This window comes from Poecile atricapillus, chromosome 6 (assembly GCF_030490865.1).
Source record: "Poecile atricapillus isolate bPoeAtr1 chromosome 6, bPoeAtr1.hap1, whole genome shotgun sequence".
NCBI lineage: Eukaryota > Metazoa > Chordata > Aves > Passeriformes > Paridae > Poecile > Poecile atricapillus.
The window spans coordinates 35,152,028-35,440,385 of NC_081254.1; the positions used below are offsets into that span (position 1 = coordinate 35,152,028).

General features: G+C 44.7%; 2 protein-coding genes across 12 annotated transcripts; one reads left to right on the top strand and one right to left on the bottom strand.

Moving 5' to 3' along the window:
* Nucleotides 1-27,146: 27,146 nt before the first annotated feature.
* On the top strand, nucleotides 27,147-67,899 carry ZRANB1 (zinc finger RANBP2-type containing 1). 5 transcript variants are annotated; one of them, XM_058840669.1, is made up of 11 exons: nucleotides 27,147-27,248; nucleotides 39,026-39,123; nucleotides 39,781-40,677; nucleotides 51,323-51,510; nucleotides 53,021-53,174; nucleotides 55,548-55,619; nucleotides 56,396-56,594; nucleotides 59,944-60,064; nucleotides 60,897-61,026; nucleotides 64,804-65,033; nucleotides 66,087-67,899. In XM_058840669.1, the coding sequence occupies exons 3-11, from the start codon at nucleotides 39,864-39,866 to the stop codon at nucleotides 66,303-66,305; spliced, it is 2,127 nt and encodes a 708-aa protein (XP_058696652.1). In that variant the 5' UTR covers nucleotides 27,147-27,248; nucleotides 39,026-39,123; nucleotides 39,781-39,863; the 3' UTR covers nucleotides 66,306-67,899. The 5 variants fall into 5 exon arrangements, with proteins under 5 accessions (XP_058696652.1, XP_058696647.1, XP_058696651.1 ...); XM_058840664.1 differs by having other exon boundaries at nucleotides 39,827-40,677; XM_058840668.1 differs by lacking the exon at nucleotides 27,147-27,248 and adding an exon at nucleotides 38,200-38,342.
* Nucleotides 67,900-70,574: 2,675 nt separating this feature from the next.
* Nucleotides 70,575-201,434, bottom strand: CTBP2 (C-terminal binding protein 2). 7 transcript variants are annotated; one of them, XM_058840659.1, is made up of 10 exons: nucleotides 201,316-201,434; nucleotides 126,203-126,362; nucleotides 79,728-79,882; nucleotides 78,092-78,236; nucleotides 76,423-76,629; nucleotides 75,639-75,853; nucleotides 75,094-75,224; nucleotides 74,132-74,259; nucleotides 73,386-73,503; nucleotides 70,575-72,123 (listed from the first exon to the last, which is right to left on the bottom strand). In XM_058840659.1, exons 2-10 carry the CDS (start codon nucleotides 126,258-126,260, stop codon nucleotides 71,943-71,945), a joined length of 1,338 nt encoding a protein of 445 aa, XP_058696642.1. In that variant the 5' UTR covers nucleotides 126,261-126,362; nucleotides 201,316-201,434; the 3' UTR covers nucleotides 70,575-71,942. The 7 variants fall into 7 exon arrangements, with proteins under 7 accessions (XP_058696642.1, XP_058696644.1, XP_058696646.1 ...); XM_058840661.1 differs by lacking the exon at nucleotides 201,316-201,434 and adding an exon at nucleotides 201,179-201,304; XM_058840663.1 differs by lacking the exon at nucleotides 201,316-201,434 and adding an exon at nucleotides 186,695-186,789.
* Nucleotides 201,435-288,358: the final 86,924 nt, after the last annotated feature.

Consider the following 288,358-nt stretch of genomic DNA (forward strand, 5'->3'; position numbering starts at 1 on the left):
GCTTGGATTGACACTCTGGGATTCTCCAAGTCCTGTCTTTGCTTATGGGATGGAAAATGTTGGCAGAAAGACTTGTGAGCATTGTTAATTTTGGCATATTCATGGCTGTGCAGGTTTGGGGTTCACGTCTCACATCTCTGGGGACATCACACTGCCTCTGACATGTCCTGAGTTAAAATGTAAAGAGAAGCTGTTACTGTTGGTGTAGCATCAAGATAGGATAAGCAAACTGGTAAAACTCCTGTTAAGTGGGAAGATGCTTCTGAGTACACTGAATGTAACTAGAATCAGTCTGAAACTTTGCTTTTTTTGGTGCAAGGTTTATTTTAAGTTTTTTTTTTTGCTAACAGACTTGCTTTGCTTGGTTCTTCCATGGTTCTGCCTCTCAGCAGTCTGTAGATCAGCTGAAAAGGTGCTGGTTTCTGGCTTCCTTTGAGGGGAATCTTCCTCTGGCTTTCTCTTTTCTCTCCAATATCTGTGGTTTCACACACACCTTTCTCTGTCATGTTAGATTTGTGGGGTGTTTGCATGTACCTTTATAGTGCTCTCTTCTCTAGCTTGTGGACTTGGGAAGAAAACAGAATTTAATTAGAGTTTTATTAGTAAACTGGTAAGTACTTGGACACCTTCCAGTGCCTGAAGGGACTCCAAGAGAGCTGGAGAGGGGCTTTGGGCAAGGTCCTGGAGGGACAGGACACAGGGGATGGCTTTAAGCTGAAGGAGGAGAAATTTAGATGGGATATGGGAAGGAATTCCTGGCTGTGAGGGTGGACAAGCCCTGGCACAGGGGCCCAGAGCAGCTGGGGCTGCCCCTGGATCCCTGGCAGTGCCCAAGGCCAGGCTGGACATTGGGGTTTGGAGCATCCTGGGTCAGTGGGAGGTGTCCCTGCCATGGCTGGGGTGGCACTGGATAATCTTTAAGATTCCTTCCAACCTAAACCATTCTGGGATTCTGTGAGCTGTCCCAGCCTGTGGTCAGGACAGTGACAGGAATATCCTGTGGCTCAAATTCCATTTGTTCCCCTGGGGGGCTCCTGCAGAGCTCTCACCACTGCACCTGTCACACCTCAGGGAACCAAGAGTAAGAATGTTCCAACTGCTGACTCCTGGTTTTTCTTGCTCTTCACTCTTACCTATAAATAACCTTATATTGTGTAGCAGCATCTTGGCTGAAGTTCCTAAAAGAAGGAGAAAAGGAGATGAAATACCTGGGTTCCCCTCTGGGAACAGCAGGTGTTATTTCCCCTGGTGGAAGCAGAGAGACTTCAAAGGCAGGGAGAGCAGAAGTTCAGGAGACCTCACTTTACCAGAGCTCCAGCCTGGGAGATTTGTGCTCCTTATTCTGAGAGAATTTCAGGCTCAAGTTCCCAGGGCAAGCCCTGCAGATGAAGATGGATGTCAGAGCAGGTCAGCCGGATCCAGTAAGAGTTACCTTCAGGAAAGAAGGGATCATCACAATCGCATCAGCTCGTGGTGTGGGTGGGCAGGAGTAAATCCAGCAGCAGGCTGTGTGCCAGTGGAAATCTAGGAGGCTTTCCACATAGGAAAGCAGTTTTTTCCTCTTTCTGACCTTTAAATAAGATGGTAACTTGCACATCCTTGTCTTTTCCCTGGGCATCATCCAGAGAAAACAAAACACCTTATTGCCTTTTCCAGGCTTATTAGGGAGAGGTGCCTGCTGAGCTCTGCAGGAGCTCAAGGCCACCAAGGCTGGGAAAGCTGCTGCTCTGCAGCACTCCAGGTCACTGCAGGCTTTTGCATTAATTATTTCCAGATCTCCTGGGATCCTGTTGTGCCCTGCTCCAGCCTCTGCCAGCACCAGGGCTCTCAGTACTCACCTAGAATTAAAGAGAAGAGTTGGTTGTTCCTCTCATATGGATTTGTGTGCCATATATTTATTTCCTCTGGCTTTATTGGAGAAAGTGTTGGGAAGGGAAATCTAAAAATCCACAAGAGAAAAGTCAGTAATAGAATAAACACGCAGGTGTTTTGAAATTCTTCCATTATAAGCAATATTTTTTTAAAACTATTACCGAATTTATTTTCCTGCTCAACATTTTGCTTTGGGCAAATGTAGCTTTTTTTTCCAAAGGAGGAAAAATAGTAGTGCTAAAAGTTTTCCTTTCAGAAGGCCCATTTCTGCCATGGGGATTGTTCCAACAATTTTTTTTTGTGCCAGTTTGTGATTTTTAACACATTTTCAAGAGTGAGAGGCTGCTGTAGCTGTGAGCAGGGATCGTTGGTGGTCTGTAATATTAATAAGGAATAGCCAATTTTAGCCATAAATGGAGTAATCTTAAATAAAATGTTCATACTCAGCCCTCATGGAAAAAAGTCCTTTAAACAGGATAATAGCATCCAAATGCTGTGGCTGTAACTTTTTAGTCTCAGCAGTCAGAGTTCCCAGCTGAGAGGTAGCACAGAAGGCACTGCTTGGTGTTCAGCAAAGTTTTTATTTTAAACCTGTAGAGAGGTTTGAATCATAGAATATGGAATGTTTTGGCTTGGAGGGGACCTTAAAGCTCACTGTCTGCAATAATCCAAGCTTTTGGCATGCAGCAAGGCAAATGCTTTGCTGGTTTTGGCACGTTAAGGAATTGTCACCTGCTAACAATAACCCTTAACACAGGTATGTTAAATTTAATACAGCCTGGACACTTGGAAGAGCAGAAAGCTGAACTTCCCATGAGTGCTTCAGCCATGCAAAGTGGGAATTTTAATTCCCACAGAAATGGAACCTTGGTTTCAGCAGGTGCTGTTGAGCAGGTCCCTCCTTTTTCTCTGACATGAGAAATGCTTGGCTGCAGGTTGCATCCCTGATGGACCTCATGCAGTCCCAGAAAACATGAGGAATGTGATATCCCTGCTCCTGAGGGCAGGTGGGTACTGCAGGGAGCCCAGGGAAACCACAAGCAGTTATTTTAACAGGGAACACAGGATGGAATTGCAGAGAGCTGCCCCAGCAATGTCACAGCTGCACAGTGGGATCTGCCTCCTCTGTGCAAACAGGATTAGAGAGGATGGAGAGCACTCCTACTCCCTCCAGCGAGGGAGACCTCAGGCTCTTTTAATCCTGGATCCTGCCTTGAATTTCAAAGTGCCCTACAATAAATCCCTGAACAGAGAATGAGGAGAAAGTCTGAGCAGAGGGACCAAGGGACTGAGCTCCTGGGAGTGCCCACTCCTGGAGCTCCACAGCCCTCACACTCCTCATCCTGTAGGAGAAGTAGGGTGGGACGAGGGATGTGCCATTTATCCTTATAAATGCCTGATCCAGGCTGTTATTTTAGCAGCAGGTTTCTCACCTGCTCCTGGTCAGTCCCTTGGCTGCTTGGTGAGGGTGGCTGAGGGGGGGTTTGCTCTTGCTCTGCCATTTTTATGTGGTTGTGAATTGTCCAGACCCCGGAGAATTGTTGGCTTTGGCACATTTAAGGGATCTTAACCCAGCAAGACCAACTAAAGTACCTTTCCCTGTTGTGGATGCATGAAGCCCAGTGCTGCTATTCCCATTTTTTACTGCTCTCCTACAGGTTGCTACCAGGGAATGTTTGCTTTCTGAGCTGTTGATTTTGCACAAAAATCCTTAAATCAAGCATTTGTACCCAAATTCAAGCACTGCCTGTTGAGCCCATCTCCAAAATGTATAATTTATCCATGCCTTGCTGCTGGAAAAGCAGGGAGTTTGCAAGGATAACGGAGCAGGAAAAGGCATCGAGGCTTTAGCAGGGAGTCAGTGAGCACTGCTGTGAAAAATCACCCTGTTAATTCTGGCAGTTCCCACTGAGCTGTTCAACCATGGAACAGAGAAGCTGGGGAACTTCTCAGTTCATTTATCAAAGCACTTGCAATTGAAAGCAGGTGGAGCACTAAAAAAATATCGAGCAGTGAGAGATCATTTCTCCAGCTTGTGTGGATGCTCTGTGTGCAATCAATGGAGACAGGGGCTGGGACTTATCCTGGACATTTCTTTGGTGCTGATGTTCCTGAGGAAGGAGATTGATTTTGCCAGGCTTAAAAAACAGCCTTTGCCTTCAGTGCTTCAGTGCAGGGTAATTTCAAAGCCTAATGTTTGTTGATGGTGTGGAATTAACCCCCAGGTTTTTGATGGGCTTGCCTCCCTCAAACAGTGGTTTCCAGAGCCCAGGAGCTCCCAGTGCCAGACCCAGTCCTGCAGTGACTCCCTTTGTAGTGATGCCTTGAGAGGCTGCCTGGAACAGAGGCTGGCCAGAGTTAAGGGAATAAAGGGGGGATTTATTAAAAACCCTTCCAAGGATGCACCTTGGGCAGTGCAAGAGCCTGGCTGTGGCTGCACCCAGGATGGGCCCTGGGTCACAAGTTTTCACACTTTGAGAAGTTTTGGTCCATCTACACGTTGGGGTTAATTATCCAGTTACAGCTCCAGGTTATGCAGTCCCATCCTCCCAGATTTCTCCTCTCAGTTTGCTGCTGTTTGTACTTTTTGGGCCAGAAGCTGCAATGGTGTCCTTGGTTCAGGGGCTGGAAAAGGATTGTTGTGTCTGCCTGAGCTGTGGGAGAACTTGCTAGCATTTTATATGGAGTTCAGAGTTACAAACTAATGCAGCACAGAATCTGGAAAATATGAAAACTTAAGGCCTCAGTAGCTGGAGTGACCACAGCAGATGAGGCAGAGCTGTAGGATTGCTTTGATCTTCAGCTTAAGCTGGCACAGGTTACAGCCTGGATCCCGGAAATCCACCTCTGTAATACCCAGCATGGCAGGGAAAGCTGAGTGATTCCCTTTATCTAGTTGTCCTAGAAACCCCACTGCAGCTTATTTCATCCTGGCTCTTGGGAATCACATCTGAGAACTCCCTTCTCAGCACGGGAATTGGGTCGGTGTCGAGTCCCCGGTAACCACGAGTTCACAGCACGTGGCTTCTCTACTTGGCTGCAATATTATTTTCTCTGTTTCATTGTTCATGTCTTTGTCATTAAGTACAACTGGTTTGATTTTATTTTTCCATTTCATGGTTAGGTTTGATTTGAGGGTGCTACAAAATCAGATGGGGCAGCCACAGCTTTTCTGAGCAAGCAGGGCCTCTCCATCTGGGACTTTCCCTCCTGGGGACCGGCAGCAAGCACAGCCAGACCCTCCACTGCTCTGCCTCACATTTCCTTTATTTCTGCTGGTTTTGGCAATGATCATTTTTAATACCTTTGGGTAATTCTTAGCTGTAACTGCACAGTCATTGTGGGGGGGAATGATAATCAAAACGTCTCTGATTTGAACACCCTGTGCTTTTCCCTTTTCCAGAAATACTCGTGCAGACTGACACCTGCTATTGTGCTGAGGCTCTCTTTGCTTCAGCAAACTTCTCTGCAGATATTTAATCTACTCCTTTTCTTTTTTTTCATTTGCAGTCACAAAAGGCACTGACTCAAGTCTTTCAGAGTTGTCATTTCAAAAATGGATTCAGAATAACAAAAAAAAAAAAAAAGAAAAGATTTTTTTTTCAGGGGAGCGTGAGAGAATGCAAAAGTACTGAAGTTAAGCACAACTTTTTACAAGTGCTGGAAGAGGAGATCTGCACTTTTATTACCCCTTCAGAATCCATATTTCAGGATGTTTTAGGCAAGGATAGCACCTTGAGGAAAACCAAGCAGTGTTTGGGAAGAGCTGGTGTTGGCAGCACATGCTGCACTCGGGGCAGAGGAAAGGCACAGAATTCCATTAATAATGGAATTACAGGGGAGCTGGGATGTCAGGGAGGTCCTGGAGGAGGAGCAGGGGGAGCTGACTGGGTGCTGACTCTGGAGGGTGCACAGAGCCCCCCGTGGGACAGCGTGGGACAGCATGGGATGTTGTGGGATGCTGTGGGATGCTGTGGGATGCTGTGAGACACTGTGAGACGCTGTGGGATGCTGTGGGATGCTGTGGGATGCTGTGGGATGCTGTGAGACACTGTGAGACGCTGTGGGATGCTGTGGGATGCTGTGGGATACTGTGGGATGCTTTGGGATGCTGTGAGATGCTGTGGGATGCTGTGGGATGCTGTGAGACACTGTGGGATGCTGTGGGATGCTGTGGGACACTGTGGGATGCTTTGGGATGCTGTGGGATGCTGTGGGACGCTGTGGGATGCTGTGGGATGCTTTGGGACACTGTGGGATGCTGTGGGATACTGTGGGATGCTTTGGGATGCTGTGAGATGCTGTGGGATGCTGTGGGATGCTGTGAGACACTGTGGGATGCTGTGGGATGCTGTGGGATGCTGTGGGATGCTGTGGGATGCTGTGGGATGCTGTGGGATGCTGTGGGATGCTGTGGGATGCTGTGGGATGCTGTGGGATGCTGTGGGATGCTGTGGGACGCTGTGGGACACCATGGGATGCCGTGGCTGCCTGCCTGCTGCTGCCAGCTCCTCGCAGCATCTGCCAGCTGATCTGCCAGGGAAATGTGATGTGCTGGTTGCCATCTGTAAAGCATTTCGTGACCTACCCCCCACTTCAATCCGAGACTGCCTTGACAACTGCTGTCTGCAGCAAGGCTTTGGCTGCCTGCCCTCGGGGGGAGGCTGCAGCAGGGCAAAGCCTGTTCATGAAAATCCACTGTTAAAAAAGAATGAGGGCTTTTTAAAATATATTTTGAGCTATTAACGTCCTTTATTTGCTAAAAAATCCCAGCTGCAGGTTTCATGTTGTTTTCTACATTTTAATAAAACCTTCAGAGAGCACTCAGTGACAGCATTTGTATTTGAAGCGCAGGGAATGGGATCTGTTTGAAGATGGAAACACTGAAGGTTGGCTGCTGGGACAAAGTAAGGTACTCACATCACTTGGCTGGTGTCTGATGAAAGATAAATGGACATTTGCTCTCAGAGTGTGACCTGGTACTTTCTGATCTCATGGCTGGAAGGATGGATGAGCTACTGAGTGCTTGGGCAGCTTCACTTGGTCTCTTCTTGGAGCTCCTGATTTTTAGTGGATGGATCTGTGCTATCCCAGTGCAGGTGGAGTAGATGATCATGGAGGTTCCCTGTATCCTGCTATCAGGGACTTGGCTTCACTGGGATGCTCCATAGCAAAGTTCCTCTTCTAGTAAGACATGCTGAGCACAATGGGGGTGTTCAGCCTGGAGAGCAAAAGGCTCTGGGTAGACCTTGGAGCCCCTTTCAGTGCCTGGAGGCTCTTTCAGGGCCTGGAGGGACAGGACAAGGAGAAATGGCTTCACACTGAGGGTTAGATGGGATTTTGGGCAGGAATTGTTCCCTGGCAGGATGGGCAGGCCCTGGCACAGGTGCCCAGAGCAGCTGGGGCTGCCCCTGGATCCCTGGCACTGCCCAAGGCCAGGCTGGACATTGGGGCTGGAGCTCCTGGGACAGGGGAAGGTGTCCCTGCCATGGCTGGGGTGGGGTGGAATGAGATGGTTTTGAGGATCCCTTCCAGCTCAAACCTTCTGTGATTCCATGAAATGCAGTGCCCTGACAGCCCTGTGGATTCCAGGGAGCTCCAGCCACAGATCTGGTGAAAATGCAAGGACAGAGTGTGAGGCCCAGAGCCTTTGGTGACACACCACGTGCAGCAGGAGCAGGGCCAAGGAAACAGCTCAAGCAAAGGGGAGAGAGCTTCCAACAGGTGAAAGGCTCATTGTTGCTACTGGCAACATCTCTGGGTTGCGTGTTTGATGAGCCGTGGGAAGGCAGGGAGGAGGTTGGTTCATCCATCTACCGCTCCCGTAGGATGGGAACGTGTCTGCCACCCATTTTCAGCTGAGCTCATTATAGAATCTAAACTGCTATTGATCATAAATTCTCTATTTAAAGCATTTTGAGGGAAAAGCTCTTTCAGTCCACAGTGAACCTTTCCTGCCATATTTTCCAGGTTAATCAACAGTTTTCATCCTTTATGAAAAATCTTGGAGCACATGTACTCTTAGTGCAGTTCTCTCTCACTTGGAAACCTTCTCCATCCCTTCTATTTTCTGAAGCAAAACAATTAAAATCAGAGGTTGTTTTGCATGCCTATGTAGCTATTTTTTAATGTTAGCTCAAAAAATGGCACAGATAATTTTACCATGGGAATATTTTAATACACACACTGTTTTCCCCAAACAGGGTAGGTATTATTTCTGTCTTGCAATGGGTTTGCTGATCTTCCCACGCACTGGGGTGGTGCCATCCCTCTGATTTACCCTGGAAGCTGAGCAGTGAGCTCAGCACTGCTCCAGCCCCTTGCTCTGCCCAGCACATCCTTTCTCCCATCCTGCTTTCCCCTTGCTCTGCAGCACCAGCAGCTCATCCCATCTCCCTGCCAAGCATTCCCCAGCCCCAGGAAAGGGGATAATAATGCTGTGCCATGCATGAGGATTAATATTTTAAAGTGGGTTGAGGTTAAAGGGTTACATGGATCTGATCTGTGCTGCCGGAGGTCAGCAGAAGCTTTAGAATAAGGATGGCGTAATAGTACTTTAAAAAATAATTATGGTTTATTCTTTTGAAATCCAATTATTTCCTGGAAGAGCAGCGAGTGGTTTTAGTGTAATGGCCATGGAAGTCGATTACAAGACATGCAAACCCTGCATGGCTCACAATGCCTGCCCCAGCCCTGATGCCTTCCCTGCTCAGCACACAAAGTTCTGCAGAGGAGTTTGTAGTAAGCTCTGTGCTGCATAAATATTAAAACATATAATCAGATGATTGCCTACATGTCATATTTTCCTTTGCAGGGATGGTTTTTACTCTGAGCTGTGGCACAGTGTGCCATGCAGCCAGCCCCAGCCCACGCAGCCCTGGGGGATTTGTCCCATGTAACTTGTCACGCGTTTCTGCGCCTTGGACATCGCCTCCTGCGTGGGTACCCGGCTTTGCTTTGCAGATAAATTCCCAGACATGGAAAAGAGAAGCAGCTGCCTCTTTGTCGATGGCCCATCTGCAGGGTGTGCCCCAGGGCTGGGTGGCAGTGCCCTTTTTCCTTCCTCAGCATTGTGTAAGGATCCAGGTAAGGATCCCGTGTACGATCCAGGTCAAGCTGCAGGTGTGCACTGGACGGTGCCTGGTTGGAAAGCCAGGGATCACCCACCCCTGCACACCTGAGTGTGCAAACACAACTCCTGTGGAGTGAATCCATCCCTGCTTTTATCCTGTGGATGAACAGGCAGCCCTGGCCCCGCTGGTGTTCGGTGTCAGTTTGTTGGAGGCCCATCCCATCATGGGATGTGCTGCATTATTCATCAGAGAGATGAAAAACTGGAGGAGCTGTTGTTGGTCCTGTTTAAACTCTCTCTTCCTGCAGCATTGAAAGGAGCAGTCATTACCTGTCTCCTCTTTCAGATCCAATTTGCCAGGATGCATGTTTCCCGGGAAGTTCCGTAGGGCTCCTCAGGGCCGGGATGATTTATTTATAGGAATGACCTTACAGCCACTTGAAAGACTGTCTGCTGACATTTGTGCACTGTAGAGTACTTGTGGCAAGAAACTCCCTGCGTTTCCAATTCCCCATCCAATCTGAAAAAGTTTTTGCAGCCTGTTTTAGTGTTGAGTAAACCACTGGAAGTCACAGCTGGATTCCTCTGTGGCTCACTCAGACCCCTCGCTTGTTTTCCACACCTCTGTTTTCCTGTTTCCTCTCCAAAGCCTGGTTCCCTCTCCAGCTCCTGACCAGATGCATGGAACAGCATTGCTGTGTTTTCCTGCAGGCTGCTGTGGGATGCACATTCCCCTTGTGCTGAGGCATTTTCACCAATTAAGCTGGAAATGTCACCAGGATGACACAACATTACCCAAACCTGCTCTGGCTCTGACCAGGGCAGATTATTAAAGTGTGGTTCATGATCCATGGGCTTGGCCACACAAAGCTCCAGGCATGTTCAGGAGTCCCTGAGCTTCCCAGGGCAATGTGACTGAGCTTTTTGTGTCCTGTTGATAAACAGCCAGGCTGGGCTCACCCAGAAGGGTTTTGTTCGTACCCACGGTGCGCTGGGCTGTGAAGGGCTTTAAATAGCTCCTGACAATTATTTTAGGATTTTGAACAGGGAAAGAGCTAGTAAATGTCTTTGGAAAAGGTCTGATTATTGCAGTGGGAGAGCAGAGACAGGGACAGGAAGGTGTGGATGCAGAGGGATGTCTGGCTGATGGATGTGCAGTGAAATGACCCTTCTGACCACTGCTGTGTATTTGGGGGAGGCAAACTTAGGGCTGAATCTTCTGCTGAAACTGTTAAAATTCTCCAGTTTGGGATCTCTGTTTGTGAACCATTTGTCACTTTATGTGGTTAAGAGCAGAGAGAAAAACAAATTGCCTTAAAACTCATCACTGAGTCACTGCCACGGGACAGGGATTAGAAATCGGCATCTGGTGCTCACCTCCTTTTTGGGGATCTCAGAAATTTTAATTCTCAGGCATCTCCCTGAGACCCTTCATCAATCCCCTCTGTCCCCAAATTCCACAGGCAGCCTGAACAGTCCTTGCACCATGCCTGCCCCTCACTGGGCACACCAGAAATTCAGCCCACTGCTGCTTCAGCAGGGAACCAGAAGAAAACACCAAAACCCCTCACAGAAGGGTGGGAGAGGCAAGGAGATCCCATGTTTCAAACTGCAGCTTGGTGCAGCTGCAGAGAAACACCAAGCATGGGCCAGGGGATGGTGGATCCCATCAATTCCACCTGGGAATAAACACGGTCCTGCCTGGCACAGCCAACCCCTTAACAGCCTTTGGGCTTCATGCAGGGAAAACATTGATCTCTGCAAAGCAAAAGCCTTAAAAATGTTCCAGGAAAAAAGTGTGGTTTATTCCCAGGGGGGAGAAAATGAGACAGCTAAGGGAGAGTGAAGCAGAAGCGTGCCAGGGTGGCAGGAAGGCTTTGGGGAAGTGATGGTAGGTGCCATGGACACCATCTGGAGCAGTGGCAGGGCTGGACACTGATCTGGAAGCCACATGGCCTGTGCTGATGCTGGCAATCACTGCAGCTGCCAGCCAGGGGAACGTGGAGCTGCAGCCTCCGGTGTTTATGGAGTGTTTATTGCCCCCATGTCCCCACTCTGCTCCCAGGACCGTGTTGGTCACCTGAGCTGTTTAATCTTCCTTAATCTGCTTTGGAATATGGGCCCTGAGGAATGCTTCATCCCATCCACACACTCCCAGATGATAAAGGACCTGTCTCAGAAAGGTCCACTTCATTATTTTCAGGTATTTGATATTCTGCAGTAGAAGCTGAGATGGTCCATGACCTCTGAGACATCTGAGTGAGAAATGATGGTGATGCTCCATTTAGATGAGGCAGATACTCAGCCTGGCTGGAAACTTTCTGAAAATGAGCTGAACTAAACAGTTAACAACTTTCAAAGTGTCATAATGATGAAAGGATTATTAAATCCTGAAGGTGGGACCAGGTCTTGGCTAATTGTCCTCTCTGGGGACAGTCCAGGACCCGGTGCTTTTCACAGGATTTACATTACAGCAAAGGGGGGAAAAACTACTGATCTGCCACTTGGACCAGGGGTGGGAGTTATCTGACAAACTATAATTTGAAATCTCTGAAGTCTAAGAGAGAGCAGTCCTTTTAAAGTCTCAAACTGGTGGCAGTTCCAAGCTGGGACATCATGTGCCATTAGGGAATGGAAATTCAGTCATGCAAAACAGCTAAACATAACAACTGCTAAAAGAGAGACTGTTTTGTGGGAGAAAATAGGGAGACAGACTATAAATTTATTCTCTCATGTCCTGCAGGAGGTTTTTGGAAATTCCTGTTTACACAAAGCAAAGGTTAACCCCTGGTTGGGAGAATCCCCAAAACCCTGCCCTGCTCCAGGTTTTCCCAATGCCTCTGTGTGGTTAAGGGTTAAATCCTGAAACCCAACTCTCTGTCAAGTCTCTAAATCAGGTAAATTGGACTGGGAACCTGTCTTTAAACTCTTCATCAGAGAACAGCTTCCATCTTATTTCAGAGAATTTCTGTTAAAATATGTGACTTTGGAAAATTTTTATTACTGAAAATCTAAAATTTTTATTACTGAAAATCTGAAAGCACAGTTTCCCCCCAGTTTGGCTCACAGAAAATATCAAAGTATGGTGTGGCCTTGACCACACACATAACTGATGGGGTAAACAAGGGAAGTTTATCTCACATCTGACTTACTGGGGGTTGTGGTGACCTACCCACAAGGTTTGTTTGAGCATTTTGCTTTTTACATGTTGTAATTTTGTTTTTTTTTTCCTTGCAAAGCCGTATCTATACTTGAGGAAACAAAAGGACAGAGGCACAAATGTGAGTGTGCCACAGAGATCCCTCAGCAATTTGTGGTTCCCAGCTTCACACAGTTCTTTAAATTCTGCTTATTTTCAGTCTTACAAGGGGGTTTCTATAGGGTTTCCTACCTATCTACAGAGGAAAGGGGAATTTTCCTCCTGGTAACAAATATTTATTATTTTAGCTTCTAGTCACCACAAACACTTACTCAATTTTTTTTTAATGAATTTTGACTTTCTTTTTTTTTTTTTTTATGCCAGACCTCCTCATTCCTTCCCCTTACACTGATTTTTCATGCCTATATATGACTCATTTAATCTCTCCCAAAAGAGTGTAGGAAATTAGATTAACGAGGCAAATTAATAAACCAGCGTAGCTGTGAGACCTCATACACTTTACTTACCAAGTACAGCACATCATGTTTCACTCAGAGACCTGGGACAAGTTATTCATGAACAGATTTTGGTGCTGTGTGGCTACAGCTAAACTGGAAATGCCACGGGAATTTGGTGGCTGTTCCCTGGATGCTGAGGCAGGGGATGGCCATGGGATGCTCAGCTGTGGAGGTGTGTTGGCTGCTCTGAATCCCTGCCAGGAAATGCTCTGTGAGCTGGAGATTTGATCACAGCCCATTGTAACCTGACAACAATGAAACCATTAGAGCTTGGCCCCGAGCCCGCAGTGTTTGGAAGTGTGACAGACCTCACCTTTATGGGGACTAAGCACAGTTTGTGGCTTTATCCATCAGCCCCGAAGTGATTTAACCTCCCACAGCCTCGCTGGGGTGAGTTTGGGGCTCTGCACCCTTCTCTGAGGTTTGAGGTCCTCTCCATCCTCAGGCACGTGGAGATCACAGGGCTGCTCTACCTGTTTCCCCACTGAGGTCAGGAAAGAGCACACCCAGACTTTGCAGAGGGTCAGTTTAGGAGCAGTAACTCTCTGTTCTTGGCTGGGGTAAGGTGGAGAATGACCAACAGGATCTGCCTCAGGAGACAGGTCCCTGAAGCCCTGCCAGTGCCTCAGCAGGGTGGGGGATGCTGTGTGCTCTGGACAAGCTCAGGCTCCAAGACAGGGCTGGAGCCCATGATCCTGATATTGATCTTTGTTTAATACAATATATTAAACCATTTAAACGGCAGGCACCTGGCAGTGCTCCTTGGCAGGCAGCCCACGCTCTGGGGAGCATCATTTGCTGGCTCTGCTCTGCCTCCCCCACCAACAGCTTTGGGGAGAGACTGGGAGGGCAGGCAGCAGGGACCTGGCTGAGCCCACTCTCAGATGTCTTTTTTCTGAGCAGAGGGACTGGAAGATTTCTCTTTTCTCTTTCTAGGAACTGGAAGATCTATCGATCTATATCTCTATATCTCTATATCTCTATATCTCTATATCTCTATATCTCTATATCTCTATATCTCTATATCTCTATCTATCTATCTATCTATCTATCTATCTATCTATCTATCTATCTATCTATCTATCTATCTGACAATATTGCCTTTTCTAGCGAGTTTTTCCCTGTGGAGTGGTTCAGGGATGGGGTGCAGAGGTGCAGAGAGGCTGTATTCTGACAGGCTGCTTTTGCTGTCCAAGGCAAGGAATGCTGAGAGACAAGGAAGTGCACAAATCCCAGTGAGATCTGGCTTTTCTTAGTGGCTTTCTTGTAAAGTGCACCTGTGTCTGTCTGGAACAGTTCTAAAACACCCAGTCCTCAAGCAGAGGGAGGTGGGAGAGAGCAGGGGCTCCTGTGTGCCCTGTTCCAGGTGGTCTCTGGAGGCTCCTGGCCGTGGGAATGATGTTGTCCTGATCCCCTCAGCTCTCTGGATGTGGAGGCTCCTTGGAAACCTGGGGATGGCCATGCCATGGAAGTGGTGACCTTGGCTGTGGTTCACCCATCCAGGCTGGAGACAGAAACACTTTTCTCATCAGGGAGAGTCATTTCTGTGCATCCTTTAATCTGGGAATGCCACCTTCTTCAGGGAGAATGGATCCGAGCACCCAAGAGCATCCTGGAAAGAGAGCAGACTGGATCACTGTCTGGAGCTCCAGCAGGTTTGGGACTGAATGTTTTCCCAAATTCCTTTATAAGCAGAGTTTTCTGCTTGTTTATGTCAATTTTGCCCTGTGTAATCTGCCTGGTTTGCCTGGAGGAGCAGCAGGACACTAATTAATTAATGATCACAGGAATGACTCACTTTCCTCGTGCCCTCCTGTGGCACCTTTTTTGTCACAGGAGGAAGCAGGAGCACAGATCCTGTCCCAGGCTGCTCTGGCCTGTCTCCTAGGGAGGGAGGGCAGCAAAATATGAATTTACAGTGACCGTGCAGCATTTCTCACTTGCCCAGTGTCACCACAGAAGCAGCAGCGTGATGTGAGCCTGCTCCATGGACACCACTCAGTGTTCCTGAGGGGAGCTGGCAATGTTGGGATTTTAATAGCATTGGGATTAACTGCCTGCTTAAATGAGGAAAGCAATAGCTTTGTAATTAGTGTGACTTTCTGAACAAAAATGGGGGTGCTGCTTGCCCTGCTGCTCAGGGAAGGGGCTCAGCCTGGTCCCAGGGCAGGGAAGCTCCTTCTCCAGGGCTTGTACATCACCATTGCTTCCCCAAAATTCCACAGCCTGCAGCAGCTCCAACACTTGCACAAAGGTTGCTGCAATCTCCATGTGGGAATCTGTAAGGGTGGGAAATCTCACCAGGGTTAAAATTCTCCCTCCTCCCCACAAGCTGTAGTCTAGTCAGAACACAGAATTAACATCGTGCTTAGGACAAAATAAAATTAATCCAGATTTGACCACCTGTTCTGGAACAGGAGAGAGAAAGAATGCTGGAGAGGGGGGAGAAGCTGGGAACATCATGTGCAGGGGTCACTTTTATTTGTGAAAGGGCAAAAGGTTCCTTGTTGTGGGCAGGTCCCTTCCCTCAGGTCATCCTGGCTGCCACCAGACGTGGCTGAGTTCTCCATTCCCAAGCAAGGCTTGGTCATATCCTCTTATGACAGCTTAGAATCTGTCATTACTGCTCATTACCAGATTGACAGAGCAGAGCCTGTCCTTGCTGCCCTGCCTGCAGCTCATATCATGGATGCAGGAGTCAGGAATCCCTGCTGCCATTAGAAATCATCAGAAATCCTATAGGAAAAAAAGCCTCTGAATCCCAAACTCACATCCCCCAAAGTCACAGTGCCAAAATAAAACATATATGAATATGTTTGGATTTTTTTTTAACTGAAGGGAAAGATTTCTCTGATAGAATATTAAAAAACAGCCTGAGGAGTGGCTGATTGAGCCCCTTAGAATTCCCCTGTACATTTCTTTTTCATGCCACACTGTATGAATGTAAGATTGAACATCACACAGCTTCCTTTGGCCCCTGGCCAGGAAGAGGTTGGAAAATAATTCCCTTTTTTACAGACGTCTTTATCCATCTAGAATGTATAAGTTTAGACAAGAAGGATGTGAGCACTTCAGAGAAATTGATGTCCAGTAAAAGAAAAGCCCCACCAGGTACTTGCCTATTTTCCTACAGGTATTATTGAGAATCTTCAGGTGAGCTGGGAGCAGCAAGGCACTGAGGTGAAAGCTAAATTGGATGTTTACTTTCCTCCCACTTCCATTTGTGATCCGTAGCTAGGAACTGTTCAGTTCCCTATTTATTTAATGGGAGATGATAGAATATTTCAGGATACAGCAGCCCATGTTCTGCCAATTCACAGGATAAACAGACAAAATGTTTCCTGGGCTTGATTTGTCAGGAACAGCTGTTCTTTAGGATGTTGTAGGTATCTTTCCCCTCAAACTAATCTGATCAGGACTTAGAAAAACCTCCACAAAATAAATACTCCACAGTTCAAGCAGACACTGCAGCTGCTCAATGTGGAAATCTTAGGTTGTGGAAGTAGGGAAATTGCTACTCCACAGGAAGATGGGAGCTAAATATTTCCTTTGGCATGGGAAGAGTTGTCAGGGCCATGGAGAAAAACAGAGTACCAAGAAAATGGGGAGCACAAGGAAGGGCAATTAGTGACTGGCAGATCAACATCATTTTCCTGTCTAAGCACTTGGTATTAACACTTGAGGACAAACAGGGTCAGGACTCATCTTTAAAATATTTTCTATACAGGGAGAGGGAGAGAGAATGTGTCTAAATAGAAAAACATCTTCCTTTAACATTGTTTTACCTTTCCTTTCTTCATCTTCTTTTAGTTGTCATTTTTGTAGCTGAATGTTTTAATTTCTCACCAGATACAGGTTTCTCTCCATACCATGTAAACTCCCTTGTCTTTTCAGTTTTAAAACTGTACAGTGTTTTTGAGACCATTTATTTTAAAAGAGCTTTTAAAATGAAGGTGGTTCATCGCACAGAACCCCTAAGAGAACTGTCAGGAGTGCTGCATAAATTACAGCCTCTTCTACTGACCATTTAATACAAGGAAAATGGAAAAAACCAGCACACAGATGATGATGAAAGCCAAGAGCATTTTTTCAAAACTCAAGGTCTTCATGCTAATAATGAAAAATTCCTTGTCTATGCTGGGGGTGACCTTGTAAAAAGCAGCTTACATGTGCATCTCAAAACATCAGGACTAAATTAGGTCTTCATAATGCGAGTGTAGCCTGAACTAGGGTGTTTGTATTCCCCAGAGAGGTCAGTGTGCCTGCGAGGTAACTTGTTTAGCCTAGTTCAGATGCAGTGAAACGCTCCCAGCTGTGTTCAAGTGTGGTGAGCTGCAGGTGTTGCTTTCTCCTTGCCTTCGGAAGACAGGGCAGCTCAGAGCAGTTCACAGACAAGTGGCTGCTGGAGAGGCAGATGCTGGATGAGAAGTGAAACTCTTCCTTTTACATGGGAAATATTGCTGGCTGGACAGCTTCCAAAAATAGAGATGTTGTGGTAAATGCTGGTGTGTTGAAACCAAGCTGGTTTGTACAAGCTCAGGAGTTCCAGAAGGTTTCTGAGCTACACTAAAAGTGCTGCCAGGATGACCAGGAGGTGACCTGGAGCTGATGGAGTGTGTCCCTGGGGACACCCCCATTTCTGGGGGCATCCCCATCACTTCAGGGTTCACCTCCATACCAGCCTCGCTCCCTGGCTTGGACACCAGAGGCTTTAGGAGATCCCACAGAGATTTGGGGAGCAAGTTCCAGAGTTTCTGGTTAAATTACAAAAGCTCCAAATTCTGTGAATATTTTTGTTTTAAATAACATTTTTCTTTTTTTTTTTGGCAAGTTTTCATTAAGTAGTCTTCATTACTTTCATTATCTCTTTTGAAGAATTAAGTGTTTTAAAACTTTGAAGCAAAAAAAGGAATGGAGGCTTTTAATTTGCTCTAGCTATAAATTTGCATGAGAAATATTAATGAAATTATTTTTTTCATGGCCCTTTCAGTATTAGGTTGGCAGAAAAAGAAGCCAAAACTGTTCTTGGTGTTCTAGGCTAGTGGCTTATGTTTCTTATCCATAATCTCTTTTATTTCATGCAGTCTCACTAAATTTGGGACTTCATGCTCTCTAGTCACATTATCTCTCAAGGAAAACCAACTCAATTAAACTTCATTTGGGTTTGAAAAGAGGCAGAGTGTGCATGTTTTGGAGACAATTAGTGCAAGCTCAGACTGCTTATCAGGAAAAGAATAATCAGTGTCAGTCAGACCCTGGAACAGGGCTCAGAGAAGCCATCAGTGGGATTTCCATCCTTGGAGGATTCAGATTCAATGGTACAAGGCCCTGATCTGACCAGATTTTGTCTAGACAGTGCTTTGGCCAAGAAAATCTGGACCAGAGGATCCTTGAGGTCCCTTCCAGCCTTTTCTGTGATTCTGTGGCATTATCTGATACACATCTAACTCCAAACCCCTGTAAACCGCAGGCAACACCTACGAGTACAAAAAAAAAAATATTGTAGCCAGAGCTGTGGCACAGGCACCTCTGGAATGGGACACAGCAGCCATGAATCCAACTGCAATGCTGAGGGTTTGGAAAGAAAAGGATTGTGTAGGTATTCTCTTAGATGAGGCAAATCAGCTAAACAGGGTATATCTACCCAAAATGTCACCAAAATACAGATGCTGATATTCCTTATTTTTCCTGGAGTGTTTCAGGAAAACAAAGGAAAGGAAAACAAAGGAAAACAAAGGGCCATGATCAGTATTAGATGTAAGGACTCAGCCTGAGTGAGCTGTTGGTGAGAGCAAATCAACTCATCCCTCTGAACTGAAGTGGGATATTGATCCAGCATTGGTACAAATAGAAATGCCTTCTGCACTCTGAAACTGGCAATCAAAAAACTTCTGGAAAAAACTTAACCAGCTGGTTTGTTTTGTTCCAAAACATTGGAATTATATTTCTAACTAATGAGTTTTAGGAACTGATAATTGTGGGGGGTTTTTTTTTTTGGCCTTTGATTTTAGTTTCTGAACTTTTTATTTATGTGTAGTCGATATTTTATGCTTTTCTGAGCTGCAATGAGGATTAGAAATCTACTTTGAAAATAAAACCTCAGATTCTAACTTAATCACTTGACTCTAGAGGCAGAAGGTCTAGGACAGGAAGCAAACGTTCCAAGAAAAACATTAAAATACTGACAGCTGACAGAAGTGTGATGTAACAGTGTTTAACTGAGAAGATCTAACAGGACCATATGCTGAGGCAGTCAACAGCTCTGAGGGGAAGCCAAAGACCAAAGGATTTTTCTCCAGGGGTTATCAATCCTAAATAAGATGGAGTTATTTTGATTCTGAGCAATGCCAGTGAGGCCTTATTTGGAATATTCTCTGATGGGAGAGGAAGACAGCCAAGAAATGAGCACAGTTCAGCTTTGGAGCCATGTGCTCTGAGGGAAGCCCAGCTCACTTGGCCCCTTCCCTGAGTGCCTGAGGACACTGTGAAAACTCTTGAAGATTAAGCAAATCGGGCAAGATGTGTACTTGGAATAAGAGAGTGAAAATTCAAAGCCAGGATGGCAAGATAAGAGAAACAGCAACAAAAGGAAATGAGAGAACTTCTGTTTCTTCAGTAGAGCGGTTGGAAAGCTCTAATCCAAACAGGTTTGGGCTCCATTTGAGAAATGAACTCCATAATTTGATGCAAGTGATCAGCCCCATTCATCTGAGCAGCCTTTGCTTCTGACATGGGTAGCCTGGACTCTCATCTACATCAGGTTGGATGGGGCTTGGAGCAAGATGGTCCAGTGGAAGGTGTCCCTGCCCATGGCAGGCGGTTGGAACAAACAACCTTTAAAGTCAATTCCAACCCAAACCATTCTGTGATTCTATGATCAGGTGTAATCAATATTCCTAATATAATCAATGTAGTGTGATTTTTCTATACCAGTGAAATGTGCCTTGTGAGCAATGGGCCAAATCTGGACTTTCTCCCTGGGCCTTGGGGGATTTCCCAGGCCACTTGACTGTAAAAGTCGACTTGGCAGAGGGAGGAACCACGGGAAGTCTTGGGGAAATTGGGCTATGTGAAAGGCATGTCCAGGAAGAAAAGGACATCAATCCCTCCTGGCCAAAGATTTCAAAGGTTCCACATCCAGTGAAGGAATGTGACCTCCCTGAGACTGACCAGCTTCACCAATTTCCAATTATTCCAGCAGCAGCTCAACACTTTGCATAACTTTGTAAAACTGGTTTTATTTATTAAGCTGAATTGCACTGGGCAAAGCTAAGTCAGTGGCTCAGCCTCTCTGCTGCCGTGGTGCTTGGGCAGCAATGAGATGTACAAATGAATGATCACACGTGGATCTGGCTGGTTTAGGGCAGCAATCATTTACCCCTCAGTTAAATATCCTCCCTAATTCGCCAATCCTCAGTCCTCACTCCAACCTCTACAGAAGATCTAAGTTGCTGTAATATTTATGGAATTTTAGCTGTACACAGCCCCAAGAGATGCTCTAAATTGTCCTCTGGTGTTAGAGCCCTGTAAATTTACAGCAGTGCCTGGGCATGGGCAGCTCCAGACCTGGCTGTCTCATAGAAGTGGAAGCTTTTGAAGCTTAGACTTTTTTCAAAGGGCTTAGGTAAGAGAAACTCAGATGCAGCTGAGACATGTGGTTGGAAAACTGAAGCAACACGTACATGTGTAATTTCTCAGGGTGGCAAGGATTATTTGGGAGACAGCAAACATACTTTTCATATGAAAGCAGAAATGTGTGTTACAAAAAGCCTGTTTATAATGCAGCTTACCTACCAGACAGCAATGTCAAGCTGTCAATGGAGAGAGGACTGACAACAAGCTAATGACCTCCTGCTGCTCAATAAATGTCTCAGCTTTGCTCCAGCATCTCTTTGTGCAGTGGGAGGGAGACAGTGATTGTAGGCAACGTTCTGTTGCAATTATTTTATTCTGTTTCTACCCATCTTTTTAACACAACATACAAGAAAGGCGGGCACAGCAGCTTTTGTGAGGCCTGATACAAGTAAACAATAGTTGCTCAAGCTATAATTACTAAATTATTTTCTTCTAAAATTAGGAATAAAAGCAATCAATGAACAGTCCTTCCAGAAAAGTAATCTGTTTTGAAAGTGATTTATTTTTCTGTTCCCCTCATTGTATCTGCAAATAAGGCAAAGCATTATGAGGTATCCTGGTAGACAGCTTTCTGCAAGATTAAATTAGGAATAAGATGGAAAGATACTTTTTATGCAGTTGTTGAAACTGCCTATTTGTGATGAAGAAGGCTAAGAGAAGATACAGATTTTTCACAGAACACACCTCTAAAATATATTAAATCATATTAAAGTGATATTAATTTATGGATCAGGCTAGGCCTGAATTAAAACAAAGATCTCATCCAAAATTTGACAATTTTCCAGAAGAAAATTCTTTTCCCCATTTTAATTTCAGACTTGTGTATTTCTTATCTTCCTCAGTTCTCATCCAAGGTCTCCACTAATGGCTTTAAAGTATCCCTGATATTCTTTCACCATCCTGCTGAGCCAGTAGTGTGGTAATTGGCACTACCCTGTTGGAATCTCACTCTTACCTGTTTTGTGTTCTGGTTTTAATTTGAGCTGTCTGTGTTTAATCCTAGATTTGCTCATAAAAAGGATAAGTCTCGATAAATAGGTAAGAGAAAGGCTTCTGAGACACAGAATGAAAATATCCAGAATCCTTAAGCAGTCTATTGGTGGATTACGTCAACTCAAAGATAGATTTTGCTCCCTCTGGCTCATCAAATAATCTGATTAGCTGGTGCTGATTATGCTGGGCATGATGCACTGTGTTCTGCAAACCAGACACAGAATGTCCCTTCTCTGCTGCCTCGTGTGCTCCTTATTTATAATAAATCCCATTTTCATTTTTGCCGACCACTAACAGCTTTGGCTTGACTTTGGGGCATATTAAAGCCACCTGATAACACTGCCTTGCTGCACAGGAGAAGGGCTGGGCTGTCCTAAAATAGAAAAAATCTGAGTTTTTGCCTTTCAGCTCCAGAGCCACCGGGTTTAACATCTCTGGCTTTTATACAATGTTTGGGGAAGGGTGATGCCATCACGGGGCTCACAAAAGCCAGGAGTCAGAGGAGGGGCTTGCCTAACCCAGCATCAAAACCAGTGGCAGAATGATGTGGTATTTTCATCTCCTTCAGCCCCAGCTCACAGTGGTAGAGGAACCATTGTTATGCTGACCCTACACTTCATTTTCTGCTGCCAGAAGCATTTTGGAGGGGTCCGGCGTTGGTTAAATGTGTCAGTGGTGACAGCGAGAGAGACAGTGGCCATTGCACAGGGCCACCCGGGGTCTTTACGCCTGACATTTCTGTACAACAGTAAGTTTATGTATTTCAGTCCATTTTTAAAGTGGATTTTTGTCTCGAGTCCTCACAAATGTCTTACAAGCCCCTGAAGAGACTCAGGCTGCTGAGTCCTTTTTGACTTGTCACCGTCGTCCCTGATGACTTTCAGAGCGCATCCAAAGAGCTCTTCGCATTTTGCTGTTCTGTTTTTCTTTCCCCTTTAACACCCTGTCTCACATTTTTCCTCGGTTCCCTCTCTCTTTTCCTCCTCTCTGTCCTCCCCCCTGCATTCCTGTGCTGTGACAGACCTGCTGATGCACACTCAGAGCGGCGGCAGCCACGCTGTGTTCACCATCTGGGCCGGGCAGCTCCTGCAGTCTCGTGGAGTCTCCAGATCCACACTGAGAGCTGGAACGCAGCCATCCCATCGCCTCCCAGCTTCCCGTTTGTCTCCACGTGTGCTGCTTCTCTGTTGGCCACAGACTCCTTCACCTACACAAGGTCTGCCCAGCTGAGGAAAGCTTCTAAGGTTCTCTGATCACAGGGCTCCAGCCCTTCAGTTGGAAATCCATCCTATCCCGATGGATTCACTCCTTCACCCCCTGCTCTGCTCCATGTGGAACCAGAGAGGAAGCAAGAAAAATATGACAATGTGGAAGCTTTCAATGCAAGTGCTCCCTGCTTTGTACCCTTTTCTTTTTGTCACTGAAATACATTTCAGGGTGCATTTCTGCCCAGTTTTTCCAATCTAGGTTTATTTATTCTCTCTCTTTCCTGGCTGTTTGGTCCCTGAAACAATCACCCCACACACTCTGACTACTTGGAGAGCTGTGAGGGGTCTCTTGCTGTCTCCATGGATGTTCTTTCATGTCTCTTCCAACCCAAGGCATTCTATGGTTCTGTGATTTAGCCCCCTCTGACTTTATCCTTGCCTGGATAGGGAGGATAGTGATCTAGCTATAGTTGAATACTTTTATGATTCAAATGAAAATGAAAAAAGGAGCCCCAAGGATGGGATTTACTGGGTTTGAAGGCTCAGGCTGACTCAGAGAATGGAAACCTGGTAATAAATCAGTGAACCATTTAAAACATCCTGTTCTCAATCCAAAACCTCTGCTTCCTTTGGACTTTTGTGCGTTTCTATTCCTCACCTTTTATCTAAGTTTTGCAAGCCTTTGCTCCTGAAAACACAGGATAAAGCAACGGCAAGAGCAGGATCTGAGGAGCTGCTTGAGTAGGGAGCTCTGCATATCCAAAGTTCAGCTGGTGAGAAAGAACCATCTGGTGAGCACGTACATCCCTGCTCCTGGATAAGCTGAGGATGAATTTCCTAATGGGAGCCAGCACTCTGCCTGAGAGTGAGGAGTTACCAGGGTAAAGAGAATTACATAAGAGCAAGATCTGCACTTAGACATCACTAACTAGATGTAATCTTTGCACTCAAGCTGAGGTAATTCTGCTGCAGCACAAAAACACTCCATGCCAGCAGAAAATAATTGGGTTTTTTGTCTTTTTTTTTGCTTACCTGAAGCACAATTTTGTGTCGCTGAGTCCCTCAGCTACTACACGCAACAAATGCGCTCCTGTGGAATGTTTCAGTGCTTGCTTTCTAATTATAGCTTTGGGTATCGTTTGCTCGGGTATAAACAGGGTGAATCAGAACAGAAACGTCAGGGAGGGTTGAGGGAAAGGCCTTTTACTAACAGCGAGCATCAGGGCAGAAAAAAATCAGGGCATCTTGTAAGGCAAAGCATTTGTGTTTAATAGGAGACAGCAGCAAATTGCAACTCAGGGTTGCGCTGAAGAAATCCTAAATTTATAAATTCTTTGTAGAAAAGGGAACTTCCCAGCCATCTGCCTCGCTGGCTGCCTGCAAGGCTCACACCTCGCAGGCACAAAGGGTTCCAGGCTGGTGGGGCAGCTCCAGGCTGGCAAGGATGGGAACCAAGGGGGTTCTGAGCTGGATATTCCTGTAAAATCACACCATTTGTGCACATTGCTTGGGTTTTATCCAATCTCTGAGCTCTGACAAGGAGATTTATTATCAGTTCTTGTTCTGGAGGAACGGGAAGAAAGGAGATTGGAGTTAGGATGACTAAGGAAGGTGGGGAGTTACGAGAAGAGAGATCTATGATGTTTGAAAAGTGGGGAAAAAAGAAAACTGGAACACATATATGTGCAAATGATATTTTTATCTCATGGTTCTGCCGTGGGTTTATTGTGAGGCACAAGGGGCAGTTGTACAACTCTGTGTGAAGGCACACGAGCTGCAAGGCCTGAGCAAATCCAGCTCTGCAAAGGAAGGTTCCCAAAATAACAGCTTCAGTTGTCAAATGAGTATGACTGTTCCAAATTCCTTCCTAGGGAGTTAAAATTTCTCCTTAAATTGGTGAAAGCAAATGAAAATTTTGGGTGGGATATAGGAAATTAGTACTTGCTTACAACTTCTGCTACCTCTAACAAAAATAGAATTATCTTTCTGACATTTAAAAAAAGATGATCAAACACCAAATCTATTGAGGACTGGACTATCAAGTCATGTAGATTTTGATTTGTCTCCAAATTAGAAGTCTGAAAGCTCTTCTTGGGTAAATTATATGTGTAAATATCAATGTTCTAAACTGCTGAAAGGTCATTCCTCTTTTATTTTATTGTTTAAGTCTAGAACAAATGGCAAACTCCTGCAAGGTAAACCTGGAAGGAGACACCAGCAGCTTCTTGAGCTGAAGGCAAAGACATGGCCTTAGCAATAAAGTCACCAACATAAAAAAATGTCAGGTAATTGGGAGATGCAGCCCAGGATTTTCTTTTGCTCTGGTAGATATTTTCAAATTCAATTTGTCCCCATGTTCTCCTTTGAATACAATCCAGGGACCTCTTTCACAACTCAGAATGCTTCTGTTCTGCAGACCAAATGTGCAGAGATTAAAATCTCTTAGAATCATAGAATTATTTGGAATTATGTTCTTTTTTCAGTTGGTCATAACTTTTTTTCCAACCCAAGCCCCTCTACAAGTCTATGTTTCTAAGATATTCCTTGTATTTTCATATCTTTTTATGCAGTCTAATCTATAACAATTATTTCTGGGAACTTCCATTGTTGCACAGTTGGGGCAGCATTTAGAATTTACCCCAACAGCTCTTCCATCATCTTGCCTAGATGCCAAGAGGAAGGGATACATTTTTGGGATGATGTCTAAGCACAGAGATGGTAAAATTCTTTAAGATAAGGAAGATTTATTTTACATGACTTATCAAAGTCTTATTAAAAAAAAAAAGTTGTTCCCCTTTTTTCTACAGCTGTGTTTTGAGAAATGCACCAGCTTGTTCAGTGGAGTCAGAAAGAGAATTTAGTAAATAATTAGTCTGGGAGAGAGAAATCACATTACCATCCCCCTGCAACAATTCTCAATGTTTATAGGGAACTAATTTAATTGCAAATGAAGACAAATTTCTATTTCAGTCTCCATAAGTAATTACATTTTACTTGTCCTGACTCCAGTCCTGGTTGTCTGATTGCTGGACAAAGGGATTTTCTCTAGCACTGCTCTGCTGGAACATCTCAGGTGCTTTCCTTTTATGCTGACTGAGGGAGAAGGGATGGATCCAGCTGCTTCTGGATGAGTTTCCCAATGCAACACCAAGCTTGAGGCATTATCTAACAGTGTCTGGGAATGGGGAATGAAACCATGGAAATAAGAAAGTGCTAAAACATCTGAGAAAGCCTGAAATAAAAAGTAGTAACTGTGTGTGTGTGTTTGGGGGGTGTGTGTGTGTGTGTGTGTGTGTGTGGTGGAAATCAAGTATCAAATGATGTAAAACCCATGAGGGAAAAGCAAGGAAGTGGACAAATACACATTTTCTGTCAGTGAGCCCACAAGGGCAGCTTAAGGAAGATGCAGTCTAGCAATTTTTGAATGGAAAGCAAAAAAAATATTGCATAGCCAGCACACGGACTGAACCCAAGGGCTGGCAGAGCTGTTGCTGCTGGTCTTTCCTTCTCAGGGAAGAAATGGGCTTGGCACTGCATGGCTGCTACTTGGATAAGTCCTTTTGGGCAGGGTGGCATCCTGAACTCCAACCCCACACATTCACTGTCTCGAGTCAGGAACAGCTGGAAATGACATGCGGAGGAAATGTTTAAAATTTATTTCACAAAATCAATTTAGATTGAAAAAGATTTCTGAGATCGAGTCTGACCAATGACCCAACACCACCATATCAACCTGACCATGGCACCTGGAGGATTTTGGATTCCCATTAATTCCTTCAGTTGTTCTACAGCAAATCATTTCTCAAGTGCCAATAAGAAATAGAGGACGGAGTCTTAAATTGCAGCCAGTGGAGGTTCAGGTTGGACATTAGGAGGAATTTCTCCATGGAAAGGGTGATTAGACATTGGAAGGAGCTGCCCAGGGAGGTTTGGAGTGCCCATCCCTGGAGGTGTCCAAGGAAGGCCGGGATGTGGCACTCAGGGCTCTGGACAAGGTGGGGATTGGTCACAAGTTGGACTCGGGTTATCTCGGAGGTCTTTTCCAACCTCAGCGATTCTGTCATCAGCTGTGACAAAGCGGTGTTCTCCACGGCTGTTGCCTGGCCACGTGCCATCACACGGAGGATTTTTGAGGGATTATTCCCACAGGAAACTCCGATGTCCGTGTAGCCCGCACCGCGGTACATGAGGAGCCACGGGGAGGGAGGACGCTCTCGTTTCCACTCCACAGCGCTCTGCGCGTTACCGCCGGCGACCCAGGCGCATGTTTGGCTCGGGGAAGGTCGCGGGGTCCCGAGGGCTCCTGGGGCCGTGCGGGAAGAAGGGGAGCGGGAAGGGCCGGGCCGGGTACGGCGGAATCCCCACCGGGGGTCCCGCGGGACCCGCCCTGAGGGGCCGGGACGGGCGGCGCCCCCTGGCGCCCGCCCTGCGCGCGGCGCCCCGCGGCAGCGATGACATCACCGCTCTGCGCAAAGAGCCGCCCGTCGATTGGCGGAAGTGAGGAGCGGGCCCAGCCAATGGGCGGCGCGCAGGGCGGCAGGCCGCGCTGACGTGCGGCTCGGCCGTGCGGGGGTTTATTTTGCTTTGGGCCGCTCCGGCCGCCGCCATTAGAGGAGCGCGGGCAGAGCCTCCCCCCCCCCGCCGCGCCAAGTGGGAGCGCCCGCGGCCGCGGCAGCCGCGGCGCCTCGGGAGAGACCATGTCGTGAGCGGGGGGGGAGCGCGGGAGGGGGGGGGGGCGGCGCGGGGCGCAGGCGGCTCCCAGTGCTCCGAGCGTGTTCCTGAGGGACTGAGGGACGGATCTCGGCGGAGAGGTAAAGATCTTGTGCTCTTACTGCCCTCCTCGGGCAGCGCTGCAGGACCAGGGGGCGCGGGGGGGACGGGGGCGAGCTGAGCCAGAGTCCACCGGGGACCCGCTGCGGGGTCGGGGGGGGCTGTGAGGAGGCGCCTCCGGCTTGGCCCCGGATCCCGCTGCGATCGGTGTCCCGCGTGGAAAGGTTTGCTGAGGGAAGGCAGGCTGGCACAGCCTCGGTACAAAGGCAGGAAACTCGGATTTTTCTCCCGTGGCTGCTGCTCCGGACCCCGGGCTATAGTGCCTTGGTGTGCCTGGGTGAGATCATGCCTGTGCCGCCTCCCTCACACTTCTTCCCACCCTCCTGGTTTGATTTTGTTCGTGTTCGGATGTGCCTGTGTGGATCTGCACGCGGTGGTGGAGTAGGTGATGGGAGTGATGGGTTGTGTCTGTGGATTTTGGGTAGCAGAACTTCCATGATATTGCTTGTCCCATTCTTGAAAATGTCCAAGGCCAGGTTGGACGGGGCTTGGAGCAACCTGGGATAGTGGAAGGTGTCCCTGTCTATGGCAGGGGGTTGGAACGAGATGATCTTTAAGGTCCCTTCCAGCCCAAACCACTCTGTGATTCATTCTGTGATTCTGTGATCAAGTATTGTCGATGCTTTATCATAAGTACAGTGTGAGAAATATTTCAAAGTCGAGCTCCTCTTTGGGAACCGAAGTCTAAACAAAAATTGGGAAAGTTGGATTAAGGAGCGAGGCAGACCTTGGTAATCCACGCTGCCAGCGCCTCCCTGTCTGCCTTCACGGACCCAGACTGCAGCAGCTTCCTGGCAGGATAAGATAAACTTGTCTGCGGAGGTCATGGATGTGTCTGTGAGTCCTTTTGATGTGTCTGTGAGTCTTCCCTTGGGAGTGACAGAATCAGCCTGTCCCCACAGCAGTCACCGCTCCCTTGGGAGCAGCGGGTGGGAGAAATGATGGAGAAGATGGATCCGGGTGTCCTACACAGCTGGCACAGCCCGGCTGCTGAGAACTTTCTGCTGCCACGGTGACTTTCAGCGATGGCAATAATGACAACTTTTTCTGGAATTCTTGGGGGTTGATGTAGTAAACAAACGTTGTTTGACGGGCTTTGTGCTGTGCTTGAACAGTCTGTGCTCACCAGCTGCCTGCGGTGTCACAAGTGCTGGAGCTGGCATGTGAGTTTAGTGCTTTGATGTGTTTGCTGGTACAAAAATTGAAAGGTGAGATGTCTTCTGTATAGTAACTCCCTCCTTCTCTTCTTAGAGCTTGCTCTGTTGTGTTGTCTTTTAACAGTAGTTCAGGAGGGATCTGTTGTAATTAATTTTGTTTTTCCGTCTGCTTGTTGGTCTTTGGTGACCACAGAAGAGGTTTGTGAGGCTTATTTATTTTTTCCCCCCTTTCTCAGTAGTTGCTCAGGGAGGGGCAAACAGGTAAGCAGCAGGAGGTGTTCTGGAACTGTTTTGCTGGCCTCCTTCTGAAGGCCAAGCTGAGTTGGTGTCTCAGCATGTGGAGTCTGGAATGTCATATGTGAAAGATCACCTCTGGTTTAAGTCCGTCACAGCATTCAAAGAGAATAAAGCCTTTGGATGCTTTGTATTTCTTGGGATTTGTGAAACTCTAATTATGTGGTGTAGTTCTCTTGAAGGAAAAAGAAATTGCTGCCTTTACTTTCCTTCTGCTGCTTAAGCAAGGGCAGGCAGGTGGGGGTGACACCGGCGAGGCTGTGAACTGTTCTTGTGGAGTTGTGTCTATTAGCATTTTCTCAGAAGCATAATTACAAATATTAATGTAATTGGAATGCTGAGTGGCACAAAAGCATCAACGGTTCATCACAGAAGCGTGACTTTAATTGGAGACTTAGCTCAGAATGGGTCAAGGGGACATTTGTAGCTTTGTGTGTGGCCATTCTCATTGTGTGTTGTTTGACCTGTAAATTCCTCAGGGACAGGAGTTCCCACCCGTCTTTGGTGCCCTTTGCAAGAAGGATCTGTAAATAAGTCAGAAGTGTAAGTAGGAAATACTTTACTGATTGAATGGGAGGTTATTTTTAATACAGTCAATCAAATAATCAAATTTTCTCTTAGGCACTTTAAAGTGAGATTTACTGGCTTCTTCATGTGGTATTAACTTGGGTGTTAATGTTTCTCTTTCCAGCTTCTCTTTGCTGTATCAGTTCTAGCACAACTTCACATCAATACATTCTTTGTCGTGATGTGCTCTCAGCTAATCACAGCAAAGCATTTAAACTGCTACTGCCAGTTCTCTTAGTAATCTCATGCCCTTTCCTCCCCCCAAAATTTGAGGACTGGGTTATTTTGGGCTGTTCAAAATTGATGTCAACAAGTAATCCTCAATTTAACTGCATGAATTATGATCCACAGTCTCCTGGTACTAAAATGGAACTAAACTTTAGTTTGGCAGCTGAAAATGGCTGGCTTAGCTGTAATAGAGTTCTTAATTTTTTTTTTTTTAAATAGTACTATGTATGAGGAGGGAAATGAGGCAGAGTTGAAAAGAGATTTTTTTTCAACACAGCTAGTGAAGAGTTTGCCATTTCTCTTGTCAGATGGCGTAGCTTGGTAAAATCAGTTTAGTAATATAGATAATTGTAACTTTGTAATGTCAGTTGAATGGAATTTGTTACACCTTAAAGCATCTGTCTTAAAATTAAGATTTCGAACATTTGGGATCCAGACACTTACCTGGTACTTTTCATAGCATTTCTTGTGTAGCTGTCATTGCCTCAGCTTGCACAGGATTGTGACTGTGCTCATTTTTGCATCATCTGTGGCTGGAGCACAGCTGCTCTTTGTAGTTAATTCTTTTGGAACTTTCTTGACATGCAAGATTAATAATTACCACTTTGGGGTCTACCAGTTAACGTACTTTAAAAGAAGAACTGTCATACTTCAACAACAATTCTAAGAGTGTGTTAATCTATAATAATATTTATGATTTTCTGTTTCTTCTTTTGTGGCATAGGCAGGTATTCCCAAGTTCTGTACTCAGACTGGAGTTGTGTCCACCTTATGTTTTTCAAAATAACTTTTTTTTTCCTGAGCTGATGTCCCTTTATGCAGAAACTCACTTTGGCAAAGACCAGGGAGAGGAGAGGTGTGGATGGGATGGAGCAGGGAATGAGGGCAGTGATGTTTGAAGAGAGAACTCAAGAGGGGGCTGATACGGAGTCTGGTTCAAGAAAGCAGAAGGAAAAGTAGATTTTTTACAAGGAACATGGGGAGGTAATACAGTGGAAAGATTGGTAGTGACTGGTATGTGCAGAGCATCTTGCCTAGGAAGCAGCCAACTTTGCAACCCTTTTACATTTTCTATTGTACAGGAGATATAATTAAGTTGGCATTTTTCCCTTTGGTTATTTGGGTTTGTCTTGATGTAATCTGTTCTGCTTGTTCTTAAGACAAGGATACTACTGCATGGTTTGTTTTTATTTTTTTGTTTGCTTGTTTGTTTATTTTTTATTATGGTCTACTAAGTTGGATTTTTTTTTTTTTTTTTTTTTTTGCTGACAATGGCTTGCAGACTTTAAATTAAGGGCAGTTATTACTTCTAAGAAAAATGCTGGACAAGACACAGGATTTAAGTTCAGAACTGAGCTGAAAATACCTGAAGTACTGAAGACCTAGGTAGAAAGTGAAAAGCAGACATGTAACCTTTTGTCCAGGTCATGGGGGGGGCTGGAAGGAAGGACTTGTGTCTGCTTTGGCACATGTAAATAGGGCTGTGTAAGTAGGACTTGTGTCTGGAACTGTGACTTGTGAGCAAGGAGGCTGCAGTTTTCTCCCCTTCCCCATCCTCCTGCTGTGCCAGAAGCCAGGACACGGTGCTGTTTTATTTGGGTTATGTTTGCCATTACTTCTGTAATCAAATGTTAAGGTTTAAAACCCTCCATGTGGTTCTTTGACTTCAGTTTGATTTAGCATCTGGTTGTAAGAAGCTGTTTTTAATAAATCAGAGAAAGATGGGGGTTACTGTGGAGTTTGTAGGAATTAAGAAACTTTGGTAAGGTCTGTTGGTTTTCTTGGTAATTTCTAGATATTCACGAGTTGGTGTTCCTGAGCTAAAGAAAACTGTCAGAACCATGATTTATTTGACTTTGGAAGGAAGAATAAACTTGAGTGGTCTGGGTGGTTTTTTTGGTTTTTTTTTTCCCCCCCAGTGTGTTAGAACTATTTTGATCAGTAATTTTTTAGCGACTTTGAATTTACACACACTTTTATAGGTCCACTCATTTAAAAACTATGTGGTTCTTGATGCAGTCAGTTGATTATCTGGGAAGAAAAACATCTATCATAAATCTCATAAATGTGTGTAATTCCAGCAAAAAATAGGAAGTTTGCTTTGTGATGATGATTGCTGGTTTATGGGACAGTCTTGTTTTTCGTGGTTGTTGGGACTGTAAGTGCACTCTGAGAGCTCGGCTTGTGCATGTCTCAGGCTAATGGGCTTGAAAGTATTCCTTGAGTCTCCAATCATCTTCCCAGTATCTAAGCAGGGATCTGTAGAGACAGCTGGCATATTTATTCCCTGCTGTTATTTCAGTACTCCCCTGGAACAGGCTCAGTCTAGAGGTCTTGGGTTCAAGGAGTGTTGATGATATACTTTTGGTTTTTGCTGGTTCTCACTGCCCTGGGTGCTTTGTCCTGGACTTGTGCTTGTCATTGACACCGTCTGACAGATGGGCCAGTGGGTTTAGGTTTTACCTGTGAAGGCTTGCCCTTACTGGCTGCCTGCTGAGAAGCTCATTTTTGGCTTGCTGAAGGGCTGAGATAGGCTGCTGAACTGTTTACTTTTTATTCTTCACCTCCCCACTGGCAGGGATAAAAAGAAGTGTCACCTCATAGCTTTTAAAGGTTTATTTAAAGAAGGTTGTTCAATGTTGCCTTTAGTAGAAACTTACTCCCACCCCAGAACCTGTTATTTCTGTTTTAGAGTTGTTACTCTGAAACTTTCCAGGAGTGCAGAGTACCCTGCAGTGATTAACTCAGAGATACGAATTGTGACCAAAATACAGATTACTAATCTTATGGTTAAAAAAAAAAAAAAAAGTGATTTAAAATAAAGAACTGGAATCACTCTGTCTCTAGAAGGAGTTTGGATTTGTTTTCCCTATGATATTTGACACTAGTGCTTTGTACTGTGTTAATCAACAGCATCCACACTAGTGGACTTTGTGTGCTGTGATAATAGCATTTTGGCTACTGTTTTTTCTTTTTCCCCCTTTTGGATACTTTGCTGCCTTGCCAGCACCTTAGGAAGAACTGCATAAAATGAATGTAATTTGTTTGACTCACTTGAGCTGGGACTTGCCTTAAGTGTATTCCAATTGCAAATGCTCATACCAAAGACAGTCCTTAGCTGTATCTGGATGTGGCTTGACATTAATTAGGAGCAAACTGCCCAAGAGTGATGCTGAGTGTGTGTTTCCATGTTTCCTTCGGAGGCAGGTGGTTTTCCTCCTCTGAATGGTGTGTGTAGCCCTGCTCTAATTTATGGTCAGGCAGTATTGAGGAGGTCCAGGGGATAATTACTAGAGAATGTACAGGTCTTGGTGTAATGTTCCTGCCATTGGACAGGTTTAAGTGTTTCAGAGTTTTGATGTCTGACTCCACAGTGTGTTTTCAGTCAGAGCGTGACATCTGGTTTTTCTCTTTGTGTGTAAGGATGGCTGAGAGCTAAACAAAAATGGGTCTGGTGTTGGAGGCACAGTCTAAACACAGATAAACTGTTTTTGTATTTGACCTCACTTTTTATAAAGAAACATCTTGTTCAACTTCTGTACTTTGTCCAAGGCTAATGTCGTTTTAAAAATGAAGTTTTAACGGTTCTGTTGTTCTACTGTATATGTTTGTTACTGTAGATCTCAAGTCAGTTATTCATCTGTTGCTGTTCATGGTCAAATTCATTAAATGCTGCTGACTGTATTTATGCAAATGCTCTATCATAGCTCATTATTTTAAGTCATTTTGCTTGGATTTTGATTAGTGTCGTGTGGGAGATGTTGTGCATTATGTAACTGTTAAACTGCTTACCCTTGTTTGCCCAAATGGTGTTGGTTTCTAAGCAGTTGGTCATGTTTAGTCCATCCTAATGTGTAGTAACATCTCATGTCTCATCTGGACAGTTGTTCACTTTTAATTGAGCTTAAAACAAAAAAAGCAGCCCTGACAAAGAAAGAGAACTGAACAGCAGGCTGCTGCTCCTGGGTTTTTATAGGTTGTTTTCAGCAGTTAAGATTTTCCTAGGTTTCAGTCACAAAGTTAATAGAGCTAGATGGAGTTTGACCCATTTGAGATGAGTAATGAGTAAAATGCAAACTTGCACTGTGCAAGTTACACAAGAGGGTTAATTGTAGCGGCTAAGAGCACAGAAATGCTTTAAGAGATAAATATTTGAATAAAAAAAAAGACAGCAGAAAGAGAAAATGTACTATTCTCAAATATCTGTCAATTCTATAATGTTTCCAGCTTTTGCAGAAGCATCCGTTTACATTAAGTTGTAGATTTAATCGTAAAGTTCATTGTCAGTCTTTTATTTCAGATGTCTCCAAAGATCAGAAACCTCCCAGATGTTTTCCTTCTTAGTGTGTGGAGCATTAGCAGAATTGGACATCCTCTTGCCTTAAAGCTGCATATAAATTCTTTTGCTTATGAAAAGTCAGCAGTTGGGTTGGAAGTGTGAATAGAATATTGAAAAGAAAGCTGAAGCAAAATCAGCGTAATTTTTCTGAATACCATAAATACCTAATAAAGTAGATTTAAGACGCTTTGAAATGAGATACGAATCCATAAAGCAGAATGAAAACAATTTTTTATTAATTTTATGTAAATGAAATCCATCTGAATTCACCCAATGAACAGACTTCTGAATGTGTTCAGAAGTTAATTCTTACTTTCCTGCTTTTTTTGGTTAAGAGAACTGTGTTTCTTGCATTGTGTTTCTTAGTGAGAGCTGAAGTCTCCTGGATTTTAACTCATTCCTCACTTATAAGATGAAAAGTTTTAGGTAGTGAGGCAGGTCATAGCTAAAAATCTACAGTAAGGAGTATTTTTGGTGATCTGGACTATCAAAAGTGAAGAAAATGTTAGAAATCACTTTGAGCTAGATTGTAAATAGTTACTCAGTTCCGACAAAAATATTTTCAGGTTTTTTTTTCTCATGCACCATTAATGCTGTATTTTATATTTTGTGTTGTGATATGCATGGGAGTGATTTGGTGTTTAATGGAAATCAGATTTGTGCCAGTCTTACCTGGATGATGCTTCTCTTGAGACAGCAGCCTTGTCCCTGCTGCTGGCGTTGGAGGGAGCAGAGGAGCAGCTCCATTTATCAGCAGAGCCAGAGGTGATCTGTGTGTGTTCTTGCTGCCATGAGGATGGGAGGATGATGCAGTTGGACAGAAGCCTCCCAATCCTGCTTGTACAGTTTGGTGAGAAGGGTTTGTGCCTTCTGTGGCTGCTGCAGTTTGGGTCCAGTTCCTGCAAACAGCCAGCTGGTGTTCTTCAAGGAAATCAACATTTCCCAAGTAAAACCCCCATCTCACAGAGCAGCTTGTGGAAAATTATTTCAGTGTGCTTTTGCTGAGATGACAGAGTGTTTTCTCCTTTCTGCTGCTCTGTTTGGGACCGAATTGTTGCCTTTTTAAAGAACTGTCCTAAGAACCGAAGCAAACTCTGCTTGCTTATTAAATTTCTTGCTTCAGTGTGTTCGGGCTAATGAAGAAAATACTTCACAGTAATCTTTCCATTCTTTATTATAATGCATTGATGCTACTGCAAAGCTTCCAGATCCAGTGCTGATCTGATCTGTTTGTTCCATTGACGAGGTCAGGGTTCTTAATTTTATTAAAATTAATTTGCGGAGATGACAATGGAGCTTATTGTTAGTTCCCATCAAACTACAGAAGCCCAAGTTCAATCTTTGTGCTTTTAATATATCTGTGGAGGCTTATACTGAATTATTGAGAAAGAAGAGCAAATAGCTGAAGGTAGAGTTAGTTTGGTAAGGTAAGAGAAGATGGTCAGTTAATGTGCACTTTGGAAAATTAGGCTGGGATTTGTGAAAGGTTTTACTTTCTATACTCCTGAAGTGCTGAATTAAGAGATTCTACATTTGGTTATAGAGATCCCTTTCTTTCAGAAAAAGGTACTTCTGCTTACTGTGTTCATCTGAAAAGTTGCTTTAGTGTTTTTAAAATGAAGAAACCAGCCTGCCTTTTTTTTTGGAGCAGCTTATGAGAGGCAGCTGCATGGGGGGAAGGAGGGTGGTTCTTGATTTGTCTTGCAGAAGGCTGAAGCTAGCACCTTGAGCTCCCTTTTTCCCTGTAAACACAGAAGCAGTTTTATTTGAAAATCTGTGGACATGAACAAAATGAATTTGAGGTGGGAACACAGATCTGGTTGGTGGAATTACGTAAGGTTTCAGCCAGCACAGATGCCAGCACCATCCCAGCTAAAATCCGTAGTGTAGACTGGTCTAAATCAGCATCTGGCTTGTTTACGGGGGGGGGGCTTGATCGTTTAATGAAGTGGAGCTCCATATTGTTCCTTGTTTGAGCCAAGGGAAAAACAACTTCTGGACACAGCAAATAATTAAATTGAGGGGAGTGTAATATATCCTGTCCTAAAAGTGGTATTTGAGAACTTTATTGTTTCTTCCCAATTTCTGCGAGCTGTTTTGTGTTTTCCTGTGCACCTAAAATGAAGAATTTTGTTAAAAAATTCTAGTTATTCTAGGTCACCTTTTACAACTGACTTTATGTAGTAAAAAAGTGATCTGATAAGGTTTTATTTTTTTTTTCGTTCCTTATTTATCAGAACTTAATATATTTTCTTCAATGTATTGAGTTACTCTACAAGTGTGTTCAGAAGATACTCAGCACACTGTCTAAACTGATCAACTGGAATTTGTTTGAAGTTTTGTGGGTTTTAATTTCTTGTCTGCTCATGCATTTTGGACATAAAGGCATGCACCTGCACTTCACAGTCACTGTGTTGCTATTTCTCTGTCAGAGGAGGTGCTCCATGATTCAGCTTCTCCTCTGTGAGGAATCCAAAATAACAAGTTGACTTGAAAACAAAGTCAGAGAAGGAATTGGGAAAAAATGTAATAAGCATCAAACTGCTGTGGCTGGATGGTGATGCTGTATCACCAGTAAATCATTGAATCACAGAATGGTCTGGGTTGGAAGAGACCTTAAAGCTCATCTTGTTCCAATCCCCTGCCATGGGCAGGGACACCTTCCACTATCCTGGTTGATCCAAGCTCCTTGGCCTCTTCCAGGGATCCAGGGGCATCCGCAGCTTGTCTGGGCAATCTGTGCCAGGGCTTTCCCACCCTCAGAGGGAACAATTCCTTCCTAATGCCTAATCTAAACCTACTCCCTTTCAGTGTGAAGCCATTTCCCCTTGTCCTGTCACTGCAGTTCTTGGTGCAAACAGAATTGGATGGGTCTCGTGTCTCTGACCTCCAGCTCTGCTCCCACCAGACCCATCCATGGGTAGCTACTGTGGTGGGTAGAATTGGAGGTCAGTTCAAGTGAAAAACAGTAAAAAAAACCAACACAATGCTGAATTTCCTCACTGTACTTGATGTTGGCAGAGCTGTCAAGGAAGAGAAATTGCGTTGCTCTATTGAACCTTTTTATATTCTTTACTTCATAATAACCCGAGGCCTTGTGTTCAGAGGTGGTGAGCTCATATCTCAGAGGCTTTCAAAGCTGCAGATACTCAGCCTCTCTAAGAATTATGTCTGAGAGCATCTGCTTTTTAAGGGGCACAGAAGATAATTGCAGCTAAAAAGCTGATCTTGTGATATGTATAAAAGCTTTCCTGTAACGTGGGATGTCCTGAGCTATTTTGTTTCCTAAGTAGTATCTCAGTACTTGTTTAGATTGTTTTTGCAGCCAGCTGCTTTCCAACTTGAACTGCAATCTCCTTTCCCAGTCTTAATATCACTAAAACAGATGATTTCTTGTTTTCATGCCCCATCCCAAATGTGGGTTGGGATTTGTCTGCAGTGAGAACTGCTTTGTTTAAGGCCTTACAAACTAGGGCAGGGAAGAAACCATGTACAGTTACAGGTTCCCATCACACACTGTTTATGGATTTGATGGGAAGCATCACCTACTCCAGCCATACCAATTTCTGCTCCAGTAGGAATTATTCTCAAGTATTGGAGTATTGGAACAGCCACTTTTGGTGGTCCTTGGTGGCGCAATCTGTTGGTGGCAGTGGGCAGGTGCACAGGCAGTGTGCTTCTGCCTTCTCTGTTCTGAAAACCCTGTTCAACTCTCCTGTGTTTCTAACTACAACACATTAATTCCTAAAAAAACTCTAATGTTTCTAGAGAGAATAAGCTTATTAAGAAAGTAATTAAAAACCTTATTTTGGGAATTGGGGGAAAAGCTTTGACCAAATGGAATAGATAAACCTAGTATCTAGTGTACACATATAGGAGGTGTTTTGGCAAAGTAGAGAAACTTTTTTTTTTTTCCTTAAAATTCCCAAAAAGTCTTCTTTGCAAAGTCACCTTTAGTAAAATCAAATTAACTTTATATTCTCCTGTATACATGTATGCATTTTTCACTTACTTTGTCACAGTTATGGGGTGCTTGGTATAATCCAGCTCCTTTTTTCCCCATTATAAATGGGCATGGACATCTGTCAGGAATGGTGGAGCAGAAGCAGCAGGAAATCTGATTGCCTTTTCAGCACATTCCTCAGTCTGACACAGTTTTATAACGTAGAGGTGGGAGTGAAGTTCTCTGCAGGCTGTTCAAACCGGTGCTATGGAACCTGAGCTTTAAGAGAGAGCTTTCTGTGTTCCTGATTGCTCCTCTGCTTTCATGCAGCATAAATATGGATTGCTATGGAAAAGGATAGTGCTGCCCTCTCCTCTGTCCCGGCCATGCGATAGCCCCTCATTCATGCAGCCACCTGATCTGCTGAATAGATCACTTGAGCTCTTGGAAAAATCCCTCGTTCTGTGCCAGAGTCCTCAGAAGGAGATAGTAGGAATAAGGCTGACAAATTTAAGTAGAACTTTGAGCTATGCCTTGGTGGAGCAAGGTGTGTGTGAAGATATTTCAGTGAAGAATGTACTAACTTGTAAAACATTGCCTAACTGGGGAACAGGTATTAACTAATTTTTGGGTTGATGTGTCGGGTTTTGAGTTTAATTCTGTTGTGCAGCTTGTGAGTTTTAGTTTCCTAGGCTCCAGATGGTTTTGTTAGCTGAGAGGGTTGTAATATGATAAATAAGAAGTGTTGGTCAAGTGATGTGGCAGGTTTGTATTTAATCAGTTTTGCATTCAACAAAGTGAAACCAGCACTTTGTTGAGTTTTACACGCTGGATAACTATTCCTGGGTAAGGGAGGAAACGCTGTGTATGTTTGTTTGTCCTTTATCTATCTGCCTCAGCCTTTCCCTCTATTATGCTTTCTACACAAAGCTTTTTCTGCCTTCCCAATCCAAAGTTTCAGATTGCAGTAAGAGTGTTCGTGGATGTTTTGGTGTGAACTTGTTGCTTGGATTTACTTCATTTACTTCAGCAGATTGACCACTTCTGTGACCACTGGTTTTTTATAAATACTGGTTTATTTTAACCAGTCTCTTGTGGCCTCAGCAGGTCATGACTGGGTTTAACCAAGTAAATTTGGATTAGAATAGGTGTGGCATTTAATCATTAACTTTCTGGTTACTCAGGTCCAGTAGGAAGCCTATAATGAGTCTATTTTCATTTTGTTTACAGAAATAGTTATCTGCTTACGCTCATCCTTTGTATTCGGCAATCTGAAGAAAAGATCTGAGCCAGCATGAAGACAGAATCCCCTCTTCATTAGAGAAAAAGTGAGTTGAAATCTGAATTTGTTGCATGAAAATACTGTCTTAGCCTGGCAACACACACAGCTTGTGCCTGCTTTCAAGTGGCATTTTCACTTTGTAACACTACTGATATGGGTGATGTCCAGTCAAGACCTAGTCTTGGTTAAGCACATTTCTAAAATTTTCAAATTGTAAGTATTTTACATGAATTCCAACACACTCCTTTTCTGGAAGAACTGCTTACTCACTGTGTAACTGCCCACCAGATACACACCCTTCCTTCCAAATCATGTAAGGTCTATTACAGGACCTAGACTTTGTGTTCCTTTTCTTGTACTGCTGTATTCATATTGAATTTTATTTTAACAATTTAATATTTATAACTTGTTTCTGTAGCTGTACTGGTCTCTTGTCCAGTATTCTCAGCACTTAATGCATATTCTGAATTTGTTTGGAAGTCTCTGTGCAAGTTTGAAGAGTTTTAGAAATGTAGGACTGAGTCTTTTTCTCATTTTTACACTAATTCTGCATGTGAAATGCCAGTAGGTCAAGTCTTACCCTTTTCATAGTGATTTTACTCCCCTTAGATGTTGTAATGATATAAAATAAAAAAGACTGCCCATTTTTCCAGCCTGATTTTAATATCCACTGGGTTAAATCTCATTTATTTGTTTTGAGCAGCTCCTTTGCTGGCACTGTGTACTGATGGTGTGTTCTGACCCCTCAGCTTTCTGCCCGCCGCAGTTCATTTCAAGGAGTGCACGATGACAGAGCGTGGAATTAAATGGGCCTGTGAGTATTGTACATATGAGAATTGGCCTTCTGCAATCAAGTGCACCATGTGTCGTGCCCAGAGACCCAGTGGAACAATTATCACAGAAGATCCTTTCAAAAGTGGTTCCAGTGATATCGGGAGGGACTGGGATCCTACAAGCACTGAAGGAGGGAGCAGTCCTTTGATATGCCCGGATTCCAGTGCAAGACCAAGGGTTAAATCATCCTACAGTATGGAAAGTGCAAATAAATGGTCGTGCCACATGTGCACGTACTTGAACTGGCCAAGAGCTATAAGGTGTACCCAGTGCTTGTCTCAGCGCAGGACCAGGAGTCCCACGGAGTCTCCTCAGTCTTCAGGCTCCGGGTCCAGACCGGTCCCTTTTTCTGTGGATCCGTGTGAGGAATACAATGACAGAAATAAACTAAACATAAGGGCTCAGCACTGGACTTGTTCTGTTTGTACATATGAAAACTGGGCCAAGGCCAGGAAATGTGTTGTATGTGATCACCCCAGACCCAACAACATCGAAGCAATAGAACTGGCAGATACAGAAGAGGCTTCTTCCATCATAAATGAGCAAGACAGGGCTCGGTGGAGAGGCAGCTGTAGTAGTGGTAATAGTCAAAGAAGATCTCCACCAACAACCAAACGTGAATCTGATGTGAAAATGGACTTCCAAAGAATTGAATTGGCTGGAGCTGTTGGCAGCAAGGAGGAGCTTGAAGTTGACTTCAAAAAACTAAAGCAAATAAAAAATAGAATGAAAAAGACTGACTGGCTGTTCCTAAATGCTTGTGTGGGTAAGTTGTTTACTGCTACCTTCTGCTCTTGTGCTGGTGGTTAAGTATTTTGGGAGAATGAAGAATTAAAACAGAAACTTGGCATTTGATTTCAAACCAGCTTTTTTTATCTCTGCATTTCCATTTAAAAAAGTAAGCCAAATGTAGAGGTTCCTGAAATAGCACCTGCTAAGAGAGGCTGTGAAGTTCATCCATAATCTGAACAGGGTTAGACGTGTCTCTCAAGTGTACTTGGACTTTTTTGACCTTTTGTAGAAATGGATATTCTTGTAACCAAATCCTGTTGTTCCATATAATTGTCAAAAGGTGGAAAAATTACAAAGCAAATCAACAGAATGTGAGTGCATATAGTACTGTAAAAAATGCCATTACTGGATAATTAAAATTACTCTTCTTTTTGCTATGGCAAGACATACTCTGTAGAGTCAGCAGCTGCAGCTTGGGAGTATTTGTAAACAGTGTAGAGCTTGCAACAGTACAAGATGCTCTGTCAGATGTTAAAAATAACACCAAAATATGTAGCTCCAAGAAACTGCATGTGTAATACTGACCTTGAAAGTAATAATGTTGTATTAATACACATACTGTGTTGTAAATGTTTACAGGCTTTCTGAAAGTATTTTTGTAGTCGGCTGCTTCAAAAAAACGTTCAAATACCAATTTTGTTTTGTATTTTAGTGCTCTCCTAAGGAAATACTGGATAATTCTTGCAGTGCTGTTAAAGAACAGAGCCATGTGAGAGCAGGGTTTTCTTCAGTTATTGACCTTGTGAGTTAATTTCTGTGCTGTAGCTTCCCAGAAGCAGATATCGTGTGCCCCAGCATACGAGCAGGTTCAACACTTGAAATATGCAACTATTTTTAGAGTAAAACACTTCATTTGAAACTCTGGCTCTGCTAGTATGTCTCATGCTGTTCCTTAATGTTTCACAAAGTCACTTCGTGGTTGTAATCAAAAACCTAATTAGTGGAGCTGCTTTGTTTAACATATTTGATCAGGTGTAAATGTTTCTGTGGGTATGCTGTGTTTGGTTTCTCTGAGCTAATAAATATTCCAGTTTATTTTTGTGTTGTGTGTATAGTGTGCATAGACATGCACGCTTCCTTTTGGAAAGAGATGCCTCAGTATTTCCTGATACCTCCAGTTCTTTATAAGCTTTTTTCCTTCTGAAATGAAGCAGCTGAAATTCTATGTGATATTTTTTGAGTTTCTGAGTACCAACAATCAGTTGTTGGAGGTTGTTCCTATGCCTTACATGGGTATTTATCTTGTATTCTGATAGTAATTGTATTAAATATTAGGCTATTTTTTCCCTTTGGTTTTTCAAAAATGATTTTTTTTTTCACTGTTCTAATGTTACTTAAAATACTTCACACTTTCTGATTTAACCTGTGTGGGAAGGGCTGTTTTTATATTTAAAAACATGGGTTTGCAAGTATTTAATGTTGCTTGTGACGGTGTAGTTGTACATAAAACCCAAAACCATGTTCATACAAGTTTTGTAATGCAAAATTACAAAATGGTCTGAAGGGATCTTGGTGAGAAAGGCAGAATGCAGGTGGAGTTGTGTGCTGATTGTTACTGCTGAAAGCTTTCATGAATTTCTTTCTCTAACTTAAACACCTACTGTACTCCTGGGGAAGAGGGATGATGGAGGCACAGGAACCAGCAAACAAAGCTGTTAATTATCTCTCCTTCATCTCAGAATTTAATTTTGCATATTACAGATACCATTTTTTTCCCCAAAAATTACTCTTTGTAATAGGAATAACCTTAGGAAGATTGATGGAGGTTGCATGGATTCTCTTGTGCTTGTTTCTGGTTGTTGTGTTGTGTATCTGTGCTGGAAAAGTACATCAGTTTAGCCAGTAATAATTAAAGCAATAAGCTAAATTTCTGCTGGTGATCTTAGTGTGACATCCTTAAACCAATTTAACTATCAATTGAATATCTTTGCCCAAAGAATCTGTTTTTACCATTGAAACCAAGTGGGTCGCTGTGACTTAGTGAGTTGTTTTTGCCAGCTGGAGCTCTTGGGAAGTTTAAGCTGAGCTGAACACTTGTCAGTCCTTAGCCAAGCAAAATTATAAAATAGGACAAGTTCATGTTAAATGCTAAGAAAATTTGTGAACACTGATGGACCAAGAGTTTGTGTGTTACCCTGCTCCATCTGACAGATGGTGCCTTGTTAGGATTTGGGAACTTCAGACTGAAACTTTCAAATTTAAGCTCAATCAGTTGTGGAGAGTCCATTTGCTTTGAATCCATCTTTTGTAGGAGAGATGTTAAAAAGTTAACTTTTAAAGTTAACCCCGAAGTAAAAAATAAAGATTAAAGGAGTATGAGGAACTCTTGATAGAGTGGTTATTTTCTTTTCTCTTAGAAGATACTATCTGTCAGAAGGTAGCAAGGAAAATGTACTTCAGGACAGCTGTTTGTTTGGTTGAACTCCCTCTTCACATCCCAACTCCAGTACAAAATTCTTTTTACTAATTTTTAAATTTAATGTCAAGTTTCATTAAAAAACATGTATCAGACTATTCTTTTCCACATCTGTTCTTTTTAGCTGATACATCGAGAGAGATGTGTACAAAGTAGATTTAAGGTGATGTGTGTGTGTATTTTTGTGTGTGTTTGTAATTTTTTTCTTTGTTCTGATGGAGGTATCCATTAATGCTTTTCCCACCACAGTAAGTAAACATATCATCAAGGCTCCTATTCCTTGCAAATCCAGGCTGGATGAAATGTGATGAGTGCAACTCTTGCCTTTCAGCATGAATAGTTTCCTTGGAGGGTATTCCTTCCAAATCAGAGGGATTAGTGGTATTCCCCCATTCAATCTCTGCCAGCAAATGTACTTGAATGTCGCTTTTTTTATTGACTTGCTTTTTTCAGAGTGAATGTATCTGTTGTGTGATTCTTTCTCAGAAAGGTGAGATTTTTAAACTGATTCCTGTGGTAAAAATTTATTAAAATCCTAGCAGAAGCTGGAGTAAGTGTGTCTTGATAATCTGGTTTCCTCCAAATACCAGCTTAAATTACAAAGAGGAATTACAAATGGTTTCTGCAATGACAGCAATGTTTTCTTCTGTAGTGGCCTAGAACAAGATTAATGTTAAGTCCAAGGTTACTCATTTCTTAGGGGAGGGAACTGATGTATACTTAAATTAAACTTTATTATCTTTTCTATAACTCATGATACTTATGGCAGAGACTGTCAGGCAGTCCTGGTGGCCTTTGGGATTTAGGGCATGTGATGTGCAACGATCAAGAGTTGCTGTGGGGCCTGATGAATCTGGTTCCAGCTGGCTGTGGATTTAAGGAGTACAAATGGATGGGGATGGTTGTGCCTATAAAACCTCTCTGGCATCCAGAGTTTGCTTGGGTGTTACCCTGGAGCTTCATGTCTCCTGGCACTTCAGGGCTGCATTGGATGGTGATGCTGGCAGAGTGTGTTTGCTGCAGGGCACTGCTGGGGATTCTTGAGTTGTGAGTGCAACTCCTGAGCTTGAATTGCTAGATTGAAGGTAAACTGCATTTCTTCTCCTTTTCCTTTCTTCTCCACCTGTTTATCACCTGCTGAAAGAGTGTGTTCTTCTCTTGGTTCAGGTCAGTAAGGTGGGTATTGCTGTCATGGGCCAGAGCTTGTGGCGATGCTGACTCCCAAATCAAGTAGGCACATGTTCTTTTTAGCTGTGTGAAAGAAACCGCTAAGAGTGTGTTTCTTAAACAAATCCAAAATATTTAGAGCAATCTGTGATGAATCTTGTTTTGCAGTGCATCCTTAAAAGGACTGTAAGTTCATTCCTTGTGTTCTTACATATGTCTGCGTAGTTTTTCCTTTGTCAACTGCTTTATCTCTCCTACAGGGTTTTTTAATGCCATTAGTTTTTTGAATTAGTGCCAAATATGTTACCCAGGCCTTCAGAAACCCTGTGGGCAAGGAGAGTCTCCCTGTCCAGACATTGGTATGGAGCTGGCTGGGCTGTGTCCCACGCTGCCCTGCAGCTCCGGGAGACTTGGAGGCACCTCCTGCTCTGTGTCCTGCAGAGCCTCTGGCTCTTCTCTGGGTATTTATAAAGCCTGAAGGAACTGACATGAACGAGGTGCTTTCAGCTGGCACTGCCACCCAGAGTTGTCCCAGCTGCCCCTTTCTGTCCTCCTGGGTGTTTGAAAATGAAGCAGGATTAGGGGATGTTTTTGTGGGGGGTGTGGGGGTTTCATTTTGTTTTACTGGTGTAGTAAGTTCAGACTGGCTTCCTCATCACATCCAGGGTACAGCTGAACCTTGTTGGTTCTGTTTATGCTGTGCTATGGGAGTGGGAAGTGTACAGGTGGCAACAAAGCTGCTGGAAGCCAGGAGAGGTCATGCACCTTTCCTTGCTGGTGTCAGTCTAGGCTGGAACAGTTTAGGGAAGTGCAGCATGGATTACTCAGTGCCAGGTGATGCCCTGCCACGCTGGCTGTGCCTGGGGATGGCAGATGGTGCCTGTGGGGATGGTTGGGAGGGGAAGAGTCCCTGGTGTGAGTGGTACAGCCTGACCTCCTTCCCTGTTCCCCTGGGATGGTGGGAAGTGTGACTTGGCTGCTGTGCCAGGTAGCAATGATGTAAGCTCACAACTCTCACCTGGCTGGGAGAGCTCTGTGTATTGTCATCTGTCCCTTGTACATCTGTCCTGTCATAAATGCTTTACATTTGTGTGTGTTTATCTTTGAGACCGAGGAAAACTGCCTGCCATACTTCTTGTCAGAAAATCATAACTCCTGAAACACCCTTTTACTTTTCTTAAACACTGGGATATTTTATGCTAAAAATGATTGAATAAATTATCAAGTTAAAACCAGTTATTTCATTTTTTCCTTAGAATCACTGATAGTTAACTTGAATTATTAGCTTTAATGATTTTCCACTGTCCAGCCTCCCTTTAGGGTACAACCCTGCAAGCAACAAGGGGTGAGGATGCTTCTGACAGATTTGAGAAGGATAAGGACATCTTTAAACAGTTGTTCTTACATCTGTGCTGCTGTGTCTTGTAGTGATATGTTCACATTCTACTACATGAATTGTATGTAGGGAGAAGAGCAAACAAAGAATAGTAGTCATCCTCCCATGCATTGGATGGATTCAGGTTTAAGGCACCTGTCTTCTTAGAAGTATTTACTTCTTTTTTTTAGCTGATGCAAGTTGTTGAGCTTGAAGAGTCAAAAAAACATTAATATACAGAAGTTAATGTCTCAGTGTCATTAACTGGATAGTGATCTACTGTTGACTGTGTGCTAATACTGAAAAGGGATATCAAAAACCAGAAGGAACAGAAGGGTGTGTTAGAGGCCCATAAAGGTTTTTCAGACAGCCCCTCTTTTTTATCAATTGATGTGTCATACTTGCTTGCAAAGCAGTCCTTCCTTCAGGAGAAATTCTTCCCTGGCTGAAATTGTGAGTCACTTATTTTCAATAAAACTTCATTTATGGCCACGTGATGTGCCCCTGGTGAAGAGCTGGAAGAGCTTGAGGGCTGACTCAGCTCCAGAGAATGCCACAGGTCCTCAGCAGTCTGTGGTAAAGGAGCAGAAATTCTTAACAGGTGTCAGAATTAGGTTTTAGTGGGTCAGTTGATCAGCCTCTCACTTGCTGGCACTTAAACCAATCTTAGGATTAGTCCTTAGATGAGTAAATGAGAGCACATATATGACAGACCACTTGCAGTTGTACCTGTGACAGAAGGGAAGCAACACAGGGCTCTGTCTCGGATCTGTTTTATGTTGCAGCTGTATCTGTCTTGACTTCTGACTTCTAAAATGTATAACTTGGTTGTTTGAGAAATTTGCCTTCTCTTGCCAAGCAGTTCAAGGCATTGTCCCACGCAGGAGTCACAATGACCTCCTTAAGATGAAGTGTTTCCTTTTGCAGTCTGCTCAGATGGGAGAACACGGTTATTGCAGGAATTGCTGCCTCCTGGAATCCCAGAAGTCCCTAATCCTCAGGTTGTTCTTTGGGTAGTCACAACTGCATCAGTCTGCTTTTAAGAATTTGCCTACTTCATTTGCAGCTTGTGGCAGCCCGTGCTCCACAACTATCAGAAAGATACTGAGGTAAATAAAGGCTGTGCTGTTGTATTTTCCTTGGGAAATTCCTCTCTGCCTGTTCTGAAGCCACTGGAACTGTGCAGTTAGGGAAAACAGGACTTGGTTTTCTAGAAACGCTTGTAAGCCTATCCTGCATATTTTCCAAGTTTATATAACTGCACTAAACCCTATAAATATTTACATGTTCTAAAGAATAAATGTAATAGCACCTTAAGCTGAAATAGTTTGGTTTTAGCAGCTAATTCTGCTTTATTTAATATGAGGGTAACATTGACATCTAACAAAGAAGGAAGTTGTAAAAGGTGTAGTAGTATCAAGATGGCAAAAGTTGTAATTGGATGATTAATATTTTTTTAAAATTTAGTCTTTTAAATTACCCTTCTTAGTTTCTGTCATCTAATATATACTAAGATTGCAAATGTCTAAGCTGTGCTGTTTGAAAGAGGCAGGGCTTTACTAGAAGAAGAAAAAAAACCTTGGCTCTTGATGCTGTGAAAGTCTTCCAATAAGAGGAAATGTCTGAATTGCAAAATGGGAGCACAGTTGAACCTGTAAATGCAGGATTTGGACTGCAGTTGTATTTTCTCATGACTTGGGTGCAGCACTTGGCTTTCTGTCCTCTCCCTTAGGACTATAGTCAGGGATTTTACATGAGGCCAAGCAGAATTTTTTAGGGGGCACGAAAGACTGGTGTATTTAGGGCGACAGCAAAGGGACCTTTCTGGAGTCCTCTTTAAAGGAAAGCTGTGGTTGTGTGGATCAGGAGCAGGCACTGAGTCACTGGGATGTGTTTGCATTTGTGTCACTCTTGAAGCCGATCAGGGCCGTGCTCACAGGGGTTTGAGCTCCTGGAGGCTCCTGGGTGTTCTGGGAACAATCTTAAGGCAAATGCCACTCTTCTTTTGACATTTTACCAGTCTGGGGAATGCTGTGGGTGTCAGTGGGGAATAATCCAACTGGCACAGTGCTGGATCAGGACACGATTCAGAGTCTGCTTGTGTAAGTAATGAGGCACTGCTGTGTTGTGAAATGCAGGGAATTAGAACATCAGTAAATATTTCTGTGATATTTCTCATAAACAGTGGGGGTTTTAAGCTCTATTTAAATAGACTTAATGAATTGGAGGCTCTTGCTCATCCCACAGAAATCAAAGCCTTTGTAGGAATGTTCCTCCTATTGTCAATACAAGCATATTTGTGTCTCAGTTTGGTGTGGTGATACTGAATTTCAGAATTACAGGCATGGTGCATGTAGGCAAATTCACCCCATAGTTTTGAGGCAATATTTGTATTTTCTGGTTTATATTATATTATATTTCTGGTTTATATTATTATAACAGTCTGCCTGTTACCACTATATTTTGTGTTCACTGCTGCCTTGGATTATATGGACTGGTGCTGTAAGCAGGGTGGCAGGTGATGGGACTGTCAGGAATTTCCCCTGTTCTTCTGAAGTGGCAGCAGTGGAGTAGATGTTTGGTAGAACAGATAAAGAGAAATGTTAACTTTTCTTGCTGTGGCTCAGAGGGACCAAAGAGGCTTCTAATGCCCATGGAATATCAGCCCTGCAGTAGTCAGTAGACAAACAAAAATTTCCTGATGCCTCCCCCTGCTATAAAGAGCAATTTTTACTTGTTTTGATTAAAAAATAGAAGGTGACCAGATATTATCCGTGCATACAGTCACATCTCTTCATGAGCTGTAGCTGTGCTGGTTTGTGTCATATAGCACACCAGCCCTATACCTAAAATACCAGTAAAAATACATTTATATATATATATGTATATATATATATTTTAAATAAATCCTAGAAAACTTACTCAATTTGCCTGGTTTGGATGCATTAATTGATCTTTAGCTTAAACTTCATCAGCAAAATTTAGAAATGTACTTTTTAACTGACAGCTTATATAACAATTTTAATAATTCTAGGACATGGAGCTTTTAGGAATGTCGAGTATTGGAAGATGTGGGAATAAACTTCCAGAACTGGCAGTGCTGCACAGAGCACATGTCACTGGTTTGGATCCTTATTGCAGCTTGAAAAAGGTATTGCCAAACCTCACGTGACCACCCCAGCATCAGCCTTAGACCTCAGATTTTGCTGAGGTTCGATGAAGAGTGGGATGATAATAAGCAGCTGAGGGTGGGGGACTGGTAGAACAACTAAAATGATGAATTTCCCAGTAGTAGGCTGTAGTAAAATGTACTACTTGACAGGCTGGCTGGCTGGAATGTGATTTGGGTCTGATCATCTGTCACCAAAAGATCGTTTTAGGGATATTTTTTTGAATTTTGAAATCAGTTGTGCATATTTGGATTCTCAGAGTGGCCACCTACCAGTCTTGGGTGGTCTTTGGTGTGTTTGTCTTGGGGGATGTGGTGGAAGGTGCAGATGTGGTAACAGGAGTCTCTCCTGTGCCAGGAGGAGTGGTTAGAATACAAAAAGGAGCAATGTCACTTCTAGTCTTTTACAAGATCTTTCTCCTAAATTAATGTGACAATAATAAAAAAGGATATTGTAAGATAGCAGAGAACTTGCTCTTCTATCAAATTTCTTCTTCTCCAGATTCTTGGGTTTGCCAAAGCTGTGATATAACTTGTATTAAGAGGGCAGGTAATGAGAAATTTGATTTGTTATCTGTGTGCACATACAAATCTGCACACACGCAAAAAAAGTCAGTTTAGAGTATTGGGTTGGAATAATCATTGCAACAGCCATGAGGAATTGCCTAATCAGTGGCAAAAATGTGTTTGCATGGAAATAAAGTTCTACAATTGGCACTTCTGACTCCTACAGAGCAAGAACTAAAATTGAACAGACAAAACTCATCTGGGGAGAATACACAGGCAGGTACTGAATGAGACAGTAGTGCTGGAGTGGAACAGGAATGTCTTCCTTACAGGGGACAGACACAGGCAGCAGAAAACTAAAAAATACTGTCCTGTATGGTTTTCCTTCTGCCCTGGCCTGTTAGGACCTTGGAATGAGTGGGTAGATACTGTATGACTAAAATTCGCAGTTGAATTGTTGTTTTGGAACTTCTCTGCTCCAGACCACTGTTGAATAATCAAACTTATCTGTGGAATCTTGCAGAGCACAGCTGATAACTTTGTAATGTCTTGCACTGATAATCCGTTTTCCCCCTGTGTTTCTTCTGAAAGCTTTATAATCTCAGCATTCAAAGTGATACTTTTTGGCTGAGCTAAGAATACTTTTCTAAATCCTGGATTAACTAGCAAGCCAGTGGTTAGTGTGCTTCTCTGCTAGCAGCCATTTCAATTTGTTATGCTGGAGTTTTTTTAATTTTGGTGGGGGATTTTTGCTTATTTGGAATGAGGGGTTTGTTTGAGGGGGTGGGAAGTGTTGTGGTTTTTTCCTTTTTTCATTTTAAGTCCTGAGTGGGAGTGATTGTCCTGATTGAGTCTCATGACCTTTCCTGTTCATCAGCTTTTGCGTCTTGTTGAGCAAATGAAGTGAAGGATGGAGTTGGGTCTCAGTCTCCAGCCTCATGGCCACCACTCAGCTGCTGACTCTCAGGAGCAGGGAAGGAGGTTGAGCTGCAGAAAATAGGGCCAGGGTTTTCTCATTTGTCATCTGTGCTCTTTGCTTGAGCTGCTGCAACAAGGGCTGCTTCTCATGAGTGAGGTTCCATTTGCTTCTCCAGTAAAGATGGCATTAGGGACACTATTCTGTTTCCTCAGTTCAGCACTGCACTGTTCTCTTGTGGACCACATACCTAAAATAGAATGTATTTGAAGGAATTTCTAAATTTAGGAAGTCTTATATTGGAACAGATCCTGTTAGCAGCTCCACATCTTACTGATAGTGTATTCTGGTAATTGCAGCTGAGGAATACATTCAGCATGATTGGTCTTGATATGAAGCATGGTACAGAAATCAAAGATTGCCAGGGACTCTAGAAGACGTTAGGGTCATTCATTGTTCCTCCTCTCTTGCTTTAGAAGGAACACACAGTGTATTTAATTTCTCTTTATTTCAGTTTTCGTAAGAGTATCCTGAGTGAAACTCTCAGGCTCCATTAGCAGCAGAGATGGTGAGCTGAAGAGAAAAATTTATGCTTTCTACCATTTGTACTGTTTGGAAAAAAATAAAACTTTTAGTCCAAAATCCTTTCAATAGATCCTATTTCTATGATCTAGTAATTTGCTTTTTGAGATAAAAGGGAAGATAAAGTAATCAAACTAATCTCTGTACTGTGAAGAAATTATTTTCTCTCTGGTCAAATTAAATGCTCGTGTGTATGTTACTGCTGGTGTTTTATTATGGGTCCACTTCTGAGCTGGCTTTTGATCTCTTACCTTTTCCAGATAGTGTGGGTAAGAGAAATGGTCTGAGAGAGGAGGTAAGTGTAAATATTTTGTAGTCTTCTGCTTAAAATAATTAAAAATTGGCAAGTTTTTTGCTATGCAGTTGATAATTTTTCTGTTTGGCCTGTAACACAACAGCTACAGGTGAGCTGTTAAATGAGGTGGCTTGTTCCAGAATGTCTCCCTTGCTGTCTAAAATGAACTGTGTGTTGTTTCTCTGTCCTCAGGAGTCGTGGAAGGTGATTTAGCTGCTGTGGAAGCCTACAAGTCGTCCGGAGGGGACATTGCCCGGCAGCTGACGGCGGACGAGGTGCGGCTGCTGAACCGCCCGTCTGCCTTCGACGTGGGCTACACCCTCGTGCACCTGGCCATCCGCTTCCAGAGGCAGGACATGCTGGCCATCCTCCTCACTGAGGTGAGCTCCCCTGGCCCTGCAAGGATGGAGCAGTGCTTTATGTAACTGCACCACTGTGTGCAGCCAGTGGCACGCGGCTTTGATTTGTGCTGGCGTTAGAATATATGTGAATCGCTGCCTTGGGCCTTGGATTTCTCCTCAAGAAGTGAGTTTGCTTTAAGAGACTCTTGTGATGGTCCTGAGGATGTTCCATTTTCTCATTAATGAACAGTCTTGGCACAAATTGTGACCTTACTGGCAGTGGAAGTGAGCTATTGTGAGGCTTCCTGTACTCTGGGTGGGGGAGAGGAAATGCTCTCAAAGCAAAACATTGACATCAGTGACAGCAGAGTTTGTTCTGAGTTTGTTAATGAGTGAGTCTACCTGGGCTGGCTTTCCTGGCTTTTGTGGGAGTTTCTCTTGCAGAGAGAGGCATATTTCTCACTTTGCAAAATTGCTGCATTTTTTTCTATTCCTTGCCCATTTTATAGACTGGCTGGTTCCTCTGTTTTGCTCTTCTACGTTCCATTTCCTTGTGTCACCTTTTGGTGACCTCTGCTGTTCTCCATCTTTGCCCTGTAAATACTTCTGTTACCTTTTTTTGTCTGGTTTTTTTCAACTCAGACTTTTGATCAGGGCCAGATTTTTATTCTGCCTCCTCCTCTGATGCTCAGTGCAATTCTGAAAGCTGCTGTTTGCCTGCAAAGCACATAAAGATGATGGAATGCTCAGTGTTGAATAATTAAAAAGAGTAGATGAAGCAAGACAAATGTAGCTAAAGCCTTGAGTATATATTTATATATGACTAATATCAGTAGCTTTGTGCTGCTTACATAACTCTGTGGATGGAGTTACATGTTTAAAAACGAGTTAATTTAGTGAAATACTGTCTTAGGGATTTTTGTGTTTGGTTTTGCTTCAGTGCCTAGGAATACTGACTCATCTTGCCATTTCTGGAAATGCTTAGTAGTGTTTGAGCCCCAGTGATATTTTCCTTCTCTAGGATATGAATGAGTGAAAATGTGCATCTTAAAAGTGTTTTTTTTTGTATGCATCTGGTGTCATCCATGTGCCACTTGTCCTTCATCATTGAATGGGTTTCTGCTGCCAGTGATGATTAGAACTGGAGAAATTTAACTATCTTAATAGTTTTTTTGGAAGATTGTAGGAAACTGTCTTGTGCTGTGGTAATAAACTTCTGTTAAATCTAAACTTGTCTCATGCATGAGATTTGAGATTGCTGTTATTATGAGCTCTTACCTATTTTTTCCCTCTTTTTCAGCTGGGAGTGGTTACCTGTTAATTAACTTCATCAATTTAAAGATGTTTTTTAACCAGATTTATGTTACCAGTTCCATGACTAGTGAGACATTTCATTAAGAGTCACTAAACTTCTGATCTTTCAGGGTGCCAGTATTCATCTTTCCCTTGCATTCCTTGCTAACCAAATACTCTCTGCTGGTGGTCATCCCTCCCAAATCTTTATATTTAATGGGATAATCCTGAGTGCAGTAACTGTGTTGTGTTACAGGTATCCCAGCATGCAGCCAAGTGCATTCCTGCCATGGTGTGTCCAGAGGTCACGGAACAAATCCGCCGTGAAATTGCTGCATCTCTTCATCAGCGAAAGGGAGACTTTGCTTGCTATTTTCTGACTGACCTTGTGACGTTTACGTTACCTGCAGGTAGCTACAAAACCCTTCTTCCTGCTGGAAGATTTTATTGCCTGGTCACTAGTTGAAAATGATGTGTTTTGACTTTCTGGTGGTGATGTGTGTGTAGGTTGTATTCATTAAGAGCCTTATTAATTAATTTATTGAGAGTTTTATTTATTAAGACCTGTTTTATTAGGTCAGATTTAGTAGTTGAATTTGATTACTCAGTATTTGCACACTTCAATCCATGCATTGTTCCTGTGAACTGAGCATCTGTTGTCCTACTTAGACATGAAGAAATGGAAGAAGAGTGGTGTGTTCTAAGGAAAGGCTGTATTTAAAGTGAAGACTGGAGCCCAGACATTTCTGTTCCATGGTGTGACTTTTCACATGGCTATTTTAGCTTTCAGTCCTTTCTGTTGAGGCTCAGAGCTTTTCTTTTTACCTAGTTGTAGCAATAGAACTTTTTGAATACTTCTGAGGTGCTCTGAGATCAAAGGAATGTTTATCTATTAACAAGGAGTTATTAAAAGACTTTTAATCTTTAGAAGCTGTTTCCTTTAATAGAAATGCTGTCACTAATAAGAAAATGTGCAGCTGCCAACTGTGCTAATCAGCAGACCTGTTTGTCTTTTATAAAAAACATTGCAAGAATTCTATTTGGAACCCCTTTGGTTGAGTGTTACTTCATGTCCTGTTCAAAAAATCTTGATAGTATTTACCACTTGTGTACCTGTTTGAGATGCTGCATTCAGTTGTACTCTGTGGGCCATGAGAGGCATGTGGGGTGTCTGGGAGACTAAAATTTAATTGCTTTTTATGGGGAGAGAGGGGAAAGGAGCAACAGAAGGATTTCATAACACATGGGAGAAATGTTCTCTCCAGAGCTTAAGAATTTGTTCAGTATTTTCAAGAGAGAGATCTTAAAGCACTGTGCAGCTTTTTGACACATGTAATAGCCGTTAAGTAATTAAAAAATGAAATAGTTCAAAAGCTTTTATGCATCAAGACTTTCTGCTTTCCTCACACTTTGCCAACTGCACATCTTTTGCAGTTTGGCTCCAGGGAGCATTTCCAAGGATAGAAGTAGAAATCACACAATCCTGGTCAGATATTACTTAAATGATGTAGTTTAGGAACCAGTTTCCACTCCACCTTTCAAATAAACAGATTTGATCCTCCTGAAAAGCCAATGCTTGGATGTTAGAGAGCAAAGCTTTTAAATTGATTGCTGGTCACTGCAAACAGTTTTAGCTTAAAAAGCCCTAATCAATCATACAAAAAAAAAAAAAAAAAAAAAAAGACCACCCCACATCACCCTGCCTGCACCAGGCATTAATGTGCTTCAGTAGCAACTCATGTGCCTAAATGTGGACTTAAAAGCCCTGGGGTACTGGACATCTGAGCAGGACTGGCAGCTACCACACTGCAATTAAGAGAGATCTTTGTGTCCTTGAAATACCACTTAGGCCCCAGTCCTTATCCCCTGGAGTGCCTGAAGGGGTGCTGGATGTTCCTGTTCCTATTTTATTTGCTACCTTTACTTTCACGAGTTTAAGTTTCATGACTGTGCTGAAACCAGCAAAGTTTCTCTGGTTGCTGCTCTGCCTGGCAACCCTTTACTGCTTATCCTCTGTTGGAATGCAGGCCTGGAGCAAATATTTACTGTGAGGCACATGCTGAGTTTTAGAATGTGTGACAGTGTTTGTTGTTCTAAATGATACAGCAGTCACAAAAGAGTTCTGCCCATTATAGAGTTTTCCACCTTTTTTTAAAATTCTTTTTTTATGAGGTTGTTGCAAATTCTGTCTGTAATGCTCTTGGAGCAGTTGTCAGTAGTGGCATTTTCCACGGCATAGCTCAATAGTTTTCCCATTTCTTGTTTTTTAACTTGCTGCAAACCATTGGGGTTGTCAGAACTATTTCATTAAAGCCTGAATGAGATAACAGAGGAATGGGATCTTCTGGAGAAGAACACATCCCTTGGCAAACTGTACCTGTCCATTGGGATAGACTGCAGAGGAGAAGCCATTCCAGATGGGTGGCAAACCACTGCTTAGGATTGAAGCTGTGCTAAAATATAATAGGGTTGAAAGTAAAAAATACTCCTTTTTTAGTTCCTCACCTCAAAGTGGTTCTCCACTTTCTCCTTCAGAGAAATCCAGTCTTACCCTATGCATGCTGTGATGATCCTTTCTGCATCAAAGGTGTGACAGTGAGGCTGAGATGCAAACCTGCCTCAGCAGCTCTGCAAAGCCTTGGGTCACACATGACAGCAGATTTCCAGAGGAGGTGTTAGGGCTGATAGGGAAAAAGCTGTTCTGTGAGTTCTCCTGAGCTCCTGGTGATGTCTCTTTTACAGGAACATGAAGTGACTCTTGTATTTGCTTTCTATTTTTCCAGATATTGAAGATTTACCACCCACAGTCCAGGAAAAATTATTTGATGAAGTACTTGACAGAGATGTTCAGAAAGGTAAATGCACTGAGAACAGCTGGGATCACTCCTGGCTTTTCATTAGAGGATGTGTCTCTTACTAAAAATAAACTACATGTGTCTGTACATATATGGCTCTGTCCAGGAACATGTTTTAAATAGAGATTGGATGCTTTCAACTTGATCTTCACCCTGGAATTCATAAAGTTACAGAATAGTTTGGGCTGGAAGGGTCCTTGAAGACCTCTAGACCAGGTTGCTCCAAACCAGCAACTTTGGGAATGGGGCAGCCACAGCTTCTCTGGGCAACCTGTGCCAGGGTTCTCCACTCTCAAAGGGAACAATTTCTTTCCACCATCCCATCTAACCTTGCTCTGTAGCAGTGGGATGCCATCCCCCCTTGTCTTGCCATTGTATGTCCAGGTAAAATTATTTTAATTTTAACATTTCCAGGCTATTTATGAGGCAGAGAGAGAATAGAGTTTGTACAAATCATGTTTACAGAGCTTTTAAAAATCTTTAAAAGTCAGTTTTGAGTCACAAGCTTTTTAAGGAAAACTGAAAAAAATCTTTTCTTTTCAGTAACAATCCTCAAACAAACGATGTGGCACTGTGGTTTGGTTTGGCTTTTGTTTGTTTTATTGAGAGTAGTAGAAATTTCCTCAGCCAGTGTAGTTGACCTGTTCATTGTAGTATGAAGGAAAGCGGGGTTTTATTCATGCAAAGGGGTAAATTATTGAGACTGCCATTATTGTGCTGTCCAAAATCTCTGAGATAAATGAACAGCATGTTAAGAGCTGGCTGTGCCATTGCAGAGCTGGAAGAGGAGTCTCCCATCATTAACTGGTCCCTGGAGCTGGGGACACGCCTGGACAGCAGGCTGTACGCACTTTGGAACCGCACTGCCGGGGACTGCCTGCTCGACTCCGTGCTCCAGGCCACCTGGGGCATCTACGACAAGGACTCCGTGCTGCGCAAGGCTCTGCACGACAGTTTACACGACTGCTCCCACTGGTGAGTTAAGTCAGCTTCTTCCATGTGCTGTCACAGCAAAACCCCACAGCCACCCTGCCCCAGTTCCCTGGGGATTTGTTCCTCAGAGCTGTCGACTCACTGTGGTCCTAGCTGGGATCTTGTGTTTTAAATACAAGCACTGGAAACTTGGATGCTGTGAACTCAGGGATGGGGAGTGATGCTCAGCAAATGGCATTTCAAACACTAAAATGCTTTATACTCACTTGTCAAGCATGCACTAACCACGGTTACTGCAGCTGGAATTTGTGTCCTTGCAATGTAAATCATGCACATGCCATGCCTTGCTGCTTGGTGGGAGCAGAAGATTGTTAGTAGAAGATAGCCTTTTATTCCTTATAAACTTTCCAGTATTTTCATTCCATCTGCTTAGTTATGGCTTTACTCAGGATTGCTCTTTTTATCCCTATTCTGTCTGCAAAAATAATGGCAGTAAAGCAGGGAGTGTTGACATTTAACTGGTTCTGTCGTTTGGCCATAAAATTGATTTATCATTCTGTAAAACAACTTTGGTTGCTTTGCACAGACAGTCTTCTTTAGCCAGATACTTTGGTTTCCTTTTGCTGCAGGGACAATCTTGGTTGGATCCCCAGGGGTGTCCAACAGCTGTCCAGGGTGTCCTGGACTAAGGGATGAGCTGATAAAGACTGATAATCCAAGTCACAGATGATCATTTCTTTGGTGTTCTTGTAGTCAAGGACAGGAGAAACACTGTCAGCACACATTGCAGAAGGAGCTTGTCCCCGTCCTCTTGCTGTGCAGGAGGTCAACAACAAAGATTAATTTAGTGGTACCTGTAAGTAAATTTTGTGCTGTTGGGGGAGAACTGCACAAATTAGCATCCAGAGCTGGATTGCAGAAAGTGGTGCTTCAGTAGCAATTCTTCCAGGAACCAGTTTTGGAAAGGATCTGTCACTGCTTAGGAGTTGTTCAGCATGGAGTGTGCATCTCAGCCATGCAGGAATGTCCCTGGTATCACAGGCAGCTCCCATGAGGCCAGAATAGAAATTTAGGATAGATGAGGTTTTGTTCTTTATGGTATCCAAAAACATGCTGCAAACTATTGAGCTTTGGACCAAATCTCTCAAAATGTTGGTGTTAATTGTGGTTGACTTACTCCTGTATCTTAACATATCTCTCATTTAGAGGCTATTCAGTCTTGTTAAGCTTTTTAGTTTATGTCTAGACAGAATTTTTGTTTTACTCTGTGTAATCTTTATCCTTATTAGAAGCGTAATTTTTAACTGATTGATGTCTTCCTTCAAGTGAACAGGTCTTCAGACTGGAAGGAACAAGTATTCAAGGAACAGATCATGTTCCTTGTTAGGAACAAGGCTTTAGAATAAGTCTTTTAGCCAGATCCTGCTGTAAATTGATTATTCTGTATATCCTATAGGTACTGTATGGATTCCATTTGAGAAGATACATTTAATTTTGTGGGCTAGGACATGTGGCTGATAGGAAGCGATGTCGTCACTGGAGCAGGCTCTTAAATGCAATCCCTGCTTAAACTTTTATCTAGTGGAATTATTCTTCAAAGCCTCCACAAAGACACTTAAAAATGGGTATTTTTATAGTCAGACAGAAAACACTCATGTAACTCATTTGACCTCATTTTGATATGTTTGTTTAGATGCTGAACAAAGAAAAAATCTCTTTACCAGAGGGTCTTGTGTCTGGTACTCGGAAAAAGCTCCATAGTGAGGTTCCCAGGGGCTTTGGCCTGTGGAGTCTTTTCCACTCACCTTTCAATAACTCCACTTTTTTAGTTCACACAAAAGTGTGTTCTGATGTGTCCCTTTTTGTATTCCACCATTAGCTTTTGCTGGAGAATGGGCACATGTCCTAAGCTGACTTTCAGAATTTTATTCTTTAATGGATGCATTCAGTTCTCTTGTGTTAATCTAAAAAGTTTGCTTTAAATGACATCAAAATCTTTTCTATGGCTGACTAACTCAGGGAAGAAACTTCTTTAGGAGAACACTTCTACAGTCCAGCTTTAGGGAGTAGTTTGGTGTTTTCCCTTTTTCCCCTTGAATTTTCTGGGCTTTCTGTCTTAGTGTGGTGATGTGGGAGTTTTTGTTGTTGTTCTGTTTTTTCTTCACCAGAATCTGATTAAATTTCTTTCAGGAGACCCAGGAATTAATTCAGAGTGCTGTTAGAGATTCATGACAGAAAATAGGCAAAGTATTTATCAGCTACAAAGGTGGAAGTGGTGGTGTGTTCTGATAAAAACCAGAATGTAGATCCAGATGAATCCCTCTAAATATTACTGTCAATTAGCACAGACCTATTCAGATATCTTAATAATAGGAATTTAAAGTCAAGCCAAGATTTTAGGTGGATTCTGGAAACCCAGCCTGGCTGATGGCTGCTGTCATACACAAGATTTTAAGGTGATTCCATCTGCACTGAAAGCATAGGAAAGATCTTACCCACACACACTCACTGCCTGCTAATATTCTCAGGTTTTAATTAAATGAGTTCATTTCAGTGACTTTTTTAATAAGCTGAAACTTTAGAATGGTTTCTTTGTCTTCACAGTAAAGGCCATTGTTTAAAAGTTGGCTTGGAACTGTTCCCTAAATCCCTGTTCCTAATATGAAGTTGTGGCTTTTCCATAGTGTGGTGATTGGACAGAGTTTAAAATATTAGAAAGCAAACATCTTCCTTGAATGTATCATTTTTCTTGGTAAATGGTTAAATAAAATATCATGACTAAACTAAATCCCACTTTGCTTATTTGATTTTTATCCACACTGCTTTACAACTCCATATAATGTGGAATTACCACTCCTTTGCTCCAAAATCTGGTATATAAAACAGATTCTGCTTCTTAACCATGGGTTGTTGGAAATTGATATGCAAGTACTTTGAAGTTAATTGACTCATTATGTGGTTAAAAATAGAAAATACCTATATTTTTTTTTGTGTGAGAAGAATGAGCAGCAACTGTTGAATAAAATTGAATATCTTACTTATGTTCCCTGTATATCAACATTTAAATAAGCCTAAATAAGATTAAAAAAAAAACAAACCCTATTGCAAGAAGTATCAAACTAGGCAGGAGCCTGATAGGAACTTGGATCATGTTTGCTACAAGCACTGTTTTTTTGTTTTGTTTTTTTCTAAGTGGTTCTTAATTTAAGATTAATAAATGCAGTCTCCTGAAGATAAAAAAGAAAACAAAATTCACTTTTCCTGCTACTTGCTCTCTTTCTTCCCCCTTCTTGGGATGAAGGATTACAAGGGTTCCATACTGCTGTCAGGATTATGGTGGTTGAGTAAATATTTTTGCCTTTACAATTTTTTCTCTCTCTTAACATTTTAGGTTCTACACACGCTGGAAAGAGTGGGAATCGTGGTATTCCCAAAGCTTCGGTTTACATTTCTCCTTGCGAGAGGAACAGTGGCAGGAAGATTGGGCATTCATTCTCTCTCTTGCAAGCCAGGTAAGAAAATTCCTTTGTTAGAGGGCTTTTGGAAAAGATATTTTAATTTCTGGAAAGAAGTTTCAGAACTGGAAGAGTTTTTCAGAGATAAGAATATTCCTGTATGAAGCAAAAACATTCCTCTTAAGCAAATGATCTTAAAATCTTACTGGGTAAACTCTTCTACAGATATAGAAAGGTTAATTTGAAATTATGATTTTTGAGCTTCCTAAGCAGTGCAACACAAAAAAAGAATTGTGGTATTAGAGTGAAGCCTGTAGAACAAACTAACAGACAATCCTGTTTAATATCCAGCTCTTGAAGCACTTTTACCTCCCAAAACACACCTTCAAATCTGCCAGCTTACACTGCTCAAACTCCAGCAAGCTGAGATTTTATAACTCCCCTCCAAAATGAGATTTACATTCCTGTAAGCTTCCAGCTATGGGAGTATTTTTAGCTCCTCTTTTAAAGTATAGACATGATTTTGGTGCTATTTTTTTGAGATTTTTTTTGGATATGCCCTTTTCCTATCATCAAAAGGTATTTGCCTTAAAGTGCCCTCAGATGGAGTTATTTTTAGACCTAACATTATGGAGAGTTTCACTTTTAAATGAGGAATGAAATCCATTACACTGAATCTGGACAATAGGACAGAGAATTATAACTGACAGCTGACAAGCTGACATGTTTTCCCTTATTTCCAATATTTTTCCAGTCTTGTTTTTTCCTGTCAAAGCTTTATCACTCTTAAAAGCATTTTCTCTCTCAATTTGAAGACTGTTTTTCAAATTTCAGAGTAGAGGATGGAAGGTTCTGTTTCAAGTGATGTCTTTCTTTGTGTTTGGTTCAGCCTGGAGCGAGTTTGGAGCAGACACACATTTTTGTACTTGCACATATTCTTAGAAGACCAATTATAGTTTATGGAGTAAAATATTACAAGAGTTTTCGGGGAGAAACATTAGGATATACCCGCTTCCAAGGTAAGCCTTTCATTTTTTAAATTCACTTTTAAACAAGGTTGGGCTGTAAATCAGTAGTGACATGAAGTGACTGTCTGGAAAAGGATGGAATAATATTGCAGGGAAATTTTCATTTTCTATTAAAAAGAACAAAATAATCCTCTCCAAACGTGCAGGTTTTCATTTTATAGTGGGCATGGTGCCTGTTAAAGTGAATTTCATGATACTTTAAAGGGAGTTTTTAAAATTATCTGTGTTTTAGTGATTCACACTTCACAGCAAGTGTGGTGTGAATACTGACTTATTTCTCATTGCTACTACAATTTTGCATAGCTTGATCAGATTCTTTCTGACTTTTCCTCCTGCTTGTCTTCAGGACAGCCTGACTGTCCTTATATATGAAGATGACTCAGTCCAGTTTTGCTTAGACTTAACATCTGTAGATTTCTAAACATGTATTTTCTGCTTTGCAAGCCAAATCTGTGGGCAGCTTTCACCTCTGTTACACGCTAATACTTTATTATTCAAATAATAAAACATGAGTGGGGATTGGGAGCATCTGCACAAAGTGAGCTGTAAACAGAACCCATGGGAAAGGAGCTGTGTGTGTTCCAGGGGGTTGGCACATTCGTTTTGCCCACAGTTTTGTATTCCTGCTCTCAAGTACATCTGCTTGATGATGACCACTCTTTATTTCTAGCTTAGCTGAGGACTTCCTAAAACACCTTTGTGATTTTTCACCTTTGTGAAAAAAGTGTGGTGACTTTGGGAGGAGGCAAGCCCATGATCTATAGAAAACCCTAACCTAAAACCTAAGCTGTGCAGTTAATTTATAACTATTTAGAGTCATGGCTTCTAAGTTTGGGGCAGTAACAAAACTTCATGTGGGGAAATTAATTACTTTTCTGAAGAGTCTAGAAGTTGAGTAGTTGTTGTAGTTAGATGTTAACTTTTCTTTTGATGATGAAAGGCTGGGAAGGAACAATTACTTGTGTCACTTAAATCTGACACTCCAGCTTTGTGTTGCTTTTAACTCCAAGGCTTAGTGGTTTGCAAATGGTATTATTTCCTAGATTGGGCATTGAGGCAGACAAGTGTTACATGGCTTAAATGTGCTGAAATTTTCTTGCTCTGTGAACCAGAAGAAAGCCAGGTGCCTGGAACACCCTTTTACTGCACATGGGATTCCAGGAATTTAGGCAGCCCAAATAGTTACCCCTTGAGATTTACTTGCCACAGTCCACATCCATCCATCCATGGAAGCAGCACTGGGAACAGGTGAACTTGGAGTCCTGTGTCACAGTAGCTGGAATTGCTCCTCTCCCTGCCCAGCCACGTTTTTGTGGTTAATGTGTACAAATCAAATGTCATTGGCACAGCTGAAACCCAGCTGAGTGGACTGGGAGTGGGGTGGGCTGCCAGGAGGAGTCTCTTGCTCTGGGCCTGGGTGTGGGCTGTGCTCAGCACGTGGAGCTTTGGGGAGTGCTGGGGTGTCCCTGCATCTGTTTAACATCACATCCACCAGAAAAGCCCCTGGAAGTATCCAAGGCCAGGTTGGACAGGGCTTGGAACAAGCTGGGATAGTGGAAGATTGGGCAGGGGGTGGAACTGAATGGGCTTTAAGGTCCCTTCCAACCCAAACCACTCTGTAATTGAGGATTATCGTAGAAATCGGGAATTGAATTTTTTTAATGCTTGTTCAGCATCATGGTTCAGTGTGTAGCACCCTCTTAGACACCCCAAAAATTCTCTCCCTGACAGGATTTTTTTTTCCCCAGGGATTCCTTGTTCCAGCTTGGCATCCTTGCTGTAGCTGCTATGAATCCATAATTGCCAGCCTCCCTGCTTCCCAGATTCCAGCTGACTGTTAATTCTTTAAATACTGCAGCTTCAGTGGTGGAAGATCTGTTTGCTCAAGCCCTAACTATGATCCTGGTCAGACCCTTCTGGTCTGGCCACATTTATTTACACAGCTTTTAAAATTGAACAGGAAAAAAGATGACTGACTGAAGTGATCATCAGGTCAGGCTGGAGAAACTAAATCCTATGTGGGTGGCTTCAGGATAGGTGTTAGCCCATATTCTTTATTTTCTGTGGCTTGTGTTCATGTCAACTGTTGTTACATGACCTTCTGGCTTTATATCAGAGTGACTTTTATAACTCCTAAGAGCACTAGATATTCTCCCTGGCAATGCTTTAAATTCTTTTCCTGTGGAGCTCATCACAGTGTTGAGGAGGAATGGAAAGTTTAGCACCGCCTTCTGTCTTGGGGAAATGATTAGTGTGGAATTTTCCCCAGGATAAAACAACGGTGAAAGAAGATTTCCAAACACTTGTTGAATTTTAGTGTAGAGATGGAGACAAACAGATGAGTTTCAGTCCTGAAAGGTCACAAAGCTGTGCTCCCAGGAACTGGAGGACTGTCTTCCTTACATTTGACTGGATGTCATCTTGGGTGTAAATTTGAGTTTTGACTGGATGCTTGCTTCTTTCTCTTAATGCAAAGGCTTAAAATTTTCTGATGAACACTTACCCCGTGTTCTTCACCTTTTGTGTTTAACATTGCTTTAGAGTGAGACTTAATAATGAGGACAGGAGGAAGGCAGGGCTTGAAGGTATTGAAAGGATCTGTCTTTAAATCAAGGTGTTGTAAAAACTTGCATGAATCTTCATTTTAAACAAATGGCAAGACTAGATAGCTCTTGATTTCTAACTCAAAAACAAGGAGAGGAGGAAAAAGGGACAATTATTTACTGGTATCCCCCACTAATTTTTACTGCAGTACAAAAAGATGAGCTCAAAACTTAAGCAGAACCTCCAAAGCCATTCCCTGCCTCAAATTCCCGTTTTAGCGTTGCCCTTCCCTCTCCATGGCTGTCGGAGGAGCGCTGTGTTTGCAGCAGCAGCTGTACCAGGAGGTTGCTATGCTACATGTGCACTTGAGTTTATGTGGGGCTATTTTTAACCTGTCACAAGGTGAGCTGTGCTTTTGCTTAAGTTGTCTTGCAGCAGTACACACCAAGAATTATTTATGTTCCTGGAAGAAAGGAGTTGCAGTTTTATTTTGAGACCTGGAGCGAACTGCTGTCTTTATTACTAAAAACGGTGGGGAGTAAAAGTGTAGTTCTCAGAATCTGTGACATCAGGTGTTGGTTGTAAGCTGAGCAAAGCAGTATCAGCTTTTTGGTGCTTCTTTTTCTTTTCTTTTTTTTTTTTAAATTGATATGAATAATTGATGTGTGTTAATTTAATCTGTGAGTACTGAATATGAGCAGTCCCGTTCTCTGGGATGGGTTACATCAGTGCTGAGTAACATTTTGTGCAGTGAGTTCTTTTAATAATAAGTTTTGTGAGCAGATGGTGGGATTTTTGCTCTGATAAAAATAGCTGAATGTAGCCTTTATTTCTATGATGCATAATCAGATTTTTTTTCCTTCTTTTTTCCTTTTTATTTTAAGAAGAGTTACCAAACATAAACTAAAAAAACTGCTTTTTGCTTTTCTAAACTTGTTTTTCGTTCATCACTGCTCTATAGACAGTAAATTTTAGGACTGTGGTAATGTATTGGTCGTGATTGTAATCTTTTGTGTTTAAACTTGCACAGTTGCAAAGATACTTGACTTGTGTTAATTAATAACAATTAGCTCTACTGAAAAGTGTGCCTGTGTCAGTGTAGACCCAACCATGTGTGTTTTAAATGTGACGTGCTTCTGTTTGACCCAAACCACAACATTTGTATCAAAACCCTTCCTTGTTGAGCAGCAGCTCTGAGCCTTACCTTGTGTTTCATTCCCACAGGTGTGTATTTGCCTTTGTTATGGGAACAGAGTTTTTGTTGGAAAAGTCCCATAGCTCTGGGCTACACGAGGGGCCATTTCTCCGCCCTGGTTGCCATGGAGAACGATGGCTATGGCAATCGAGGCGCTGGTGCTAATTTGAACACTGACGATGATGTTACTGTTACTTTTCTACCCTTGGTGGACAGCGAGAGGAAATTATTGCACATTCACTTCCTTTCTGCTCAAGAGGTAAGAAAGAAACATCTGGTGTGTGGTGCTGACTTTGTCACAGCTGCTTGCTGAAGCTCAGCAATTTTTGTAGCTCCCTGAGTTTTTGGTGTCCAAAGAATTACAGGGAGGGTGCTGGTTAATTAATACTGCTCCTTCCCCATCATTCCAGGTGATTCTGAGAGGTGTTTTCCCACAAATTTGATGCTTATTTACAGCTCTGTCAATGGAATGTACTTCACTGTCCATGTAAATCACAGAAACAGAATCATAGTATAGAAACACAGAATGTCCTGAGCTAGAAAAGGACCCACAAGGATCATCCAGTCCAACTCCTGGCCCTGTACTGGACACCCCAGCAACCCCACCCTGAATATCAGCATACTTAGGACACAAAAATAAGTGTTCTGTCACTGAGGCAAAACTAAAATCTGCCTTCTGTTTTTGTTTTTTTTTTTCCTAATAGATGCAGCACCAATATTGGCCCATAGTTGCACCATTTTCCACCTATTCTAATGAAACTCAGCTCATTTTTGCTTTAATAACTATGATAAAGACATGGAACTACTTCACTAAACTGTGTGCATGGATGAAGGGAGGGCTGGAAAACTGAAGTAATTGCAGAATGTGGGCATTCTTTAAATAAAAGAAGAAAAATAGGAGCTTCAGGTCTAGAAAGAGATGTTTCTTCAGCAAGCCACAATACTTGTTACATTTTACAAGAGAAAATATTTCATGCCAAGAACTTAGGCACCTAAAAATGTGTTTGTAAAGCCAGAAAGCTCTTCTAGGACTTCCTTCCTTATATATGGTGCTTGCTATAGATAAATAATAGCTTAAAAATAACTGTAGGCCGTACTGGAAATATACAAGTGAAAAACTGGGGAGAAGAGGTGGAGAGTACTCGCAGCTCTTGGTTGAAAATGCAGTGGGCATCTTTTGGAGTAGCCTTGGAGTGGCTGCCTGGAACAGAGGCTAGAGTAGAGATTAGGAGAATCCAACGCGATGAGCGTGGAGCAGGAATGGCGCTGGGCCTTTGGGAACCTCACTGCTGGTGTTTTGTGTCCCCCAAAGATAGGCAACGAGGAGCAGCAGGAGAAGCTGCTGCGGGAGTGGCTGGACTGCTGCGTGACGGAGGGAGGGGTTCTGGTGGCCATGCAGAAGAGCTCCCGCCGCCGCAACCACCCGCTGGTCACCCAGATGGTGGAGAAGTGGCTCGACCGCTACCGCCAGATCCGGCCCTGCACGTCCCTGTCCGACGGCGAGGAGGACGAGGATGACGACGATGAGTGAGGGGGAATAAAGTGCAAATGAGCAGCGCAGAGTGTGTGACCCCGAGTGAGCGTTGTGCTGTAGCAGTTGGGTGTGGAACGACCCAGGTCTAGGGGATACTTGCTGGGAAGGATTCTCCGACAGCACGCGGAGAGGATGGACGCTCATCCTGCTGCCTGGAGAGAGCCGAGTGGGCTGGACTACAGTTTGTATAAAAACATGAAAAAGAAACAAAAAACAGCTAATTTTATTATCAAGATGGAAAAAAAAAGAAAACAACAAACCAAACCAACCCCATTTTTCTTTCTGACTGTAAATCTGTCTATAAATGTACCGCATGTGGTTGTGTAAGAGGTTGTGTAATAGGAAACGTATACCAGCATCTTAATTATTGCAGAGAAATTTTTCAACTAAGGGCACTTCTGAAAGCACATGTGAAGCTGGATGGATATCTCCTCCTTCTGAGATTCTTTTACAGTAGAACCTGGTCTTCTCCATCACCTTTTAGATACTCTGACACATTTCCCTGAAAGGCCCTTTCCTGTGAAATCTCACTAGTGCCCAGGTCAGATTGTGAGAGGTTTTTTTTTGTTTGCACAGATATCCACAGCAAGTCATAAGCAAAAATACATTCATTATTTTACTAATATTTTAGTTATTGCTGTGCCCACATAATAAAGCCTAAACTCTATGGAACAAACTGGAAGAGAAGCTAAATTTTCATTGAGTGAAATTATTTGTTTCTTGAAAAAGGCTTTTGGGGTTTATTTTGCCTTTTTTTTTTTTTTTTTCTTTTCTTCTAATAGTTGATAGATTCCTTTCAGTATACATAAGGATATTTATTCAGAGAAGTGACCTAAAAGATAGGGATTTTATTCCTGTGAGCATACACTAAACAAAATTGTGTGAAATCTGAGAACTTGAACACAACTGAAAATTTAATCTTGTCAGAACTCTGTCTTGCTGTGTTACAAATTATATCATTTTATCATTTATTCTTTGATCACTCAAACTTTGCTGCAAATGAAAAAACACCTTTTTAAAGGTTACTCCTCGGTCACTAAATCTACTGAGAATCCACTTGGCAGTTCTAATTAAAAAGAAGAATCTATGCTCAAGTTGTTTAAAAGCACTGTTATATATTTCCCAGTATGTAAACCTGGGAATTTCTTGCATGTTGATTGATGTGGCCATACTTAAACTTATGTAAGTTCCTGAGACTGTAAGTTCAGAGTATATTCTCCAGTAGAAATTTTATTATATTTGATAACTTTAGCCATGTAACCTGTAATGGATAAAGTTTATCTAAAAATCTCACTGAAACACTAAAGGTTAATGCCAGTTTTTACATATACAGTGCAATTCAGGTTGTCTTGAAAAGCACTTTTGATGGTGTGGTGGTTGAATAAGAAATTTTCCAGTAGATGAAACTGTTTTAATTAGAATTTGGAAAGAAGCCCCATAGCACCTATTTTTATGTAGTTCAGAGCTATGGAAACCCTGAGGAACTTGCTGCTTTTTCTTCCAAATGCTGCTTAGATGGTGTTGAAACGTGCACAACTCCTACAGAAACTTGGTGATGACACCGAAAGTAAAGAAATAATGAAGTACTGTATTAATTTTGCAATTTTCCTGTCCTAGATTCCACTGAGGTTTATTATGTCTTCACCTTTTTTGGCCATTAGATTCCCTCTGCTTGGTGCATGCCCAGATTTCCAGGTGAAGGATGAATGCTGCTCTGCCATGTGTGAGTGACCCAAATTCACCACCCAACCCCAGATACTACAGGGATTCTTCATGAGCACATGGTCCTGGTTCAAGTTCCCCTTCTAAATTGGGATTTTTTTAAATTTTTTTTTTGTGTCCTTACCTTGCAGTGAAATCCTTTTATACCTTGTCTAGCTGAGGATGTAAAGCTTTTCTGTCAGGAGAGCTGAATGCAGGGTAAGCTGGGATGAGGATTTCCGTGCCCTGAGCTGGCCTGCACCGTGTGCTGGAGTGGTTTATGTGTCGTGCTGTGACCATGGGGATCCTAACTCAGCCAGCTTGAGGAGCTCTGTCAGTGAGTGGCCAGACCTGTAACTTCAGATCCCAGCCTGCCCCTGACCAGCTGCCCTGTGGACAGAAGGGAAAGCCCCTGATTCCATGGGCTGCTCAGGGCAGGCTGTGCAGTTTTCACCTCCCACCCTGTGTGCTTTTGGCAGTGCTGTTCCGTTCAGGGAAGCGAAGCTTCCTTGTCCCAAGGGGAGGATTACCAATGTGAAAGTCTGCCTTGAGCCAAAGTGGCCCAGCTCTCCTGCCCTCCTGTCCTGCTGCCCATGGGCAGCCTGCACTGTGCCCCTGTCCCCCAGCTCTCCCCAGAGCAGTGGAGTCCCCGTGCTCAGTTCAGCTGTTCTCAAACGCATGCACCAATGAATTTCTGGTTCTGCTCCGACAGGACAGTCCTGGTACTTTGGATCACTTGGCTTCCTTGATCATTATTGTTTTGTTCTGATGTGCTGTACAATGGTCTGTTCAGGTTCACATGGTTCACAGGCCCTTTGGGAACTGAAGTGTCTTTTTCAGAATCAGAGTAATCCAAACCTCCTGTATCTGTAGATTAAAGAGCTGCAACCCCCAGTGCTCGCACCACAGTCAATGTCAGTGGCTCCTCAATCACACACCTGAAAGTTTACAGACACTGAGATTAATCTGTACACACTCCCCTGCAGCTTGTCAGCGAGTTCTGCACTTTCAGCCATGAAAATATATATTAAAAATCGGGTTTCTCAATGTTATTTTCCTCATATATTGCTCGCAGCAGTACACGTTTTCCTAGCATAGAACTTAGCTTTTCATTGCTACCTCCTTTACAGCTGGTCAGGTTTTTTTTTCTGGTTTTATTTATGACTTCCTCAGTGAAAATCCCTGTATTTCTTTTGCTTTAATATATTAAAATTTAGTAATTCTGGATTCTTCCGAAGTTCTGCTGCATGGCTTATGGCAAATACCCCTGAGCTGCATTTCCTCCATTACCCATGTTGGTTTGTGTTTGGAGACCTTGTTTAATTTCTGCTTTTCATTTTCCCCCCTTTTATTCAGTAACTTCCCCTAATGCCCTTTTCAAAAGGTTTTATTTAATGTTTGTCACCTTGAAGCTGCTTGTTTTGACAGCTACTTTGACATCTCTGGAGTTTCCCTGGAGAAAGAGATGATTATCCCAGGAGAGCCTTCCTGCCTGCCTTCCCTGAGCAGGACAACAGCAGCATGGCTCTGTCAGCCACAAACCTTCAGCAGCAACTGTTCATCTCCTGTTTCTTTGCCCAGCAATTTTCCATTTGAGAGCTGCAGCTCCTGGTGCTTTGGCATCTCCCAGCTGTGATGATGTTCTTCCCTTTCCGCTTCCACGGCTCCAATCTTTGCATGTTTTGCTGGTGTTCTCCCTGCAGGCACTTGTAACCCTTGGGATGGCTTAACCTCTGCTCCTGTTGAGCTTGTGGCACTTCTGTCCTTGGTTTTGGCTGAAAGGGAAGTTGGGTGTTGGATGAAAGCTCCAGCATTTTCTGAGCTCGGAGTCACTGCTGGCTCACGGATCCTGCGGCGCACGGAGGTTATCGGATTATTTAGAAACAAAGTACCAGGGCTCGTTTATTTTTAAAACAACTCTAAACCTTAACATCAATTAAATGTTTTCCTCTTGGTTTTGATGGTCATTTCAGTGTCTCCCAAACACTTCTCCCCATATCTGACCTGTTTTATCCCAGTTTCTCGTAGAGGTCACGGATAATTCACTGCTGGGCTGTGCTAAGCACTGACAAGGAGCAATCCCTCTGTAACAGGTGACCTCTTTTGTGGATGTTTGAAGCTGGTAACCAAGTTTTCAGTTTAATTTAAAGCAAACAAAATACAGAGTTTTGTAACTTGGACACTTTGGTTTCAGCTTTTTTTAGTCCCCATCCAACTCCATGTGTGTGGCACTTGAACACAGTGGGAAAGAAGGGCAGAAACAAGAACAGGCTTTTAGCCCAGTGAGGCTCAAGCAGCACCTCCTGAGCACTTTTTTGGGCTTTATTTTCCAATGGTTTGATAATGCTTCAGCTCTTGAAAATGTACAGAAAATGTTAGTTTGAGTTGTAGCTCCCTTTGTAGCTTAGTGGAAACCCACAGCGATCATCACAGAATGGTCTGAGTTGGAAGGGCCCTTCCCCTCCCACTGTAAATATTCACCAAATATGATCAGAATTATGTTTCTGTACCTTATGGTTACCTCTCAGTGTCTCCAAGCCCCAGACTGCAGCGAGAGCTCTTGCCTTTCAGAAATTATAGAAATTTTATCACTTTTTATTGAAAACTGCACTGAACGCTAAATGTCCACCTTTACAATAAACAAATACAGTAACGGTAACACACTAAAACAAAACATACTGATAGCCATTGGTTTCTTTTTTTGTCTGTTTGGGACAGCTCAAGATTTCTTTTTCTTTTTTTTGTCACAGAAACAGGAATGTACCCATACAAAGGCTCAAAACAGGCCATCTTTAAAAACAAAAAGGCGATGATTCACAAAAGACTATGAATATAACATGTAACTAGTTGATACAAATCTAATAGGATTTGTTAAAATCAGTCACATCTAATAACACATCTTGAAGTGTTCTTGTATAAAATATCACGTGAAGAAAAGAAGACTTTTATCAATGTCTAAAAAAGTGGATTTTGTTCATAGACAGTCTGACAAGTTACCATAAAAAGTGTTTCCTGAGACATAAGGAAATGCAACATTATTCTTGAACCCTTTCCAGCTCAAGACTTTTTCCACTTGATAAAATAGCTGCAGATTTAAAACTGAGAAAATATATTTGAGTACAAATAGTGTGTGAAACTTAATACTTTCTTCTTTTTTTTTTTTCCTTTTTTTTTCTTTTTTTTTTTTCTTTCAGTTTTTCTTGCATCATTGCAGGGCGTAGGTGGATGCACAGCTACTTTATTCAGTGTACTGGGCAGAGAAGAGACTGGCAGTTTGGTTTTCCTTAGCCTGGGAGGGCAGTGCTCAGTGCCAGGAGCCCTTTCTGCCCTCCCCATCCCACAGATCCCGGCTGGAATGGCTGGAACTTAGACCTGGCAGGAGAACTTCTGTTACACAGCACTGGCCCTGTGAGACTGCAAAAAGGAGGAGGAGGAGGAGTATTTTCTTTTTTTTTTCTTCCACTTCTAAGCCAGGACTGCTGCCCCCCGTTAGGAGAGGTCACCAGATGCAAGAGAAAGGAAAGGGCTGAAGCCACACAATGGTTTCTTGTTAACTCAGTAAAGATGGCTTAATTCAGTGGCCTGGACACAGTGCAGAAGCCCTGTCCTTCCCAAGGAATTGAGGGGGGAAAAGAAATTTTTATTCATGTGATTGATGCACAGATGAAGGAAACTCGACACACAATAACAGAAGTTGCTCATTAACGTATCACATCCTAGTTTTCAGCACTGCAGGGAGCAGGTGACTTCTCCAGGGCTTCTCCCCAGTCTTGGCTGCTGTCACTTTGTCGGGAACACTGGAACATCAATGATGCGTCTGTCCAAAATCAACATTACAAATTTCGTATCAAATTCTTCTCTTTTAGTTCATGTATAACTTCTTTTCCAATGTCTCTTGGTCCTAAGTTTATTGAATGGTTTTTAAATTCTCTGCTATTGCTCGTTGGGATGTTCCCTGTTGTCCCCGTGTTTTGTGGGCTGGTTGGGCGATGGAGCTTGGGAAGGATGTGCCACTGTGGGAAGGTTGTGAGTGACAGGGATGCCTCCAGGAATGATCCCCTCCATAGCTGCTGGGATTCCTCCTGGTGCCACGCTGACCATCCCTGGGGGATACCTGGCAGAGGAGACACACAGAGACAGGTTTGTCACAGCAGAGCTCATCACACACCCGTCAGCTTATCGTGGAGAAAAGAGCAAAGAGATCCCACTTCTCTCCTGGAGCCAGGTTTGGTTTTCCTTTTAAGTTACAAGGGAGAGCTCGGAGTTAAACATCAACTGCTGTGCCTTGGTAAGTGTCACTGTTACACCACCAGGACTGCAGCTTGTTCTGTGCCTTCTCACAGCCTCCTGGACCATGGGGAAGCCTTTCTCCTTTGGAAATTCGGGTAAGGAACGATCTGAGATGCTCTCTGAAACCCCAAATGCTGGCATGCTGACCCATCATCACTGTGTGTGCATACTTTGAGCACCTACACCTGTAAATTTTTCTGTGTGGAAGGTGAGCTGCATCTTCCTCATGGAACAGCACAGCTCAAAGATGGGATCAGATCTAATCTCGCTTTTCCAAGAGCAGGAGGAATTGTACACATTCCAAGAAACTACAGTGGGTGTGAAAAAGGAGATTAATAATATTTTGTTCAGCTGTGATGTGGGGGCAATGAGGACAAAACCATGTGGAGCTCTGGCCATGTGAGGCCTGAGGGCTCCCACTTTCCTGTGACTCCACTGCCTTGAGGCAAGGTGGATTGGGAAGCTGGGAGAGGAAGGGAATTTTACCTGCCCATGAAGGTGGAGAGCTGAGCCAGCTTCCAGGGGCTCCAGGGCTGCAGGAGCTTAGCCAGGATGAAGCTCCCTGCAGAGACAGGTTAAGCTGGGAAAGCCAAGGCCTGTCCTCAGGTCCTGGCACTGCCCCCATGTTTGGGAACAAGAGTGGGAACAGGGGGAGGCTTTTTCCAGGTCTGGATGTGCTGCTGGTCAGAGGGAGCCTTCACTGCCTGTGGCCTGCATGGCCCAGGAGCTGCCTGGGGCCTTGGGGCTCTGCTGCTGGGTAACTCTGGCCTGGCTCTGCCTGACATGCCCTGATGTGCCCTGCAGGGTATTCTGTAGCTCAGAGTATTTTTGGCAGTGGTGATGCCCTGAATGAGCCCAGGCTCCAGCTCCTTGAGCCTAACATCTCCTACCAGCACACTTGGAGCCATCTAAACCGAGCTGTAAGTAACCTTTAATCCCGGATTTAGGTGGAAATTGGGTCACCTGACTACAGCCCTGTATTTGGAGTAACCCCCGAGCTGGGAGGGCTGGTCCCCAGGGGGGTCCCCGGGTGCCACCCTCGCTGTCCTCGGCGGGTGCTCGCGGTGTCCCCGTTCTCCCGCTCACCTGTACGTGGCACCATTGAGCTCGGGATGAATCGCCTGCTGGTCTATTACTGACCACGGGGCCGTCGTGACAAAGAATTCCTTATTCACACAGTTCCTTAGGCTTTCTGGGATGCGGCCTGGAGATGGCAAGAAAGGGGAGGCTGTGTCAGCTTTATCACCCTCTAATGAGCTGCAATGCTTCTAATTTCACTATGTCAGTGTGAAGGGTGGGAGGAAAAAAAATAATCCCACATTTCTTGTTTCAGGAGGATGTTTTGGCTGTCCCGAGGTGCAGGGTTGGAGACAAGTTTCCCACCCTCACTCACTCCCAACACTTGGCTTTCAGAGGAGGTGTTCCCTTGAGGGCAACTTTTAGGACAAGAGAAACATTATTGCTGGAGTATTGTGCCCACCACCTTGGATTTGGGTATTGGAATGCAGTGGCTGTGTCTGCACCACTGTGTGGGTTAGCACCAGTAACAGGGGCAGCAGTTTCTGCTTCCCTGTCCTGTTCTTCCCAGTCACAGACTCCAATATTTACCCATTCATTAAAAAAATCAAACCAACACAAAACCTGTCACCCAGTCACGAGAAAACAGGGAACTGTGGGTTCTCAGCTCTTTGACTGGGAAGCAAACTGGGGTTAGGTCCCTTTCCCAGTGTGCTGCTGGGAACATGGGCAGGGTGAATCCCTGTCTCTGCTCCTCCTGGCTCCCATTCCAGGCACCCAGGGAGCCAAGCCCAGCACCCCCAGGGGCTGGGTACCTGTGATCGCACGTCGGATTTCCGTGGCAGCAGCTTCTCTCATCTCTAGGGACGCCTGCTCGCTGTACCAGGCTGTGTGGGGGGTGCAGATCAGGTTGGGAGCATCTTTCAATGGGCCTTGAGCAAAACTGGGAGCAGGGGAAGACAAAGAAAGAGATGTTTAAACAAAGAATAAAAGATGAACAGCAAAAGGCTTGTGGCCTGCCCTCTGCCTATGTAACACTCTTTCCAAGGCCCGGCTGGATGGGGTTTGGATGAACCTGCTCCAGTGGAAAGTGTCCTTGCCCATGGCAAAGAAATAGAACTAGATGACCCTTAGGGTGCATTCCAGTCCAAATCATTCCATGATTTCCTGGCCTGACAGTCCTGCCAGCCCAAAATGGCCACGGAAGTGCTGGGGAGGAAGCACAGCTTCCATGCAGGGCTCAAAAAATGCAGGCTTCTGAAAATGCACCAAAAAGAGCTGAAACACCAACCCATGGGGTGGTTTGGCTTAATGCTCCCATGGGAAAAATGTTTGGGGGTGTCTGCAGCAGTGTGGGGATAAAGGGACACGCTGTGGGTCAGCCCAGGATGGGAGGGGGTGGACACTGGGGTTCCCCTTGTGTAGGAGCAAACTTTTTGTTTAAATATTTCTGTGGTGAGAGAAGCTGCACTCCCAGTAACAGCCCAGCCCTTCCCAGGCTGCAGGCAAAAACACCCAGCACTGAGCGCAGTGAATTTGTTCTCAAGGGCTATAGTGAATGTTTTGGGATTTTATCTAAACACAGGCTGGGTTCTTGTTCTAAGCTCTCAGTGTCCCTTTGAGCACACATAACCCCAGTGCTGGACTACAGCCCATGGCTGCTGCAAGGTGACAACAGCAGGACTGTCCCCCAGTGCTGGGCTGTGTGCCAAGGGGCAGTGGCACTCAGTGGGTGCTGGGTACCCCTGGTTGGTGTTGGCACGAGCCGGAGCTTTACCTGAACGGTTCTGACTCGTGCACGTCGAGCGCGGCCCCTCGTATCCGTCCCTCCTTCAGGGCTTGGGTTAAGGCCTTCTCGTCCACCAGCCCCCCGCGGGCCGTGTTCACCAGGAACGCTCCCTGCCTCATCTGCCGCCGGCACACAGAGGGATGACCATCAGCTGGCTGCTCTGACCCCATCCCAGCCTCACCCCCACCCTGGGGTGCTGCCTCCAGCTGTGACAGCATCCCCCTTTTTCTGCTCCAGCCCCAGAGCAACCCCCATCCTGCCACGCGTGGGTTTTCCATGGGATCTCCATCTTTGGTTGGTGTTGGCAAACACAACCCGCTGTTGCCATCACCTCTGTACCACAGGGATGGGGATCATTCACCTGGCAGGACACTGCTCCCCCTAAACTCTGTGGGGAGACACACCTGGGTGCAACCAGCTGTTCTGGAGCTGCTGGCTCACAGGGGAAGCTGAGGGATCTGTGGCCAGCTCCTGCACTCAGGCCCTGCCCACCAAAGCTCTCCTCGGCCACGCACATGAGGTGAATTAATTACCTGCTTAATCGTGAAGTCGTTGATAAGGTGGTGGTTGTGTTCGTTAAGGTTGCAGTGCAAGGAGACGCAGTCGCTCTGGTAGAGCAGGTCCTGCAGGGTGTAGACCCGCTGGACGCCCAGGGAGCGCTCGATGCCGTCCTGCAGGTACGGGTCATAGAAGATCACGTTGAAGCCAAAGGCCTTGGCTCGGACCGCGACCGCCTGCGCAGTGCGACCTGTGCCGAAGGGAAGGGACAGCGGGAGTTAACTGAGCCCAACTTCCCTGTGTCCGAGAGGCTGAGCTCCCAGCAGGACCTGAGGACTGTCCCCTGGGCCCTGCAGGGCTCCCCAGACATTCCCTTGCCTTGCCTCAGTTTCCCCATTTAAACATGCTGGTATGAGCGCTTGCTATTAATTAGCTGATCCCGCCTCTAACACTGAAACTCTACAGCTGTGGCTGAAATTAAGCTCTGTTTTACACAGCCCTGCACTGTGTTTTACACAGCCCTGCACTGTGCAGGCCAGAGTGGCTCAGGAAGGGCTGGGTTGCTGTAGCTGTGGCTCAGGGTGAGGACAGCAGCACTACCTCCAGAGTTGTGGTCCCTCTAAAACACCACTGCATTTCACCAATGCTCCTCCAAGGACTCAACCACAGCTCAAAAACAGCTCCCCAAAAACCCGTGTGAGATGTTCTCCCTGTTCCACACCGATCCACCGTGGTGCTTCTGGTTTTGGAAATGCTCATTCTGGGTCCTTCCCAGGTCAGCACTGAGCCCCCCTCAGGAGCTGCCCTTGCCCCACGCACCGAAGCCGATGAGGCCGAGCGTCTCTCCGCGGATGCGGGCGGCTCCCGAGGCCACCTCCCGGATCTGCTCCACGCTCTGCACCCGCGTGCCCTCGCGCAGCGCCTGGTACAGCCACGTGTTCCGCCGGTACAGGTTGAGCACGTGGCACACGGTGGAGTCGGCCGTCTCCTCCACGGCGGCCGAGGGGATGTTGCAGACGGCGATTCCTGCGGAGGCCACACACAGATCACAGCCTGGCCCGTGCCAGCCCTGCCCTGTCTCAGGGACCCCTCTGTGGGATGAGGTGACTCCCAGCTGCCCTTCTCACCAGCTCCTCACACTGGTGTTTGTGCCCCTCAGACACCCAGGGATGATGGTTCAACCCCATCAGCCCGTTCTGGGGTGCCTTTTAACGGGTCCAAACTGGTGCCCAGCCCAGCCAGTGGGTGGCCCTGGCACTGCTGCTCAGGCCCTGGTCACTGATTGACTGCACAGTTTAAAAACTACCTTATGGAAAGCAATACCAATTAAACTTTACGCTACATTTGTGGGAAGTCATTACATTTTCTACTCGAAACCACATCATTTGGCCACCCAATTTGCCAAGTAAAAAAAGAAGGATTATGCTGCAGTATCCCATTACTTTATTCGTTATATCTTTCCCTTCCTGATGTTCAAAGCCTCAGAACATTGTTATAATGGATAATAACAATAAGAGTTAAAAACATGAAGAAACCATTACACTGAGGAGACACTGTTCTCCTCTTGAAAAAAGAAAACAATTCACTATATTGAGAATTGCTTTTTTTAGGAATGACTATTTGAGACTCTCTTATTGCAATTATCTCTGTAAAACAGCTCAGGTGGAATGGCTGTTACTCTTCACTTCCCCAGAGATAACCTTTAATACAACATATGCCAAAAGGCTGCTCCACAGACTGAATCTTGGGATCAGATGAGTAAAGCCTGTTGTAACTCAGCTGCTAAAACCAGGGATACAATTAAGCTCTTGCAGCTGGGCATGTGCAGCCAAAAGTCTGTGACCACCCAAACCAGTTTGGAAATTGGGTGGTCCCAGCACTGTCTACCATGACTCTCCCTATTCTTGACAATCCACGCTAAAAGCCTTTTTCAGGTTCCTGAGGCACCTTTGATGAGATGGCAAAGGAGGTGGCACCAACCCAACACACAATTCCTGCTCCACCATCCAACACAGAGCCTTCCCAGCGGAGCAGGCATGACTCAGAGAACCAGCTCCGATCAAGAGACTGATCTTGCTTAACAAAAGATAATAAAACACCCTTCCTCCAATTTTTCTAAAGCTGTATCAACTCTCCTGTGGCAGAAATAGAACAGCCATACAAATACCCAGCGGCTTGAGGGGGCACCTGAACTTGAAACAGTGCAGGAATGAGGGATTCAGACAGGGCAATTGTTTAATGATATTAACCCAAAAGCTGCCTTCTAAAACTGCACTATTTTGCTCACTTCATTGTCAGGTTTTCGTGGCATAATATTCTCTGTGTGCAAAAAATGTAAACTCCACCTAATTTTAGAGGCTGAATGGAGGTTCTGCCTGGAACTCTGCTGTGCCAGCATGGTCCCATGGAAGCAGCAGCTCCTTGTGCCAGGGAGGAGGGAGGGAGGGAGGAGGGAGGGAGGGAGTCAGGGTGCAGAGCTGGGACCTACCGAGCTCCCCAGCAGCTTTGATGTCGATGTTGTCGTAGCCGCTGCCTATTCGGACGATGACCCGCAAGGCCTTGAACTTCTCCAGGTCCTCCCGGGTCAGGGTGATGGTGTGGTACATCATGGCCCCCACAGCTTCATTCAACACCTGCAACACAACACAGCAGTCAGGAGCCACCAGCACACCTGGGGGGACACCTGCAGCTCAGGAATCAGGAATATGGCACAGTGAGTTGGACATTTTCACTGCTGACCTGCTGGCTGAGCCAGGTGTCACCAAATCCTGCAGGGCTGTGACCCAACAACACCTCTGGGAATGGATTTGGTGAATATCCCAAAGTTATGATGTTACATCTGAGCAGGTGGCTTTTTTCCAGGTGGTTATTTGCAAATCCCTCTGCTTCCAGGCAGCAGTAATTCTGCTTTCAGAAAGGAGTTTGTGTTGCAGCAGTGTCTGAAGGGTTTAAACAGGACTGTGGGACACTCCTAATTCCTGGACCTCCTTGTGCATGTCCAAACTCCGGCCACACCGACCTTTCCTGGCTCTTCTCAAGGGGACCTGAGAAGCTCTGCAGAGGCTGCACAGTCACACAGGGCTGGGCCTTGCCCCTTCAGTGAAGATCCAGACCATCACTGGTGCTCACCACATGCTACCTCAGTGCTCTGAAAACCCACGACCCATCCAAACCCCTCAAGCCTGGCTCATCTATTAATGTCTCACAACAAACCCCCATTCTCATTCCCCTAAATTTAGTATCTGCAAAGACCAGCACTGATGCTATTTGCATTCCTCTTTCCCAGATCTTGGAAGTGATTTCTGATCACTTCAAACCTCATTTGAGGCGTCTAAAATAATACTTTTAAGAGAAGCATTTACATATAGTAGAGCTTCCAAGCAGAAACATTCATCCACACCACATGGATCTGCCTGAATGATTCCCAAACCTCCTCCACTCCCCCTGGAGAGAAAGGAGCTGCTGGAGGTGCACCAAGGACCTGTGAAGATCCACCAGCTGCAGCTGGGATGCTGGCAGCAAAGCCACAGCAAGAGCACCAAGGACTTGAAAGAACATGAGAAATGTTAATAACATTGATGTGGAAAACCTGATGCAAAGAGATAAAGTGACTTTTTTTTTTTCCAAAATAACATCTGGCTTCTAATACAACCTGAATGAATTTTAATCTGCAGTGGCTTCTGTTGATGTTATCTGGTGATTGACTCAAAGTGCAGCCTTGTACACTTTCTGTTCAAAAATCAAATGATCAGACTGGTTTGGGTTGGAAGGGAGCTCATTTTTCCAAACTCCTGCCATGGGCAGGGACTCCTTCCACCATCCCAAGGTACTCCAAGCCCTGTCCAGCCTGGCCTTGGACACTTGCAGGGATCCAGGGGCAGCCATTCTGGGCACCTGTGCCAGGGTCTCTCCACCCTCATAGGGAGGAATTTTTTCCCAATATCCCATCTGTCCCTGCTCTCTGGCAGTGGGAAGCCATTCCTTGTGTCCTTTCACTCCACACCTTGTCCAAAGCCCCTGTCCAGCTCTCCTGGAGCCCCTCTAGGCACTGGAAGATGCTTTAAAGACGTGGAAGAGCAAGGCCAGGTCCCGCTGCCTGCAGCCCACCCCAGCTCTCCCGGTACCTTCTCGTGGATCTCCTGAGTTGATTGTGCGTCACAGAACGCCACCGTGGCCAGGTCCTTCAGGATGGGCATCTCCACGGTGCAGTCCCTGCCGTCCAGCAGCGCCACCAGGGGCCGGGGGTGCATGGGGCCGTTCATGATCTGCGGGCGGATACCTGCGGGCACAGCGAGCACAGCGCCTTTCTCACGGCTCCCTGGCACGGGAGGGGCAGCAGCACCTGCTGACATCCTGCTGACATCCTGCACTGCAGGGCCAGGGACAACAGCAACAAGGGCTGAACTCTGGCCAAGGGACTGGAATACTCTCTGGGAACACAGCTGCTGTTTTGCCCCTGTTTTATTAGGGAATGGCTTTACCATTCTGACTACCTCAGAAAAACAAGTCCAAACAGAGACTCAAAAAGCAGGATTCCTGGAAAATCACGGGAAGAGCAGGACACTGAAGACCTCTTTAGCACAAAAGGTTATACTCTGATGTATTGCCAACTACCAAAGATTTCATGGGAACAGCAAAGTTTGTCTTTGTAAACCAAATATTCTCCTCTGAGGGGAGGAAGGAATTGATCATCACCCAAGGGCCACAGCAGGCTGAATTTTATATCCTATTTATTGCTGTGGTGGGGATTAACTGGTTCATTTTGGGACAAATCACTCAGAAATTTCTACACCTCCCTTTCAGTAATGGTGTTTATTATATTAGGACCCTGTGAAATACCTCAGGTATCTTTCTGAGCTGCCTAGGCAGTTTCTGAGCAGAGCACAGGTGAGGGGACCAGGTGCTCTGGGTATGATGTGGTGCTTTATTTCTGCTGCAGCACCATGAGATGGCTGGAGCTGGAGGGTCTGGCTTTGAGTCTCCAAAGCCTCAGACAAGCAGCCCCAGCGAAGCCTCTCCTTACCAAACCCCACTTTTGCACAAGAACCTGCCAGGGCTACCAGCCAACATCCGTCTGGCCTTTAAATGCAGTGGTTGTGCTGATTAGGGGGACAAGCCCAGGGCTTGGCTGAGGGAACTCCATGGGGCTGTTTTGGGGTGTTTTGTGGGGCAATCTCCCCCAGCTGATGTGGCTGTTGCAGACATGGGCACCACTGGCCATGATGAACCCCAGACCTGCGGGCACCAAGAGCGAGGTCCCAGGGAGGGACCCTGCACTGCTGCTACACTCACACAGCTACACTCCTTTTACATGGGAAAAAACAACTCCATGGAAACAGGCAGGTTTAATGGAGCAGGTTCAGTGGCTTTCCATTCCTTTTCCACTGAATCTGCTTAAAGAAATGAAGAACCAACCAAGCCAGCAGACCCGACTGAAGGTTTTCAGCATTACAGGTGGGTGCTTTTGGAACTGGTCCTTCCCTCCCCCTTCCCTACTGAGGTCTCCATTACTGGAAGTAATCCATTATGTTTGCATGCATTTCATCCAGATGGGAGTGCAAGTGTGTCAGTAGGCAGGGTGGAGTGCCGAGACGATCTGGATAAGGGAAAGAAGCTTGTGATAAGCAGATAAGCAAGAATAAAAACATGCCCAAATCTCCGAGCGCTTACACAATCCCTCTGGGCAGCGCTGCACCCCAGCTAGATTATTTTCTCAGGTTAACAAGCAAGTGAATTATAACACTGACTTAAATGCTTACTAATGTGTATGATCTCCAAGGCTTAGAGCCTCACACCACAACTGCAAATAAAAAGGAATCTGGTGCAGGGCCAAGGTGGCTGTGGTGGTGCCAGTCCCGATGGCCTCCATCCCTGTCCCCAAGCTTGGGGTCCAGTGCCCACCAGGGACCAGGACCATGCTCAAGGCAGAGCAGTGGGCACACAGAGGTTGGAGTGGCTTCCTGTGAGCGTGGCAGGTGGAAGATGAATCCACAGGTTATCTGAAACTTTAACATTTAATCCGAGCCCCAAAATAACGGGTTTATTATGCTGTCCTTACATAAGCTTCTTTGAAAGTCAAACAAAACACCGTTGGTTTTTTTTTTTTTTTCTTCTTTTTCCTTTTTTCTTTCTTTTTTTTTTTTTGAAACAGCATCTGTGTCTTTGCTTGGGATTAGGGATGTAATTGTGCATGATGACACAGGCTTCTTAGGCACGTCACCCTTGCCCACACACTCAAGTGCAGTCACTGAGGATGAATGTGGATGGAACCCGTGAGGTACTCACAGGAACTGCTCTCGTTTCTCCTGCTTGAAGGAGGGAATTTATTTCAGCTCGACAAGGAAAGTTCTGAAGCAAATCAATACAGGATGAAGTGCATAATGTATGGAAATGACGTTTTAATAAAAACCATTGGCAGGTTTGCAGCTTAAACAGTGCTCTGTTTTCCTCACCCGCCTCTCCCGTTGCCTTTCCAGCACCCTGCATCCATTCCTCACCGTCCTGGCTCCTACCGCTGCACAAACACATCCAAACCAACACATTTGGGCTGACAAAACCAAACCACCCCGGCTCCTACAGCACGTTTGTTCTGCAGGCCACTGCTTCATTAAGAAGGAGGTATGCCACGGATCAGAAAGTAATTAAACAGCAGCCACTCCCCCCGAAATTGTGATAAAACATCGCAGCCATTAACCCTTTCATGCTGTGTAAGCCATGAGCATCACCACCCCTGCGGAGCTGGGCACCAGCTCTCCTGGGGCTGGGGTGGGATCAGCTCTGCCTCCCAATTTCGATGCCTCCCACACCATCTGAAGCTGATTTTTACAGAGAACCCCCCCAGCTGTTCCTGCAAAGTTGGGGCAAGTATTGTTCAATACTTTTTTTTTATTATTTTTATTTTTTTTTAAGCGTTTTCAGCCGCCTGCAGAGCCTGGCCAGCAGTGTGGGGAGAGCTTGGTAAGGAAGAGGGAGAGGAGGAAAGGTTTACAGGGAGGAAAAATAAAAGAAGAAAAGAAAAGAAAAGAAAAGAAAAGAAAAGAAAAGAAAAGAAAAGAAAAGAAAAGAAAAGAAAAGCAAGGTTTTGCAGGCACAGAGAACTCCAACTCCACCCCGGCTCACAGGCAGCGCCGCTTGTTGCACGCAGCCCCGCGTATAAAGTGCTTTTGTTTCATTTTTAATACACAAAGCCTGCTTGTCCTTTCCTGCCGCTCCTCCCCTTTGCCACCCACTTGTATCCGATCCCAATGGCACCCCTGCCAAGAGAATTAGGGAGTGCTCCCTGCTAAATGGCAGCCTTTGTGTGACCGCAAGACGGCTGGTACTATCTCACCGAAACAAAAGCAGAAGCCATTTGCCTAATTCTTATTAATCTCAGTTGCCTGCGCCACGCAGCAGTAAAATAAAAAAAAATTAAAAAAAAATATAAAAAAAAGGAAAAAAAAAGGAAAAAAAGAAAAAAAAAAGGAAAAAAGGCTTTAAACATGTTGTCCTGCAGTATATAAAAGTGCATCAAGAAGCGATCCTGACACTCGCCTGAATTACCCGCTCACAACCAAGTAGCTACAGTTTTACAGTCAACTACACACTTTATTAAACAAACAGAAGAGAAACAGGAAATTTCCCCTTGCCTGGAAAATGTTGCCTCCACATTCTTCTTCTTATTAAAAACCACACATGGCAGTGGAGGAGTAGGGAGGGAGGAGGAAGGGGGGGAACCCACACACGATAAAATACTACCACTTTTCAGTGCGTTGCCTCTCCTTTCGTCTACGAGGGGGTATCTTCAAACAAGCGATCCCGCGGCCCACAGCTGCAACATCTCAAGACAAATGTCTCTTTGAACACGGAGGGAAAAGAAAAGGCTTTTGTCCTGAGCCTCAGAAGAATGGTCTGAAATTGCGAGAGGAGTTACAGTCACCTCTGCGCGGCTCCCAACTCTTCAGAGCACTCCCTCCAGACTTTGCCGAAGCTTTTAACTAATCGTAGTTCTTTCCCAGCCCTTGAATAAAATCATGTGAGTGCCAGCCAAAAAATCTTATGCTATGCACACTAAAGGGTTTGTATATGTCACAGTTGCTTTTCCCCCTTCCACTCCCCTCCTCCTATTGACTTGCACATATGACTGGGTTTTTTTTCGAGTTGTCTCAAATGGATTTAATCTGTGCCACGCTGCGGTTTATGTTTGTTTGGGTTTTTTTGTGTGCGTGGCTTTTTTTTTTGCTTTTTTTTTTTCCACTTAAAAATGAAACATGCCTTTCTTTCCATACAGAACGTGGCTGCAGAAAAAGGCTGATAGCTTTGAGCAGCAGCACCTCGAAAATAAACACAAAGCACTGGGGAAAAAAGCAAGGCTGTGCTGATCTCAGCTGCACCCAGAAACCAAGGGCCAAATTCTTTCTTGATGTATGAATCAACTGATTTTTGGCATTAGAAATGACACTTGATTGATGGCAGGATTCACATCTTCTTGGACACATCCATCTCCTGGTCCTGCCCAGTTTATCCCAAACAGGTAAAAGCAGCCCCACGTCACTCTTTGAGGGAACGGCTGGAGCTGTGTCAGGGGAGGTTTAGGTTGGAGATCAGGGCAAGGTTCTTCCCCCAGAGGGGGTTGGCACTGCCCAGGAGTTCAGGGAATGGGCACTGAGGCTGCCAGAGCTCCAGGAGCCTTTGGACAGCACTGCCAGGGATGCACAGGGGGGGATTTTGCAGTGTCTGTGCAGGGATAGGGGCTGCACTCAGTGATCCCTGTGGGTCCTTTCCAGCTCAGGATATTTTATGAATTTCTAATTGTCATCCCAATCCCACACTCTGTCAGGAGTGTGTAGGACACTGCTGTTTGTACATGGAGAATGAGGGCAGGCTGTCCCTGTGCAGTGCCCCATCTCCAGAGCACAGCTTGGAGCAGTTGTTGGAGCAGTTGTTATTCTCTCTTTCCAGTTGTTATTCCCTCTTTCCAGTTGTTATTCTCTCTTTCCAGTTGTTATTCTCTCTCTCCAGTTGTTATTCTCTCTTTCCAGTTGCCATTGTCACTGCCAGCAGTACCAACAGCTACAGACAATCCCCATCCAAGAAATAAGAAAAAACCCCTGCACCTCAGTCCCGTTCAACACCATCAGCTGTGCCTCTCCAGTTACCCTGTCCCCATTTTATCACCATCCCACTGGTTCCAACAGCATCAATCCTGTGGCACACACAGCCCGCTGCACACAGGGTCCTGCTCAGCCTGTAGGGAGCTTCAGGATGCCTGGGCAGCCCTGGAATTGCAGGACAGGGCAGGAATAAGGTGAACCAAGGTTTATTACCTGGAGTTGGTACTGACTTTTAACCCTGACATCAAAAGACCTGTCGGTCTCCCTAAAATCCAGTCTCTGCCTAAGGACAAGGGGATTTAGGCACATCTTTCTCTTGAACATAAACCATTGCTTAAACACTTGAAATTCCCCAGCCATCACCTCTGCATTACAAGCTGGAGAGCCAAAGTCCCAAGGTGCCTTTCCAGGGATCCTCATCCCTGCAAGCAGAAAGGTGAGTGGCAAAGGTGCCTCTGGGTGGTTCTGTGAGGATGAGGATGTTTTGGGAAAGCACTCTGATGCTGCAGGACCCACAGGACCACCCTCCTCCACCACAACGTGCTCACCAGTGATGCTCTTTCTTTCACTCAACTTTTCCTGTTAAAAAATGCTTCTCATAATGAATACATATGCAAAAATGAAATAGGGCACAAGTCTTATCTCTTAGAAAGAAGGGGAAAAAACCCAAACAGATATTTACTGTTTTTTCTAACTACAAATACTCTGGAGGCACTTGGTATTGTGCAGACAGAAGCCACACAAACAGAGAGCATTTTTTAGAAAGTGACATCAAACATACATATTTTATAAAAAATCATAGATTGTTTTATATTTTAAAAGCAAAGCATCTTTGAGGCTGCCAGGATCCTACCAGGGAAAGATTGCAGAATCTTCTCCTTCATTGGAGACCCAGGAGTTTGAACTGATGCTGGAGCTCCAGGCTCGCAGCCAGGGCTGCTGTGGCTAAGAGGGATGATGGCAAAGGGGAGGCAACTTCCAGCACACTGGAAAAACCCACAGGTTCATGGCAGTCCCCTCTGGTGTGGGAGATTGTGTTTCAGAGAAACTCCTGAGCTCCAGAGAGATGGGCAAACAGGCAACAAGACCCATCCTGCCCTGCTGGAAAGGGAAAATCTCGTACCTGCTGTTGGGAAGAGCCTGTGCAAAGCCCTGACCTCTCCAGCATGTTTCCTCTGCACACAAGAGCTGGATTTTGGCCAGCTCCTTTTCCAGATAACTTTTCAGGGCTTCCTTGAAGAAAGTATTTTTAAAAATTCATAGGAAATTCCCATATAAAACAATATATCCTTATTAGCTGATCCAAGCACCGTGGCTACATTCCCCAGATGAACTACAGACACGGCAGCCAGAGAGAAATGCTCAGTTAAAATATAAATATACATGGTATTTTCTTATTCTTATTTGAATTCCTGCAGGTACACACACCAGAAACACCTCCTTTTGTGTTCCCCCATTAAAGCACTGGGATACCCTGCTGATGCTGTGGGGATGCAGCCCTGGGGCATGAAAACCATACACAAGCTTTGCAAAACTCTGGAGTTCGTCTCTGAAATGATCTCTGGACTGAACTAAACCTCACCCAGGAGCACTGCACATCCAGCTGCAAGGACATGAGCTGGTGTTAATGCAATAAAAGAGTAATAGAAGAGCAGTGCATGGCCTCTGCTATGTATCAAAATGTGGGTGTTTGGGTTATTCCTACATTGTCAGGTTGGTAAATCTGTGTCTGTGAGCACCAAACACCAAGGAGTGACTTCAAGAGGAGCTGAACACGGTCTAACATGGAACTCCTAATGGTCACACAAGGTGATGGCACACAGGGGAGCCTGAGGGATGTGCAGAGACCCCAAGAAGGGGGAGGGCAGAGCAGGGCAGGGATGGATGGGATGGCAAAACCAGGGAGGCAGAGGGAGCTGCCAGGGCATGGGAGAGGCAGAGCAGATGGGAGAGGCCATATGGGGTGGTGAGGGAGGAATGCTACCAAAAAAGCTAAAAGAAGCACCTGGGAAAGAAACTGCTTGCTCAGAGCAGCTCAGATTCCTGTATTCTTTTTCTTTGGGTTTTTTGTTGTGTAGGGTGGGTTTTTGTAGTTTTTTGGGGTTTTTTTGGTAAGAGAGGGATGGGAGAAAGAGGAGAAAAGCTCAGTTAGGGTTTATTTGGTGGTTATGATTCGGACACCCTACAAAACCTCAAACTGTCCCACTGCCCAGGGCTGAGCTTTGCAGATAATTTAAAAAAAAACATTGAGAAGGTAGCAAAAAAAAAAACAACCAACCAACCAATAAATTCTCCTTGAGTATGCTCCATTACTAAGCCCACTGCTGGGAACAAATTGTATTCCTGGTGCTCAGTGGGCAGCTTTCCTGATATTATCCAGCACTCTCTCCCGTGCTGCACTTCAGCTGCAGGATATATCCTTTATTTTTCATGGGTGGGACGTTCACCTCTGAGCCACACATTCCAGCCATATGGCATCATGCACCAGGGACAGCATCCCATGCCAGCTCTCCTTTGGGTCCCTCCCTGCCCTCTTTATCCATTTATCTTTTTCCCTTCCATCCCAATGGAAACAAACTACAGCAGTAAAAAACAAATGAGCTGCTCCAGGAAACAGACAGCTTTCATTGTTTTGGTTTTTGGTTGGTTTTTTAGTTTTTTGATTGCAAAGATAAAATAAATAAACCCAAGGAGAAGGATGCTGCTGCCAGGGGAGAGCTGCTGATATCGGCCATCTGGGCAAGAGGCTGCTCAAACTTCAAATTGCCCCGAGGGATTCAGAGGCTGTAAAGACGTTTTGGAATATGAGATACTGAAAGCAAGGCTAAAGATGAGCCTGTCGACTTGCAGTGACAGCCCTGGCATGGGGACAGCCTGGAATTCTGCTGCCTGAGCCCCGCACCAGACCAGCAGCGGGGCTGTCCACAGCACACCAGCACAGAGGGGTGCAAACTTGGCTTTAGCACACAGACAGACCACTAACAGCCCTGTGCTTTAGAGAAAGTGCCCTCAAACAATAATAATAATAAAAAAAGGGTAAAGTATTAAAGCAAGCACTTGGATCCAGTTTTGGGAAGTAGAAAGGATTCAATCCCACCAGCTGTCTGCGTGCCACCAGCACCTTTGATACTTGTATTTGCACTTTGATAATAAGAGATTCTGAGTGGAAAACAAAGAAAAGGCCACATTGGGAGCTAGTGGTAGGAATTAAATGATGCTGTTAACCACTGACATTAGTCCTTCCCCCTATGCTGGACAGAAAGTGCTCTTGATTTTTTAAGCAACAGGGCTTCCTCCGAGCCTCTCTGCTCTGCTACTGGCATTCCTGAGATCTGCTGGAGAACCCAGAAGAGGCTTGAGACAGCACTGGAGGAGTTTCTGTCTCTGGAGAGACGGGACTGCTTTGCTGGGGTGGGAGCCTGGAGAGCCTTTTGGAAGATAAATCTTCATTTCCATGCCCACCTGTAGCTGTTGTCAACCCAAGTCACCCATTTACAGCCAGAAGGGACAAGCCCCCAAGGATCCAGCCCAGGCTTTACCTCACACTTTTTGCCCTTTTTCCATAAGGGCAATGTGGGAGCCTTCAGTGAGAGCCCAGCTTGACTTTAGGAGCCTCCTCAAAGCATTTCTGGCCAAGCTCAGAGTGCCAGGAACGGCTGGCAGCTGCCTCAGCTCCTCCTGCACCCTGTGGATGGGCCAGGGAGCAGCCAAAGCCGTGACTCCAGTCCTTTAAATCCACCTGGACGCCTCCAGCACCTTCATTCTAATGGTTAAAAGGAGCAGCTGGGCTGTCCCTGGGCTGTCCCTGAGCCCTGAGAGCCACACCAGGAGCACACGGGCTGTCCCTGGGCTGTCCCCGAGCCCTGTGAGCCACACCAGGAGCACACGGGCTGTCCCTGAGCTCTGTGAGGCACACCAGGAGCACACGGGCTGTCCCTGGGCTGTCCCTGGGCTGTCCCCGAGCCCTGAGAGCCACACCAGGAGCACACGGGCTGTCCCTGAGCTGTCCCTGAGCTCTGAGAGCCACACCAGGAGCACACGGGCTGTCCCTGAGCTGTCCCTGGGCTCTGTGAGCCACACCAGGAGCACACGGGCTGTCCCTGGGCTCTGTGAGCCACACCAGGAGCACACGGGCTGTCCCTGAGCTGTCCCCGAGCCCTGTGAGCCACACCAGGAGCACACGGGCTGTCCCTAGGCTGTCCCTGAGCCCTGAGAGCCGCTGCTGCCAGGGGCTCCTCCGCAGCCTGCGCGATGCCCGCTGGCCCCTGCAGGGAGAACCGAGAGCTCACTGCAAACCCACGGCTCCTGCCAAGGCCTCGTCCCTTCTAAGACCTCCTGAAATAGCTCCTGGGCGCTGGCCAAGCGCACAAGCCCAGCTGGAACCGTCTGTTCAGCGACCCCGCTGCAAGGTCACCCCTCCTGGAGCCCGAGGTGCCACGGCTCGGCCCAGCAGGGCCAGGCCGGGCCCTTGGCAACCTCCTCCTCTCTCACATCCCCACCCCTGTTCCAGGGCAAGGATCCAGCGGAGGAGCTCTCAGCACAGTCAGGAAGGCCAAGTATTGCCATGTTCACACTGCTCCTGCTCTTTCGTGCCCCGGTTCCTTGCTTCACTTTTTCCCCGTTTCTTTCCCCATCCCAGTCTGTACCCGCAGCTCCTCTGTGCTCTCCCGTCGCTCTTGGAGGAATTTGAGACCAATTCCTGTCAAGAGCAGAAAGGATGGTGAAGTATGTGAGCAGAGGAATAACCCTGGAAGGTCCTGGGAGGTGCTTTATGCCTGCAAATCCCACTCATTTCCCTGAGATAAACACCCTCAGTTCCCTTTAGCACCGCTTACAACTAAGTGAGAAAAACCCCCTAAATACCAACATTCAAAAGCACTTAACTACAACCTACTTGCTATTAAAGCTGATTTACTTTTACAACAAAAGCTTTACAGGTCTATCGTAAGATTTTATTATGGTTGTACTTTAAGAAAAAACAAACAGGGCACACTTTACATTCCTGTTGACACTTAAAGCAGCCCAGAACCATAAAAACAGAGCAAACAAAGCTCTGGCTTGGCAGTGACCATCAAAGCCCAGCTGCTCTCCCCTGTATCCTTCAAGGAACAGTTTAAGGAGGGAGGTTGATCACCTGGTGGGACTCAGAGCCACCTGGCCTGGCTGAAGGGGTCCCTGCTCATGGCAGGAGAATGGAATAAATGACCTTTAAAGGCCCCTTCCAACCCAACCCATTCAATGATTCCATGAACTCCAATATTTTCTGGTTTAACTAATATTGAAAAACACTGGTTGCACCTCAGGGAGGATTTCCCAAGCATGACTGCATTAAAAGTGTGCTATCCTAGAAAAAATATTGAAGAGAAAATCACTCCTGCTTCAAACCATGTTCCCTAACTAATATATTTGATTATTTTCAATACTGCTGTAAATCTGTCTCCTGGGATACATCAGGAAAATGACAAAGGATCCCACACTGTGCTTGCAGCACCCTTCCCAAAGGAGCATTTTCTGCTGGAAAGTTTAACAGGAATGGAGTGACATGGGGTCCAGCAGCATCTCCTGGTCTGGCATCTCCTCTCTGAGCCACCTGCAAAGCTGCTCACTCAGCTGGGGCAAAAAAAACCCCAACAACCCAAAGCCCCCCTGAGAAACCTCAATCTCTTTATCCAACTTCTCAGAAAAAAAGATTTTAGAGATGCCACACAATACAGCCCTTTTTAGCTATCTGTGCCCTCGAGACATGCATTAATACAGCTGAAACTAAGCTGGATTGAGGGAATTTTAAATTGGTCTGCTGGATGATGTAGAAGGCTATCAAAAATAAAAAAATTAAAAAAAAAAACCCACTCAAAAATGAAAAAAGGAAACAACACAAAACTGAATTGTGGGCTGGAGATTTAATGAGGTCAGGGTGTGCATGCAAAACCTCTCACTGGAAAGATTATTATTATTATTATTATTAATAATAATAGTAATAATAATAATGTTTTACCTACTGGAACAGAGAAATTGCCTTGATTAACAACAATACACTGATTATTTACAAACTCGTGCATCTTAGAATATTATCCTTTAATAATGTTTTTAGACTGAGGACAAAAAAGTGGCATTCAGAGCAGGGAACTCTACACTAAACTCACCCTTCTTAACCTTTCTGACTTTGCACCTCTGTGGAGCCTCACTGGCTGCTCACCAACAGCTCCTGTGTGCTGAGGGCCTTGTGGGTATTTCAGGAAGAAATGACAGCGTGACCATAAGTATGGAGCCTCACAAAATGAGGCTAAAATGTAGAAATTTTGACTTCATAGAGTCATGGAGTCATTTAGGTTGGGAAAGAGCTCAAAAATCATCAGGTCCTTCCCAGCACTGCCAAGGTCACCACTAACCCATGTCCCCAAGTGCCACATGGCTCTCAAACCCCTCCAGGGATGGGGACTCCACCACTGCCCTGGGCAGCCCTTTGGTACACAGATGTCATGTTCCTATGAGTAAGCTTCAAGCCAGAAAAAAGTCTTTTCTAATTCAGGGCTATTCAGTTTTTTTTGAAATGTTCAAATCAAATTAAACCAAATGAGATTTTTTTTTTTTTTTTGTAAGTTGCTTTTAAATTCACTTCTTTCAAATATCCGCTGAACCTTTTGAAAATTAAATTTATTTTATTTTTAATGCAATGTGCAACTGTGGAGATCTGAGGAAAAGCATGTGGTCCCAGAAGCACATGGGGCTTTTCCTAACTATATAAATTACTCTAATAAAGGATATTATCTCCCCCTGCAAACCTTGCCTGGCTTCAGTTTTCCAAGCTGAGTAAAGATAATGAAAAGATCAATGATTAACTTTCTCATTCTCTACTTTCCCTCTTAATCAGCCTTTTCCTGGCCACTAGCATTCCTGCCTGGCTGCAAAACACGGGCTGCAGGTCTGGACAAAAGCCAGTGGACCTAAACAGGGCTGGGACCAGCCAAAACTCTCCCAAAAATTCTCAAATGACATTTGGGAAGTGATTTCACTTGGTACAGTGAACAGAAGCTCTGAGTAAGGACCCAGGAGGAAGCTGAGGTGCTTCTGGCCACCCCACCTCACCTTCTGAGTCTTCTCAAAGCTTTGGAGGCTGAAGCAAACCCCTCCAGATCTGCTCCTGGGGCCTGGATGCACAGCATGCAGTAGGAATGGGTGAGAACATACCTAACATTTTTTCTTATCCCTGACCCTAAAACATTTTGTGGATTAGTGATAATCCCCAGCCACACATTTCACATCTTAAATTAAAACAGGGGACCGGGCAATGCTGACTGAAAACCGTCACCAAAGTTGTGACACCGAAGTGCCCCTTCACCCTGTGACCCTCCATGTGTCAGCACAAGTGATGGGCACCCCATCAAGGGTTTCCACGTGGGGTTTTCCTCTGCACCCAGGGTGGCCTGGAGACAAAGACAGGTTAAACTTTCATCATTTTGTAAATCCTCCCCCTGAAGCTGCTTCATCTCCCCCTCTGCCACCCCAGCCAGAGGACCCTCAGCCCGGACAGCTGCACTCCAGTTCCTTCTGCTTTATGGAAACCATGTTCAATGTCCAAATACTGCACAGATCCTTGAATAATAGAGCTTATAACCTCCCTAATTTATCATCAGTGTTTAAAATAGTATCACTAATAAATAATTGTAGTTGAAACATTTATCTTAAACCAGAGCTATTCAAACTACGATACTCTAGAAAAATCTTTGCTAATCTGCTCCATCTTTGAGCAAAAGAAACACACTCCCTGGCTTTCATACTAAAACAAAAATGAGCATTGGCAGAGCAAGCAAAATCATCTACAAATACAAATCAACCTTTTCTCCTTGTGAGCCAGAGTAGCCCAAGGGATAACGGCATGATCACGCTCCTGATGTATTTATACAGCACATTTTCATCTTCATTAATCCAGATAACACACTGGCACATTCTTATTTTTCAATTCCAAGAACGATGAGCTATTCCTGTGCTACAGCAGTTCAACACCCACCTCTCCCCCAAGCACTTGGGTCAGATCAGCACCCTGGAGCTCCAGGGGTGTCTCCTGCCCTCACACTCCCTTGGGAAGGGGCTGTAGCACCCCCAGCTTGTCCCAGCTCCAGGCTGTGGCCCTCAAAGTCCAGCACACTCCTCTGGCCACAGTGAAGGGCTCTAAGGACCTCCTGAAGCAGCCATCTCCTTGCCCCCATGGTTTTTCTCGTGGGGGTAACCTCAGCAACCCAACGAGAGCTAAAGGAGACAAATCAGGGTGCTCAACAAGGAATTCCTGCACAGATCTGTATTTTCTCCCTGTTTTTCACAAACTGGTGTTTTGGCCAACAACCTTCATATTTAAGGTGTCTCATTTTCATGTGCATGTCAAGGATTGCTACAGTGCAGCTCCCACAGCTGCTGGGAGGCATTTCCTGCAGGCATCCTCAGCACACTGAGAGACAAATAAAATCCAAACTGTAGAGAAACTGACTGCTTTTGAAACCACGTTAACTCTAATGGGCTGAAAATGTCCTCATTTTTATGTCTCTTCACTATCACAGTGCTGATGTAGGTAAGCACAGGATATAGGTTTATCTAATAATGTATACCCGAGATAGGGAAAAATATTTCACATTTGCCTACAGTTATAAAACTGTAAATCACACTGAACAATATCACTGCAGTAAGCTCTTTTCCTCTAACCATTTTCTATATTTTATTGGTTCAATAAAACCCATCACCTATCAACCCAAGAGCTGTAGCTTTATGCCGTATGGTGAGTCTCAATTAATTTATTTAGTCTTAAAACTGTGCCATGAACCCACCAAAGTGAGTTGTAGCAAAATGAACTGATCAGGTTTAATTTCTTTCTTGGGAATAAGACTGGGGAAGGGAGGGAAAGGGGTCTTGCACTGAAATTTCAGAAAGTTGACAAAATTTCCTGCCTTTCAGCAGAAGACAGCTGCCAAAGAAGAATCCTGATGCATCCCACCCCTATCTATGTGTTTATACACTTGATTAGATCATACAGATTACAAACCAAACCAAATCAAAGTGAGTGTGTTGAGAAAACTCCCTGTGATCTTGAAAAAGAGGCTCCTGCAGCAACAACAATCCTACATTGTGCCTGTGTCTGAGGGGGTCCCAAAGCCCCCCCAAGAGCTGCCACTGACACAAAACCGCCCTGCTGGCTGTAATCAACAGGTTCAGGAGACGTGGCAAAGAGGGGAAGGAAGACATGGTGCTCATCAAGACACCCAGCTAAATGAGCATTTTACAATTTCACACAGTTTTCATCGTTCATTCCACAAATACCCAAGAGATAATTGTACAGCATTCAGTCTAATCTATTCCTCTAATTAATACCTTTGGTAATACAAAGAAAAACCCAGTATTGTGAAAAAAACCCAGAGCACATGGCCAGCTGACTTTCCCAAAAATACTTAAGAATACAGAGGTGGCATTTAATTACCATCAAACCCCTTTTTATTTGGTAGTGTTACTTTTAGCAAGAGTTTTCCCAAATCTCTCCCTGATGCTCAGCCCAACACGGGTCGCCTTCCTTGACCTGCTCTCCTCTCTCTGCAAGCAGATAAAATTTGGAAGGAAAAAGGAAGTTGATTCTCCTACAGGAACTTATTAGAAGCTGCTCTCAACATAAAAATTAGGATTTTATCAGAATGGTTTGGGTTGGAAGGGATCTTAAAACCCATCCCATTCCACCCCCTGTCATGGGCAGGGACTCCTTCCATAATCCCAGGCTGCTCCAAGCCCTGTCCAACCTGGCCTTGGACACTTCCAGGGATCCAGGGGCAGCCACAGCTTCTCTGGGCACCTGTGCCAGGGCCTGCCCACCCTCACAAGAAAGAATTTCTTCCCAGTATCTGATCTAAACTAAACTTTCCTTCAGCTTAAAAACCAACAAAGAATATAAAAAACAAACAAACCAACAAAAAAAAACCCTGTAAAAGCAGACATAGATTTGTCACAGGGTGTGGAAATGATTCCTTGAGTTTACCAAAACAAGTTATTTTGTTGCCCCTCGGAAGAAGCAGGCCTTGAGAGAGGTGCAGCTCCATCTCAGTGCCTTGCTCAAGGTCTTGCCAACTGACATCGAAAGGTTTAATGACTTTTTTGTTTTGTTTTGTATGTAATGCAAGGGTCCCAATCCTTGCAGAACTCTTCCATCTCTCACTGAACAAACAGGATGGATCTGCACAAAGTGCAGCCACACCATCCCCTCTGGGAGCCCTGCAGGAGGTGTGGGTGAGGATGCAGCACAGACACCCAGACAGCAACACATCTCACCCTCCTCTGCCTCCTGACTTCAGAGTGAGCTGGTGAACGCTGCCTGTGCCAGCATGAGCTACACAGTGTGCAGGGGACACCCCTGGCGTGTGCCTGGGTTCAAGCAATCCACTTGTGACTGCTCCGCTGTTTCTGCTCCTGTCAGGCACAAAAACAAAATCCTGGTTGCTGCTTCCCTGTGATTCACATGAGGAGTGCCTGGAGTCAATGGGTTCAGTGTGGGGATCATTCAAACCAGCTGCGGCCACTAAAAGAATCCATTCTTCATTCCTGCGACCAGGCTTGCTAGAAAGTAGGGAGCAAATGTTCCACCCTAAATAGTTTTGGTCTGAGCACAAGAGAAGCTATTGGCAACAACAACATTGAGAGAAAGAATGTCTTAGCATCGGGCTCAGATGCCTTGCAAATGTATTTTGTATCCTCTACCCCAAACTGTACTTTCTGCCTGTAACAGACTACATGCTTTAATCGGCTCTGAGAGTCTTTATTTTGGCTATTAGAGAGCTCCCTTCCATGAGGGACCTATCTGGGATGGAAAGAACATGGACTGGGATGGAGAGCCAAACCCCAGCTGAGCACCAGGCCACCGTGGCCTCCACTGTGAAGCCAAGTTGTGCAGGAGCCACAGAATCACAAAATGGATTGTACTGGAAGGGACTTTACAGTTCCAACACCCTGAGGGACACCCTCCCCTAGACCACATTGCTCCAAGCCCTGTCCAGCCTGGCTTTCAACGCTTCCAGGGATGGAGCAGCCACAGCTTCCTCACCATCCTCACAGGAATGAATTTCTCCCCAATATTTAATCTAAACCCACCAATCTTTCAGTTCAACAGTTCCCTCTGAGTGATTAACCAGGCCTGATCTGAGCATTTTCTTTGGGTTGACTGGCAAGAGCAGCCTTGACATGGTGCATATGGTCTGAATTTGATGCACTTCAGAAACAAAATGAGAAAAGAAGTTTTTGTGCTGCACTGTGAAACACCAAAAGCACTGAACTGTGCTGCATTAACGTGGCATTGTCTCCAGGACTCTTGTCCAACTCCAGGCTGACAGGAGGAGCTGGCACACAGGAGAAGCGCCCACATCCTTTCCTCACACCCCCAGGTACTTCTGCAGAACACACATGAATGTGTGCACATGAATGTCTCTATCCTCTCCATCCAGTTATCAGTGCAGCCTGAACTGGGGACAATGCTCATTAACAAAAGATACAAGGGATGATAACAACTAGAAGATAAAGATTTGCATTTATTAATGTCACAATATAAAGGAAATGATAAACCCCTGCAAGTCAAGTTTCTAATTTGGTCCTAATCCCACTGGGCGTAGCTGTGTCAGCCCTGGCTGCCTCTCTGTCTCAGTCCCAGTCTCCTTTCCATCGGTCAGGACGAGCCTTTTCCCAAATCCCAACAGCTGGCTGGAGCAACCCTCCACATCCTTTCTCACTACAACTTTCCCTAGAGCATGATGACTTTTAAATCCTTTTAGGCTCAAAGCCCAGTAAGTGGTAAAGCCCAGCACAAAGTGATATTTATTTCTCGCAACTATTTTTTTTTAATATACGAATCCAATAGAAAAATAACCTCAGCAGTATTTGTCATAGCCAGAGGTGGATTTGAAGCTCTCACTAAGTGAATGTGCTGCCCACAAAGGTGCTTGATGCCTGGTTCTTAACAGAGTTAGAAGAAGAGCCTGCCCTGAGTCAAAACTTCTGTCCTCCTCCAGCTGTAGTAAGGAGTGTCTTCAAATCTTCTGGGGAGCTGGAAACTTTGGTATGGACAAAGAACTCAAATGAACAGCGACAATGGCTGCAGAGTGATTTCCTTAATTAAAAAACTGGCTGTGTTCCTAAGGAGGAGAAAAACAATGCTACAGACTGCCAAGGCAAAGAGCAAGTAAAAACTGTAGCACATGTAGCTCTGGAGGAAACACAAACGGGCTCTATCAGCCCCCCAGATCCTCCAAAACCATTTGTAATTATTAGGCTGAAAATCAAGCACAGTCCTGCTGCTGAATCAGAGCAGCACAGGCTTGTGAATACAACTTGGCCTTAATTAATTCATTTTGACAAGGCTCAAAACACTCTCCAGGCGATTTAAGACACCGTAAAAAATAAGGAACTGACAGTTTTTGACCTCAAGATGTCAAACACAGAACTGCTGTCTAGCTGTGATGAGCTGTCACTCTATCCCCTGGACATCCCCACTGTGGCTCTGCAATTCACAGGGTGGGCTGCAACCACCCAATGTGGTCCACAAGAGGACTGGCACGTTCTGAGCGCATCACTCAGCCCATCCTCAACAGCATCTGAGAATCCCTGTCAGCACAGCAGCAGTGGTGGGTGGTCTTCTCAGCCTCTGCCCTGCTTGGTGATGGAAAAAAATAACCAGGAAGCCTGTGTAGCTTTTTTTAAACAGCAGACCAGATCCCAAGCACAATAAACTCTCAAAGAAGAGACATTTCAGAGCGTGTGCATCTCTCAAAGCAGCACAGGGACAGAAAGACTGCACAGAAGAGGGGAGAAGACCACAGGCAGAGGAACTGCAGCTTTTCCCTGTGCTGGTCACACATGGTCTGTCAATCTGACCACCTGTGATCAGAAAGAAGCTGATACCTGTTGTGCTGAGACAACTGAACATCCCTTAATGGAAATTCCAGTGTCCAGTGCCAAAACATCGCTCCAGGGGAAGAGGCAGTGTCTGGGGAGACTGGGAAGGCAAAGGGAGAAGAAAAGACTCCTTGGCTGCAGCAGAAAACCAACATGCTGATGCCTCTCCTCAGCACAGGACTCTGGCCAAGGAGAAACAGGGTTCACAGAATGTTTCCAGGGGTGCACCTGAGATGCTCTCACTGCAACTGAGCGTGAAGCCGTGACCTGCCAGGGCTCTGCACACTCCTCGTGGTGATGGGAGCCCCCCTGTCCGACTGAGCATGGGAGATTTGGGTTTTCCTGCTTCAAACCAGCCACAGAATGAAACAAAACATGAGTGTCAGACGTGAGGGAGGCTGAGGAGCACAGCTGTGGGCTGCAGACAGGTGACCACAGAGCAATGGCAGCAGTAAGGTTGAGTTTTCCGAGTGTGGCTCCAAAAAGAAACCTCAGGACACCCTCGTGATGCAGTTTCAGGCAGGAGATGAAAAAGAATCATCCCAAACTTGACAGGAGAATATGGGTATCACTCCAGGAGATCTCCAAAATTGTCTTACACTGACAGCCAGGAGCTCCATGTGGCTTAATGCAAAGCATCAAAGCACAGGTCACACACTGTTTACAAGAACATTAATCTTAAAACAAAATCTTGGAATCGAGAGGTTTTTAGAAAAGCATTTTAACTTGCTCTTTTGCCAAATTCTGATAGAAAATCTTTGCTCAGACCCCAAGGGCTCATGACCCACTTACCAAGCATGGCACTGTTGTATTTGGATGGACTTGAGTCAGAGTATTTCTAACTCCACCAAGGGTAGGAGCCGGAGGCAAACAAACAAAGCGTGTAACTGTGCCAACTTGGGAGGGGAAGTGTACAAAAAACTTGGAACACAGACATTTTGTGACTGTTACCAGCACCATTCTTCCCAAGCATGGAATACTTTCCTAGAAACTGGCTACTTTTAGGGCACCCTCTGTCCTGCTGCAGTATTTTGGTTGGATTTACTGTTGCTGATTCCAGTATTTTCCTTTCTTCTGTTCTCCTACCTTCTTTCCTCTCCCACTTCTCCAGATGTGTTTGTGCTGGAGGAAAGCTGCTCCCCTTGTGTCAATGGGGCAGTTTCCAGCTCTGCCCACTCTCAGCACTGTGTGCAGCCCAGGCTTTCCAGCATCCCTTAGTATGTGCTTCTTCAAAGAACCGTGAGGCTCTAAGTGCCTTATGAACAGATTAAACAAATAGGCAACAGACATATTAAATCTGTGTGCCTAATAACTTCCCAGAGTGGAAGTAAAGGAAATTGGAGATTCCCCAGGAAATTGTCCAGAGTAAGGCCAGGTTCTCCCAGGCAGCATCACACAGAGGAATTGTGTCCTCTTGGCACCTGGCACAGGCTATCAGTGACCAAAGTAAAAAAAACCACCAAAATCTGTGTGGGAATTGCATTGCAAACTCTTGTCTTCTTGAGTCCTGCTCAGAGAAAAGCTCAGTTTCAGAGCTAAGCACGATTTACTGCCAATTTTCCAAACTTCCTCCTAGAAGGACAAGGCAGTCAAATGCATCTGCTCTGGATTTCCCTTACAAAGCCCCCACAGCTGCAAGGTGATTTTTACTTAGCAAAGGTGATTTTTACTTAGCAAAGCACCCAATTTTCACTTTGAGCACTGTCTCCCCTCTGACAAATATTTCTGTTTACAGTCTGGAACTTTGTCATATCGAGCTGTGACCAAATTCATTATCTCCACACACTCCTGTTGTGTCAATATTACATGATTGCCATTTCTCTTTCTCCTCCTGAACTGCCATGATTAACAATTAACAATGTCTGTGCTCACAAGTGACCTCCTTTGCTTTACTGTAGCCCACAGTGTAACAAATCCTAAAATGATACCAAAATACTGACAGACAGGCCAGTCCTGACATCTGCTAGTTCCAAGGATCTTCAAACCCCTCTGTCAAACAGCCACAGAAATCCATCCCTCCCTCTCCAGGGAAGCACTACTGGTCCCTTTCTGCTTTAATCACTCCTAACTCTGAAGTACTTTTCTGTTTCAGAAGCCCTGGATACTCCATCCATCCACCCTCCAGCTCTCTGCACACTTTCAGATTTCCACATTAGCCCTCCAGACTTTGTGTGGTTCAATCAAGTTTAAAGTCTCACTTTTTGCTCTCTCCCAGGTATCACTCAGCTGTCCCTGGTGAAGCACTTATGGCAACCATTTAGAATGGTCAAAAAGCCACAGGAATTTATCAATAATTTTGCACCTTCTCCACAGCAAAGCACAGTGGGTCTGTATCTATGAATAATTTTCATTTGCTGACTTATTTTTTTTTTTCTTGAGAGCACTGCACTGAGCTAGTTGGGTTAGATCATGATTAGAAGCAAAAGCCAGCCTGACACCAGAGTTTTAGGCTGAGCAAACCAAAACTGGGATAAGCTGCCTAATCAGAATGAGAACAGGGATATGTTTTACATAAAAAGGTCAGAAATTAAGAAAAAAGAAATATTCAACATTAAAAATATTGCCTCTTATAAAGGGCAAATGTCCAAAGGAGAACAACAGTTGTTAACACACAGCCAGTTCTGCACCTCAAAGACCATGCAAAAATAACCCAAAACTGAACAGCCAACAGCAAACTAAATAGTCAGCATCAGTGTTGACTGGTACCATGTCTAAAATCAATTTGAGCTTTAATAATTCAACACAATTTAATCTTCTGGTAGTAGGAAAGGTGGAATTTGCTTTTTTCCAAAGGATGACGTGGATGGATATCCTATCTCTGTAAGGTACACCCCAATTTGTGGTAAGTGCTGGGCATGAGGCCAAACACACAGAACACACACACAAAGCCTTGGTGTTCTCTGGATCAGCTCCACAAACCACAGAAACCAAGATCAAACAAGAAATTCTCCGACAGATCTAACATTTGAAACCACGCAACATCACCGATATTTATTTTACCCAGAAGACCTGACTAGAATTTTGTTTCAGAAATTCTCAAACTTGCAAGGGTTTGGTGGAATGCCTTTTCATGCCTTGCTTTAGCCTGTTAATATCAGTCCCAGTGCTAATGACCCAACTTGTGAATGTACAGAGGGAAAACAGAGCTTCATGAAATATTGATACACGCTTGGAAATTTGACAATTATCTCCAGAGCTCCTTGGTAAAACCTGAAAGCAAATAAATAGCAAACATTTCCTGCACTCATTAAAACACCGAAAAACAGAGAAAGAAACCTACTCATTATCCATTTGACAAATCTATCCTATTATTTTTAATAATGCACAGGCTTCCAATGCATGAAACATACAGCTTCTCCTGCTTAAGAAACCATTGGGTTTGTAGATCTAATTTTAAGAAATGCAGTAAAAGTCAGTGATGTAGAGCTGGTTCCTTTTGCAGGAGAGAGTAAAAAATCTCCTTATATTGAAATCAATGACAAAAATCACCGTTTTTCAAGTGAACTTGACTCACTGCCCTACTTTGGAAGCTGCTCCTCCAGAAAGATATTCTACAAAAATTATAAATAATCACTTTGTTGGCGTTTTTTCATGCAAGCTTCAGAAACAGAAAACTGGAGTGAAAAAGAGCTGATGGGTCAGAGTGTGGGGCTGCTGGTCCTTGGGATGTACCTCTGTATCTTGCTTATCTCACAGCAGGGAGATGATCCCCTGGCTCTCCCTCTGGCCAGAACTTGCTATGGGAGATGCCACATTGCTCTGAGGGAGCCTGGACTTTTAGGATGAACAGCAAATACAGAGAACTCCTTCCCTGCTGAATAAAAATGAGCCCCAAGGGGAAAACTTTCACTGCAGAGCGTGACAGAGTTGTTTGGCACTGCCCTGATGTTATTAGTTATTAGTAATCCTGGTTTTGGGACCTTTTTAGCCCTGACTGCAGATGAAACAAGACCTCATTCGCTGCAGACAAGAATGAAATGGAAATTTAAGACTCTTAAGCCAAATGTTTCATCTGGTAGGATAACAGCTCCCACTTTCATGCAGGTCTACTCAACATGAGGAAGAATTCAAAGATGGGGAAAGCTTGATAGGAGAGATTACAGGAATTGCTGGCCAGGTGGGATAACTAAAGTGACATTTAAGCATTCCTGATTATTTCAGTGTCCCAGCAGGATGGTCTAGATACTGACAAGCTCTCTGCTGTCCACATTAAATCCTTTCTTTTATCCTTCATAATATTAATCAAGATTCCTTGCACTGACAAAACAAAATATATGCACTTGCATGAACTACTGTACTTTTTCAATGTTAATTTAAACCTTTCTAACAAAACACTCAGAGATGGCAGAGAGCAAAACAAATGGGTGTGACATCTCCATTCCTTGTTTTTGTTCACTCTGCAGGTAACAGTGAGAGACTCCAATGAGAGACTGGGCCATCCTAAGAAAAGACTGATAATCTAAGGGTCAGTAAGGGAATGTGTAGGAGGCAGCTCAGGGATTTGCAGTGTTTAGCACAAGTGTCAGGAAACGTGTTAAGGTTAAGAAGACCAGCAGGGAAGTCAGGTGGGCACTGCCAGGTTCCTCCATCCCATCACCCTACACCTCCTGATGCTCCTTGGATGGAGGGAACCCACCTGGAGATACCACCATCACATCTGGAAAATACATGCCAAATGTTTCCACGACACCTCGGTTCTGATCCTCTTTTTCTGGCTTTTTTCATGGAAAGTATATCCTAAATTATTTCTTATCACTGTGTTTGCTGTCTAAACAAAGTCCCGTCTGCTTGTTTGCTCGCCAAGCCAGGAAATAATAAATTGCTCGATAACCAAAACAAGACACTTCTGGCAAACAATGAAGACTGCAGAAGCACTGATCCAAATGGATAATGACTGAGACACTGATTATATTTTGGAGATTTTTTTCTCCCCATTTTCATATCTATACATATCTGCATACATAAATAAAACATGAGAATGCCATCTTAGCTGTTCATACCAGTATTTACCAAGGATCTCCACCAGCAACTAAGCCCTGGTGGTTTCCTTCTTACCGTGACAACCTGCTCATGTCTCAGATTACAGAGCCTAAATCACCCTTTTCCCAAGGACTGTGATGCTTCTGGGAACTGCAGGAACAGTCCCGTGGTGTCACAAGCCTCTCATGGCTGACACTGCCTTCATTTACAAGATGAGGCAAGAGGCCATAATCTCCCTTGGCCACACAATATTTTTTGGCTGAGATTCCATGAGGGAATGCTGCAGGTGGGAAAGAACCACAATCCTCCACCCCCGACCCCGCTGCTGGAGCGGCTGTTCCACTGTGGGGCACAGCTCATGCATCTGGTGGCCACGCTGCAGACACTCCTTGCAAACAAAAAAATGGAATTTATGCCTGGCAAACGAGTTTAGGTCAAAGGCTTCCAAACTGCCAAAGAACTGGAGGCAGGAGGCTGGGGGATGAGCGGCAGCAGCCCCAGAGCTGAGGTTTCCCTGCTGAGGGGCAGGGCAGGGGCTGTGCCACAGCACCCACGGTTAAGCCGATTGTTGGCCGGACACCCCCTGCACCGGGGGAGAGGGCGGAGGAAGGAGAGCTGGGCACTAATCTGCTCCATCTGCTCTGGAGCAGATAATTGGATTGAGGGTGCAGAAGGCAAGACCCCGGACACAGCACTGGGCACTTGGAGCCTCCCGTTTCCCTGAACAAAACTGCTCCATCACTGCTGCCCAACACCTCTGCCCAAACCCTTCCATGGCTGCCCCATCACTGCTGCCCAAACCCTTCCATGGCTGCTCCATCACTGCTGCCCAAACCCTTCCTTGGCTACCCCATCACTGCTGCCCAAACCCTTCCATGGCTGCCCCATCACTGCTGCCCAACACCTCTGCCCAAACCCTTCCATGGCTGCCCCATCACTGCTGCCCAACATCCCTGCCCAAACCCTTCCATGGCTGCTCCATCACTGCTGCCCAAACCCTTCCATGGCTGCCCCATCACTGCTGCCCAACATCCCTGCCCAAACCCTTCCACAGCTACTCCAGCACTGCTGCCCAACATCTCTGCCCAAACCCTTCCATGGCTGCCCCATCACTGCCGCCCAAACCCTTCCATGGCTGCCCCATCACTGCTGCCCAAACCCTTCCATGGCTGCCCCATCACTGCTGCCCAACACCTCTGCCCAAACCCTTCCATGGCTGCTCCAGCACTGCTGCCCAACACCTCTGCCCAAACCCTTCCACAGCTACTCCAGCACTGCTGCCCAACATCTCTACCCAAACCCTTCCTCTGGGCTGCCCTGCCCAGGACACAGCTGCTCCAGCACCTCCCTACCAGCGAGGCAAAACTAAATATTGGAATATAAATACTGGAGTGAATCCCACTCTGAGAAATAACAGTTCATCTTAAACAAAACAACAGCAGACAAAAGAGATTAAAAATTAGCTTTCTTTACCAAAAGCTAGCAGAATGCTGTTACCATCAGGCTTTATTTAGGTGTAAAAGTCAAAAGTTCGCCTGCCAATTGCCATCTATAAACCTTACTAATACCAGTCCTACATCTGCAATATTTATACTATATCAGTGGCTTAATGATGCTGGCCTTCTGCTTTTCAAGGATTCAGCTCAGCACCTATTTCACTTTTAAAAATAACAGGCAATTCAGTTGTGCAGCATTTTCATTAAACTGGACTGCAGTGTGATGATATGAGAATGACAAGAAGAAGAAATATAAAAAATGTTTAATACAATAATAATAAGAAACCTTTAAATTTTTTTCCCCACCTATGTGAACATGAAGTTTGTAGCTATGGAAACTACTTAAGAGAAAGCTAAAAAAATATCAGCAAATATAGTCAGAGAATGATCTGGGTATATGAAAGTCCAAACAATGCTGGAGAACCAGAAACACCGGGTGAAAGAAAAGTGTAAATTAAAGATGACAACACTTGTGCATCTGACAACACATTCTCCTTCGACAGGCCAAATTCATTTTTATTGCCGTGGCACTAAAGTCAATGAATTGCAACTGGAATGAGTTTGACACTTTATATTGCTTTTGATAAAACCATTATAAAAAGCATATTTCAGCCTTTAAAGAAGTATTTTAAAAGCATATTCTCTGCCACCAGGGAACTGTACGTGCAGATTGGCCAAGACAGTCAGTGTTATATCAAGATAGCCAACAGCACATCTCTCACACATCTTAAGATCCACGCACTCATGTGCTCAGCACAGGTTGCTGAGGTCCTTCTGAGCCTTTCAAAGGCTTTCACAAACTCACTGTGGGTTTTCCAGCTACTTCCCTCATCATTTTGGGTATTAGTGTCTTGATGCTGTGACCATGGGGACAGCAGGAAACACCTGTCTGCTTATTTCAACCTGTATTTCTGTACGGAAGTTGTGCTCCCAGTTAAAAACATTACTCCGTGTTTTTAGTAGTGAGGGTGGTGCAGAGTTTACCTGGACTAACACACTAGCTGGGAAATGGCTCCAAGGACATGCTATGGTCTGCCAGGTCAATGTGCAAATTAAATCAGATTTATTCAGTGCACGGAGCTTCCCTTGGTGCCATTTCAGTCCGGATTGTTAATTGAACAGCCCTACATGGACACACTGTGATTCCATGCTGAGGTTTGTACAGGAAACACACGGAAGAAAACCTGAAGTCGATTTCTGAGCTGTCCACTGCACTGGGCAAAGAATAAATCAACATCAGGAAATGCCCAGGAAATTTATATTGTATAGGAAATATCCTGCTAAACATTGCCCATAGAAAGCAGTGGCAATTTAGCTTAAATTAATTAGGTTTAAAGAATTAATAGCTTACAAGAGTGGGAAAATACCACTCTTTTAACCATCTCTGATGGGCTCTTTTAACCATACTTGAACAACCATCAAGGCTCTTACTCCTACCTATGCCCTTTCCTCTTTGGGGGTTGCCCATGTGCAGAGTTTCAGCCTGCAACTATGTGTGGTTAATACAGTTTTTATCTGTCACAGGGTGGGAAATACCAATAAAAGGCATCACAACGAGGTGTTAAAGAGTACAAGCAGAGTTGAGCTAATCACAGTGAAAGGCATTTCTAGCTGGGCTCTAAGCTGATAAAAGAGAGGATGAGTCCCCTTCATACTGCAGAGAACAACTTGTCCAAGGAGGGCAGCTTCCCTCAGCCTGGCATTCCCTGCTCAGGAAAAGGTCAGGCTTTCAACCAAATCTTACAGCAGAGTAATTTTGCTCTGGTTTCCTGATGATATCCACCTGACTTTACAGGGCAGCCCTGCTCCTCGTCCCTGTGGGAAGCATCTAGCATCTCCCCTTTTGTGATAATTTGCTTTCATATCTTCACGTGTACACGAGAGCTTGATAAATCACCCAAGACACATATTTGCAATGAATCACCATTTCTCATTTAAGCTCCATAAGTCCAGCATCAGAAAGAGAAATCTGGACCAGCCCCTGTTTGGGAGAAGTCCAGGCAAGCTACAAAAATACAAGACTTCTCATCTGCCAACTGCTTTACTAGTAAAACATTGGGTTAAAATAAAAAAAATAAAAAAAAAAGAAGAAGGAAATTAAGTAATCTAATAAAAATACTAGCAAACATCATAAATTGAAGTTGCAAAATTTGGAGGCAGAACTGCAGCAATGTGATCAGTGACCATGAGATACTGTTTGCCCTCACCAGCTTTGCTGACCTGGACTATTTATTTCCCTGCACTCCCTCCCAGCTCAGCACGGGGCTGGCCACAAACCCGCTCTGGCTCAGCCTCCCATCAACACACGTTTGTCACTCAGACCTTGCAGGGCTTTCTTCCTGCTCGCCACTGAGCTGACTTGGTGTGCTCGCTACTGCTGATCCTATGGATGGCGAGGCTGCAGGAGCATTCCTGGCAGCTATTCCTGACAAGGTCTCAGTGACATGGACAGCAGCAGCTTTGCCAGAGCTGTGGCAGGGGAGTTCCTGGCATGGGAAGCTGGCTCATCTCCGGAGACGTCACTCTATCGCCACAGCGAAGGGCTTAAGGTGCTCATTCACCACCTTCTCTTCATACAACCCTGCAACTCCCAGGAAGGGCAATTTACCTAACTTATTACTATTTATTTTAAGAAAAGCAAAGCAGTTGCAGCAATAAATCTCATTGCTCCTTTTCCCTTATCTGAGCATGCCAAAGCAAGAGGTCCATAAACACGTGGCACGTGCCTGTATCCCTGCCCAGGATCCTGCCTCTGCCACCAGGAATACCAGGCAGGAGAAAGAAAACACTTTCCTCCTGCAAGCCCTCTGTCCAAACTCCAAAGTGAACAGCAGCTGTGCAGAATGCATTCAGAGTGTCAAACTCAGCACAAAATGACAAAAGGGCTATTTAGGAACAACTCACTGTAGAAAGACTACAATGCACAGTTCAACAAGACTTTAAAAAAACCCAAAATTATCTGTTTTAAGGTCTTATCCATATAACAAGCTTCAAAACATGATTGGGCTGTAACATGCTCTTTATGACCCTCTGCTGACTGGGAAGACATTAACCTACACTGACAGAAAATATTTGCAGCCATTTGGAGACAGACTTTAATACTGAATTTGCTTTCATCCTGCGACTCGAATATACACAGCCAAAGCTACAGCCAAGAGAAGGCTCATCGCTCCTGAAAACACATCCTGGCCCTTCCTGGCTGACAAATACAATTTTCCTGGATTTAGTCAAGTTTCTGCCATCCACTCAAAGCTTTAAAACATCTTAACATATTTCTAACCTCAGCTTATCCTGTTGTGGGTAAGTGTGAACACTCCAGCTCAATACAGCTCAAACATCTACAAACCACCACACACTTTCCCATTTTTAATCCTTCCATGTGCCTTACCTTGGCTTCTACTTTTAAAATATAGTTTAACAGGAAGAAAACCTCTCAGGCTATTTGGAAAGGAAAAAGGGGAAATAAATAAAAATGAAGACAATTTTACAGGTCCTACTTCAGCTAAACCTTTCAGGGCCTTCAATGAGAAGATAATCTTTCTGTGATTATGGCCAAACCCTCTCGTTGCTTGGCAACACATAATTAAGGAATATGTTTTCAGATCCGCTTTGCAAGCTGGCCATTATCAGATGAAATTACTGGAGCAACAAATGTCATCCTCATGCAAATGAGATGGTCGTAGGCAAAAGAAGAAAAAAAAGAAATAAAGAGGGCTGAGTAGCAAGAAAGAGCTCAACAGCACAGAAATACTGTTGGCTTCCTCTTGCTGTGCACCGGTAATTCTGGTGAAGGGAAGGGATAATTTCAAGATTTTTAGAGAACGGGGTTTGCAGTTTATAAATGTGAAGCAGGGAAGGAGGGATCTGCTTCCCATGGTGGAGGAGATTGCTCCTAATCCCCGTGCTCTGGAGGTCCTTCAGCCCAGAGCTCTTTGCTGCGTCGGCACCGACCGCTCAATCAGACAAAGCGCAAATAAATGAACATATTTGTGTTCCCCACATTATGCCAGTTCGTCTTCTTAGCCGCATTCATTTAAAAATACTGCCTGGATGTACTACTTTAGCATCTGATCCATGTCAACACAGAACATGTTGCCTAATATTGAAGCATTTTTTAGAAATCAATACATTACACCAGCTACATAAAGGACTCCTAAGCGTGAAAGGACCGGCAGTTACTTCCTAGCTGCGTAATTATGGTATGGCAGGGAAAGGGGTGTGCCAAGTGTCTGCATTTTGACAACTTTATCATTTCCCCTCTTTATTTAGATTCCTGTGGAATGGCATCACCAGTTTGGCACCGTCTCGATGCCTATAAATGGTATCCCTCTTATTAAAGCTTTGTGTATGTGTGTGCTTGTACAGCACATTGTTTGGGAATCGTCTGCATGGGAGTTCAGCTGTGCTGCACAGGGAGAAAACTCCCTGCTCACAGAGTCATTACCAGCAAAAAACATTTCAAGGGGTGTCTTTCCACATTTTTTTCAAACAAGTCAAGGCACAAATGAATGGATTTGATGAATTCCCTTGTATTTCTCCTGGTGATTTTGGGGGTTAGCTTCTATCAGGCTCTGAGTGCCACATCTCCAAAGCGGAGGAGCAGAGCCTGCTCGGATTGTACAGCTTTTCATCTGAGCAGCCAAGAGCCAGAGCATTTCTAGAAAGGGAAGGGAAGTCTAGGAGCCACCATTCATTTTTATTGTTCCAGTGCTTAATGACAGGCTTTTAGTTTAAAGCACAGCCCTATTACTTTAACAGCTCTATCGCTTCACTTACAGGCATCTCGAGAAGGAAATCAAGGGGTTTATTTTGTATGCCTGATAAAACAGCAAATTAATAATAAGAAGAAAAGCCTTAGGTAATGGCCAAAGGTACGTCGATTCTCGAATAACACCATTAACTATCTGATGAATTTAGTCAAAACAATGCTAACCACTTCCTCGGAGGAACACATTTGTGCCTGATAACAGCAGTAAAAAGTCAATCTGCAGCAAACCCTGTAGTCCTAATTGCTCAGCCAGCACAGTGTCTAATCTCCTGCTCTCAACAAACAACAGGAACGGCAAGATTAACCCTGGGAGCATTATCTGAGATACCGCTCACATTTAACTGAAGTTGGTTAAACAAATAAAATATTTGGAATTTAACCACAGAGCAAGAATCAGCATCTTTAGCTCCACAGGGCCAGCACAACCCTGCACAGAAATCCCCTTCATCGCATATTCTAAGTAGGACAGTGTCTAATACTCAGGCATGAACCCCCATGATATTTGACCGTGGGTTTTTTGAGGGGTAAAATAAGCAACAACAAGGTGGTTCTAAACTACAATATGGACTAAGCCCCTTCGGTAATTACTTGGTTCAGGCGATGCCATGGTGGAGACGATGACGGGGGGCCCCGTGCGCCTGCTGAGCTTCGGGTACGGGGACAGCTGGGCAGGGAAGGCAGGCCCTGTGGGTGCCAGGCCACCGTCCCCTGCTGTCCCCGGCCGGCGGAGGAGCTGGGGGCTGCCGTGGGGGCTGGGTGCCGGTGACGCCACCGCTGTCCGCTCCCTCTTCATCAGCTCCATGGGCACGGTGTAGGTGGTGGGGTACGCTGTCTTGGGGCTGGCGTGCGGGTTGGCCGCCGTCATGGGCAAGCCGACGGGAGCAGAGTAGGCAGAGGCGGGCCGCGGGTGCGTGCTGCAAGGCAGGGGGGTGCTGTACCCCGAACCGGGGAGGAAGTGCGGCCCCTGCGGAGCCCCCGCAGGGGCCGGGTAGGTGGTGGTCTCCAGCAAGTGCTGGGTTGGGGCGCTGGACGGCCGGCGGTGTATCTCTACACCTCTTGGGGACAGCGGCTGCAGCGGTGGTGGGTGCTGCGAGGTGCCAGGGCCATCCACGGTGGGCACCCCGTATTCTGCCGGGAGCTCGCTGCGGTGGCTGAAGCTGTTGGAGCGGGTCCTGGGGCGCAGTGCCCCGCTCCTGCGCTCCTGCCTCTGCAGCTGCATCTCTGCCTTGTAGTTGTGGGCGATGCGGGACAGCACGCGGGCCTGCCCCAAGTTGGGTGCCACCGACTTGATGTCGTTCTCCTCCATCATGGCCAGCAGGTTCGGGGAGTCGAAGCCCTGCTGGAGCAGGGCAGCAAAGGTGCTCTCCGAGACACCCTCCGCACGCAGCAGCGCCACAAACTCGGGGTCAAAGCTCCTCTTGCCCTCCGGCCCGGGGAAGGCGGGCGGCACCGGCGGGTGGGAAGGCGTCGCCACCGTCGCCTCGTAGCTATCGTAGGGACCCTTGGCGCCGGTGCTCTCCCTGCCTGGCCCGTAGCTGCTGCCGGTGCTGGTGCTGGGATCCACCACCAGGCAGGTGGGGGCAGCTTGCCTGGCTGCTGCCACCTCAGGAGCCCGCTCTGTCCCATCGCTGTAGCCTGGCCTGCTGGGGAAGGCAGGGGGCTCTGCGGCGTAGCGCGGGCCGGGGGGCTCCGTGCCGTACCACGCTGGGGAGACATCTCTGCCACGCAGCCTCTGCCCATCCAGGGCCAGTTTGGGGTCTCTGTAGAGGCGGCTGGTGTCGGGTGGGGCAGGTGGGCGCGCTGCGGTCTGGTCCCAGGACAGCCGGCTGCCGGGCGCCCCATAGCTCGCCAGCGGCCTGCCCGCCACGTGGTCGCGGTAGCAGCGAGGGTCCTTGGGTGACCTCGCCGACAGCGACGGGTCGCTGTAATAATCCTGGGGCGGCAGAGAGCCCCGGGCCGCCATGGGCGCCGGCCGGTCGCAGTAGGCGAAGTCAGGGACAGAGCCCTTCCTCAGGGGCCCCGGAGCGAAGGTGGCATCCTGGTACGGGTACGCCTCTTGCTTCAGCTCCGCACCGCCCTGCAAGATGATATCGTTTGCCCGCGGTGGCTCGTACCAGCTGCCCTCACCGCCGTAGGTCAGGGAGCTCCTCCGGCCCGGTGGCCTCTGGTACTCGAAGGCGTTCTCGCTCTCCCAGTTCCCCTCATACCAGCCGGCAGCGTCCCAGCTCTGCGAGCGGCCGATGTTGGGGTGCTTGCTGGGGATGGGCATCACCACGAGGCCGCTCGCTCCCGCTGACAAGGAGAAGAGGAGGCGCCTTCCTTCTCAGTGCTTCTCCGGCACGCATCCAAACCGGACCGTGCTGCGCCTGAGCCCTCCCGGGACCTCAGAAAGCACCGGCCGGAGGTTTTGCCTTTCCGAGTGTCGCCTGAATTATTAATCCCGGGTAACCTTAGCAGGCAGAGCGGGGCTGCCCTGGCCGTGCGCTGCAGCCGCGCTCAGCCCAGATGCTTTATCCTGTGCCGCTGGGGACGGCGCACATGGACAACTGGCCGAGCAGTGTGTGGGGATTAGGAGCTAAATAAAACCACTAAAGCCCTCGCTCCATGTGACATCATTTTAGCCCGATGAAATCTCACGCACTGACCCAGCCAGCAACCTCAATGCAATTTTTCCCCTGGGGAATGATGATTTTTATTTTTATTTTTTTTTTGCTTGTTTGTTTAACATTTTATTTTTTTTTTTTAACATGTGTTTCCTCTGTTTTGGCTGTCTCCCCCCTGATGTGCTGGGGGAGGCTGTCCCAGCACCCACCGGGGATGGGCAGCGGGATAACGGAACGTGCGCGGATCCGCTCGGCCCCACACATGCGCATGTAAAAATAAAAAAGAAAGCTTCAGTGTCAGCTCAATCTTAATCCAACCTGATGAAATGCTAATCCACTGCACACAGCTAAGGACAAATTAAATGGGAGCAAGCAGACAGGCCTAAAAAAGGCCAGTGCAAGATACTTGGGAATACGAGAGAGATTAGAAATTAGTTAGGTATCAGTTTAGCAGTTTATGAATATTATAATTTGCATTAGAAATTACTTTTTTTTTTTCTTTGTAGTTTCAAATTAGCCACGCTAACTAGGCTCCAAAAAGATTTTTTGTAATATTACCATAATATGCAAATCCTTTCATCATCCCAGGACAGAAAATTGTGGAGGTGTAATCTGGAATGTATAATTTTAAGACCCTAGCACAGGTCACGGAGAAGGAGGGGAGGACCAAAGGATCTAAAGCCTGGCTTAACAAAGCAAAAAGGAATAGTAGACTTTTGCCCATTATCTCCAGCTTCCTTTGGAAAAAGTACATGTTTATGAAATAGGAAAACACTCAGAAACATCACACAAAACTCAATTTGTACTGAGCAGTATTTCAATATTCATGTGGATTAAGCTTTTTTTACACTTAGAGTAGGCAAAGGGATTTAGATGGAATCACAGCACAGAAAATTGTTATTTGCAAATGTAATAAAAATTTCCATATAAAGTCATTGTTTTCAGAGGAAATATTAAAATGGCTCCCCAAAACACGTAACCCAAATTATGACAGGCTGCTCATGCTCAAATATTCCTTTTCAAAGAAGAAATAGCTCAACTGCTCCTTATTTTGCTGACCGCTGCTACAGAGGCAACATTTTATTTTCTGAATTAAAAACTCAGATGGAAACAATTTTGCCTTTCTCTGCTACAATCACAGATTTCTTCCCCTCCAATAAACCCCCTTCCAGGACACAGCCACTGAAAGGAGGAACAGTCACCTTCCCCGGCCTGTTTGCAAGACAGCTTGAGCCTTTTTCCTGGCTAATCCACAATAAATGTTTAGTGCACAAGCCATCACATGATGGACTATTGTGCTATTATGATAGCTAAATCACTAATACAGTCTAATGCTTATACTTGCCTATCATACTAATACCTCTGGGCTATATTTCTGACCCAAATACTGACAGGATCTTTGAGTAATCCCTAAATTTCTTTATTGCAGTAAATATTACAAATCCTCTTCAAATATTCTCTCCTCCAATTCCATCCTCAAGAATCACGATCTTGAAAATTATGCTGGATATTACACAGACATGCAAAACATGGGGCCCAAAATACTATTTATTCAATTCTCAGAGAATATCTGACTGGCATTATACTGAATTAACTAACAAACTTCAGGCACACTGGAAAATTTCTTCTTTTGTAAAAGTCAAGATGGGAAGACACATTTGTGGCTTACAAATAAAGCAGAGAGTATTTTAACCAACAAAAACGTTTTATTACAACAACATTTTGCTAAAGAATAAAATGTATTCCCAACTGGATACAGTGAGATTGGTGCCATTTGTTCTGAAGCAGTAGAAGAAATCTACCAAAAATGTATATGAGAAAATAATAAAATCCTGGTCTATAGATCAAGGTCATCTTCCACCATTGTCTTTAGCATTAATAAATTACTAGCTAACAGTCACCATGTTAAGCCTTGGTTGCCAATGGAAAAAACCATGCCACAGAGAATGAAATTTCAAAAATGCTGATTTTCAACAACTGCAAGGGAAGTCCAAAGGGAGCTTGAAGCATTCACTACCCCTGAGAAAACCAAGGGCTTTACAAGTCCTCAGGTCGCATGAGGGACACACAATAGCAACCCCACCCAAACCAACACATCTGTGACTGGTGGCCGTGTCCTGCCCAGCGCACACATGGACAGCAGCACCCAGAGAGCCACCTCCAAACTCCATCCTACACATCTGGGCTCTGAAAACCACCCCAGCACCAGCCTGCCCTCGCAGCCTTGGGCAGGAGATGTGCTCCTCTTGCAGCTCTTCAGAGGGTTCAGGAAACCCTACCTGGGGACGCTGCTGGAACGCTCATGCATATGGATGGTTTATCCCGCAAGTGCTGACCTCAATGGAACAAACAGATTATTCCTGTGCTCCAAGCCAAGCAGAGGAAAATGCCTGCAGTACCAGGGGCTGCAGGATTTGCACATTTCCCTGCAGCCAGGGCCCAGATGTCCTGTTTGGAGGGCTCTGCTGGCCCCAGTATTTGTTGACCAAGAGCTGTATCCAGTGGGGAAGAGGTGGCCCGGAGCTGTGGAGCTGGGCTGCCTTCTGTGCCACCACGGCAGCAGAGGAAATGTTACACCCCCAGTGAACCAATAAATCAATAAGAAATGATTGGAATGAAATATTTATAGATGGGCAGCAAGGGTCTTGCCTTTTTCTTTTTTTTTTTTCAGTCTTAAAAACAGCCCCCTTGCAAATTCAGGCAGCAGAGCAAGTGAGGTGATTGCTCCTGTCTATGCCACTGGTGAGACTCCACCTGCAGTGCTGTGTCCAGCTCTGGGGACTGAAATGTAAGAAGGACATGGAGCTGTTGGAAAAAGTGCAGAGGAGGCCACAAAGATGATTCAAGGGCTGAAGCACCTCTGCTATGGGGAAATGGGGAAATGCTAAGCAAATTTGGCTTGCCCACCCTGGAGAAGCTTTGTGATGATCTTATCACAGCCTTTCCGTACCTGAAGAGGTCCTCCAAGAGAGGCTGGAGAGGGAATCTTTTAGAAGGGCGTGGATTGATAGGACATGGGGGAATGGCTTCCCAGTGCCAGAGGGCAGGGATAGATGGGATACTGGGAAGGAATTTTCCCCTGTAAGAGTGGTGAGACCCTGGCACAGGGTTCTCAGAGAAGCTGTGGCTGCCCCTGGATCTCAGGAAATGTCCAAGGCCAGGTTGGATGGGGCTTGGAGCAACCTGGGATAGTGGATGGTGTCCCTGCCCATGGCAAGGGGTGGGACTAAATGAGCTTTAAGGTCCCTTCCAACCCAAACCACTCTGTGATTCTGTGAAATTCTATGAAATTATTCTGTTCCTATTTCTGCATGCAGACCCAAGCAGGATGGCCAGGAGAAGATCCAGAGTCCCAGGGGCCCAACCTGATGTAACTGATCCCACTGTGCTTCTCTGAAGTGCAGGAGGCACCAGCACCCACATCCTCAGCATGAGGGGGAGACAAGGACTGTGGAACAAGCAGAAAATTTATTCTCCCTTTATCTTTTAATTCTAGAGGTATTTTGGGGAAGGAAAAATACAAGAAAAAAACCACACACAGAAAAAAAAAAGCTGATCAAGAGATTAAATGCCCTGGTATTTCAGATCACGTGAAAAAATGCAGAGTTTTGACTTAATACCCTGATTTTCAGTTTAGCATTGATCTCATCCATGGTAAATTTAGCCACAATATTTGGTTACGATACAATGACCAGAGAAGTCTGCTCTGAAAAAAAGGTGATGACAGAGTAGGAGAAAGGTGGGCCCATTGTTGAGACACTGCATTCAAAACTGACAGCAAGAAATCTGAGCCTGGAGCCCTCTTGCCATGGATGTGAAACAAGCAATGCTACAAAGTGCTGTTCTCTTCCCCTGAGGGAAGTGTTTTACACCTAAAACCCAGGGTAGGAAATCAGCATGCTAAATCTGCAACACAACTGTGTAAACAACATTTTTTGGAGTCTGTAGCACTCACTCAGGAGAGGTTGGCTGCAAAATTTCATTCATATTGATATAAAACATTTCATTACCGATTCTGAAAGCACGTTGCTGGAAAAATTATTCCATGCAGCAAAATAATACAGATTGGGATTAGTTTCGCTTCTTATTATTTTAAAATATAGTTCAGCTATAAATTTAAATCCTGTTTATATTGAGGAAAAATATTTTTGATGTAGATTAAGATGTTGATGTTTTCTCCCCAATTATTTTCTTCTGGGAGAGACTGGAACAGAAACAGTGTGCCAAATGTAATTTCTGGCAAAAACTGTAAGATGCAGCAGTCTGGGAAAGGCTATTTCTCTTTCAAAAGCAAGGGAATCCTACCCCTGGTAGTGAAAAATCCTCTGGAGAACAAATACATCTCTTGTTAATGGAGAGAGCAGGTATCAGGACACCCAGCCTTTATACCTCGCTCTGCCACTGTCAGAGAGTAAATTGCTTAATTTCTTACTTGCTGATTCCCCTTCCATCAAGAGGGATATAATAATATACACCTCTCACACTTGGATGGTGTTAAGATTAATCAGTGTTTGTCATATGTTTTCAGGTGACAAGGTACAAAGCCACTGGGGAGGATAAATGCTCCTGCCCTCCCTGCCTGGGCTTTCAAGGACTGCTTGTGATTGTGCCTAATGACCCCCAAAGCTTGGGAAGCCTCTCCTGAACATCCTCCTCCCATGTTCAGCTTGCAGGATGCCAGGGAAGCAGAAATGAGCTGCTCTATGCTGTGGTGTACCATGGATGCTATGGAGAAGAAAAGGAATGGGATGCAGTATGAGTAATGCACACACACACATACAAGCACACCAACTGAAAAGAAACAAAATTATAAAGAAAAAAGGGAGTGGAAAAGCAGCAAGAAAATGCTCCAAATCCTTTGAAACTACTGCATTTGCTGAAATTTGGCTCTGCAAAATCTCCCTCACAGTGGCAATGAGCACTCTGCCTAGATGGACTTTTTAACAGTCTCCTGAAATTAAGGGAGCACAAAGAGAAAATTAGCAGGATTGTGCTGGAATCATTTTCAATAATCAAAGGAGCAGCACAGCATCTGAAAGCACTCAGCGCTTGAAGCCCTGCCACATGCTTTTACCAATTTCCAAACCAAAAGCATCGATGCTTTGTAACTCCAACAAAACGCTCACAAACACCAACTTGGTGCCTTACAACAAAACACTCTGAAGATCAGCCGGTTATTAAACAATCATTGCCTCATGGAACTCTGCATTTTGATGACTTTAAAGCAAAAAAACCAAAAGCTTATGTCTGTTTGTAACTCAATTCCTGAGTGCTGGGATAGAATGTGCCACAAGCGTTGGCGTGACAGGCTCCAGGAACGCACGAGCACACGCTGCCCTGAAATGTGACGCACAAACTGGGACTGGTGACTGGGTTCAGTCACCAATTCCCATCAGGGACACACAACTGGGCCCAGCACCCAATAAAAGGTTGATACAGGACCCAAACAAACGCACAGCAAAGAACCTCCCATGCCAAAGCCAGCTGACGTTTCCTCTCCAAGCTGGTGACACCGTATTGCAGTGCCCTTCTGCATCATTCCCCAAGAATTTCCCCAAAACCCCACAAGCCAATGTGAGGAGAAGATGTGAGGCTTTTTCCACTCCCACCAGCCAGCATTGTGCTGAGAAGGTGCACAGAAGCATTTAATGAAAAGCAATGAGTGACCTTTCCCTTCATCCCTGTGGAGCTGCCTCTCCTGTGCTGTTTTGTGCTGGTCTCTGCATGGAAGGGGCTGGATGTGGGAGATGTGCTCCTTGCCACCCTCAAGGCCAGCCAGCCATGCCTGCAATCACTGCCACACAGCAACTCTCCATCTGGATATCCCCTTTGACAGATGGGTGCCTCACCCCAGTTTTCCCTGTGGTAAGAGGGAATGGCTGGAGCTGTGTCAGGGGAGGTTTAGGTTGGATTTTGGGGAAAGGTTCTTTCCCAGAGGGTGCTGGGCACTGAACAGGGAACAGTCACAGCCCCAAGGCTGCCAGAGCTCCAGGAGTGTTTGGACAATGCTCTCAGGGTTGCACAGGATGAGTTTACTGGCGTGTCTGTGCCAGGACAGGAGTTGGACTCACTGATTCCAGTGGGTCCCTTCCAGCTCAGGACATTCTGTGATTCTATGAATTATCTTCTATTTATTTTAGAATGAAGTATGTGCCAGAAGCACCCCAGTGAGCACATACCAACTTATCACCTCCTGTTATCCTGCTCCCCTGGGAAAGCCCTGGAGGTTGCCCTGAGAAATTGTGGAAATCCCATCCCTGCAAGTGTCCAAGGCCGGGTTGGACGGGGCTTGGAGCAACCTGGGATAGTGGAAGGTGTCCCTGCCCACGGCAGGAGGTTGAACTAGATGGTCTTTAAGGTCCCTTCCAACCCAAACCATTCCATGATTTGCCATGCAGGAAGAAAATCAAACTGCAGGTAACAAATGCTGGAAGGCAGCAATCATCTAAAACACACTTGCAGCTAAAAAGGAGAAGTGCAGCTGTAAAACACACTTTGAGCCATTGGAATGAGCCTTACAAGCTCCTCAAACTTCAATCAGAAACCATTTTGCCTTTAAGTATAGGGAAACTCCAATAAAAGTTGGCAGAAACAGCACTGTCACATTCCTGCATCAACAAAAGGATAATAAAAACATCAGATGTATCCCTACAGCACACAGCTACACAGTCTCAAGGACTGCAAAATAAAAATCAATCTGGATGCTGAAGGGCGGGTGAAAAGCAGCAGACAAGGTTCATTGGGCACATCCCTCAACCATTCGCAAAGATCTAATCTAGGAATGCTCTTAAAAATAATCCTCTGGAAATCACATCAAGCACCTTGTCTCCAAAACTGGGTATTAGACTTTGAGGTCAAATCTCATCATTTTTAATAAGAATTCAGGATCAAGATTTGAACAGCATGTGTAATGAAAAGCATGGGAATTATATCTGTCCCAGAAAGCAGTTGAGAAATCCACTGTTAAATGAATATATATATTGTAAATCTGAACTCTGCCATGCATGCCTGGGCTTTGCATAGAAAATAATTAATTACTAGACTGTAACAAGGGCCTGGGGAGATAAACAGGCTGGGGGGTTCAGGGTGTCTCTCTACCTTACTTCCCCTGATGATGCCAAGAGCTTGAAACTTGTACTTCTCTTCACACCCATCACAGATAAAAACCAAAACCAAACTGGAGGAAATATTACTTCAGCTAAAAAAGCATTTATGCCTTGCTCTTTTAAAGGACTGGTCTTTTGTCCTCTTGTATTGCAAACCATCAAAAATGAGCTGTATTTTACCATGTTCCCTCACCATCCTTGCTCATCTTCATTTGCTGAGTTAATCAAATATCTGTATCATGATCAGCAGCAACACAGTTGCTTCTCAAAAATGGGTGTCAATCTATACTAAGGTTGTTTTGTGAACTTAACCTGTTTACTACTAAGTTTTGAGGTGCTAGATGGCAGCAGAGAGTGCTTTGTTTTAAATAAAAATTAAAAAGATAATCTAAGAAAAAAAAGAAAAAACAAATTAATAGTGTTAAGCTAATGGGCTGTATAAAAGCGTCACTAAGAAATGATCAATGTCCTTCAATTTTAAGCAATGCAAAACCAACTCAAAACTTGCTCTTTGAAGAAAGCTCTCTAATGAAAACCTTCACTGTTTTGGCACTTCAATCCATTAAATCTGTTTGTGGAGAGCAAAAAATATAAAAGTTGTGTAATGTGTTTCCCTGCGGCTTTATTTTAGTATAGCCAGATGTCCTACTCCTGTCAAAAAATTTACCAGCAAATATTCAGGAAATCAGGATAAATTTGAAAAGACTGGTCCAGATCCAAACACCATCAGTCCCTGAAACAGTGTAATTTAGGAATCAGATAGAAGTTTTTTTTCTGGTATTTTGAAGGAGACCCCATCCTGTTCTCATCTGCCCCTGAGGACTGATTGTTTCTCATCACATATTTGGAAGCAGCCAACTTCCACCCCCTGGATGCTGGAGGCAGCTTCTGCAGCATTCCAAAACTCAGGAAGAGGCACCAGGGCTGCCCCAAGGCCCTGCTCCAACAACCCCTTCCCAGTGAATATTCTGGGAATATTATCACTTTTCTGAGTAATCTTTTAAATGCCAGGGAGGATTTAGAGTAAGGAAAAAAAAAAACCCCGATATGATGACAACATGTTAATCCCTAAACCAGTTAATTTAAATGGGAAATGTGGTAAGGATGGGAATTAAGTTGATGGTATTGAAGTCATCAGCTGTAATTGTTTCTTAATTAATGACATGAAGTTGTAAAGCGTGTTACACGGAACCTTGTCTGGAGGCTGGGGAAAATGGAGAAATACAAGGCAGAATTAAGAGTTAAACACATATTAAGTTCCCATCAATGGGTTTAAACACAAGGAGAACACAACAGAAGTATTTTTTTCCTATTTTGATGCATATAAAGTCCAGGGAAAGGGGAATTCTCCCTCCTGCAACAGCTTGAGCCACACATCTACTATGATGCACACCAAATTAATGGAATTTTTGTCTGTAACCTTATCTAAATGTGTCTTACTCTTGCCTGGATGCCTGGGGCATTTTGTCAGGCTGGCTTCGTATCTGGCTCCAGTCCTACATCTTGTCGTGCACATTCCCCTGTGGAACGTCACAGGAGGGAATGTACAGGAAAATCATCCACACAGGACTGGAAGCTACTGGAGCAGCCTGTGCATCCATGCAAGGACAAGAGCACACCCCTGGATATGAGCTCCATCCCAAAGCACAAACAGGACTCGTACAAGCATAGAGAGCTCTTGATTCAGCACAGCAAAAGGGTTAAAAACCATGGAAAAAGGTCAATAAGCTTGAAAAATATCTGTAAACCCACTGAGGTTGCTTGAACTTTCTTCATCCATAGGATACTGTCTATTTTTTAAAAAATTCTTACAAGTTTAACGAAATCTATTAATGACAAGTAATTCCCAAATATGCCATGCTTCTATCACAGAAGGGATAATTAAGGACATTACTTTTCACTGGTAAAAAAAGAGGTGTAATCCAGCTTTTGTATGAATTTGAAGTGATGTTCTGAAACCTCCATAAGAGCCAAAGATGCAATTTTGGAAAAGCAAAACATCAGGAGCAGCCAGACAGATCTTCAGTTTGCATAAATCAGCACAGGGTGCAATGGCAGAAGATCTGACAAGCTAATACTGCTTTTTCTCTAGGCTAAATGTGGTAAGCAACCCTTCCTTAAAAGCCTGATAGTTTATGTGCTTTGAGGTGGAAACTTAAAAAAAAAAAATACAAAAAGCTTTATTGTGGGGGGGAAAATCCTTGTACTGTGTTTTATATTCATAGAACAAAGACACTCAAATCCACCAGATAAAAAAGGTCTACATTTATTCTAAATAAGCCACTTTTACTCAGGACAAGCGGTTTCTTCCGTGCTTGATATCATCTTTAACTCATTGTTTCTCATCAAATGCCTAGTGGTGATAAGGATTTCCTGAGATAATAAGATTCTATTTCTAAGCAGTAAAAATAAGTATTATCAGATGCTACTTGGTGTGCAAATTTGCAAGAATGGAAGAAAATTTCTCCACCCAAATGTCAAATGCACTCATTTCGGCTACTGTTGTGTGATACAATGCAGCAAGAATTGGAGGCAGCCACTTTCCAGTGGCTTTTGTAGTTTTGTAGTTTTAATGTGTATTTTCCCTTTTGGTTCCAGGAGCAAGGCTGCTCTATCTTTTAGCATGAGTGGACTGTGGTAGTGAATAAGAACCTGTTCTACAGTCTGGGTTTTTTTAACAACAAGAAAGAGCACAATAAGCAATAATTGACATTGTGATTATTAAGTCCACTTCTGTGGAGGATAAACTGAAATAAAGAGGTAATAAAAGATCCCTGCCATAGATCCAGGTAGGTACCATAGTATATTTATTCAAATATCACTGGACATGGTCTGCACTGACTTCTGTCACAGGGGGAGGAGTGGAATACAAAATTTCTGTCCACCCTTGAAATTAATTAACCAGCCTGATGCAGCCACAGCAGATAATTTTGGTGATGTTGAAAACATCAATTCCTACCTCAAATTCCCTGCAATAATTTCTTACTGCATTTCCTGCAATAATTGAGGTTGGAAAGACCTCTGAGACCATCAGTCCAAGCTGTGAACAATCCCCACCTTGTCACCAACCACCAGTCCAGTCCTTCCTTGGACACCTGCAGGGTTGGGGACTCCCAACCTCCCTGGCAGCCCCTTCACTCACCCTGGAATTCCATGATCCCAGCTGGACAGTGTGTCATGGGAAGGTGCCTGTTCAAGTTTTGCAAGACAAATTATTGCATCAAGGACTCAGACCCACCCAAGAGGATCAGTAACCATGGCAGGGTCACATTCCCACAGAGAAACCAGGATCTGTGCAGAGTCACGGCCACACACAGATACTACAGTGGCTGGAAGGTAAATACATGAGGAATTCCCACAGCAAGTATGATCACAGAAGCCTCAGCCGAAGAGGACACCAGGGTGCCACTCAGAATGTAAGGCAGTAAGACAAAAAGCCAGAGACCCGTGCATTAAGCACTGAAAAGTCACTTATGTGACTGTGCTGGCATTTATCAGCCATCAGATATATCAAAGGATCTGAAAGAAAACAAAGAATATGGATGGCTTGTTTGCCCTACAAACAGTTCTATTTTGCAAAGTACAGACAACTTTGGTGGCACAAACTGACATGTAAGGACATGATTTCCCACTGGATAATGACAAATCCCGGAGCAAAAACTGTCAGAAAATGTCTGGGCTCGCTTGGCCTTGCAATTATTTTTTCACTTTGCTTCTTGCTCATCTCAGGGCTGCCACTTTTGGGGCATGTGTTGAAAGCCTAACTGACTCATATATGTTAGTGCAAACTCTAACCTCTAAAGCCAGGCTTTCCAATTCTGTGTGGAAGACAGGCTGGCAGAGCTGCAATGGTCTGGAGCAGAGGCAGCATTTGGGATCATCACAGAGGAATTCAGGGGTGTTGGGAAACCCGAGTTCTACACACAGACAAGATGTTGCCATCCTGCCTTGACCCTGTTGAGTTTTGACACTCAGCAAGGAAATGACGCAGTGCCACAGCACCTTCTCCCCAGCCTGCTCCCAGAGACACAACCAGCAGCTGTGGATGGGCTGCTCTCACTCCCTGCCTAGCTCCTGGTGATGTTTAATATTTGTTTAACCATATTGACAGAAGCACAGGATAAAGATCAGCTGAGCAAGCAGCAAAAATGATGCTGTAAGTTATTTCCTTGCCCAGGACTGCCGTGTGTGAGCACTGGAGTCCCATGGGAGGGACGGATGCCATGCACCAGGAGTGCCACGGTCTTTTGAGTGTGGGGTTTCTTGGAGGCACTGTCAGACACCTTGTTCTGCCACAGCCAGCAAAGAAAAAATTACATCTAATCTCTTTGTTGTTTCCTAAATGAAAGGCAGGTGAGCTTCTGCCCTGAGGGCTTTTGCTGCCTTGTCTTTGGAAGGCTGGAAACTGCACCAGTTGGGAACGAGCCCACTCCTACACACAGCAACTTGGCTGCAAAATTCAGGCCCTTTCCATCCCAGGCAGAGCAGGCGGGTCTGGCAGCTCCACATCCATGGCTGCAGGATTGTGCCTCGGCTTTGTTTCACACACAGCAAAGCCAACATCCCTCCCTCTCCATCTCCCACTCGGACGCAGCTCCACGATTTTTGCTGGAATTCTTTTTTTCTTCATTCACCCTGAGGCAAAAACCCGTCATGGAATGGAAAATTTCAGCTCAAACGAATTTTAAATGTGGCAAAATCACAAGCTCATGGGAACAGGACCCAAAAGAGGGGCTGCTGGACAAGTCTGACTCCACACAGCACCAGCAGCTCCACCTCTAAAGCATACTTTGACCCACTATGGAATAAGACACAATTCCACAAACAGGAATTATATAAACCACACTGCATATATTATTTGCAAACCTCAGCCATTCAATGGGTCCATCCTGCCACCCATATGGATCCAATTACAGAACAGGCACCCAAAGTCTCTGGGACAACCAGAAGAGAGAGAAATGGGTAAGCCAAGACCACTGTGAGCACAGTCCAACTTCATTTGGATGGGCATCACCAGCCCACTTAATTGCTGACAGACTATTCAAATGTCTTTGCTGCAGGCTGCTGCCCTGAAATTTCTTTATCCCCTCAAGTCTCGACCTTTATCCCACCCATATTCCTCTACAGATCAAAATCTGTAACCTGGTCAAAAAGCCCTCATCTTTAAACCAGCCTGCTCAGAGCAAAAAGTAACACTGTCATACAAAGATGTCATAAATATGTATTTAAAAAACCAAAACCAGAGGAGCTGGTGAAGCTGAGCCACGCACTGAGACTGCACAGCTCCTCTCTTTGGAAGACTCATAAACCTGCCTGTAAAGGCTGTGAACTGGCTTTTTAAACTATACCACCTCCTTGCATGGCTTGGATTATTTTTCCACACCAGATGTACATTTAACAGAGTCATACAAACACTGCAACTCCTTAATAAACTCTTTTAATGCGCCGACAGTTTGTAAGGCATTTCCCTCAACATGTGTCTGGTTATGGTTTCAGTAAGCCTGCAGGAAGAAGAATCTGTCTGGCAGTTTGGGCAGTGATTACAAAATGTAGTTTGAGGATATTTCACCTCCAGACCTGGCCCCATCCTGCTGGGGATGGAATAAAATCCATTCCTAGCAAACTCTGCAAGGGTTTGTGTGGGGAATAGTAAAAGGGATAGTATCTGCAACTTCAGGAAAAGCACAGAAATCCACCTCTGTGCTACCAGACATTTAGTCTTTCATCAGGTAAATGCAGCTTTGTATCCCATTCACATTTAGAGGGAAAAGCTCCTTAAGTGCTTCCACAGAACAGGAAATCATTAAAAGCAACTATTTTGGACCACATAAGCTTGATGGAGTAATAGATTCTTCTCACTGAACACAACTCTGTTTGCAAAGACTCCTCTCTTCCATCTGCTGAACTAGTTCCCTAATTTCTCATCACTGATTATTCCATATACCTTTCAAGACAAAACCACGAAAAATGATCTTTTTTTATTTTCAAAGCATGTTTTCACAGCAGCTGGAATGGCCCCTTTCAGTGCTTTTCTATGCTATAATCCAAGATTAGGAGCCTATACTAAAAAATAGCCATCAGAGAGGCCAGTAGAGTATTCAGCTGTCCTATAAATCTAGTGTTTTGGCAAATCCAAAGCTTTTTGCATTTTTCAAGGTAATTTTTACAGTGCTTCTCACACTCAGTCCTTGTCTGTTGCTTCCAAATACAACACAACAGCGTCTCCCATCATTTCCATCAAATTACAAACCCAGTAGCAAATGACAAAGTATACTTCAAGAAGTTATGTCTCCTGCACATTTACAGATTAGAAAAGAATATCTTTTGACCAAGAAAGAAGAAAAAAGCTCATATATCAGAGAAAAATAATCTAAACTTCAATCACATCTAAAGCTCTGTTAGCAGGTTTGTCGTATGATCCTTTTGAATTTCTTGTACACTCAGCAACTAGATCTGATGGTAAACATCAAACCAGGAAGGCAGCTTTTGAAAATCCAGGCTCAGCTGATAGAACTCTTTTAAGTCAAGTTCAAAGTAAGTTTTGAAGATGAGATAGTGTGCTACACCTGAGTGTTTGTGACATTCAGTAGAAGAGGCAGCTCCACACTGCAGCACACCCTGGATACTCCCTCCTAACTCATCTCCTCTGCTCTGTCTCCCCTTTTCCAAACTTAACAGAGCAAAATTAAAAGAGATATGTAACTTAGGATGAGTTTAAAACAGCAGCAGTGTAGAGTAAGCAATATGTAACACAGAAAAATCAAGGCAAAATCCACCCTTGTCCTGCTGATCAGCATTTCACACTGGATAACTCCACAAAGCCCCATACATTTTGCTTTAAAGGGCCCAACTCCCCTGTTTTATCCATCATCCTGTGCTTTTATCCATCACCAAATCTTATTTCACCTCGTTGGCATTCAAGTAATACTGTAAATTGTTACCCTGCAGGCCACTATCCATCTCCTCAAGAGCAGCTGAACACTGGAACTTCTGAAGAAATATTCCTCCTAAAATAAAACTCTGCTCTGCATTTGCTGCTGATGGCAGAACTTGCACGAGCATTGGAGAATTATTGGAGTGTACACCAAAAAGTCAGAGCTTGTTTGCCATCACTTGATTTCTGTCATAAGTAACTTACACCATGTGTGCTGCAAGAGAAAATGTTTCCTAAAACCTTTTTCTGCTGGAAAATTACTCTCAAAGGTAAAAGTCACCTGTGCTGAGACACTGTAAGACACCATGAATGAAGAATTGCAGCAAACCTGCCTGATCCCCACACACCGACCAAATAAAAGCTGTTACAACGATGTTCTCTAAACGACAAGAACAATAACTCTTAAATTTTACCTCATTTTCTTAAAGGATGATAGAAAATACCTTTTAAATTGGGACAGACCACATTGTTTTACTAGAAATCAGGTTAAGAGGAGGTGACCTGGTAATTAAACAAAAATCTTATTCACAGGACTACACATGACTTCCAAGCGAGTAACCAGAACAGTGTGAATGTATTTTGAGCCTACAGAGAGGACAGAGAATCCAGCCCTGAATTTGGATCTCTTAATGCCTAAGTAATGAAAGAAACAAGGAAAAATTAGATATTCTACCCTAATCATCTGTCAGAAAAATGAAAGCACACTCTTACCTTCACAAATTCTGTCCAGTCGCTGCCGCTTGACTTTGTGTTTATCCACAAGTGCCATTCTTGATGGGATTTTGCAACTTTCTGACTCAAAAAGCACAGCAGTCCCCCAGGAGCTTAAGAAAACTCACAGGAATCGGCGTGCATACCGCCACTGTGGATCCTGCAGGGAAAGGAGAGGATTCTTAAGATTTGTTGACTTCCCATCCCTAGAAGTACCCAAGGACAGGGTGGATGAGGCTCAAAACCTGGGACAGTGGAAGGTGTCCCAGGCAGGGGATGGAATGAGATGGGCTGTAAGGCCCTTTCCAGCCCAAACCAACGTCTCACCAGGTGAAATCTGCCTGTGCCCAACAGCAGAGCAGGTTTTGGAAAGGACAGATCTGAGTTTGCACCCCAAAAGTCACACATCTGGCACCCCAAACCTTTATCCTCACTGCAATTCAGAAAACCAGTCTTGTACACAAGAACTGCCAAAGCACTGCATGGACTTCCCAGTTTTATTTCAGACTGAAAAATCTGTGTGATAAAATGCATGAGGTTATTCTGTAGACTCACAGATGCTGAAAGATTCTTAGAGAGTATATCAAGCAGGCAAAGTAGTTCTTTGTACTCTGCTAGTACTTTCATACACAAAACACTTTCATATTTAAACCTTGCCCTGTAAAAGTCATCAATGAACCTTGAATTTACAAGAAGACCTTGATGTATATTCCAGCTGTCACCACAGCCTGTCCTTGCTCTCATACTTGAAGGGCCAACCTTAAACCTTAAACTCCATTTCTAGTGCACATGTTTTCAGTGCCAGTGAGATAAAATGATCCATGAAGCCACGTGTGTGGCTGATTGACATGAAATGCTCTCCAAAAGGACAACAACTAAAGGTTTTCTGCATTTTGGTGGCACAGATGAAGACCCTTAATGGATACTCTCAGGTCTGACACGTTTTGCTCCTACAGAATGCCAAAGGTTTGCTTAATCTCTGAACACTGACCTGAGCTCAGCTGCAGCCTCTGAATGTGCTGTTGTGGTACATCTACCAGGTTTGATTTTTTTGATGTAAAACCCAGGTGAGAGTTTTTCAAAGCAAGTTCCACAACAGCATTCATGAATCAAGATGTGGAAGAAGAGGCCTCACGCTGACAAGTGAATTCCAGCAATCCAACGTAACACGCGCTTTTATGCGACTGCTGATTTAATATTCTCTTTTGTATTTTAAGGTGAAGACAGATGACCCTGATAACAGCTACAAACCTTCCCAAGGAGGGATCTTGCTCAAGAAAGGCCTTTGCCCCCACCAGCCATCCCCCATTCACTGCATGGCACCAGAAAAACAGAATTAGTGTAAATCTGTGATTTCTAGAGGCAAAGCAAAGCACCACCACATTTTTCAGAAGCTTTGCATGGAAAGGAGGGGAAGAGGAAGGGAGAAATGAGTGCAAGCACAGCAAGAAACCCTCTCCTGAGTGGCCATCTGTATCACCCTGCAAAGTCCCAACCTCTCTGCCCACATACACTAGAGTGGTTTAAAAATACTTGAAAAACATTCTGAAAAGCCAGCAGTAACCACAAACTTGGCACCATTCACTCAAACTGACCCCCAAACAGAATTTTCACACTGCAGCATTTGCAAACAAAATTCTTGTGACAAACAAAAAAATCGTCTGGTTCACGAAATGCAGGACACGAGAGAAGACACCACACCAGAAAATCCAGGTTTATATCCAGAAGTGGACTTTGGGCAATGTTTGTAACCTGGAGTTTTGCTTCTCCTTGTGCAGAGAAGCAATAGCAACACTTAACTCATGCTCTGGAGAATCTCTGCAGGTTCACATAGCTCTGTCAGGCATTTCTACTCTGCATTTTACTCTCCTGCACCAGCACTGGCTCTCCTAAAAACATTCCAATAACTTCCCAGAAAACCCAGTTAACCAGAGCAGGGGGCTGAGCATGTGAGGGGTAAAAGGCTCTAACAAAGCTGCTGCACTCTGAGATGACAATTTCATGGAGATTATTGTTATCATTATAAATGGTTATCAATTATGCATCACATTGATAGTTAATTTCCAAAAGGAAAAGCCTCGTGTCGGTACAGCTGAATTCCAACTAAGGGATGATCGGCGATTTCCTGGTAGTTAATGGCCAATTTCCCAGCAGCACAACTGCAGCATAATCACTGAGATTTATAGCAATAATTAATTGATTTTTTTTAAACATAGGGATGCTAAAGAGCACGATTCCCACTCATATTAAAAATTGATGCAACATTCTAGAAGATGCAGAAAACTTCCATTCGGAGGCAGAAGCTTGGTACAGTCGAAGTATTTCATGCAACAAAAATTAAGCTGTTAGTGTAGCTAAAGCCCAAGTAGCTAATGGCATTTCCGTGATCAACATTTACAGACACACACATGATTTTTTTTATCTCATTCCAATTTCAGGGAGAAGTACCAGATTATAAAGAAAAAAATCACATCAGAAGAGAAAAAGTTACCATTTTGTTCTGAAAACACTCAAATGGTTCATTATGTTGGGGCTGCAACTCTTGCCCCCTTTACTTCCCCAAACAAAACCAATTTGCAAAGTGTCTTTAATTCTGACAGAGTGCATTTTCTGATGGACGAATGCATCCATTAAAGTTGTTTTTTTTTCCCCAGCCATCTCAATTCCCTGCATTACTCCCTGGAGGAAAACTTCCTACAAAAGAAACTAATAACAATCAGAGAAATTACTGCTCATCAGAGTCCCACACAGCTTAATGTAATGCCCATGAATGAGCTCCTTCCTAATGATATGAACTGCCCCATCTTTGTCTGACAGGTGTCTGTGGTGGTACCAACCAGCAATAAAAGCCCAGCTCAGAAGACTTATTAAAAATGTGGCAGGATTTGGCAGGGATGGATAAAATGGAGAAAATCAGATGTGTGGGGCACAGAAACAAGAGGATATTCCCTGGCTTTTGCGTGAGGCTGTAATTAAGAAAGCAGTTCTTCCATTAGTGGGATGGAAGACGCAATTAGTTGTGCACCCAACTTCAATCTATCCCCAATGGTTTCTACAGCCAACCCAATCCCAAAACAATCACAAAGTTAAATGTCCCCCACCATAAAATAAACACAATCAGGCTAGGCAGAACAAAAATCATGGTCAGCAATTAAAAGACAAGAAAACCTCATTGTCTAAGGAAATTTGAGAGGGAGAGGCACACGCACAAAAATTGTACTTCATCTTCAGCAAGATTAGGAAACAAGTGAAGTGATTTACATACAGTAATTGCATGGCCGTGTTAGCCTCCAACAGTGTCTTTCAAAATGTAACTTCTCTTGAAAACCCTCGGACACGATGATAGCCCAGTAGCTGTTTATTTATTTATTTAAGGAAGGAATTTACTTAAATACAACACTTTAGGGAAAAAACCCAATCCTGACGTAACACATTTAAATAGCTTCTAAATGCTGCCTGTTAAAGGGCACAATCCATGAGCCAGAAAATGACTGCAGAGAAAGCCATATTATATTTTTTATCCCATCTTTTGATGGAAAATTAAAAGAAATAAAGGTGATCTTCCAAAATAAGATGCACAGTTAGATAAAAGAGAGAAAAAAGTGATTTTATGAAGAACATTCTATCTTTTAAGCTCTTTCTCGACTTGCACTTTTGTATCATCTTTTTATGGCACATGGAGGTTGGGCAGGAGCACAAACATCAACCACAGAACCATGGAAGGGTTTGGGATGGAAGGGACCTTAAGGATGAACCAGTTCTAACCCCCTGCCATGGGCAGGGACACCTTCCACTATGCCAGGTTGCTCCAAGCCCTGTCCAACCTGGCCTTGAACAATTCCAGGGATGGAGCATCCATAGCTTCTCTGGGAAACCTGTGCCAGTGGGAAACATCTATTTTAGAGCATCCATCACAGGCACTGCCACCAAAACACCCAGAACCTGGCAGGTGATTAAGAGATGCCCTTTCCAGTGTTCCAGAGACAACATCTCACACATTCCCTGTCTGTGCACAGTCTTGGGAAAGCAGGATGGTGTTCCCTATACCCTGTTCTGTGACAAACCAACTGACTGCATTTTCTACCCTCTATGAAATATGGCAGCAACAAAATGGAGAGTCTCTACTGCAGAAAACTACCAGCCCCACAAACTGCAAAAGGACCCATTTCCAAACAGCAAAGGAAAAATTCCATCTTTCTTTCCTCACATCTACACTGGGTAGAAGTGTACCCAGTAATGTACAAACAATTGTACATTGTTTTCACAGGTACAATTCCTTACTTCAACAAGTCCAAATCTTTTGATGGTGCTGCTGGATATTTTGTAGGCTCTCAGGAAAAGAGAGGTTTCTGGAGAAGGTTTTGTACTCATGATTACTGTAGAACATCACACCTCTCAGCTGGAAGCAGAGCAGGATGCCCAAGCAGAATTGTTGAAGTCAGAATCCGCTGATGCCATGGGCAGCTCTCCCCGTATCCTCCTTTGTGTGAAGGTCCAGTTTTTCAAAGCTTGAATTGAATTTGAACACTTGAATTGAGATTCGAATGCAAGAGCAGCCCCTGGAGCTGTGAACTGCTCCAGCCCTGTGTCAGCATCCCTGGGTGTTTGCTATCCTGAGCTCTGGCCATTCCCACTGCTCAGCATTTCAGCTGCTGTGGGGAGGGCAGGAGGGGCTGGGAACCAGAGTTCGGTGTAAGAAAGGCAACGCAGGGAAAAGAAAGCAGGAGACACGCAGAGATAATGACAGGGGAGGGAAGCGGACAAAGGAGACGGCACAATGCAGGAGGAGCTCTTGGAGAACACTCTGCCATCCCTCCTCCCATCCAGCCCTGAGTGTGATGCCCTGCTCAGCCCCCATCACCTGCCCCTCTCTCTGAGACTGCAGAGGAGGAGGAAAGGGAAGGGAAGGGACAGACAGCACAGTCCTGCTGGGGACGGGTTTTTGGGATCTCGTCTTTTAAAGCACAATAAGACAACACGGGAAGCTCGCAGTGTGTTAAGACACCATTAAACCAAATAGCCCAGTAGGAACCAAAAATAGATTAAACATTTACACAAATAGTGAGAACAAACACAGAATTTCATTACCCAAAATAGTTTGTTGTTTTTTTCTTTTTTAATAATGCCTGAGAGATACAAACCCCCTCACTTAGGAAGAAGAATTACAGAGTTTCTGTGTGGCCAGGGTCTGACTTCTCCCACTCCACTAAACACACTCAGCCACTGCATGTGAAATAGAATGCTAGGGGGAAAAAAAAAAAAAAAAAAAAAAAAAAAAAAAGGCTTTTTCTCATTTTTTTGGGGAGAACTACCCTGTCTGTAAATCACACCTTGGGTTTGGCTGGGGTAGAGGTAATATTCTTGGTGGTAACTGGTGTGGGATGGTGGTTTGGCTTTGTGCTGGAAACAGGGTTCATAATCCAAGGATGTTTTTGTTATTGCTGAGCAGAGCTCACACAGTCAAGGCCTCTGCTTCTTGTACTGCCCTACCAGTGAGGGGGCTGGGGGGACACAAGGAGCTGGGAAAGGACTCAGCCAGGACAGCTGATCCCAGCTGACACAGGAATATCTCAAACCATGTGGTGTCAAGCTCAGCATGTAGAGTGGGGAAGAGGAAGGAGGAGGGGGATGTTTGGAGTGTTGGCGCTTGTTTTCCCAAGTCACCGCTATGTGTGACACAGCCCTGCTCTCCCAGCCATGACTGAACTCCTGCCTGCCTGCCCATGGGAAGTGGGGAGTGAATTCCCTGTTTTGCTTTGCTTGCATGCAGGGTTTTGCTCTCCCTATTAAAGTGCCTTTATCACAACCCACGAATTTTCTCACTCATGTTTCCAATTCTCTCCCCCATCCCTCGGGAGGGGTGAGCGACTGCATGGGACTGAGCTGCTGGCTGGGATTAAACTTCAACACCCTCCCAGCAGTCTGCATCCCCCCCAGACCATCATCACCCTCAAAACAGTGAGGGCAGGACTCCTGCTACAAAGCCATTATTAATTAGCTTTATTGTTTTTAGCAGTTATTATCATGATTTTGCTGCCATGGAGCGTTTGGTGATGTTCTGCCTTAAGACTTCTCTGTGGGAATGCCTGGATGCTGCTGGGGGTGGAAGGAAGAATTATTTCTCCAGCTTCTTTTCCAGCCCAGAAACCAACCAAACAAAACTTCACCCTTCAACTGCCTGCCTGGTGCCTTCCCCTGAAACTTGCTGGGGAAGGTGTTTTCCCTGGATGCAGGGAAAACAGAGAGGCAGCAGGTTAAACGTGTTCATGGAGAGCCAGCACTCCCACGTGAGCACCTGCTGGTGGCACACAAAGGGCTCTTCCACTCCTCATCACAGAAAAGGTGAATAACATCCTGTACGAGTCTTGTGCTGAAGAAGTGGTAACAGTTTTGAGAAACTTGCTATTATATGAGTGAACAAAATGTACCATAATGGCATATGAGCCTGCACATCTGCTGCTAAATTAAACATGCTACATAATGATGCAGACCACATCTTAAAACACTGTGCAACGAGATACAGACTCTGCCAAAATAATGAGGCTTCAAAGATGACAGAGAGAGCCTGATCCTGAATCCCTTACAGACCCTGAAAGCAACAGTGATTATTCCTCAGCAGTTCTACTCCATCAAAGCTACTTGTTGACTCAGGAAAAGAAGAATCACAATTATATATAGGTGCCCTTCAAAGGGAAAAAAGACATATGGGTTTGTAGTGTTTTTCTTCCTCTCCATCTTAATGATGCGTAAAGCATGAGGAAGGTTTTGGTTTGGAACTGGATTTTTAGAAAAGTTTCTCTAAGAATCATGTGTCAGGCTACAAACTGGTTCTCAGCAGCCAGACAGATATTATGAAGACCAACTGAAATATTGACAATATTCAAGTTGCCACATGGTACAAAAAAGAGGGGAGTAAGACATCCCTTTTATTCTCAACTTTTACCAGTTTCAATTTTCAACATTAGTGATTTGCTCTTGACTTTGAGAAAAGAAGATCCAGACAATGCTCCCTTGTCAGGTAATAATAGCCCTCCACAAATCCTCTGTGAGCTTTCAAGTAAAACTAGGAAATACCAGAACTGGCACTCCTTTCATTCCTAAAGCTGAAATACAAACAAACAACCCCAACAGACAGCAAGAAAATTACTTTAAAGAAAATAACTGTCATCTCTCTTTCTGGCACCAGAAGTGAAACAGGTTGATGCTCTACTTACCCTGCACCAAGCAGAGGCTGGAGGCAGGCAGAACAATAACCAGGAGCTGAACCCCAATTATCCACTTAGCTTTGAGAGTGCCTAATCTATTTGCTAATTAATCATGGGCCTCCTTCAACCTCTCTTATCTTGTTTTTCTAAGTATCTGACGCTGATAACATGTGCACCGATCTTGCTGAAGCACGTAAATGGCTGGAAAACTACACTTAAGGAACAAGAGGAAAAGATACAGAAATAATTTTAGGTTCTCCAGGGGCCCCTGCCATAGTGGAAAATAAAATCTCATTCTATGATTCACCAAAATTCCCTAAATTACAAATTCCTTAAATTACAAATTACTGACTTGCACCAATCGCAGAGATCAACGCTGGAGAAAGGTGAACCTTCACTGTTTGCACATCTGGATAAGCAAAAGCTCTTCTCTACTCAATCCATTAATTGCTCCTGCACCAAAATCAGCACAACAGATTAGAAATCCTGAGAAAAATCAGCATTTGCTGGTTTGTTGGATGAGTTATGCAGTTACTTGTCCATTAGAGGGCATTTTATACTGCGGAGTGAAGCGCCGGCAGCTTGGGAACAGCATCGCTAACCCCATCTGGAGCTGCTGGAGAACAGTTTCTGTCGACTCTCATTTAGTAATTGCCACTTTTCAACCTTTCCATATGCTGCATATAGATGAGCAAGCAAGAGCAAGGACAAGAGGAAAATAAGATGAAATAGCTATGAAAAAATGCCCTGCTTAAATAAACCCTTCGGTGTGCAGCTATTGTTGCTTCCAAGGCTTGGTTTTGTTCAGTTCACTTTTTGCCCCCCCAACTATAACACAGCAAACTTTATCCTTTTCACTCCCACAAATAGCACTTTACGTTTTAAATTTTGAACATGATTAACTGAGAACAACTGCAAATTGTGCCATGGCATCATTACCCATCTCTGGAGCTAGACAGAAGAGCTCATCCATCTCTGGAGCTGAACAAAGGCAAATCCAGCTTGCTCAGTGCCAAGAGGCAGGACATGGCCACTTACCTTCAGATGTCTCCTTCTGGTTACTACTAAGATTGCTAAATGTGAACAGTACATCGCTTTCAGCTTCTGCTGGCTAGGGGACCACACAAAGCCACCCACTCCCCTGCTCCAGTGGTTTTCCTCTCCCCATATAAATGCAAATCAAATTAGGAAAGAGGCAGATATCTCGCTATACATCTCCAAATATACGTATGTTTGTAATCAGGGTGGCCAAACTTCCTGAGCTGCATACCAGAATCTCCATGGGGCCAAGAGCCACATCCTCCCAACCTCTGTACCCCCCTCTTGCCACACACATCCCATGCCCTGTGAACCCCAGTGTTTCTCCCGTGCCCAGGACTCTGCTGCTGACCCAAGCCCGCTTCCCCCCGTGATCCCGGGGTTTGCAGAGGCACCACAGCAGCACCCGGAGCTCCTGCCTTGTGGGATGTGACCGAACATCTGCACGTAGCAAACACTCCTGCAACACTCACTCAATATTCAGTAACTCCTGAATTCCTTCTCAGTAGAAACTTCCAAACAGCAAGAGCAGCAACACAAACCCAAACCACCCCAGGATCAGCGCATTCCCTTGGGAGCCCAAAACAAAGCACCAAGACTACAACCAGGACCACTTGTCTTTGAGACTGTTGTGAGTCCTTGGCCTTGTATCACTACTCCTGATTAAAAAAAATAACAAAGTAAGGATGAGGACATCCTTATAGGCAAAGCCATGGCATACTCATGGTCTGAGCTGTAACCAGGTGCTGCTGCAGGGCATTACGTGACAATTACGTGTGTGGTGGCACCCACATCTCAGCCCTACAGACATACAGGACACAACTGGAGTGTCTCCAAGTCTGGAATTCTACCCCTCCCTCCTAATTTCTTAGTTCTTCCATAATCAGGATCAGACAATTAAATCTTACATGGACACCCACATATGCCTGGAAAAGACCACAGCAGCCCACTTCTTCAAATCCCAGTTGAGGGCCAGAGGAGGAACATTAAGCCCTGCAGGAGATTCCACCATTCACCCAGAGGAAGGGTCTCGCTCACCTGAAGAGCAAAGATGAAGCCCCTCCTGCTCCAGCAAACCAGGAGACTCAGCTTTCTTCCAGCACACTGAACTCCCCCACACATGGCACAAATTCAATCTTTTTGAATCCCTGTCCTGGGATCTCTGCCTGGACTGGGCATAGTGAAAGGCAGCAGTGACACTCTTCTGTCTCCAGGAAATCTTTGGAGTTATAGTTTGCCCTTATCTTACTGCTTATATTTACAAGCCACTCTTACATAAAAAGCACTCATCTGCATTGACTTACTTAGCAACTTGAAATAAAATAGCCTGAAGCTATTCATGTTGCTTAACGTACTTTTTTTTAATGTAGATGATGCTCTGTGTAAAGGAATATTCAAAGGGGAAAACTGTGTTTTGTTTGTAACACTTATTACTATCACTGAAGAAAATATGTTCTAACAAGTCTCGGAAGGGGGAAACACGTGTAATACCTTTAACAGCTCAGCTAATTCATCTTCTGCTGCCCAACTGCTGGCAAAATCTCAAATGGAAACTCTCAGAATGGAAGCATGGAAAAACCCCCTTCTCGTGGTCTGAGATCTGTTCCCACTATACAATCTCTTTCCATCGGAGTGAGTCCTGTTTGTTTTCAGCACACAGCAGCTTTACTCAACAAAAAAAAAAAGAGAGTTCAAGAGTTCAAGGCTACGTCTCCATTCAGGCGTACACCCACAATGAGAAGCGGGCTCTCCGGCCGGCGCTGGAGGCATTCCTCTCCCTCCACCTACCCACAAAAGGGCCTTGTCTGAGGGAAATGAGAAAGGAAGGAAGGGGCAGGATGCAAAGAACGGCAAAGAGGAGAAGAGCCCAGCCAGGTATTGGGGCATCAAGCACCAAGGAGGGCTTGGATCATGAAATGGGTCAGCAACGAGGATGGAGGGTGGCTTTTGGAGTAATCAAGGGTCTGGGGAACAACCAGGGATCTGCCTTGCTCCAGACAATACTGAGCCCCACGGGGTCAGGCACAGGCAGGATGGAAAAGTGTGAGTGTTTCCATGAAGTCCCGTGGGAAAGAGCTCGTGGGGATGCGGGGCGGCTCCGGGATGGCTCAGCTGCAGAACGCTGCCTCCTCCCCGCTCCTCCCATCCCTCCATCCCTGCCTCTCTCTCGCTGCTCTTCCAGCATCGCTCACACTCAGTCAAAGGAGAGGGAAGGAGGGAGCCAAGTGAGAGGGGACACGTTTAGATAACAGCAATACATAAGATGAAATAATTCTCCCGTTACCAACCTTTAGTCAAGAGTATCCTCTGCAACCACCAGGTTTGCATAATCTACGCATTTTTATTCCAAGCCTTGCCAGCTCTCTGTAGCAGGGCAATTTTGGGATTTAACAACGCTCAGGTTACTGACCTAAATTTATACAGGCTCATCTGGAGCCATAACGGCCCATTGTGTGCTCAGGCCTGCTCAGGACGCCTTAATACACAGATTATTGATGCAATGAACTGTGACGGCTCCTATAGAGCTGTTGGGGTTTATTGTAGCAACACCTACTCGGGGTCCCTTTAATGCGCGGATCGGTGACACAATAGACAGAAACGGCCACGACTTGGGGATGCATTATCCCGGGATGCATTATCCCACGGATCACTGGTGTGACAGCAATGGCTCCCCAGCCTCCTGCCTCAGTGCAGCCAGCAGCAAACACACCGAAACCTCCCATTCCCAAATCCTGGGGAAGCTGGGGTGGATGGCAGAGAGTTGTGGGGCCTGGCAATGCAGGGACAGTACCCCCCTACCCACCCAAACCTCTGAGAGGTGACATTTGCAGAAAGCAATTTGCTACTAAAAATAAGGATTTATAATGAAAGCCCTGGTGGGATCAAACTTTTAGCAAGAACAGCCACAGGCCTGCATTATAGATCAAGGCTAAAAATCCTGTCTGAGAAATACATGGAAATTAGCCAGAAAAAAAAATATCAGCGTCCAATTTTCAGCACTAAAAAAAAAAACAAAAAAAAAAAAAAGGAAAACATTTTATATTCCAAGAGAATGCGAAGAAAGCAAGCGCAAAAGGGAAGTGCACAAATATCTGTATTTCTCTCTTCTTTGCCTCTTAAAGAACAAAAATAATCTTACAAGGCTGAGAGCTAAGCAGTGTTTAAAGAAAGTCACTTGTGCAGGGAGACCTGGGGCTGAGGAAAGGAAAATTAAGACATCACCATGAACCAAGTGTTTGCAGCCTCCTCACAAACATCAGCTAACAGTTCAAAAAGCTGCAGCTGGCTTTGCACTATCGCCTGCATCTTCCCCACCATTTACCAGGAGCTTTTTTTAACATCGGTGACACTTCACATTCAAAACTGCAGTTAAAAATAGACCATCCCCTTTTAACCCTGCAAATTCCCTCCCCTCTTTTCCGCCTCCCTGCACCCCCGCTGGTTTCTCCTTCCCCTCCTGCCCTGCCTCAGCCACGGGGTGATGGAGGGGTGAGGGGGCCCTGCCCAGCTGCAGGTCCCAGAATCGTGGAATCACAGAACAGTTTGGGTTGGAAGGGACCTTTCACACTGTCTAGTTCCAGTCCCACTAGACTGGCTCGCTCCAAGCCCCATCCAACCTGCCTTTGAACACTTCCAGGGTCCTCCCACTGCTCCCCCAGGACCTCTTCCAACCCTGGGAGCATCCCTCTCGCATTTCATCCCAAAATGGTAGCTTTACTTACAGGAATGAAGGCAATGGCTCTATTCTTGGTTTCCCCTCCCACCTGCTTTTGCAGATGATGTGAGTCTAAGGCTTCAAAAAACAAAGCACCCAACACTAATGTTTTCTCTCTGGCCTTAAACCCTGCAATCAGCAGATCAAATGTGAGTGTAGAGAAAGAAATTCCTTTGTTATCCATAACTACTTAAACACTGAACCTTCTAAACCTCCTCAGGAAACAGGCCTGGGGAACAGCTGCTGCTACTACAAGGAGCCCAGTACAAGAGAGACTTGAAAATCAATATCCTTCACCCAACTTATCAAATTTACCGAGGACATTTATACAGTATAATTAAATAGAAAAGAGATACAAATACAAAAGAGTATTTGCACGGCACTGAATAGCAATTGCATTATCTCTGGGACAGAGGACACTTTGACAAAAAGGAGGGAAAACATCATATATCAACAGAAGAAGCTGCAAGGAGCACGGGGAAGGTCCTTGCTCTCATAGCTCATGGGGAATGTACAGCACTTAAGTAGAGACAGCCACAAAATATACATCAGCACATACACCTAAGGCATTTCTGCAGGTCCTGCTCAGTCAGCCAAAACGATGCTGTCAGAAATACACTGGTGATGGATATGGTCCAGAACACTCAGTTGCCTCTCAGACTCGTGTAGGGTCTCCAGCACATGTTGGGGCATTTCTCCTTCACTGGTGTGGAAGCAAAGCAGACACTATTATGTTGCTTTTCAGTGTATGAATGTACCAAGTAAAATTGATTTTGCCCAGTAATCCACTTGGTAAGTCAGGGATGCTTTCCACAACCAACAGCCTTCCACAACCTCTGCAGACTGGCAAGATAAAATCTCTGCAAGGTTAAACCTAGGAAAGGCTGACCGCCAGTGCAGGGCAAACTAAAACACTGTGGAAAAGGCAAACTAGATTATCTGGCTATTTGTTAAGCAATTCTTCTCACAGGACTTGTGTTACAAGGTTTTTCTGAGTGACTCCTCGCTTTCAGGTAGAGCCAGCTCTGGATCCTCACTCCAAGCCCCTCCAGGCAGCACCCTGCTGTGGATGGGACACCCCTCTTGCCATGGTGACCCTAAAATTCAGAACAGCCCAGTGTGGTGCTGGACACACACTCAGTGCTGGGGAATACAAGGCAGGTGTGTTTGTAACTGCAGATTTGGTTCTACCTCAGCCTCAGAGGTGTCATCTTCAGGGTTGCCTTCAACAATTAGGCACTGCCTAATTACACTGACCAACAAAACCCAGCAAACAAGATGGGCAGGATCCCTGCACGCTGCTCCCTCAACGCCAGGGGCCATGAGGGGAATCCCAACCATCCCCTTCCCAATATCCTCATGGGGATGAGTGAGCATCAGGTTAAAGGCTTCTTCGTTGCCTCTCTTGAGTCTTCATTCTTTAATGTGAATCACATTCCACTCTATTTTGAGCAATCCTTTATTAAAAGTGCCTGTGAGTCATTTTCTCCAAACTTGAAACTCTAAAAATGGTAATGTTTGGGTAGTAGTCAGGAATTTTTAAGAATTTGCATTCTTCTCTTTTTGATTTAACAGGAAAAGGAGAGTAACCTGACTCACAGAGGGTTTGTTTCCCCTTGTCCTGCACAGAAATGCTGCTCTTGGATGGAATCACAACCCTTGAAATAAAACTTCTGAACATCTTTCCCCAAGCACAGAGGGAGAGTATTGAAAAAAACAAATAGAAAACACAATAGAAAACAAAAAGTATCTCTTTAGAGAAAGACAAAAAAATCCAACAAGTGACAACCTGGGATGACAATCTATCAGTTTATGTTCAGTATGGTATTAAAAAAGAGTCTATAAAGGCAAATCTGTGAATTTTGGATTAACATACATCCCTTTCCAGATGCATAACACAATAACTGAATAACATATTGCTAATTGTTCATACCTCAAATGTCCCCCACATGAAAGGTAAAGAAGACCAAAAGGATTAGGAGGAAATTTTTCTCTGTGAGGGTGGGGAGGAGCTGGTACAGGGTGCCCAGAGAAGCTGTGGCTGCCCCTGGATCCCTGGAAGTGTCCAAGGCCAGGTTGGACAGGGCTTGGAGCAACCTGGGATAATGGAAGGTGTCCCTGCCCATGGCAGGGGGTGGAACTGGATGGGCTTTAAGTTCCCTTCCAAGCCAATGTAGGATTCTGGGATTTGCTCTCTGAACCCAGGACAAGTTTTGCACACACAGCACAGCAAATAAACTGGTCCACAAGCACAAGGGGCTTTTTTCATCCAGACACAGACACCTCATCCTGCTTGATGACATCCCATGAGACACTACTGCCATATCAACTTTGGAAAAAAGCTCTTCACCAATACGGGAAGGTCCCAAAAGAATTGGTGGCACACACACTGGTCAGCCTCCACATTTCCCTCCTCCATTACCTCACTGCAGAGTTCACTCCCATGGTCTCCAGGCAGGACTGGCAGAAGAACGCAGGCTCTGGCCAGGAAATCCACCAGAGAAATCACCTTTTAATGTCTCCTGGATGAACTAGCATCTCTGATGTTCTGGGCACACAAATCATGGCCAGACTTGCGTGTTCCTTGGCCCATGTCAGGAATGAGAACTTAACTGCTCTTCTCACCACAGCTGCATTCCAAACTGCTTAAATTCCTGCAGAGATCCTCACCCATCACCATCCACAGCTGATGTGGGAGGGAGGAAGACACCATGGCAGAAGAGCAACACCAATGTGATCTCCAAGCAGAGATCTGGAATGGAGCTGAAATCCTTTTGATTCCCTTGAGCAGGACCAAGACCCATGGGGCAGAGAGGAGAAGGCACCAGCAGGTCCTGGGATGGCTCCACACAGATGAAAGACCCAGCTCCAGCACTGCCATTCTTTTACTTTTTGAGCTTGGAGATGGTTCTAAGATCCCATTCATCCTGCTCAATCACCACAAACAGGGATAAGTGTGATGGACTGCTCCAGCCTTGGGGTTTCAAATACAACCTGTGCGAGCAATGCTAGGGAAAATATTATAAAGGGAAACTCACTTCCCCCAGCTGCCTGATAGAGCCCATCACAGGAAACATCTGCCATCCTCCACAGAGGACAAAAATCAGGAGGAAGTGGTTGGTCCATCCAGAGAAAAGAAAGTCAGAAATACTAAATGCACATAGGTCCTGCCCAAGGTAGGAGATCCACTTCTGCAGGCAGGTCTCAGCAAAACAGGTTAAATAAGGAGTTTTATAGACTGCTGAGCATGAAAACGGCAGCAGCCCACTTGATGAGGTCAGGGACTGAAGTGGCCTATGGCACTTGTAAGAGAAAACATCTGTTGGTGTTAAAAGGTCAGCAGGAAATGAACACTATTTACTTTGTCCTCACGGGTTGGGCCACTGCTCCTCGAAAGAGAACCACACATGGCTCAGCTTAGCACCGTCCCCTCGACAGCCGCCCCACAGCTGCCCACCTTCAAGTCCCCTTGGTGCACCCAGCAACCCTCCAAGCAGGGGGATGAGGGTGCCCTTCCCCCTGGCAGACCCAGGGAGCCTCCCTCTCTCCTCACGGGAGGGAAAAGTCCTTCACACTGGCTCAGGAACAAGCCGTTAAAATAAATCCGTCAACATAAAAGCGAAAAAACAAGAAGTTTCTTCTGAAAAACAGGAAGCGTGAGGTACATAGCGGCTTAAAATAGCGCCCACTTGATTTGTTGACAAAACATGGGTCCCAAGAGGTCGTGCCTTTCTGTAGCTTTTTATTTTTCCTGTGGACAGCTGGGCTCTCCTCCGTGGCTGCCCGGGGCTGTCCTGCCCTCGGCCGGGGGCTGGCACCGCTCCCTCTGCCCGCCCGGGAGGCCGATGGCCGCGGGCCTGGCCGCGCTTCCTGTGCGCGGCACGGGGCTCCCACAGGAAACCCCGACGGAAAACACCCCTGACTGTGAACCACAGCTCGCTCCAAGAGGCTGAGTGTTTAAGGCTGGCACCCTCTCGTTTAAACTCAGTCCCAAGTTTTAAGTGTGTAGGAAGCTGGTTCCAGACTTTCCCTCACTCTTCATGAGTAGAAGAGCGCAATGCTGGCCAGGCAGGATGAGCTGCTGGCACCTCAAGACAAACTTAAAATGGTAGGGGTCTGATCCCAAGCCCTAAGCCAGCAAAAATTCTTGAACAAGGAATTTCAGGACAGCATCTTCTGCAGAACAGAGGAGGGAGGAAATTTTATGCTTTAGCATTCTGTCAAGGTTGAGTGATACTCTCCCACTCCTCAGTACCTCCCCAGTTTGGGTTCTGCTTCTCCTTTCCCACAATCACAGTATTATAGAGGGGTTTGCTTTGAAAGAGTCCTTCAAGATAATGCAGCTCTACCCTTCCACTCTTTCCACTGTCCCAGGTTGCTCCAAGCCCCATCCAGCCTGGCACTGGGACATTTCCAGGGATCCACGGGCAGCCACAGCTTCTCTGGGCACCCCGTGCCATGGCCTGCTCACCCTCACAGGGAAGGATTCCTTCCAAGTATCTAACCTACATCTCCCCTTTTTAATTTAATACCATTCCCCCTTGTCCTATCCTGATTCAGTCTGCAGAGGTGGAAAACAGCACGATTTTTTTGGTCTTAATTTAAAAAAAACCCAAACCACATTAAAGCAAGAATAACACTCTCAGATGATCTGATGTAGACTAAAAGGGCTGTACTGAAAAGCAGGATGAGATATCTTCCCTTTCCACATCCCCTGGCCTACAGACCGAGGCTGCCTGTGAGCCCTGCCTGCCTTCTCCTTACACACCACACCAGACACGAAGGGGCCCCTATCGTGAATAACTAATTACTGGCCCACATTAAATTATTTCTCAAATTAAGATTTGTGGGTTTTCCCCTCGCCTAACAATACGCCTTGGAGAGCAGCATTGCAAACACACTGGAGCAGGAGCAGCAGTGTAGCTCCATGTGCAATTAGGCCACCATGTGGATCTTATTGCTCCTAAGGACTCTCATTTGATTTCCCGCACCACCAACTGGTGAGAAGTTTTTAAGTCTATATAGAGAAGAATTAGATCACTCTTTGGGGTGGTCGCATCTGGGGTTGGAAAACCAGATGGAGCGCGTTTTTCTGAGCCCTTTGTAATTGAAGCAGCACACCAAGTTGCTAGGGAGCAGACAAACACAATCACTGCTCTGGGGCAGCCCACAGCAGCGGCGGTGCCGCGGCTGCCAACACTCGTAGGCACCGCCTGAAGTGCCAGCAGGAGAACGGTCACACAGGCTGGGGTTTGGACAATATCAACGTGAACCTGGGCCTACTGCAGGCAGGGAGGAGCTCTGGGACACCTGAACATAAACATCTGCACCCACGGTCATGGTGTCACCAAAGGAACCCAGGGGATCCATTTCCTCAGTTCCCTAAAAACGCAAAGCTCTCAAGAGTAGGCTGAATCTGGGGAATGAAGAGGAGAGTGCAGGAAGGAGCAATGTGGAAGCTGCAGCATTTCAAAGCTGAGTAGGGAGTGAGTCATGAACACTGCCTTTCCTGAGGACCAGGAAGGTGCACCTGACAGAGCACAGGATGGACATAAGGCTCTCCTAATCAAAACGTGTTTTATTGACTGAAGTGAGAGGTGGATGAAGGGGTTTTATTCAAACCTTGACCAGCAGTATTGCACATACACACAGAGCTACAGCCTAACCACAGACTGGTTTGAGCTGGAAGAGACCTCAAAGCTCGTCTCATTCCCACCAGGGAACACCTTCCACTGTCCCAGGTTGCTCCAGGCCATGTCAAGTGTGGCCTTGAACACTTCTAGGGATGAGGCAGCCACAGCTTCTCTGGGCTTCAAGTGCCTCATCCCTCTCACAGGGAAGAATTTCTTACTAATACCTAATCTTATCCTGCCCTCTGTCAGTTTGAAGCCATTCCCCCTTGTCCTGTCACTCTGGGCCCTCATCCAAAGCCCCTCTCCAGCTCTCTTGGAGCACTTTTAGACACTGGAAGGAACTCCAAGGTCTCCCCAGAGCCTTCTCTCCAAGCTGAACAACACCAGCTCTCTCCAGAGCAGAGGAGTTCCAAATGGCACAGTCTTTGCCAGGGAATGGCTATTTTAGAGACAAAAAAAATGCATTTATTTTCCCTGGTGCTTAAATATGTGCCGCATTTTAAAACCTGTGGGTTTAAAACCTCCTTATCAGCAGCTAACATGGAGCACAGGTTCCCAAGATGCAGGAAGCATACGGAAACCCTACTCTCCTTTCCTGCTATTTATTTTCCTCCTTGGAACTCAGAACATGCAACAATAAAGTCACAAGTCAAGCCATAAAAATGAGGCAAAATTTCTCCTTCAAATGCTGAGTGTGCAGCTGGAGGAGTAGGAAGAACCTGCAGCTTTCCACATGGCATCCCTGGGGCAGGGATGGTGAGGGAGGGCTCTTCTTCCTCCCTCCACCAAATATCCCCAAAGCACAGCAATTTGAAAATGAATTAGCAATTCCAGCTTAAGCAGAACACCTTGACATATTTGTTTCAGATTTTTTCAGAAGGGAGCAACAAATACAAAAACAAATATATGTCCAGAGTCAGCATTGCACGACTCAAAAACTTCAGAGATGAACATTTCTCATGAACATGGCCTGCATATAAACATTTACCTTGAAAATAATTCTGCAACACTGAACCAGGAGAGCAGGAGGATGGTTCCTCCTCCTGATGGACATCACAGAGCTCACAGCAGAAAAAAGAGGGAATAGGTGATGGGGATGATGTCAGGAAAAGGGGCCCAACAAAGAAATCCCCCTTGGAAAGCATATGCAAGCACCTGGACAGAAAAATCCCCTTGAAAAGCACTTTCAAGCACCTGGCTCAGCTGTTCTATCAGGTTTTTGGTTTCTAGACAGCCCACAGGTTTTGTGCATGCAAATAAAGATTTTCCTTTCCACAAATTATCGGCATTTTGAGTTGGTGTTTGAGGAGGACTCAGCTTTTTAAAGATTATTACTTCATAGGTGTTTTCATCTTAGAAAAAATGAGAGAATATTTTCCTTTGAAGACACTAAGCTGACACCTTTGGTATTGCATTTTTCACATGCAATTCCACACTGGTTAGACCCTTCCTTCTCAAACCAGTATTAGTCTGGCCTTCCTTTCTGTATCCACCTTTCTCCTGTCTAAACATGTGGGAGTATAACACAAGCTACAACACACCAACTTTTCCAACTGTGACTACAATGAACTCCTCCATGGCCCTGGAGCATTTGGAGCCACTGGGATTTCTGAAATAACGTGATGAAATATCTGGGTGACTACATAGCCAACTTTGAGCAGCCAATTTGAAATTTCTGGCTGGTGGTGCACCAAGGGAGCTCAAGGTTCAAGTGCTGGCCATCACACAAAGTGTTTCACAATGAATTCCCACTGTTTTCTAACCCAGCTGCCTTGTTTAAAAACCAGTGCAACTCTCTGAGGTACACAAATAATTAATTTCAACCCAAACTCTAAAGCAACAGCTCCCAAACTTTCTTGCCTGGCTGCGACCTCATTTTACAGACCAGTAGCTCTGTGCAGCCCCAAACAGCAGAATAAATATGGAACAAAATGAAATTTCCATCAGGCTCATGACCTTGTTCATAACTTCCTCAAACCTCATTCTGGAGCCATCACTCCACTCTGGGAACTGCTGTAACACAAATGATGTTGGAAACCCACACCCAGCCACGGACAAACCAGTGGCACCCATGGAGACACCAGTGGCTCCACAGTCATGGGACACCAACACCTGAAACAGGAGGCTCAGGATCCACAGGCACCTTTGGGTCTATGATAAAACCCTTATTTACCCCACGAGTTCAGTGATGTCTGTCTGGTTTTTCCCAGCAATGCCCCCAAATCTCTCCAGCTTGTTTCACAAACAGCAAAACCCCCAAAAGTGGATGTTACTTATGAGCATCCTAAATAAATCCCTTTCAAATTACCTCCCTTGGCATTTTTTATTGCCACAAGACAGATTTTAGCTTTAGGGGAACTCCGGTGCTTTCTGCACACTGCTGAGGATGCACTCAGTGTCACAGACATAAATTATCAAGTCAAATGACTTGCTCCACTATGTAACACTGGTGGCAGGAGCTGAGATTGGAATTAAGGCTTTCCTGGTTCCCAGATCAGATCCTACACAATTACAGTTTCCCAGCCAACTGTACAAACGGGATGTTTCCAGGCTGGATATCAGAGACCAGCAAAGGGAAAACAAACAATGGGAATCACTTCAGAAAAGCTTGATCTCTTCCTCTCTGACTCCAAGTTCATGATTTTGGCATCATCCCTGATGGTAGTGACTTACACAATAAAAAAGGCAACCAGCAAGTTCCTGCAGGAGAGAGGGGGTAGAGCAACACAGATCCTGGGGAGGGAATTTTTTGGCCATCTGCCCTTTTTCTGACTTATTTTAAGGGATGAAAAATCCCCAAAATGGTTTATCTGGAGGGTTGGACCATGAGCTGGAGCAGTGTGGCCATAATGCCTGTAAAGTGACATTCCCTGCACATCACACTGCATCCCAGGGCAGAAACCTGAACAGTAAATACGAGGATATTCCCCTACACGTGCAGAAAACCAAGGATAAAAATTTAGTCCTTTGGCTCCCTATTGCCGTTAAAATTAATTGCCACATAAAATTGCTGATTCCTACCAAATGAAGCTACACAATTTATCAACTGGAGGATAGAGCAAACTCACTCGTGGTTTAAATACATTATCTGAGTTATTACAGGATTCTGCACCAGTGACAGTTTTATGGATAATGTAGGTTTTGTAAATTCATTAGTATGGGACGAACCTTCAAAGCAAACAAAGGCATTAAACAAACACCACAATACTGTATTTACACACAAATTAGATTTCCCTTCCCTTTCCAAAGCCGTGCTGGGATACTTGGAGGAAAAATAGGAAAGCAGGTCTGCTGTAACACTACATGAAGAGAAAACAGGGCTGTTCATTAGCCCCTGAATCAGTTTCCTGACCTAATACATGAGCAGGTCACTTGTTGGCTTCTGATTCAGCCCCTCCAAGCTCTTAAACTGTTGAAGAAGCATTTCTATACCACAAAAGGAGACTGGACCTGCTCCAGAGCCCTTTGCAGTCCGTGGCATCTTTCCACTGATTTCAGCAGGCTTTAAAACAAGGGCACGATATCCCTTAATTAAAGGGACCGTGGCATATGGAATCTACTCCATTTCAACCAAAGTTAAAACCAGTTTCAAACCTATTTCTGGGTGAATCCCCCTGCCCCTTTCCCACTGATTAAATGCTTTCCCTCCCAACTGAGATAGGAAATAGCTGCCAAGATGACACAGGACATGGGAGAAAGAGAAAAATTGCATCTCTGTGACTTGCTGTCAAACCAAAGGAGACACCGAAAATAAGAGGAAAAACATTTTTTGGATTTTCTTAAAACAAGAGACGTTAAAATCAATTTCAGAATGAAGCACAAATTTTCAGCTGATACTGCTTCTCCTGCAAGAAATCTCATGATGGAAACTGTTTTAACCTGTACTTGCTGGAAGGAATGACTAACATTGCTATAAAAAAAGAAAAAGAGATTGTAGAAAAAAAAGCGCTGTTTTTCTCCGCTTTTCCATTCTGTTTACTCTGTGCATTTATCACCAGCATGTGTAGAAGCAGCCTCACTCTTTCCCCTGTGCAGGCAGCTAGTTAGTCACACTTTGCTCTGTTGTGTAGCTCCTGTAGTCAGCAGCAGGGAAGTGATAAAGATGAAAAAAACTAAACAAAACCAGGAAAACACAATTGTGAAAAACACAGAAGTTAGCAGGAGGTCCTTGTAGGCAAATGTAATATTCAAATCGATTTGGCTTGCTTTAATTTAGGAGACTGCAATCTGGAAAGGAGCTCCTGCCTCTCCACGCAGCCTGTCCTCCAAAGGAAGAGCACGAAGGGTACAGGAGAGGGAGGGCAAGGACACAGGAGAGGAAGCAGAGCTGCAGGAACCCCGGGTGCAAAGTCCAGGCAAAAACATTTCACAAACTGGGTGAGTGATGCTAGAGACTGGATGTGAACCCCAGAGTCAGTGCCAGCTTCCAAGCCCAGCAGGGCACTCACTTACACTCCCCAGGTGTTAAATAACCCGCCCACAGCGGGAACAGCCCAAGTTTTGGGGCCAGGGTAATGTAATTATGCACCACTGCTTTGTTCTTGGGGTCTACTTATTAAAAATGCATTAAAGAAATAAATCACTGTTGACTGTGTCGTCCCCCTTCCCTTTTTTGCTGGGCTGGGGAAATGAATTGCTAGGAAGAGTGACTCCTGGTTTAAATAAAGCCAACAAAAAGCAGTAACAATAGGAAACTCCCAAACTTTATTCCCAGACTCACAGCAATCACTCATTTTCCATTAAATTATTTGCTACAACAACTATATGAAGTAGCAAAGATACCAAATCACCCTAATAAACCTATACAAAATCATCATCCTAAACCATCTGGAATCACAGTGTTCTGGTGGGCAGTTTTCCAGTATTGGGGCTTATTCTTGATTATAAAAACCATGGATTGGTCACAGGCAGAGCAGGGGGAGGCTGAGACTTTACATTTATTAGGCACAAATCTGCTTTAACACAATGTAAAGGCAAGGTAGGATCCTGTTTCCAAGACTCTGAGGTCCAAATCCCACAGATGCCTGCTGTGCACGACCAGACCTGGCTCTACCCCTGCAGAGAGGGACATGGGGTGGACACCAGCCAGCTCCACCAAAATCCAGGGAAGAAAGGCTCACTTGGAGCTGCCACCAGTGAAGCCATTAGTGCTGTCACAGTTTCAGCAGCAGGTGTGGGTGTGGGCAGGCCTCTGGGTGATGGGGTTGATGCTTCAAGGTGTCCAAGAGACAGAAACGAGGGGATTGAGGCTGTTCTGCTTTCCCTGCACTGCAATTTTGGGGAGCAGCCCAGAGTGCAAATCCCATCACTCTAACCCACAGCTGCCCACACCATCCTTTCATCTCCCAGTTCAAAACATCCTTCTGGCTCTGTAAGGGCAAGGATTTGATTTAAATCAGCACCAAAGAACAGCACACTTCCACTTAAAATCAATGCCAAATCTGAGATATTCCCAATGCAGAAACCAGTCAGCAGGGATTTGGGAATGGTCCAGCTCACACACAGTTGTCCCATCCCAGCACTTCCCTGACCTGCAGCCTGACCCAGCCTGGTTTCCTGCCTATGGCAGGGGTTAAAATTAGATGGGCTTTAAGGTCCCCTCCAACCCAAACCAATCTGGGACTCTGTGATCCCATGACATCCTTCTAGGAAAGCCCCAAGTCACCAGCAAGACTTTTTTCCCCTCTCTGGTGTTAGTCATCAACCTCCCCAAATTTAGCCTGGCCAGGAACTTCTGTCAAATATTTTTTTAAAAAATGGCCAGCAAGAGGCTGTGCAATCTCATGTGAGCATTTCTGTCCCTGAAACAAATCCTAATTCTCTAAGGATTGCCTCACATGCCAATGGGAAGCTCCGTAAGGGATGAGATATTTAATCTAATCTGCTTTCAAAATAATTTTGTTGGCATTGATTGTACTGAATTGTATCTATGGGAAAGAATTTAAAGTAAGAGAAAATACAGACATATATGAGCCAGACAAGTAAGTGTCTGTTACCATTGCTGCTGGCTGATAATTACAAAGAACAACAATCTAAATATTAATGTAAGGTAAAACCACCTGGTTTAGGCAGCCAGCACACAGCTGTGTTTTTAAAAATTATTCCAACATATATAATATTATTTAAAAATCCTCAAAAATGGCCTGGATTTACATTCTTTTGCTTGACTCTTCCCTTGTTCCCCCAGAAAACCACCCCTAAAATCGGAGCTGTCTGTAAGCCCAGCTGTTTCCTGGCTTTTCTATGCAAATTGTTCTCCCTGGATTTTATTGTGTGCATGTAGATGTCTCTCAGAACGCACTCAAGTTTGAATTAGGGGCCCTACTTCCATCAAAGGGCATTCTTGTAAAATAAGCTTCACTCTCACAGTATCTGACACGGAATTATTATCCCATAACTCACGGGTGTCCTAGCAGTTCTGTATTAAACACAGCTCTGGAAAAGTCCCAGAGGGAAAAGCACATGAAGGGACACGGAGAGTCACTTAGATATAAACCTGTAAAGCCAGGAATTCCATATTTCCTTGCCAACCCGCAGAGCTCACACCATGTGCTGGATGAGGATGTGCCTCCTGCCTTGCTGCTGAATTTTCACCTTTCATGATTAACTAAACACCGATTGCATTATTGTGTAATTAGGTTAAATTAAAACTTAGCTTAAAGCAGGAAACACTTCCTTTTCAATTCCAATCAAAACCGCTTGCTTCATTTTCAGTTTGATATTGGCATCTTCCTCCAGCATGACAAATTTAAAATTATTACTGTATGACAGCAGGAAAACCAGAAAGTAAAAGTTACTGTGGTAGCTGGTCTGAAAGCTCACAATTACCAGAAAATGAGGAGATTTCTGCTGCTTCTTTTCACACTTATTCCCTCCCTAGTTTCCCACTGACTTTCTGGCTTTGTTGCAAAAAAGAAACTCAAATGGGAAAAAAGTTGCCCAAGTTACTTCTCCCCAACAAGGATTTTTTAACCTACTGCACCTATTGAGCTCACCCTACAAATCAGCATTTTCTATCCACCCCTCTTTGAACAGCCAAGGCTGTAGTGTGTTTCAAAATATGTATCAAAACTGTATCAGCGCTGAAATGGTCCAGTTCAGTTCATCTCTTATTTATCGAATTCCAGCCTTAGGCCAAAGTATTTTTATGGTCAACCCCAAAGTACCATAAGATTCCTAACAACTGCTGCCCTAACATGCACTAGTACAGTGCCAGCCTGGAGAGTTTTCTTATGTGGTTCTTCAATATTTTACATGCAGTGTGACCCAAATTCTGTCCTCAACCATGGATATTCACAGTCACAAATGTGGGGACACCTGCCGAGAGCAGAGTCTGTCCCACACTGTTTAGGAACCAAATGATAGTTGGTGGTAGTAAAATATTTATTATGCTCCACAACATGGAACTGGCTGTACTTCCTCCACTCCCCATCAGAGAACACTGGAGCCCTCTGCAACTTCTGCTCAGACTTCTCAGGTTACATATCTTTATTTTTCTTACAGATTTTCCTATAGGATTCCTGCAAGGAACTATTTGGCAGTTAAGGCAGTTTACCCAGACACCCCGAGTGCTGTTTGGTTTTTTCTCCTTGTTGCCTCCATTTCTCTAGAATGACACCCCTGGCAGAATGTCCAGAATCAATTTCTTAAACACAAATATAAGCCCACAAAATGAACTGTTTGGAGCAAAAAGCCACACCGTGCTTTGTTAACCAGCACTGTACCAGTCTCCAAAGGAATCCATCATGCACCAGGAGAGGAAAATAATGAAAGCCCTGTGTTAAGATTGTTTAATCCTGTTCCCAGTACAGATCCTGACACGTGATGGTGGGAAGAAGTTCTTTACACAGAGGGTGGGGAGGCCCTGGCACAGAGTGCCCAGAGCAGATGGCTCTGGATCCCTGGAGGTGTCCAAGGCCAGGTTGGACAGGGCTTGGAGCACCCTGGGACAGTGGAAGGTGTCCCTGCCATGGCTGGGGTGGAACTGGATGGGCTTTAAGGTCCCTTCCAGCCCAAACCATTCTGGGATTCCATGGTAATTCCCTCCTTCCCTCCACCATGGTGATATTCCCACTTCACTGCTCTCAGAAACAGCTCAGTGAACTGGGAACCCACTGACAGCAGCTGCAATTCCTGCTGCCACCAATAATGCAACGAAGACACAGCACCAGGGAGATCCTGAATTTGGATTCCCCAAGGGATGCGCACCAAAGAGCTCCCTGTCCTGAGTCCCTGCAGAAAACCAGGGGGCGGATGGGGCTGCTGGGAGGTGGAGGATCACACCCTGCCCTCCCTCACTGCCTCTGTTGCTGTTGGCACCAAAACAGAGAGACCTGCAGGGGATGTAAGGAATTGAAATGGAAAAACCAGGAAATAAAATGTAAAAAGTGTATTGTGAGCAAGTGATTGAAGGAAGTAGCAGAGCCCTTAACAAATTGGTTATTTGTCTGGTTAGCTGATGCAGAAGTGGAACAGGAAATTAATTCAATATGCCCTAGACTTACATTCCACTATTATTTTCTGAGTCTTTTATTTTATTTTTTTTTTTCATATACATATGAAAGCCAAAAAGTAAGGTATTTCTGAGCAAGTCAGCATTTGATGCTGATGAGACTTCAATTAAAAAGATCTAATCATTATCCGAGCTAGACTGGCTTGGAAATGAAAGAATAAAATAAGACAAATTCAGAAGAAAAGACCCTGTTCAGAACCCACCTGGCTACCAGCAGGTCTTGATTTGTTGAAAAATATCCCAAACCAGTAGGTAATAGTCACACTCACAATAAACCTTTATGAACAAGTTCCCACTCTCTGTGCCTCACATGATATGGCAGCTTGCCAGTAATTTTGCTTTAAACATGAAAATGGATATCAAATCCAACTTTTTAGATAAAATAATGGCATGGGAGATTGATGGCCTTGCTACACTGCACAATGACCATTTAAAATGCTTTTGGCTGCAGTTACAAGGCTCCAGTGACCTCCAGAACTAGAGAAACTCCATGCAGCATTAGGAGAAAATAAAATTAGTGATTCACAAGGAAGAAGTGAAGTGATTCAGTGCTTTTCCAAGAGGTACTGGCTGCAGTTAGCACTTCTGCAATGACACCAGTACTCAGGGTCATGTTTAGAGGAGGAACAAACACTCTGAATTTCCATAAATGAAATGTCTGCTGCTGAGATGACACTAAAAGTGGTACTGGGGGTGCCAGGGAACTGAAGTGGAATGGAAATAGGTTTTTCATTATCATTGTGGGGAACATCACTCCCCCACCACGTGGTCATGGCACAGGAGTGTGCAGTAAGAGGATGGCAAAAGGCAGGAAAGAGAGACAAAAGGGAATGAAGCTGGAGTAAGAATACAGGAGGAGAAACAAGGAACTGAGACTAAAGGTGAAGGCAGAGTGGATGGAGCAAGAAATGCCAGAGGAAGACAAAGCAGAGGCGGCACCCCCATCACACCTACAGCTGACTCACATTTCGGGTTACTTTCATTATTTCCTCATATTCCGGCAGCATCTGGCATCTGCTGCTGAGATCAGAGCTGTGTTGTGCCAAGTGTGAATCAGGACCTTTCTGCTCATCAGCTGAAAATCCAAACAGACAAAAGGGAAAACTGAACAAGGAACCACACCAATCCTGCCTGGAGTGACCAGGAGCTGCAGCAGCAACAGAACCCAAACACCACTTTGGTCATCCTGGAAGTACACAGAGAACTTTTTTTTTACACCAAGAGCTGATTCTTTCAAGTGGTTTTTAGAGCTCTCAAGATCCATCTGCCCCTCAGTAAGGATGGGTAATATGTTTAGGATTGTCAGGCACTGTTTGCATTTGCTGCTGTAGGCAGCTACAACCCTGCTGCAAGCGGCTGTGCTGACATCAGGAACCAAGTGGGCTCTTCCAAGCATCTAGTACAGTCCACAGACAACATTTATGCTCATCTGACATCCATCAGGCTACAACAATCCTGGGTCTGAAGCTCCCAGGACTCACCCTTGGACTGCCTTGCACCCTCCAGGCTCAGTAGTCTCATTTAACTTGTGGAGTAAAAAGTCAGGAGAGCATTCCTCTTGTATTGCGCCACAGAGCTGTGCAGAATTAATTATTGTGCAAATAGAGCTCTAAATCATTAACAAAAAAAATGATTATAGCATCTGCCATCATTACTTGGCCCATTACTTAAAAAGCTGGATGCAATAAAAAGGATGGGGAATAACTGGTATTACACTTACAGAGCTCAAGTATCTGGGATGTCAGAAAATGAGCCCTGCCCGGAACAGTTACACTTGGGCTCTGTGAGTACTTTGTAGTCAGACCAATACAGTAAGTCCTTCATCCCCAAGCACTTAAAAAACCCACCAGATAATCATTAAAAGAATGAAAACACTGTGGTATTTCTCCCAGGCCTTTTGTCTTCTCTTCCTGTTCTTTGGAACTTTCATAAACTTACATTTTTACATTTCCCCATTAGATTTCTTAGATAAATATTTTAACTAAGTCAAAATACCACAGCTTGAAATGGGGATGGCTTTTCTTTATTTACTTTCTTGCTGGCTGCCATCTCTGGGAGATGTTCCATCCAACAGTGGCTGCTCTGGTGGGGGTGCAAGTGCCCCCCACTCCTCTCTGCTCTCCCCTCCTGCAGGCACAGCTGGGTCCCACCAAGCCCCCTGTCTCCAGAAGAGGCATTTTTAGCAGATCCCATTTGCCACATGGCCTTCTCCAAGCCAGCTGGGGATGTCTCATCCCTGGCAGTGTTTAAGACCAGGTTGGACAGGGCTTGGAGCAAGCTGGGATGGTGGAAGTTGTCCCTGAAGGGCAGACTCGATGCCCTTTAAGGCCCATTCCAACCCAAACATTCTGTGCTTCTGGAATTTCCAGTGGCAGTTGTAGAGTGCAAAGTCAGGCTTGGAAGGCACCTTCCAAAGAGAACCTCACTGTGCTGCCCACACAACAACCAAGCAGAGCATCCTGTTGCAATTTTACTGCTATCAGAACTGAGCAGTCAGAAGTTTATCATCCATCCTGGAAACACGTGCATGTCTCAGGCTTTGGCAGGAGCTTTGATCTGAAGCCTATCTGGAATGGCCATGTGCTGGAGCAAGTGGCTGTCAGGAGCTGTCCCCCTTGCTGGCAGAGGATGACAGGGGCAGCTCATCCCTGGCTACTGCTGCAGGACCAGGGGCTAGCTCTGCAGCACACACAGATGAGCTCCAGCAGGTCCAGCAGGATAATCCAGAGCTCCAGCACACACACTCTGAGTTTACAGCTAAAATATGACATAGGTCCCACTTCCCCAAGGCAAACTCCCACAGGAATCCAAGGATCCATGGCTGGAAGGGACCTCACTGACTGCCACCTTTGGGCCATGAAGTTTGAGAATTTTTTCTCTTTAAATAAAATACACTTCTTTTTACACTCAGCCTAAATTTCTCAGTGCCCTGGTTAGCAGTACAGGCAGCACCCCCAGCAGGGTCTACTAGATGCTCCACAGAGACATTCTTAACACCCATCTCTGCCAATTCCCACCTGACACACACAACTCTTCTTCATGACTAACTAACCAACACCCTTTTATTCAACATCTCTTGTTTGAATCCCCTCCTCAATTAGCTCTTCCTCTCAGAGCTTTTCTCCAGCCTCACACCTTCCCTGTGGCCACCTTATCCCTTCCCTTCTTGCCTGATCAGGGGTTCTGTGCTGGCTCCTCTCCAGCTCCACTCTTCAATGCAATCATTTCACTTAAGAGCCTGGCAAGCTGGGGTTGGGGTTTTTTTTTGTTGTTTTTTGGGTTTTTTTCCATGTCTGTTTTACACAATTTCAAAGCAATGGGAAAAAAAAAAAAAAAAAAAAAAAAAAAAAAAAAGGCATATTTTCCAGAATGATGAATAACAATCTTACATTGCAGCAGCTCAGCTCACCCATGAATAGGGCACTTTTTTGAAATAATGAATAGAATAGCTGGTATGGTAAAACAGTGCACAATGGAGGTCTATGGAAAGGAGAGAGAATGGAAGTGCAACTTCCTCACCTGCCTCTCAAAGGTGCCAAGGGAGTCAAAATGAAGCAGAAAGAAAGAACTTCTCTGAAAGTCTCTCTGAATCTTGATACAGAAGTGCAAATTAATTAAATCTCCTATCTCTGTTTCTAAACCTTTATCTTCACTAAAGGGAAAAAAAAAAAGGGGGAAAACTAAGGGTAAATGCAATATAACATCCAAATGGGAGCAGTCAGTGCACTGTTAGTCTGCAGTACTGGATACACTGGTCATCTCCAGGGATGCATCCTCAAAACCAACAAAAATAAGGACTAACAGAGGCCACCTCTGTGCTAATTAAACTGTTTCACAGAAAATCACTAGACCTCCCTGCAACTGCAAAGCTCAGAGAGACTCGTTTCTGAGGTACCACTGGGATAACACAGGGCTTGCCCATGGGTGCCATGAGGTTCCTGTGGCCAAGCTGGGCACGGCCACCCCCTGCCCAGTGCCACCAGTCCTGAGCTGTGAGTCAGCTCCCCCAGCAGCATTCCTCTTCCTACCACTGGCACAGCCATTAAAAAGGTTTTTTCCTGCGGTTAGTTTATATGCTGCAGCTCATTAACATCTCCTAATACCAGAACTTGAGGCTAATTAGGCATGGCAATCCTGAGGAACATATTCTCCGTTCATCTTCCCAAAGCAGGATGCTCCTTGGCGGCCCAGCTGTAGCTCCACATGCTACCATGAGGGTATCGCCCTGGAAATAAAAATACTCCAGGATCCCACACATTACACAGCAGGGATCCCTTACTTGTTAGTTGATGGCACAATTTACAGGCTGTTTTGCTTAAAAATTGGAAGCATCTCTGTCATCAAGGCAGATTCCTGCTCAGTAGCCTCAGGGAATTTCCCCAATAGTTATCAATACACCATGGCTTTCACAATAAAATCTACTGACTTGAAAACAAAGGGAAAAAGTGGTTAGAAAACTTAGGGGACTTAAACAAAGAGCATTTGACAGAACAATGCTAGTGGGAATTTTCTCCCTATGGCTACAAATGCACAGGAATAAACAGGCTGAGGGCTCTGAGACAGGCTCCATGCACATGGAATACTCCTAGGAGCAGCCTGTCCATGTACACAACACCTAGGAGTAACACCCCCTGCAGCAACAGGTACCCAAGGAACAGTGACAGATGTGCAGGAGCTATGCTCAACAACAACCACTTCTTTAAGCACAGGAGCTCCTGAAATCTGGTTTCCCACACGTCCTCTGGACCACACAAATGCTGACCAAAGCTCATCCAGAACTGGAACATTTTAAAGCTCCCTTTGCCCACTGGATGTTAGTATTGTAGTTTTTTCTTCAGTGCAAACTGGGGTTGTTTTCTTCTGTTTTCAAAGATCATCCCTTCCAATGCCTTTGGTCTTCTAAAAATTACTCTGAGGGTTTACCAGTTGTGAATGAAGAAGGCACTGGCTAAACCTGCCTGGTCCCTAAATTCCCACGGATTTTCTTTCACCATCTGCATTTTATACCTAAAAGCTGTGAAACTTAAAAATAACTAATGAAATAGAATTAAATAAACTAAATAATTAGAATTAAATAAACTAAATAAATAGAAATTAATAACTAAAGTAGAAGGTCCATATAATTTTGTATTCTTCTCCTGCAAGGACCCCAGGGATGCTCACAGAACCCTCCCCATGGTCCATCACTGGAGAATGGGAACCTCTGAGGAATCAAAATGCAACTGCAGACAGCAGGAAGGATTATTTCATGCCTTTCTGCCCTTGTAAAAACATCGAAGCATCTTTAGAGATGATGATAAGAGCCAAGGGAGGAGCTGTGTCCATGGGCAGGGATACAGCACGCCACAGAGAGCGTGGAGTGGCAGAAGTGATGGAACAGCAGCATCCCCCTCTGAATCACCTGCAGCAATTCCTCTGTTGTGGGTTTTTTTTCTCCTCCTTTTCAAATCCTTCTTCTGGGAACTGAGTGGGAACACTGGAAGTGTGAGCCAAATTCACTGCCTGAGGCAGCAGAGATCTGCCTTCAGCTGCCCTCTTATTTGCATTTTTCAAATGGATTAATTTCGAAAAGCTTTTACAAACCTGGCCCACAGATTACAAGTCAAAAACAGGAAAAAATCCTGGACAGAGATGAAGAATCCATCTAAACCCAAATTTAAAGGCTGTCCACATGCAAACTTTCCCTCACTAGACACCTGAGTATAGAAATGTTTATCCACTCTTCCTCTGGAATCATTTCACATCACCAGCGTGCCACTCCAGTCAACTACAGAGCTCCATGTGGGGACAATGTGCCCAAAACTCCAGGAGGAAAAAGAAAACAAGGATTTTAATTTTGGGCCAGCTCAATCCAAACTGGAATTTTGTTTGCTTTGAGCTGTCCAAGCCACTGACGTGTTGAAGTCCAGTGAAGCATTAACCCGTTTCACTAAGCAAGCAACACATCCACCCTCTGGGCACAAAAGCTTTGGGTTTGGCACCAAAACGAGGGCTGGAGCTCCAAATCCTGGCTCTCCACACCGAGCAGCAGCTATGGAGTGGGTCCCTACACTGCCACAGGCTCGCCAGCCCGCTCCCAAGGAGAACCAGCTCTTCCAAAGGAGCAGAAAGCAAGGCAGGCTGGCATCTGCAGAGGAGCCAGGGTTTTGTTTGCCTCCGAGCAAACCTGGCAGCGCGGGCCAAGGCTCGCTTCTTGCGCTCCGTGTTGGGGTGGATGATCCTTGGCAAGGAGGCGTGCCTGGAGTGTAAGCCATGAAAAATATAGCGGGAATTTTGCAGCGATCCAGGGTTAATATTAATTCCCTGTGCCCAAGGAGTAGCTGTGTGAGTGGCACTGTTTTGTTCCCGTGCTCTCACAGGGGATTAGCTCTTGGCAGAGCGCTGCTGCCGGCAGGAGACTCCACCATCCGAGCTGTTTCCTGGCACCAAGCTGGCTTGGCTGGAGCTGCTCCTGACTCCTAGCAGAAGTAGGGTTTCTAAAATAATTTCTGAATCCTTTTAATGGTCTCCGCAATGGCCAGCAGCTCTCGTGTCCCCAGCAGCCATCACCATCTTCCCTGCCAGGCACAAAGCTCAGAGCAGCGTCCTGCTCCGTGGTGAGGGCTCGTTAACACACAATTAGTGCCCAGCAGGATGGGGACCCTCCTTTGTCTCTTCTGGCCAGATGTGTACTCACTAGCCCAGACCACAGCCAAGAGCTGTGGCCATGAGAGTGACCCACCTGGGACAACACTCACCCTTGTTCCATCACCAGTGTCCAGAACAAAGCCCGTCAGAGAGCTCTGCTTCCACAGATTTTAAACAGATTAGATGATTAATCTTTATGGCTGATTCCTCATCCTTGGACATGTTCAAAGCCAGGCTGGGTGGGGCTCTGAGTAACCTGGTCTAGCGGAAGGCGTCTCTGCCAGCTGGGGGTTGAAACTGGATGGTCTTTAGGGCTCCTTCCAACCCAAACCATTCTGTGATTCTGACACAGAGCCACTGAAGCTGTCCCTGCAGAGAAAGCCACCTTCAGAGGGACACACCCCAGGGACAGGACTGCTTGCTGCCATCTGCATGCTCACATTTGGGGCAGCATTGCCAGGGCTTTAACTGAGCAGGCATTTCTCCCCATCTTCACTTTGAACAATATTGTGCTGTTCCAGTATTGTACCAGTGAACTCACAGTGACCCTGTCAAATAAATATTTTTCCCGAGTAACGCTGTTTTAAATATATTCATTTAGTATCCTTATTTGAAAACACTGGACAAATTAAATGACTGTAAAATTTGACTTTCCAGTATTTTGTGTTCAGATAAACTCCTACAGCACCCTCTTCCATGGCAGCCAGCCCATATTTCCAAGTAACTACAGTTTTAAAAAGCCAACTACGTTTTTCAGTATCTATGCATTAATCATCCCTGCCAGTTCAAGAATTATTCTCGAGTTCAAAGGAAAAAGTGTAAGGAAGAGGAATGTGTGTGGAGCTCCCCTTCAAAAAAGCTGCAGCCCAACCATCCTGTATGCCAGCTCTTACCATGTACCCTATCCCCAACCAGGGACCCCCAAAGGATCTATGAGGTTTCCCTATGGCTTTCATCAGGACTGGAGTGTAAGAAGCGTTTCTGTCTGACAAAGGCAACGCTGAGGCTGCTGAAAACACCACTGAGAGAAGTCCTGTGCTCCCAAAGAAGCCATGTTAATTGAATGTGGCTTCAAAATATTTCAGATTCTCAGCAAGGATTTGGTAGCAGAGGAGAACACGCTGTGACCAGCCGTATTTCTAACACAGTATGAATGGCAGTTTTAGTACACGCTGCCAAAAAGCGTCAAACAGGCTAAAATATGCTTGTCCATAGAGAAGGGGACAATGCTTCCAAAGGCAGGAGCAGGGAGGAGGGAACAGGTCAGGCTGAGGGGCAGTGTGGGGCTGCCCAACATTCCCGGAGTTTCAGGGAGAAACATCAATTACGGAGTGCCCAGTGCACGCCCCTGGTTTTATTGGATTTTCCTTTGCTCTCGTATTTTGAGAAAGGTTAAATATGTCAAACATTAGTCTACAAAACCTCTCACACAAATCCTCTTACTCACATGATCTTTCTAAACAGCCCCAATCTCTTAAACTACGCAGACATGGCTACAAGCTGTGACTATTGATAGGACAAGGGTGAATGGCTTTGAGCTCCAAGAGAGGAGGTCTAGACAGGATATTGGGAAGAAATTCTTCCCTGTGAGGGTGGTGAGGCCCTGGCACAGCTTGTCCAAAAAAGCTGTGGCTGCTCCATCCCTGAAAGTGACCAAGGCCAGACTGGACAGGCCTTGGAGCAATCTGGTCTAGTGGAAGGAGGGTGGAAATGGTCTTTAAGGTACCTTCCAATGCAAACCATTCTATGACTGTGTGATTCTATTTCAGTCACCACCTCTCAAGAACCTTCTGAGCTGCAGACTGAGGGGTAAACCTCTCCAGGACACACTCACTGGGACACTCTTGAGCACCCTCATAACAGCATTATCATATTTTCTGTATTTTCTCACCCATTCTTCCCATGGTCTCACACCTTGTTTGATCTTTCATGACTGGCTGCACACTGAGCAGATGTCTTCATTGAGGTGTCTGCAGAGACCCTGGGGTCTCTTTCCCCAGTGGTTCCAGTTCATTGAAATTGCAGCAATGTGTGCAAGGAGCTGGGAATGCTCCTTCCAGGGCACCCAATCTTGTGTTTGGCAGTGGTGACTTTCATCTGACCATGTGATCCTCCTTAACTTCAGCTCTGCCTCCTTCTGCACAGGGCTGCCTCCCACCAGAGATGCCACGGAATCCCTCCCTGCCTTGGTGCCACCAACTCCCTGTGCACCCCTTTTTTCCAGATTATTGATTCATCTATTCAGACACACAGTCATGATGCAGATACTTAGAGCAGACCAGCATCAACCTATTCCCTGACAAAAAGCTGATGCTTTACTTGTTTTCTGTTCTCATCCAAGCAAGACACTTGTTAAAACAGAGTCTTTTTGAAAATTACAAAGGCTGGTTCTCAGAGATCTACCACTTTGCTGATCTGTGGTTTTTGTTTTGCTTTTATCTGATCTTTGTCGTAGGCATCTTTAACCATGCTTTTCTGGTATAGTTCTCACATGAGGCACTCAACTATTCTCCTTTCCTTTTTCCTTAAAAAAAAACTCCAAGCAGGTGAATCTTGTGTACAGAGCCAGGCAGGCAAGACCCTGGTTAACTGCATGTACTGAAGACAGAAAATCCAAGAAAAGGAGATGTCATAGAATCATTGAATTGTCTGAGTTAGAAAGGGAGCTTGAAGATCATCTAGTTCCAACCCCCATATCAGCATGACCCTGAAACTCAGCAGGGAAAAGCAGCTTCTCCAGCGGAGCTCCTGCACATCCAAGTGTGTGTGTGCAGAGCAGGACCCACATGGGTGGGAAAGGACAAAGAGAGCCACACCAGCAGCACCCCAAGAGTAACTGCCAAGGCCACAAAATGCAAAAACTAAGGATTTGTGACTTTTTTAAACTGCACTCTGTTATGTTCAATATTTAGCACATTTTTTCACATGTTCCTAGAGACGGTTTATGAGTGTGCCGTGGTCTCTAGAGGCTTTTGTTCCCAGGGAGCAGGACACCAGCACCTCGGCAGGGAACACGCTGAGCCACGGAGCTGCCACGCGCTCCCCCGTACCTGTCACTGCTCATCGGCGCGCGCCCGCTGCCCACGTCCCACACGCTCCTCTCCAGCACGGCCGCCGGGAAGCAGCTGAGCTGGGCGAGGCATTAACTGGCTCTAGGCTGGGGAAAATGCTGACACAGAACCTGCATGTCCTGTCTCCTCTGTCTCCAGCTTCAGCCACGGCTGCTGTTAACCCCGGAGTCCAACTGAGTGCACAGACTCTCCCCACAGCTTTACCGCTCACAGGTTTTCTTCCATTTTTCCCACATCTTCCTACAAACCCTCTTCCACCACATCCTCACCCTTCCCATTTCACCGTAGATTTTTCCAGCCCACCTTCTGCCTTCATAGTTTCCATTTTCTGGAAATTAAAACCTTTGGTTTCACCAATTTTCAGCTGTTTTACCTGCCCATGAGCAGTGCCAGCCTGCTCTCGCTGGCACCTCCCAACCCACCCCACCATGGCCAGCAAAGCAACACCAAAGACGAGAAAGAGCTGAAAACGCCCTAGTGCTAAGATCTACTTAATAAGTTGTCAGCCAGGTCCTGTGTATCTATTCTTGCGGGCATAAAGATCTCTGTCAGCAGTCAAAACACGGATTTACACCCCCAGCACAATTCCGAGCAGCATTTAAAGATTTTTAACGACCATCCCTTTGTCCCAGGGAGTTAAGCGCTGATCGAATGTCACAACGTGACACATGAATGCACAACAAGACAGAGGTTTGACAGGCAGCAACATTGTAATATGATAATTCCTCTTTGTCCCTTAATCGCCTCTGTTTTTTGCAGACTTGATTCACTTACCAACATGTGATCAATCACTGCCTTTTTCAGTGAGATAATTTTTTGCCCTCTATCTAAATGGCTCCTGTCAAAGGGAATCCAGTACTAAATTAAAGCTGATATGCCTGTCTCTGCCTTTTTGTTTGTAGACTTCTTGCACACAATTGATTTTAAATAGATTTTTTTTTTAATGGGTTCCAACACTGTTTAAGTATATGTATTTTTAAAAATCTGTCTCCTTGAAATTAACACTGACTATGCACACATTTAAAAATGGTCTGGAAAATATAATTTAATGGAGAGGAATAAATATCAGGGTACGTGATGGCAGTGTATCAACTTCCCACTAGAGTAAGTTGCCTGTTTAGATCTTCCCACACACTATTTAAAATGGGAAGAACAACAATCTTAAGATTTGTGACAACAACAGAAAGAGGATGGTGTCATTTAACATGCGAGGAAGCAATGCCAAGATCACCACTTCTTCTGAGTCTCAAAGAATTGTCTTCTTAGCTGAAGGCCAGTAGAGATCTCCTCAGACATCTCTCACTGGTGTTTGCAAACCCTGATGAGCATCTCCCTAACACAGGTACAAGGTCTTTAGTGGAACAAGCACCAAGGAGAAGAGAATCTACTCTTGGGTATAAAGCAGAGGGGCGTTTTTGCAGCTCTCAGGTGACCATCACACGTGCCCCAAACAACTCTGCGCCATCCAGGTCAGAGGCAAAGTGGCTGCATCTGCCCAAGCCCCTCCAAGCAGGGCCAGGAACATGCCAACCACCCAAATTCTCTGCCCTGATGTCTGCTCTTCCCTCAACTTCCTCAATCACATCCACACCTCATTTGAAACCCCAAATTTCACATTCTGTTCCTTCCCTCCAGCTCCTCTTTCTCACGCTGGCCTCTTCTGAGTCGGGTTTTCCATACTTGGCCCTGATGCACCACCTCAGCCTGGCCCTGGTGAAGCCGAGAGCACAACACCTGCAGATCCAACAAAAGCAGGAATCTGCTCCCCGGTTGTCGTGGCTTCTCCGTCCCATCTGAGTGGCCATGGCTACCTGGTGAGGAAACTGCAGGAATCCCCAGGTGCATCCTCATCCTCCCAGCCCAGCCTGTGCAGCACCTCCCAGCTGCTGTCCTTCCTCACCACTGTATGCGTAATCTGCAGTAATGAAACGGTTGATTTCAAAGCATGGTAAGACGATGCTTATTTAATTCACTGATTGAATGACAGTAAATTTTTGGCTGTGACGTGCATTATAAATTATTCTACACAGTTTCAGCACTTGTCCTGGTTATGCACATAAGGCACTAAAGATTTTGCCAAGATATCTAATAGTCACATCATAATTAGCCCTATAATATATATATAAAAAATCACCTCTTTTAATGCACATTCTTTCTTCTATTTTTGAGATAAGCACCTCAACAAAATGCTGGATGCACAGATCTTTCAAAGATGGGACAGCTTCCTTGAAGGAAAAAGACACAAATTAATGTTTTCATCTTATGGTTCTGTAAGGTTTTTCCTTCCTTTTCCTGCACATAGGAAAAAGGGAAAGAAAACAGCTCTGCAATGGAGGCATCACCCCTGGACGAGGGCGAGCGGCATTCCAGCGAGGATGCACCCATCCACAAAGGGCAGCCGGAGCCAAGGCATTACAAACATACCCATAAATGAGGCTGGGGGAGGACTGGCTCCAGGAAAAAAAAAAACAAAACAACTCAACAACAACAAAACCAGCTCATTTTTCAAAACACATTATTATGGCACAAAACATATTTCAACGTAGTTTCAGCAAGGCATCGAATCCCCCCAGTATCCGCTTTGTGTCTCTTGGCAGTTCAAGAATGCCAACGCGCCCCGTCCTCAGGGTGCCAGAACCAATCTGTTGCCAAGAGACACAAAACTGATATCACGGGTGTATAAAGCCGTCTTTGGAAACCTACGAAACAGCCAACGACCTCATGTTCGGGGTTTGACTTACTCAGCAAGACGTCAAGGAAGAAAAATTAACCTTTTGTTATAAGGTTTAAAGCTGACCATTTGTATCCACCTCCGAGAGAGAATCAGCCTTCCTGAGGCAGAAACACGCTCGTGTCTGGATTCGAGCAACATGGTTTGAGAGGTTTAATGTTTATTTTTGTTTTGTGAGGGAAAACATAAAAATCCTGAGAGCTGGGGCATCTGGGCAGGTAAATCATCTTCTGAGGAAAGCCAATTGCTGGAGCTGGACCTTCCCATGAGCACTCAGAGAATTCCAGAATGGTTTGGTTGGAATGGACCTGAAAGCTCATCTAATTCCACCCTCTGCCATGGGTGGGGACACCTTCCACTAGACCAGGTAGCTTCAAGCCTCATCCAGCCTCATCTGAGACACTTCCAGGGGTTGAATGTACCCACTCATCTGGGCACACACTGATGTGACCCAGTTGAGAGGAAATTTTGTCACTCCAACTGTAAACATTCAAAAGGTTTTCACATTTAAAAATCCATCACCAGCAAGTTCTTCAAACACTTATTACGCCTGCTGACGAGTAAACTGAATATTTCCCTGCATTTGGTTCTGGCACACTCTCTCCCTCCTCCAACCTGCCGTATGGATTCAAACCCTTTCAAAAGGAGTAATTTTCCCCCCAGAATTTTCCTGCCACAATTATAAACACAGATCGCTGCCCTTCCCAGTTACGGAAATAAAATTCAATGCCTTCAGGATTCCTTCAAAATACAAAAATATGAAAACAACACGACTGCTTCTTTCAGGCTCTCTGTGGACTGCTGCTTTTCCATTTGTTTCACTGAAGTTAAATAGTTGGAAATTAAGAGTCTAATTAAGAAATACAGTAATTAACTGTAATTAGGAGTTACAGCAAGATTTGGGGTTTTTTTTTTTCCCCTAATCTGGAGCATAAATTTTTGCATGTTAAATTAAAAACTCCATTTAGGAATCAAAATGTTAGAAGGCAGTGAAGCAACTAGATATCAGTTTGATATTATCCAGGAAAGGTCAAATTTAAATTATAGGACATGTTTAAAACATTAAGTTTGCAGCTTGGTGTAGTTTGCAGCTTCTGCATTCAACTAATATATAGATATAAGAGCATATAGATATATAGAGGTACCCATATCACAGGTGTTTACTTCCCAATTACCTTCAGAGCTGGGTAATTCAGCATTTCACACTAAAGAATTAGGATTTCCAGGTGTTTTTTGTCCCAAGGACTCAGAAGCACAACAAGCCTTCACCAGACCTGAAAAGCAAGGAATCCTGATAGATGGAAGTCTTAGTGCAAACAACCAAAAGTCAGTTGATAGAAACAAGTTGTGGGTTTGGGGGGGATTTGTTTGGAACTAGAAATAAAATGTCTTGATATTATGACAAGAGAAAAACATCTCTTTGTCTTATGAGTCCCCAGTTTGCGGGAAGGGAGCTGAGCAGTGCCAGACCAGCATGTGGACAGAGAGACACAGGGGGGTTGGGAGGGGGTGAGGAGAGTTAAAATTCCTGCGCCACCCAGCAGAAACAGAAAATGAGATTAAAGGAGACATTTTGGCCATGAGGCCTTCTTTCGGCTGGAGAAGGCCTCAAAGCCAAAGTGTCTCTTCTAATCCTATTTTCTATTTCGAGAGTGCATTTTAATAACCCCTTTGTATACGGTACAATGACTTTAGCAAGTCCTATTTTAAGCAGATTTTCCACACTAGAAGGCGAAATGGGTTAAAATAATTGCACTGTACACCTCGCACGCGTGACACTTTGTTTAATCCCGTGTTGGACACTGGGGATGCACAATGCAGAACAAGGTCCATGGATAAAAGCGCCTTTCAGGATGAACAGTCCAAGGCATGGAATGGGGGAACCCAGGCTGAGGAACACGGCTCTCTCCCACCCACCTCACCTTCCCACTTGGATGGGGACTTGGTGATGCCATCACACCCCAAAATTCCTCCTTCTCTGGGCAGCACGAGGCACTGGCCATGTCCCACCAGGTGGGAGTTGATGTGAGAACTCTGGGTCCCAAAGCAGAGCCCACCTGCAGCTCCAAGGTGGTGTCCCCACAGCCAGTGACCCATTGGCCAAGCTCACCTCTGTCTTGCTAAATTTGCAAAATCCTGCACCTGGATGATGTTTCCTTCATTGCCACAAACACAAAACCCCATGAAATTGTGCATCTAGTGCACAAGGTTAGAAGTTTCTCTTGTTTGCAACAAAACTCAGCTTTTTTTGAACAGATCAGGTGAAACCCTGTTCTTTAGAAGCACAAAAACCCAAGGGAGTGCCACCTGTGCTGGGCAGCCCATGCCTTCGCCTCACTGCCACAGGTCATGTTGTGGGAGCTGAAGTTCCTCCATCAATCACTCCTGGCTCTCCATCTCCCCACGCCTTTACAGTCCAAGTGGTGGAGTCATCAACCCTGGAAACGTCCAAAAAACGTCTGGGTAAGGCACTTGAGGACATGGTTTAGAGGTGAATGGGCAAGAGATACCTCCAGTAAGAGAATGAACTTTGCAATCCTGTGGAAAGGAGAATTTCCACGTGCAGAAGAACCCTAGTAAGACCCATGGTTTCTACTAAGGGAGGTTGTATGATGAAGTTCCCATGTAAAGATCATGGAATCATAGAACTGTGGAAGTTGGAAAAGCCCTCTAAGATCATAAAGTCCAATAGTTAATCCAACACTATCAACTTCACCATTAAACCATATCCCTAAGTGCCCCATCTTGACATTTTTTGAACACTCCAGGGATGGTGACTCCAGCACTGCCCTGGGCAGATGTTGTAAAATACAACAAAATATATCAAACTACATACACAAAACTGCAAATATCAAAGTGACAGAAGGGGAATGGACGAGTACATGCAACAGTGAGTGGGATGGCACTAAACAGGAAGAAGGCAAGGCTGATGAGGGAACTACTCATCTCTGATGATGAAAATTGGACTGGAACAACAGAAACAAATCCAAGTTAGCAGAGAAACTCCTGAAACAAAGAATATGCAAAATAAAAAACAATTTTGTCCTCTCTAAGCAGCATCAACCAGCAGTACCCAACCTCTAGGCAACACACAGAAGACCAGTAGTCAAATTGAATTAAGGAGGAGGTTCAAGCACGGTGGTTCACACACTGCCAGCCACCCAGCAGCTCCCTGTGCCCCTCCTCAGATGAAGGCCACCAGCTATGCCTGGATGACACAGGCAGCAGAGAACTTCAACCCCTCACCAGATGGATCAACTGAGGAATACAGAAAAACAGGCCTAAACGTCACAGGGTGCGCTGCAGAAAAAAATTAATTATCATAATGACAGGTTAAGTACAACTGAAATTTTTCCGCATCCCAGCAGCGTTTCGTGCTAGCCAACGCTCAGGGCCAACAGAATAAAACAATGCAGGTGAGAAATACAAAAATCTATGTAGCATGAAATATCTCTAAGAGACTTGTTTAGTGAAATTAACTAGTAGTTTAATAGAAAAAAGCTTGATGTATGAGAGTGCTCCAATTTCTTCATAGAAATTAACATTTCAATCCTGTTTTTATCTAGAAGTCATTAAACTGTGCAACATGAATTATTGGAACTGTAGCAGAGAATTAACTCTATTCATCAAGTAAGTCCAAACAGTTTAGAGTGCATCTGTAATGAAAAAATAGCTCCACATTTCTATCTCTTCTCATTAAAGTAAACCAGTTTTCCCTCTCTCAGTATATAAAACTGTCTTCTCCTCATGTAATTTATATTACCATAAGCCAGCTCACATTCTAAACTATTACACGCCTCCAATTAATTTTTGCAGCTTTTGCCTGAAAATTTAATGAGATAGTAGTGTATGAACCTGCTGACTCCAGATTACATGTGTGCTTCCAATATTAATGTTGGCATAAAATAATCTGATACATACTTGATGAGAGCTTTCCACTATTGAGAGTAGTTAAAGCAATATGTAAACCAATTCCACTGATTTTCTTTCTCCTCCCACCACGTTTGCCATGAAAAATACCCCCCAAACCAGCTAAAATTATCAGTCTGAAATTGCAGAGCCTTGAGTTAAGCACTCACGAGACAGTTAACATCACTAGTGCTTCCCTGGATGTCTTGAATTTATTACTCACCTATTAACATTTATTTTAAGACTATACTTATTTCTAAATGCTTTTACTTTTCAATGCTGAAGGAGGAGATGGACACCAAGACCAGGTTGGAGGAACCTGGTCTAGTGGAAGGTGTCCCTGCCTATGGCAGGGGTTGGTGTGGAACAAGATGAGCTTCAAGGTCTCTTTCAGCCCAAACCATTCTGTGATTCTGTGCTACGATTTACTTCTCCCCAAAAAGAAGGGCATATCTGAAATCCCCCTCAATTCCACCCTAACACTCACAATGCTTGAGAAATCAAGAGTTTGCATCGGTGCTGGAAAACCAAGGGGGATTTGCTTCCTTGGTTGCTTTCTCTTTGCAGCTCATTTTATAGGGATAACTCTTAGTTAATTTTGTGAACTGTTCTCCAGCATATTAGACAAATAACCTTTTCTTCAGAAGGACACATTCTTTGAGACTAACATTAAAGGGGAAAAACTGTAATATTCCTTTCCACTGCAACTTCAATTTACAACCACATATTGGGCATAATATGATTTTAATATCTACGTGCCCAAGAGAAAAATTGGCAAATGCAATGCCCTGCGAGATCAAATAATTTTATATATAGACTTAAAAACACACATTTGGCACTCTTTGGTAGAGCCCTGAATTTATATTTACAGGCAACTATAAACTGCTCGTGGTGAGTCATGGAGCCCCTGAAAACATGGATTTTGCACCAAACTGGCAGGAGCAGGGAAGCTGTGCCCAGGGAGCTGGCACAGCTTGGAAGTGGAAGCCCAGTGGCTTTGAAACCCAGCCCCACTGCAGCCCAGTGCCCTCCCAGGACCACAGGCATAACTTTCATTGCCTATCCCAATTAAACCATCCCCTTACACCATTAACACCTGATCATCTCTGTGTTTCAATCACAGGAGAGGAGCTGCTGGATACAGGGAAGAATTCTGGCTCTGGGAGATGACGTTTTGGGACACAGCCAAAAGCCAGAATGTTCCAGCACTTGTCAGGAGAAGAAGCCTCACACTCTCTATGTGATGCACAGAGCCCCAAAACTCAGGTCTCCTTGAGACAGGAGGAACAAACCTGTCAGATAAAAGACTGGGAGAAGGGAAGGACGGAAGTGGACGGCAGGAGAAATAATAATAATATACAGCAAGTGTGGAGGCCAATGACTGCATACTTTTAACGGCTCCCAGTGGCTTCAAATCAATTTACATTTAAAATAAATGAATTAAATCTGATAATCTCTGATACCACTCAACCTATTTGCTCCAGGGCACTGAAATTCAAATATTCTCCAGTTCTGAAAATAGGCTTTCACCCACACAACAGACAAATGAAGACAAAGAGTATTCAGCCCAAACGCCACCTCCCTGGTTTTCACACCATCAAATGGCAAAATCACTTCCACGGTGCTCAAGGCATTTTACTGCTATGGCTTTTGCCCCTTGCAGTCCATCTCCTGCATTTCTAAGGTAGTTCTAAAAAGAAATATTTTGGTTTTCATTCCAGAAACTCCCAGCCATCTGGATGACACCAAGCAAACAAAAAAAGGAGCATCCACCCCTGGCTCGGGAGAAGCCCTCAACCTGCACCCTGCTGCCACATTGGATGGGACCACACCAAAAAAAAAAAAAATCACAACAGATTATTGCACTGATTTTGGCTAAAAATAATCTTTCTGGTTTAGTAAACAGCTATTTTCAGCTGGGATCTGATTTTCAGCAGTGCTGTCATGACAGAGTCACGATGCTGGGAACCAGTGGTCTGGCCTGTAACACAAACGTGATGATGCATATTTACATATTTACATCCACAAGAACTCACTGGACTCTCTGTTGAAGCTGAGATTATCTTTTCTTTTACAGATTTTAAAAAATCAACCAGGCACTTTTTTTTTTTAACATAGCCTTACACTTAACTGCTCACACCTTCGTGCGTCAAAAGAAACATGTAATTAAATTAAGAGATGCAAACACTCTTCCTCTTCTCCTGTCTCTTCTTCTTGAACGCCACACCAGATAGCAAATCAAAATCTGCATTTAAATAGAATATTCTTAATGTATGAAAGTGGGCGGCCTGAGGGTAAAGAGGTATTGCATTCACTCACCATATGCACAAAATTGCATTTAAAATGTGATACCATGCTTTAAAAATTTATTGAATTTTTTTTTCTCATTCCAGTACCTTTGTTTTATTATAACAAAATCTTCTGCTCTACAGAGAATTTTGTATCAAAGCCTGCTAATAAAAATAATGTGATATTACATCATTTTATCAATTTAATCTTGAGAAAAAGGATGATATTCAATCACATCTCATAAGTCACTATCTCTGGTAATTCCGGCCATTATTCAGTGCGAAATCCAAGCAGTCGGAATTCATTAACATAGGGCTGCTACAAATCTGCATTTTTTAGACTTTGTCAGAAAAGGCAGCAGCCCGAACTCAGTGACCTGGATCTAACAGCCTTTCAGCCGAAAGGGCCCCGCTGCCCGAGCCCTGCTCCCTTCCTGCGCCGGGACAAAGCCACCGAGCGGGTCACGGAGCCACTGGGGGCTTGGGAGAGCCCTCCCCGGCAGAGCATCATCCCAGCTCTGGGGGAACCACGGAGCTCCCCGGGTTGGGGCTGGCAAAGCGAGGGGCTCTCCTGTCCCGCGGTGCCAGCAGCGAGTGACATCTGTTAGGGCTGAAGTGTCACATCCCATCGGACAGGCCGCGGGGTGACGGCCACCGAGCGGTTGTGACGCTGCGTTATGGGGTCAGCACCTTCAGGGGGGGGAAAAAATATTAAAAGAGTGGATTTAGAGGTAACTGCAGTGAGAGGATGCTAAAATCACGGGGAGCTCTGTAGGTGTGGTAGAACCTCAACCTTGTGAGCAGGGGACAACAGCAAAACCCTGCCAAACTCATTGGTGCAAAATCCAGCCACAGTTTAGCAAAGCCCTTGGTGTGAAGATGCTCAGTGTGTCAGCAGGTTTCCATATCCCACCCACCTCCCAGAGCTCCTTTTGTGCATGAGAGATGTTCTTCATCCTTTGTTGCCCACACAGCCCTTCTGCTGGCCATCCAGCGGCTTTTCCACCCAGCCAGAAGCAGCCTCCCACCAAAACACTCCCAAACCCACGACCATGAAAAATCCCAAGCAGGAGCATGCTGTCTTCCAAGAATTTTCCATAAAATCGTAATAAAATTTAATTACTTTATTAAAACAATTTAATTCTATTTAGACCATATTTTGCTGGCCAGTAACCTCACTTCTTCAGCACACAAGCAAGCTGAGGAAAGTTCTTAACAGTGTTTACTGCTATACAAAGCTGCTGTACAGGAACAGAATGCCAGCCAACTTCAGTGGCATCGGTCCTGGTTACCAGAGAAGATCTCTTTATGTTATCACATTTCTCAGTATCTGTAAAATTTGCAGTGATTTCCACTCCACTTTCAGGGGAGTTTGAAGCAATCAGTGTTGTGTTCCAGAGGAACCTTCAACAGGCTACAGATCCCAGAGTGGTCTGGCATGGAAATGACTTTTAAAGATCATCTGATCCAAAGCCCAAGGCTGTAGAGTGTTTCCATCACCCCCAGGTCCTACTCTACTCTCATCAAAGCCTGTAGCACTGAAAAACCACTTTGGTTTGGTAAATTTATATTAATTTCCACAAAGAAATAAGGCATTTCAGCATGCACTCCTAGAATGGTTTGGGTTGGAAGGAACCTTAAAGCCCATCCCATTCCACCCCTGCCATGGAACACCTTCCACTGCCCCAGGCTGCTCTAACCCCATCCAACCTGGCCATGGGCACTTCCAGGGATCCAGGGGCAGCCACCTCCCCACCCTCACAGCCAAGATTCTCCTCCTAATAGCTCATCTAAATCTACCCTCCTGCAGCTTGAAGCCACCCCTCTCATCCAGTCACAGCTTGCCCTTGTCACAAGCCCTTCCATGGCTGTACCTCCTGCACAGCTCCTGCTACTGAAAACAGGCCAAAGGGAAATGATTGCACCCCAGCAAACCCCAGTGAACGCTTCTGCATCAGCACCACTTTACAGAGATTTGGCTTATTCTGCACAATTCACACTTCAGAGATCCTTCTCCATTTCCTTCTTCCTTTGGTAGACACCAGTGAAACACTCACCACTGACAACAGCCACACTGGATTACTCTAATGCAAGTCACATCCAGAATGCCCAAGACCTTGCCTAGGAGAAAAACATCTCCTAAGTGAGCAGCTCAAGCCCACAGAAGGGTAAAACCACCACCAACTCACTCCTGCTCTCGTCTGAAAAATATTACAGTGCACTGCCAGTCACACAGACACAAATCCACAGCAAAACTCCGAGCCCAGAAAGGTGAAAGTCATTATTTGTGAGAGCAGATGAGGCTGTTGCAATTCCAGAATAAAATGGTAATGTGCTGTTGGTAGCGAGCGGTACATTGTTTTAACGTGTTGTGATATTTATAAATATATGAAGTTTAAATAATCAGATGACAGAGAGTTCCTTTTCATCTCCTGAATGTTTATTATTCTTCACACATTAGCACTTTTTCCCCCAAATGTTATATCTTCTGCCATTTATAATTAATTTTAACAGCTTCTGCAACTTATCCCACAGGTTGTTGCTGTTTCTTTTAAACAGCGTGCTGCTGAGAAATTGATTTGTTTGCTCTGTGTGCCTACAGAAATCACATTATGAAATATGCATAAATGTCATTTCTTGGGCTGCTTCTGAGGATTAGCAGAGAAGAAAAGCTTGCTGAGGAAAAGGAAGAGACAAACAACAACAAAGCCCAACTTAACACTTAAATTCAGCCACATTCCCAGCCCCTGAATATGGGAAACTCCACGGACAACACTTCATTTACCATTCTGATGGTGTTGTTTGAATACATACGCATTATTTACGTTTTTTTTTCCAACGATCATCCTTTCATCCACATGTAATCAGAGCAGACTCCCATCACCAGCACTTTCCCATGCACAGGCTCAAACAGGTCCTTCCTTTCCAGCCCAAAAAATCCCAGCTTGAAGCCCCCACAGCACAGAGAAGGCACCTGAGACAGTCACGCTCTCCAAAGGTTTTATTACAAATTAAGGGCATCACAAGTGTGCAGTCCAACATCACAGAATCTGAGCTGGAAGAGATCCACGAGGATCATCCAGTCCAACTCCTGGCCCTGCACAGGACAGCCCCAAGAGCCACACCATGCCACAGCATATCCTGAGATTCCAGACCAGCAAAACACAGCAGCACCCACAGATCCAGATAAAACCAACTTTTCCTCAAAGTCTGGGGCAGGAGCTGCCCTGCCCAGAGGAGGCAGAGGCAGCATGGGATGCAAGGCAGCTCTCCCATGCTATCTCCCACTGCAGAACACACTGAATGACACGTTCTGAAATGCAAACCAGATATTTTTCTCGGAGACTTCGTTAGACACATCACTCTCCTATATTATTACAGAGAGCTGTCAAAACAGCCTGGTGGGAAAGCTCTTCCCCAGACATGTACAAGTATAAATTGTCACAGTATAAAGTAAATTCCATTAACAGCAACATAGTCATTATTTTGCATAATAAAAGTAAAGGCTCTTTGCTTGTGATCTATGTATTTACGACCATCGAACCAACGAGCACTTTCTCTTTTCTGATGCCTTTGTTAAAATTACAAGATAATTGGTTGCTGTTGCAGATATTAATGTCTGATAACAAAGTGCCTAAGGCAGGAAAGCTGAAGTGGAAGTGAAACAGCACCAGTGACAAACCTCAAATTCCTGTTCTCCAAGGAGTAACCAAACCAACTGAAAGAAAATAGTAATTTTTAATTTGTATCATCACAGGCATTATTTGCATGATACATATTGCAAATTCAGAGCAAAACATTTAAAAATACACTTTGAAAATAAATGTCTCTTAATGCTGGCTATGACACCTCCCAAAACCCCAACTGAGATATTTCAAGGACACTTCAGAATACCCCAGTATTCTGAGGGACATTGAAGAATCCTAAAATAAGCTGGGTAACCTCCCTGCTCTAGGAACAAATGTATTTCCATCCATAAGGAAAAAAAAAAAAAAATTTTGAAATAACTGAATTCTCAGTGATTAGTCCCAATGTATTCCCAAAAATCCTGCACTTCCAGAGCATGTCCATTCTGGTTGGAAGCAGGAACGATGATACACAGGAATACTCAGCTCTCCCTGAGTTTACACACAGTTGTGTTTATGAATAAAATTGCAGCTTCAAGTCTCAGCCATGATGAGCAATTGGGAGCCTGGCTGTTATAAATACCATGCCAATTGCAGCAAGCTGGGCTGGGGATAGTGTATATTATTTATTACAATTCAGTCTGTCATGGAATTAAGCACATTGAGCCAATTTCAATATGAGCACTGGGGGAAGAAGAGATTACATTCAAATGAATAAAGTTGCTTTGAAAGCAAAACAATGTAATCTGGTAGTTGTTTTTTTTTTCCCCCATGAACTGGCTCACTGATAGGAAAAAAATAACCTGCAGTTACTCACTCTGCACCTTCTCAGTCCCCTCTCCCTTCCTGTTGCGAAATCAGGGACATTTCTGACATCTCCTCTGGGAAACTTGATGGCAATTGTTCAAAAGCTCAAGGATGGCAAGACCCCAAGGTGTAAATAAGAAAAACAAACATTTGCATCTGCTGTTACAAAGGATTCCTCACTATAGTAGTTCACTTTTAGTTTTTTAATTATAATTATTCTTCTGTGATGGACATGATACCATTAATTTAATTTCAACTTGCATTTCCTATTAGTATAATCTACTGAGTTATCTCCACAGCAGTAGCAAAATCACTTTATGGTGAGCTGTATCACTTCAGAGTTAATTACATGTATTTTGGGTTTGATAAATGAAAATAGGGGCTGTGATTAATTGAAGGACAATCAATATGATCCAGCTATTAGACAGCTTGATGAGGTATCCAGAGTATGAATATAATCTATAGTAATCAGCTAATTGAAGACTGTGGACTAAAAAGATTTTAGGAAATCCGAGCTTCAATCTGAAAAATATCCCAATAAAATGGATGAAGGAAGAACGCTCACAAAACCAAGGAAGGTTTAAGACCTGTTTCTATTTTGGTTGGTTTTAAACCAAAAAAAGAAATTGCTTCACTGACTTAAAAAAAACTGCTTACTGTGATAAAATACCAAAAACAAGATGGATTTTGTAAGTGAATCATAAGCGCATTTCTTATTTACATCCCCCCAAACTCCTTGAATCGTGTTTTACTAATGCCTTACAATTCCTGGAACTGACAGAGATGGTTAAATAGTTTCATTAAACCCACTCTGTCTTGGTGTAGCCACATCCTCGATCAAATTAAACAGTCAAAGAGTTGAACAAATGAACCTTTTCCATCTCTTTTGACGTGAAACCAAGTGTGCAAAACAGGTATATACCGATGTGGGTTAGGCTTGTGATTCCAAAGGAGAGCTCAGGAAGGGAGAAAATAATCAATAGGAGCAAAGCCAGAGTGTTCCACGTTCAGAAAAATATGGAATTGGCGAGTGCAATCCATCCAGCATCAGCATAAATGCTGACAACTGTTAATCTACTGTAACCCTGATTAATGGTTGCAGTTGTCCATTAATACCAGGCGTTTTAACTTACTACTAAAATTGATTAGTCAGTTAAGAATTCAATCCTAATGCTCAATAAAACTGCACTTTCTCTGCAAACGCAGCATGGAACGAGGTGATGCATCCAGCAGCACCCCCAAGCGTGAGGAGGGGCAGAGGAGAGGAGGAGCACGGTGCCATTCCCGGCTGGCACATCCATGTCCATGCTCCTCTCTCCTGAGCTGCTGTGAGAGGTGGAAAAACATGAATTCACTGTTTGGGAAACCCACCTGGGCAGGCCTGGGGGCAGCACCTTGGGCTGGGGTGTGACCCTGGGAAGGACAATCCCCCAGGCTGGGTATTGTAGATGGGGCCTCCTTTGACAGAGGGGTCTGGTGTGATCTTCCCCACTCTTCCTCTTCCCTCTCAACGCCACCCTGTGTTTTTCTGCCTTTTCCAATCTGTAATTTCCATCATTATTACTATTATTATTATTATTATTATTATTATTATTATTATTTTCCTATCCTGTTTGCCTTCACAGCACCAGCCGTGCTTCAGTGTGTACAGAAGGGACTCAGCAAACACCAAGGGGGAAATGTCAGTTTGCTGCATCATTTGTTTTTCCCCAAATGTAACGTGGGGGCACAGGATTTCACACCACATCACAGCGGCGCTCCGCAGCCTCCAGTGCCATGGCTACGGATCTCTCCCAGCTCCCGCTGCAAACCTTCCCTTCCAGGGGGCCCTTTGCCATGGATACTTCTAACACCTGATGCAAGGATTTTAGCATGCAAAAATCAGGTTTTGGGCTGCACCTGGAGCCTGGCAGCTAGCAGGGATGCTGGAGAAGAAAAGCGAGGAGACAGCATCAGTGCGGAAGAGAAGAACACTCCGTGCCAAAAAAAATCATTTGTCATGAGAGAAATACCTTTTAAAAGCTGTCTTCAGATTCAGCTTAGATGAAGGAGATGTTTTCTGGACAGGTAAAGGCTGGTAAGTAATTTGAGGTTCTCTTTGCCAAGGGAGATATGCTTTAGAACCAAAATTACAGACACTTTCCTTTAGGTCACCCTAAAAATCACGGAAACACAAAACCACAGATTGGTTTGGGCTGGAAGGGACATTAAAGATCATTTACCTACAGCCCCCTGCCACGGGCAGGGACATCTTCCACTATCCCAGGTTGCTCCAAGCCCTGTCCAACCTGCCCTTGGACAGTCCTGCTGTTCACAATCCTCCCAGGGATGGGGCAGCCACAGCTTCTCTGGGTAACCTGTACCAGGGCCCCACCACCCTCTCAGCGAAGAATTCCTTCCTTATATCTAAAGGAAAACCTAAATCTAAATCTAATCTACCCTCATCCAGCTTGAAGCCATTCCCCCTTGTCTTATCACTACGTGCCCTTGTGCAAAGTCCCTGATGACAGCAATAAATGACAGCTAAAAAATAACCCTGGAAGCAACAGAAAGAATCTGTTTTGGGCACTGGCAGCACCAACTCACAGCTGCAGATCCAGAGATCCCAGTTTGACCTCTTCACATGACTATGGAGCTGAATTTCTGCAAAGGCTCTCTAAGCACACCTTCCTCCAGCATCCCTGTACAAGCAGAAGCCCCTGGAGACAGGAGCAGTAATTTGGAGCACTCAGGGAGTGCAGAAGTGGAGCCTGGGGTAAGACACACTGATGCTGTTTTCAATTAACATTTTCTAAGTGCTGCTGAAAGCAGACTGAAGAGGTGCTGAAGTGTCCAAGCCATGGTCCTGTTCCAGCCAGATGCAGCCAAAATCTTCTGAAGCTGACTCCAGAAAGGTGGGAATAGCATCAAGATTGCATTTAGGTGGATTTAGGATTCCTGTCCATTGGGACTCCCAAGGAAGTCTGACACATCAGTGCCACAAGAGCTCCCACGAAGAGAAGGAATTTGATCACCAGCACCTCACCCACAGCCAAACCCATGCTGGGATCAGCACCATGCAGGCTGCAGCCCAGCTCTCCCAGGGATTCATTACCAGTGGTTTGCCATGTTCAGGCTTTCCTTACTTTCACACATCACCCCTATCCATGGGCCCAGAACTGCTCAGGGCACTCTGAGTATTTCAGACACTTCAGCCACACATCACAGATGATGGGAATGCCAGCAGCCTCTGGACAGGGTCTGGGGACCACACACTGCTCACTGCCCCTGTTACAATAAACATTTCAGAGGGACAGTAAAACTTGTTAACATACTGTCAGAAAAAAAAAAAAAATACCAGAAGAAAGAGGAAACTCCACACAACAAAATACCTGGAAGCCACCAAGGACTTCGGAATAAATCCACAGCTGATTCATAAGGACAACTCAGGATGCAGCCTGGATTTTTTCATTATTTACCTGACCAGCAGCCTGGAAAACAGCACTTCTGCACTGGCAGCACCCGAGGACATGAGCTGATTTTTTGTGATCTGCCAGGCTGCAAGACCAGATGCTGTGGCTGCTTCTTCCTGGAAACATTCAAGGTCAGGCTGGACAGGGCCCTGAGCAACCTGATCCAGTGGAAAGTGTCTGTGCCCAAGGCAGGGGGTTGTAAGTAAATCATCTTTAAGGTCCCTTCCAAACTAAACCGTTCTGTGACTCTGTGAGAGCTCCTGGTGTTCCCAACCTGCACGTCCCACACTTGTCATAATTACAGCAGCACCAGAAATGATGCAACAGCCTCCTCTGCAAAGCCCTTTAATAACATTAATGTCTGTCAGGCCAGACTTTAAGTATTAACATATGGGGGGAAAGCCAAATAATATTATTGTGTGTGTCTGAAATAACACTCCACAAGGCCTCTTATATTGAACATCAAACCTGCTTAAGAGAAGACATTTGAGCAGAATCAATTATTTTGCAGTAATTCTTCACATTGAATGAGGCATTTTAAGTATATGTTGTCACAGCAGAACTCTTCACATATTTAAAAGCACGTTTTCCATGAAATTTAGTTACAAAAACAATAATATGAATGTGAAATTATCCTTTATGCAGCAAAAGGCTTGAGAGCAAATCCTTCCCATGTCCATAGACAGAAATACTCACAACATTATACCAAAGGTCCTACCAACACTTCATTATAAATTTCTCCCCTTATATTCAGGGAATTAGAAAAATCTCTGCCTAGAGGGAATTGTTTTCATAAACTTGGTGCACAGGGGTCTCAGTACAGGCAGGAATGTTTATGGAAAATCTGAGATTAGAACATTTCAAACTGACTGGTTTCAAGTTGCACACATGTAAATCTATAAATAGCACGGGAAACGTGTGTATGAAAAGCGAAGAAATAACACTTTGTGCAAAAAAACCCAAGTTTGTCATTACAATGGAAAATGGACTTTTTTTCTATTTGACTAAAAATCTAATTTACTACCAAGCTATTCCATTTTGCTGCTAGATTGCCAAAAGTGTTATCTCCTGGAGCTTTTAATACCAGCTCGTGCTTCCAGCTCTCAGTGGGTTCTCCAGGCAGGGCTGTGCAGCAGGGTGAGGTTTAACCCTCCCAGGAGCAGAGCTGGGTCACTGCACATTGCTTTGGGACCACACCTTGACACACAAACAGCAATTCCAGCACAACCCAGCAACTTCAAAGCACGTCAAAAGCAGGAAAGCCCAGGTGTCACCTCGATGCTGGGCTCGGTGCATCTCCTCCTACCATCCCAGAAATGGGCAGTGGGAGGGGGTGACACTCTGGGGACACGCTCCTAGGAGGACACACACAGCGGGATGCACAGGCTGTGGGTAAGAAAGAACATTCCAAGTTGCCAAAATGATGATGCTGGCCCAGCTCAGGGTGGTGTCCTGCCACCACCAGGATGGGATGGCCAAAGGATCAAAGAAAGCAAGGCAGTGCTTCTTTCTACAGGGGCAATGCACCATTGTGGATGTTAAATGCAAAAAGGAGGGAACAGAGCCTGTGTGAAAACAAGTCACAGGCTTCTCATTCTGGCCTGAGAAAGTGTGAGAAAGAATCTAAACAGTCTTTGGTAAAGGACAACAATTTTTGCAGGTGGTGTTTAGGAGAACAGTCAAGGGGTGATGTTACATTTAACTAATGATGGTAGATGTGTTGCTTTAATGACTAATCAGAGTTTTACCTCTTGGACTTTTTTGAACATGTCTATAAAAGAAGATCAAGAATAATAAACTTTGCTCTCTTGTTTAACACACAAGACAGTTGTGTCATTTTCTCTGCTCCCAATAGAGCAACACACCATTACCTAGCAGTTACTCCCTGAGTACTTGCTCTTCCAGAGTATTTTCATAGAGAATCACCTTGGAAATAGTTTTGGTGATGTCCAAGCTCCCAGCTCTCATGGCAGAGGTGCCACAAGGGGTTGGCAGGGGCTTCCTGACCTGCCTGACAGCAAAGTCAGCCAGGCTTGTCCCAGGTACTGTCCTTGCTGCCCCTTCACAGAATCACAGGATGATAGGAAATAATCCATTTCCACCTCCTGCCATGGACAGGGACACCTTCACTGTCCCAGCTGCTCCAAACCCTGTCCAACCTGGCCTTGGGCACTGCCAGGGATGGGGCAGCCACAGCTCTTCTGTGTAACCTCTGCCATGGGTGCTCTGCACTGAGTACAGCAACTGCAGGACATGTCCTGACAGGGGACAAAGACCATTGATGGTAGGGTCATCAAAAGCTTTAAAGACAGAAATTAGGTATAATGGATAAAATATATAATGCAGCATCAAATTTAAATTAAAAATTAAATTAAAATTATTTTAATTTAGCTGACTCAGTTGGGATAATCCTACACTCTACAGCATTAGGGCTTTGGCCAGTGAGGCACTGCAATCTCCTGAAATCTTATTAGCTCAGCTAACTGCACTTTGTCTCCACTTTCTTCTAATTTTAGATTTAAACTCTCTGCAGCAGAGCCCATGCAGGGTGAAAACAAATTTTAAACATTACGCTTTGCTGAAATGTACTGCAAGTATATTTTCTTTTGAAAGAGGCAGGGTGGATTATTTTACTGAAGTTCTCAGGATGTTAATATTTGAGGGCAACCTCTGCTTCTGCAGTTCCGAGGGAAGGGGATGGCGAGCAAAGGCAGCACTGTTGGTACTACAGAGTTCCTCAGAAATTCCTGCTGACACAGCTTCCTCTTCATCTTTGTCTCCTATCAAGTTAGTAGTCAATGTGTTATTTTAACAGCATGACAACAACTATACAGAATGTCAAATAGTTACCTTTTATCTGGAATTTTATTCCTGCCATATATTTCAATGGAAATATACAACTTAATGTTGCAACATATTTCACGGTGAAATGGGTAATAAAAAAACTATAGATGGTGCACTTCCCCTCCAACATAAAGGAGGAATACACTGAAAATCTCTGCTGTTTGCTGCTTTTTGTTGTCCAAAATTTCCACACCAATCTACTGTGTCAGAACTATAAATATTGCTACTTTCAAGACTTTTATTTTTATCTTTTTAATGAATCAAAACATAAATATAAAATACGCTCTGAATCCATCTGCCCAGCCGCAGTTTCAGCTCCAGACTGATGGAAGGGTAGAGACAGAGGATGAACCCTTCAGAGCACACTTTGACCCCACCACATGGGAGCCTGGTATCCCTCACCCTGAAGTAAGGTGCTTTAAAAATCCCAGGGAAGGAGAAAATCAGGATGAGGAAATTTGACATCAGCAGGTGCAAAGCAAAACCCCTCTGTTATCTCCTGTACCATTCTGATATCAGGCCAATGCTGGGAATGCACTCAGGAGCTCCTTCTGGAACCTCAAAAAATGTACACAGAATCATAGAAGAGTTTGGGTTGGAAAGGATCTTTAAATTCTATTTAGTCCACCCCATCCTGCAGTGAGCAGGGACATCTCCAGCTACACAAAGTTGCTCCCTGCCCCATCCACCCTGGCCTTGAACACTTTGAGGGGTGAGGTGTCAAATGCCTCCCCCTGTCTGACACATTTGATGCTTTTAGCAAACTGAATGTTCCTGTGTATCTTCAGAGAGATGCATTTTCCTTCTAAGTAAACTACAGAGCAGGAAAGAAATATTCCCTGTCATTTTCCATACAGATGACAGCTGGCTAATTAGTGAAATTATAGCTTTGTCAATATCACTTCATTCGCTCAACCCCTCCTGCTATTAAAAAAAAAAAAAAAAAAAAAAAAGCTGAAAGATCCAAACTCTTTCACATATTTGTGTTTATCCAAGAAAAGTCTCCCTTTTCAAGGGAGGTCTGGTGGGCAGAGCTGTGACAGCCACAACGTCTACACGGAGCAGCCTCCAGGACTCATTTAAAGCTCCCATTTAAGGTCCCCTGGCTTGGCCACGTCCTACATGAATAATTCTATACAGATACACCTGCTGGAACATGAGGAGGACAGAGAAGTTTTAGGTAAGTTTTTGTGCTGGCAAGTTTTTGTGCTGGAGGACCATCAGGCTTCTGAGCTTTCCCCTCCAGCATCCATGCTGAGTGTGCTTGCTCTGCACAAAGGCACCTTTCAGAGTACACAGGAATCTATCAAATAAACCATCAGACTCTGCCTTCTGATGTACCCCAAGCTTTTGTATTAGTCTGGGTCTGCCCTCAAGGAGGACCTGCCCTGCACAGCCTGAGGGCTGCAATTAACTCCCAGTGCCATGACTCTTCCCTGATCAGCTAAAGCAGAATTACTATCTGCAGTTCTTGATGAGGTCAAAAATTGGAAAAGGATGGTAACACTGGAGCTCTATAAACCAAGACAGTGCTCCAAGGCCAGTGCTCGAGCAGAACTGCTCCACTGCCAGCTCAGGACTCGGCAGAGGAGCCTGCAGGACCTGCTCTGACCCCCTTCAGAGGAGGCTTCCAGTAACATGACTACACTCTGAGCTCCCTCTTGGCTTCCAGCATCTGCTCAGCAGCCTCCAGCTCACCCAGAGACACAGCAGCAAGACAACAGCGCATCGTCAAAGGTTTGCCAAGCCCTGCTCTGTTCACACCAGGGCAGGTACAACCTCACAGTCCCAACCTCCTCTGGGTCAGGCATGAGTTCAGCATCTTCATTTACCCAGCAAATCCACGCAGCTTGCAGACATCAAAATAGGAACAAAGCAAAATCGCTGAATTCCCTGGTTTTGTTTCTTGACATTGATTCCTCTTCAACTGCTTCCTCTCTCAGCAGGAAGGCCCAACCACTGGATGCCCATCCATCCTGAGCCAGGTGACAGCAGCTGATGACACACAGCTGGTGACAGCAGGCTTTTGCTCTGGGGACCTGCCCACGATTACTGCTCAATGTCCTTCCTTAAAAGCAACCCTGGAAGGTGGCCGGGATGCGCTGCCGGCTCCAGCCTGGGAGGCTTTGCTGGCAGAGATGAGCAGGCAGCAGCTCCAGAGAGCTCCTGCCCAGCATGGGCAGCACCCCTGCCTGCAGCCAAAGCTCCTCATCTCCTGGAGACCTGCTGGGCTGCTTCACAGATCTGCCCTTGGCGCAAAGGCCGTGAAAGCTGGAGTGCACAGCACCACATCCCACAGCTTCTCCTTTCCCCTGGGAGAAGTTTCACAGTTTTGGCCCAGCAGCTTCATCATTTTGGTTCATCACAATAACCGTGCAAGGGGACACAAGTCCATCACCACCAGCACTCCGAGCACAGCAGCTCCTCTGTGGGAGCTGCTCCCTTCACCCTGGAAAGACCCAGCCCACCCCTGAGCTCTGCTAATGAAGGCAGAATGGCAGCCCCAGCTGGAACACAAACAGCTGGAAGTGGGAGAGACAACAACAAGCCAAAGGCTATTTTGGAAGGATCTGAAAAACTGCTGAGCGGTGATGTATTCAAGAGATTCATCAGTTCACCAACTTTCCGAAGCTTTGGAGATGGTATAAATGTAACCAGCGAGTCTCTTGCATGAATAAAAAATTACGTTTTACATAAATTAAATATATAATTTGATTAAACATGTTTATGTCTCTGCAGTGACATTTAGAATAGGAAGTATTCATTTTCTGTTTTGAAAGGAAAAAACTCTTTCAAATGTAATTTGAAGCTGTCAAACCAATCTTCTTTACAGATCTTTTAAATGTCACATACCTTCGAAAGGGGATGGCAGATTCCTTTTAAATATGCAATTGCAAACAGTCCAAGCAAAATCAAGAATTTATTAAAATATGCTACTGACATTTATACTGATTAGGTATAGCCCTTTCCTCACTCCCTTTCGATAGACTCCCCTACAAAAGATGTGTCACAACAGCTCCCATTAACTCTGTGCTCGCTCTAATTCCCCAGCACACAACCAGCCCTTCCCAACCAGCAAAATCCAGCTGCAGGAGAAGAACCTCTTCTTCTCTAGGGGCAATAATGTGGATTTGTGATCCCTCTGCATGAAGAATTGTACTTTTTGATGATTTCTTACCAGCATTCCTGAAATTTATAAGCAAAAATATTAACTGCACTTACTTTAAATCAAGTACAGCACTACCCCTAATGGCTTTAAATGGAGAGTGTGTTAATCATACACATAAAGAAAACCCACTGCAACTCATTTCCAACAACTTTACAGGAGCAACCTCAACCTGTATGTTTTGTTTTATAATCACAACATCTATCCTTAGATTATTCATTATTTTCCCCACTTAGAATGCATTTCTGGATTGTTTTTCTTTTCCCTTTCCTACCAGTGAATGATCAAGTGCAGCAACGATGGCAGCTCCCATTCCCAGTTGCTCCCACCTGACATATTGGACATTTTAGGGTCATTTTATTTTTTTTTAAAGACAAAGAATTTAATGATTATTTCTTCCCCTCTGTCACCAGGTCAGTGAAGTGCACAGGCATAACTCTCATTAGCATTAATGGAAATCCCCACTGTAAATTCTTCCCCATGAAGCAACATTAAAAGCAAGGCCATCCTGAGCAAGCACACTCAAACTGGAAAATAAAATACACCTCCCATTTCTCACTGCCTCAAAAGGGAAAATGTAATGAAGAGGAGGAGATTAAGCTACAATTCCTGTATCAAATCTTCCTTGTACTCTATAATTACTCAACACAATATATACAATAGCTACTCCTTAATGATGAGAATTTGTTGCACATTATTGAAAGGCTTTATTCTAATGCTCTCTCAACTTTCTGGTGCATAACACAGCCAATTACAGCATGGCCACTGTGACATAAATCACGATCACCACCAAATCTGGCTCTCTTCAAGCTTACACCCAGTGCTAAAAAATCCTCCAATACCTGCCCATCCACCATGGAAAAAAAACACACTGGTGGGTTCAGCTTGTGAGGGGGAAGAAAGTAATTTTCTGCCAGTACCCTCCCTTCCCTCCACCAACCATTGCAAAGGGTGACCAAGACTTCTGGGGATTCCCAAAGATGCACTTTGGAACTCGTGACATAAATATCAATACCCAATCCCTCGGTGAACAGCTGCTCTCCGGTTCATGGGGCTGTCAATACCTTCTGCTGACACAACACTGATCATCAGGCTCAGAAATATTCTTTAAATACAGCCAGGGAAAGCTGAACACTGTAGGAAAGCACATCCCTTTTCATGGGTTTCTCAACTATGCACTGTAAGTCACTGCCCCAAATCACATCTCCTGCAAAACTCATGGCCACAGGAGAAGATCCTGCCTGACACCACCACACCTGGAAAAACTCAGCACCACATGGGGAAGCTCATTTCTTCACACAGCCCCTTGAATGACGTGGCCTCATCTTCCCAGGCAAGGGCACTCAGCACCTGACAGCACCTTCTCTATCCCATCCAAACCTTTTTTCCTGCTCCCACAAAAACCGAGGAATCTCTTGGCTAGCTGAGGCAGTGTTATTCCCTTTCCCTGCACTTGGAAAGTGATCCTTGACCAACACTCATCTGCAGGGTAGGGATAACAAGGAATTTGTGTTCTGTCTCTGCTTCTCAATGTACCCAGTTGCTTTTATATGTGGTACCACACAAACACAGGAGTAACCAAACACCTGTAAATGGGACCAGCTCAGTGTTGGTTGTGTCCATCCCTCTTGGTTCATGGAGTCCAGTCTCACCAATCCCTTTGGATTGCTGGGGAGCACAAGAGTTTAAGCTTTTTTAATGCTTGTATCAACTTCAGCCAGTCCACACTGCTTTCCAAACCTCCATAAGGTCTTCTTACAGGTTTTGTGCCTAAAAACAAATGGTCTGGACTTCAGGCAGGACTCTCTTCCCTTTCCAAGGAAGGAGTGGAGGAACCAACCCCCAAACACTGTACATGCAGCACTTACAGGCAGGCCATTCCCCTGAGGAGAACATCTTCAGTCCCTGAAGGTTTTATACTCCTGAACTGCAGTCTTGGGAGATGTCAGCAGGCTGCTTTCTGTCTGGCATTTTTATCCCAAGCACTGCCAGTGCAGGACATGCCACCTGAAAAAGGCAGGAAATGTGCCTGGTGGGCTTCCCAAAAGCACAGAGAGTCTGATCCATATCCGAGCCACTCTGAAACAGGATTTTGGAGCACGTCACCAGCTGGTGTAAATCAGCATCACTACAGCAGCGTGGCAGAGAGCGGAGCCTGGCCCCCATCACCGCTCCAAGGCGCAGGAACATCCCTGATTTCCTCTGACAGAATCAGCGCACTCGTCACCAGCGTTTTTCTGAGCCAGAGCAGGAGGTTTGCCTTTATTTCCACTTTACTGCACCCTGCTGACCCAGGACACGACTTAAAAACACCAAGTATGGAGTGACAAGATTTAACAGTCAAGTGATAACGCACACTTGGTGCTAAAAGCCTCCCCGGGAAGGCTCTGTTTTGTCACATGAGCAACCCTGGCACACGGACACATCTCAGGAGACCAGCCCATGGATGGGCCAGATCAACCTCATGTCTCCTGTGCCAGCAGCAGGAGACACACTGACTCCTCTCAGACTGCCTTCTGTGCAGTTCCCAACATGAGCTTTCCAATGACAACTGCAAAGTCTCCTCTGCAGGAGCTGGTCCTGTCCAAACCTACCCCAACTTCCAAGCAGCCCCTTCACTCTCCGAGTGTTTCCTAAGCCAGCAGATCCCCGTTCCCCTCCATCTCACCACACCAAACAGCAGCAGAACTCTCAGTGTTAGGTGTCCAGCACAGACACCATTCCTCCCTCCTGGATCACGTTATTTGCTCGATTTGTGGAAGCAGAAATGGGGGAAGCAGCCATGGAAAGAATAATACCAGCAGATAGCTACGGAGAAATGACAGAACCATAACACAAATTCTATACAGAGTGTGTGAGTATGTCAGCATTTCTCCTGCCATAACGTAATTAATGCAAAATGTGCTGGGATCCTGTTCTTCTGATGCAATACAGACATCATGTTTGTTGATCTGTCCGGTTGGGTTTTTGAAAGCCATCGTTTCCTGCATTCCACAACAGAAACTTTACACCCACAAAACCTGGTACCACTTCATTTTATTCTTCCTGTCTTTATTCTATTTATTTATTCAGTTAGCCAATGTGAGAGGCCGTAAATCGCACCGCTACTTAAGTCACACGGGGAATTCCTTTAAACAGAAGTAAAAACTCATAAATAACTTCCTGCAGTCAACAATGCATTCATTTTCTTCTCTGCTGTCCAACTAATCTTCCAGCTAACAAATCAAATCAAGTACCCAAATGTAATTATTCTGCTGTGATAATCATCTCCTTATACTCAGAGCACACCTTGGCTTACTTTTTCTGAAATTAAAATTATCAGAGAGCATTGGGATGGTGGGAGAGGGAGGAGAAAAGGTTTGTGTTGGTTTTGAATCTAAACCACTACAAGGTTATAAGCCACTGATAAACCCAAGGTACAACAAGGAAACTCTTCAGCTTGACCAAAGTCCTGTATCTTGAGCAGAAGGTTTGCCTTTTTGTGCTGGGTTGGTAAAAAATAGTGATGCCAAATCCAATTTAGACTTACTTTTTATTAGTATGACTCATAGTACAAGTTTTCAAGGCAATGAAGTGCATGATATAAAAAAAATAGATGATTTTAGAACTGGGACAATTCCCCTAAACTTGCTGGAAGCAATGCAGCTACAAATAAATCCAGGAATTAATCTGTGACAAAGTCAGTAGAAAGGCAAGAAACCTTCACAAAATGCAAACACACATGACAATGTGGGATGAACATTTATTTAACCTTCCACAAAATTTGCAGTTTGTGTGCAATTAGCCCTCAGCCCTTCCAAAGCTCAGCACTTCCCCAGCCCTCCTGCTTGCTGCGGGCAGGGACAGAGCCTGGTGGTCATTCCCAGCGGGATGGAGGTCAGGGATGAGTGAGGTGAACGGCCCAGAGGAGCAATCCCACCCACAGCCACGGAGCCGCTGCGTCACCACCGCATCACGGAGCGATGGCCAGCGCCAACAGCGGGGCCAGGAGCATCAGGCTAAAAATAAACCCACAGAAATCAACCTGCCTCAGCTGCCAGCCTCCTGGAGATGCAAAGGCACAGGGCTGGAGGGGAGCAACAACAGCCCCAAAGCCATCCGTGTGTATCCAACACTGCAAAGGGACTGCACCAGAGGGGAAGAGGAAAGAGACCCACCATGGGTGTGGAAATGCAGTGGGAGTGAGAATGGAATCCCACCAGGTGAGTGGTAGCCTGCCCAAGCGCATCCTCATCCTCCCCAGAGCGCAGCTGGGAAAGGCAGAAGCTGTCACAACCCACATGGGAATGTGATGCTGCAAGCCAAGGTCCAGGAAAACAGAGCTGGAGGGTAGCTGGTAACCCTACTCGACATCATTTTCTTTTATTTCACTGCTTTGTTTTGGCATCTTTACACAAAACTCCCATGACAAGTTTTTCCACGCAAACACCTTTGGTAAGCCTTTGAAAATCTGCAGCTTTGAAACAGAGAATCCATAGGCAGGCAGGCTCAGCCACTCCCAGTGAGGACATGGGCATTTCAGAGGACACCCAGCTCACTCCAAAGGCTCTGGGTGTGGGAGCCCGGGGTGTTGAACGCAGCCCTGCTCACACAGCTCCAGCAGCACCTCCCCAGCCAGCCCTGTGCCACACCACAAAAACAAACACCTGGGCTCCTCATCTGACCTACAGGACTGCTCGTGTGTTAGAGAGTGCAGGAAGGGACAGCAGAGCCACTTGGAAAGTGTTTTTTTTAAATTAGCTAGTCTGGGGAAAGATGCACATCACAGGAGACAATGCTATGGCTGGTTAAACCCTTCAGATAAAAGGGGATTATACTGCAAACACTGATGGACCCTTCAACAAGGACCACCACTAAACTGCTGACAAATTATTCCCCTACACAGCACACATTAGAAGGTGAGGAAACACTTCCAACCCAGGCTGCAGGAGCAGCCTGGCACAGCAGTCAGATCCCAGAGCTTGACACATGCCATGGTTTTCAGCAAGGAAGGGACGGTCACCAGACCACCAGCCACAACATGGGAAGTCACCTGCAGCACTTTCCTCCCAGCAGACCTTACCCTGAGTTTTCTGAGGGTTGTTTTTTTATTTCAGTATATTTGTTTGATGCATTTCAAGTGAGATATTCCTAACTCTGTAGGATTGAAAAGTGATTTTTAAAGAAAGGCTGTGATTTCCAGATGAAAATGGTCATTTAGTGATTCAGAGTTAAAAACCACAAGAGAACTTAAATGAGCAGAGGCTCCCAGAGCTGATGGGAAGCAAAAGCCAAAGGGCTCTCGTCCCTTTTACTCACACAGCACAGAACCACAGAATGCTTTGGGTTGGGAGGGGTCTTAAAGATCATCTTGTTCCAACCCCCTTCCAGGGTCAGGAACACCTTCCACTGGACCAGGTTGCTCCAAGCCCCATCCAATAGTCTTGGCCAGCTCATTTGACCTGATGCTCTGCAAAATGTTTTGAACCCTCAAATAAAGACCTCACGGTATAATAAAAAAATCATTTCTATCGTCAGCTTAAACTCCCCTAACACTCCCTTTGCACAAAGTTTACATTAGGAAAAATAATTAAACAGCTATTGGACTGATTCTGTGCCTGTTCAGCAAGAATCAGTACCTTGGTAACTTCCTTATGACTTTACCGGGTTTCCTGTAATTCCCAGGGAATTTCCAGTGTTTCATGCAGGTTATTTCAGGGGTTTGGGACTTAGCTTGTGGCACTTGAACAGGGCATCACTCACACAAGCCAACAGCTGCATCACTCCCTAGAGCAGGTATTAACTGCTGAGGGTATTTGAGATTCCAAAGGATGGTCACTGAATTCACAAACATCAATTTTTTTAGGAAAACGCTGCTGTAAGTGCCCTTTCCTTCTGCACCAGCCAAAGGGAAAGACACGGTGTACCAGGGAAACTCACAGCAGAGCTGGATGGGATATTGGGCAGGAATTGCTCCTGGCAGGGTGGGCAGGCCCTGGCACAGGTGCCCAGAGCAGCTGGGGCTGCCCCTGGATCCCTGGCAGTGCCCAAGGCCAGGCTGGACATTGGGGCTGGAGCAGCTGGGACAGGGGAAGGTGTCCCTGCCATGACTGGAGTGGAATGAGGTGATCTCTAAGTTCCCTTCCCTCCCAAACCATGCTGGGATTCCCTGAGTCTGTGAACTCCTGTGGGGTGGCTGCCCTGGACTTTGGGGTGCACAGACCTGACCTAGGGGGTCCTGCCCAGCTGGCACCACACCTCCTCCTGCTGGGGGATGGGGCTGCCTGACAGGAGCTCAGCAGGAGAGAGGATGGAGGTCAGGACCGACTGAATCTCAGCTTTACATGGAATGCATTTAGCCCAGGAAGCAATGTATTTTTCATGCCTTTTTTTCTCTTCTATCTGCTATTTTCAAGTCCCAAAAAAGCTACAGGACACGGAGCATCGTTATGCACACCACAGCCTGAACACAGCAGGAAATTTTAACATTTCAGCTGCATGCACAAAACCTTCTAACACATGTATATTTTATTTGATTTACTGCAATACTTTTCTTCCATCTCTTGAAAGTAATTTTTCTCTAAAGCGTAACTGCTTAATTGGCAAGTGTACAAAATATAATTACACTGCATACAAGTTACAATATTGCTTATGGGAATATCACTGTTGATGCATTCTGCTTTATTTTGTGTTTAATCTCTATTAAGAGATCTGTGTGAAAATAGCAAGGTACTCTTGATCTTATAAACATGACATGTAGTTCAGTCATTTCCCTGCCTAACCAAAGCCCAAACAAATGCAATTGAAAGACAACAGAAAATTCCTGGGCTAGCTTGGCACATCCAAGTTAATAAAATTCTTACAATCTCCTCTAAAGAAAGTGCAGTCCACAGGACACTTAAAAAGAAAATCCCCAACCTCTCCAGGCTGAGGTTTGTCACATCCATTACACTGTGAGAGCGATGGAAGGACGTGGCACACAGGAATACATTGCTGTGTGTGACAGCTTTAGGGGGGTTTATTACATTCCCCACAAGGACCTTTGCAATCCCATCTTTTATAATGAAAGGATGAAGAAGCAACACAGCGACGTGGCTGACTCGTGCCAGCCTCTCACCCTCTGTGCCCCTGGCTCTGCCAGCCAGGCCAGTGCAATTCCCAGAGCACAGGAGGAGGTGTCAGGGAGGTTTAGGCTGGATACCAGGAGAAGGTTTTTTCCCCAGAGGGTGCTGAGCACTGAACAGGCTCCCCATGGAACAGGCACAGCCCCGAGGCTGCGTTTGGACAATGCTCTCAGGACAAGGTGGGATTGTTGGGGTGTCTGTGCAGGGCAAGGAGCTGGACTGATGATCCCTGTGGGTCCCCTCCAGCTCAGGAGCAGCTGTGGGACCCTTCCACCAGCCCCAGAGCAGCTGCCCATGCTGTGAGCACTTACACCCATGAGTAAGTTACTCACAGGAGCAGATGCCCTGTGCAGAAATGGGTCTCACTGCTCTGACAGACACCTACCAGCAGCACAGTTTAAATGCCTTAAAGGTTTATTTCATTTGCTTGAGTAATGAGATTAATGTTTGTTTGTTTAAGCTAAATCATACAAAGCCAAACATCTAAATGTCCTTAATTCAGAGCATTAGCCCAGGCTGTGTTACCATGTGAGCACATCTCACTGTCCTGCTTTTGACTGCACCAACAAATTCCTGCTTTGCTCCAGGTCCTCTCCCAGAGATCAGACAGGGACACCTCAAGCAGCCAAATAAACCAATCAACATTGTCAGTTTGACATTTTACCACTTCTTGCTTTATTTGCCACTGGTTTTTAACATATTTGACTTCCAGACCTAAAAACCCAGTGTAAACCCAGCAGATATAGACCACTGTGTTTATATTTTTAAACAGAGACAGACACCTACCTCTGTGCATAGATACAGGGGTAGATGCACAGGTGGGTACAGATATATACAGGAGGGATAGGAAACCATGTTCCTGCCACAACAGCTCCTGCATACTCAAGCACCACACGGACCAGAGCCCAGCCATCCCACAAACCTCATCCATCAATGATGGATGAGATGTGCAGACCCATCTGCAAACTCACCTAAAAGCAGAATAAACCTGCAAACATCCAGCTGGACATGCCCACTTCAAAATAAAAATAAACATGCACACAAACACGTTGCATTTGTTCCTATCACTATCCCAGCAATGTACAATTAACGTTGAAATCTGAATTTGATCAGTTTTCACTTCTGCTCACAGGTTTCCCACCAGGGACAGAGTTATTTCTGATGTGCCATGGTCACCAAGAGCTGGCTGGGAGCTTGACTAAATTCTGCACAATTAGATACAGCACATGACCATCAGAAAAAGGAATCCTCCCTCATTTCCTTCCTGCACTTAAATTAACTCTCACCTGACCCAGGCATTAGCCACAAAATGGACCAATATTGTCCCTGTGAACTTCTCATCCTGTGCCAAGAACCTGGTGTTGACACGGAGGTAACTCATCCCTGTGACAGATACAAGGAATTTTTTCAGGAAATGGTGGGAAATGAAGAACCTACGATCTTTCCTGAGTGCTCAAGGTCCCATCCTGCAATCTCCCCCGTCAGACACAGGTCTCCTCTCTGCAAGTCACCCTCTGGAAGAAAATCTGTCATGCTGATGCTTGGGATCTGAAAATCCCTAGATGATCTCATTTAAATGATGGGCTTTCATGGATTTGGAGGTCAGAAGAGACCCCTGTGATTTTCCAGCCTGAACATGCTGCACACTAACTTACCTAAATCAGTCCCTGCTTGATTGCACTCGCTTCAATGAACAAACATGCCTGAACTTGGCATTTCCAGATGGGGAGAAATCACCAGCACCCTCAGCAGTCTTTTCCACCACCATCAGTGCTGAAACCATGGACCTTAGCTCTATTCTTACCCTGGCTTCACCTTCCAGCTTTCAGGTCTTGTTAAAACTCTGCCTGCTAGACCCGAGAACTCTTTATTATTCAATTTGTTTTCCCTCTGACAACACTAATTCCCTTAATTAATTTACCTTCCAACATTCTCCTGGATAAGTCAGGCAGAGGAAGGTCCTGGTCCCTTCCCCTGCATCCCCTCCTGGCTCCTCTGGCATTCCCAGAGCCCTCCCCAGCCCATCCTGGACAGACAGCAGGGACAGTGTGGCTGCCACGTCCCTCCTCCATCCTGGCAGCCACCTGCCAGCACAGACAAGGAGCACACAAGACCTTTGGCCATAATATCGTATTAGTGCTGCTGGCTCGTGACTCCTCGCTGCCCTGTGAAGACATGATCTCTCCAGACAGCATCCTGGAGCTACAGCCCCACTTGTTTGCTCTGAGATAGAGGAATTTACACTTGGCCATCTGAGAAATATTACCTGCTTGTAGCCAAGCAATACAAATTGCTGTCAGCAGTGGTCACTCCTGTTTGTTATTTACAACTCTCCCAATCTTGGTGACATTTCAAGCTCCAGCTGCGGTGACTCTCTGCCTTATCACGGCTTGCTCAAACATTAAGCAGCGTGAGGACAAAAATGAGTGTTCAGGGAGGCTTCTGGAAAGGGTTGTTTGGAAATTATTCCTGGTTTTACCACTGGATTTTGAGAGCTGACACTCTGCTGGGGCTTGGCCAGCTGCTGTGCACGTCCCCAGTCCAAAGAGTGCTGCTGTACCAAGCTGCATTTCTTGCTGAATTTTAAGGAAATAAACCCCCCTCAGTTACTTTTATCAATCCCATTCACGAGCTCTTTAAGTGAAAAAAGAGAAGTTGGTTCTCAAGGATGTGCTGCCCCTAAAACCATGCCAGTGGGAACTGAGGCATCACCATCCTGCCTTTCATCAGCAAATAAATCCTCGGAATGCTTGCCCAGGACTCACGTGGGGCTGACAGGTCTGTGGTGCTCAGCCTGGCCCAGTTACTGCTTTTCTAGAATAACACAAGGTAAGCATTGCCACAGTTCACAGGAACTCTTCAGTTAATTCAAGACTTACTGGCTCAGCTAACTCTGTAAACCTCTTCAGAGAGAGACACCAGGGCTGAAGCACAAAGCTCTGACTACAGCACTGACTGCTCAACATTCACTTCTACCACAACATTAACAGAGACTAAAGAAATCATTACTTTTCCCCATCAAAAAGTGTAATATTTATGATTTTTCTATTAACCTCATGTGGTAACCCAGTTTTATTTCTAATATCTCCCAGAACTGTTTGTTGTTCTCATCACTACCAGCCACAGTTTCTCTCTCCATCCTTTCCCTTTCCCTCAAGCTCTGATTTCTGTTCTCTGCTATCGATTCTCCTGTCAGGCACTTGGATGTGCAAACATGGACTGAGCTGGAGCACCCCAATTTGGAGCCAGCACCTTAAAAAACCCAGAGCCCCAGCTGGGACAGGAATGAGTGAAGGTGGAACAGACAAGCAGAGACACCTGGCCAGATTCTCCCTCCTGACACATCATTCAAATGAGTTTTTTACAGAAACAATCACAACAAAAATCAGAGGCCACATCTCACTGCCTGTGGCTAGACAGGAGTGAGAGCTCATCCCAGCAAAGGGCAAAGCTGAAGTTTGCACAGTGTTAAGTTTTGGGACACTCAATTCCATGTTTGATGGTTTTCTGTACCATTTCTGTATGAAAAAATGAAAGAGCTCAAACAAGTGGCAAATATAAAATCTACATGAGCTCGTACTGCAGGATCATGAAATTTCTGAGAACTAGGAGAACATGAAAACTAATGAAAAAAGGTTTTTTCCACATATTGAATTGAAATTAATTTCATCCACAACTAATCACAGCAAAGCTCGAGGCTCCCAACTTTTAAATGTAACATCTACTATTTAGCATAATTACTTTGCTTAATTTACTGGTTCCTTCCAACATCTCTTCTCATGGAAAACCTGGTTTTCAACATAAAAATGACAAAAAATTTGACACTGTATGACCACTCTACGGATACCAACAGCATCTCTTATATTTGGCCTCACCTGTTTTTCGAAAGGGAATTTATTTGCAGGGTTTTCCCTCCAGCCAACACCAACAAAGGACATTCCCCACACTCCTGCAGAGCTCATCACACCCCAGGGTGTGACGTTCACTGCCTGCACAGGAACCAGCCCTGGCATTCAGTGCTGGATTTGTTCATTTTCTACCCCAACAATGATGTTACCAGCTCCAGCTCTGTGCCAGCTGCATGGAAACCCCTGGATTTACAGATTTCCATCTCTGCCTCTTTTGGGGCTGATCCTGCACTCCTTGTACACCTGTTACTATCCCAAAGGCCATCAGTATTTTAAAGGGCTCATTCATGCTCCCAGCCAGGGTCACTCATGCCTTGCAGAGCCACACATTATAGTTATTACAGTAATAATGAAAAGCCAGGCTAATTTTGGAATATCCCACAATTTTGTGCCAACCCCTTCAGCACACAATTGCCTCTTATTTTCAAATGTGAATGGATCACTAAAAAAAAAAAAGAAAAAAAAAAAGAAAAAAAAAGAAGATGGACAGCATCCATTACATATCTGTTATATTTAGCAACAGAGAATCCATCTGCATTATTCCTGGTCTCATTAAAGACTTGGCTCCTTGTAAATATTGTGTCTGTAATCCCCACGTTCTCCCTCCGCGCGGTGCTTCAGGGGTCTATTTCTGTAATAATTGGTGTGTGTTGTTGCACAGAAACAGTGGCTGAGTGTCTGTCAACATTGCACAAGTGAATGTACACAGGAGCAACCGCAGCAGAACTCCTGTGGCAATCAGCTCCACGAGGTTCCTACAGCACCTCCTCAAAAAACTCCCAGCCAAGGGACCATGCCCTCTACACCTGGGCACAAAATCAGGTGGGATTTGGTCAACCTCGATTTGGCCACTGTAGGAGCAAAGATCCCTCCTAATTCCACACTGCTCCAACTGCTGGTGGGGATTAGGGAGAGAACCTGGGTGAAGCAGAGCCCAAAATTCAACCACCAAGCAGGTTTATTTAATATGAATATAAAACCTATTTCCATTGGGGGGGGGATGGAGAGGAGCCCAAGAAGAAGCAGGGCAGTTACTTTCAGCAGGACCACTGTTTTTCACTGGCTTGAAGGATACATGAAATCACTGCCAGATAAGGCTGGAGGAGCAAATCATTAACAATTAAAATCTAAAACTGATGCATTCAAGTAACTCGGGTTTTATTTGAATCTTAAATAAAGTCTCAGAACAGATGGGACTTTATGGATGCCTATTAAGATTCCTACCTTGATCCATCCTGGAAGACCATGTATTTGAAAAACAAGGCTGAATTACCCAAAATAACCTTGGACAAACAGCTCCTGCCAGCTGGGGAGCACAGGGACCCTAAAAGGGATTCCAGGGACTGTCCTCCCCTGGCAAAACCACAGAGCAGGGATGAACACCCAGGATCCACCAGAGCATGCTCTGCTTCTGGCTGGGATTTCAGGATGGGCAGAAAATCCCATAAAACTCCCAAAATTGGCAATCTTACCAGGCAGCAGCACCTCAGGGAAGGGCCCCCATGATCTTCCAACACAGCACTATCATGGTTCCCTCTCACCAGATCAAGTCCAACAAAAAGCAAACTCTAATGTTCCACCTGCATTATCACCTCAGAGAGGAGAAACAAAAACAAAAAAGCTCCAGATGTTTATTCCTGGTTCTTAAAAAAAATCACAGGGGCTCATGGTGCAAGAAAGGGGAGTGCACACTTATAAAGCACCATTGTAGAACTAAACAAGTGACACTGGTTCTTCTGTGCTCTGTCACCAAAACTCCTGCTGACTTCACACAGAATGTGATGTGGTGACTCCCTGGTAAAATGCCAGAATCCCAATCTCCTCACCACGGTGGGGCAGAGCAGAAGGAGAAAACACATGGGTGGTATAATGAGAAGATTTGGTTTCCAAGACCTTGCTGCTGCAGAGGATGGTCATGACATTTTTTAGCCTTTCACCTAAATGTTGTTGTCTTTCCTTTGGCAAAGGAAGAGGAGGAAAAAACCCAAACTGTGGAAACATGGCATATGGCATGATAGGTGGCCCAGGCATATCTGACCATGACAAAATCCATTCTAGAATTACATCCTCATACCTGGTGTGACAAACTGCATTTGAAGTTACATCTTCCAGCACCAGAAACAGCAATGGAGAAAACACCAATTCCTGCCTAAAACAATTGTGTTATCCCAGGAACCAGGGAAAATACAGTAGTGACTTAGCAAAACCTTCCCTCCAAAGTTTCAGTGCTCCCTGCAAGAGGGGACCCCAAAAATCACCTTGCACCCCCCAGATATGGCCTTTAATTCACCTGTGAGCCCTGACAATTTCTCTTTTCAGAGTCTATAATCTAAATATCCTTCACAACTGGACAGGGGGATATGAAAAAAACTGATTTCTACGACAGGTGTAAGACATCAGCCCAAACTGAAGAGCTGCTCACCAGAAGCTCCACTCCTTTAACTTCCTACAACCAAAATACAAAGCAAAGACAGAAATACTCACTAGATCTGATGTGAGGAGTAAATGTGACACCCATCAGGTTTTATGAGACAGCATCATCCACCAGATCCTAACAAAACACTTGCAAATTGCCAGTGCTGTGTTCCATGCAGCTTTTCCATTTCTTCTGCTTTAAACATGAAGCCTCTTTCAATTCCCACAGCTAGTAAACAGCCCAAAACACACAGGAAAAATCAACCTACCTTTTCCAAATGGTTGGGCAAACCCAGATTCAGGGTTTTTTTTTCATTAGTGTATTTCATTCTTGCCAGAGTCAGCTGAACTGAAGAAGTTTTATTTGAACTGCAGCCAGCCTGATGGATAAATCAACTTTCCTGGCCAAAGGATTCAGTATGTTACTTCCAGCTCGTGCCTGGGACCTCATACTTTGAGGCTGATGTTTTTCCTGGTGCAAGGAATATTATCACCAGATCCCAGTGACAAATCTGTGTACTGAAAAGCCAGCCTTAAAGATGACAGTTTGTGCTACAGTTTTTGCTGTGGGGAAATTCCTTGGAGTGTTTTCCATCTAGGAAAAGCAGGAGGGGAAAAAGGGCACAGCTTTGCTCTCGGAGGAGTGGGGGTGAGAGGGAGCTGTCAGCAAAGGGGGCTCTGGGGTGGCAGCTCCACAGAGCATCGAGCTCTGGAGCCACCCTGCCAGCCAACCCCTGGATCCACATGGGCTGCAAAACTACCTTAAAAACAGGGAAAGCTGACAGCAAGAAAACATCATCCATGATTTGTACACTATAAAACTGACAATAAAACCCTGGACAAGAGAAGCATCTCTAAAATTCCAGGAGAGAAAGGAAAAGTCAAATGCTCCTGCAATCTATGTTCCTAAACGCAGGAGAGTGCCACCACTCTGACTGAACTACCTTATTTTCTGTTCAGCATTAGAAACACTTGGTTATAACTTTTAAAGGGAAAGATATTTTGATTGCCCATGACTGGAAAGAGCTTGGATCAAGTGAGGAACAGCCCCCAGATGCGCCCGGGTTTGCTAACGATGAAAGCCAACCTCTGTCCCCCCTAATGGCTAACAGGTGGGTTTCACAAACGCCTCCAAAAATATAAAGCTCCTTTCTAAAAATACCACCCTGTATTCACAACGCCAGATTTTCCAGAAAAATACCGACGATAGCTGACGTTTCCCAAACAATTGCTTTTATGGGAACTTTGGGCTGCCCCTGCAGCAGAAAGTTTTGCGAGGCAAAGAACAGAAATCCTTGTTTAAGATTCGAGCCCCGTGGACGGACCCATTCCGTCAGCCAGCTCCGGAGCTCGAGCACAAATCAGCTTTATGGAAGTAACAGATTACAGAACACATCGCTACAATTTTATTTATTTTTTTTTTTTTTTTACTAGAAGATGAGTAATTGAAATGTCTGCGATCCAACAATCACCTCGGAATTCATAAATACCTCATAGTATTCCAAACACACTCTCCTATAATGAGACCATCTTCAATTTTCCTTGGTAAAGAGAGACCTTTAAAGAATGCTAAAGCAGGTCGGCGCCCTTACGCACTGATGGAAACAGGAACAAAAGCATTTTGTCACCAGGCATCTCGTCTATCATTATTTTCCTCACTCTGCTTAAACAAACCCAAAAGTACGTGCCTATTCCTCCTCCCCTCTCCCCAAATCTCCGCAATGAGCGCGATTTCATCCCGAAGGAAAGGCACCATCTGTGTGGAAACAAGGGACCGTTACACCGAACCATCACCGCCGATCGCCTTTTTTCCTGCTCCGCTGATGTTTTTTTAAAACACAGGATTAAAATGTCATCCCATCCCTCCCGTTCTAGGGAGCCGTGTGTATTCCTCTCCTCTGGTCACGGTATACTTAATCAAGTGTGAATGATTAAAGTACTTCAATTAGAGCTACGTACATTCATTGCAGGCAATTCAAAGGCAGCGGAGAAGTGTAGCTGAAAGAAGGAATTACTTCTACTACTTTGAGATCTCCATCTCCCACTTTCCTCCTCCCCAGCACAGCCAGAGCCCTGGGACCCGGCAAAGTACCAGGCGCTAAGCTCCAGCCAGGATTTACCTTGGGGGCACGTCCCTCGGCAGGACAAAAGGCTATTCTTTCCCCCTCAGCAAGTCCTCTAAGTTTGGGGGGGGGAAATGTTATTTTTTTTTTATCGTCGGGCAGAGGGGTGTGAAAAGAACAATCTCAGCGCCTAAATCCACGCGCCCCCTCTGATTTTCCATTCTAGTGACACCAGGGAAGGGTTTAAAATGTCCAAATCGAGGGGGGGGGGGGAATATATGTATTAAATAAATAGTGGGGAAATTATTCTGAGCTCTGGCGGAGGGGTACAAGGTGGGAGGGAAGGAGCGAGGCGCGGCCCCGCGGACACCGCGCACCTCCGCGGGTACAAGCGTGGAGAGTTGCTAAGTGACTGAGGGGCGAGCGCGGTTATTGAGCGATAATAAAATATATATTTTTTTTAAAAAAATTAAATTAAAAAAAAATTAAAAATACTAAACCATTCCCCCCCCCCCGTAATCTACCTAAAATTAAGAGGGAAAAAAAAAAAAAAAAAACAATAAATATACTAAATCCTCCCCCCCCCAAAAAAAAAAAATTAATTGGGAACGCAGCGCAAGGCGGCGGCTGCTCCGCGTCCCCCGAGCATCGGCCGCGCCGCACCGCGGGGTTCCCCCCTTGCCCAAACTTTCCTGCCGCCGCCGCCCCGTTAATCCCCCGGCAGATGTTGTCGGCGGCTCTCGGCACTAAGTAAACAATGCGGGGCCCGGCACAACAAAAGATTTCCCACTTCACCCCGCCGCTCCGCGCCCACCCGCGCAACTTACGCGGCCGCCTCCCACCACCATCGCATTTCCACCTACCCTCCCCTCCTCGGGTTTGTTTTTTTTTTTTTTGCCTCCTCTGTCCCCCCTCGCCGGTGAGGTTGACTAAAGCAAAGATGTCCTCGCTTTTCCCTTGTCCTTCTCGCCGGGAAGCGCAGCCGCCGCCGCTCCCTTACCTGCTCCCGGCCGCCGCCAGCCCCGCGCCGCTCTTCACCGCCGCATCCCTTCCCGCATCCACCGCCGGGCTCTGCTTGCCGGAGATCCACCTTAAAAACGCCACCCGCTCACACACCGCACAAAAAAAAAAAAAAAAACTTAATCCTTCCCCCCCACCCCCCCTTTCCCCGCTCTCCTGCTCCGCCCGCCGCCGCGCCGGGAGCGGACGGGGGCACCGGAGCCCCGCAGCAGCAGCGGAGAAGATGCTAATTGCAACTTGGGGGGGAGGGCCGCTCTCCCCCCCCCCCCGCTCTTTTTTTTTTTTCCTGCTTTTTTTTTTCCTTTTTTGTTTGGGTTTTTTTTATTTTTTTTTTTTTGTTTGGTTTTTTTTTTTTTTAAAGCCAGAAAGTGCCCGGGCGGTGTTGGGCGGAGCGGCCGCTCCCCCTCGCCACGCTGGGTGAGCGGCGAGCGAGGAGAGGTAGAGACTCTCACTGCCTCGCTTTTTTTTTTTTTTTTTTTTCCCTTCTTCTTTTTCTCTCTCTCTTTTTTTTCCTTTTTTTTTTTTTTTTTTTTTTTTTTTGGCAATAGGCGGGGTCTCTCCTTGCAAACCAATGACACAAACCCACATGGACCAGCCTCGCCCCCTATAGATACTCTTCACTACAAATAGGCTCTCTCGGGGGATTAGTGGATCAGCTAAAGTACAAACAGACGCAGCGAGGAAGGGGCGGGGGAGCGGCGGGAGGCGCTGGGGAGCGGCAGCGGGACGGTGCGGGGCAGGGCAGGGGCTCGGCGGGGCTCCGGCCGCCGGAGGGGCTCGGCGGGGCGCGGCGCCTGTTGCTCGGGCCGGAGGGGCGGGCAGGGCCGGCCGCCGCCGCCGCCTTTGTTCGGCCCCCCGCGCTCAGCGGCTCCGCTGCAGCCCCGGCACCGCCACCGGCCCCGGGGGGACCCCGGCTCGGCCGCGCTCGCATCCCGCCCTCCGGGCCCGCACCGCGGCCCGTGCGGGGAGCACAGAGCGGCGGGGATGCGCTGCCCGCAGCGGTGCCATCCCCGAGGCCGAGGGGCTGCCGCGTCCGGCCCCTCCGAGCGGCCGCTTCGCTGGGAGCGTGGGGTAATCGCGGCGGGGCGTTCGGCTGCCTGCGAGATAACCACAGCGCGCTCGGCGCGCATCTATTTGTATTTGTATTCCGTATTACCCCCGTAGATTTGGGAATTAATGTTTTGACAGACGTTCTTCATCTGCTTATCACAAGAATGTGGGCAGGTGGTGATCCCATCTTTTTGTTGTATAATCATCGAGCCTCCTGCATTATATATATCCCGTGCTTCTCAATCAGCCTGGGAAACAGTATGTTCCTTTTCTGCTCAAATAAAACCCTTGAACCAGCTCAATTGTCCATCACAATAAATAAGCGAGCTTCAGTTTTTGTGGGTGGAATTACACGCTTAAGGGCCTAAAGATCTCGGTTCTTACGAGCACGTTGTATGTCCTCAGTGGATGTTTACACCACGTCCATCATTTGTCCTCCCAGCACCTGCTGCCGGGGCTGCTGCCGCTGTCCCGCAGAAGCTGGAGCCTCCCGTGGCCGCAGCTCACCAGGATTCCTTCCCCGTGGTGTCAGGGCAGAGATGGCCACAGCTGTGGCCACCCTGTGATGCCCAGGCTCTGCACGATGTGGCTACAGCCAGGCATCTCCACGTAGATTTAACAAAATTCAGCAGCTTTCAGCTGGAAGATGCATCTAATTCTGCACTTTTCCCTTTGGCAAAAGTGCCTCCAAAGGGAAAACTCTGCCTGCTTGGAGGGAACCTCAATATGCAAATAACAATTTCTGTATTACTGGGACTTCTTGGATTTTCTTCAGCAGCACTGCTAACTCAAAATATTGTGGGCAGCTGCTTTGCACGTGGGACTTGGGCTGCAGTGGATGGAGGGATTTGCACTGACCAAGGCCTTGCTCCTGGCATTGCAGTGGAGAGTTTTTTACACCACAAACCTGGTCTCTCTTTGCTTTACCCAATTTGCTTTGTTAAACATTCCATACACAATGTATGGGGGCGCCGGGCAGGAACACAGCAATTGCTTCTAATAAATAACCTTGAGTTCACGATGCAAACAAAAGCAGTGACATAAGTTGAGGCCAAAGACACAAATAATTATTTCATTACCAGAGCAATTAGGTTACAGGTTGTAAAGGAGAAAGCTCTTAAGCTACACATCTTCGAGTTTAGCAGGGGGCAATCCTCAGGCATGTGGATTTTTCTTCAAACTATTTGGATTGCGATCGAACATTCATCAAGTGTGAAATAGCCTTTGTAATGAGATGCTTGGAAAGAAGATACACAGTGGGTTCAGTGGGAGGCCTGGAACAACGGGGGTTTAACTTCAAATTGCAGTTTTAAAACTTCCATTCAGCTGCTGTCCAACCTTGAAGGAGCTTCAGCTCCTCCAGCACCTCACTGGTTTGTGTAAAATTTCGTGTGTGCTCAGAGTGGGGTGTTTTGGCTTCCCAGAGCTTGGGAGCAGCAGTTTTGGGATAAGTGGAAGAATTAACAGCCCAAGAGGAGAATTGTTCTGCTGTGTGCAGGCACAAACCAGATCTCTCTTCTGGTCTCTCTCCTGCAGGTTGTTTCTAGATTTTACCCAACTTCTGGGCAGATGTTTCAGGCAGTAGGCTATTACTGAAAAGGAAGATTCCACACATCTTTGAGGCACCCAAGCTTATGGACTAACTGGGAGTGGCTGTGCTAATAATCCCTGCTAGGAGAACAGTCCTGAAAACGTAGCTATTGAGGGATGCCTGAAAAGCAAATCCAAGCTGTTCCTCTAGTCTATTTATTTTAATTTATCAGTAGCTGTACTGAAAAGTTCCTGGTAACAACAAGGGACCAAGCTCTTCCAGGATCATTTTTTGTGAAATCAAATGAACTTTTAAAAATGCACTTCCTATGATTCCCTCCAGTATGAGAACTGGATGTTTGGGGTGCAGGATTTACACGTTACCCCATTTTCCTGCCAGCCAGGGCTCACCTCCCGTGCTGGAACAATGCTGCTCTCCCAGTGTTGCAGCTTTATTGCTAAAACATAACAGAAAGTCTGCAGCCCCTGTGTCTGTCCTGGTTCTATTTGATGAATTTGTAATTATTTTTAGTAAGGGATGACGTGCTTCTCTTGTGAATAACTTGTTTTCCCTGAGCAGGGGATTCAGGGGAGCGGTGAGGTTGGGATATTGTTTCCTGACCCACATGCTGGCTCCGAGCAGCTGAGCGCCCATCACACGAGGTTCTGCCAACCGCGAGCACAATCACACTTTGCCTCTACATTTCACCGACACGTCAGCCTGGGAGCAGCACCTCCTGCTGCACTGGTACGGCTCAAAGAACTAAAAACAAATAATAATAAATAAAATGTACAGCCTGCTTTTCATAAAAGGGTTGATTTGCAGATGCAAATGTGGGCCTTGATCCCGCAAAGACGATGCTCTTGTGTCTCTTTTATGTAGCGCGAGGAGTCACGGTGACTTCAGCTGGATGACTCTCAGTGCATAAATTTCATCTCTCCCTGCAGATTTAGAGCAAGTATCTGTTGACTAGAATAGACCAGTTATTTTACTGCTCCAAGTGTTTGTGCAACTTAGTTACTCGGTGCTAGGCAGGAACAGGCAGACACAAATCCTGCCTCGATCCTTCTGAGCCGTGTTTGATCGTTAGAAATGAGATTTGGATGTGAGGAGTGCCCAGTATCCAGCACCAATGTCAATACCCCATTTATTTTTTACCAGTTTTTAAAATGTAACTGGTTCGGAGCAGTTATGCTGGCTAGGTTATAATGGATAATCATTACAATAATTGAGAAGGTGTTCATGGTTTTTTTTACAAATGGGTGGCAGGAAACACTTGTTTTCTAGAAATGTAAGTCAAGAATTTGGTTCATCTGCCTGTAACACAACTGCAGTGAGCAGGAATATGAATACAGTAAGGTATTTTCCTTAAAGGCTTTTGTGAGTGTAAGTTTGGAGAAATGGAGAAATGAACTGGTTTATTTTCCTATGTACTCCACTTTCAATATTAGCACCATATTTTAACTTGAAAATGCATTAAAAGACGCACATTCTTCATTTCACTCTGATTGATGCAAACCAGGGATGGACTTGTTCCAAAACATATTTGGTAAATTGTTCTGGACATAAGAATTCAGAAGATGGGTTGTTTTTCTCATAGTTTTGATCTCACACCAGACTGATACAAGTGTATAAGCACCATCAAGAACAATTACTTCTAGTGGGGAGCCAAAATTCCAACATTTGGTATCAGTCTTGTGGAAGCAAATTCATTAGGAGGATGGTTCCCATCACTTTTTCTATTATTTACTGTAAGGGTGTCATCCAGCGTGAGGGATTGCACCGGTAGAGAAAAATTGCTCTTAAAGGCAGTGTATGATATTAAATCAGCAGCTTCCCCCTCCATTTTAGGATCAGTTTTTAGAATTTAATTACTTTAAGACTATTTTTTACACATTTAAAAGGTTTTCAACCCAGCTTTTGAGTTTCATACTGTAACAGTAACTTAAAACAAGTGAAAAGGACTCATTCAAGCCACAAGCTCTTGGTGGGAGTCCAGGGATAGAGAGGTAGATGTATTTATCTTTTTTTTCTTTCTTTCTGGTTTAAAAGCACAGTGAATCTTGCTTCTCATCATGAAAAAGAAACCACCAAGGCAGGTTTCAATGTGGAAGTTTCCAGGAATTCTCAGTATTCCATGGGAGTAGCTCAAGTGGATTCCTTAGGGAAGATGACCCTCATTTGTACTCCTGCTGCCTTGGTGTTTGAGGTGCTGGGTCCCCCAGCTCTGCTCCCACACTGCTCTGAGTGGTCACTGTGCTCCACAAGGGTCCTGAGACCCCAAATCTTCCTCGCTCCTGCCCTTCCTGCCCTCTGCCTCCAGGAGCAGGACTTGCACATCCCTGGCGATGTCCTGCTGTGGGGTCATGCTGGACTTTGAGCTCCTGCTTTGAAAAGTGTGGGTTATTTGCAGCCTGGGCAGAAACTCTCTCAGCTCTCCCCAATTTTGAAAGAAAACCAAGCCCACTAAAAAAAAAAAATAACCATTTGTGCTCAGCTGCTGCTGCAAGAGCCTCCAGGAGCAGTTGGCTCCTCTGGGCCTCGGCCACGCGATCCCTGCCTCCTCTTGCTGCCAGCAGCAGCATTTGTGCAGCTGCAAGGTGAAGTGGATCAGGGAATGGATCCAGCTGAACACTAATCCTGGGAAAGAGAGGGGGAGTGAAAAAAAAAAAAAAAAAAAAAAAAAGCAGCTTATTTTCAGCTGGATCTGTTGCCCAGGCTGGTTGTGCCTTCAGCCTCGTGGGACACGTGCTCACGCCAGGAGAGCTGCGGCAGAGGAGGGGGCAGCCAGGGCAGGAGCAGGGCTGGGTTTGTGCCTGAGGAGCATTTGTCAGGCTATGACCTCGTGTTAATGTATTACTGTGCCCATGCCCTGTGCAGCAGAGGTGACAGAACCATGACGCTGCATTCTGCAGGATCTGCAGGAGAAACGGCTCCGGTGGAGTTCATGATTCGCTTTTAAATACAGGGATGTGGTTGTGGTGGGGAGACAAGCGTGGGTTGGCAGGGAATGGGGTACCCACACATAATATCAGAATTTATTAATCCTTTCCTGGCTTTGACTGCAATGACAAGTGGGCTGTAAGACCAGCAAAACACCTGGGATCCCCTAATACAATATATAAAACAATTTAGTTCAACAGTACATTGATCGTAATAGTAGCAGTTGTGTTGTAATCTGGGCTCAGCATTGTACTTTCCTCACACCAAATTAAATATAGATTTTGACTGATTTCCACAAAGTCACACCAATTTAGGGGCTGGGTGAGGTTTTATATCATATGTTGGTGTTATCCCTTCTTTGAAAATTTATTCCCGTTGAGAAAGAAAAAGAGTTCCATGCTGAGAAGTCTTGGATTGAATCAATGATTAGAACAAGGCCATACATATTACTTCTGCCCTACTACAGCCACTGAATTCAAATCGGTGGGAAATTCTCAAACACATTTCCCTTTGCAAACATGAGCTAAAGGATGCCAACATACAATAAAATTCTTTTCATAATCCTGTTGTGGTTTTTTTTTTTTACCCCTGCATGTGTGTGAAATCATTATGCAGAACTGTTGGGGTATTTTTATTCCCATTTTCTTCGGTTTATATTCTTAAGCGAGGAATTACAAGACTGAAGAAAAGCCTCGCCGAGTGCATGCACATTTGCACACCCCTTCCATAAAACATCTTAATGTCATCACCACATGAGCAGAATTTTCTTCTGATAGAACACAGAGCTGATGTTTAATCTTTCCAGGAAAGTTTAATGAAAGGTGCTTGAATCAATCTGTCTGGTTTAAAGTTTGAAGGGCATTTGGATGCCCTAATTTGATGTATGTGCCAAGTGTTTCTAAACAAATAGTTATCAGATAAAGACACTTCCTGCTCCCTCTCCCTTATCATGGACTTTCTCAACCTTTACCTTCAATAAACTCCAGCTTGTTCCAATGGCCTCTGCTTCCAGCATCCTGTAGGATCTTAATGGGGAACTCTACAGCACCCAGCCTCTAATTTCAGAGTTGTTATTGTTTTGTAAGCTAGTTATTGGGAGATTTAACACTTTAATGTCGACAGAAAAGAGTTTGTGTTGAAAATGAAAGGGTGGACTGGGCATTCCAGACACTGCACGGGCATTGCTGGTGTTTGGAGTGAAATGTGAGCTTGTGTTCCTCAGCCCCGACTCACAGTGCCTTATTCTATCTGTCACTCACTGTTTGAATTACAGTCACGCCTGGGGCATCATCTGAGATCTGTCTGCAAAAGAGCTGGCCAAAGGGGGTATGACAGATGTCTGTAAAACCCTCAAGGGTGTGGGAGAGGGAATAGGGAACAAGGATGTGCAAATTCTTATAACACAAGAATATATCAAATCACCATTATGTATCCTATTTTATATCTGAGCGTCTCTTCTCATGGGACAAAATTAAATAGTGGACCCAAAATGCTGTGGAGCCAAATCAGATCACTGGGCTGAAATAATCTTGTAGGATACAGGTCCACCAGGGGTTACTGCACAGGGCCATCTAGGCACAGTCTCTGGGTTCATGCTGCTGGCTGTTAGAAGCTGAAGGGATATTTCTGTTTCTCAGAGTTTGCCCTGGGGCATCCAGTGCAGCCCTGTTAGAGACAAGGGCTGGGGCGAGGCTGAGCAAAGCTGGCCCAGCCAGCAGCTCTGACCGTGTCCTCCTTGTGCTGGCTGTCCTTGGGAAGATCATCCCAGCCCCAAAGCACCTGCAGCCTGGTGAGTCAGAGAGGTACCTGGGGAGCAGAGATGAAGTGGCTGGTGCAGAGTCCCTGGGCAGGGCAGGAGAAGCTGCTTCCCGGCCATCATCCTCCTCAGCAGAGCCTGCAGTCTCCTATGCTAATTAGGAACTTACTAGCATAAAACTGAAGCAGTGCAGCCCTGCACGAGGCCCTCCAAGGATTTCAGTGCCTGGAAGGCATAAGTTGCATTTCATTGATAGTACAATTGTGTCTTAAATCTCTGTGGTCACCAGAGATGTAGCGAGCGTGGTGTCAGCTCGGGAGCGAGCGAGGGAAATGCAGATAAGGCGGCGCCCGTGGCCTGCCCGGTGTGATGCAGTGTTGGTACACAAACACAAAGAGGACTGAGCTGGGTGAGCTTTGTACCCTCCACTGCCATCCAAACAACCCAGGGCCACCCAGCACAGGCTCCTGCGGTGGGCACCATCACCAGGTGGGACTGGCACCGCATCTGGCTGGGAATTTAAAGAAGGAACATCGTCCCAGAGGTCAGTTGGGTATTTGGGAGTGATTCCACCCATGCACGGGCAGCAAAGCTACTTGCACTCACCCTTCCAATTCTGCATTTTGACTGAAGGGTTTCTTATGGGAAAACAAAGCCAAAACCCTGTAGCCAAATCTCAGCCAGCCCTGCCAAAAACTGCTCATCACCAGGTTAATTCAGAGCCACAGAATCACAGAGCAGTCCGAGTTGTTGTGTGTTGAGGCAAAGGACAATCCCCCTGAAAACAACCACTGTCACAGCAGTGGCTGCTACAGAGAGGATTTTTGGGTTTTTAAACTGAAGCAGTTACACATTGGAAGTCCTATTTTGATATAATTACACTGGTGTACACATGTCCTCTACCATCTTGATTATTTTCCATTCCAAACTGGAAGAAGCTGCACTAATGTCTGCATTTCTTTTAGGGACTGAATTGTGTCCCCAGGAGGATTTTTGCTCCTTTAACAACAATACTATCAAAGCAACAGACCTTTGTGGTGAAGACTAGTCCTTAGTTTCTAAGTAAGAATTTTCAATTTTTACTTGGCAGTAAACAAGCTGTAGGAATTCGATTCTTTAAAGAGAAAGATAAAAGGCACAGAAGATCTGGTCTCTTACATTCCTATTTCCTGAATAAACTTCAGAACACGGCAGCCAGAAAAATCAGACAATGATTAAAGTTTGCAAAAACCTCTAAGATGTCTTCAATCTTTGCCATTAAATCCCCAGGAAACCTCAATTCCCAGGATCTGTGATCAGAAAAAAAAATCTCCAAAACACAGAGACAGGATGGATGCTCCTGTTTGTTCCAGCATCTTTTTGAAACGTCCATGATGCAACCAGATTTCTGCTTCCTTTTAGTATATAACATCTCCCATGGCTTGGAGGAGACTCCAGGATGGGAAGTTTTTGATTCTGTTCTGTGTCATGTTTTGAGAAGCACTATTTATTCCATGGTGACAGAGAATGGAATGGAATGGAATGGAATGGAATGGAATGGAATGGAATGGAATGGAATGGAATGGAATGGGATAGAATAGAATAGAATAGAATAGAATAGAATAGAATAGAATAGAATAGAATAGAATAGAATAGAATAGAATAGAATAGAATAGAATAGAATAGAATAGAATAGAATAGAATAGAATAGAATAGAATAGAATAGACATATAACATAATATAATATATTGCAGGTACCAGCAATGTGTATAGACTGTTCTGGCTGGGGATCTCTCCTTGTCTGGAACACATCTTTCTTTTCCTCCTGTTTCCCTATATGACCTCTGCTCAATCCCTTTGTATCTCCAGGGTTTTGGTGAGTTCATTCAGTTCCACGAGGAGCCCTGGGAGGTGCAGCAGTACTTGGGTGGATATCTCAGCTACAGGCAGATCCCCCAAACCAGAATTCCATTCAATCCTCTCTCCAAAGCACGTGTTTTGATGTGGCCATATCCACAAACAGGCAGCAACAGGGACAGCTGCTCTCCATGGGAAAGCAAGCAGAAGTCTGCACTAGCCAGGCTCAAAAAATCTGGAACACTTTGACAAGTGAAGAGGCTTTTTCAACTGCCATTAATGGTGTTTTCTGAGGAAATGATAGTTCATGTAATGAACCATCTCATTTTAAAAGTCAGGTACCTAGAGCTGGAAGGGCTGAGTCTGGAGTGGTTCTTGTTGAGAAGCTGGGGAGCAGCAGGCATGCCCCTGAGCAGTGTGAGCAAACAGGAGTTTTATAAAGCACAAATGCAATGTGATTTCCAGAGAAACTTTTCTCTGTGCCTCTGAGAAGTCTATCGGGTATGGATCCTGAGCTAAGCAGTTGCTCATTACTGGAATTAACTCATCCTGCCTTTATTTCTGTGCAGTAGCAAGTATGGGAATAGCTCCTGTGAATAACACAGCCTAAACTAAAATCCTGGGAAATTGTTTTGGGTAGGGCCTAGGTTTTGTTTAAACAAATAAACAGAAAGTACAAAAAGGAAAGAACCACTCAGAGCCAACCCCAAAGGGATTGTGTTGTGCAAACCAACGTTGGCATTCATCCTCTGCAGGTTTTTATCTAATTTAGATAAATATCTAAATCAAATTTCATTTGCAAAACAAAAAGAGGCACTTAATCTAGAAAATATCAATCTGGGAAACTGGGAAACTTTTTCATTTGGGGCTTTTATTCTACAGGAGGCTATTTCCTGAAATCGTGATGAATTTGCAAATAGTTTCAGCTGTCCCAAAATTACACTTTTCAGCAAACAGCTACTTGTCTGATGAAAATCACTCAGCTGTTACCAAGGTCTTGGCTAGCTCTGGCTGTTACATTTCCAATGGGATTTTGCTACAACAGTTAAGCAGAAGCAGCCTGAGAGTTTAAATATGGATAATTCCCCCCATCCTGTTGCAACTTCTGCAGCTTCAGCTTTTCCTGCGTTGCTGGGGGCTGGGGATGTGCACAGGGATGGCAGCAACTGCTGCTGGAGCATCCTTCAGGAGGAAACAAGGACAAGGTGCTGCATTTGGGATAAAGTCTAAAGGAACAAAGTGTAATTGGAGAGGGAGGGCTGGATGGAGAGCTCAGGTGGAGCTGGGCAGGGCTGCAGGATCTCTCTGGGAAGAGCAGCATCCTGGCAGCTCCTGGCTGCCAGCTATCAAATATAAATGTTATCTAGTGAGGGAGGCTGGGGGGGGGAAAAAAAAAGCTTTAAAATCCAATTTTACACACATTGTGTTTTGAGTAAATATTATTTTAGCTATCTAAAGTATTCAAACTAATCACAGCAGTTTCCTTTAATGCCTGCCATTCCAGGCACAAGGTTTATTTACTGTAATGTAATACATCTTGAGGGAATGTCGTATGCAGATATTAGCAATTAACTCATTAATCTAAAAATCACAATTCTTGCAATTAATAGAGCACTGCACAGTCACTCTAATTACAAATTCTGCACAAAAGGCCAGTCTCACAGGGAACATGTAGCCTCCTAATTAGCCAAGATTTCAAAGGCAGACAGAAAATTGAGATGTTGAGGGTCAGGGAGGGAAAAATGTGACTACAGTGCACTGTGAGCATATGTGACAGCAGGACTGACAAGCAGTGCATGGAGAATTTCTGTGTGGGGTGGCACTCACCTGCCAGGACAGGTGTGTGCTGCCTGCCCACAGCGCTGCCGTGGGTTTTGGGGGCGCTATGGCTCCTCCAGCCAGGCACTTCCCAAACTTTTGCAGGGCACTCAGACAGAGAAGCCTGAGAATGGCACTGCTTTATCTGCTGGGCCACCCATGGCCACGCTGGGGGCTCAGGGGTGGGAGCAGCCCCTCGAGATGTCGGAATGTGGCTCAGCATTTCCTCCCCAGGTCCCACAGGATGGATTCTCCTGGCTCCAGGCCAGCACTTCTGTGTGGTTTAACTGTAAGGACAAGAATCATCCTGCTGATTTCCTTGGGGCTGCTCACATATTTAAGGATTGGTGGGTTTGGAAAAAGTGCCCAGCATGAAGCAGGAGCAAGTCCTCCATGGCTGGGCATGACCTTGCACTCTCAGCATCTCTGTTTGTGCAGCTATAAATGGCAGCAACAAGACACAGTTCCTTTGGTGCTCCTGTGACAACCAGTGTGGTGGCAGAGCCCTGCAGCCAACACCTCTCCCTGGGGTCACTCATCTGTCCCTGGGGTCACTCACCTGTCCCTGGGGTCACCCAGCTGTCCCTGGGGTCACCCACCTGTCCCTGGGGTCACCCAGCTGTCCCTGGGGTCACTCACCTGTCCCTGGGGTCACTCACCTGTCCCTGGAGTCACTCACCTGTCCCTGGGGTCACTCACCTGCCCCTGGAGTCACTCACCTGTCCCTGGAGTCACTCACCTGTCCCTGGGGTCACTCACCTGTCCCTGGGGTCACTCACCTGCCCCTGGAGTCACCCACATGTCCCTGTGGTCACTCACCTGTCCCTGGAGTCACTCACCTGTCCCTGAGGTCACCCACCTGCCCCCAGGATCACCCACCTGTCCCTGGAGTCACTCACCTGCCCCAGGATCACCCACCTGCCCCAGGATCTCTCACCTGTCCCTGGAGTCACTCACCTGTCCCTGGGGTCACCCATCTGTCCCTGGGGTCACCCACCTGTCCCTGAGGTCACTCATCTGTCCCTGGAGTCACTCACCTGTCCCTGGAGTCACCCACCTGCCCCAGGATCACCCACCTGTCCCTGAGGTCACTCACCTGTCCCTGGAGTCACCCACCTGCCCCAGGATCACCCATCTGTCCCTGGGGTCACCCACCTGTCTCTGGAGTCACCCACCTGCCCCAGGATCACCCACCTGCCCCCAGGATCACCCACCTGTCCCTGGAGTCACCCACCTGCCCCCAGGATCACCCACCTGTCCCTGGAGTCACCCACCTGCCCCAGGATCACCCACCTGTCCCTGGGGTCACTCACCTGCCCCAGGATCACCCACCTGTCCCTGGGGTCACTCACCTGCCCCAGGATCACCCACCTGTCCCTGAGGTCACCCACCTGTCCCCAGAGTCACCCACCTGCCCCAGGATCACCCACCTGTCCCTGCCCGGGCTCTGCCCTTCCCTGAGCCAGGGGAGCAGCTGTGCTCTCTGCACATCCCAGCAGGAGCACTGTCCCCGGGCACGCCTGCCAGGGCTCCAGAAAACATCCCCAGGGATGCTGTGGGAAGTGTTTCCTCGCCCAGGCCTCCACCCAGATGCTATTGTAATCTTTATCTTCAAGCAAGAGACAGGGAGTCTGCCAGGACAGGCTGGTGTTGGTAGAAACTGTTGTCATAAGCTGCCTTAGGGTGGAAAAAGGCTGTGTAAGACAAAGCCTGTTTGACTCACAGAGTAGAAACACAACTGTAATGCTGATTTCTCTTCCCTTGGATTGTGTCCCTGGGCTCCAGCCTCCTGAGGAGGCTAGAAGTTTATGGGTTTAGTCCCAAAGAGAGTATTTTTTTCATCATAGATTTTTTTACTGATCATGTCCCAGAGATAAAATCCCTGTGTGGGCAGCAATATTTTTAGGCAGCACCAATTTTTCTAGGGGGCATATCCTATTATCCTTTCTTGCTTACAGGACCCTTTCAACTCAAAACAAACCATCACTGACTACAATAACAATCTTGAAGGACACTGAAAGGCACAGATTAAAAAAAGTCTGAGTTCTTTTGGGGACTAAGAATACTTAAAACGTGTTTGGGAGAAAACTGAAGCAGGTGAAACTTCATCCTAAGGAAAAACACTGTCTACCCACCACTGATAAAGACAGAACTGCAGAGAGCACTGGGATCTTGGGGGCAGAAGTTGGCCCAACATCCCACAGAGAGAGGAGGGCTTGCAAGTGACACCACAGATATTTTTGTCATTTATTGGGCAGTGGAACAGGAGCTAAGCACCATGGTCATCCCTGGAGTGCACTTGAAAAGTGGTCAGAAAAGTGGTTAGAGTGGGAAGAAATGTTCATTTCTCTAGAAAGGTGGATAAAATGCTTAAAAAAAAGTTGTTTTGCTAGAATTACAGTCTGTGGATTATTGTTTGCTGGGAACAGAGTGATCCTGATCTATTTTTTAATAACAAAGGTTGCTGGACATGGGAATAAACAGGAGTTATTAATATATCCTTGCAGGATGCCCTGGCTGGGAGTGGGGGAAAGCTGCAAACATCTCCAGGGCTCTTGTTTTATCTTTGCCCTTTCCCTCCTTGTCTTAACCCAACTGTGCCCAGCCTGGCTCTGCTGCAGCTGGGGCACTGTGACCTGACCTATGGCCAGGGCTGTTGGGAAACTTTGATTAATTAATGCTTGTAAAGCATTGCTTGGCAGGAAAGGCAAAACAGGTACGTGAAGTACAGGCAAGGAGCACAATGATGTGATGTTTATGTACAGAAGGAATTAAAAGTCAAGTTTTCTTTCTTAAAATGTCCTTTTGTTTACATATAAATTTCACATATATAATTGCAGTTGTAGAGGGTTTTGTTGCAACCTAAGGACTGTTATTCAAGGGACAGAAAATCAGTGTAAATCTTAAACCCTCTCCGTGGCTGTCACATAATTAATTTCATGTTTTATCAAGATTATCTTCCCAAATGAATGATGAGAATAATATGTTTTCAATACTGTTCATTTGGTAATTAATCATTGCAGGGAAGAAACTTCATTTCAAGTGCTAGTAAAGTGTATGTAAATTATTAATCAGAAGGTTGAACTAACAACAGATCACTGGATGCCATCCAGGCCAGACGAGATGTGACCACTTGCATGCACTTCTTAAAAGCAGGAATTTTATGCAGCCATTTCAAAACTCTCAGGAAAGTCAGTAAATTACACATATGCCGAGGGAAATCATGCTCAGAGTTAAGGATTCAGTATTGCACCATGCACTGTAGAAAAGAAATGAAGACAAATAAAGTATAAAATATTTCTTGAAGTTCAAATGCAGTGGTCTGTCTTGGAAGAAAAAAAAGATTATAAAAAAAGAATTGGTAAGTCCAAGCTGGCAGTTATTAGAATAGTAAAAACATAATGCTTATGTACATAATGGCTTAACTTAGATTAAAAACCATAACTTATCTGAAAACCCTCTTTTTAGTACATTGGGGGTTAAATATGGTTCACAGCAGCTCTCACAATTAAATTGTTTTCCCCTCACTTCAATAAACTATATTAAAAATCATTTCCTGAAAAGTAAGAAAAGATAATTATTTTGTTTGCAAACCAACCCTGTGTTATTTCTTCAAAGGAAACCACGTGGAGCTCCAGCACCAGGATCACAGATCCGAGCCCAGGCACAGCCAGCGAGGAGCTCCACTCCTCTCCTGGTGTTTCACAGAATCAGGGATTCCTTTAGGTTGGAAAAGCCCTCTGAGACCATCCAGTCCAACTTGATGGGAGGGGTCTGATGTTTTCAGTCACCTCTTCCCTCTGGCTGTTCATGTTTGGTATGGGATAGCATTAAAAACCTTTCCAAGGATAAGAGTGCAATGTGCAATCTCCAAATGAGTGCAGGCTCATGTGCTCGCCACGAGAGCAGCTATAAATGCACCCTCAGCCATGAGGCTCGTGTTGAAAAGCTGGAAAATGCATGAACCTGGCACCAGCAGGAAGGTGGGTTCCCAGGCCACGTGCTGCACTCATGGCACTGTCCTCCCCCTTTTTACCATCCACCCTCTTCCCTTTCCCAGAATTTCTGTCAGTATTTATGCAGGAATTTCCACCTTGGTAGGTGAGGGTGATGCTCCTCTTCCCTCAGCACTGGAGGAGAGCTGCTCAGGAAGCTCTGAGCTCTCCCACTGACACAACCAGTGGTTTCTGAGGCACTCCCTGACATGGTGCATCCCCAGAGGACATTAACAGCCTGTCATGGGACACACATGGGGTGGCCCTAAATGGCACCAAGATTCCCATTTCCATCCCCTGCACTGGGAGATGGATGGCCCCATCATGGAGGTGACAAGGTTAAAAAAGATGGGGAGAAATGGGAATATTCCTCCAGGCTTCGTTGTGGATGCAAAGGGCCCTTGAGGGATTAAAATATGAAGATGGAAACTGTCATCTATTTTTGGAAATGTTTTCCTCTCAGGGACTAACTCCAAGGCTATTAATCAGCATAACAAGAAGAGGAAGAGACTCTCAAAGATCAATTGCTCCTCACTAGAGAAGTAGTTCAAAATAATTGTATATGTGTTGGGGCTCTTTTTGGTGTAATTGAACGGTACCAAAAGAGTCAAGTATATTTAAGGGATAATCTCTCCTGTGCTGTAGTGAACAAAGCAATAAATGCCTGTTGAGATTGATTAATCACTGAGGAGGTGCCAAGGAGTTTAATCCATCCCAGAAGTCTTTTATGACAAGGATCCTGCAAAGTGGTGGGGATTATTATTATTATGCATGAAAACTGATAAAAAATAGAAAATATCCCTTGTCTTTGAAATACACAAATATTATGTTTCTGCAACTACCTGCAGGAAACCTCCACCCCAGAGGTTGGGATAAGGATCTGCTGGTAAAACTACAGGAAAGGTTCATGCAGTGTAATCCCTAGAAAGCTCTCCTGTCACCTCACTCATTCTGGTGGAGATAAGGAGAGGAAAAGCACGGAATCAGATTCTTCTGACAAAAGAAGCTTCAACAGACAGACCTTTTAGTCTTACAAAGCAGCAGAAGAACAGTATTTGAGCACACAGAAGTGCTCCAAGAGCTGGAAGAGTTTCTCCAGGATCTCTCTGGCTGCACCTCCATCATGAACCACCCAGTGGCACAGCCAGGAACCATCCCATTTACCTGGAAATCCTTGTAATATATCCCTAAACTATATTTTGGGAAGGATCTTCTTTTGCATCCCAGTTTCAGCTCGTAATTCTGCTAACTCCTAACGTGCTTTATGATAAACAGCAGCTCAATGCAGCCTTTATGAGCTGCCATAAAATCTGGGGTGAAAGCAAGTGCTTCTCCTCATGGAAGTGTAAAGGTGCATAGATCTGGTGCAAAGGTGAGGCTACAAACCTGAGCTCGATGTGGTCACCACTGGTTCAAACCCACAAAGGGCTGTGTGCTGGGAATGCATTTTCACACATTGTGCACAATCAAATGAAAGACATAACCAGAATGAAAGCACCTCAGGGCTTGACTGTTGGCCCTTCACTTCAGCAGGACTTTCTCCATCAGCTTAAAAAAGTGTGGAGTCAGACCCCAAAAGGAGAGCCACAGCTGCTGTCACCTTAGCAGGAGCTGCTACAACTGCTTGACTTTGCTTGCAGAGGATGTGGTAAGAGCGTTTTCTGCACAAGGAACTGGATGGGACCCAAGAGATCAGATTTCAGGGTTTATTTCTGCCCTAGACTTCCCCTGAGACCTTGGGAACGCTGCTTATCTGTGGGTGTTTGTCCCCAGTCACACTCCACAACCACCATACCATTTCTGGCCCCAAACTGGACTTTCACCAAAGGAGGATGGAGGATGTCTTGCTAAAGTGCCCCACATACTTTGCACAATGTGGCCCCAGCGTTGGCTGACACCTCTGTGATGCAAAAGCACTGGAATTTTGGAGCAGAACACATTTTTCACATGGTATAAAAACCTTATTTTGCCTACCTGACTGGATAATGCTCACAGCTGTAACTACTCAGGAATGAACCGTCCCTAACCCTTCTGAGAATATTTGTCTTGATTAATCTAATATGAACAAAAAATATTAGTACGAGAAAAGTCTGAAAATTGCTCTTTATTATTACTTGTATGTAATAGATGAGTTTAAAATAAAATTCATATTCCCTTCACCTTCTCCTGAACAGTAGCTGGTATTTGATATCAGGAGATTTTTTTTCCTATTAAATTAATCAGAACTTGTCAAGTTCTAGGTAACGTCAAGGGGTTTTTTTGGTTTTTTTTTTTGGGAGGGCTAACTTCAGAATGAATAGCATTGAGTTTGAAAAGGGTATACATTTTTCATTATGTCAGATGAAAAGAACATCCTTCCTATTTGTATGATAGTGCAATAAAAGACATCACCAGTGACTTCAGCTCCTGGGTAATTTTTCACTTGTCTATCTGGTTCATTTTTCTTTGATCAAACAAAGACTAAAAATACTGTGGCATTTTACTACTTCAAAACTCAGGCATACGTAGACTTTATCTTTCCAAGGGAATATTGGAAACTACTGAATATTTGAATTGCCTGAACTCGGTGCTTTTCGGATGAGGACCAATTTCCCCAAGCGTAGCGGAGCTGGAGCGTCGCTTCTCACAGCACTCCCTGCAACCCCACCCCAGTGCTGCCCCCAGCCAACGCACAAGTGGGGCTGAATCAAGCACTTACAAGCTGGGAGGAGTTGCAATGCCTCACTTTTATTGCCCAGGTATTTGAAAATCATCTTAATTTCTCTTTTTTTTTTTTTTTTTTTCCCCACCAGAGATGTCAGAAGTGGCTCGGGCTCCTTGTTTGCTTAACCATCCCCTCCAGTCGCCTGACCCTGATTAATTCTTCCCTCGTGCTGCCTGCTCGCCTTTGTCTTTTGCTTTTTACCTTCTTGCCATGCTTATCTTTGAGCACTTCCCCTAATCCCACTCACTTCTCTATCATTTATTTTCCTCCTTTGTCCCCAGAATCAATGGCAAAGTTCTTAACTCTTGCTGCCTGAACTTCCTTTCCATTATCTCACTTCCCCTTCTCTCTGCAGCGGTGTGCTCGTACTTCTCCTGTCTCCACCACACATTCATTCAGCATTTTCTGAAATGCTTTTCTTCCCTTCTCCAACGCTGTTTCTCCACCTTTTCCTGAGCTCTCCTTGCTCCAGCAGCTTTCCCAGCTCACCAGGAGCTCCTGCCCTCTGCTCATCCTTTCTGCTGAGGCAATGACAGCCCACGTCCTGAAGGGCCTTTACTCCACATCTGCTGTTAAGCCCCTCTGCAGTTTTCTCACCAGTCACTCCACCAGCATTGCCAGCAGAACCTCTGCTCCCAGATGTGCCCACATCTGCATCTGCCCCTTCAAAACACTTCTGCCTCAATCTTCAACTTTTCCATCCTGGCTTTGCAACCACCTGGATTTCCATGATGAAGCTTTCCCTTCTCCCAAAGCCTTCCCTGCAACCCATCCTCTTTCTTCTCACCATTAATAATCCCTGCTCCCTCCCTCATCTAAACTGCTCTGTGTCTCTTGCCTTTTTTAGCCTGTAAGTGCTTTGGGACAGGGAACATGGATCATCTATGTTTATAAAGTGACTGGTAAATTCTGTGACACTGTATAAATATTTCCTTTATTAATTACAGTCTCCAGCATGAGACCTTTCTTCAAAAAAGGTCTGCAGAGAGGAAATACATATTTTGGCAGCATCTCACTGAGTGTGTTGACCCCCGTGTATAATTTCCCTCGCAGCACAGGAAAGCACATCCCACAGCGATCGCTATCGGCGCGGCAAACACGCAGCCCTCCTTCCTCATGCAGGAGATAAAGACCTATCTGTTAACCTCCTGTTTGTCTCCACATCATCACAGACCCATTACCTGATAACATTTTAAGTGAGGGTGACACTTCCTACACCTCAGCTCCTACAATTAGATCTGAGTGTCAGAGAACATCATGTTGGCGCAGGTAAGGAGAAGGGAGGCATTAATCTTCTCTGGCGGCACCGGTGCCAACTGTTTGTCAGGGCTGGAGTAACATTTCACTTCATTCCCTCACTTTGACACGAGGCTTTCTGTGGTGTTCAAGCCTTCCCTGTCAGTGGGTACTGGTTGAGGAGCTCATTGTGTGGATGTTTCCTCAGCTGGCCAACAACTGACTTGTGTGCTTCTCATTCATACGGCATCTGATGGTGCTACTGAGATGGAGAAAAACTCTTCTGGTGCCTGGGCTGAGTGGGGGGCATGGAGGAGCCTTGGCAAGTGAGTGTCCCACAGTGTGGATCAGCTGTGTGTAATAGGGAGAGCAAAGAGATTGAGTAGAAGGGAAAATCCAGGGAGGAAATATATGCCCTTGCCAAAAATACTATAAATAAATCCTGCTGCAGGCAGCCCAGCCTGGTCTCAGTAATGCCCAGGCTCCTCTTTCAAACTTTTCCCCTGCTCTGCAGAACTGTATCTGTACAGCCACACAGACACAGCAATGGAAGTGTCCTTACTCTCACATATTTACAATCACTTTTAATTTTTATTGGGAGGCAGATTAAATTCTGTTCATAAAAGCCACTTTTTATCATTATGACTGTTCCCACATTAGGAATTGTATCAGTTACAACAGCACCAAGTATCTAAATGTATTTTAAATAATCAGCTGCCTTACCCAAATAGATGAATATGAAACGTGTAGAGACCTCACTCTAGTCCTTCATCAGCTCTCTCATAAATGAGTCTTAATGAAATATTGACTTAGTGCTGGCACTGTTTCAAGAGCTTGCTTGCACCTTACCCCAACCAGTGTAATATCAAAAGCCTAATCACAGCATAAATCATCACAAACAAACAAACAATCAAACAAACATGTTTGATTGCTTTGCAATGCGAGAGTTTAACAAGGCTTTCCCAACTGGGATCCTGGAAGTGAGGTAAGCCCAAATTGACAGCTGCTCTGCTGGAAACTGCAGTGATCGTGACCCAGCAGGAAAAAAGTCTGTGTGAACCAGGATTTTAAAGAGCCAACGATGCCTCAGTGAAAACTCTTATGTTGGAGAGACTGTTCATTCTGAATAGCTATTGAGCCCATCAATACCTGTGCCCTGCTGCAGAAGAAACACAGAGTATTTCTACCCCTGTGTTTTATTCACCTCCTTTTACAAATTTCCGCCAGAAAACAGAGGAATAATGAAATGATGTTACAAAATGGTGCAAAAGGCAAAGGCAAAGCTGTCAGAGAGCTGCAGAGGGTCCCATGGTGCCAAAGGACTCTGTGGTAAAACAGCAGATCAAATTCAATTCTGCCAAGCTCAAAGGGAAGCCCCCAGCCTTGTATCTGTGTGCTCACTGATGAGCTTCTCTTCAGCTCTCACCACTTAGAAAAGAGATCTGAGAGCCACTGCTGATAGTTTGAAGAAACATCAGTCAAAGCTCCTAGGCAGCCAGGAAAGGCAACTAGGCTCTATAGGCATGTGTGCCTGAAAGCTCATTTAATTTTTCCAGCTGTATTAGTTGGTGCAATAAAAGGTGCTACATCTGTCCATGAGCTCTGATCCATCTGAATCCTTCCACCAGCACAACTGCAGCAAAATGCCACTAAACCAGACAACATCATTATGCCACTAGATAAATTCATGTGTGCTCTCCTCTTGAATATTGTGTGTCATTCCCCCTCCTCCTGGAAAATGAGATGATTGAAGGAGAAATATGATAAAGATCTGTAACAGCCTGAGTGGCATGGAGGAGGTGTAATGGGAGTGATTATGTGGTACTCAATTTAAGAATAAGTGTTTGCCACATGAAACTTTTGAGCAGTTAAAGCAAATAGCAGGAACTCCTTTTTTTGTTGTTGTTTTTTTTCCCCCACATAAAACCTACTTAAATTGTGGAATTAATTTGCCTTGGTGTGCCAACTCTATAAAAAAAATTAATAGATTTTAAAGGGATAAGACAAATTTATATGGGAAAATCCATAGGCCTCTTTCTTCCTCTTTCCACTCCTCTGTTTATACTGAGCTGTAATGACTTGTTCCTCCCTAGGGTGGTCTCACACCTCCTTCAGTGTCCACACCTGCTGATTGCTCTGGGCTCTTTAATTACTGTACAGCTTCTGCTTTATGTGGCTTCCTGCTGGTGGATAAAGAATATGATCAAATATGGAGAATATATCAAAATATGGCTTTAGCATGCCTGTAGCTCCTCATTGGGAGCAGGCATAAGGAAGGGAAAGTATGGATGAGGACACATTTGGTGTCACAAAATGATTGTTTTCCCTTAACTACTCAGAATCATGCAGAGTTATTTAGGATGGAAAATATTTCTAAGTTCATGGAGTACAATCTGTGACTGATCATCACCTTGCCACCCAGACCAGAGCTCTGAGTGCCACATCCAGCCATTCCTTGGACACCTCCAGGGATGGAGGCTCCATCACCTCTTTGTGGTATCAAAGATCAAGGTGGTTATAAAGACCAAGCTGCAACCTGTTGCCATCACTACTGGGGAAACAATATTTATCTATCCAATGGTTTTTACCTGAAATAAATGGCTTTTTGTATCTAATGGCTTCAAACTGCCAGAGGGCAGGGCTGGATGGGATTTTGGGCAGGAATTGTTCCTGGCAGGGTGGGCAGGCCCTGGCACAGGTGCCCAGAGCAGCTGGGGCTGCCCCTGGATCCCTGGCAGTGCCCAAGGCCAGGCTGGACATTGGGGCTGGAGCAGCTGGGACAGGGGAAGGTGTCCCTGCCATGGCTGGGGTGGATCTGGATGGGCTTTAAGCTCCCTTCCAACCCAGACCATTCCACATCTCTGTGATTATCTTCATATTTATTAACTACCCCCCAGCAAAGCTTTGCCCTGTGCTGGAGCCAGGGACCTGGCAGTGTCCCTGCCCCCTGGTTAGGAATGGCTTTAGCTGGAGCAAACCTCTGCCTGTGCAGATGCTGAAAATTCAGGTGGGAATTTTCATGGGAAGAACAGTCCTCGTGGTCAGCCCTTGCACAGCTGCTGCCCTTATCAGCATTATCATGTTTAAGGTTTCACACAGTGTGGGATAATCAGCTTTCAGTTGTCTGCATGCAACCACAAACAGGGAGTGTTAAAGTCAGGATTAAGGCTGGGGTCTTCTTGGCTTCACTCCTGCACTTCCTTAGACCACAGTTCATTAGTACAGAGGGACAGAAATGCTGGCTTTGACCTAGGATTTATTCCAGTGTCCTGGAGCACAGGATTAGGAATCTCTTCCAAAATTATTCTTCATTACCCTTCAAAGTTATTGAGAATATTTTCATATCCACAGGTCCCTGTTGGCATCAGAGGGCACAATCACACACACACACACAATCACACACACACAGATCATCCTCCTTCCCTCCCCAGAACAGCTTTTCCTCATTTGGGGCTATGCTGCACAACTCCTGTTCCTGCCAGTGGGAGTTGTGTGTGCGTCTAAGAAGCGAATTTGGCTGCAGAACAGTATTTTAACTACTATATTTAACATATTGTATTATGACATTTACAATATTTCCCCCAAAGCTCTTCTCAGATTGAAGAGAAGCGACTCTCTGCGTTGTGCTGGCCCTTTTTCCTTGCTGATTGACAAGGAAATTAAATCAGTTCATTGCTTGTATGTTGTACACGACTAATTGTGCTCAGCATGGTTGAGCAATAGCTCAAGCCATGGACTTCCCCAGAGCCTCTCCCTGTGAGGGAGGGCTCCTCCTGAACGAGGATGGGGCTCTGCCTCTGAATCTGAATGAAGGTCTTTGTCACCAGAGAAAGTTTTGGGGCTGAGGGTTGTATTATTTTGGGAGGGCTGTCCGGGTTTCTCTTGGTCCATTCAGCTCTTTGAATGTAGTTCTGTAAAACTGCACTGCAATAACATTTATAGTAAAAATCTGTTTTATTTGATGTTAATTATTTAATATAAATTCAGTTATTATGCCATGCCCCAGTAGCACACAAACTGTTCAGCCATAAACAGATGAAAGACTACTCCAGGGGCAAACCAGTAACGTCTGGAGACATGAGTCAGATCATGGAGAGGAGGAGGAATCTATATCCAAGAGTAACTGAACACAGCCCTTTTAATCTAGAAACAGGACTATAAATTCCAGGAAATAAATTAGTCTTCTGAAATATTTGGTTCTGTGTTGGCCTCAGAAGAATAAAGCAGTGTGCACAATTTTGTAGAGAGGGAATAGTTCATTGAGACCAAAAAAAAAAAAAAAATCAACTTCAAAACAAAAGCATAGGAATGCATTAATTTCCCTGGAGTCCTTTGGAACACTTTGGATCATTTCTGTGTTATTCATACAGCCTTTTAGAGCAAACTATTACAAGAGGAAACTTCCTTATACCCAAAGCCCAAGCTATGTGTTAAGTGTAGAACCAGAGGCAGATCAAAATTCATCAGAGCTCCCCAGTGCCCTCAGACAGACACGTGGTGGTGTCAACTTCTGCCTCTGAATGCTTGAAAGCTGCTTTTGTTGGAAACATGTAGCATTCCTCCTGTTGTAGTCAGGTTTTGGCTGAATTTGAGGATTGCACCTCGGATTTGTGTTGGTTTGGACCTGGAGTAGGCAACTTCCCATGTCCCTGCTGCAAGAACCTTCATCTCTGGAAAATTCAGGCTCACTGCAGTGTTCAATGGAGTGATCCCCAATTTGGTAAGATTTAATGGCACTGCATCTAGGGTCCATTACTGGGATCTACTTGTGAGCATCCTGAGCATTCCCTGCTGAACCTGAGCATGGATGGTGCTTTAGGAACCTCTCCCCAACACAAGGCCATGCAGGGCTGTCTCGATACATGCTCCAAGTCCATTTGCCAGAAGTAGGTGCTGATTTCAAAGGCTGAGTGCCATTCTGGAAGGTAATTTGAGCACTTCAGAATGTATACATGATTGAAAGTCGGTGATATTGAAGGGGCAATTCATCTTATCTCCCTTAGCTGTCCAAAAGTCAGACCAGGCTTCCTGGGATTCCTCACAGGCAGCAGAGACCAAGGTTCCTGAGGCTGGTGCCAGATGTGGGTGACATGGTCTGCCCTGTGTAGGCTCTGAGCTTTCTCCACTGGGACAGAGAGAGCCCAGGCATCCATGTGGGACAGATCTTCAACTTGTAAACAATTAGAGAGACATAAATTAGGGGTTTAAGTGTTCTAAAATGTAGTGCAGGGTACAGGTACTGAAAAATCCATGTTAGATGCTGTGTAACTCCCTGCTGATGTGATTTCAGAGTTTCCAGGGCCCAAGAAAAACTCTTTTACAGGTCTCTCCTATGCCTAAATCCGATTTTCAAGCAGCTGAGATGCCACTGTTAGGCTCACAGCACAGGGGGTAAGTGGACCATCGTACAGCCTCTGCACAATTAGGAATCCAAGTTAACTCCAGGAATTCAGCTCCCATTTCACACTTGAAATAGCACAGGGTTGACTTTTAGTAGTTTCCCCTCTGTGCTTTGTACTCTCACCTGCAGAATGCTCATCCCCCAGAGGTTTAAGAAGAATATATTGTGTTTTAGGGACAACAGAGTACTTGGCAGCACTGGGACATGAACCCTGTGGTGACAGAGACCAGTGAGAACTTTGAGGTAGATCCAGTCTTTCAGCAAGCCTTTTTGGGAACTGCCAACCCCAAAGCCCAGCAGACACCTCAGACACCAGGGAAGCTGAAGGAACTCTTTTAATATCTGTCCCTGTAGTTGTAAAGTCTGTCATTGCAGCTCACGAGAGACAACTAATCAATAACCGTGGAACCAAATAGGCAAATAAAAATAAAATCCATTTAGATGGCAGAGGTATTTACTTGCTGTATTTACACCATGGAGAGCTGCACTGTCAGTCAGTGCTTCCCCTTTGCAAGATAGAAGCAATTTGTGCAGACTGATCCCAGTTTTCTCATTAATATGTAAATGAGGCATGCCAGTTGTTAGGTTAGAAGAAAGCTGTCATGTTTATTGTGACAGATTTAATGGATGTGTTTGGATTGTGCATTCAATGTGTTTTCAAGAGCATGTCTTATCTTTGTTTAGGCAGTAAATCAAACATGTAAACAACAATTCATTAGCATCTGTCAGAAGCTCAAAGCTACATTGTTATAGTTGAAAATCTCCCCAGAGGTGAAAAAAAGTATATCTGACTTATTCCGGATTAGTTGGAATATTTTCTTTCTGTTTGCCAACTTGTAAGCAATGATTGAGCTGCTGCATAGGAGCACTCAGGTAGCACCAGGGATCAGACAGAAACAGCCAAACACCAGCAATCCACATCCACTGGCCAGAGGGGGACTGCAGCCACCCACCTCTGCCCCCACTGGGGACACATCCCTGCCATGCCCAGGTCTGGGGTGGTGGCTGCAGGATGCTATTTAATGCCTCAGAAGGAGCTGCAGCACATGGATCACCAGCAGCAGCTCAAGCCCAACATCATCAAGTGGGAAATTTTGGTATTGGGTGGGTGGGGTATATGGAAAAAATAACTAAATTGAGAGATCTGGCTATGAGTGGTCTCACAGAAGGTCAGGACTGGATTTGTTGGAGTGAAGAAGGCTGGACCTTGAGAACCCCTGGTGATTCATCCCCCACCAGCGTCCCTGTCTGTGTCCTGCTTGAAACAGAAAGGTGAACACGCTGTGCAGGATGTTTCCTATCAGAGATCTCAGTGTGCTTTGTAAACATCAGCCAAACCTTATCACAGAGCCAGGACAGAAGAATTGTACCCATTTAACTGATGGCTCTGAGCAAGGACAGAGATTAAATCATTTGCCCAAAGACATGATGGTGCAGCCAGGTGGAGTAAAGGGGAGCATAAAATCATAGCAGGACCCCAACCTCTATTTTCATGGGAGCTACTTTTGTTCTCAGTTTCTACTGGTTCATAGAATCACAGGATGATTTAGGTTGGAAATGACCTTAAAGACCATCTAGTCCAACCTGATTCTGCTTTGTTGCAGTGGTCTATGAGACAGGTAGGTGGGAAGAAACAAAAGACAAATTCACTTAAGACCTTCCCTAAACCCAGATCTGCAGTGATGAAGTGTTTCTGCATTAACTCACTCTTCCATCCCAAGTTCCTATGCATTTAATAGAAATAATAATTTGGAAAATGATACTTAAGAACTAGTAATTACAGTACATCAAATATTTATGATTTGCAATCAACCTGAAAATGTTCTTATCTACACAGCAAAGTGTGATCTTTTTCCAGTGAAGACACAAATTATCTTTCTTAAAGATGCAATGGGCTTCACGTATCAGCAGGTTCCTTGGGATGGTCCGGCTGCACCCACAATTTGGGGTTTTATTACACTATTGCAGCTGAAACAAGAGATGTGCATTAAATACGAGTGACAAGCCTGACTTGGCCATGGCAGCTGAGCAGCTCTGCCAAGTCCTCGAATCACAGAATCACAGGACTGGAAGGGACCTTTAAAGGTCATCTAGTCCAACATCCCTGCACTGAGCAGGGACATCTTCACAGAAATAAGGAATGCATCAGGAGTCAGGTGCTCCTGCCACTGTTCACTCAGAAATGATCTTTCACTGTAGTTGTGGGAAGATTTAGATCTTGAACAAGGGCAGGATTTGTGGCCAGGCACTTGGAGCAGAAATTGGGCAGTTTGGTTTGGAGTCAGGGATAGATCTGGACCAAGAGAGCTGGGTAAGGTCCCTGTGGCTGGTGGTTTTCCCTTCCCCTGTGTGCAAAAGGACGAGGATTCCTGCATGGTGAGGACAACAGAGAAAAAAGATGGGGAGAAAACTCCTCTGTCCGTTTGTGGACACAGAGCCCAAGGTGGCTCCCCCACAGGCGCATCCTGAGCTCCAGTGAGGGATGCTCAGCAGCCATAGAGGTGATCCAGCACCTCTTTAAACGCAGCTGGGCTATTAAACACAGCCCTTCCTGGCCTTCTGCCCTCTCCCCTCAGGTTCATGATGGATCTGACCTTCAGAGACCTTAGGTTGTGGGGCAGAGGGAACCTGTGAGTCCTTGCTGACCCCTCGGCCCCTGTGAGCCCATCAAAGCTCACTGGGCCAGATTCTCATTTATTCAACTTCCTTCCTCCAAAGGAACTTACAATTTAATCAGAACTTCTTAATAGTACATGAATTCTAAATTGCAGTCATTTGTTGCCACTAGCCGCAGGCTTTTCTGTCTGTTAGAAATATCTGTGTTATTTCTTTCTTTTAGAGTTTACGTAAATAAAATAAAATAAACTTTTACAAATAATGTTTGCCACTTAATGATCTCAGCCAAAGTATCTATCTGAGGAAATAGAAATCCTTCCTTACAATTCATCTTAAGGATGTAGTTTCAGTTTCTTATAAAGTAATAATGAATGTACTACAGATAATGTTCCAATAGTGCAAATGAGAGGAGCATATAATCAAAATGATAATAGCGGGTATTGTATGGCTGGTATAATAAAATCTATCCCACTATGAAAATCATATCTCAAGGCAACGTTCTGTCTGATTTTTGTAATAATTGTACAAGAGAGAGCAGGGCACCAGGCAGCCAGAGAAACAAAGGTGCCGCAGTGGTTCATTAACCAGGCGTGCCCTGACAGCCCATCCTGCCCGGTCAAGGGTCTCTGCCAGGCTTAAAGAGAGGAATCAACCGCTCAGAATGGAATAAAAATCCATGCTGGAGCCAGTCCACACCTCCAGTGCAGTCAGGATGCAGATTAAGGCGCACAAAGGGCACAGTTGTGTGTTTAACAGCTCCCTGACTATGCAGCCCCGTCTCTGGGGGAGCTGGGCTTTCCTCTGGCACAGCTGGCCAGTCCTCACAGAGCCACAGGATCATGGAATGGTTTGGGTTGGAAGGGACCTTAAAGAGCTCCTGGTTCCAACCCCATGCCAGGGGTAGGGACACCTCCCTGTAAAGCCTTGTAAAGCTCCATGTGGATTTTATTCTTTTATCACAGCCAGACTTTTCCAAGACATCTTCCTTGTGGTGGGACAGCCTGTGGCTGCTCCCCAGGCTGAGGTTTCTCTTCACACAGGTGAACCTTGCATTCCTCACACGTTTATTTCATTTCAGTCTGCTGTGCAGCGCTCTGGGATGGTGCCTGTGTTTCTGACTGTTTGGGGTCCATTAGAAACATTTGTGTACATCCATAATTACTGAGTTTTAAACCACAAACAACTGCCTTTGGGGCCAAGAGGCACAGCAGATACAATCTGTCATGTCAACTCTCATTCACTTCAGGCTTATGTTTTTTCTTATAGAAGATGGCCATGCCAAAACTACTCTCAGGGTACCAACAGCATCAAAGCTGCCTCTCCAGCCAGCAAAACCAATTCAACAGGAGAGGCAATGCTCTGGGTGAAGTGACTAGAGACAGACTTTTTTTCTACCCTGGTCTAGCTTTTCATTATTTGTCATCATCTTTGATGCCTTAAGCATTTTGCTTGGGTGCTGGCAGCACTCTGGTATTCCCAGTGTGCTGCTGCATCCCACTGTGATCCCAGTGGAAAAGGGCACAGGGCAGGCACCGGGGCAGAGCTGATCCCCAGCAGGGTATGGAAGATGCCACATGGAGAGCATCACGAAGCTGTCAGATTTCAGCAGCCTGAAGTTATTTGCAAGATTAGGATGTTAATCTGGAAAGTGGATCCAATCTAGCCTCTCATATTACTGCCATCCATGGCTGCAGTGGGGTTGGTGATTGTGTTTAAGTGTGGTGGATTAGCCGAGTGACATGAACGTGTATTTACATGTGTGCCCTTAAGTGAGGAATCATTTTCATTCTGTTCCCTGCATGCTTTCTCTACTCTGTTAAAGGTATCCCTGTTTTCATTACACTCCACAGTTTGATTGCTGAGCTGTGTTCAGGCATTGTTACAATGCTTCACAGTGCTCGGATGGGAAGCACCATCAGCATCTGCACATGGGTGTCCACCTTTCCCAAGGAATTCCCTTCAAGGCAGGGCTGGGACAAGGCTGCAGAGCTCGTGCAGGGGCCAGCTCCAGTGTGCCACCACGTGTGGGGCAGGGACATCCCACCTGCCATTCCAGCTCCTCTGGGGCTGTGCTCATCAGGAGACCCACAAAGGTTTTATTTGTAACACATGAGCTGGAAACAAAGTGCCAGCTCCAAAAACGAAGATGCCACTTCAGTGAGAAGGAATTGCCACTCGGTAGCAACGGCACAGATTGGGAGTAGGATCTTGACTCAAGGGAAATTTGAGTGTGGCACTAAAATGAGCATGGAAATGTTATATTATAGCTCCAAGTCCATGCAAACCACATTGCATTTGTTACTCACACGATGGAAGGGCATCCCATGTGTGGACAGAGACTGGACTGGGAGAAAGAAAAGCACCTGGGCTCACCCACTGGTCTCATATAAGGAAAAAGAAGTGCAGAAAAAGCCATTTGAGCTTTTGAAAATTTCTCACACAACCTAATGGCTTCAGCTAATCCCCTTCAGTGTTGTATTTATAAATTTGGTATGTTAGAAAGACTGCTTTTACAGTCCAGAAAACAACTGGGGGCTAAATCTGTTGGGCATATGTAAGAGTTTTGTCAGAATAAAGATGTAATGTTATTATAGTTATGCTCAAGTGCCTCTTCCTTTATGGTGGAAAGTTCTAATTCCACAGCCATAGGAGAAGGCCTTCCTGTCTTAGAGTTGATTAGAAAGAAGAAAAGATGTTTCTGAAGATTTAGGTTCTTAAGAGAACCTAAATAAACACCACAAAAGTAAAATATTATAAATCAGAAAGTTATACATGCTAAGTAAAGCAAAGTAAAAGTTAGAAAAGGTCCAAGAACAAAATGATGGCCAGCAGAGTAAAGAAAATTATAATTCCTTTCTATATTAGCAGAAATAAATTCCTAAAAAATGTATTGACCTTGCTAAAGTCAAGTGTCACCAAGACACTTCTGTTGGAAGGTAAAGATTGCATTGCAGTTTATATTACTAACCATCAAATCCCCATTAATGGCGCAGGAAGTCAAAGCTTTGAACAGATTTCACATCTGTCCTCGAAGAACCATCCACATGATGTGCTCATAGGACCTGCAAGGAAACTTTTCTTTCCACCAGCACTCACTGAACACTACAAGGAGCCAGTTTAAAACTGGCAGGATAAATCTGTGGGTTTGCACTTTAAAACAGTTGGGTAAGGTGTACTCTAGAATGTGATTTTTTTTTTCCTGTCAGCTCTTGGCTCCTATTTCTGTTGTCCCTGCAGAGCTTCCTGACATGGGGCTTTTCCCAAGAGCCTAGGAAACAGCAGTGAGGAGTTTTCTGCTTCTCCAGTGCTGCATCTGCCCTTTGAGTTCCCAGGGATGCACATGCTGAGCCCACAGTCCTTCACTTGAGTTCTTAGAGCCTCTGAGGGCTGCTAAGGAAATCTCTCTGTTTTCCTACAGCTTTTGGTGCTGTGTTTCCACATGTGGTGCTGCTCCATCAGCTCAGCACAGAGCTGGCTTTCCCAGCTCCTGCCTCACACCACAGCTACAGGGGCAGCACATCTGCACTCACACACCTCACAGCTTGCCTGGCTTCTTAACTTCAGACTAATTCAGAAACAAAAGCTGAATGAGAGTTGGTGAAGAAATGACAAGCAAATGCTGGCAGCGAAAGACACAAAATCAGAAGTATAAAAGGAGAATTAAGTTGTTAATCAGATTGAATCATTTCAAACAGAGTGGGGAGAATTTTCCAATGAAAAAGATGACTCCAGCATTTAAATTAATCTTTTGTATAGGAAGAAATGAAAGTCATTAAATGTCATTGTCTTATTTTAAAAGCAGCAATATCCTGTCTGATTGCAAGTACTCTAAGTGGGATGATTAAACAGAAACCTTATCTTCAGTGTTCCAAGGAGAAAATTGGAGAAGTTATCCAATTATGGATAATAAAGAACAGGGAAATATTGGAGCAGAGGGGAACTTAGTTAGGTAAGTTATAGAAGAACATTTGGCAATCAATCCCATCCGACATCCCAGGCACAAACAAAAGGGGATCTCTCCCACATCACACCAAATGTCAAGCTTTGAGGAGCCTTTGAACTGCACACTTGCTTGTGATTTTCCATTTTTGTAAGCCCTCTTCAGACCTGTATAAAACAATAGCCTGAGGCCCTTGTAAATACTAATATTCTGTTAAAACATCTGGTTACTGTAAAATGGGATTGTCTTTATTTCCAAACAGGAGTTTACAAGCAGATTATCAGCTGCTGGCTGGCTGTTACTTTATACTCTCCAGCAATCCTCCATGCACAGGCATCTTGCTCTGCCTGAATGACATTCTTCTAGATTGCCAGTGAAATTTGAAGCAGAAACAGTTCACGTGGCAGAGGAAGTGCTCTGGTTGGGGTCTTCTTTTTCTGCTGCAGATATCCAGATGTCCATAAGCTCTGAGTGCCTCATGCCCTCAGTGCTGCTATTCCTCCTGTGTGAACTGGACTGTCCCCATTCCCTGCACAGAGAGAATGTGAATGGGGACAATATAAAACAACCTCTCACAATGTAGCACAAACAGTCGAGGTTTAGATCCTTGGCCAAGAATGAAGCTTTGCATTCCTAATTCAAGAGAAAGGTTTCCTTTGCCCTGCCAAGGGAAAGAGCTCTTTGTCTGTATGGGACCTCCTATTGCTGTCAGGAGATGCAGGAAGCTCCAAGCAGAGTGTGGAAAAATATCAGGAGCTAAAAGTCAAATTACTGCATTTTCAGATGGTTTTGATATTTCTGGGGAACACGATCTCAGTGAAAGGATGTACCACTGCCTGCCAGGGGTCTGGTACCAGAGCATGGGCAGTGATTGCATTAGGGACAGCATAAAGCCTTCAACCTTTGTGCCTTTCTTAATTTAACCTTTAAACTCTTAAATTTAACTTTTAATTTCTACTCTCAGTTTTTTCTCTTCTTTCACTGTTTGGGCAGCTTGGGCTAAATACAGACTGTAGCACCAGAGGAGCCCCTGGAGGGGAAAGCCAGTCCCAGCACACCCCCAATAGGGCACATCCTCTTTCCCATTCTACTGCCCACAGCTCCACAACCACCTGCTGGGAAAAAGAGGAAGGGTAATTTGTGTATTTTTATGTCTGTGTGGCTGATCTCAGGCTCTGTGTCTGATGCATTTGGCAAGTAAATAACTAGACATGAAAGTGGAACAATGTACCTGTCAGGGGGGTGGGTGTCTACAGGAAACTTGCTTTTCAGTTTATAAAGGGAAAATTACTCTTAATGAATTCAAAGATGCTTCAAAACAACCCCCTAAAAAAAGAAATCAGTCTTTAAAGTGCACTTAGTTACATATAATTGATGTCATTAAAGGGATCTTTTGCAGAATTGTTATTTATGTAAAGAAATTACCAGCTGTAGGACTTAGTGTTTGTATCTTTCAAGCCAGCAATGGGGTAAAAAGTACCTTCAGAACTGAAACTTGCAGTCAGAGGCAACCTGAATCTCAGCCCTGGCAGCCTGACCGTCTGCAGATATTCTGGCTGAGTAGAGAGGATAACACTTCATAATCTGGTATGACTTAAATCTCCTCTGTGCCAGATAAGATAGCGAAGGGAGAAAATCAAATCAGGTTTCAGGGAGAGTTATCACACTTCTTTGTACAAATTTGTATCTAAATCTGCAAGCTGAGGAGTGTGTTGGGAACCTCTTAAGCAGGATGGTCAGGAGGGAAGCTGCCTGTCGTGCTCCGTGCCCCACATCAGCCTGGCTGCTCCAAACCCATGATCTCACATGGAGCCCCCTCCCTGCCTGGAGGGAATCTGTCCATAGCCTCAGATTTATGGGCCACTCCCTTCCACATCCTCATGCTTGGATTGGTGGGATACAGAGCTTCTCCTCTCCTTCTTTTTCCAACAGCCACTTCCCTCACTGGACACCCCTTTAGTTTTCCAGACCAAGAGACATCCCTAATGGAAAGGAAACACTCACAGATCTTGGGACATCTGTTGTCTAGCCCGCCTTGCCGACTCATAGGATGTGCTTTTCTGATGGAAACCATTCCAGTTCCATTTGTTGGCTGTCATGCCGCAGTGCTGCCGAGGTATTTGCTGGAATAGCACTGCCTTGATTCTTATGACGGAGCAGAAATATTGTACAGGACCAGGGATGTATTCCTTCCCCCAACAGCTGAAGTGCAAGCTTTCATCTTGAGCCATCCTCCTTCTCTTCCGGACCCTCAGCCGAGCCGCTCGCTGCTCAGCTCGAGAACAAACAGATGTTTCTCTTGCTGCACAGAATGTTGTTTAATCCCACGTCAGGGAACAGTCTGGTGCATTCCCGTGCAACTGCCAGCTTTGGAAGGTGTTTTGCCCTGGATGTGTAAGGAAATGCAGCTGATAATAGTGTTAAGGCTTTACAGCAATGCTGACTAAATGCCCTTCAGGGCTGAATTCTGAAATGGTGCATAGGAAAAGAAAGGAAAATAAGGTACCCAAATTTTAGATGTAGAGCTGGGAAGACTGGGATCTGCTACCAGGTTATGGTTTCAGATGTGTGAATCACCCCATATAGTCCCAACTGTGATGTGTGCATGGAACAACTCTAATTTGGCCACTGAAATATTCAGGATCAATTCACAAGCTTCAAAGTCCACATGACCTGAATGGAATCTGGGTGTGATGAGCAGTGCAGGAGCAAATCCCTGGTCCAGAGTGGGATGGGAGCTGTGGTGCCCATGTCCTGTGCAGTGTGTGGGTCAGGGAAGAGGGGAGCTGTTGTAGGAAGTGGCCATGCTCAGCCTGAGGATGTTGAGCACCCACAGGACCCACAGCTGCACCAGCACATCTCTGCCTCGGGTGAGGAGGGCTCGGCTGCTTCCTGCACTGCCTCAGGAGAAGGTGCTGCCCAGAGCTGTCCTCAGGCACAACCAGCCCCGGTGACCACTGCGGCCCCAATCACCCACTGCCACAGGGGAGCACTGTCACTGATTCCACACTCACACCCAGGGGAGACATTGGAGACTTGCCTAAACACTGTGTCAGGACAATAATTTGCTTTTCCATGATTTTTCCAGAGCAAATTAACATATGTAACAAATGCAGAGCTGGATCTTGATAGGAAATGAAACCCAGCTCTGTTTTGAAAACAGAGCTTACAACATGAGGCAGAATGAGGATCTCTGCACAGCGTTTGTAACCCTCCTGCAGCAAAACAAATGATGTGCTCCTGACAGAATGGAAAGGTCCCTGGGAAGCTCCTGGGGTGGTTGGGGGGCTGGTGAGGCTCTTTGAGACCTCAGCCCACCTGTCACTGACACCCTGCATGGTATCACTACCCCAGCAATGCTTTCTACAGTCAACATCCTTCCCCTTTGGTCCCTCTCAGCCTGCTCAGCACAACCCTTCCCCTTCCACTGAACTGGGTCACTGAGAACACCAACTCTCCCTGCTGTCGTTTGCGTGTTTGGGATGGGAGTTAGGATTTCAGGATGCAAAGCTGCCTCTCCCTTTTTCCCATCCCTGGATGTTGCTTTGGAAACACCCTCGCTCCCTGCCAACCCCGCGAAAGGCAGCCCATAACCCAGAGCCTGGCTGCTCTCTCCTAGCAGCAGGGCCATTAGTACCACACAAACCATTAGCAGTAGCCCTACACACTGGTCCCACTAAAATCAATTTATTGCCTGGAGTATTTGGCTCATAAAAGGGTAGTTTTCTTTTTTTTCCTTCTACCTTCATAACCAAGGTTATCTGCTCAAGAATGTAGAGAGTAAATGAGGTGGTTCAGCTTATGGATACAAATAGATCTTGCTTTTTTGACTTGCAAAATGAATTCCACTGTGACTTCGATAAAACTTAAGTATGCTAATGTTCAGTCAACCAGTTGTCTATTTATTTCTGTTTATGCCAGCATACCCATTAGCAACTTTTTCTTGTTTTCTTTTAGAATATTAAATGGTTCAAACATATTCTAAAAATTAGTTGATTAGCTTGTTAGGGCACATTTCCACTGCTAGTTCCTTCTGTAGCAAAAGAGAAAATGAAGGTAATTTTGTTTGCAAGGAACGTATGATTGGAAGCTGACTGTTGAAAGATGTGCCATGTCAATGTAATGAGGGAGTGTAATATCTTAGTTTGCATCAATATGGAAATAACTGTGCAGTTTGACAGACCTGATGCTAAAGGCAGCACCAGAGCACTCATTATGCATTCAGCCTCTGATTATGAAAAATAGTGTGTTTTCCTTTAAAGAGGAATACACATTATCAATCAAAACCATGCCAATTATTTCCAAAAGGGATCACAGCTAAACAGGCGTGGGGTCTCTTCAAATATAACTGCACCTGAGAAAACAGACAGATATCAAAGTACATGATAGTTTAATTTCCTGACAGTTGAATTAATTAGGCAATATAAACCCTGCTTCCTGATTGGCCTGAGCTTTGCTAGGCAGGCACCACGAGTTGTGATGACTTTCTTCACCAAGTTGCATCTCAGCTTAGGGGTTTGGTGTCCCTGGATCTTCTCAGGTGGTCCTGAACACGGGAATCAAAATGAACTGAGGCCACAGAGTGGCTCTTTAGGACGAGAGCACACTTCACTTTCTCTGGCACAATTTTTTTCTTGTTAACCCTTTTCCTCCTCTGCTGTTTGAAGCAAATTTGGTCTTTTGATCTCCATGAGATTCAGCTGGGTGAATGTCATTATATCTTCCCAATACAGGCAGTTAAAGCCATTTCTCCAACCCTTTTGCCATCCACCCAGTATCTCAGCCCTCTACACACACAACATTTCATTTGGGCTCTTTAGTTTGTCTCAGAGCCCAAAGCATTATTTTAACCCATGGCCTGCAGGGTTCCTGACCAGTTTGATCTCCCTTGTCTGATTTTCAGCAAATGACTTCTTTAAAATGCAGAATCAGGCTGCATTCAGCCACCTTAACAGAATAGTCACAGGGCTGTTATTACATGTAAATAGAAAGATAAGAGGATAATTGCAAAGTCACCGAACAACATATATGAACACAGACAGTTATCTGGAATAAACAGCACTAGCATGGAGTGGAACATTGCTAAGGTCTTTTCTTTATTTAACTGTTGACTTTCTGTGCTTTGTGCAGGGGGAGTTCAGAGAGCAGAGCTTAAAGATGTGCCACTAACGCTCCCATGTGACATCTCGCAAGGCAGAGGCACATCCAGACTTCAGAGGCTTCAGTGTGGAGCAAGCAGTACCACACAAATCAGAAACTTCCCCGGCTTTTCTCCCTGTTCCATTTCCATTCCATCAGTTTGTCCCCAAAGAGATGTCTAAATGAGAGCTGTGTTGTTGTAAATAGGGAAAGTCAGTTGATCATGTAGGATTTCAGTCTGCTTTTGCATTTGAAGGTCTCTAATGTCAAGTTGTCTGTAATTTGTACTGAACCAGAAGCAAAATACTGCTGTGCTGTCACTGGAGTGTCAATGACTTCTCTGCAAAACTGAATCTCTGTGACATTTACACATCCTAAGGACCTGTCTGAGCTTTGCATTCCACTGAGATGATGCAGGAATAACAGTTTCTTCGGGCTTCAAATTGAAGCTCTTCTGGCATTTTGCAGCTATATCAAGGGGGAAAAAATGGTAACTTGTAAGTGACCTTCTGTTCTGCTCCTTGGGAACAGCACACGCTTCAGAGGCATGTATGGGACTTAAAGCACTGCAGTTGTACTGGAAATATATAAATTGTTGTAGAATTAAAGCCTAACTGGCTCTGGTGGCTGTGCTTTCACCAATCATTTAAAGGGAATATGGGTGTAGAAATGCAAAGCTCAGTGCTGGTTTTCCCACCCGCAGGAAACCAAACAGATGTATTATTTCTTTGTTAGTAAGGTACAAATAAACAAAAACTTAAGGAATCAGGAATGTAAATCCTGACTCTCCATAGGAAATTTCACTGAGAAAGCCCAGTAAAATTAGTTCAGAACTGGACTACACAGATTTGTTTAAAGAAAACAAAGAGCAGCTAGTTTATATGCCTCATAGGAAAAAAATACACAAAATAAACAAAAAGGTTCAATAAATATCATTCCATGATTTGTTAGCCTGAAAATGAATGTTGTAATTTTTTTTCTTTTTGAGAGACTGAACAACTCTTCTCATCATCAATTGTTGTCCATAGATGTACCTGTTTTAAGTGTTCCCCCATCACAGTCCATCTTGATCCCTTGCCATTCAACCAAGTTGCAGTCATTTAGAGCACTTATGTATTGCAATAGTTTCTATGACAACAGATGATGGTGATGTTAAGAGTAAAGAATTTTAAGTTGGGTCTATGAATAGGGAGATAAAGGCACTGAACTGCAGAGGGAAAGCTTTGCTTCCAAACATTCAACTTAAATATCTCTGCTATTAATATTTACCAGCATATAATGACAATTGTATGAAAAGCAAATACACTCAGACTTGAAGCTTTAAGCAAGGAAATGTTTTCCTAAAAGCTGTTATTCTGTGGATTTGGTGAGTTTCTGAGCAGCCCAGGTTGTTGGGGAAGAGGATTCACCCCGGCAGGCACTGGCCCGTTCCGTTCCATTGAGAGGAAGGTGTGAATGCTCCGAGCCTACATCTCACCCTGCGTGGGACTGAGCAGCTGAGTGTTGCTGCCAAGCCCTCTCAAACACAAAAATACTACGCTGCTTAGTGATGATAGCACCAAAACATGGGGATTAGAACTCCTTCACTTGCAGAAAAACTTCCTGCCAACACCTGGGAAGTCAACACTTCTCTCCCAGTTCTCCTGCAGGCGCCCGTGCAAAACCCACTCGCTCCATGGTTTTCAGACCCACGCTCCTGCCATTAATTCACTTTTTCTCCTGGCTGGTTTATCTCCACACAAAGCTGCACTTCAGCTTGCTGGGGTCAGGACAAGCTCTTCATCTTTGGGCAGTGCTGAGCAGAAAAGAGCTTTGCCTTTCAGCTGGGGACCAATATCTGATCATATGATGCAAAGAACTCGCCAGGAAAAGTCTTCCCCGGTGGTTAGTAAATGTCAGGATACAATCAGATATCTACTGCACTAGTTTAGGTTGCATAATTAATTCAGTATTATTTGGACGTGGATAATGAAACCTGCTTACCTACAGCTGTCCAAAAAGGCCATTAGGAACCCACAGTTAAGAAAGCTTAAAGTTGCTGCCAATCCCAATGGCAGCTGCATGGAGAGAGCGAGGAGTGGATCATGGTTTTGTGGCCAAATTTGCTGTAATCAGGAACCAGCAGCACCACATCCTGCCAGGCCTAATGACGGGAGGTGCTCAGCTCCCCGAGCCCGAATCCTGCTGGGAGCAGAGTTAATGCACTGCCCTGGGGGTGACAGGGGTGCTGGGGGTGATGGGGTGTGGAGCAGCAGGGATGACACAGGGAATAATGCTCTGTCCTGGAGAGGGGACAGTGTTCTCATCCTTGCCTCCAAATCTGTCCCCCCTTGGTGCAAAACCATGAAGGCACCACTGATTTACCCACCAAGCTTACCTCTGTAGCCAACTCCAGCCTCTTTTATCAATTCTGGCCTGTGTGTAACAGGATAAATCCAAACCCTTATTTTCAACTGCTGTTGAGTACTGTTGCTGTTCTGGCCTCCTACTCTGCTCACAAGCAGAAAAAAAATTTATGGACAGAAGGATTTCTTTGAAAGCAAAACTAAACGTGTCCAGTTCTGTTATGGGCTAATCTGGGCAAAAGCATGTGCCAGCTCTTGTAACCTTCTCATGCCTGCACTTTGTTTTGCACTAAATGTCAACTCTGATAGACTAACCTGCTCATCTGAGAGGGCAGGTTTTTGCTTCAGTAAAAACAAACCTAGTTAAAAAGATAGACAGTACCTCAATAAAAAGATGCCACGGACGCATGAAATGTTCAGGCTTAATTGGTATGGCTACACTGCACCGTTTCCTTGCTGGCATATGCTAGCAGAGTGTACTTGTTGTCAGGGGATTTTCAAGGTTATAAAGCATCTTAAAGGTGTTGGGGAGTGTGTAAATTAAGCTGCTACAGGTAGGTAATGTTCCCATGATGTCAGGACTAAATATGCTGGTGCCTCCAGGTAAGAATTTACCATGGTCTGGAGTACACACTGGGGGCTGGATCCTCAGTTAACGTAAATCCTGCTGGCTCCTTTGGTTTTACTGCAAAATGCACTCCCTGCACTTTGGATTCAGAGATCCAGCCTTGCCACCTAATGTCTAGAGCATTCCAAGGCACAAAAAAGTTAGAAATTGAAAACCCCACCCTCAGTAGCTGAGATTTTTTGGCTGGATGCTGTTTCTCTGGAGGGATGTGATGCCTCACTGGGTGCCAGCTCATTTCCTTGGAGCTGGGGAGAGAGCGATTTTGGCAGCACAGGCTGCCCCAGCACAGCCCCACCTGGGAGCCAGGCGGCCAAATTAATAGCATTTCTGTTGCAATAAATTGTCATCAAGGGGAAGGCGGACATTTAAGTGGCACATTATTTACTGGACTGGAGAATGAGGAAGCTGGAGGAAAGAGGAGCCTTATTCAGTCATTTTGAAAGGGTTGAATGAAAAGGCAGGAGCCTTCAATTTTTTCCCTGGAGGTGTAAAGGAAGGAAAATACATGCAACTTCACACTTCAAGTCCTGTCCCTCCCTGGAAGGGTGGCACTTGCCCCAGCTCTTTATTTTGCTGGTGAAGTCTCAAGCATCTTCCTCTTCCCTGCCCCCTCCCCATCTCTACACGGATCTGATGAGCTGATCTGTCACTGTCCCCTCGAGTCAGCCACAAGTGCCTCTCCCTCTGGCCCAGAGCTGGACCAGCAAGGGTCTCACTGGGAAGGATGCTTGCAGGAGTAGCATTCCTGATTCCAGCTCACTTATTCCCTCTGGGCTCTCTCCGTAAGAACAGCTTCCGGAAAAGTATTTAGGGAAATCTTGTAGGCATTAGCAGCATGATGGAGCTCTGCAGCCTTCGTGTAAATGTTATTCTGGGTTAAAAGCTTTGGGTGAGTACGTTATAAACATAAGTACGTCTGTGGGGATTGTTAACTCTCCCTTTGCCAAGGTAACCTCCCTATTCCTGAGCTGGGAAGGCTGTGGAATGAAGCTCAGCCACGTTGGTGTGCTGGCACTCCTGGCACTTTGGGTGCTGATTTAAACCATGGGGGAGTGCAGCACACAGGAGCTGGTCAGGTATGTGCTCCTTCCCACCTAAGCAGTTGCTGTTCCTTGCTGGAGGTGCCAGTGCCTGCCAAGATGTGTCCAGACAGCCCCTCCAAACCCCTCTGCCACCCTGTCCATTGTGTACCATGCCATGCTTCCCATCAGCAGCCAGGGAGCCTCTGCTGTGGCGGGGAGAACTCCCCCCAGCCCAGGAACGGAGCATCATCCCTCATGGAGAACCAAGAGTTTCTGACCCCAGGGCTCTGGGCCAGGGACAGTGACCCAAACCAGGGCTGGATTTTAAGGTGTATCAGATCTCCCCAGAACAGGCTACACTGTCAGTGCAGAGCCAGACTGGACACTGCATGCCTGGAACACAGGCTGGGAGAGCTGGGGGTGTCCAGCCTGGAAAAGGCTCCAGGGAGACTCTTCCAGAGCCTAAATGGGCTCCAGGACAGCTGGAGAAGGACTTAGGACAAGGGCCTGGAGTGACAGGACAAGGGAGAATGGCTTTCTGCTGCCAGAGAGCAGGGATAGATGGGATATTGGGAAGGAATTGTTCCCTGGGAGGGTGGGGAGACCCTGGCACAGAGTGCTCAGAGAAGCTGTGGCTGCCCCTGGATCCCTGGAAATGTCCAAGGCCAGGCTGGACATTGGGGCTGGAGCAGCCTGGGATGGTGGAAGGTGTCCCTGCCAAGGCAGGGGGTGGGACTGGATGATCTTTATGGTCCCTTCCAACCCAGACTGTTCTGTGAACCTGACACACACAGGGACACCTGAAAATCCCAGCACAGGGAGGACATCCCTTAGGAGATAGAAATACCAAAGAAGTACAACAGCATCCAAACTCTTCCAGGTTGCACCTGCCTGCTGTTCATGCCCATCAGGAGGACTTTCCCTATGGGAAACGTGGCTCTGAAAGTGCAGAGCAGACCTTCAGTGCATGGCCACAGCAGATGTGGTGCAAGCAGCACTGCCATCCCCAGAGTACAGGCACTGGGCTGACTTCAGGAAGGAAAGATGCAACCTCCTGGAATTCCTTAGGGATGGGGGCCATGAAAGACTGGCTCACCTGCTCCTCTTGAGAGGTTTGGCAGGCACTGAGCAGCACAGGTATGAATTCTCCTCCTCTGGTGGGGCAGCCTGGGGAGGGGGACAGTCACCAGGAGAGCACCCCACAACCACAGCTCTGGGGACAGCAGGGACAGCAGCCTTTGGAGGGGGCTGCAGTGGCTCATGTGCTGCTGCCACATCTTCCTCCCGCTCGGGGGAACAAATTACCCTCATCCTTCTAACATTAGCAGCCATTTCCATAAGCAATTAACCTCTGCGTTACACCATCAAGCATCTGAAAAAGGTGTTGTGACACAGTTATTAAAGGATGGAAGGACTGGGTGTCTGGCATACATAATAAAGGGTGGCCCTGCTTTCCAACTCAAATTTCCAAACGGGCAGAATAAGTGAAAACTTTACCAAACAAAAATATTTCTGACTGTTTTAGGAAGGATTTGTTCTAGGTTTGTAATTTAAGTTTTGGGGTTTATTAATTTGATTTGAAAGAAAGACTTATTTTTCAGCAAAGCAAATGACTACAGAAATTATTTTCTGTATTTGTCACATTTCTAAAAAGAAACTTTGCTTACTTTACTTTTATTTTACTTTTATTTTTAACTTTACTCCCATGAAACTGATGAGTCCTGCTTGAGGACCAAACAGCCCTGGATTTCCTGCTCCCCACTGGTGTTGTGTGAACCTCACTGAGATCCTCAGCCTTGCTAAGCCTTCCTTGGCTATTCGGGCCTCCCAGGGCCTCCCAGCAGTGCCACAACACAGGGGAGGTTTAAGAGGAGACTGCAAGTTAATCACTTTCCTGGTAATATGAGCAAGATGAGACCATTCAGCTGGAAAACAGGGGGGAAAAAAGGCCATTTCTTTGTAAAGGACCATGCTGCTTTCCTTTATATGCTGCTTTTTGTTCTCAGCCAAGAGGTTTCAGCCCTTCTGGGTTGAGGAAAGCCTGTGAAATCCCCAACCTGTAACACCTTGTAATATGCAAGAATGTCCATAGATGCATATTTCTATAATGTATATTTCTGTAACGTATATTTCTATAATGTTTATTTTTATAATCTATATTTTCATAATGCTTAAACCTGTTAGGGATTTCACATGCAGTTGGAATTCCAGAATCTCAGACTGGTTTGGATTAAAGCTCATCCCATTCCACCCCCTGCCATGGCAGGGACACCTTCCATTATCCCAGGTTGCTCCAAGCCCTGTCCAACCTGGCCTTGGGCACATCCAGGGACGGGGTAAGATTTGTGTGCCTGCTCTACAGCTCTCATGGGAAATTTTTTGGGTACAATTTGCTCTCTCAAAACCCTTTTGCTTCACCCATGCACATATCCACGCTCATGAAGTTTTCTCTCCAATTCCCTGTGGAGCAGAAAGCACCAAGGCTGTCCCCAAGCAGGCTGCCGAGGAGTGTGGAGTCACTCTGCTCTCGCAGCACTGCTGGGACTGGCTCTGCAGGAATCAAAATCTTCCACCAATATCTGGTTTAATGGCAAAAGGCATTAGAAATATTCAGTGGAGTGAATGGTAGAAGAGGGAGCTTTTCCCAAATAGCTCTACAGGGCTTTTTTCCTTGCTGATTTCCCTTTTTATAACACAATGAGCCTGTATGGTTTTATGTCCTATTTTTTGCAGTGAGGGGGACTTGATAAGAAAGAGTTAGGCCAACAACAGCCATATATAATTTTTTTATTTATTTATTTTTATTTTTTTATTTAGGAAACAGTACTGACACTTTTTATTTCATGATCAAAGCAAGGCAAACACCATGACTCCAAACCTCTTCCTATTTTTTTTTTTTTCCCATAAAAGAATGCTATGGAGTTTACTAGTGGTGCCCCTAATGAGGTAACTTCAGCCCCAATTTCACATTATTAGCACTCTGTCTAGGAGAAGCTGATGATCTTTGGCCACTGTAAAACATGATTCCCAGGCCAGGTGTTGGGCCCTCAGCCAAAATGCTCTGTTTTTCCCAACACTGCACTACAAAGGGCCTCAATGATGATAGGAAAGATATACTTCCTTTAGGGATCAGAGATAATTAACTCTTTATAGTTGCTCTTTTATTATTACTGAACCCATGCCAAACTTTTGCATTGCTTTACCTAATAAAAGTACCTCCTGCACTGCCGGTAGTATCCAAATTACTTTTTTCATTTGTTAAAAGTCAGGCCTTTAACTGCTTTTTGAACTTCTTTGTTGTAAAAAACTTTCCAAATTAGTCATTCCTGAGTATTTACACTGCATGATTCTTCTCAGTTTCCAAACTTTGTAACATAATTGTTTTTACCAAAAGGGAGGAATATAGAAAATAGACAAAGAAATCAAAATAACAACAGCATATGTTTCATACAGCCACCTAAGGACCATATTTAAGATATTGTGTGCTGTTGTGCTGCCACAGCATTGAATTATTACATTTACAGTTTCATTAATAATAATATCACTACTCATTTGAAAATCTCCAAGAGCAGTATGAAACAGGGCAGTATCATCATCACCTCAGCTTTGCAGATGGGGAAGAGAGAGAGGAAAAAAATGACTTTCCTGGTGCTAAAAGAGCAGCACTGGAAGGGGCTACCAAGGGAGGTGGTGGAGTCCCCATCCCTGGAGGTGTTTGAGGAATGACTGAACGTGGGGTGGTTGACAAAGTGAGGGCTGGGCACAGCTTGGATTGGATGATCTCAGAGGCTTTTCCCAACCTGGAATGGTTCTGTGATTCTGTGAATTGACTCATCCCCAGGAATGGGACTGTGCCTCAGGGCTGATCCCATGGCCAAGATCTGCCCACTCCCACACTAGAGACTGATCCAGCTGCCACCTCCCTCCCCTCCCTGTGACAGGGACATTTGGAGTTGGGATGTGTAAGGATACACATGCAGAAGATATCAATTAGTCAGTGACAGTTCCTGGGGTTCCTTGTGCTGAGATGCAGTGGGATAACCATGCCCTGGACAACCCCTGGGCTGCAGTTCTGGCTTTCCCCCAGCCTTGCAGAGGCAGGGCACACCCCTCACCCCGGCTCACTGCCTGTGCTGGAGCATCTGCCATGGGGACAGCATTGCTGCTGTTGGAAAGACCTGCTCTCCTCAGAAAATGAAAGGAATGTGTTCTGAGAAACACTGCATGTTGGATCAATACCCATTCTGCTCCTCAAGTTGGTATTTCCAGGGGGTTATTTATCTACAGTCTCAGAGTTCTCAACTGAAGAGCAGATTGCTCAGTTTATACCCCGCAAGCAGGTGAATAAAGATTTGCAGATTTGCCACTCAATCTGAATACACATGGAAATGAAGAGAGAGGAAAAGAGATAAGTAATATTCACTGCATTCAGGATTTGCTTTCCTTTTGAAGCTGTATCTGAACACAGACTAAAAACATAATCTTCCCAGATCCAGGCTCCCGGATTTTAATCTGGATTTCTGGCTGATAGCAATTAAAAGCTGACAGCACAGAAGTATTTTATTTAACAGAATGATTGGCCTAATGGTATTCAACTGAAGCATGGCCTCCAGATTGGAGCTGGTCACATGTATAAAGTGTGGGGAGTAGCTGAGTTACTCAAGATCACAGAGGGAGTTAATAGAACTGGGATCCACATTCAACGTCTTTTTCATTATCGGCTCTTTGTTCTACCCATTAGTATACGCTGACTCCCTTTGGTAAGATCCTTTGTATTTCCAACTTATCAGGGTCTCATAAATGAAAGCCATGTGCTTTTATCTATTCATTCCCTTTAATAAGTGTCACAAACATTCTGTGTGATTGATTAACTGGTAACAAGAAAGAGACAAAATAGGAATATGCATATTAGAGTATTTTTCTTTGCTCAAAGAAATGCATTTTATATGTACGTGGCACTTATAATATATCAAGCTGCCAAAAGTTTTATACAAAGGAGAAACTGAATTACAGTACAAAACACAGAGACAAGGTCAGATTTATCCTTGGTGTAACTCACTGATGTCAGCAGAGTTAACTCAGAGATGAAATAGGCTCATCACGTGTACATGAAACACCCCAGTAAGCTCAGAGGGATGTTCACAGATTTTGCAGCCAGAAGGGACTGTTAGGATCATATCATCTGACTTCCTGCAGAAACAGGGTGAGAAGATTTCACCCATTTCCCCATTACACCCAGCTGATGGACTGAAAGATTACATTCCCTTCCTGCTGGCAGGGGAGTTGTTCGGAACCGCTGTGGGAAGATGCTCTGTGTACCCTGGAAGCGCTGAGCATCCTCCCCTCGCCCCCGATGGCAGTGGGAGGCTGTGCTCGCTCAGTTCATGCTGCATTTGGCTCTGTAGGGGCTGGAGATGGAGGCTGAGAGGCCTCATTGCACCCAGTTTGGGAGCTCTGCCCCTTGGAGGGTTTGTGCCTGGGCTGCTCCTCTGCAGTGAGGGGAGCACAGGCTGAGGTGAGAGCACTGAGAGCAGATTGGAGAATGAATCCACCTGTTCCAGGCAAGAGAGGCTCGTGCAGAGGTAGAGAAGGGGCCTGGCAGTGGTTAGCACTGCTATCCTAAAAAACTCTGGATCCCAAGGAACAACACCTCTATGGCAGTCAAAGCATAAGAACAGATCAACCACGAGTGCTGACACTCAGGTCTGTGTGAGAGTCACTGCACCACTGCTCCATGTGCCAGCTCTGGGGCAGAAAATGAAACAGTAAAATTCACTTTTTGGTCTGTTATATGCAAGAAGGAGCAAACTCTGTATGAGTGCATTTACTGAAATGCCTCCTCTGCACAGCTTTGGAGGTGCCAGTCTCAAACTGAACTGTAGCATTTCTCTAACATTTTGCCATCTATAACTCCCCGAGTGTGTTGGTGTCTTACCTCGACCACTAAGAGCACTCCTTGGGCTCCAGACAACACTTTCCAGCACTTCAGTGCTGTGATTCCTCCCTGTGATCCACAGTGATGCCCAGTCAGTGCATTCCTACTGATCATTTCACACAAGGACCTCACATTTCTTATTTATTGATAAATTAAGTTCTGCAAGGGTCCTGTGAGGTGTTATATGATGCTTGAATTATGACAGGAGGCTGAGCCATTGAGCAGACTTAGTGAAATTTTACTCTTTGGAAAGGTAGACTAACAGCTAGAACCTCACCTTGCATCTCTGAAGGCTTTGTCTGAACCAGAGGAGGTGTCTCCCTCCCAAACAGAAGCACCCTGGGTGATTTCCCACTCTGCTGCTTAAATGCAGCTGAAGAACAAGTCAGTCTTTTTACTTATGCTGCAGTTTATTTTTCCAAAGTACTACACAAGCACAAATCCATTAGGATTCATCCCATCTATTTCCTGACATAACCTGCCCTTTTTACCTCCTGAACTCTGATCCTGAACCCAGGACTGTGCTAAGCCTGAGAAGATCTCTGGGATAATTCTGCTCTGCACTCCCAGCTCTGGCATCTTATCTCACAGCCAGTTGTTTGGAGGGACAGGCACATTTGCAAGATTATCTTTTGGCTTGTGGCAGCAGAAATCAGAAACAGATTATTTGAAATGAGCAGCTCCTACCATTTTATCTCCAGGCCAGGTGGACATGGATGACCTAGAAGGATATATTTAGCAGGGAACACTTCAGACCAGGGTGCATGTGTGTATCCAGTTACTAACTGTTAATCATGTCTCCTTCCCCTAAATTGGCCAACCCGAAAGACACCTGGCAATTCTGGAACATTCCTGGTAGATTACTAATATCAATATTAAGTGAAAGAGCTTGAAGAATGTCACATTAGTTTCTGATGGCTCCCTTCCGCCATACTCCTGGCCAGCAGGCTTTGGCAGATGTGGCTCCATTCTGTCCAAATGCAATCCAAGGTTTAAGAATGTGCTCACTTTCCTGGGACCATCTGTTTGCTTTTCTGCTGAAGGAACTCCAGCCTCTTTGGCAACCTCAATGTATTGTACTCAATAAATCCTGACATGTAGCAAATTTTTTTGGCAGATCTTGAATCTGAATGTCATCCAAATTGTTCATTATTGATATTAAAACCGATTTGTGCATCACCAACCATTAAAGGAATGCACTAAATATCTCCACGAATGAGAAACCGAGTAGTCCATCAGAATACATTTATCAGCAGCAATGTTAAAACACAAGAAGAGTTCTAAGGCTCTCCCTGCTATTGCAAAAGCCCACATCTAAGAGCAGCTGCAGGACCCAAAAGGTACAAAAGGCCACTGCACAAGATAAAAAGCCAAAAGGAAGGTGCCCAAGGACTACCTGATATGGTCCAACATGTGCTGTCTGGAGCAGGGAGTAAAACCTTGTACCTATTCCTTCACTAACCCAGTGTCACCACAGCAAGGTCTCTTCACCCTACATGGGTTTGACATCTTCTTCAGGTTGTCATCTACACTGCAGGATCTTCAAGGCATCATCAGGCTCCTAAAACAGTGACTGTGAATTTTTTTACTTTTCTCTGATGTCCAGAATGGGCATCTGTAAAATGACAAAGTATAATGAGCCTTTCAAAGTGAATTTCTACAGAAAATAATGATGTGTACTTTTTGTGTGTGTGGAGTGTATACCCATGTTATCTTTAATTAAAAATGAATAATTTTATAGATAAGGAAATTGGTGTAAAATTAGGTTTACCAGACTTATTTTTAAGGTCTGATTTCCATTGGAGTTTTGCATAAGTGCTGTGGGGTTATTGGGTTCCAGTTGCTTCTGGTGTTTCAGTTGTCAGCATTCAGACTCCATATTTCACACAATTTTTCACAAAAACATTGCAGAAGCTTTGGAAAAAAATCTTACATTTGATCTTCTCTATAGAAATGAACTTCATTTCTTATTAAAATATATATTTTTAAAAATCCATAGTTAGCCAATGTAACAAACTATCCTGACACACCACATTGAGAACAAAGATTCTGTTGACATTTCTTCATCTCTCCTTACTCCTACTCCAACAAGTATTGAAAACTCTCATATTAAGTTTTTCCCCTTTATAGCTGGGCACAGATGACAAGAAGTAGAAATCACACAACTGTTTCAATGGCACTTAGACTGTAGAGTCCCACAGCAGTAGTTGGATCCAAACCCAAGGGTTGGCTCCAGAAGTAGCATCACTATTCTGCTTCCTTTGTCTTTTTTCTTTGTGGCTCAGGAATGTCTCATTTCTAGAGAAGCTTTTCTCCATGAACTAAGTGGGTTGTGGAAAGGTGGGAGTCAGTCTTTTCTCAGGTAACAAGTGACAGGATGAGGGGAAACAGTCTCAGATGAGGAGAAATAGCCTCAGCATGTGCCATGGGAGGTTTGGGTTGGGCATTAACAAAAATTTCTTCACCAAAAAGGTTGTGCAGCCCAGGGCAGTGGTGAAATCACCATTCCTCAAGGGAGTTAAAAGCTGTGTGACAGTGGCACATGGGGACAGGGGTCAGTGGAGGCCTTGGCAGTGCTGAGGAATGGTTGGATTCGATGATCTCAGAGCTCTTCTCCAGTCTAAAGGATTCTGTGACTCCTCTCTATGTGGAGTGAACATGCAGCCTCGACAGCAAGCTCAACTTTTGAACTTTTCCTACATATTCTCCAGGCACTCTGACAGATCCTTCCCCAGTTAATTGAATGCTGCTGAAAGGCTCCAGATTGATAGCTCAGGAGACCAAAGCCTGTTGTTACAAGCAGGTAATTATTCAGTAGGAGAAAAGCTTCCTCCCACCACCCCATCACAATGACTCCAGCCTGGGAGCAGCCAGACCAGGGCTGGGATGGGGGCACTGCCTCTGCTACAGCTCCAAAATCGGTCTCTGCCCAGTTCAGTGCCAGTCACAGACCTAGCATAGATTTTAGGATGTAGCTATCTCTCCACTGGAAAATGGAGGGAGGGTGCCAACACTTATAGATCTCTCTATTACCAAGCTGGCTCTGTTACAAGCGGCACACTGAGATTTCAGAGAGCAGCCTTCCAGCCTCAAGCCAGGGCACAAGGGTTTGAGGAAATGTGTTAACAATATCACCCAGTGTGACAAGGGAACTGCACTTTTAATCAGCTCTGCTCCTTGAGGTGATCACTCTCTCCTGCTCTGCTCCTCCTAGCACAGCACAGAGTAGGGGAAAGCTCTTCACTGGCTCAGATGGGTTTTATTTCCTTATCAAGACGGGTGTTTTTTATCATTGCTGTTCTTCTGGTTTGTCTCACTTTCATCAAACTGCTGGGCCTATTAAATGAGCAGAGGATCACTCCATATATTTCAGCTGGGATTAAAACCCCTGCTCTGATATCCTGCTTTTTGCTGTTACAACCTCTTCTCTCCACTTGGCCACGTCACCCTGTAGGGGCTGACAGTAAACAGCTCCTGCTTTCCTCTGCACAGGGGTGCAAAATCCTCTTGTACCTTGAGTATTCTTTGCAATGTGAATCAGTGCAGTGGGAACAGAGATGACAATTGGAATGGATCAGTTAATAACTAGTGAGATAAAAGTGTGTCCTTAAGGTGAGGTTCTGTTCCTGGTCATTCATTGCTGCCTGAAACCTCCTGGCTTTGGTGGCCAGGCATTGCCCAGGGTGGCACATGAGGAGCTGGGTACTCCTTTGCATATTTTTGGGAATCTTCTACTATATGAACTGGCAACTTTGCTATCAATCCTATTCCATCACTGTCTCTTTTAAATGCTGATGTAACCCAGGGTTGTATAACTGGCTGAGAGGACACCCTCATGGATGTCATGAAATCTGTATTCTATTTCCTGTATCATGTTGGATAATGGATTCTCCATGGGTTTGGATTTCCATATGTAAATCTGGGATACTAATTCCTAACCTGTTCCTGGAATTTATGGAGCTCAATGGATGAGGAGTTATACATAATTAAGCAAAAGTGATTGGTATGGAAGAAGATAAGGGGCTGGCTCTCATTTGTGCCCTGGTGTTCAGACATGATCTTTACCCCAACTATTTCTGCTAAAACACCAATGTTCCAGCAGAGCTGGTAACATCCCCAGTCCCAGGTATAATATCTTTGCAAGTCACTACATAATGCTGTGGCAGGTAATTCTGACAGCCAGCTCCCACAGGAAATAACAGCAATCAGAAACCCAACCACCTTCCAGTGAAAGTACAAGATGTACTCCTGAACTTGCCTCCTCAGTCACCAAGGCTCAGCAGCGTGTACATTAGGAATAGAAACAAACCCTTTCCAAATAAAACACCAGGCTGCTTCCACAGGGGAGGACAGAAGAAAGAAAGCATCTGAGGGATGTTACTCATCTCCTTTAATAGACTGAAGTGCATCAATACACAGCGTGGGGGTGGCACAAGAAATGACACAGCCTCACGAGTCGTGCAGGCCTTGGGGCAAATGCTGGTGGCCAGCTATGTTCCATTTCTTTGGAAAAATGGAGCAAATAAACACTTACTGCCCTGCAAAGACTGCAACTTGTTTCTTAGGAGCAGAGCTGCCACTGAATGTGCACCAGCTGGTAGGAAAAGCTTTGCAGTTCAATAGCACCTTCTATCTGCAAGACTCTGCTAAAATAATAATAGTTGCTCTGCTCTCTCTAGTGGAACATAATAATGAAATGGAAAACAGATGATTTTTTTTGCCTGTAGGACATGAAAATAATTGATTTAGGACTATAATTTTTAATAGTAGGACTGTGGAAGTCCTAAAACTCCCTAGGAGCTGGGAGTATATTCAAATGGAAAGATGACTCAGTGCTGTTCATTCTTATTCTTGCTCACCAAACATCCTGTGCTGGCCACAGTTACAGAGCAGATTTGAGGATATGGGGCTGCAGGAATTGTTGGTCTGAAGGGACATGACAAATCTTATATCTTTATGGTTTAGCTCGTGTTGGATTCATTAGAAAACCGATGTGTTGGAAGTAGGATAAGCAGTGGCCTTGTCATGTCAATGCCCACTGACAAACTCAGGAACCATGGATAAATGACAGCTGGTGCCATTTTCAGGGGGCCTCTCTCCTCTGCAAGAAGGATTTCAGTGTACGAGGTGAAAACACTCAGAAGGGTAAAACTATCCTGAGGATCAGGGCCAGCCACTCCTGCTCTTTTATTTCAAGCACTTGGATGTTCTTTCCTCCAGCTCTATTGAATTTATAAATATTTGTAGTGGTTCAGATGTTGGAGTGGAATAAGATGATCTTACTTTAGAAGCGTTAAATGTATTTCCTCACAAAACAATTGTCACTCTGTGACAACAACACATGACCTACTGATGGCTGCAATAACAATCTGAAAGGGCTGGGAGGGGAGGTTGGAATGAGATGACTTTTAGGGACCCTTCCAACCCAAACCATCCTTGTGATGATTCTTTGTCCTGTACATATTCATTGAAAACTTGGGCTGAAGTCACACACCTCTACTTCAGCAGCCGCTTTAGGTGACCCTAAAGAACCACAAACTATTATCTCTACAGATGTTCCACAACTGGAAGATTATTTGATCAAACCTAACATGGGTTTTAATTAATTCAACAAATATTGAATCCACTAACAACTGTTGCTTAGAAAGTAAATTCCATGGGGTAGGGGTAGATGGGCTCTCTGTGTTGAGTAATACACAAAGCATATTGACCACATCAATAGCAAACAGGGATCTAGAATGTCAGTTATTGAATACAGATAGAATTCAGCAATTTCTTTTTATCTAAGGATGAAACTCCCACTGTACCAGCTGATTGTGACAGAACCACTTACCTGCTCAAATCAAATCAAATATTTTAGAAGTAAATTCTGAAACAGTTTAAAGTGAGACCTGAGAATTGAGGTGCAGCTGAGTGATTCCACCCATATCATCTGGAGAAGGAAAATTTTCATTTGTGTGACAATTTAATGATTTACAAGGTGGAGCTCTTATGAGATGGCAGGGCAGAAATCCAATTCTACTGAAGTAGGCAAAAGACAGGGAGGATTTGGGTGTATCAAAAGTGTTCTGTAAATTCAAGATATTAATAGTATTGCTATGCATTAATTTTATCCCAGGAATCATAGAATCATAAATTGCCTGGGTTGGAAGGTGATTAAAAATCTTATTCCACCCCCTGCCATGGGCAGGGACATCTTCCACTATCCCAGGCTGCTCCAAGCCCTCTCCAACCTGGACCTGGACACTTCCAGGGATAAAATATCCACAATAGTTACAAAGTGAATATAAAGTTAAATACAAACGGGAGCAATTCCTGATGCATGCCTAAAATACAGAGCTAGTCTCCCATGATTTCTTCCTTTTACTTTAATTAATCCTGAAAATTAATTATTGCAGATGATTTGGTTAGTCAAAATAGAGGAGTCAGATTATAAATAGATTTTTTTTAAACAAGTTACATGAAACCATGATACAAAAGTTCACAGTAATTAGCCCCCCACTAACAGTAAAATAGAAATTAGAGTAAGCCTGTTTAGGTTCATTTTCTTTTATCAAAATTATCTACTTTTCAGATTTCTATCACACTGGACCGGTGAGCCATGTGTATAATGCTATCAAAAAATAAAACAGCACAGAATATTGACATGTGGGGTGGGGAGCAGAGACAGAAGGGGGATTTAACATTTCACCATTTCCTCCTGCCCTGTCCAGGAAATTCATTCCCTGCCCACCAGAGCCAGCTCAGCTCAGGAGATGAGGCCACGCTGTCAGCGCTGCTGCATCCATCAGGGAGAGCTCATCTTCCCAGTCCCAACGTGCAGGCACTCCCTGCTCCCACACAAGCAATTGCACCACTTTTGTTTCTTTAAAAAGGTTGATGGGGAGTAATGCTGAGGTCTGGGAGCAGGATTGCTGCTGGACAAAGCTTGTTATGCCCCCAGCAGATCTCACAGCAGCAGAGGAAAAGCACAAGTTTCTTTCCAAATCAAGCAGTCCATTACTATTTAACATGTCTCATTTAATGACTGATTCACACTCAGAGACAGATGCTGTAACATCTTCAGGATTAACAGAAGTGGTTTGCAAGACAGAGGAGGTTTTTGCACAGATTAAATCCTGCCAATGCACCAATTCTACAGGAAATGTCTGAGGAGTACAGGAGGAAGGTGACAGGGAGCTCTTGCTCTCCCAAACTGAGGGTGAACCAACTGAATCCAGGTGTTCAGGCACAGCTGTGAAGCCCTTTCAGCTTCCAACCCTCCCTTCTCACCCTCCTTGCCCTTCAGATTGAGCAGAGTGCTCTTCCAGAGTCCCCCAAAGCACCTTTCCCTCTCCTGGAAGCTCCATGAGCACCAGAACCTGGTGCTGGGTCCCTGGGGGTGGCTCTTCAGCTGGGCGACCCAGCCTGGGGTAACACAGTCCACCTGAACTCAGGGAAACTAAAATAAACTGAAAAGGAGCTGACAGCTTCTAGCAGCATCATTTTTTTTTAACACCACTCCAGTTGGCAGGTTGGAGGGGGAATAGCTTCTTCCAGGAGCTCTGCTTTATTGGAGAACAACTGCATTATCCTGCAGGAGAGCTCCTGACAGGGCTGCAGCACTATCGCTCTGCACAGGAAATAGCTTCATCCTATCATAATTTCTCTCCAATTTTCCTCTGTGTTTTGATGTCTATTGTTCCAAAGATATGGAGTTTATTTCAGACTCTGAAGTGTCAAATTTAATTTCAAGAGTTTTTATTATAGGACAAAATATTTTTTTTTGTTTTGTTTTTTGTTTTAGTGACTGATTAGAATTGTAGTAAATAATCAGCACTGAGTTTCTGCTCTGCAAATGTAACTGTTTCCAAGGCAGATATAGATCAAGAATTGACATTTATTCCTTCACTGTTACCCACACTTTAGATTTTTTCAAATGTTTTTATTCACTATCGCCTCTGGACCAGCATCATCAAAACATTATGTTTGGAAAGATCATTCCTGTGGGGACTCTGCACTGCAGGAGTGCAGCTTTTCAGACTGCCTGTATCAGTTTTGGATGGAAACCTCTGCACTGTCACTTCAGAGAACTCAGTCCAGCAGGTGGTTTATGATGCTGAGAAAGCTGTACTGCAAAGAAACAGAATGCTAAATTTTGTTAGTAGAAACAAAGTTTAGTGTGGATCCATGCCAAGGAAGATGAGGTTTACGAGTCCAATACTCCTGGTGCACATGAGACATTATATCAGTGGTGAGAAATTTATTGCAATCATCTTCTTATTTCCATTTCTGCCTCCTTTTTGGTGACATAATAGTATAAAGAGGAAAGGTCACACCTTGATGCCAAGATGATTCATAACTTTAATACCAGAAGGAACAATTGACCTAAACAATCTTTGGCTAAAGTATATTTCCAGCAGTGCTTTCAGTCTTGATCCCAAGCCAAACAAATAGAGAAATATCCACCACAAGGATACTGTGAGGTGTTCAGAACCACCTGCCTGAGGAAGGAGGCTGATACCCAGGGAAAGGTCTCTGAGAAGCCAAGACAGAGCTGACCAAGCTCTACATGGAGCTGTCTCCCAGTGGAGATGGCCCCATGGCAGGGGCTTCTCTGCAGGGCAGCTCTTGTTGCACTCACTGAAACTAGCCTGGAAGGAAAGTGATGGTGCTTTCCCCAATGTACAGCATTGACAAAGCCATGGATGCACAAAAGAGATGAAACCAAGACCCAGGACAGCACAGTGGCACTTGCTGCTTTGGGAAGCTGCTGCTGTGCAGCCCCTGGGGGAGCCAGGTGAAACTCCTTCCATTGCTTTGCCTGCACTGTTTGGCTCTGCACGAAAGCAGGCGTGAGATGGCAATGAGAGAGCAGAAACAACGTGGGAGGGAGAAATCTGGGCCACCATTTCTGTGTCTGAACTGCAACTGGGCTCTGGGAACAGACCTGAGAGCAGGAAAGTGCCACAGATACAGCCCCAGCCCTGACTCCGGTGAGTTGGAAGCATTTGGACTCCATAGGAAGTTCTACCTACAGCAGGTTAACATTATCAGAGGACACCGAGCCAAGCTGTCAGAGAAACTACTGCTTTAAAAAACCAGGAACTGTGTCACAGCATGACAAACATATGCACAGATTGATTTTGGCTACAAACCAAGAAATCCGTACAACCAAAGAGCCCAGCTTTTAGTTGTAGCCACGAGGACACAATTAGGATTCGACCTGCTCCTGCAACAGTCACGCCAGCAAGGAAAAACCAATGGATCTTGAAATACTTCTGCTGGAAGAAAATTTTGGTACCAAGTATGACAAGAAAAATGTTGAAAGAGAAAATAGAAGCAAATGGAGATGTGAGCTGTATGCTTCGCAAAACAGGTTTGGGTGGGAATAAACCAGAGAAACCCAAAATAAAGACAGGAATCTTGAAACAGATGATTAGCATAAGCACAGACCAAGGTTCAGAAGTTTTTGTTGTGTCCAGAAGATCCCATGTGAAGAGGCAGATTGTCTCATATTCCTGTGTTACCCCTTAAACCCAATTACATCTGGTAGAAATAAAAGCTGACAGACACAGCAGGTGTTATCAATGCGATTTTTGGGAAGCAGCCATCCATACATAGAGCATTACCAGGACCCAAATGGGCACCTTTGGCAACCTCAGTAAAGAGCCTGGCTATTGAATTGGAAAGTGTTTTCCTAGCCCAGAACACAGAGGGTTGTTGAGGGCGACAGTGCATGGAGCCAGGTATTACTGAGTTGCTGCTCACGGCTCCCTGAGTGACCAGATACAGCATCTTAGACCATTCCACATCTTTTTCTAAAAGTACCTCTCAAGTTTGCTTTTACTCCCCAAACCCCCAAGCCAGTTTCTCTCTTCATTTTCTTCTCACAAAAGAACTAAATAAAATTCTGTGCAAGTTTTGAAAAGAGGTAATAAAGATAACATCTTGTGTTTAGATTAGAAGGTAAAAAGGGATGGAAGGGATGCATAATCAACCTCGAAGACATAAAATGCCAAAACAGTCTGGGAATTGGAATGAAAATTTAGTCTGGGTAGAGTTTGCTGTTAATTGACACTTGAGGAGGTCCTTGAGCATTCCCTGGAATTTGGTACTCAGCTCTACCCAAAGTAATATTGCAGTTTGGAGGGGCAGTGTGTGCATGCACAACCTTTCGGTTTTGCTCTGCAAATACCAACATTGTGCCACCTGCAGTGACACATCTCCAAGTCACCAGCCCCAACCTTGTTGGTGTTTTCCTCTTTCATGAAAAGACTTCCAAATGGTGCCTGGTAACTCCATGTAGGTGATCACAGCTCTAACTTACACAAAGCTCCCAAGCTCCAAGTTTATGACCCCAAGACGCGGTCACATTACAAACATAAAATATTTCCACTTATATTATCTCAATTTGCATCAATGCCCATTTGCAGTTCTCCTAACTTTGTCTTTTTTCATGTTTCCTTTTATTTCCCAGCCCCACAGACTTCAGAGCACCCATTGCACAGTCCCCAGCTCATGGATGGGGACATGCCACACAGAGAAATTCCTAACTTAGCCCCAGTCCTATGGGAACCCTGCAGAACTGAAAGGAAGTGAAGCCTTTAAAACCAAGTCCTGACTACCAAACTGGCCTCTTTTCCTCCCAGGAAGTCATTAAGTCCCTGCAAAATCTTGAACTTCTATCACAATGGCATTTGCAAAAGAGGATTTTAATGTTTAAACAGTGCTTGAGTTAAAAATATATTGAACATTCCATTTACATTTTGGACAAAGTATATTGAATTTACCATGAAAATATTCCTATAGAGGCAAGATAAAATAAATGAAAAGACAGCTCTCCTTGTATTTCACATTTTTTTTTCTGTAGAACTAATATAGGATTAAAGAGGAAAACCTGGTAGCTGCAGGAACAAGTTTGAGCAATCACTTGTCACTTGCAGTTAGCACAAAAATGTATTATAACAAGATATTACTTGTAGAATTTCCTCTATAAATCTTTTATTCATTGCAAGGAATCCCAGGCCAGGCATTTGCCATACTGCATTGTCAAAAATAATGCCCAGCATAAATGGTGTGCGAGAGACCATGAACATCAGAGATAACAAGAGTACTAACACCTTATGGGCCTTAAAAACCCAGAAGTGGTATTTCTGGTCTCTCATTAAAACTGAAATAAAAATATTGTTTAAGAATGACTTTTATGCTTAACTATTAAATGCAGCATTGATTCTTTGCTTATGGTTTCCCCCCACTTTTCTTCTTATAAATTGCTGAGTGAATGTAAACAAGAAAATAAATTTTTATGGCCCCATTCTGTTGCTGGGCAGGAGAATAACTGAGAGCTGAAGCAACCTGGCAACCTAAATGAGCATCAGGAGCGAGAGAACACCTGTAAAACACCACCCAGAGCTAAGAGAAGGAAGAACAAAATGGGTTGAGAAGGAGGCGTAAGGAGGTGTAAGGAGGTGTAAACCAGAGTGTTTCCACGGAGGTCAGGAAATTTTGGGCAATTTTTATGGGTGAAAGAGATGTAGGCTCTGAGCTGTATCCTGATAATTCCATCTGCATTTACCAAACCTGCTGAGCTTCTTTCTTGTGTTGGACCAGCCAAGAGTTGTGGTTATATAACCTTACCAGTTCCTAAAATTGGATTGTAGTTTGGATTTCACAGGTGAGAGGTTTCTCAGAGCTACCTCCCTCTGGACCAGAATGCTGCTCCTCACGGCAGGATTGCAGCCCTGGTGAGGGATGTACCCTGGGCTGCTTTGGAGTGTGGACTCACACTTAGGATGGACTTTCAGATGCTCAGTGCAGAGCTGGGGCTGTGCCAGAGCAGCACTGACCTCAACTCTCAGCATTCATCCTACCTGAACATCCACACCTTCACTCATGTGTTGCATCTCTTGGCTTTTTCTGAAGCTCACCCAAAACCCACAATTTGACAGCTGCTGCTTGCTACCGAGGACACTCTGCTGAGTCTTTCCTTTTTCAGATTTCCATATTCAAATCCTGATTAGGTTTCTGTAACAATTTCTTTGGCTTTCATTCTCCCTCTGCATTGTCTTTCTAGTGTGTTTGTCCTGTTGTACTCTTCCCTTCACTTTTCCCATTGGGAAAAGGCCACAGCCAAATTCCCATTGGTTTCCATCTTTTAGCTGCTTTTTCTTCCAGAGTCAGCTGATTTGGGAGTGTGAGGGCAGAGAGTGTGGGATAACAGTGGGAAATGTGAGCTGGTGTAGCTGTGTCAGTAGGGTGACTGCAGGGAGATCAAGAGAGCCCCCAAGCAAGGCAAGTTTATAAAGCAACTTCTGCTAAAATTCCTGGCACATTTCTATCTCAAACAGGTAAGCAAGCTGTGAGTTCATCTCTCTCTTGGAGAGGTTCTCCTTTCTTTCCCCCACCGCTTCAATCTTTTTAGCAATTCTTTATTTTCTTCTAATTCATCCCTCAGCTTTTTTTCTTTCCATTTCTCTTTCTCTTGACTTCCAGAGGCCACCAGGGTAAGAAACATCTTTTCTCAGCTCACTTACCACAAATAGATGAAGAAAAATAGGTTTCCCAGATTCTCTAACACATCCTTGCTTTCACAGCAGAAGCACAGGGCATGTTTATGTTTCCTTCAGCTGTAGAAAATGGAGAGCAAAGCAGGGGAGGGAAAACACCAAATGGAAGGTGATCTCTGTGGTTTTGGTCTCTGCTTGAGAAGTTGCAGACTGAACCAGACTCTCTGATAACATCAAGCCTCAAGGTGACCTGAGGTAGGATAGCCAAGGATGACAACATGCCTGTAATTTTCATCAGACCTGGAAGGTGGTATCCAAATTTTCTCATCACAAAATTTGGAACTGCTGCAATAACTCATGCAAGTTCAGATGCCTGAGAGCCACACAACATCACCATATGTCCTGTGTACAACAACAACAACAACAACAATCAAAAAATAATGTGCAAATGTTTGAAAGAATATTTCCAAATAGGAGAGGTTTTATACCCCATTTAGAAAGGGTGCTGCTGTGTTTCCAAGAGTTACTGTCTCAGCTACAGAGCTCCCATGAAAGGGAAAATGATAACCATAAAGGGAAAATTATAACTGATCAAATTTTAAAGAAACCTCTAAAAATAGCTTGTCTAAAACCCATAATGTCACAATGATAAAGTCTAAGATCTCAGGTCCTCCCAGAGCTTGGAGCAAGATACATGCCATTAGGAAGTTTGGGCTTTTCCACTAATTTCTCCCAGGGACACAGACATTGCTTTTGACTCCATAGGCTTGAGAGCTAAAGAGCTGAAGCATCTTTCCAGTTCCAACTGGAACATCCCTAAACTCCCATCCAGCAGTGTCTGGGAAACAAGATTTAGCACTAAGCAGAAATTTGTCTTCCACAAGATAGGGGTGTGTCCTTGCTTCCAACTCCAGAAAACCAGGAATTTGGAGCAGTGGGTGGGCTGGAGAGAGCCCTGGCAATGATGGATTTGCAGACAACACAGGGGATTTGGTTAGAAGTGCAAGATAATTATGGTTTGTTATCCTGCACTTCAGTTATCGCAGCGGCACTAAACCATCCATCCAGGGGCTATTTGGGATGGAAGATGACCTCTAAAGTTAAGCAGACATTACTAATAACCACTTTCTTTGCCATTAATATAATAAACCACTGGTGATAGGGACCTCATATTTTGGAATTAAATCCTACAGTGCTCACTAAAAGATTAAAAAAACCCCAACCTCTTGATAGCCAATGCAAGTTTTGCTTGGGCACAGTTTCTTCCAGTTACGAGGTATTTATCAGCAGCAGCAACACAATTTGTATTATACAGCCTGAGCTCACTGTTAAAATTTATACCAATCAGCAGAGTCATTAAGTCCTACATTTGCCTTCCCTTAATCCGCTGTTAAATTAAATGGTTCAATTAATAATAAATATTAGCAGTTTATTAGATGAATAGTTACACCACTACATTAGCGTATGTGGTTGCAGAGAGACAGAAATGAAACACCAGTTTCCCACTAAATCATTTTTAGCCAGGCACTGTACCATATGTTGTTCTGCTGCACTCCTCTCTTCTTTACAAAAAACAAAGCCAAAACCTCCGGCTTCACCTGCCACTTCTCGTTATTCAGCCACGGCCCAAGGATCTCGATGGAAATGAGGAACCAGGCTGTGCTCTGAGCAAAGCCATTGAACTCAGCATGCTGCAGGAGGGGAGCCAGCACAGGCTTTGACCCATTTATTTGAGAAAATTACCCCTGGACAACGAGCTAATCCTCCCCAATAAGCCTGGCTATGGGCAGGAGGAAGCACCAGATTAGTGAATTTGGTTTGCTGAAGGGATGGATCCTTAGCAGCTGGAGAGGCTGTGCTATCCCAGGCTGAAAATCCTGGTGTGATAACCTGCCAAATTGTTGCATCTGTACATGCTCTGTCTCCATCTACAAAATGGATTGCAAAATTTTCTAATTTTATAAGGCAGAGGAAGGATCAGCTAAGGGGAAAAGTTGGTTACTTTGTCCAGGAAACTCCTGTTAATATTCATTTGCTTTTTGTAAAATATCCATGATTATAAACACATGGATCAGTTTTCAAGCACGTGGCCTAACTGGTGGGAGAGTGGGGAGATGACAGTCAGGATACTGGACTCTGTTCCCAGCTTTATCCCTGGCTGGACACTTGATTTCTTCCAGCTCTCCCAGCCATGACTAATGAAACATCTTCTCATCATTGTAAATTCATCCTTTCCAGACCTGACCTTTCCCTATAATTCTCTACTTCTTTTGCCTCCTCCCTGGGTTAATCCCATCCTGCTTTGGGCCTCAGTTTCCCTCACCCATAAAAACAGTATAATAAAATGGTTTGGGATGCAAAACACTGACAGGGGTGATTAAAGATATAACCAGGGAGTCACAAATACATTGTACCATATTTAGCTCAGGGATATTTATGGAGGGGTCAAAAATGTGCTTTCATGCTCTTCTCTGCTTGTAGTTGATGTAAAACAGCAATTCTTCAAGAAAATCAAGGAGGTTTGCAAAACTGCCTGAAAACCTCGGTCAGATCAAGCAGCTCTACTTGAACTGGCATTTCCCATAGGAAAGAAGAGTTTCCATCCTCTCCTGAAGTTGAAACATCTTTGATTTGCATGAAGGGAGTGTGGCAGAAGGCCTCACCATCTTGGCATGACACTGGTTGAAGAGTTCATATCATGGTCTGCCTGCTCTTCTGAGTTCAGAGACAGTGAAAATGATTTAACGTAGGAAATGTGCACGATGGGAGTATTCCTAACTCCCATGGATGAAAATAGCAGGGGGTGCACGACTACAGTCCCACGCACAGAGATGGGATAATTACAGTTGTACAGTAGTGGAGGCATTGCCAATATCCCATAATTAATTTACAGATAGAGTATTTCCACCTCCTTTCCCCCCCATTAAGTGTAGAGAAAATAAATGTTCTTAGGAGTTGGCAGTTTCTCTTTAGTTTGCATATTCCTCCTAAATATGAACATTATGTTGTTTACTCATCTGTTAATGACAGCTGATTATCAAACCATAAATATACATGTATCTAATGGTTTGTGAACATTAAACATTGGGATGCAATAAATGTGGCTGCATGCAGGAACCCAGCACCAAACAATTCCCATTTAGCACTTCAGCCTCTGTCCCGGTGTCTCAGTCTGGGCACTGTCATTTCTCATGGATTAGAAAAGGAGAAGTGAATTTCCCAGCTCCTGTTCAGATACTTGTTTGTTGCCACATGCAAACAGATTAGGGTTTATTTAACTTTAGTCCTGGCTCTTCTGTTCCCTCTGCACTGAGGAGTTCCCACTTCGTAGATTTGGGGTTTTTTCCTCTTTCTAATGCTAATTCTATCATTTTCCCTTACCTTTTGAAGCAAAACCCATGAAACTTCTCCTTTTTATTTTCCATCCACCCCTTTTCTGAAATCTTGCTGAAATTCTACTGCTGAAATTGTGTCCCCCTGTTATTCTGATCACATGAACTGCTTCCTTGAAGTCCTTCCTAATGTGTGATGTTGCAGAGGTAACTTCTTTTGTGTCACCTCTCTTCCAACTCCAGATTTAATCTTCTTTTCTTGTAGTCCTACAATAATTCCTCTTTCTCCATGTGCCACAACTCACTCCCCATTCTGTACTAGCAAAGCTCTCTGAAAAACTCAAGCTGGACCAGTAACAATGTTTTGGTTCTGAATTCTTGAGAAAGATTAAGGGAACTCTGTGTGGAGCTCTGATGTTTTTGAGCTTGGAGAAAAACCCAAAGAAACAGGCAACTCCTCCCTCAGAGCCAACATGAGAAATGCTGAACATATCAACTGCCTTGGTATCAACTGCTCTCAGCTTCTGGCTCTGTCTGAGGTGGAAATAACCCAGAGCAGCTGTGGCTGCCCTTGGATCCCTGCAAGTGTCCAAGGCCAGGTTGGACAGGGCTTGGAGCAGCTGGGTCAGTGGAAGGTGTCCCTGCCCATGGCTGGGGTGGCACTGGAAGATCTTTAAGGTCCCTTCCAAGCCAAACAACTCTATAATTCTGTGCCTGAGGGCATCTTCCCACTCCAAAGCCTCTGGGAACAGCAGCATTTCTTGTCCTGTGCATCTAAGGATAAAACTGACGCGTCCATGCTCTGCCTTGTTAATGTATCTGAATGGGCTTTTTAATTTTTGCAAATGTTTAGATCTTGGGGTTTAAACTCAAAGGAGAATTTTGCATCACAGCAGTGTGTTCCCAACTGCACTGAGCATTATGCCATTGCTTTGGATGGAATCAGAATATCTTGGTCAACTATATTTGGAGAACTCCTAAGGAATATGGTGAGCATTTCTTTTCTCACAAGTAGCTTTTGGAATTCCTCAAGATAGGATGAGACATATGTGTAATTTTCAAGCCTGCAATTTTTATGCTGTTCCAAGTTACAGAAAACATTTAGCAATTTTGATCAAACAAAAGCACTGCTGTGATATAATTCCAGAAGCAACGTATGAAAAATTTCATTTGTCTCTTTAGCAATTATTGATGAAGGGAATAAAGCTGCAGGTGAACACAAAGGGCTGGCTGTTTGCATTCCCGCACTGCCAGCACGCCAGATTGGAGAGCAAGCAAGTCATTTTGCCTGGAACTAAACCAGTGGAGTGCTGACAGATAGGTGTTTGTGCAGTGCAGCTCAGAGATGAAAATAAGCTGTTACTGCTCACACTGACCCGAGCTATTTGATTACTGTATGACACTTTTCTTCTTCGAGTGATTCAGGAGGGTTTATTGGGGTGATATTGGTTCAATGCCCAGAGATGCTGAGCACCACAGGAGCTCAGGTGCCCTGTGAGATCTCTATTTGTGGGGCTGACTCCCAGGGAGGTGTTGGCCATCCTCTTCCATCTCGTTTTTATTGCACAAGTCAAGAGAATTAAATAACAGTAGCTGGATGTTTTAAAAGGGCCGTAGAGTTTTATGGATGCTTAATCACAGAGGTGTGTCTAGAGGTTAAGAAGAGCTATAGCTCATGATTCCCCACAATTGCTGCCAGAGCTGGGCAAGAGACCTGCCAGGGAGCAGCAGGAACACCAGGAACTGGCACGGACAGGGGCAGAGCCACGGCATGGCACGAGGACACTGATCCCAGCCAGCACTGCCCGCTCCTCCCACCACCCCAATCAGGAGGGGGCTGCACAGCACACCACCCTGAGAGCAAAGACAGATCTGGTTTGGTCTCTGAGCACTTTGATCTTTACAGATGCCCAGGGAGGGCAGGGAGTCATCCCCCAAACCCAGCGGGATGATTCCTGTGTCACCTGCGCTAGGTGACCTTGCCTAGGCAGAGGGGTTGTGGATGATCTCCAGAGGTCCCTCCCAATCCTGGCAATTCTGTGAGTCCTTGTCTCATCTACCACCAAAAGCTGCATCTGAGCACGATACTACAAAGGTCTTTGCTATCCCAGGCCAGTGGAATCAATGTAGAGTTGCTTCTGTTTTGCTGTGAAACAGCTCCTTTCAGGCTGCTTTATTAGCATGAAAAAAATACCCAACAAGTATTGACAAATTCACACTGTTTTGTTTTCAGAATTTTGTCCTAGAAATAAACATTGAAGTTTTCTGCTTTTCTCCAGAAATAAGCCAAGAGAAATGTTGAAGTCTTTCAGACATGGAATTTCTACCTTGCATTCAGGTCGGCAGGAGATTACATTTCATTTGGCTTCAGGTAGAGGCCAGTTTGCTAATTAAATGGCAGACCTGCTTTACTAGAGATAAAAATAAAGCAAGTGCTACTGAGAAAAGGGGAATGGGGACCAAACAAAAGGAAAGGATAGGAAAAGGATGAAGTCAATAACAGATAAATCCCAGTCCCAACACAAGTACTAGAAAGACAATACTCTGTTGTGCACTGAAAAGCTGAGGTTTATTAGCTGTTGATTAAGTCTTGCGAGAAGCAGAAAGATAGTTGAGGAGAATGAAGCAAAATGCAAGCAGTCGCTTCTATTTTCTTGGCAAATTTGATCTTCTCTATTAGGATTATCAGAGAGCTTATTCCCTGGATGTGGGCAGTGAGGCAGATTTCCAATGCCTTTCAATTGCTTTTCTGGCTGAGGCTGGCTATTCTAATGCAACGTGACGGGTAGCCACAAACATAATCCATAGGACCCAGTGGTGCTCGAATGCAGATGCTACTCACAGAGTCAAAAAAGAAGAGCAATCCTCCAAGTTTCCTCAAACTGGGACATTCTCAGATCCAGATTTTTGTGCAACATGGTAGCCCAAAGCTCAGTATTGCTGCATTCATAAGTTTGGTTATGGGCAGGATATTCAGGCATATGAAAAACAATCAGTTTCCAAATTGCAAAAGACTACATATTCTTTTTCCACATGATTTTACTTCCCAGGGTGGGGATTTAGGAATCCCCATATTGGATCAGACTGTTGGTTAATTCAATCTGCTATACCTATTCCGGCTGCAGCTAATAAATGATCCTTCAGAGGAAGAAAACACAGAGAAAACAAACCCACCACAATCCATCTAGTTAATTGAACAGTACTGTACATGGGGAGAAAAATTCCTTCCTGATGTCCACAGGTGATGAGCGTATGCCCTGAAGCATGAGATACGATTACTCTTATCATTATCTTAGCTTGCATAGCAACAAATGTAATTAGCAGTCATAAAATTATCCTGCTGTTTGGGATTATCTGGTTTTTTTTAAAGCAACAGAGCCAAGTGTGTCTCTGAGGTAACTTCATTGGAATTGGATGAATTTGGCCTGTAAAGTCTAAAATGTATCCGTAGGTAAAAACAATAGGAAATACAAAAGGCAAGAATTGAAAATCCTTGGCTGTGGCCCCCTACGGCTGCTGTTTCTCACATACTTGGGCTGTTTCTTAGGAGGTTTTATTCAAACTTCTCATTGGTGAGATAAGAGGAGAAACAAACTGCTGGGACTAGTGACAATAAGCAAGAGAAGAATAAGATTTCAAGCAGAAACTAAATAAATACCATGAAGCAACATGTTGTGGCAACTGAAAGGCAAACTCATTCCCACCTTTCACTGCATATCTGCAGCTCTGAAGAGCAGGAGTCACAAGAAGTGCATTAGCAAGATGGATGCGTGGCCAGAGAAGCGTTGGGACTGCTGGGTGAGATGAAATATAAACAATTAGACAAGTATTAAGCTAACACATAAATCACCCCCAGTGTCCACTCACAAATGCAGGAGCCAGGGGCAGAGGAGCTGAGCTTGAGGACCTTGGAGGTCCCTTCCTATCCAAACCATTCTGTTGGTGGTTCTGACAGTTCACCTCATGGACAGTGGCTTTTCTGAGGTGTTAATTTTTATTACACAGCCTGTAAGAGCTCTGGCCTCAGCTGGGGTTGTTCCTGTGGGTGGGATGTGGAGTTCAGCACTATTAAACTGTGGGTAAATATGCAGAAGGTGTTCCCCACTGGAAAATAAGCAGAAGAAGTTCCGGGGAGCTGCAACTAAACTTTGATCTCCTGCTGAGGGCTCTCTGTGGGGCTCTCAATGCCAAGGGCAGGCAGGGTCCACTCTGGGTATCCTGGTTTCCCTGGGGGTCCCAACACCTGCCTTGCACAGCCCAGACTTCATCTGCAGTGCCTGGGAACTCCGTTCCTGCTGCAGCAGAGGTGCCATGGCTGTAATTCTCTCAGCAAACAAACAACATGTAAAACTTTATAAGCCACTTGGCCTCGCTGCTGGAAGTACTGTAAGAATTGATAGAGCATCCAAACGACAGACTGACAGACATAAACCAGGGGAGCACTTTTATGGCTCCTTAGAGGATTAATACTTATTTGTCAAGGTTAACTGCATCTTTGAGGCAAGGCAGTTTTGTTGTCATTAAATATCTTTCACTGCTGTGTCCTTCTGCTAAACGAAGATGCCCTCCAAAGACGGAAGGTAATTTATGCTGCAACTTTCTTGCTCTCATCATGAGCCCCATGGTGTGCCTTTAAAAACCCCAACTCCCAGTCAAGTGAGTCCAGGAGAACCTCAGCATTTAACATTGAAGTGACTTGACATCACAGCTAGGGATAAAACTGTGGGATGTGGCCTGAGTCGATACTAAATGGCCTGAAAAACAGAAGGTCAAATGCAAATGCCTGCCTTTACTACTGTCTCATTTTTAGATGGGGTTTGGGAGCCATAATTTCAGATTTGGGAGCATGTGGGGTATGCAAATCATAGGTTTTGGCTATAAGGCACTTGGCTGCCCATGCTGGACTGAATCTGCTGGTGTGAAGAAGCACCTGGCATCCAAGAGAGCTCTGCAACACATCCAGGGTGCCAAAGCCACAACTGCTCAGATTGGCTCTTCTGCCCAGTATTAGAGCTGGTCACTCATCCTGCCTGTCCCCTCTGTCCCTCCCTCGCAGGGAGGAAATTGTGGGACTGGGTCTGATGCTGCATCCTGCCCAGAGGTAAGAGCAACCACCTGGACTCCTCTGTCCCCCCACATTTTGGGCACCCAAAGGTCATCTCTGTCATTGCTGTTGGCCACCAGCAGAACAAGACATGACTTTTAGTGCCACCTGCTTCCCAAGTGACAAGGACGCTGCAAACCTCCATACAAAATGTTACATTTCTAAGTCAGATCCCTCTAACTGAGCACCAAACGTTTGTTGCACAAACTGTACCGACAATTTTTGATGGATAGAAAATACAATATTTAGTCAGACTGCTGTAAGTTAAAACACAGCAGACAGTAAAAGGATGAAATTATACCCCAACAGACTTTTAAATGAGAAAATAGTCTGTGTTAGGGAACATTATTCATTTAAATAGCAGAAAGCTTATAATTTCAACGAGGCCACAATTTCCATAAAAAGCCTGCATTTGGGATTTTTTTTCCCCTTTTCCCTCTTACAGATTGCAGTTAAAATGAATGAACCTTTCTGCTTACAGAGTAATTCATTTTTATTTTACTTTGCCTTTTTCTTGTCAATTACAGAACACTTTGTTAAAATGATTACATAATTTTTTGCACAAGCTCGGTATTGCAGGCTGGAGGAGATAAACCCACTTAAATGTGACCAATGTACTCTCAAATTCCTGCCCTGAGCAGTTTCTCATCTCGACATCATTCACACCATCTTCCAAAACCCCTGCACAGAATCAGTGTAAATGTCAGTGACAAAAAAGCATCTTTCTGTGCTGAGAAAGGTACCACGTGAACTCTGTTTTTAGGCAGCGAGTCAGAGGTCACTTGCTGCTAAAAACTCTGTATCCTCAGTCCTCATCTCATCACTTGGTTCCTGTCTCGTGATAAGGTTACACTGAATGGTGCTGGCATCCTTCAAGGTTACTGTTCCAGAAAATATTTGCAAATAATTTGACGTGCTGTCAGCTAGCAGGCAGCAGTGAACTCATATAATTCAACATACTAATGTGGGTTTTCACGCCTAAAGCTATAAATAAGCTTGATATTCGAAAGTTTCTGTAATGTTTATTTAATAGCAATATTTTATAAATAAATCTTGATTATTCCATTGCACTCCAATAGAGATTTTCCTCCAATATAAGAGTTGCTTCTAACCCCAGGCCTCTTTTTCTGACCCTTCCCTGACACCCACATCTCCACTATAGAAATAAAACACTTCCTTCTCAAAACCTTTATCAGACACTGGGGAATTATGGTGAGGGCAGGTCCTACTTTACCTCCTCCCTTTCCCTCTACTTTTCCCAGATTACTGCTCATTCCCCTGGAGGTTTTGCCTGATTGATGGCTGCACAGGGATACCTGAGGGGACTCCTGGAAGTCCAGCTAGGGAAAACTCTTCATGTTGGGCATATCCCACTTGGAATTATTGAGTGGGTGTGCATGAGGAATACAAGAAATGGCATCAGCTCCAGTTGGAGCTTTGGATCCCACCAGCCAGACCCCAGGTGTGCTTCCCACTCCACAGCTGCTTTTTAAGCTGCCCTCCCTCTTCCCATGCCAAGGAGCACCACACAGCAGATGATGCTGGAGCTCAGGTGCTTTTCACAAGCTCTGCCCCTGCGTGGTGCCAACTGCATCAGCTCACTGCTTCCACCTTCATGGCTGACAAGAAATGCAAAGCCAACCAAAACCCATTTGAAAGGGGTTCAAGCTATGGCATCAAAGCCAACCAAAACCCATTTGAAAGGGGTTCGTGCTATGGCATCAAAGCCAACCAAAACCCATTTGAAAGGGGTTTAAGGTATGGCATAAAGCACTGGTCAAGTGTTTTAGGTCCTGGGAAAGATGACCCTTTCCCATACAGCAGCTACTGCAGATTTGTTTCTATTCTTTCCATCAAAAAACAATCCATGAAAGCTTTCCAATTCAAATGAAGCCTTTAATTGAAAAATGACCCTCATGAAGCTGCATCTGATGTGAATCATGGCACTCCTGAGACACAGTGCTGATAACACCAAGGTTGTGGGCTTGATCCCTGTATGGTCCATTCACTTAAAAGTTGGACTGGATGATCCTTGTTGGGCCCTTTAAGCTCAGAATATTCTGTGGTTCTGTGTTTTTGCTTTTTGAAAGACCCTAATTTTCAGCACACTGTCCACAAGTCAATAAAATAATCCTTCATTTGGGGGACCCAATAATGCCTGATGACAAATCATGAGACTCAAGCCAACACATACGTGCAATGTATCATTGAAACTTGGAATCAGAGAATATCCTGAGCTGGAAGGGACCTACATGGATCATCCAGTCCAACTCCTGGCCCTGCACAGACACCCCAGCAATCCCACCTGTGCATTCCTGAGAGTGATGTCCAAAGGCTCCTGGAGCTCTGGCAGCCTCGGTGCCCATTCCCTGAACTCCTGGGCAGTGCCAGCCCCCTCTGGGGGAAGAACCTTGCCCTGATCTCCAACCTAAACCTCCCCTGCCACAGCTCCAGCCATTCCCTGGCTCCTGTCACTGCTTTAGAAGGGAACAGCTTCTGAGGCATCTGGTTCTGAACACAAATGGTTCATCACTGTGGTGAGGGTGCAGAAAGGATTTCTCTGCTCTGTGTTACTATGCAGAAATTAAATTCCAAGATTCCATGTCTAATATAGAAGGATCAAAGCACCTCCCCACATCTGGGCTTGGATTCTGGGGAGAAAGCAGAAATACCTGTAGCTAAAGACTGTTTGATGGTCCTGCACAGGGTCGTGGACCCACTCACAAGATTCTCCTTGCCAGACTGGAGATTCAGGAGAAGGTCACTGTAATTCAAGTGTCAAGGAAACCAATGGCTAAAAAAAATTGCTGTGACATCAATATTTCATAACAATACCACCCCTGAGGTTCAGAGACTTCTGCACCATGAAGGACTGGACCCCAAAGGAGCAAAAACCCATTTTCCTCCAACAGCGGAAAGGGAAGTGAGAACTCTCATCAATGAAACAACTTCTTTGTGCTGCACTCTGTGCAAATATTTGGATTTCTAAAACAAATTTATGAAGCAATTACTTTTAATGCTATATGAGGAAATTAAGTACTCATTGATTCATGATTTATAATCTAAAGCTAAAAGATCATGAAAAAGTAAATATAACTTAATTAAACGTCCTTTGGCTTTGCTACTGTTGCAGAACCAACTCATAAAGTAAGTAAAACAAACCATTTTTATAACATAAATGGGTATTGGCTCTTCTAGTTCAGAAGACAAATAATTCACTGGTTAAATACATTCAGCAAAGTTTAGCCATGTGAAAGATTTTTCCAGTGGCCTCTGGGTCTTGAAGGAAGGATAAAAACTGACTGGTACGGATTCAAGGAATTCATTGTGCTGCGAATGACAGGAGCATTTGCTATGAAAAGAGGAAAACAAAAGGCTATTTCCGTTCTTTTCATACTGGGAAAAATATTTTAATATATTCATGGGGTAGAATATATTGTGAAAGGAACGTGCCTTTATGGTCTCTCCATTGGCAACGCACTTGTGATTATTCACTCCTGACACTGAGCCCATTAACCTGGGGAAATTTAATCTAATGCTATAGTAATGTTGCTATTTTTCCACTCTGAAGTGTAAATAATTTGAAAAAAAAAACCCACCCAGGTTTTTAGAGAATTAAACATCCCAAGTGATGTATTCAGTTGGTTAAGTAGTCAGTTTGACTCTTCCCTTGTACTGCAGAAGCAAAAGGGTTGAGTTTAGAAAAAGAATGACAAACAAACCACTACTAAATAAATCATGGAAGTCTATCCATTGTAACTACACATTTCAGCAAGAGAATCTTGTCTAATATTCTGTGTTGGATTCAGTCTGTGACAGACTGTTGCATGTCCATACTGAAGGAAGACATTCCAGACTGATGCCCCTTGAACCTGACATGTTTTGAGTGAAGGTTGAGGTGTTTGGATGTCTCTGCACCTCCAGGAAATCTTTCCATGTCCTTTGATTCCAGGTACAGCACAGCAGATTTAGAAGGCAGCATCAAGAAGTTGCATGGAGCTGAGTCAGGGGAGGTTTAGGTTGGATTTCAGGAAAAGGCTCTTCTCTCCAGAGGGTGTTGGGGAACTGAACAGACTCCTCAGGGAATGGTGACAGCCCCAAGGCTGCCAGAGCTCCAGAAGCATCTGGACAATGCTGTCAGGGTGGGATTGTTGGGGTGTCTGTGCAGGGACAGGAGCTGGACTGGATGGTCCTTATGGGTCCCTTCCAACTTAGGACAGTCTATGGATCTGTAAGTGGTGGAACAGCAGTAAACCCAACACTGGGGACGAATGCAGCATGATGCAGCATGCTTTCCATTTCTTGACATGAATATGGGAAAGGAGAGAGGTACAAAACACACCCTCCCCACCTGGGCCTCTCAAGCTCAGCTACACTGCAGAGCCTCGATCTCCCCATCGGATTTAGGGAGTCCTGCAGTGTGAGACCATCATCTTCATCATCTCCATCTTCACTGATGAAGGTGGAGCCATCACCTTCCATCTGCCCAGGTGGTGAAAGGTCTGCAGAAGAGCAGTACCCTGTGTGAGGAAGGGCTGGTGGACATGGCTGTCCCTAAACAGTTTGAGCCAGCAGATAACAAACACCTGGCCATGTCAACAAGGTATCCTTCCAAGGGAATGAGCCCTGCAGGTGTACTGCTACCAGCATTCACATCAGTAACCTGGCATCCCATGTAACCCTACATGGAATTACACTGGGTCCTTTGTGGAGGAAGGGAGCTGAGGTGGCTCCAGCCTTGGAGCCCCAAACCCAAAGGACACGTGTCTTCTAAACCCCAGGGTGGAGAAGTTGCTGAGTATGGAGATGTACACACAATATCCAACCCCATGGCTGATGGAGTGTCACAAGAGACCCAACCATTCCTGACAGGGGGAAAGGTGCTCAGGCCTGTCCTGCTGGGAGGACACAACAGCTGTCTGCCCTTTAATAGCAGTACACTTTGTGTGTCAACTAAACACAACTAAAGCCAGCATAAATAAAAGCATTATAATGTTTCCCAAGAAAGGGATTTCTCCCCCAAAATGCAACAGAGAATGAATTAGTAAATAAAAGGGTGGCTGCTATGCACTAGCCAGACACAGTGAAGTGGAGCTGGGACCAGGAGAGCAGTGATAATAACTCGTCAGGAAACATCGGTTCTGCTGTGAAAAGAGACATCACAAACACACAACATTTCCAAGAGACCTTGGAGCACAGGGAGCATCTGTCTTTTTAAAACCTCATTACTGTAGACTCCGAGCACTGCAGCTCACAAACCACAAATTACATCAGGTGAGTAAGTTACCATCCATCAGCTGGTCTGTGTGCACAGGAAACTCACCATCATTCCAGTTAACTTCACCCTCTCTGCTTTTACCCTCACCTGCAGCAACACACTGCCTTGCAAAGGACATAGATGGAGAGAGCCTACAAACGCAGGTACCCCAGGCTCAAGGATGGGCCAGGGAAATGTCCCTTTGCTGTTATCCTGAGCTATCCTCAGGCTGCAGGTACTTGATGGAGGTACCTTGACTAAGGACCCTAAATGTCCATGGGTTCTTTCTTCTCTTTGATGGAGAAAGATTTGGGCCACCACAGATTTTCCAATTTAGGAAACTGCAGAAGAAATATTAAGGGTATTCCACTGTGTTATGAAAAATAAGGCAATTAGTCTCTTCTCATAATTCAGAGGGAACATGAAAAGCTAAATTTTTCAAGCAATGTAATTTTTAAACATTTATGGGTTTAAAACAGTAAATTAGCTTCCAACTTAAAAAGCAAGATTACAGTGTACCCATGAAAGCATTTAGCATCTTTGCTTAATATATAAAGCATCTAACACAGGAAAAAAATCTGGCTGCAACAGTATCTGTGAAGTCAATGTGAAATGGCTGCACTGGCAGTGACTGTATTTACCTGGCATTTTTTAACATGGATTTTTATACATGGGTCTGTTGATTGTCTGACATGTTTTGCTTCAGGACTTACAGCTCCTATGTTTTCTCTGTGAGAATTCTTACCATGGATGTTAACATCCTGTAGCAGTTCATAGGGTCATAGAATCACAGGATGGTTTGGGTTGAAAGGGACCTTAAATCCCATCCCATTCCATCCCCTGGACAGGGACGCTTTTCACGATCCCAGGGTGCTCCAAGCCCCGTCCAACCTGACCTTGGACACTTCCAGGGATCCAGGGGCAGCCACAGCTGCTCTGGGCACCCTGTGCCAGGGCCTGCCCACCCTCACAGTCAAGAATTTTTTTCTATTATCTATTCCCCCTTGTCCTGTCATGACATGGTTTTGTAAATAGTCTCTCTCCAAATAGTTCTCCATGACTCAAATCAAAATATAATGGAAGGTACTGAGACCCTTCTCATGAGCTTTTGTGTCTAAAAGTACCCATGGCAGCAAACTTAAAATTAGTTCCTTTCCTTCTCCTAACTATAAGGAGATCTAGGTTGCAAGATATACAGTCTCCACTGTACATTCAGTATTTTAACTCACCTTCCTTGGCCTCAATGAATTAATATTTTCTTTAAAAGAAAGATTTCTAAGAGAATGAAACTACATCTAGAACAGTAGAAAAGGGCCCCAAACTGCATTTACATTAAATTTGGAAAATATATAACCTCGTTCCTGCAGCTTGACCAAAACATTTTTAATCTCAGCTATTTGTTTCTGTTTATTCTCATTTTGACAAAAATCAAATATGAAATTATTTGATAATTACTTAAACTAATATAGTGTTTCCTGTACCTTGGTCACCAAACCAGAAAAATCCAATATTCAAAGGCTCTGTTCCCTGTTTGTTTTCCATGTTGCCATCCTATATCAGTCATTCCTCTATCTCAACATACAATACCTGTCACTTATCAAATCTCTTCCTATTGTCTCTCTCTCACACTTTCCTGCTGCAACATTTCCATTAAAGCAACTACTTAACTTTGTGTGAGTGGTACGGAGATGCTGCAGTGCCACGTTCATTTGCATTATGCTGTTTGAAAAGTGGTTCCTGTGAAAATTATCATGTCATAAATGGGAGGAGCCTGGCTCAAGGTGAACAATGCACAGTACAAGAGAAGCACAGAGAAGTCTCTCTCTCTGTATTGCTGTTAAAAGGTCACACAAAAGCTCAGAATGCGAGGAACAGAAAGGTGAAGTGCACTGTATCATAAAATGACCCCAAACAACAAGAAGATAATGCTATATGTATAATAAAACAATAATATCTTAAAGTCCTCCAGAGATAAATGCAAGCTATTTTCCTTTATCTTACAGTTACACACAAAAACAAAAGCAATAACAAAGATGTGTGATAAAACAGATTGACAACCTGTTGTGAAGTGTATTTGGAGATAACCATGAGTGAGACTGAACACAGGCAGCTAAGACAAAGGGACAAATCACACCTAATTAGAGGGGGAAAGAATCATAATGGAGGAATATCCTGATGTGCCATTGATCTCCTTGGACATGCAAGCCCAGAACTTGCTGGATCTATGAGTGAGGTCTGCTGGAGCAGATCTGCTCCCTGTGATGCTACACAGGTGTTCTAAGGGACAGTGTAAAAACTCCAGCTTCCATCCATTACTTCATTCTTACTCAGTTTAGTGACTAGCCCGACCTTTTTATCCACTCCAGGATGTACACCATGTTTAAATGCCTCCTACTTTTAAAAATCAACGTTTCCCCAAAGAAAGATGGATTCTCCACAAGTGGATTAATTGACTCGAAGTCAGTCAAATGCAATGAATGGAAGGAGCACAGCATTAATTCACAATTAAGTTGTGACTGCCCTATAGGATGTGTGCATGAGCCCCCTTAACCAACAGTTCAAGGGAGCCTGGGATGGAGGAGGGAGTCCAGACTGTCTGGTTGCTGGGACCACCAACTCCAAAATACTGTCTTGGAAAGTCAGGCCCCAAAGGCTGCATTAATCTCTGCTTCTTAGGTGGACAGACAAACAAATCCCTGCCTTAGAGACACAGATGCCACTTCAATATCTCCAATACGGCACAGAGTCTTCATGACATTTTATTTTGTTGTCTTTTGATGGAAGTTTGGCCCAAAGTTACTGCCAGTCTTCTCAGTGACCCATGAGAGATGTATTTCCGTCACCCTCTGCACACAAGTTTCTGGCTTTGGGATAGGGAGGACCGCTCCTCCACACTACTGCTGAGGGGATAGCAGCTTGTGTATTGATCCTAAATGAAGCCCACAAGGTTTGGTGTAATTAGCAACCAAGATTTACACATTTGCAGCTGAACTGAGGCCAGCTGTGGTTCAGCAGCAGCAGCAGCGTGAGCTGCAGTGGATCCATCACTGCCTGCAGTGGTGAGAGGGATCAAACACACCACTCAGTAATAGAAATGTGTGCTTACATGTTCAATTGAGAACACTTCACCATGGAGTTTATGTGTTTGTTTGCGACAAGCAGAAGTTTCCCTGATGCCAGAACCTGCTCTCTGGAGGGAAGAACCAGAGCTGCAAAGAAACCTGCAGGAAAGTCCTTTATAAGCAACAGTCTGCTCTGGACAGCATCTGACTCGCGTGCTAAAGCTGAGTGGGATTTAATTCCACAGGAAGATCAGGTTGGAAGGGAATTTGTGGCAGAGTAGGCAGCCATCCTAAGGAAGCTATTAGGACCTGTGACCTTGAGCTCAGTCTAGAGAACTCTTTGTGGGACCACTTTGCCTGCGGGCAGCACGATAAAAGTGTTCAGCCAGCCTGCCTACAGAGGGAATGTGACAGAGCAATCAGTGCTGGAGAGATTGATTTCGAGTGAAAGAGCAGTGAAGGACACTTGTGTTAATAAAGCAGGGCTGGAAGGGTAGGGACACACCATGTGCAGCACTGGATGGGCTGTTTCCCTCTGGAACTTTCATGTGGTCTTTTATCTATGTCTGACATGTGGAACTGGGCACAGCTGTGGATAGAGCTGGGTATGAGCCCAACTTCATGACTAGGAACAAGGGAGGGAAGCCCATGCATGGACTATTGGGGAAATGCACTCCCCTGGGGGTGGGAAATGTGAGAATTTCCCAAGTCAGTGTGGAGCTGGGAAGTGCTCTCAGGGCCAGGAATTCCAGCACAGCTGAGGGAAAAGGGATGGAGCACTGCCTGCTGTGCCCACCACACTGGACCAACAGGAACAGTGCTGTGCCAGCAGCAAATCCTCTGAGGGATCAGCTGCACTCTGGGGAAATGACTGAGGGCACTGGGAAGGGCTGATCATCCAAACAGCTCAGCTCCCAGCTTATCTGATACCCCCTGCATCCCAGGGGGTCTAGCAGAGTGGCTGCTCCATGCATAAGTTGTGTCTGACATTGGATATGGCACCTCAAACACCACCCCCATTCTGTTCCCTGGGACAGAAGAGGTGTCACTTCAGGCAGAGGCTCTGATGCTGGTGAGCCCCAACCTGCAGAGCCCTGGCTTTCCCAGCACATACCTTTGATCTGTGTCAGGACTGGGCACAGGGTCCTGTTCCTGTGCCAAAGCAGATGAGATGAAGTTCATGCTGCTTTTGTGCCAACTTTATTGCAGCAGTGGGAGTACAGACAACACCTGACTCAGCAGAAAGCCCTATGTGAGAATCTATCAAAAATTCTCAGATAAATCTGAACTCTGAGAGGCAGTTTGTTCTGAATCAGCACTTTGCATCACTTGCCTGTGGCATTTTGGATCCAATACCAGTCTTAGTGCCAGATTTACTGTATTGATAAACCACAACCTCAGCTTCTGTCCAACAGGGCAAAACCAAGAGGGAAGGCTTTATTTCAAGCTTCTATGAAATATTTAGAGACAAGAAAGAACATTTGAATGGGAGAGAAAAACAAAAACAAAAAGGAGGCTGATGGCATCTTATAATATTCCAAGTATTAACAAAGATGTGATGTCTGAATAATTCAGTGCTGTGGTGACCAGTGCAGAGCTACAGCTCTGAAGTCAAAACAACAAGATTTCATTACACCCTAATAACGTGTAGTCTTTAGGCTGCAATATTCATCAGATCAATACTTGTATTTCTATCAGGACACTGTACATTTGTTTTGTTACCCCACTGGTATCTCCAGAGAGTCTGTTGTTTTACACAAATAGAGTCAGCCCAGTAACTCTGTTATTATAATGAATTTTTCTGAAAGAGACATACAGCACACAGAAAATTGCAAACTACACTTCTAGCCAGCATGGTTTCTAGCACTTTTAATAAATGTTTGAAAGAAACAAACCACCCAGAAAGCCAACAATTGTGTTTATCTCCTGCCTGCAAGGATCTGCCTACTCTTCAGATAACCAGTTCCTTCAAATTACTAATACATAGTTTTAAGAGCAAGAAAGGCTCCCAGCACCTGCAATTCAACAGCTGGAAATCAGCTATAATTTGCATTAGAAATAAAGCCAGTCATGCCCTATTGCTTGGACATGGCAAGCTGCAAAACAAGATACACTACCTACCTACCCAGGCTTGTGGCACAGTGCTCCTGTGGCATCCAGCACTGCAATTAAAAGTGTGTCAGCACTTCTTACAAAACTCAATTTCCGAGAGCTTTCTACCAGCTGCTTAACTTCACGTAGCATAAATGTTCACAGTCCAGCAGCAAAGATATTATGTGCAAATTGCCCCTGCTGTGTAGGAAATAAGCCCAGAGAACCAAAAGCTGAAAAATACATTAAAATGTGCAATACCTGTGTTATTTATATATCCCCAGTCTCATCTATACATCCTACAGCAAGTTCTCTGTGATGAGGAGCATGTAGGGGCCCCAGAGACTAATGTGGATCTCATGCAATAGCTAAATGTGGGCTGAGCTGATGCTGGATCATAGAATCATAGAATTCCATAATTATTTGGGTTAGAAGAAACCTCAAATCTCATCATGTTCCACCTCCTGCTGTGGGCAGGGACACCTTCCACTATCCCAGGCTGATCTAATCCCCATCCAACCTGGCCTTGGACTCTTCCAGGAATGGGGAATAAAGGATGTAGTACAAATGCCTCTGCACCCTTCAGCAGCAGGATATCAGCAGCACCTGGGATCCCCAAATCCTCTAAGAGGCTTTAGAGGAGGCTGAAATTCCTGCTCATTCTCTCCCTCTGGTACCACGCAGAGGAAAACTGCACAAGGAGCCAGGTAAACCCTTCAGACCAAGACATAGTTCCTATAGATTTTTGGGCTGTGGCACATCAGGCCATTTAAAAGGCAGATGGAGAAGATTTTTGTCTTTGGGCTTCTCTATTTAATCAGAAAAATCTGACCATAAATAAAAAGTTTGTAAAAATAGTTCATGAGATTGCAAAAGAAAAGAAAAAAATTAAACCAAAACAGACTCAAATAAATAATTTAGGTCCAAAATGTAACCTACTGTGTTGGTCTTTATATTTCATGTGATGGTCAGTGGGCTCATTATTCAAATAGATTTCCTTTTTCATTCTATTATTCTCTTTGTGTCTGATGAATTTTCCCAAAAACAAAACATTGCCTACTAGTTCAAACAGAAAATATGATTTAAACATTTTTTCTTTGCTCTGTCACAGCAGTGATTCAACCCACTGAACACTGGTGGGATCACATATGGCACAGATGCTCTGCAAAGTTAAAACATTACCAGGTCATTAATCTGAGCAGCTCCAGTAATCTGAGTTACGTTTCGTTTGGTAATCAACAGCAAGATGTGAAATCCTTCTCCTGCTCGTGCCACACGCTGGTGGCTGCCCATCAGCTGTGCTGTGACTTCACCCAGCTGAGCCAAAGCACATCCTGAGGTGCCAGCACAACACAGGAATGCAGGATATTCACCAGGTGAGCGTGTGGACAGCACCATCCCTGAAGGTGGAAGATATTTCTTCCACCAGAGCAGGTGAGATGCCAGATTTTAAGTGTCCCCACTCAAAGCAGGCTGTAAGTTACTGGTGAATGTGTGGCAGCAGCACTTATTCCCCACACTGCCTAAATATCTTCATCTAAAGCAGCTTCAGCTGTGTCAAGGAATAACATTCTAATCCTTTCCTACAGAATTATTATTCACACTATGAATAATAACTGCAGTCTGTGGCTGTCCCTCAGAATCCTGGAGTATCAAATTGTTCATAAAGACAGGGTTAATATGGCTCTCACTGCACTGTGGCAGGCATGCTCATGGGAGAAAGCACTAACTGCTCTATGATGGAGGTGACCCAGCCAATGCTCTTTCAAGTGTTATTGTTTTAACCTGTGAAGTCTGACTGTTGCTGTGTCTGATTTTTCCCCAAACTTGCCAAATTTTACTAAAATGAGAGCAGGAGTTCCTGGCTCAGGGCTGGGAATGGGAACACCTGGATTCTAGGGCTGTACCTGTCCCTGCCATGTGGGTCACTGGGACAGTCCCTTCCCATCACCTCATCAACTGGAAGATTTGGGAGGAAAGAGTCCTCCTGCAAAAGACTTGGGAAGATGAAGGCAGACTGCTTCAGGGATGCAATTACTGTTATTCTGCCAGTCAATTGCAATTAGGAGTGATTAGTTCTGCCTGGTGCAAATGACTCTGGAACAGGAGGGCACTGATGTACATCAAACACCCCAATTCAGCGCCTTTATCATCACAGGAAATCTTGTCACAGACATCAGAGGGCTCGGGACATGCCCAGTCACATTCAGACTCCTCATCTTTGTGCAGATGTATTTTATTACTTAAGACTAGGAACAGTTCAATGTTTATTTAAGGCACAAAAGAGATCTCATTATCACTGTGTTTTATAGCACAGTATCCATAATGCTTCTCTTTATGGCTCATCCCCTGGAATGAACTGGTTTGCAAATGAGAAACAGACATTCAGAGGTTCTGGGCACAAATGACAATCCTGACTCATTGATTCTTAGCTGAGCTCAAGCCTTTTCTGTGGGTTTTGTAGAGCTGTGCAGAATCGGATTAAAACCTTTTCACTTGAAGAAGTGCTGCTGACAGTCACTGTGACTTCAGCTGCCAAAGGGTCACCCTGGCATTTGGGTATTTAAGAACCTTCCTGGTTCCATTATGTATAAAATCAGGCCCATTTCAGAGGTGCAATGTACCACAAAAGTGCAGTCCCTGTTATACAGTTAGAGGATGCAGCTCCTGATTTTATTTGAAATTGCAATTGGTGCAAAAGTAAGGCTTCTAACACCTTTTGGCATAGCTGTTGACGCTGTTATTTATTAAATCTGATGCTTTCCTGCTACTAAAACCTACTGTTTTCAGCTGAAGTATAAAAACTCCTAAATTCTTTTTATGCTAATTTATTTATACGAGCTGTGTGCACATTAGCCCTGCAATGAGACTATTAGTAACACACCAACTAGGCTATCTCTACTTTGAATGTTTAAATATTCAGTTCCAAATGATGCTCAAAGATTTAAAGCTCAAAACATATTCGGTGCTTTTCATCATAAAACTCTTTTGCACTGATGATTTTACAGAGCTTTGCTTGTATGCAGGCACTTAGTGGAAGACCAATTGCACAACCTTTTTCCCCTTACAAGCATTCCCGAGGCTAAATAAGACTTTACCAGCAACAACAACACCCATCAGTTATCTATGCTGTAGTGTAAACAATGAAATTCTTATTATGTACTCAGAATTCACAGAGCCATTTCCATGGTAACTCTGTTTTCATGTCATATCTTTAATGAATAGGTAATGAAAGAAATGCTGCATTTACAACTTCATTACTAGTAAAAAAAATACAGCAGTAAATTTGAATTATAGTAGCTGTCATTTTTAGAACACGCTGAAGATCATGCAGGGATTTCAAGCCTGTCATTCTGAAGTGACAAAGTAAACACAAGCAGAAAAATATACCAGGCACTCTTGGTTTTAATTCCACTCTTCAGTTTGTTCTGCTATTCATAATTTTCTGATACAGAGTAAAAGCTTAAATAATAAGACAAGGTCATGGTGGGATGATGGGGCAGGCACAGTTGGAGACAAGTTGTGCACTTGTGAACACGTGTACCAGCGCTAGTGAATTTTAACGACTTGATCCATCATATTTTAATTACATAAATCACCGAAGTGCTGACTTCTATAGGTATTACTTTCTGGAGAGATACAAAATGCATCACAGGCTGGAGATGATGTTTACCTGTGGGAAAGGACTGGAAAGTGATTTTGACTGGTGTGATAGACAAGGGAGGAAGATAATGGGAGCCAGGCAGGTAGAGCCAGGCAGAGGAGGATTGCAGCACAACCCCCCCTCGATAGTGTAACCACTCCATCGAGTTACAACAGGGAGTAAATCAACTCTCCCATCCAGCAGGAGCTGCCAGCTGCAGGCTGGGGATGCAGGTCTGGCTCATGGGAACACACCACTATTGCAATGCGAGACACGGAGCCAAGGAACTTCCAGTGTTTGAACATTTCTGCAGGCTCAGAGGCTGAACCTTTCCACTTCTGCTCAGCAAGCGCAGAACTGCAGCACGTTTGAGAAAGGTGCTGAAATCTTCCTTCTCGTGAGCGTGTAAATGATGCCACAGGGCAGGAGTGAGTGCCAGGTATGTCCAAGGCACACAGACATCCTCCTCCCATCACAGGGGAGCAACCCAGTGGCACAACCTCACCACAAATCCCTAACATATCCTTTACTAAATCTCCCAGTTCTTATTTCATGTGTGAATACCCAGGAATCTGTCCACTAAAAGGTTCAGAGCCTGCAGAGCAAACAAGAACCCCCAGAAAATACCTGAATCACTGGAACTCAGTGCCTTTATTGACTCATGGACACTGAGGTTGTCTGGACACAATAAATATGCACAAAGCCCAAAACAGGATTATGGAACAGCAGTCCCAAGAGCAGCCTAACAGCATGGGGAGGTAGTCAGGTGAATTGGTGCTCAGCCTCTAAAAGCTTTCTTTTATTCAAATCCAGATAATTTAAAATGAAATCTTCCCAATGGGGGCAGAATAACCAAGAGTATTAAACACTGTTGCTGTTTGGGAGCTGCTGGGAAGGTGGTGTGTGTGTTTGGGATGTGTGTTTGTCTGCAAAGAAGATTTGTTTGTTCTTGAAAGCAGTGATTTGGGAGAAACTACCATAGGTACAAAGTCGTTATAGATGGAGGCCAGAGATGTTGCAGAGATTAAACTTGTTACAGGAATGTTTTATAGCCCACCTGACCAAAACCAAACAACTGGACTGTGAAATGATTGAGCAAATAAAAAAAAGCAGTAAAAATGCTGCAGTGATAGAAATGGGAGATTTTTAACTACCAGAGCATAGACTGGAGTCCATTAAGCACTTGAAATAAGGCTGGAAGTATGTGAGAATGTGTGGTTCGCTGGATTTGTTTTTTAAGAACTCATTAAATGCCCCAGCAGCCATTAGTTGGTATCAAGTAACAGGGAATAAATGCATCTGCCCCAACACTACTAAACTGGGCATTATTAAGAGTTGGATGTAAAGGACTGTACACATGAACTGAATGAAAATAACCCCCCCTATCCTGAGTGTGCATCACCCAGGAACATTTCTGGGCACCATCTCCAGATCCCTTCTCCTTAACTATTGTACACAGGGACCAGAGTCCCTTTTGGCATCTTCCTGTTGGGAACTGGTGTCCTGGGATAGGCCATGACACAGGGGATGAAGATGGAGATGGAGGACACCAATAACAGTTAGGGACACAAATAGATAAATGTGAAGGAAGTTTTTAATTTAATTATTCTTTTAATCTTTTTCACTGCTTACATAAACATTTCACACCCACTGTAGTTGTTTCTTATCTCAGGATTTCCCAGAAAAAGGAAAGAGAGAGAGAACTATACTGAGATAATGGGATCATTTTGGGGCAATAGGGTGACTAATGGTGACTTAAGGAGTCAGGAGCTGTTCCTGCAAGACTGGTGACAACAGACTGGTCCCAGTGTATGACCAGTCTTCCACCTCATCACCTCCAATACCCTGAAAAACCTTTCCCAGCTATATTTTCAGTTCTGCCTAGCAAACAACTGCTTTTATATGCTTGAATTCCCAGTGACTCATCATTACAGATTTGTGGAACTCGGGAAAAATGTTGATGCTTCACCTCTAGAAAATTATCCTACATTTTCTTAGCCAATTTGTAAATTAAAATTGACTTGATGTAAACTGTCAATCTCATTTAAATCCCTAATCTCTGTTGAGATCTGTGGAACAGAGCTATTGTCACCTGGAAGGTAGGGAAACATTTGGAGGTTTTAGAGGTGGAAATATTTTATACATCTGTGAGATATGCAAGGCTCTCAGCATGTGTTATTGCTTCCCTGTGATGTCTGGCAAATGTTGCAGGCACCACTCCTAACTGAGGCTTAAAAACAGGGATAGAAAAGAGAAAACTGGGAGGTTTTAAGGGCAGACTACAAACTGTGTTAGCGTTGGGACCAGGACCTGTCCTGTCTTGGGATGTGCAGGAATGACTGCATTTCCAGCACTGCATCCTTGGGAATGGTCTGGATGCAAGAGCTATTTTAGGGGTTGAGGAAAAGCCCTGGAAGATGCATATTTCCTATGCTACTCTAATGTAGGTGGCCTTGCTGCCTCCTCTCTGTTTTTGGGATTGAATGACCAGTCCTGTAATCAGCCACCTGAGACTGATACCCCTGAGACCCTGGGGAAGATTCCCATTAATTCCCTACACGTTCCTGCAGCACTGCCAGCAAGTGATGGGTTTTTGTTGCACAGGAATGGGTCAAAATCCAGTACTCAGAGAGTAATGGGAACATTGGGATGGGCTGAAGCTGTTAAGTCTCTGCTTAATACCAAGTAATCTGATAAGGCAACATTGTACAAACCCTTATATCTTTCCCTCCTGCTTTTCTTGCTGAAAGGCCCATTGGAACTCTGAGGGCTGGGAATCCAGTTGAGATCAGAAAATTTATCAAAGTTCATTTACATCCATTTGGTTTTGTGCTGATGTTGTCCATGAATTCTTCTTCCCTCACTTGTGTGCACTGCCTCAGCCTTTATCAGTAAATGATCAGATCTTATCTCAGCATTTATTCTGCTGGCCTGAATGATCCAGGTTCTTGTACCCTCGTGAGCAGGCTCAGAGTCACACCTGGCACTCCAGCAGACGCAGCAGGATGGCCACACACAGGAACTTATCACCAGAACTCCTCCAAATACCTTCCTGGCATCACATCGTGGCTCAAAATCCTCTGGGACTGCCGAGCATGGCTCAGCTGTTCTTCCACCAATGAATAACCTGTGAGCCTCAGCTTATCCCAGAAATCATCCCTGCTTGTCCCAAAGGGCAGATGCTCCATCTTATCCTTTCCTGCTATTCCAGTCCCAAATTCCATGTAGGCAGCACAGCCAGTTCTTGTCCTGATGATGTTTTTAATTTTGTGCTATCTCCAAACTCAGTTAGCATGGTCCTCCTCCCCAGGGCCATTCCCTGGAATCTTGCACCAGATAGTGTCAGGAGCAGTCTTTGGGGAATGCTCCAGGTAACGTCCTCCTAACATGATGTCTTTCCTGTTAATGCAATCTGTTTTCATTTCCACTTGTGGCTCATTCCTTATCAACCTTTCTGGTTTTCTACTAATCTCCACTGCCTCCACATTACCTGATAATTTCCCATGTGGTGCTATATCAAATGCTTCGCTGAAGTCCATAAAGATGAGACCTAGTGCATTTTCTTTGTCAAGAAAATCAGTTATCCCATCACAGAAAGAGATCAGGCTAGTGTGGCATGTGAAAGCACTGGACAAAAAAGAAGTGTGTTATTCTATTTTCCATTTATATCATCTTTGGCAAATTATTTAATTAAAGTTTTTCATACTGGTTTTCCTCCAAATAGCATCTGAAGCCTGTACAGTGTTGAGATGAGAAAATGAGGCTTTGGCTGTTGAGAATGTTGTCCATCCCCTTGTCTCCCCACTCCTGTCTCCATCTGGACAGATGTAGTAACCCTTCCTAATCTCAGCCCACTGACCACCTTGAATCTTGTTTCTACCTGAGATCAGGTAAATTCTTACAGTTTAATTCCTATAGCCATCCAACCTCTGTCCCACACTTTTCTTGAAAACCAAGACACAGACACTCATTTTTGGAGTCATAGCTTGATTATTTCTACACAACTCTTTCTTTATAGTCCTTATTTCTTATGACTTGATGATGCTTTTGAGTGCCTTCCAACTCAGACTATTCTGTGATTCTGTGATTCTGTTTTCTTACCCCAGGAAAGCCTTTCTATCTCTTATAATTTTCCTTGCAAAGTCTATTTTGCCAGAGGTTTCTTTCACTTACTTTATCCTTAATATTTCCTGAATTCCTTCAAGCACCTAACTGTATTTCTAGGACCTAACATTTATAGAAAACCCCAAGTTATGCAGCCCCTGTCTGTGCTTCTGCTCCCATCTACAAAGCAGCTCAGTTCATTCATTTCTAAAACCATCTGCCTCATCTGATAAGCCGCTGCCATGTACAAGGGGGAGTTGAATTGGCCTCTGTGCCTGCTGTCACACAACTAAACAGGAATAAGGGCTGCAGGAAGAGGACCACAGTCCTCACACAGGTTCTGCTGCTTGCCTGAGGTCTCAGGGACTTTCCTACCATTTTAAGACAGTTTTAGTACTATTTTTGAGGTGGATTCACCAAGTCAGATTATAATTTATTTGGGTTTTATGCAAGTTCCAAACAGCTCTTCCTGAAATCCATTGTATTGACAGAATTCACAAGGCTGTTCAGTAAAAAAAAAGCAGTATTTGCTTTTTTTTACTGTAAGTTTCAATATGGGGATGAAGTAGCATTAGGAAAAGAAAAGGAAGGAAAAAAAGAATTAGCTCATCCACCCGAACACTGTAATACTACAGCAAACACGGATCTGTCACTGCTGAGAACAAAATAATGAAGAGTAGCCAGGATTGCACAACTACAAGAGATTTCATTCTCTAATTGTCAAAAAGCATTAAAGATCAACTATTTATTGTGTAGGAGAAGGAGGGAGAACAGACTTCAGTGCCTCCCTTCACCAGAGGTTGTCCCTAATTGACATGCATGGATTGCAACCAGAGGTTACTGAGCGAAATTTGTTTGCATTTATTAATCAAAAGGAGTCAAAGGCACACAAAGATATCATCAAGGCTCCCTTGTGCTTGGGGAGGCTGACAACTAAAATTCTTGATGAAGTGTTTGCAGAATGTTTGCAATCTGTTCACAGCCTTTTTACTTTGCAGGTGCAAACCTTTCTATCTGTTACATCAAAGAAACAATTGAAAATTAAACATAGTAAACATCTCCGTACAGGTTTTAATCTCCCATTTCTACAGGACAAAGGGAGTGCTATAATTAATTTCAAAGCAATGTTTGAGTTCTTTCAATATTCATTTGGGCACATTAGCATGTCATTAGCTATGTTTTAAACACTGATCCTTATTTCCTTCTCCCACACACCTTTCTTTTAGCCCTTTTGTTAAAAAAAAAATAAAATTAAATAAATAAATGGGAAAGTTGTACTTCCTGGGAGATGTCTTTAATGCTAAAGCATCCATGCATAGATAATTATCTTGCTCAATGAAATAGATTGGGGGAATAATGTATGGCTTTTGAGGTAAAGCAGAGGCAGCAGAAAATAGATGAAGAGAAATAATTCTTTTCAGTGATGTTAAGAACGTGCAGGGGCAAAGACACTCTCACTGAGTTTTGCTATCATGCCTCGTGAATAATGTATTTTATTATATCCATTGTGGTTATCTTTTAATATGTTAATAACACTTCTAACACTCTTCCCCCCCTTGTTCTTTTATGTAGTTTTAAAACTCTTTCTTTTATTAAGATGTAACAAATGAAGATGCAATCAATAGATACTTATTATGTTGGTAACTAACTAGTAAAAGGATTTTCTTGTAAGTTTAATTTTAAACACAGATCTGTTTGAACAATGTCTACAGGGTAATTTCAGCCATCTATCTGCAGCATTTCCTGTAGCATTTCCGAGCTAACTCCTAATAACATCCTCCCCCTTAGGTATATTAATTTTATACATCCTGAACAGGAGATTGAACAGTCCTTAAACAGCCACACAAGGTCACTGACACTACAAAAATAGAACCTTTCATTGTGCTTTTATCAAGTCACGCTGGCGTTTATATTAGCCTGTGTGGGCCTGAACAGCACGGATATTTGCTGGAGTTTAATATACAATTGTTTTCAAGAACCATTCAGCTCAATTTGTATTGAAAATATTACTTGGGAAACAATGAGCCTTTCAGATGTTTTGGCTGTC

Bases quoted from the DNA above. Each gene is read 5' to 3' on its own strand.
- ZRANB1 (XM_058840669.1), top strand. From the start codon at position 39,864: ATGACAGAGCGTGGAATTAAATGGGCCTGTGAGTATTGTACATATGAG. The intron at 55,620-56,395 runs GTAAATGCACTG...GTGCCATTGCAG, and splicing joins TGACAGAGATGTTCAGAAAG to AGCTGGAAGAGGAGTCTCCC. The intron at 65,034-66,086 runs GTAAGAAAGAAA...TGTCCCCCAAAG, and splicing joins ACTTCCTTTCTGCTCAAGAG to ATAGGCAACGAGGAGCAGCA.
- CTBP2 (XM_058840656.1), bottom strand. From the start codon at position 111,117: ATGCCCATCCCCAGCAAGCACCCCAACATCGGCCGCTCGCAGAGCTGG. The intron at 75,854-76,422 runs GTGCGTGGGGCA...CCTTCGGCACAG, and splicing joins GCTCGGCCTCATCGGCTTCG to GTCGCACTGCGCAGGCGGTC. The intron at 73,504-74,131 runs GTACCCAGCCCC...TGCCATCTCCAG, and splicing joins AATCCGACGTGCGATCACAG to GCCGCATCCCAGAAAGCCTA.